Source organism: Podarcis raffonei, chromosome 9 (assembly GCF_027172205.1).
Source record: "Podarcis raffonei isolate rPodRaf1 chromosome 9, rPodRaf1.pri, whole genome shotgun sequence".
Lineage (NCBI taxonomy): Eukaryota > Metazoa > Chordata > Lepidosauria > Squamata > Lacertidae > Podarcis > Podarcis raffonei.
The window spans coordinates 78,835,123-79,080,651 of NC_070610.1; the positions used below are offsets into that span (position 1 = coordinate 78,835,123).

Genomic DNA, 245,529 nt, shown 5'->3' on the forward strand with positions numbered 1-245,529 from the left:
TGTGGTCTCGGCGGCCGCTCCCAGTCACCAGTCTAGCTGCCGCATTTTGGCTTAATTGCAGTTTCCGGGTCACCTTCAAAGGGAGCCCCACGTAGAGCGCATTGTAGTATTCCTAGAGGGAGATAACCAGAGCATGCACCACTCTGTGGTGAGACAGTCCACGGGCAGGGAGGGTCTCATCCTGCGTACCAGATGGAGCTGATAAACAGCTGCCCTGGACACAGAATTGACCTGTGCCTCTATGGACAGCTGTGAGTCCAAAATGACTCCCAGGCTGTGCACCTGGTCCTTCAGGGTCACAGTTACCCCATTCAGGACCAGGGAGTCCTCCTCACCTGCCTGCCTGCTGTCCCCCAAAATAGTACTTCTGCCTTGTCAGGATTCAACCTCAATCTGTCAGCCACCATCCATCCTCCAACTGCCTCTAGAAGGGGCCCGTATTCTGCCTTGGGCAGTGGTCCATCATGCACCCTGCAACACCGGGAGAGCCTGCTTCTTGCAGTGGCCAACCAGGTGCCCATTATGGGAAACCTGCAAGCAGCACCCAGGCACGAGAAGGATGCTTTTTATAGGGCAACTATCCTCTCCTGTGGTTTCCAGCACCCGGGACTCAGAAGTGTTGCTGCCTCCGACTGTGATGGCCACAACAGAGCAACGCCAGCTGGTCACCATTGCTAGCCTTCTCCTTCTACTCCACAAATTTCTCCAATCCTCATTAAAAGCCACCCAAGTTGGTGGCCATCGCTGCCTCCTGTGGCAGGGAGTTCCACCGCTTAACTCTGTGCTATGTGAAGAAGGACTTTCTCCGTCCTGAATCCCGAAGCATCCAGCTTCACTCTGTGGGATGCGATGCACAAGTAGCAGTCAACTACAACATTCCCAGTTTTCCTAGAGTGGACATGCAGGGGGATGTTTGGTCCAGTCAGTCGAAAACTTCCTGTTTCCTCCTGACTGGGAGATACTTCCTCTTGCATGTGGCTAGAGGTGGGCGTGACTTTACCTGTGCAGGTAACAAAACCACAAGGCACGCAGCCCTCCTCCCTCTTTTCCATCTTCCTTTTTTCATGTGAACAGCAGTGACTGCCAGTCTGTGATCACTGGGCTGAGATCCACATGTATATACTTTGTAACTAAGCCTGCCTTCAGGGATCCATCTGTGAACTGAATGTGTGAGTAAACTTCTTTTATATGTTTTACACAAGATTGTGGCGTGTTTATTCTTTTAGGAGGGATATAAGGGGACTTACCAGGAATCTGATACTGAGAGGCTTACACAAGCCTGCAACCAGCTACCTGCTGTGCGTTTAAAAGGGGGATATAAAACTCTGCTAAGTTATAGAACTTGCTAGCGCAAGTTGTGCAGCTTCTTTTGCAAAGGGGAAAAGCCTCCTTTTTTGAGGATCAGCTCAAAGTTGTTGAGCTTACTTTGCAAAGGGAAAAAATCCTGTTTTTATGGGGTTCAACTCAGTTCTGCAGCTTCTTTAGGAAAGGAAAGGGAGCCATTTCTACAGTTTCCAGACAGATACAGTGGTACCTCGGGCTAAGTACTTAATTCGTTCTGGAGGTCCGTTCTTAACCTGAAACTGTTCTTAACCTGAAGCACCACTTTAGCTAATGGCGCCTCCTGACGCCGCCGGAGCACAATTTCTGTTCTCATCCTGAAGCAAAGTTCTTAACCTGAGGTACTATTTCTGGGTTAGAGGAGTCTGTAACCTGAAGTGTATGTAACCTGGATTTGCGCCCCCTAACCCATGGATTTGCCCTAACCCCCAGATGTTGCGCCCGGTGCGGCCGGCCCCCCCTGCACCCCCACGCTACGCCACTGATCTTCCCTACTTCTAGGACCAGAAAGGATGAAAAGAAAGCTCCATACATTTCAAAGCTCCCTTTTCCTGGCTCTGCTTGCTGAGTAAGACAGGAATGGAGTGGGGAGTCCAGGATCTACCACTGCCACCCCCACCCCATATGATACCAGCTGATTGAAATCCCACCTTCCTGAACTACACGACTGTCTTAAAACATACTTTTGACTTAATGGAAGTGGGGGCACGATCCCCCTCGCCCTCCCCTCCACCTCGAAAGCACTTGGCAAAATTTTCCTTTGCATTGCAAAAATGATAAGCTTTCTTAATGATTGCTAAGTTGCCACAACCGTGCCCCCCCCCAAAAAATTTTGAGCTGTTCTTTTCCTCTCCCCCCCCCCCCGCCAAGAAATCCAGCATTATGTTTTGGGCAACATCTTCACCTACTAGGCTCTTCCGTATTTCACAACCGCCTCCCTTCAAATGCCTTTAGTCCTTGATTTTTTTTGGGGGGGGGGAGAGCTGCTTTTATTTTGTATAGGCCTGATGGAGGCAGAGACACAGCCATTGCTGGTGGCTCCCTGGCGCTACTGGCTGGAGTGACACTACCCCCTACCGCTCACTTCTGCCCTACAAGAGGGAGGCAGTGCCGCGTGGGGGGCTGCAATAGTGATCCCCACCCCTTATCAGGGCTTGAAATGCACCCTGGGGGAACCGGTCCTGTGGGTGCTTCGTTTGTGGGGGGTCCCACCCCTGGCAGACACCCTGTGATCCTTCCAGCTCTCTCCATCCTCATTTCCTGACTTGTTTTTGTTGTTTAGTCGTTTAGTCGTGTCCGACTCTTCGTGACCCCCTGGACCAGAGCACGCCAGGCACCTCTGTCCTCCACTGCCTCCCGCAGTTTGGTCAAACTCATGCTGGGAACCTCGAAAACACTATCCAACCATCTCGTCCTCTGTCGCCCCCTTCTGCTTGTGCCCTCCGTCTTTCCCAACATCAGGGTCTTTTCCAGGGGGTCTTCTCTTCTCATGAGATGGCCAAAGTACTGGAGCCTCAGCTTCAGGATCTGTCCTTCCAGTGAGCACTCAGGGCTGATTTCCTTCAGAATGAAGAGGTTTGATCTTCTTGCAGTCCATGGGACTCTCAAGAGTCTTCTCCAGCACCATAATTCAAAAGCATCAATTCTTCGGCGATCAGCCTTCTTTATGGTCCAGCTCTCACTTCCATACATCACGACTGGGAAAACCATGGCTTTAACTATACGAACCTTTGTTGGCAAGGTGATGTCTCTACTTCTCAAGATGCTGTCTAGGCCTGTCATTGCCCTTCTCCCAAGAAACAGGCGTCTTTTAATTTCGTGACTGCTGTCACCATCTGCAGTGATCATGGAGCCCAAGAAAGTTTCCCAGAAATTTCCTGACTTATGAATGGCAAAAAGGCCCCGCCCAGCTTCCACGTTCCCCACCGCCACGACCAGCAAAATCCACATCATGAGCTGCGTGTAAGATGGCAAGATGCGTTCTTGCCCCTCCCGTTGCTAGAAAATGACTCCGGTGCGCCCAAGACGCACCCCACTCCCCTCCCCCACTCGTCCTTGTAGACTCACCCCCACCCCGGTGTAAGAATGGAAGTGGATCGTGCGTGATATTTAAGAAGAGGAAAGTGAAAAGGGATCTGTGTAGATTTCATTTTCCTTTTGTTCCATGTTACCACCATGTTACTACTCCCTGATGGATTTTTTGCAATTAAATTCAAAATAATAATAATAAAAAATAAAGTGTATGTGTAATGGGAATTGGGGGGTTGCTCGTGCGTAAGTTGCCGCCACTCTCGGCGAGGTTGCCTGGATAAACCTTCCCCTGGCTGGACAGTCCTGATTCCGCGTCTGTCTCAGTCACTGGCAGAATCCGTCAGTGGGCCTTTCCTGAACTTCTTCCAACATAAAAGTTCCTTGACGGATAGTCTCCGCCTAGCCTCCCTGCGCGGAAGTCTTCTGCGCAGGGTCGGTGTGGGCAGTGGAGGACCCAGGCTCTCCCCGCTGGTCTCTGGCGAAGAGTCCTGGAGCCATCTCTCCGAAGCCCGCCTCTGCCCGCCTTTCTCCCTGGTGTCACGCTGATTTCCTTCCCCGGCCGCTGAGTCCCCTCTTTACCTGCTGGGACCTTATCCGGCATCGCTTGGGAGCCCTTCCTCCACTCCTGGCTGCGATGGCAGTTCCCTGACAGTATGTAACCTGAAGTGTATGTAACCCGAGGTACCACTGTAATCTAATCAGCCAGTCACATGTCGCTGGGGAAACAAACAGCCTCCGTCTGCAGAACATTCAACAATGTAGGCCTGGGAAAGGGGGCGGAAAGGGAGCCAGTGATCGACCACGCATTCGCTCCATAAGATGCACAGACATTTCCCCTTACTTTTTAGAAGGAAAAAAGTGTGTCTTATGGAGCGAAAATATCTACTTTGCACAAGATTGTGGAGTGCTTATTCTTTTAGGAGGGACATAAGGCGACTTACCAGGAATCTGATATTGAGAGGCTTAAACAAGCCTGCAACCAGCTACCCACTGTGCGTTTAAAAGGGGAATGTAAAACTCTGATAAGTTATAGAACTTGCTAGCGCAAGTTGTTGTTGTTTAGTTGTTTAGTTGTGTCTGCCTCTTCGTGACCCCCTGGACCAGAGCACGCCAGGCACTCCTGTCTTCCACTGCCTCCTGCAGTTTGGTCAGACTCATGCTGGTAGCTTCGAGAACACTGTCCCACCATCTCGTCCTCTGTCGTCCCCTTCTCCTTGTGCCCTCCATCTTTCCCAACATCAGGGTCTTTTCCAGGGAGTCTTCTCTTCTCATGAGGTGGCCAAAGTATTGGAGCCTCAGCTTCAGGATCTGTCCTTCCAGTGAGCACTCAGGGCTGATTTCCTTCAGAATGGATCGGTTTGATCTTACTGCAGACCATGGAACTCTCAAGAGTCTCCTCCAGCACCATAATTCAAAAGCATCCATTCTTCGGCGATCAGCAGTGGCGTAGCATGGGTTGTCAGCACCTGGGGCAAGGAAGTGAGAGAGAGTGAGTGAGCCAGGTAGGGGCAGAGAGCGAGTGCGAGCGCACCCCCCCAGATGTTGCGCCCGGCCCCCCTGCACCCCCCACGCTACGCCACTGGCGATCAGCCTTCTTTATGGTCCAGCTCTCACTTCCATACATCACTACTGGGAAAACCAGAGCTTTAACCATACGGACCTTTGTTGGCAAGGTGATGTCTCTGCTTTTTAAGATGCACAAGTTAGGAAGGATTTTAATAAATACCCTCTCCTACCTCCCTGAACATTGCCACACACTCAGCATTCATTCAGCACTGGATGAGCAGTTCTCCTCTCTGCATGTCTAACTTTTGTTTTGTTTCCTCTTGTTCTTCCAACTGAAAAGTTCCAAACACCTTGGCTCCCTGGATTGCAACTTTGCACCGCAGAGCCACGGGCTCCGTCCCTTCATGGACCTCCGGGAGCCACTAATGCAGTTCAGAGAGGCAACATGTAGGCCGTCTCCCCTCAGTCTCGTCCTCCATCCTCTCACCTCCGGATAGATGAGACTCCCTGAATCCCAGCGCCATTAGGAAGTCTGCACGCAGCATGTGAGCTTCTGGGAACCCAAAGTGTGGCTCAGGAGAGAGCCGGCGGCTGCCACCGGGTCACTTTTCCTCGGAAGCCCCTTCCGAGGCCTTGCGAGGAGTTTGGTGGGGAGGGGGGCAGACAGGCGCTTCGCCCGGCACTTGTCACTTGAGATCTTGACGTCCGAGGTGCTGAAATGTTAACGGGACCCTCCAGAATGCTCTGCGACATTTTCTATTCCCTTTATAGGCGACAGCTCAGACCCCACAGCCGGGAGGAGGCTGCAAACGCGGCAGAATTTCCTGGAGCACTTGGCATGTTCTGGGATAGAGGTGAGAAGAAAGAAAGAAAGAAAGAAAGAAAGAAAGAAAGAAAGAAAGAAAGTAAGTTCAGCATTCGTTTCTCTCTTTTTTTTGGAAATCATTTTCATTTCATTTTACCAATACTAGATTATAAAAAAAAACCTAATATATATCCATATACAGAGATTTCTCCATATCTCAGGAGTCCCCACGCCCCTCATTCGAGTCCCATTTTAAAGATTTGAACATTTAAACATTTGAAACTGCATCTTGTTCCAATTTTTATATCAGTCTATATTATCCATGGTAATTATCACACTACAAGTGAAACCAGAAAGTTCAGCATTTGTCAAGGCTGAATATACACATCAGTGTGGAAAGGGACCCCCAAAGGTCATCCAGCTCAACCCCCTGCGGGAATGACAGCTAGAGAATCCCTGACAGTTACCCATCCAACCTCTGCTTAAGAATCTCCCAGGAAGGAGAGTCCACCATCTTCAGGAGTCGTCCGTTAGCTGTTGCTGCCAGAAAGTTCTTCCTAACGTTTAGCTGGAATCTCCTTTCTTGGAATTTGAATCCACACCAAACATCGAAAGCCCCCCGACTTTGTTCCATGGCTGTGCCAGTCAAATATCTGATCTCAGCCACTGGATTGGACCTTATCGGATGCGAGGAAAATCAGAGGAGAGGTTTTGCTTAGCCGATTCATCAAGGAATATCAGATTTTTGCGAGGTGCAGCTGCAGAACAATCAGAAAAGCTCTCGCACCCAAGGGAATTAATCGGGACGTGACACATTCAAAATATGGGTCAAGAGAAATAATAATAATAATAATTTATACCCTGCCGTTCCCGGTTCAAAAAAAAACTACTTGGGCCAGCGAGGAGGCCAGGGGAGAATTAGCTGTGGGGTGTCAGAGCAGGTAATCTTCATAAAAGGGGAGAGGGAGGGAAGAGAAGGGAAATAAAAGATCAGGCTGAATTCAAATTGAAGGCCAGGCGGAATAGCTCTGTCTTACAGGCCCGATGGAAGGAGGTTAAATCCTGTAGGGCCCTGGTCTCCTGGGACAGAGCATTCCACCAGGTCGGAGCCATCACTGAAAAGGCCCTGACCCCAGTGGAGGATAGTCTGACTTCCTTAGGGCCTGGGACCTCTAAACTAGGGTTATTCATGGACCTTAAGGTCCTCTGCGGGGCAGACCAGGAGAAAGGGTGGACAAGCCCAGAGTTAAGCCTGGAAGAAGGGATGCAGCCTTGAGCAAGTGGGGTTTGCTTCTGGGGGCGAACCTTGTGGCTCGAGAGACTCGCAGGAGTGACATGAACACCCAGCCCATAAGAAACAGCTCCTCTAAGGCTCCAGGCTGGCCTCTTTCGAGTCAGCAGCAGCTGATTCCACATCTGGATGGATGGTGTGATCCAAGCACAACCCTAAAATGGACAACAGCTGCAACTTTGCAGGAACTACTCTGGAAAAAATAGCACACCTTGGTTATTATGAGTTTTGGGGGGGGTGAAGGACTAAACCTTTTGCAGGCCAGGTCAGGTTCTGAAGCACAGGTGGCCATCCTGCAAGATCTCTCCGCAAGAACAACAACAACAATAAACAAAATATTAAAAGACACCCAAAAAATCAACCATTAGTTCCAGCCTCTGATAAGAGCAAGAGGGAGAGAGGGAGAGAGGGAGAGAGAAAGGAGATATGGAAAAAGAGGGGCAGATCCCTTATTTTTCATTTTATTGATTTACGAATCCCCTTCCATGTGAGCCCCGAGGCGATTTGCATCACGGTGGCCAAAAATAGCTTCGAAAGTTGTACGCAAAACCCCGACAGCTAGAAATAGCTGTAAAAAACGAAGCAGAATAAACACCCAAGGCCTTTCCGCCCAGCTGGAAGAAATCTGTCAAAACCGAAATGCCTTTGATTGTTTCCGTAAAGCACTTTGCACCCGTAGCCAGCCTGCAGCCCTTGAGAAGGGGATTCTGGGACAGAGGGGCCTTTGGCTTGACCAAGCAGAATCTCCTGATGCTCTTATATTAATTGAAGATGACATACAAGCGAGCGGAAGGGTTAACTTGAGCCCAGGCACAGCTGGCTTCACACCACCTCTGGCATTCTAGGAGACCTGCCTATTCCTGCATCGCAGGGGGTTGGTATGGATGACCCTTGGGGAACCCTATGATTCCATGTGATAAAATAATAGGGGATGGGGAGTCAAACAGGGGTGTGGCGGAGGGGGGGTCATGGCTGGCTTCCCCCCCCCCCCCAGTGTGAAACAACAAGACAGATATTCTCTTTTCCAGCGTCTCTTGAGAGCCGCCGGCACGTAGCTGTATGACCTAAATGGATTCCCAGATGCAGTTCTTAGGATCATTCAGGGTATTAATAATGCATCACACCCTGGATGCTGCAAAAGCACTTTAGCAAAAAAATAAAAATCTAAAAAAACCGTTCCTTCGGAAGAGGAGGAAGGAGGAAGGGCAGGAAGACAGACGCTGGCAGACAGTCTGGGCGGCACCTTAGCAGAATCTTACACATGAAGGAAAAGCGCCAAGACGTTATCCTACATTTTCCAGCCCCACGAAAGGAAGGGGAGATCCTCACATGCCTGTCAGTCACTCGTCGCAGGGCCTCCTCCCAGTGAGATCGTAAAGCACCTAAAAATATATGGATGGTATATGCCTCCAGCATATAGTATGGTCTGGCTTGTAGAAATCCATCTTTTTATTCTTACTCTTATTTCAAACCCACTACCATCTGATTCCTGTAATAGAGCAGAGAAAGAACTAATAACGAAATAGCTGCAATAATAGGAAAGCAGTGTGTTATCACGCACCCGATTCAAATCTGAAGTGGGTTTCGTACGTATCCTGCATTTTGCTGATTTTGAATTTGCTTTCCGTTCTACTTTTTTGTATTTTAAGTTGTCTTTGCATTTGCAACGGCACCGAAATCCCAATTAAAAATAATAATTGTGGAAACAAAAAACACCCCCAAACCCTGCACACTTTAAAGCAGCCTTTCTCCACCTTGGAGTGCCAGATGTTGCTAGACTACAACTCCCATCGTCCCCAGCTAGCAGGACCAGTGGCCAGGGATGATGGGAGTTGTAGTCCAACAACAATTGGGGCTCCCCGACTTGGAGTTCAATGACCTTTGGGGGTCCCTACCATTCTATGAGGGACGCGGGTGGCGCTGTGGAGGGACGCGGGTGGCGCTGTGGGTAAAAGCCTCAGCGCCTAGGACTTGCCGATCGAAAGGTCAGCGGTTCGAATCCCCGCGGCGGGGTGCGCTCCCGTCGCTCGGTCCCAGCGCCTGCCAACCTAGCAGTTCGAAAGCACTCCCGGGTGCAAGTAGATAAATAGGGACCGCTTACTAGCGGGAAGGTAAACGGCGTTTCCGTGTGCGGCTCTGGCTCGCCAGAGCAGCGATGTCACGCTGGCCACGTGACCCGGAAGTGTCTCTGGACAGCGCTGGCCCCCGGCCTCTTGAGTGAGATGGGCGCACAACCCTAGAGTCTGTCAAGACTGGCCCGTACGGGCAGGGGTACCTTTACCTTTACCATTCTATGACTTTCCATGACTTCTGCTCTGGAAACCTCTGGGTAAAAGCATGTTAGATTTCCATACGAGGGACGATTTCTCCGGCAAGCGGGAGCATCCAGACATGACAAGCCTTCTGCGGTGGGACAGGAGCATGAGGTGACTGTCCTACATCGGAAGCAGGACGTCGGCTTTCAGAGCAAACCCTGGACTCTTCCGTAGCCTGTAGGTGGGGGAATTTCCCTGTGAGTTTATTAACTCATTTTCCCTCCCTGCCTGGGGCTAGCTGGCAAATGTTCAAAATAAACAGAGCTGGATTTTCCACTCTGCAGGAGGCTGTAATTGCTGCAAGAGCTTTAAAAAGGAGAGTGTGTGTGTGTATCTTAGGTGGCAGGCGACAGCTTTTGGCAAGAGGGTCCCTTCCAGATGTTTTGGACTACAACTCCCATCAGCCGCTGGGCCTTTCCCCCACCCCAAAGGCCACTGTTTCAAAACCTGCAACACACTTGGTCCCTTTTGCCTTGTCCTCACTGCTACCATCGTCTCCCATCCTTCTTAGGGATATTTTTAAAGCGAACCAAACAAGCCTGCAGGATGAAGCCAAACTGCACCCATCTCCAACTGCGTTCTTTGATTTTAAAAGGCCCCAGCACAATGTGCAAAGACTTTGAGGGTTGGGGCAGGGAGTCCTAAGGAAATCATCATTAAACAAATGGATGGTGGTGTTAATAATGAATAAAGGCACAGCTGCGCCGCAATCTACGCATTATAGCTTTGCATAAAAGGAGGGGGTTGTTTTCCCAGGGTCCCCCAAACAGAACCCCCGCCCCCACGCCAGGCCGCCCTGAAATAATCTCAATTATGGGAGCACGGATCATTTTTAATGACTTGTTTCCTTTGCTGCGGCAAAGATGATAGGTCTCCCTGCCAGCTCCAATTAGTTAATTGCCTTGCATTTGCAAGCTGACTCAATAGCAGAGCCACTGGTCTACAAGAAGGCTCCCCTCGCCGCTAACATTTCCACAGAGAAAAAAATAACAAGGCTTTGATTTATTTTTTCAACCTTAAGCAGACAACAAGCTGAGCTGGTAGTGGAACAGCAAGTAAGTCAAACCATCTATTATTATTATTATTATTATTATTATTATTACTGGTATTATTATTATTATTATTATTATTATTATTATACCGCCCTATACCCGGAGGTCTCTCAGGGTTGTTCACAGAACAAGATCAACGTATAAAACCACAATACATATAATCAAAATAAAAACAGCAACCCAATAACACCAATCTCCAAAAGAGCCACATTTTAAAAGCGCATTCCGTTCCAAGGAATCGTTGAAACTGGCTTTCACACATGCGTTTCCTACAAACTCCCTTTGCACATCGGTTCTGCTGGATCAGGCCAGCATTCTGTCCTCACAACCTGCAGGGGCAGGATCTGAGCACAAAAGCAATTCTCCCCTTCGGTGGTTTTTTAGCAATTTGGTAGCCTTGCTGCCTTCAGCTGTGGGGGCAGAGCAAAGCCATCTTGGCTAGAAATAATAATAATATAATAATAATTTATTATTTGTACCCCGCCCATCTTGCTGAGTTTCCCCAGCCACTCTGGGCGGCTTCCAACAAAGATTAAAAATACATTAAAATGTCACATGTTTAAACAAGATTTACCAGCTATCGAAGAATGGCAGAAGAAGAAGATGGACTATATGGAACTTGCCGAACTGACCGGGAGACTCCGAGACCAGAGAGAAGAGAACACCGGAGCCATCTCCCTTTCTGAGGTTTCCTGCCATTGGTCTTCAGAAGCATTGACTGTGGAGGCAGGGCAGAGCCATGTCTGGATAGCAACCATTGCTTCTCCGTGAATTTATACCATCTTTTTAAAAAGCCACCCAGGTTGGTACCCATCCCTGCCTCTTGTGGCCGTGAGTTCCATAGTCTGTGCTGCATGAAGAAGAAGAAGAGGAAGAAGAGGAAGAAGAGTTTGGATTTGATACCCCGCTTTATCACTACCCAAAGGAGTCTCCAAGCGGCTCACAATCTCCTTTCCCTTCCTCCCCCACAACAAACACTCTGTGAGGTGAGTGGGGCTGAGAGACTTCAGAGAAGTGTGACTAGCCCAAAGTCACCCAGCAGCTGCAGGTGGAGGAGCGGGGAAGTGAACCCGGTTCCCCAGATTACAAGTCCACCGCTCTTAACCACTACACCACACTGGCTCTCAAAAGAGAAGTCCTTTCTCTTATCTGTCCTGAATCTTCCAACCTCACCTTTGGACGTCCACAAGTTTGCGTGTTAGGAGAGGGAGGAAAACTTTTCTCCATGCTGTGCACAGTCTCGGAAACCTCTATCCCAGGGGTCAGCAATCTTTTTCAGCAGGAGGCCGGTCCACTGTCCCTCAGACCTTGTGGGGGGGGCTGAACTATATATTTTTGGGGGGGAGGGGGGAAATGAACGAATTCCTATGCCCCACAAATAACCCAGAGATGCATTCTAAATAAAAGGACACATTCTACTCATGTAAAAACACGCTGATTCCCGGACTGTCCACAGGCCGGATTGAGAAGGCGATTGGGCCAGATCCGGCCTTAGTTTGCCTACCCATGCTCTATCCCAGGGATGAGCAAACTTACCATGCTTCAGGCTGGTGTCTCCAGTGCTGATGTGAGGCGGGCCAGAGGGCCTGGGAGCGTGTCCCCATACGCATGCGCACACCCTATTTCTGGCACACTTCCAGGTCGGAGGAGCACCGGAAATAGAAGAAGAAGAAGAGTTTGGATTTGATATCCCATGGAGGAGCAGGGAAGCGAACCCGGTTCACCAGATTACGAGTCCACCGCTCTTAACCACTACACCACACTGGCTCTCATAGCTTGTGCACATGTGCACAGGCTTCCTCCGACCCGGATGTGCACTGGAAATAACCCTTGCACATGTGCAAATACCACTTGCGCATGCGCACAAGCTATTTCCAGTGCTTCTCCGACCTGGAAGTGGGCAGCTGCACAGCGCCGGTAAGAGCGGGTGGCGGCAGCGGGTGGTGGGTGTCGCTGTGGGCTGGATAAACGAATCCCTTGGGCTTTATCCGGACAACTCTGGGGTTGCGGCGCTTATCTCACTTTATTGGCCGAGGGAGCCGGCGTACAGCTTCCGGGTCAGGTGGCCAGCATGACTAAGCCGCTTCTGATGTACCAGAGCAGCACCAGAATGCCGTTTACCTTCCCGCCGGAGCGGTACCTATTTATCTACTTGCACTTTGAGGTGCTTTCGAACTGCTAGGTTGGCAGGATCAGGGACTGAGCAACGGGAGCTCACCCCGTCACGGGGATTTGAACTGCTGACCTTCTGATCGGCAAGTCCTAGACTCTGTGGTTTAACCCACAGCGCCACTCGCGTCCCTAAACTTAGAAGTCCCAAATGCTGCAGCCTGTCTTCCTGGGGGAGCCACTGCAGCCCCTTGATCCGGAGGGCACCAGGTTGGCCAAGGGGAGTAAAAGAAACTCCGAGAGGGCATTCCAGGCCAAGGAGAAGATGGCGAGTCTGCCAAAGTCTGAGCTGTGGAAAGAGTGAAGGAGCTAAAGGTGCAGAGCTGTCTGGGATGGAGACAGAGGTGGGGAGGGCAAGATCTGTCCAGCTGAGACCTCCGTAGAGCAGTGTTAGGAGGGCGGAAATAATAATAATAATAGTAGTAGTAGTAATAATAGTAATAATAATTTATTTATACCCTCCCATCTGGCTGGGTTTCCCCAGCCACTTTGGGGAAAGGATAGCAAGTGATTTAAAAGGAGGAAGGGGATGCAGAATTAGATAAAAAGGATTCGAAACCTGTGGGACCAGAGATTCACAGGAGATTGGAAGAAATATACGAATTATTTGAAGAGCAACTGTAATCAACAAACGATGCTAGTAGGACTACCTACAAGAAGTTTTGTAAGGAGAAATGTATGAAACATTGCAAAAGTAGAGGAAGAATAGAGATATCAGTTATGAGTTAAATGTAATTGTGGAAGTAAAGAAATGTATATTTAGTGAAGAGATTGGAAAATTTTCAGATGCGATTGGTGGCAGTCAAAAAAAATGGTATATGATATGAAAGTATGTTTAATTACTGTTGAAAATGATATGTCGAAAAACCAATAAAAAATTTATGAATAAATAAATGAATAAAAGGAGGAGGGGAGATGAGAGGAAGCCTGAAAAAGTGGACCAAACAGAAAATAAAAAAGAGGAGAGTCATAACCAACACATCACTCCCTGCTCAGCTCCCCACCTGTCAATCATCTGGTGCACCACTCACACCAGGTGACATATTCCCCCCCCCATTCCATTTTAATTCTGCAACCTGACTCTGTGATTGAATCCCAGCCCCCCAAAAACAAAACGACAACCATCTGGAAGCACCTGTAGACCCCTGTGCTGTTCTCCGTCTCTCTCCCCCCTCGCTTTCCCCTTTGCCAACCCCCCAACCCACAAGCGCTTCTCTGCCAGTTCATTAGCTTCCTTGACATCCTGACTAAACGTTTGGGGATTTTGCCCGCTGAGCGGATGCCCCCCTGGGCTGGGGGGAGTGGGGGGCGGGCGCCGCAGCATCTGGGCCACGGCTAGCCCACGCCAGGGAGTCACATTCAATTGATGCTCTTCTGATCTGAGGCGACAGGGAAGCAGGCGGCAAAGGTCAGAGCCTGGCGCCTTTCGGCAGAAAAGGCAGGGCTGGGGGGGGCAGGCAGGAGGGAGGGGGGCCAGGAAGCCCCCTTGCTTCCCCCTCCCTTCCCTCCCTCCCCCCTTCCCCATCCCTTGTCCTCTCCCCAAATGGGAAGGGCACCAGCACCCAGTGCCAGGCCTGCGTTCAAAATCCCAGTGTGGAAGGCGATTGGCACACAAGTTGGCAAAGCAATCTTGTTCTTCCTGGGCTTCCGTAAGTCCAGAATTTCCTGGACACAGCCAGGATTCGCCCACCGGAAATGGCACCCGGGCTGAATTTTCAAAAATGGCAGCCCATATCAGTGTCGATTTGGGGGCAATTTGGCTTCATTTTTCTTTTATTCTGAGATTTTCAACAGCTTTCGTGTCTGGATTTTCACATTTTTTGAAAACAGCAAGCCTGTTTCCTTCCTTTATGCAGGTGACTCTCAACACACATTCCAGGAATAGCGTGTAATGCCAAAAGAATAAAAACATTAATGATAATTTTATGATTTATACCCCGCCCACCTGGTGTATAAAATAGTGTACAGTCATACCTCAGGTTACAGACACTTCAGGTTGAGTTTCTTCGGGTTACGGATACACTGAGACCCGGCAGTACCGGTTACTTCCAGGTTTCAGCAGTCGCACATGTGCAGAAGCGCAAAATTGCAACCCGCACATCCACTGTATATTCAAAACACACTGGGTGCAATGGTGGGTAGAATTGCCAAAGCCTTTTCCCCCTGAACGGCTGCCCCCTTTTAATTTTCTTCACTTGCCAAGCATGTAAAGGGGCAACCCAGTCATATGGGTAGGGTAATAATAATAACAAGAACAATAATAATAATAATAGCTGAACGTGCACAAGTTAAGTACATGTAAGTTGTGAGTTACCAATAATGTATTCCGCCCCATGATATACAGTATTTTAAACCACCCTGTGCTCTTTGAATGGAAGGTGCTTCAGAAATTTAATAAATAATAATAGTTTGCCCGCCAAAAGGAGCCCCTTCTTTCCTCCCTGGTCACACACAGAGTCACATTTTTATGGCTCAGAAAGGCATTTCCCCAGGCCAGGCTGATAGAAAGTAACCCAGGTTTGGTCCTCGGTTTAAAAGGACTTCCTTTCCGCCCGCCGGTGCAGAATGCTGCGACCAGATTGCTGGTCTGGCCGAGAACATGTGACCCCATCGCTAAAACAGCTGCACCGGGTTCGAGGTTCTTGTATTAATTCACAAAGCCCTGAACATTTGCGGTCCAGAGAATGTCAGGGACTGCCTGAACCGTTATAATACGCATTCTGTATTTTTTATTTTGTATGTTTCCGCGGTCATTGGCTAAGGGGTTGGGCAATTTCAAAAGTTTTTAAAAGTTGTTGCACACTTCGTTCGGGGTCCTCACCTCCTTGCACGTGGCCGGTGGGGAGTGGGGAGTCTGTTGCAACAGGAAAATAAAGTTCCCTCTTGCTTTCCTTCCACTGCTTTCTGCCTCCATTTGTTTTCCTCTGACCAATATCGAACTTCGGGGACCCTGAACCCCTTGATGGAGATCTGGGCAGCAAAAGCCAACCCCAAATGTTTCTAGAACATAGCTTTGAAGGGGATTTAAACCAGTTCATGAAATGTTTCCCTCCACAGAGATTAACCCCCGATAGCTCAGTGGAGCCTCCATGTTCAGAGGCAGTCTACCTTTGGCTACCTGAGGCAGGCTGCAAACAGGGCTATTGCCTTCCTGCCTGGATTGCGAGCTTCCCGGAAACATCTGGCTAGCTAAGGAGGCTGGATTGGAGAGACCTTTAACCCGATGCATCAGCAGGGCTCTTCTGACGCCATTAATCGATTACCATTCTTTTAAAACAGCTGCGCTGACTGCCAGCTCATTTCCAGCTTCAGTTCAAGAAGGGTGTTTAAAGCCCTGAAAGGCCATCTCCTTCTTCACAGACCCTCTCAGGTGCTGAGATCGGCAGAGGGGACAGGGGACGCTTGGCAGTTCCCCCACCCTCAGAGGCTCATGATGATGGTGGTCCAGGGAGAGAGGGTCTTCTCTGAGGCAGCCCCTAAGCTATGGGTCTCCCTCTCCACAGAGGTGCACCAGTATACCTGAAGGAGTGTCTCCACTCCCATCGTTCAGCCCAGACACTGAGGTCCAGCTCTGAAGGCCTTCTGGCAGTTCCCTCTCTGCGAGAAGTGAGGTTTCAGGGAACCAGGCAGAGGGCCTTCTCAGTGGTGGCGCCCGCCCTGTGGAACACCTTCCCAGCAGATGTCAAGGAAATAAACAACTATCTGACTTTTAGAAGACATCTGAAGGCAGCCCTGTTTAGGGAAGTTTTTAATATTTAATGCTGTATTATTTTCAACACTCAATTGGAAGCCGCCCAGAGTGGCTGGGGAAACTCAGCCAGATGGGCGGGGTAAAGACAATAATATTATTACCGGTATTATTTATTATTATTATTATTATTATTATTATTATTATTATTATTATTACACAGGATGCTGAAGACACAGCTCTTTGAACACTGGAGATGCCATGTCTTTAGGACGGGCCTTACTTTTAGGATTGCAAGTTGGTTTACATTGTTTTTGATCTTGGGTTTTAACGCTGTAACGTGCCCCCGGGACCTTAGGGTGAAGGGCAGGTAAACCATAATAATGACGGCAATGATAAAAATGATTAAATAGTAATAGTACTAATGATGATAGTTTTAAAGGAGTCAAAGAATTGCCCTGCAATTCAAGAGGTATAATGTTGCAGAGAGATCCCTGTTGGGTCACAACACTCAGATCATGGGCTAAAGGAAAAGCGTTAAAGAAATGGAAGCAGGCAAAGAGGGAAGAGATATGCTGAGAAGCAGACAATTCACTGGAAGAAAGTTCACCTCCGTGGTCCTGCATGCACACAGAAACGTCTTCGAAGTTCTGGCGCCTCGTTCCACTCGTCCAACTTTCACGAGATTTCAGCTCCCCAGCTTTTGGCATCCAAGAAGGGTGATCCCTATGGAAAGGTCAAAACCCAGTCTCCCGGCATGTGGGAATTTGAACCCTCTGAGCCTTTGTATTCCACAGGTGCCAGGACCAATGGCAAAGGCACGTTCAAATCGCTGGTGGTGATTTAGGAAGGGTGCAGTGCACCACCCAGTTCAGGTGAAAACAGCCCTGTTCCCAAATTGGCATTGCAGGGCTGCAATTCAACCCTCTTCCGGCGGTTCTGCCCCTTGAGCACCAGCTCATCCTCTGCAGGTTGGTCCTCCAGGCTTCCCATCCCATCCTCCTCGCCGGGACCTGATCCCAACATCCAACAAACTTACACCAACCCAAAAGTGTTCCTCTCTTCACAGAGATCGCAGCCTGTGAGTCCTCTGTGTGGCATGGCTAAAAGATGCTCAAATGAGACTTCGAGTTCCCAAGGCCCGTCATTTGGGGCAAAGAGAGGAAACTGCACATCCAACTTTGCACCTCCCATTTCTCTGCCTCCAACGGAACGGTCCATATTCAGAATTTCAGGTCGGGGTCCATTCCGCCCATCCTTTGCCGCCTGTGGCGTTCACCCTTCGTAGCCGTGGCCGATTCGCCGTAAAAGTGGAGGATACTTTCCCATTGTGCGGAAGCGTATTCTTTGAGGCTTCCTCTGAATTCTTTTTGCTCTCGTAGCCTGAATCCGGTCAGCTCTGAAACAACAACAGAAGCATAACCAGAAGGGAGCGAAACGGGAAAGCCCAAAGCACTGTCGAAACGCAGACAATTCCCTTCTCCGTGTTTTCCATGCTATTTAAAAAGCAAAAAACAACAACACGCCACTGTCACGATGAAACAGTACAAAGCCACCTTTTGTCCCCCTCGCACCCGAGTCCAGGTATTTCTCTCACTTTATTCAGGCTCGCCTGCCCCCGCCCTCCCTCTCCACCCGGACGAAATGCGCCTTGGAAGCTTTCCTTGCCGCTTGCTCTGGGTGGGCGGCGCCAGGCACAGTATTTGGGTCACTCGGCACCACTTAGAATTGGCGGCATCAGCAATGACCCTCCAGGAATCTCTGCCCCCTTGGAAGGCTACTCCATCGCTTGCCAGTTCACAGAGGGCCGAGAACCACCCAACGGATTTGAGGGGGAGCAGGAGTTGGAAAGTTTGTGAGCAACTAGCATGTGATTAGCATGCGTGCATGTGATAGTTGTTTACACTCACATCTGCATGTCTGCGCACAACCCTGGCTTGGACTGCTCACATTTCTCTTGAGCAGTCCTCCTCTGACTGGAATCTAGCTTTTCGATGAAACATTAGTCAAAGTATCGCAGAGGAAGAAGCAGGGAAATCCATCTGCAGTTGTGAGGAGGTCATGGAATCAGAAAGACGGAGGAGATCCAAAGACTCATCTAGTCTAACCTGCTGCAAGGCAGGAATCACAGCTAAATGATGTCACGTAAATGAAACAGGCTCATGGAAGTCAGGGTCATCTTTCTGGTTTGTCTAGTTTCCCCAACATTTCCCCCTTCTGTGCTAAAGGCTGGCTTGGATTAGGCATGGCGGCCCCAAAATACGAGTCCTGCCATCAACACCTGTATTTTTGCATGCAACCGATCCCTCTGGGTTTCCACAGTCAGCACCAGCGGGGAAATCCAGAGAGGAGAGGGAAATGACCCTTCTCAGTTGGTAAACAGCAGGCAGCAAACACAACAACATCCATTTGTGGAGGGACAATCTCTGGGGAGGAATCTGGGGCCTCGAGCCAAGACAATTTATCCAAGCAGCACGCAAAACCATCTCCCCACAGCAACTGCGCTATATTGAACCACATTCAGGGCTGTTGCTATTTCCACCAAAGTCTGAGGTTGCTCCTAAAAGGCCAGGCTTTCTTCTTTTTTAAAAACCCTTTATCGATTAAAGACAATAAACAAAGGGCAAATTCAAAGCGCAGACAGCGAAAGGATTCAGAGGTCGGGAGCTGCAAGGACTGTAATGGGTCCAGAATGAAATCCCATCATGAGTTTAGTTTAAGAGGAGGAGGAGGAGAGTGGAGATAGCTGGCTCCTTTGGGAAGAAAGGCGGGATATACATTTAATTAATAAAATAAAGAAATGAACAAGGAGGGAGGAAGACAGTGGTTTTTGCAGCGAATTGAACGGCGTTTGAGAGAGGTGATTGCTGCTTTTGAAGCATCCAATTTTTTGCTTCTTGGCAAATGGGTTTGATGGGAATACGTATTGCTTCAAAAAAACTTCCTGCCTGCTATGGGGAGATTCACTCCCAGCTGTTGGGGACTCCTGGTCTTCTCTAGCCAAACCTCCAGAGGGGTTTATAAACAGCCCCACTAGTTCATTGCAGCAAAACCCATGACACCTTGAAGGCCGACATATTTGCAGTGGTGCAAGCTTTCGTTGGCAACAGTCTACTTCATCGGATACGCAAAGCGGACTCAAATATATATCTATATCCCATGGGAGGCCAAATGCATAAGAAAAACTGAGGTATGCCACTCGGGTGAGCCCCAGTCCAAAGCAGACCACAGAAGATGCAGGATTCCTGGATGACCCATTCTTACACAGCCATGGACAACTCTTCTGACAGAAGAGGTGAGCCGTTTCCACCCCCAAAATACTGTGCATAAGACAAAGAGGAACGGACCTTCTCCAGAGTCAAGAGGACCATCTGAGCGTTGGGAGCTGTTTGCCCCGGGATCCGCTATGAAGGGCAAGATCATGATATCACATTCCTTGGAGGTCTCCAAGCCAGGCTGCTGGGGGTGTGTGAGGTCCGGGATCCTGTCCTTCAAAGGACAGAGGTACAACAGGAGATCCACCAGGTCTTCCTTCCAGTCCTGACACCTCTGACCGCCAAGGAAACTCCTTACAGGGGAGGGGAGCCAGGGAGTTCCAGGTCCCTTCTATCCAAAGAAGTCTGAGATAAGAGGACTTACCTGAGTGTTGCTTCTCCAGCTTGCTCAGTGCTGGACTGAAACTTTGTCCCAAGTCCAGACCGAAAAAGGGGGAGCAGAGCGCCCTGGGGGGGTCTCTCTGACGCCGACGCCTCCTCCCAGCGTTCTCATCACATGGGACAGACAGGCTGGTGCCAGAGGACTCAGGGAGTTAATGAGGTGGAGAATCGGGTGGCGACGCCTGGACTCTCCTGTCCCCCCCCCCATGCACACGCCTGGCTGTTCTTCCTGGGGGGCCTTAACCCTTGCCCTGCCACTGCTCCTGTGTGCAAGTTGGTGGGGGGAAGGAAGCCGAGCTGGAGTCCTCACTGAGAAAGGCAGGACTGTGCTGGGATGGAAAAGGGGCAGAGATCTCGCCGGCACAAATGGATGAGAGAGAGAGAGAGGGAGAGAGAGAGAGAGAGAGAGAGAGAGAGAGAGAGAGAGAGAGGCCAGGCTGCATGGGAATGTCGCGACATCTGTGGCTCTTAGGCACATAAGAGCATAGAAGAGTCTGCTGGGTCCGGCCAACAGCCCTTGCAGCCCACTGCCCTGTTCTCCATGGATTTGGATTTGATATCCCGCCTTTCACTCCCCTTCAGGAGTCTCAAAGCGGCTAACATTCTCCTTTCCCTTCCTCCCCCACAGCAAACACTCTGTGAGGTGAGTGGGGCTGAGAGACTTCAGAGAAGTGTGACTGGCCCAAGGTCACCCAGCAGCTGCAGGTGGAGGAGCCGAGACGCGAACCTGGTTCACCAGATTATGAGTCCGCTGCTCTTAACCACTACACCACACTGGCTATTTGTGAGAAAGCAGCAAGCAAGATTCGAGAGCCAGAGCAACTCCTGATCTTTCCTGCAACCGGTGTTCTGAAGCCCCTTGCGGTCTCCAAACTGAGGAGGGCAGAGCGTGGTCGTTGTGGCTAGGAGACATCAGCAGACCCGGGACTCAGCTATACAGCTGCAAATATAAAGTTTCAAATGCGTTTCAGGTGCATTATGCAAGCGCAACACTAGATGGCAATGGTGAGCTTATGGCAAAGTCAATGTATTTTTCAAAACACTTTTAAAAAAAGCATTTGGTGGTAGATGTGAGAGATAACAAAAGCATTCTGGGAAATGATATACAATGAGTTGAAAAAAATGTTTAAAATAATGTTTGTGGGAAAACCAGAAACATTTTTTACTAGGAATTTTGGATGCAGAGATACCAAAGGAGCAGAAAAGAATATTTATGTATGCAACCACGGCAGCGCGGATATTACTGGCCCACAGATGGAAAGAAGATAAAATCCCAACCAGAGACAAATGACTGATAAAGATGATAGACTACGTTGAAATGGTGAAAATGACCGGGGAAATCAGAAACCAGAAACTTTAATAAGGAATGGAATAAATTTACAATTTACTTAAGCGAACACTGTAAACAACTACAAACTTGGGCAGGATTTGAGGAACGCTTGTAATATATTAAAAGCTAAGGTATAAATGGATTATTTTAAGAAAAATAAAGAAAATATATGATGCAGTAGAAAAAGTTTGAGAATAGAAACCATGGAGGGGTGGAGGGAAGTCTAAGGGTTAAGGGAATTCTAAATGTTGATGATTATGATTACTGTTTGATTTCAAATGCATAATGTATTCCCGTTCGCATCCCGAGGTACCACTGTACTGTTTTGGGGGGACAGAGGGTGAGCAGGTGTGGGGGACTCCCTGTCCTGCATGGGGTAACTGTGCCCCTGAAGGACCAGGTGTGAAGACTGGGAGTCATTTTGGACTCACAGCTGTCCATGGAGGCACAGGTCAATTCTGTGTCCGGGGCAGCTGTTTACCAGCTCCATCTGGTACGCAGGCAGGATGAGACCCTCCCTGCCCGCAGACCGTCTCTCTAGAGTGGTCCATGCTCTAGTTATCTCCCTCTTGGACTACTGCCATGTGCTCTACGTGGGGCTACCTTTGAAGATGACCCGGAAACTGCAACTAATCAAGAATGCGGCAGCTAGACTGGTGACTGGGAGCGGCCACCGAGACCACATAACACCGGTCTTGAAAGACCTACATTGGCTCCCAGTACGTTTCCGAGCACAATTCAAAGTGTTGGTGCTGACCTTGAAAGCCCTAAACGACCTCGGCCCACTATTTCTGAAGGAGCATCTCCACCCCCATTGTTCAGCCCAGACACGGAGGTCCAGCTCTGAGGGCCTTCTGGTGGTTCCCTTGCTGTGAGAAACCAAGTTACAGGGAACCAGGCAGAGGGCCTTCTCGGTGGTGGCACCCGCCCTGTGGAACGCCCTCCCACCAGATGTCAAAGAGAACAACAACTACCAGCCTTTTAGAAGACATCTGAAGGCAGCCCTGTTTCGGGAAGCTTTTAATGTTTAATAGGCTATTGTATTTTAATATTCTGTTGGAAGCCGTCCAGAGTGGCTGGGGAAACCCAGCCAGATGGGCGGGGTATAAATAATAAAATTATTATTATAGATGCAGGTGCAAATGCAGAAATACAGACGGCAACTGAATCGAGCTCTTCTTTCAGACATGCTGGGCCCATGCATTAAGCTTTCCTGTGGGGCTCAGCAGAATGGAGGAGATTCCTGGAACAATCAGGTCAGAAGCATTTCGCTTATTTCCCAGTGCTGCCGATGCAGGACCACTCGGATGCCGAGGAGCAAGGCTGCTGGCCCAAGAGCAACACAAGAACAGAAACCCCTAAGTGGAGCCCTGCTGAATCCGGCCAATGGTCTGTCCAGTCCAGCGTTGTGTTCTCACAGTGATCAGCCAGATGCTGCAATGGAAAACCAGCAAGCAGGATTCGCACACTGTCCTCCTGCAATTTCCAGCAACAGGCCCTCAGGAGCATTGGTGCCTCCAGAGCCGGGCCAGCCTGGCTAGTAGCTGTTAATAGCCACCTCCTCCATGAATTTCATAAAATCATAGAACTGGAGAGTTGGAAGGGAATGCAGGAAATAAGAGTTAAAGAATTCCTGGTCAATGGTCACCCAACTTTTGCTTAAAAAGCTCCAAAGAAGGGGAGTTCTTTGGAGGTTTTTTTCCAATTTCGTTGTTCTGTATGGGACAATGACAATAAAGATTATCGTATTGTTCACTACCTTCTGAAGAAGTCTGTTCCACTCTTGAACAGGTCTTTCTTTCTTTCTTTCTTTCTTTCTCTCTCTCTCTCTCTCTCTCTCTCTCTCTCTTCTTTTTAAATTGTTATTTTCTTTTACAAAAACAGTAGCCAAATATTGAACAGCTCTTACCATCAGTTCTTCCTGATGTTGAGTGGGAATCTCCTTCCTTGTAACTTGAAGCCATGGGTTCGAGTCCTATCCTCCAGAGCAGGAGAAAGCAAACATGCTCCATCTTCCAAGTGAGCGCCTTTCAGATATGTTTTGATGATGGCTCTCTTATCTCCTCTTCTCCAGGTGAAACCTACCCAACTCCTTCAGCCGTTCCTCATCAGGCGTGGTTTCCAGTCCCTTGGTCGTCTTGGTCATCCTGCTTTGAGCCTGTTTCCCATATCAGCGCTGGATTTAGGACAGTGCGGGAGGTTCCCCCTCCCAGGACTCCAAGCCGAGAGACTGCAAAACAAGAGCAATAGTAATTGTTATTATCATGAACCAACTTGGCCCCTGCAATCGGGATCCAAGGCCCTTTGTTTGTATTTTCCCTCTGCAGAAGATCCAGAGGGTGGGAGCCGGAGAACAGGGCCTTTTCTGCGGTGGCTCCCCATTTGTGGCCTGCTCTCCCCAAGGAGGCAGATCTCTTGCTTGCCTTATCCATCTCCTGAGGAACATGCAGAGAAATGGGCTCATGGCCCGTCGAGGGAGACTTGGCAGCGGGTCGGGTCGCCTAGTGACTCAGAGCTACTGGATGAGGACACCGTGGGCAGGAGCGTCCAGAGCTGGGTTCGAAATCAGCCAGGCACCAGGTGCATTTTGCGACCACGTGGAGATCTCTGGTTGGGGAAAGCAAAATGCTACTTTGAAATATTTTCCTTGACGCCTGAATTTGTTTTATTTGGGATTGTTTTATTTGATTTTTAATGTGCTGTAAACTTCTTTAAGATTTGTTCTTTAAAATGTAAAGTGGTATAGAAATGGAAATAATTATGATGATGATGATGATAAGTGCTTTTTTAGGGGGCGGGCTGCAGGGGAACGCATACCCCTAAACGTTTCGTGAATCTTTGCACTTTTGTCCATTTCCTGTATTTATTTCCCCCAATTTGAACTATAAAATGGTGATTTTCTTGAGTCAAAATGAGAGTACCCCAAAACATTTTTTTAAAAAAGCACTAATAATAATAATAATAATAATAATAATAATAATAATAATTTATTATTTATACCCAGCCCATCTGGCTGGGTTTCCCCAGCCACTCTGGGCAGCTTCCAACAAAATATTAAAATACAATAGTCTGTTAAACATTAAGAGCTTCCCTACCTTCAGATGATAATGATAATAATGATAATAATAGTGATAATTCCATTAGAGGGGGGAACAGCACTAAGATTGCCGTGTGTCCGGGTTTTCCCGGACATGCCCTCTTTGTGGGGGCCAACATTCCAATCCAGGGACAGGTTGCATTTTATTGGAAATGTCCGAGTGGGGGGTGTACTTATTTATTTTATAAAAATTTGTTTTTTAAAAAAAAAAATTGGCCCTCTGCTGCAGAAGCAGTTGCTCTGGCTGGAGCTGAGCGCGCAGAAGGGTCTGCTGTTTGCACCGTCGCATTTGATTCGCTGCACAAACCGTTGGCAGGTCTCCCCATTTAATTTGGAGATTTCCTAGCCCACGGACGGGGGGGGGGAGAGGAGCCCCAAGGGAGCCCCTCCGGTGGCATCGTGCCAGGGCCCTCCACTCCCTTCCAGCCGCATACAACAGGCACAAGAAGTGTGTCAAAATATCTTTATGCAACCCAAACATCCTGCCTGCTGTTATTTACTAATCTCTGGCACCCTCTGATGTCGGCCCTGGGAAACTGCTCCAGATTCAGCCAAAGCAAAGGAGAAAACTGAAGACTGGAAAATATTCCCCCCCCCCCCCGGAAGCTGTAAGCAGATTGAAAGAATGGCCTTTGCTTGTTGGGGGTGCAATATGTTGTGCTCACCCCAAAATTGCCGCCAGTGAAACAGGGTATGCAAGGCTTGGTGGTATTATTTTGCAAAAAGCAAACAGCACTGCAAATGAGGCCCAAATGAGGCCGCACTCTGCTCCACCCAGCTCAGCCTATAATTTTTCTTATTTATTATTATTTAGCATTGCCTGACATTTTTAGAAGGCAAACTTAAAATTCTTTGGTTTTTGAAGGCAGATCAAGGGCTTCCTCATCAAACGTGGACTTACCAAACTAAACCAAAAAATCCTAGCACTGGAAGGGACTCCCAGTGGTCATTGAGGCTGACCCCCTTGTGATGCAAGAATCTCAGCTAAAACATCCATGGCAGATAGCCATCCAGCCTCTGTTTTTAATCTGTTGGGAGCCGCCCAGAGTGGCTGGGGAAACCCAGCCGGATGGGCGGGGTATAAATAATTTATTATTATTATTATTATTACAGTGGTACCTCGGGTTAAGTACTTAATTCGTTCCAGAGGTCCACTCTTAACCTGAAACTGTTCTTGACCTGAAGCACCACTTTAGCTAATGGGGCCTCCTGCTGCTGCCGCGCCACCGGAGCACGATTTCTGTTCTCATCCTGAAGCAAAGTTCTTAACCCGAGGTACTATTTCTGGGTTAGCGGAGTCTGTAACCTGAAGCATATGTAACCCGAGGTACCACTGTATTATTAATCTCCAAGGAAGGAAAGCCCACAATTAATAATAATAATAATAATAATAATAATAATAATAATAATTTATTTATACCCTGCCCTTCCCGTTTCAAAAACCGGGCTCAGGGTGGCTAACAACAAATTTAAAAGCAGCATAAAACACAGTATAACAATATTAACAATAATGACTACGATAAGGATGATGATGATGATGCAATATAGGCCTAGGGTAGCTCAGTCAGTGGAACATCTTAATCTCAAGGCGGTGGGTTGGAGACCCACGTTGGGCTGGAGGGGGGGTTGGACTGGAGGACCTTTTGGGGTCCCTCCCAACTCCTATTTCCCGCTTCTTTCTTTCCGCAGGGCCTGTAAGACAGAGTTGTTCTGCTTGGCCCTTGGCTTGGAGCCAATTTGATTCCCTCCCCCCCTCTCTCTTTTTCTTTTTCCTTTCTCCTCCTGTGATGAGGCTGCATTTTAATATTTCAATATTTTAATTGTTGTATTTTAATCTTGTTTTTAAGTTGTATTCATTCAACTTGTTTTTATTATTGCCCTGAGCCCGGTCTTGGCTGGGGAGGGTGGGGTATAAATAAAAATTATCATCATCATCATCATTATTCTCTTCTGTGCAGGTCCTTGGCAATCGCTTTTTAAAAAACAATCTCCCTGCAGGGCGACACCTATTTAACTCCCCAAGCGTCCCCGGGACCCAAATCTCTCCAGAATCCCAGATGCTTTTACGCAGCGCCTTCCCAAACGGGGCCGGGGTCTCTCCCTGCGCCGGGGCAACGGGGAGCGCGGAGAAGCGGGGGGAGGTCGATGCGGGGGGGGGACCCTCTTCCTCTTCCCCGTGCCCCGCCCCCTTCCCAAAATAGCCCCGGGCGCGCGGGGGAGGAGCAGGAGGCGGAGCGAGAGGCGGCGCCTTCCTTCCTTCCTTCCTTCTTTCTCCGGCTGCGCCCGGCGCGCTCTCGCCCTCCTTCCTCTTCCTCTCCCCGGGGCTCCTCGGTGTCCGGGCGGGTCGGCGGGCAGGTCCCTCCCGGAGGCTCCATGGCTGCGATCTTCGGCGGCGTGGAGGGGTGAGTGAGGCCGGAGCGGCGGCGGCGGCCAGGGACCCTGCAGCCGGGCAGAGGGGAGGAGATGGGGCGCGTCCGCCTCCTACCTGGGCGCACATGATATGGGAGCGGGGTCCTTGTTTCCTCACCTGGGCTGGATCCTCAAAGGCAAACCAGCCAGATGGGCGGGGTCTTGCTATTATTATTGTTGTTGTTGTTGTTTAGTCGTGTCCACCTCTTCGTGACCCCCTGGACCAGAGCACGCCAGGCACTTCTGTCTTCCACTGCCTCCCGCAGTTTGGTCAAACTCATGCTGGTAGCTTCGAGAACACTGTCCAACCATCTTGTCCTCTGTCGTCCCCTTCTCCTTGCACCCTCCATCTTTCCCAACATCAGGGTCTTTTCCAGGGAGTCTTCTCTTCTCATGAGGTGGCCAAAGTACTGGAGCCTCAGCTTCAGGATCTGTCCTTCCAGCGAGCACTCAGGGCTGATTCCCTTCAGAATGGAGAGGTTTGATCTTCTTGCAGTCCATGGGACTCTCAAGAGTCTCCTCCAGCACCAGAATTCAAAAGCATCCATTCTTCGGCGATCAGCCTTCTTCATGGTCCAGCTCTCACTTCCATACATCACTACAGTGGTACCTCAGGTTAAGTACTTAGTTCGTTCCGGAGGTCTGTTCTTAACCTGAAACTGTTCTTAACCTGAAGCACCACTTTAGCTAATGGGCCTCCCACTGCTGCCGCGCTGCCGGAGCACGATTTCTGTTCTCATCCAAGTAACCCAAGGTACTATTTCTGGGTTAGCGGAGTCTGTAACCTGTAACCTGAAGTGGTACCCGAGGTACCACTGTACTGGGAAAACCATAGCTTTAACTATACGGACCTTTGTTGGCAAGGTGATGTAATTATTATTATTATTATTATTGGCTCTCAGCGCCGCGCCGCCACTTGCATTCATTCATTGACTCCCTTCCCTGCGCGTTTCCTTTCTGCAGCTGCCCTCGCGATCCCGGCTTGCAGGGCTTTCCAACAGCAAGGCTTGAAGGCAAAAACACACCCAGTCGCCGCACGTGGGGAATCCTCGGGTTGTGGAGCTGGAAGGGAACCCCCAAGGTCCTCTGGTCCCACCCTCTGCAAGGCAGGGCTCTCAGCTGAAGCATCCATGACAGGCTGCCATCCGATCCCCGCAAATGCATTAGAATGCAGCCTGTGAAATGCGTCTTGGATGTACTCAAGGGAAAGGTCCGGTGCCGAATCCTCTCCAAGCACTCCAACCCCCCAAGGAACACAGGAAGAGCTCTGCAGCTGGATCAGGCTAGAGGGTCGCCCAGGACAGGCCCCCACAGTGGGGGTCCCCACTTAGTTCCCATCAACCGATTATTCAGACATTAAAGACCGAACACAGTAATAATAATAATAATAATTTTCAATCATAATTTATTATTTATATTTATAGCTATTGTGGCTGATAGCTCTCTATTCCACAAATTTCCTGCTCTGAAAGTCATCACTGTGGCAGGGAGTTCCATAGTTCAACTCTGCACAAAGGAGGACTTTATTTTCTCCATCGTGAATCTTCCAGCCTTTCGCTTCACGGGATGCCCATGAGTCTTGGTCTTCTGGGAGAGGGAGGAAAACTTTCCTCTATCCGCTTTCTCAATACCATGTTATACTTTTATAAGCTTCTGCCCTGTTGCCTCTTTCTCAACGAAAAGGTCCCAGACTCTGCGACCTTTCCTGGTAGGAGAGTTGCTCCCCTGAAGAGCTCCGTCGGTTAGAGCCTGGTGCTGATAAAATGCCAGCCTCGCAGGTTTGATCCAGCTGCATATTCCTGCCTTGCAGGGGGTGGTTCTCCACTTGGGTCCCCAGATGCTTTTGGCCTACAACTCCCATGATCCCTAGCTCACAGGACCAGTGGTCAGGGATGATGGGAATTGTAGGCCAAAAACATCTGGGGACCCGAGGCTGAAAGAGGCTGGAATAGATGATCCTTCCAACTTTCTGATTCTTTATATTTTGGTGGCCCTTTTTCCAGCTCTACCACCTCCTTTCCCAGAACTGCACATGCTATCATTCCAAGCGCACCACAGATTTGTATTTACACAGAGCGACAGGTGCTCAGATTAATGGATTTTCCATTTCTCTCGCCTCTGCTCTCCCAGAGCAGCAGACACCGTTTAAAACGCTACAGCAAAATCATTTTAAAAAGCAAAACCTGCCATATGTAGGCAAGTGGGATCCAAACAGAGGTCTCCAGGAGGCAAATGAAAAGGCCTTTGGCTGTTGCTGAAAGGAGAGTGTGCAGGGCACCAGGGGAGGGGTCCAAAGCGGGGTGGGGGTGGGGGAAACCTGCGGCAACAGATTCCCATCAACCCCTGACCACCTTTCCTGGGACTGATGGGTACTGGAGTCCGGCAACCAGTGCAGAACCATGGGAAGACGCCCAGAGGGGCTGGAGCAACCAGATCGGTGGGGTATGAACAAATAAATAATTCTATGAATAATGGAATCTGTTCCGCTGTCAAACAGCTTTTGTTGTTGTTGTCATTAATGTTTATCATCTATCTATCTATCTATCTATCTATCTATCTATCAACTATCTATCTATCTATCTATCTATCTATCTATCTATCATCATCTCCAGGCATCTTTATTGGAAGTTAGAAACCACATAATTATATGTGCACTAAACATGGTGAGAGGGACGCGGGTGGCACTGTGAGTTAAACCACAGAGCCTAGGACTTGCCGATCAGAAGGTTGGCGGTTCGAATCCCCGCAACGGGGTGAGCTCCCGTTGCTTGGTCCCTGCTCCTGCCAACCTAGCAGTTCGGAAGCACGTAGTGCAAGTAGATAAATAGGTACCGCTCCAGTGGGAAGGTAAACGGCATTTCCGTGCGCTGGTCTGGATCGCCAGAAGCGGCTTAGTCATGCTGGCCACATGACCCGGAAGCTGTACGCCGGCTCCTTCGGCCAGTAAAGCGAGATGAGCGCCGCAACCCCAGAGTCAGTCACGACTGGACCTAATGGTCAGGGGTCCCTTAAACATGGTGAGACATACATAAAAGAGAGAAAAAGAAAAAGTGAAGGGGATGACGACCCAAAACTGTATACTTCCAAAGTTGTTATTGTATCCTTCAAAAGTTGTTGTTACTGGGGGGCTGCCCCTGGTCCAAACAGAGCCTATGATCCCTTTATTCCTGTTCCAGGACATATTATTTTAAAAAATTGTGGTTCTTATTCTTCTTATTTTGAGGGGTTCTCTATCGCTTTCTAACCCTGGGTTGAGAACAGTGGAAGCAAAAGGTGGAGAAAAAAGGGAAGCTGATGTCTTAGGAACCGGGAAATCCCATGATAGCAACAATGCAAATGCGTCTTGGGGCAGGGCTATAACTGGAGGAGGAACCTGGGTCTTCTGGAGAGACGTCGGGACACTGGCCTGCTGCCCAGTTAGAGTTTCGCTTCCTCCAATTTGTGCTGAGGTTGTCCGGAAGGTCTATCTCAGCTGCTCTTGAGGCCATGGGTGTTGCTGGAGGGGTGTGGGATGTGCTGCACAACTCAGGTTTGCTCCCTGCATGGCTTGTCAGCTGGAGGGTTTCAATCAGAATTCTTGTCTCATAAATCTCCCGCAGAACCAATCTCAACTGGCCACGTCTCCAACGGGAACTGACGGTTGCCTTCCATTTCGGGGTGTTTTTACCCCATTGTCTCACGTGGCTTAAATTGGCAGATGGTTAGAGATGAGGGTGATGATTGCCTGCCAGGCGTGCTGAGGGATGCAGGAAGTTAAATTGCACAGAGTTCGTGGGTTTTTTCTTACTATTATTGATTTCTGTGCTATCACGAGGGGTGAGACTTTGCGGAGAAATCTTGGGTTTCGAAAGACCTGGGTGGAGCTGTGCATAGATCTTTCAGCAGGACAGAGTTCTAACACCCTTTTTAATATAAAGCACCTGCCTCAGATTCTTAACATTTATTATGTATTCCTTCCTTCCTCCCTCCCCCCAACTTCCACTTCTGGTTTGTTTCTCCTTTCACCCACTTTGCCACCTCCTAACAGAAAAAAGTTATTAATAACATAACATCAAACCTAAAAACATAAAAGTAAATACACGATAAGATTTCTCTATCTTCTAAACATTTTCTAATACTAACAGTGTGAATGTTTATTTAAATCCTGCCATCAAGTCTATCGACTTTCTTTGTTTCTGCAAGTATAATATAAACGGTTCCCATTCTTTTTCAAAGTCTCTGTTGTCTTTTTCTCTTAGTCTGTCTGTCATTTCTGCCAATTCTACATAGTTCATCAACTTCTCTTGCCATTGTTCTTTAATTGGTATTTCTCCAGTCTTCCAGTTTTGTGCAATCAACATTCTTGCTGCTGTAGTAGCATACATAAATAAAGTCCTCTTTTCTTTTGGTATGTCTTGGCCAAAAATACCTAGTAGGAAAGCTTCTGGGTTTTTTTTTACAAAAGTTATTTTCAATATTTTCTTCAGTTCATTATATATCATTTCCCAATAGGCTTTTACCTTTTTACAATCCCACCACATATGATAAAACATCCCTGCTTTCCTTTTCCAAGGAGCTTTCCTTGCTTCTAGATCTTAAACGCGCAGGTTGCTGGCTTTGGTGCTGGGCTGCAAGAAGGCCTTGTCAGCTGCATGCGTCCCTGCTACTTTGGGGTTTCCAGCACAGCTACAGTTGTCTTCAAGAAGACGGAGTAGATGTGAGCGATGCCTGGACTGCTGCAACTGTTCAGCGCTAAATACGCTGCAAAGTTGTCAAATCTACGAGATTCCTCTGTCACAGGTAGTTGTGTGGCATGCCTGTGCATCGATGCACTTGGGTGACACAAATAGACACCCAAACCCCTTTTGGGATGTTTGCATGGGGTGCGGAACAAAAATAGTTTCTAGCCTTATGGAGAACGATGATTTACGAGACCATAATTCAGTGCTGGAGCATTTCCTTGGCACAGGAAAGGTCTCAGGTTCAGTCCTTGACAGCAGGCAGAGCCAAGAAAGATTTCCCTCTCTGAAATCCTGTGGACAGTTGGTGTAGAGCAGGGGTCAGCAAACTTTTTCAGCAGGGGGCCGGTCCACTGTCCCTCAGACCTTGTGGGGGGCCGGACCATATTTTGGAAAAAAATATATGAACGAATTCCTATGTCCCACAAATAACCCAGAGATGCATTTTAAATAAAAGGACACATTCTACTCATGTAAACACACACTGATTCCCAAACCGTCCGTGGGCCAAATTGAGAAGGTGATTGGGCTGGATCCGGCCCCCGGGCCTTAGGTTGCCAACCCATGGCGTAGAGAGTGCTGCATTGCATGGGACGATGGTCAGACTTCTCCTGAGGCAGTTTCTTGCAAACTCAACGATGCAAAAAGGAGCAGCCCAGCCCAGCATGCCTTTTGGTTGCTCAATGGTCATGTCCAGTTTTGCAATTCTGGGCTGCATCCATTTGCAAAAGACGTCACAGCCACCTGGTTGTACTCTGCAGAGAACATCTTTTAGCTCCCCACTTAACATTGCTCAGTTGTGTTTATGGCTGCATGTGGAGACTTCGCAGTGTGTTGTGTTGCTCAGCTGTCACGCCAACTCTGCATGAAGCAGATTGTGTCAAAGTCTCTTTTTTTCAAATTTTTTTATTACTTTTCCAATAAATTTTAAACAAACAAATACACAAACAAACATAAATCTCAGCCTATTTAAACCAATCTTAGTAACATTATTGACTTCCCCGAATCCCCCTTGTTGAATTTCAGTGTATATCATTTTAACAGTTTTCCAAAACCAATGTTCTTATGAAATTAACTTAATCACTTAACATCTTTCTTTCATTCAAATTTGGCATTAAACATATTAATTAATCACATTACATATTTAATTCCTAAGCCTATCTGATATTTGCAAGCTTTTCCAATTAAGTTAACTTAACATATTTAACTAAATAGTCTTTAAATTTCGTCCATTCTTCCTGATACTCCTCCTCCTTCTGGTCGCGGACTCTTCCCGTCCGATCGGCTAGCTCCGAAAAATCCCTCATCTTCATCTGCCAAGGTTGTGTCGAAGTCTTGACGAAAATCTGATTCTTTAAAATAAAATAAAAAGGTTTGATGCTTTATTATGTGTTATATATTCTGTAAGCCGCCCAGAGTGGCTGGAGGAACCTAGCCAGAGGAGTATAAATAATAAAATGATGATGATGATGATGATGCCTTTTAAATGGAGCCCAGAGATGGCTTCGAGACTCTCCACGCTCAAGGCGTGAGCATCTTCCCCAAGCATCCTCTTGTGCCAGTGTTAGAAACTCAGATACATAATGTTGGAAATGCAAAGAAAAAGAAGGTACTTTCTATCCTATGTGGTGGACGTGTCCCAAGGTGAAAGACTTCTGGGAAAAGATATATAATGAGTTGGGAAAAAATGTTGAAAAACACATTTATTAAAAAACCAGAAGCCTTTCTACTTGGAATAATAGGATTGGAATTGCCCAAAAAAGATGTTAGACTGTTTTTGTATGCCACTACAGAGGCAAGACTTTTATTAGCCAAAAATTGGAAATCGCAAGAGATACCAACAATAGAAGAATGGCAGATGAAGATGATGGATTTTTTGGAGCTGGCCGACCTGACTGGAAGAATCCCCGACCAGAAAGAAGAGGAGACACAAGAGGACTGGAAGAATTTTAAAGAATATTTGGCTAGATATTGTAACATAAGATAAAGAGAAATTTCTTGGAAGTAATAATTAGGCTTAGGGGTAGAATAAGAATATGTTGCTTATAAATATTAAGGATTAGAATATTAATAAAGGAGAAGTTAGTAAATGAAAGAAGTTAATATTATTAGAAATATGAATTTGGAGAACTGCTAAACAGGTGATATAATGAAATTCAGTTAGACGGGATTCGAGGAAGTCAGTGATCAATGTAATGAAATTAGGATTTGGGAGTAAAATTTCTTTTTTATGTGTTTTTCCTTGTTTTTGTGTATTGTAATGTAATAATAATAATAATAATAATTTATTATTTATACCCTGCCCATCTGGCTGAGTTTCTCCAGCCACTCTGGGCGGCTCCCAATTGAGTGTTAAAAACGATACAGCATTAAATATTAAAAGCTTCCCTGAACAGGGCTGCCTTCAGATGTCTTTTAAAGATAGGATAGCTGCTTATTTCCTTCACATCTGAAGGGAGGGCGTTCCACAGGGTGGGCGCCACTACTGAGAAGGCCCTCTGTCTGGTTTTTCTTTTTTCTTGTTTCTTTTTTATGTGATAAGTGTGAAAACCAATAAAAAAAATTGGGGGGGGGGGGAGAAACTCAGATACATAAGGGAATTGCCAAATGGTACCTTCAACAAAGCACACCTGGGGAATGTCTAGCACAGTCTTGCTCCTCACCTCCTTCTCCACATTGCTCCTGCTGGAAGGCAAGGTTTCAAAAAATCCTCTTTTCCTCTGTCCCGAATCTTCCACCGTCCGGCTTCCTCGGACGACCACAGGTTCTAGTGTGAGGAGAACTCGCCTCTCCACTTTCTCCATGATAAGCATGATTTCATGAACCCGTCGTGCAGCTTCTGACTCGGCTATTTGGGCTTTTGTTTCTCCCCCCACCGCACCGCAGGGGAGGGACCCACTCCCAGGTGGTCCTGATCTCTGAAGATGGCAAGATCCTGGCAGAGGGCGAGGGGCCCTGCACCAATCACTGGGTAAGTAGGCCCACCGTGGCTTCAGAGGTCATAAAATTAGAGGCTAGTAGAGTCGGAAGGGATCCCAAGGGTCATCCAGTCCAACCCCCTGCAATGCAGGAATCTTGTGCCCAATGTGGGTCTCGAACCCAAAACCCTGAGATTCAGTGTCTTATGTTCTCCCAACTGAGCTACAGGTGAAACTCGAAAATTTAGAATATCGTGGAAAAGTTCATTTACTTCAGTAATTCAACTTAAAAGGTGGAACTAATATATGAGATAGACTCATGACATGCAAAGCGAGATATGTCAAGCCTTTATTTGTTAGAATTGTGATGATTATGGCATGCAGCTGATGAAAACCCCAAATTAACAACCTCAGATAATAATAATAATAATAATAATAATAATAATAATAATAATAATAATAATTTTAATTATAATTATTTATACCCCACCCATCTGGCTGGGCTTCCCCAGCCATTAGAATATTAAATGAAATCGGCAAAACAAGGATTGCAAACAGAGCAATATTGGACCTCTGAGAAGTAGAAGCATGAACTTTTCCACGATATTCTAATTTTTTGAGTTTCACCTATATATTAATGTTTGGAAATGCCTCTTAGTCACAAGGGACTAAGTCCTTCTTAGAAGGGGAAGCAGTTAGGCTTGACCTTTTTTAAAACTGAAATCATTCAATGTCTCCCCTCCTGCACCCCCCCCCCCGTACCTCAGGCAGCAACAGAGACAACTTCCTAGAGTAATGTAAGGATCACAATAAATCTCTGTTCATATCCTGCAAGACAGGATATTCACATCCCTGGGATCAACCCAGCTCAAGTGTTTTACTGTTATTGATTGATTTGTTCATGGCATTTAGACCCCCCCCCCTTTGGCTCCCAGGTGGTGGCAAACACAGTCCTCCTGCCCCATCTCATTTAATCCCCACAGCAGCCCTGTGAGGTTGGCTGGGCCGAGAGAAAGCATCGACTGGCTCCCGACATCGGGCCCACTCAGCTTCATGACCGAGCGAGGATTCGAACCCTGTCCTCCACCCAGGTCCTCGTCCACCACTCTAACCACTACACCACACTGCTGGGGCCTTGCTCTCCTTTTGAAACCCTGCATCGCACATTGTTGTTCACCCTGAGCCGCTTTGTGTGCCGAGATGAGTGGCTGTGCTCATTTGGCCTGCCAAGTCTGTGCAGGTCCCGTATCTGCTAAGGGACAGTTAGCTCCAAGTGGAATGCTGTGATGATGATGATGATGATGATGATGATGATGATGATGATGATAATTTATTATTTATACCCCACCCATCTGGCTGGGTTTCCCCAGCCACTCTGGGCAGCTTCCAACAAAATATTAAAATACCATAATGCATCAAACGTTAAAAGCTTCCCTAAACAGGGCTGCCTTCAGATGTCTTCTGAAATTCTGGTACTTGTTGTTCTCTTTGACATCTGGTGGGAGGGTGTTCCACAGGGCAGGCGCCACTACCGAGAAGGCCCTCTGCCTGGTTCCCTGTAACGTGACTTCTTGCAGTGAGGGAACCGCCAGAAGGCCCTCGGAGCTGGACCTCAGTGTATGGGCTGAACAATGGGGGTGGAGACTGCTGCCTTGCTCCTGACAGGGAGATACCCATATCCCGGAAGGGCCCACTGAGGATGGGAGGCCTTTCTCCTTCCTTTCCAGAAAGCTAGGATAGGGGAGCAAGCGGTGCCTGTCTGTGCCTTTAAGTTTGGGGTGCGGCGCTGATTGGGGTCTCCTTGCTTTCTCCCCTTGGCGAGCAGCTGGTTGGAGCAGACAGATGCCTGGAGAGGATCAACACCATGGTCAGCGAGGCCAAGGGCAAGGCAGGGGCTGATCCACAGGTTCCACTGCGCTCCCTGGTGAGTATCTTCTGCTTTGCCCAGCGGATCCCCATTGGCCATTAGGACATAAGAATCTGCAGGATCAGGCCTGGGGCCAGCGAGCAGGATCAAAGCTGCTTCTGCTGGGAAGCAGCAATTGCTTCCAAGCCGCAGTAGCCACCCCTCGGGTGTGTCTGGGGTTTGTGTGTCCCCAAGGTTCTCCAGAAGTTCCTTGGGGGTTCCTCGATGGGATGAGCAGTTCCCAATCTTTCCCGGGCTCCCGACCCCTTGGTTTCATAAACCCCACCCTCTAAAAAGCCTGATTCAGAAGAGCGTTTTGCACAACCCGCTAAGGAAGATTAGGAACACAATTCAAAACAGCGGCGACTAATTGCACATTTTTTTGAAACCCGGTTAAAACTATCATATTTTTTGCTCTATAGGACGCACCTTGTTTTAGAGGGGGAGAACAAAAAAATTCTCCCCCTCTCTGCTCAGCAGAGAGCCCCTTCCATTTCTCCTCCCGCTTGGCTGAAGGGGCGCTGCGCAGCTCTCCCTCTCTGCTGAAGCCAGGAGAGTCTTGCTCTCTCGGCTTCAGCAAAAGGAACCCAAAGCCTTCGGAGCACAGCGCGAGTTCCCGCTGCGCTCCAAAGGCTTCAGGCGGCTATCCCTGAAGCCTGGAGAGCGAGAGGGGTCGGTGCGCACCGATCCCTCTCGCTCTCCAGGCTTCAGTGAAAGCAATGCGCAGCCTCTGGAGCACGGAGGGAGCACTCCCTCTGCGCTTCGGAGGCTTCATGTTGCTATCGCTGAAGCCAAGGAGCCTGCATTCGCTCCATAGGACGCACACACATTTCCCCTTAATTTTTGGAGGGGAAAACGTGCGTCCTATAGAGCGAAAAATACGGTATTTAGTATAATAGATTCAAGAAACTGGGTTGTATTTGATGCAGTAATGCCAGTTTTTCCATGTTGCCTCTTAGCGCCCCCCCCCCAGTAATCCCCCCCCAGGGGGCACTACCACCTGCTTTAGGAATCACTGGTTCAGACAGTATCCATGAGAGAGAGTTTCTCCACTGCAGTCTATCTTTTCCCGTAGCGTCTACCTGCAAAGAAGTGCCGAGCTTCTTCCAGAGAGAATTGGGGAGCTTGGCAGCTCACCCCCCAATAAACGATGGGGTACACCTTGCAGTGCTCCCCAGAGCTGTAATTCCAGAGGAGTCCCAGGTAGAACCAGTTGCAGAATTTGCTTCAGGTGCAGCACAACTCCTCTGAAAACTGAGGCGGGCTTTCCGAAAACAGTCTTCCTCCTCACAAGCAGTCCCCCCACCCTGGGCTGAACTCTCCCCTGGACTTGTGCGGTTACATTCTAGCCCTGCCTTGCAGTCCGGCCCAGATGCTGGCGGCTGGGGCTGAACCAGGGTTGGGCTGGTGATGGTGTGGGTGTTTTGGCGCAGGGCCTCTCTCTCAGCGGAGGGGAGCAGAAGGAAGCCATCAACAAGCTCATAGAGGAGATGAAGACCCGCTTCCCCTGCCTGAGCCAGAACTACTACATCACCACGGATGCCATTGGAGCCATGGCCACAGCCACCGACCACGGTAAGAGGGACGGGTCCTGTGTCTTGGCACGGCCGTTGGAAAAGGATAGAATACGGAATTGTAGAGCTGGAAGGGACCCCGGGGTCATCCAGCCCAACCCCCTGCAATGCAGGAATCTCGGCTAAAGCATCCACGACAGGTGGCCACCCAACCTCGGCTGGATCCGGCCAGCACCCATCTTACTGTAATTTTACTGGTGTTAGTCGCCAGGGATGGTGGGGTATAAATAAAATTATTGTTGTTGTTTGTTGTTGTTGTTGTTATTGTTATTATTTATTATTAATTATTATTATTATCTGGTCCAGCAGCCTGACCAGGTGCGCCAGGTGCGCTCGGCAGCCTCCCTCCCTGCCCCACTTGCAACCCAGCATCTGGCTGGGGCTGATAGGGATTGCCGTCCAAAATGTCTGGCCCCGGGTGAGCAGATGGTGTGCTGTCGTTCCATGCTAATGTGCATGGAGTGGGAAGGTGCCCTGTACACAGGAGCACTCTTCCGGCAGGGTACGAAACAGTCGGGCTGGATGGGAAGGAGGGGAACTGAGCGTCTCTGCCCCTTGGCAGCACGAGGGAGGCATCTCAAGAGCCACAGGTCTGGAGAAAGGGGACGAAACTGCCCTGTTGTTGTTCACCTCCGTATGTCTTGAGAGACAAGGGGTGCAGTCAAACCACTGCGTGAGCAACACCAAAGTCAGCTCCCTGGGGTGCAAGCCTGGGCCGTGTATCTGGAGATCCTGGGCTGCCTCAATGACAAGATCCCCCTCTTGACCTCATTGATGGGGGCCAAAGGAAAGCAGAGCAAGATGTTTGGCACCAGCGTGGCAGCAGGAGTTGCCGGAAGGAGGCACACAAGACGCCAGCCTTAGGGACTCCACTCTGACTTTGTGTAGGGTTTACTCCTTCGCCTTTTTTTCTCTGGTTGGTGTCTCGCAAGGTAACGGAGGTTTAGGATCAGGATTTTCCTTCTAGATGAGCTACCTTCCCAGGTAGATGAGCCCCACCTGCCTCTCTCTCTTTACATACTGTATTTTTCGCTCCATAAGACGCATCTGACCACAAGACGCACCTAGTTTTTAGAGGAGGAAAACAAGAAAAAAATATTCTGAACAAAACAGTGGATATATGATTTTTGTGGTTCATGCTGTGGCCACAGACATGTGATTTGATGGTGAGTTTGGGGTAGCCCAGTGCAAAAATCCTGAGGATCCATGTGGATCCGTGCTTTGTAACCACGTTTTTGCGCCATTGCGGCCCCACAAAACAGTGGCTGCGTGATTTTTTTGGTGCAGGCTGTAGCCATGGACATGCTATGTGACCCCATGTAAAAATCCTGAGCCGCTTGCTGTTCAGCGGCTTTGTTTCAACACCCACTTCCCTCTTTCAAATAAAAAGCATGATCTGCTTTTTGCCCCTGGGCAATTCTGCTCCAGGGACCACACAGTCGCTCCATAAGCCACACAGACATTTCCCCTTACTTTTTAGGAGCGAAAAATACTGTATATGTTTATTATTTGTAAAGATTTAAACATACAACAAACAGCAATTCAAAATCTAAATAGTGAGATTACTCTGACTCTCCTGACTTCCCCCATCCCTTCCATGCGTCCTAATGAAAATATTTACAACCGCATATCCATATTTATCCAAATATTTTTATTTCTGAATTATCCATAGTGTCCATTACTTTACAAGTGCGATGAAAACCTTGCCAATGTTTTGACCTGCTTGCAGTGGTCTCGTATATAAACTATAAACTTTCCCCATTCTTTTATAAAGTTCTTGTCTTCTTGATTTCTGAGCTTCCCAGTTCATCTCACCATTTTGGCATAATCTGCCCTCCTGATTTGCCATTCTTCTCTGCTTGGGGTTGACTCTTCCTTCCATTTCTGGGCCGGTAGTATTGCCCCTCTCTTCCCTCTACAGCAGCCTTTCTCAACCTTGGGTCCCCAGATGATTTTGGCCTACAACTCCCATGATCCCTAGCTAGCAAGGCCAGAGCTCAGGGATGATGGGAGTTGTAGTCCAACAACATCTGGGGACCCACAGGTTGAGAAACACTGCTCTACAGCATGTGCAGGAACAGCTTTCTTGACCATTGGACCCCCTCTTGGTCTTGTCCGCTCAATCCACTGAAGCCTCTCTTCAGAGGAAGGCCCTAAGTCACCGAGGGTTCGAGACCCATTGGCTACCTTCACTTGGTATACAATTTATAGAATTTCAATTTTCTAAGACAGAGGCCGCCCATGGCGGAAAGAAGTTTGTGCATGGCTGTACTTGGAGTGTACAAGCTGCTCACGTGCTCCTCTTCCTCTCCAGGCGGTGTGGTTCTCATCTCTGGGACAGGCTCCAACTGCAAACTCATCAATCCGGACGGCTCTCAGGTCAGCTGCGGGGGATGGGGCCACATGATGGGCGACGAGGGGTCAGGTGAGGACAGGATGCCTGGTTGGTGGGGTGCTTTGCTCGGGAGATGTTGGGCTCAGGTTCTCTGGGGATGAACCAAACCACTTGGCTCTACAGAGGGGCATCTCAGGAGTGGCGCAGATCTTCCCCACAAAACCTCTGGATTGGACCCCATTACCCAGTCTGCGTGGCCAAAAGGGAGCCCAGACACTACGAAGGCCTTGCCACGTGGATGGTATCGTTGGGCATCGAAAGGTGTGGCGAGATCTTCAGAGCATGGCTTGGCACCAGAAGTCAATGGTCACATTTGCGAGGCTTCTGGCAATTTTCTGCAGGCCTCAGAGCTTCCTTTATAAGCACCTAGAAAAATCCTGCTGGATCAGCCCTGGGACCCAACAGGGACCAACCAGATGCCCGTTGTGGGGAACCCACAAGCAGAATTTGAGCCTGAAAGCTGTGGTTTCCAGCAACGGAGGTTCAGAAGCATTGCTGCCTGTGACTTTGGAGGCAGAGTCTCCAATAGCCCTCTCCTCCTCCATGAATTTGTCCAGTCCTCATTGAAAGCCACCCCGGTTGGTGGCAGGGAGTTCCTTTTTTAAAAAAAAGAATAATACTTTATTTAGAATTCAACAATAACAAAGGGGAAAAAACCACAGTAGTTGCTACATCAATTCATTACAATTACCGTATTTTTCGCCCTATAGGACACACCGGCCCATAGGACGCACCTAGATTTTGGGGGGTGAAATAAAGGAAAACAATTTATTTCCCCCCCCCCCAGGTGCAGGGCTGGGGCGGGGGAAGCTCGGGCTTCCCCTGACGCCAGCCCCCAGAACAGGACCCAGAGCGATGCCGAAGCTGCGTGCAGCTTTGGCATCGCTCTGGGAGCTTGCTGGGCTGGACGAGGGGAAAGCCCTCCGCCAGCCTTCTATCCAAGTTGGGGGACAGCAGGAAAGGCGCGCTGCGCCTCCCGCTGTCCCCCAAATTTGCGGGGCTGGCGATGGGGAGGAGCAGGAAGGGACTGAGCAGGAAAGGAGGAGCAGGGGGACAGCAGGGCTGGCGATGGGGAGGAGCAGGAAAGGACTGAGCAGGAAAGGAGGAGCAGGGGGACAGCAGGAAAGGCGCGCTGCGCCTCCCGCTGTCCCCCCGCTGTCCCACCGACCCCTCTCGCTCTCCAGGCTTCAGCGAAAGCCTGCATTCGCCCCATAGGACGCACACGCATTTCCCCTTCATTTTTGGAGGGGAAAAAGTGCGTCCTATAGGGCGAAAAATACGGTAACCAATTTTAACAATAGATAAATAATGATAGAAAAATTACACAACATCACTTTTAACTTACTGAAGTTTTCATATTGCACTTTTATCTCTTTATCTCTTTCTTAACTTATCAAAAAGAGAAAGACCAGGAAAGGAGGCACAAAAAAGAAAAGAGAAGAGGAAGAAGAGGGGGGGGGAGGAGGGAAAGGGGGAAAAGGAAAGAGAAAACAAAGCAAACACATTTAGCTTCCAATTAGACTCATTGTATTATTATTTCTACAATTTTTTCATACACAGTTCCAAGTTATTGTATTTCTTTCTTTGTTTTCGCCAGATATAAAAAAAACACACATTCTATTTGTTGTTTTACAAGGATCATTCTATTTCTGCCAGGAGATATTTGTTATTGTAATTGTTTTCCAAATACTTTTCCATTCTTTCTGTACTTTCTGTTTTGGATAACCTCTAATTCTCCCTGTCATCATGGCCATCTGTAGGTATTCTTTCATATGGACCTGCCACTCAATTTATCATAGGTGTTTTGTCACTTTTCTAGTTTCTTGCAATTAAGATCCTGGCTGCTACTGTTGTATACATAAAAAGTGGTCTAATTTCTTTTTTGATTTCTGGCGACATTATTCCCAGGAGGAAGGTTTCAGGTTTTTTCTTAAATGAAAAGTTAAATAGTTTTTTTAATTCATTATAGATGTTATTCCAAAATTCTTTAATGGCTGTGCATTCCCACCACATGTGCATATATGACCCTGTACCATCTTTACACCTCCAGCAAATCGGTGATCTATTTTTATGCATCTTTGCGAGTTTTGCTGGAGTGTGATGGTGGCAGGGAGTTCCATAGCCCTTCCTGTTCTCAGTCCCGAATCTTCCCACATCCCTAGTGCCGGGCGTATAATCTCCTCTTTTGGTGTCTGTAGCTTATTGGATCGCTCACCAGGCGGTGAAGATGGTCTTTGACAGCCTGGACAACCTCGAAACACCTCCGCACGACATCAGCTACGTCAAGCAAGCCATGTTTGACTACTTCCAGGTAAACTGCCCGTCTGGTGGTCCACCCGTCCACCCCAATTTATGCTTTTGTTTGACTCATGGCGAGAGTTGGGGGCACGAGAGGCTGGTCACTGGCTCTGGGATCATGGGAGAGAGATCTCGGGTTGTCAACAAGGGACAAAATACAGATACAGCCCATTGAAACCAGAATCAGACTGCATTTTCCAGAAACTGGGATTCTGGAGCATTTACTGTCTCCATCTGCAGAGGTAGAGCAGCGCCATCACAGCTCAGGTGTTCAAGAGGCTTGTTTTCTTTTCTGTATTTCTTGGTAGGTCAGTAGGTCTCCTATGGTGCTCACTTTCTGGCTCTGCCTCCCCTTTTATCCCCATTTGCCCGCCTGGCACCCTGCCGCTGTTTTCATCTATGGGCTACTTTTAAAATGAGGCTGCATTTTAAGTTGCATTTTAACCTGTATTTTAAATTGTTTTTTCCCCCTATGATGTTTTTACTGTAATTTTACTGCTGTTAGCCGCCCTGAGCCTGGCTCTGGCCGGGGAGGGCGGGGTATAATTAATATTATTATTATTATTACTACTACTACTACTACTACTACTACAGTGGTACCTCAGGTTAAGTACTTAATTCGTTCCGGAGGTCTGTTCTTATCCTGAAGCAAAGTTCTTAACCTGAAGCACTATTTCTGGCTTAGTGGAGTGTGTAACCTGAAGCGTATGTAACCCGAGGTACCACTGTATTATTTTTATTTTTATTCTTTGCTACAACTCCCAGCCAACATGGTTGTGCCCTGCTGGGGCTCATAGCGCAAAACAGCTGGAGGGCACCGACTTGGCAAAGGCTGTCTTAAATGTTCTTTGAGGCTGCTGGAGCCAGAGAGGAACTTGCTCTGGAATAGTCAAAAGCAGGTTCACAGGTGCAACTATCTCTTTTATGGAGCATCCTTGACTGATGCTTTCCCCAGGTAGGCTTGGATGCAAGGTGGGAGAATATTTGGGGGGGCGAGGGGGGGGGAATCATCTCCAGTGCCAGAGGACTTCTGTGCTTAAGAAGCAGAATTTCAGTAGCAGAATAAATCATGGCGACTGGGCAAAAGTGCAGTGGTCTCTTTAACTGTTCAAAATTTAGATTTATTTTTCTTCGTCGGTGCAGAGAGTACATGCCTTGCTCTGCGTATGTCCCAAAAAGCTCTTCTTTCTTGTGCTCCATCTTCCTCGCTTGCTCCGGGGTGGGGCTGGGTCCGGCCGTTTAATGATTAGCCTCTTTGCTCCCTTTTAAGCACCTGCCAAAGTCCACCTGACCCATTAGGGTTCTCTTGTCATCTGACAGCTTTTATGGCTTGTTTCACCTGGTGTGAAAGGAGCCACTGCATTGTGCTTCCTTCTGCGTTTCCCATTTCCCGAAGTTTCCTGTTTTAGTTAAATAAATGGTTTAAATTGTTTTTAAGAAAATGATTATTGTTCTCCTTCCAATAAGGTACAGCAGAAAAGTTGTCCAAATATCAACAGTTAACTTATTAAACCTCACAATAATTTCATAATTATCTATGTATTTCTAGTAGTATAACCAAATCAGTATTTTTTTATAAAACTGTAAAAACTGCTCTGAAAATTTATTACTCCAAAAATGAAACCTTCATCTGGTTGTAAGTATTAAGATTATACCAGCAAGAATGAGTCTTTCTGTAAAAAAATATGATTGAAATCAAGTCTTACTGACTAGTGTTTTAAATAGTGATTCAAATCCACCTTGGTTGCAATTTTAGCCAAAGATGCGTTAAGCGGGGAAGATTCAGATCAGTACTGGTGCATAGCTTATATGGGGATCCTTTTGGGGGATCCTTCCGAGTCAGAGATCAGGGCAGAAATCATAGATGACTTGCATGCAACTGAACTTGTTTTCTCCTGTCCCCACAGGTGACGGACAGGATGGGACTCCTGACTCACCTCTACAGAACCTTTGAGAAGTCCAAGTTTGCAGGGTTTTGCCAGAAGCTGGCTGAAGGTAGCTGGGGAGGGACGCCAGGTGGGGGCAGTGAGCTGGCTTGGGGTGTACCTGGCTTCTGAACTTCCCATCATCATAATCATTTTTTATTTGTATGCTACCTTTCCAGAGTTAAAAAAACAATGCTCAAGGCGGCTTACAGCGCAACATAATTACAAAGCATAATTACAAAGGCCATAAACAATGAATAAACCACATTTAAAAAAGATACACAACCAAATGTGAAACAATTTCCACATAAATCAAAATCTAAAACTAAGAATACAGCATTAATATCACAGTTTAAAATGACATAGGTAAAAAATAACAGCAATTTAAAGAAAAAACAAAAACAAAACCACACGGAACCCTCTCTGCCCAGAGACCTCGGTGGCGTTCAGAGTTATTATTATTATTTATTGAGTTTATATACCGCCCTAGGGACACGGGTGGCGCTGTGGGTTAAACCACAGAGCCTAGGACTTGCCGATCAGAAGGTCGGCGGTTCGAATCCCCGCGACGGGGTGAGTTCCCGTTTCTCGGTCCCTGCTCCTGCCAACCTAGCAGTTTGAAAGCACGTCAAAGTGCAAGTAGATAAATAGGTACCGCTCTGGCGGGAAGGTAAACGGCATTTCTGTGCACTGCTCTGGTTCGCCAGAAGCGGCTTAGTCATGCTGGCCACATGACCCGGAAGCTGTATGCCGGCTCCCTCGGCCAAGAAAGTGAGATGAGCGCCGCAACCCCAGAGTCGGTCACGACTGGACCTAACGGTCAGGGGTCCCTTTACCTTTCAGGTAATCTCTAAGGGAGTATATTGTATTCAATTATGGGGTATCAGAGTTTTTAGGGGGTTAACCAGGCTGGGATAGCAGGCTTGTTGGTTTTTGAATGTCTTATGTAGAATTTTCAATTTCGTTGTTGTGTATGGGACAATGACAATATTGTATCGTAAGGTGGCCACCGCAGCAGTTACATTCAAAGGCTTCACTTATTGGTTCCGCAGGCAACAGGGAGAGCCATGGTCCTGTGGTCCTGTTGTGCTGGCAGAACATAAGAAGACCCTTGTGAGATTAGACCCAGGGCCCCTCTAGTCTGGTGTCTCGTTCTCCCTGTGGCCAAATGGATGCGTCTATCGGGAAACCCGCGAGCAGGATCCTAGCCCCAGAGCAAGTCTCCCCTAGCAACTAGCATTCAGGAACGTCGCGGCCTCCGACTGTGGCAGAGCCATCTTGGCTCGCAGCCATCCCTGGCCCTTTCCTCGGTCCATTTGCCTCATCCTCTTTCAAAGCCTTCTAGGTTGGTTGCCACCTGTGCCTCCTGTGGCAGGGCGTTCCACATGTTAACTATGCGCTGTGAGAAGTGTCAGGTGGATGATGGGAGCTGCAGTCCAAATTGGCCAGAGGGCAACAGGTTGGGGAAAGCCGGGCCTCATTGTTTTTGCGCACTACTGCAGAATTTATGCTTAGGGCCCTCGTATTTATGGGACCGCCTCTCCTGGTCTGCCCCACAGAGGACCTTAAGGTCCATGAATAACCATAGTTTAGAGGTCCCGGGCCCTAAGGAAGCCAGACTATCCTCCACCAGGGCCAGGGCCTTCGCAGTGATGGCCCTGACCTGGTGGAACGCTTTGCCTCATGAGACCAGGGCCCTGCAGGATTTAACCTCCTTCGATCAGGCCTGTAAGACAGAGCTATTCCACCTGGCCTTTAATTTGAATTCAGCCTGAACTTCTGTTTCCCTTCTCTTCCCTCCCCCTCCCCTTTTATGAAGATTACCTGCTCTGAGACCCCACAGCTAATTCTCCCCTGGTCTCCTCACTGGCCCAAGTAGGACCAATTCAGCCAGCCAGCCCTTATTAGATGAGTTTTCCCTAAATTGATTTCTGAACTTTGAATTTTATTGTTAGTCATGATTTTATACTGCTTTTGCAATTAAGTGTTTTAAATTTGTTGTTAGCCACCCTGAGCCCAGTTTTTGAACCAGGAAGGGCGGGGTATACCGTATTTTTCGCCCTATAAGACGCACCAGACCACAAGACGTTTTTGGAGGAGGAAAACAAGAAAAAAAATATTCTGAATCTCAGAAGCCAGAACAGCAAGAGGGATCGCTGCGCAGTGAAAGCAGCAATCCCTCTTGCTGTTCTGGCTTCTGGGATAGCTGTGCAGCCTGCATTCACTCCATAAGATGCACACACATTTCCCCTTACTTTTTAAGAGGGAAAAAGTGAGTCTTATAGAGCAAAAAATATGGTAAATAAAAAATTATTATTTTTATTATTTTTTATTATTATATGAAGGAAAAATTCTCATTGGTTTGGAAAGGAAATGGCATCCCGGATGCCGGAGACTCATTTCTCAGCTTTCAGTCTGCCTGGGGCTTCTTGCAGATCTTCCTGTAGGATCTTGAAGATGCCTGAAATAACACTCATTTGACCCAAATGGTTCATGCTTTCAAAGAGGGCGGGCCGTTTTCAGGACCAACACCATTCCTGCGACTGCGATTTGGCTTTAATTCTTTAATTAAAGCCTTTAATTCTGGATTTCAAATTGCTGCAAACCCGCCCTGGGACCTGCTGGCGAAGGGTTCATAACGACAACGATTAACTGCCGCAATACGTTTCCTTCTCTCCCAAATCATTTCCGTGCTTGAAACCAGCCAGCTACATTGATCAGCCCTTTCCCAAATTCCCAAGCCACGCTCGATTCAGAAAATATCAACTCTCCCCATGTCTGCGGACAAGGGCAGTTCCTCTTGGTTTGAAAAATCCTCCGGAAAACAATTAATGCAAGCAAAGCCGCTGCTGCGTTTGGTGCTGTGACTTCTGCGGCATCGTTTTCAGATGCTGACCTTGGTTGCCCTTTGGCCAAAGGGAGCTGGCTGGGAGCTGCCAGTTAAATTTCCTGCTGCCCCAAAGGCATCGCGGGAACTTTTTAGTGGCGGCCCTCCGAATTCCCCGCTTGGGCCCACCAGGAGGGTTCAGAGCAAGCAACCCTGGGGCATGTCGAGGGGTTCACAGCTGCCCTAGGAAGCCGCCAGGCCTGCCCTGAGTTGGGAAAGACCCAGTGGTCATCTAGACCAGGGGTCGGTAAACTACGGTCCGTGGGGGCTGTTAAACCAGCTCCCGGCCTTTGCTGCCCACTCGGTCAGCCCCCTTGTGGAGCTAAACCGACCTGCCGGCGGAAGTTTGCCGACTCCTATCTAGACCAGGGGTCAGCAAACTTTTTCAACAGGGGGCCAGTCCACTGTCGCTCAGACCTTGTGGGGGGGCGGACTATATTTTTTGGGGGGGAAATGAACGAATTTCTATGCCCCACAAATAACCCAGAGATGCATTTTAAATAAAAGCACACATTCTACTCGTGTAAAAACACCAGGCAGGCCCCACAAATAACCCGGAGATGCATTTTAAATAAAAGGACACATTCTACTCATGTAAAAACAAGCTGATTCCTGGACCATCCGTGGGCCGGATTGAGAAGGCGATTGGGCCGGATCCGGCCTCCGGGCCTTAATTTGCCTACCCATGATCTAAACCAACCCCTGCAGTGCAGCACCAGGGCTGCTTTCCTTAATCTTCCGTACTGATAAGGTTATTCTTTTAGTTGCTTTGTAAGCCACGTTTCTAAACAAGGGCAAAATCTTTCTCCATGCAGGAGCCAAGGCTGGGGACCCCCTTTGCTGCTACGTTTTCAACAAGGCTGGAGAAGTGTTGGCCCGGCACATCGTAGCTGTGCTGCCAAAAGTTGATCAGGTAAGCTGTGAAAGGAAGGGGCAGTGGGCAGAGGTCAGAGCTGAGGAGTCGGGGGCTGGATCTCCCCAGGACACTGTCACTAAGAGGCTGGCCGGCTGGTCCAGAGAACACTTTGGTCCGTGCAGTTAGAAGCCGCTCGGTGGGCTGCAATCTTGCAGCCCTGGTGTGCTCTGAAAAGGGGCCTCACCTGTGCAGGTAACGACAATAGCACAGGACAAGGCAGCCATCTGTCTCTTTCACTACATGCATCAAAGAAGCAACATCTGCTTAGCCAAAGATGCTCTCTTGGCCTCCAGCCAAGAGAGGACAAAGGGACTGTCTCCTTATGAGATAGTTTCCAGGTGTATGTTACTTTTCTAAGATAAGTCTGCCTTCTGGGATCCGATTGTGAACAGAATGTGAGTAAACTCTTTTTATATTTTCATAGAAGACTGTGTTCTGTCTTACCTTTTATGAGGGAATAAGGGGGAAATACCAGAACAGTTATTATAGAGGCTTTAGCGAGCCTGAGCAAATGCATCCGCTGTGAATTTAAAAGGGGGGAATATTACTCTGCTAAATTGTGGAACTTGTTAACACAAGTTGGAAAAGGAAATAATCAGACAATATATCCTCTCCTGCATCCCTGAGCAGGGGCTAGGAAATAAATGTCAGAAATGAATCCTCTGAGGCTCTTTTGTGTCCTTTCTCTTCCCTGCCAGAGCCTCTTCCTAGGAGACCTGGGGCTGCCCATCGTGTGCGTCGGATCGGTGTGGAACAGCTGGGAAATGATGAAAGGAGGTGAGCGGCTGTCGGGGATGAAGGCAGACGAGAGACGCGCACCTCTTTGGCAAGGCCGGGGAGGTTTTGCTGCAAAGAGTGTTGTGGAATTGCAGAGTTGGAAGGGACCTGAGGGTCATCTAGTCCAACCCCCTGCAATATGGGAATCGCAGCTCCTGTGCTGCCTCTCATTTGCCTGCGCGGAGTGCCCATCTGGGTACCGAATTAGCACCCGATAGGGCGGGTGGCACTGTGGTCTAAACCACAGAGCCTCTTGGGCTTGCTGATCAGAAGGTTGGCGGTTTGAATCCCCGCGACGGGGTGAGCTCCCGTTGCTCGGTCCCTGCTCCTGCCAACCTAGCATAGAATCATAGAATCATAGAGTTGGAATAGACCACAAGGGCCATCGAGTCCAACCCCCTGCCAAGCAGGAAACGCCATCAGAGCACTCCTGACATATGGTTGTCAAGCCTCTGCTTAAAGACCTCCAAAGAAGGAGACTCCACCACACTCCTTGGCAGCAAATTCCACTGTCGAACAGCTCTTACTGTCAGGAAGTTCTTCCTAATGTTTAGGTGGAATCTTCTTTCTTGTAGTTTGGATCCATTGCTCCGTGTCCGCTTCTCTGGAGCAGCAGAAAACAACCTTTCTCCCTCCTCTATATGACATCCTTTTATGTATTTGAACATGGCTATCATATCACCCCTTAACCTCTTCTCCAGGCTAAACATGCCCAGCTCCCTTAGCCGTTCCTCATAAGGCATCGTTTCCAGGCCTTTGACCATTTTGGTTGCCCTCCTCTGGACACGTTCCAGTTTGTCAGTGTCCTTCTTGAACTGTGGTGCCCAGAACTGGACACAGTACTCCAGGTGAGGTCTGATCAGAGCAGAATACAGTGGCACTATTACTTCCCTTGATCTAGATGCTATACTCCTATTGATGCAGCCCAGAATTGCATTGGCTTTTTTAGCTGCCGCGTCACACTGTTGACTCATGTCAAGTTTGTGGTCAACCAAGACTCCTAGATCCTTTTCACATGTACTGCTCTCAAGCTAGGTGTCACCCATCTTGTATTTGTGCCTCTCATTTTTTTTGCCCAAGTGCAATACTTTACATTTCTCCCTGTTAAAATTCATCTTGTTTGTTTTGGCCCAGTTCTCTAATCTGTCAAGGTCGTTTTGAAGTGTGATCCTGTCCTCAAAAGCACGCCAGTGCAAGCAGATAAATAGATACCACTCTGGCGGGAAGGTAAATAGCGTTTCCGTGCGCTGCTCTGGTTCGCCAGAAGAGGCTTAGTCATGCTGGCCACAAGACCCGGAAGCTGTACGCCGGCTCCCTCGACCAATAAAGCGAGATGAGCGCCGCAACCCCAGAGTCGTCCACGACTGGACCTAACGGTCAGGGGTCCCTTTACCTTTAGGGATTGGTGTCCTCCGAATGACCGTTCCCTGCCTCTTTTCCTCTCCCAGGCTTCATCCGGGTCCTCGACCAGGCGCGCAGAGAGCAGCCCGGCAGTGCCTTCTCCAAGTTCAGCCTCCTGAAGCTGAAGCAGTCCTCAGCGCTGGGAGGGGCTAGCCTGGGGGCCAAGCACATTGGCCAAGCCCTCCCCCTGGACTACGCAGCCAACGTGAATGTCTTCTACACACACTCCTTTGCCTAGAGGTGCAGGATGCTCTCCCCACCCTGACCTGTCCTCCTCTTTCTCGTTCTCGCTTTCTCTCCATGCCATGGACCCGTTTTTTAAATGTTCAAAGACTGCCTGTTCTGCTTTGGAAGGACATTTTTGTAGGGGCATGTTTCGTAACGTTCATTAAAAAAAGAAAAAAAGCAAGACTGCCAAGCCGCAGTGTTCTTGGTCTGGTGGGCTGTGTGTCGCAGGAAACTCTCATTCAGCCTGTTTTGTCGGCAACAAGCACCTGGCTGCGTCAAGGAAGTTCACCTAGTGAGTTGCTGATGAAATTCCACTCCTCCAAGCTGCCCAGAGACAGAGAGAGGGGCTCTTCCTTGCGGTTGGGATAGCAGACCCCTACTGCAGAGCTTTCCAAACCTGTCATGTTGGTGACACATCTCTTTAGACCTGCATCATTTCACGACACAGTAATTAAGTTTTACTAGCAAAAACCGGAGGTTAAACTGACCCCTTTCCAGCCCCAGGACAACAAGGAGCATTTGTGTGACAAACCTACACATTGCAGCCACAACACACTGATGTGTCATGACACACAGTTTGGTAAGCTCTGCCCTACTGATTTGGGCTTTGACAAGGCTGGGGCAGGTTTCTATGGGAGCAGGCTGAGAAGCCATGTCCCAGCACCTCGTTTCAGGCTTCAGACCCAAGATTTGGCTTTTGTATTTGCAAAAGCCCAAGTGCTCTCCTGCATAAAGATGCTGTCACTGTGGGACAGTTTAGCCGTTTGGGGATGGTCAATAATTGTCACGTTTCAGGTCACGACTCTCTCCCGAAGATGGTCACCAACCTAATGGCTTTGAAGGAACATTAGGTCCAGCTCTGAGGGCCTTCTGGCTGTTCCCTCATTTTGAGAAGTGAAGTTACTGGGAACCAGGCAGAGGGCCTTCTCGACAGTGGCACCCGCCCTGTGGAACGCTCTCCCGTCAAATGTCAAGGAAATAAAAAACTAGCTGACTTTTAGAAGGCAGCCCTGTTTAGGGAAGCTTTTGATGTTTCACTGTTTTCTTTTATATTTTGTTGGAAGCCTGCAAAAGTAGCTGTGTCAACTCAGTCAGGTGGGTGAGGTACAAGTATAAGAAGAAAAAGTTTGGATTTGACATCCCACTTTATCACTCCTGAAGGAGTCTCGAAGCGGCTAACATTCTCTTTTTCTTCCTCTCCCACAACAAACACTCTGTGAGGTGAGTGGAGCTGAGAGACTAGCCCCCGGTCATCCAGCAGCTGCAGGTGGAGGAGCAGGGAAGTGGACCCCGTTCACCAGATTAAAAGTCTACTGCTCTTAACCACTACACCACACTGGCACAATTAATTAATATTAAATAATTATGAAAGAGGAGTGGGCAAATTCATGGAGAGGGCTATTACTGATGGCTCCTAGCCACAATGGTCTGCCTCCATGTTTGGGGGCTGCGATGCTACTGAGTCCCAGTTGCTGGAAAACACAGGTGGGGCGAGTTGCTCTTGGGCTGAAATCCTGCTTGCTGGTTTCCCACTGAGTCATCTGCTTGGCCACTGTGAGAACAGGATGCTAGACTAGATGGGCCCTTGCCCGGATACAGTATGCTCTCCTTACATTCATGTGCAAGTGTTCCAGGGTAGTCCTTATGGTAGACAGAGAAATGTGCAAAGTCCTACTCTATATCCTGCCCTCTTAACACCCCCCCCAAAAAAACCTTATTCCAATGCCCACCATTCTCCATGTTCCTTGGAGCCTGGACTCCCTCTTTCATGAGATGGTACGAAGGAGAAACCAGCCTTTTCCGCCACCACGTTTTTATCCATGCCACCTGCTCCCCTCTCCCATCGGGGAGTGGTAGGCTCCGTCAGGAAGCCCCTCTGCCGAAACTGGAAAGAACTCTGCATCACACCCAGCTCAAAACCAATTTATTTTAAGAATGCATTGTTTTAAAAATGGACAGAACATAATTGCAAAGACTTCCTCAGAAAGAAACCAGAGATTGCAAGGGAGGGGGGGAGAAGAGAAAAGGGGGAGGGAATGGGGAAGAGTGGATATGGCCCCACACATCTGCTCTGTCCAATTATACTGCTGATTATTTAAATAAGGAAGCCTGAAACGTGGCTTTGAAGAAATCTGGATCATGGAGAACTTGCCCATCTCCTCCTTTTTAAAAAAGTCTCCAAGACCAAGAGCAGAGCCAGCTGCCTCTGCCCCTCTCTACAAATGCCAGATGCAGGCAGATAAGGGCAAATGGACAGGTGACCACTGAAAGCCAGGCTGGCCTCTGCCCCTCAAAGAGTTTGGGGTGGAGAACTCTTTACTCTGCACGTGCGCTAAGAAGTCAGGTAGCTGTGCAAGACAAGCTGCTCCAAAGTGGATTGACACTTGATATGCCTTTGCAATTGGGAACCCATGGAAAATCTGGGGAAGGGATCCTGACATACATACAGCTCCACGGCTAAGCTGCTTTTTCACTTGCAACTATAAGAGCACAGGCTCCCGGCTGGATCCCTTCTGTCAGTCTTGCCCCGCCCCCAAAAGTCAAGACTTTGTGGGGGCACCCTATGCATTCAACAGGAACCAGATTTTAAACGGGGAGGAGAGGGGCAAGCTGGCTGCCCTCCTTGGCAGTGAAGGTCTCTGCCCCGCCGTCTCCTGGCAGCTTGCTTTGGGGACCTGGGTCCAGACTGGCTGAACTGCAGCTGTCCCACAAGCCCATGGGGGTGTTCTTCCCATGGCCCCCAAGAAAGCAAGAGGGCTAAGCAAAGGGGCTCATGAACTGGGATCTGAGCTGGCAATGCTGATGGAGAACTGCTGCCCCCTCCCTTTTTTTGCAGATGAAGCTAGGTGTGTTCATGCTGTAAAAATCCCCCCAGCAACTCCAAAACATTCCCTCACCATTCTTCCCTCCATGGGGGAGCCCTGGAAAGAGACAAAACTTGGATAAAAAGACCCCTGGCAGTAGGGATGGGGTGAGATAGGGAAGTTTTCTAAGCTCCTGCCTAGCTCTCCTTCCCTGCTCTCCCAGGTAAGATGCAGAGCATGGTCTTGCCTTGGGTCTTTTGCTGAAGGTGGGAGCAGATACCGGACAAGCCAGAAGCTCAGAGGTTGGGGAGAAGCTCCTTCTGTGCTGTTGGATGTGCCTGGATTTTTGCAAGCTGTTTAGGGCCCGTTCGGCTGGTGTGGCCCACCTGTTCTTTCTGGTCCGCAGACAAGCCCAAATGCAGCTCCCCAAACTTCTCAGCAGCTAGGATGTTGAGGGAACTGGGCCCAGTTGGAGAGAAGAGACAAACCTGCTGGGATCAGAAACCCCCTCTGCCAAAGGCTCCTGGGCAGGAGCGGCAAAGAGCCCAAAGCCTCCCTCCTCAGGGGGAGAGAGGTCCTTTGTTTGCATTGGATCAAACAGCTGCCAGGTGGAGAAAATGTACCCTGTAGTTCCTGATTATTTTCGTTGGGGGCTGAAGCAGGGAGGAGGAGGAGGAGGATAGGAAAGCTGAGAGAGAAAAACAGTGATGCAGAAGACCAGGAAATGGTTCATCGTGCCTCAACAACTCTGTGGACTTCCTGGGACCCCCCTGCCTCCTCAGCGGGAGGCCACGTGCTTGCAAATGGAGCGGGATGAGGTTCGAGCCAACTCCCCCAAGCCCTCCGGCTCCCCTGCCTTCAAGACCCCCAGGGGTTTGGTGGTGGAAGAGGTCACTTTGCAGGCTGAGGCCCATGGAGCTGCAACCCCACCTGCTGGAATCACAACCGGCCTGAGCGAGAGAGGGCAAGAGGAAGGGAGGTACTCCAAAGCCAGGCGGAAGAGGAGAAGCAGAAGCACTGGGCTGGCTGGCGGCAGATCTGGCCTGCCCAGCTTGAGAACTTCCACCAAGGAGAGAGAGACATCCGGGGGGCCTTTCCCCGCCACGCAGCAGGGCCTGCAAAGTGTCCAAAGCATGCCCAGCCAAGGGGCTGCCCAGTGGGGAGGAGGAGGAGGCGGGTGGGCGGTCAGGAGACCCTGCTGGCGGTCAGGCTAGGCTGGCTGCTGTTAAACAGGAAAAGGTGAGAGGGGGAAAAAACAAGAAAAACCAAGGAGGTGCCCCGTCTGGATCTGTGCTGAGTCCCGTGGTGGGCATTCCTTCTCGTCAGTTTGTCTCAAAGTGTCCCGACGCAGCAAGAAAAAAGAGGGATGAAGTAGCGTAAAGAGTCGCACCGATTCGCCCACCAGGAGTCTATTTGCCCCACCGCTGCTTACGGGTCCCGCTGCCCCACCCCCACCCCCCACCCCCATCCAGAGCAAAAAGAAATTGTCTTTGCAAGAAGGTTCAGTACTTCACTCCGGGGACAAACTCCTTGGCGTCGGGGTTTAAGGTGCTTTTGCTCTGAAAGGGAGAAGGGGGAAAAGAGGTCAGCTAGTTGCAGGCAGGAAAGAACACCACCCCCCCCGCCCCAGGTTGCTCCTCGGCTTTTAACTGGCTTTCCCTCCTCTCACCCACCTGTCCTTCCGTTCAGGGATGCAAATGGCCCATTTCCCTCCATTCCCCTCTCCTGAGAGCCCACTCTCTTCCTGCCCACATCAAACGATCCATAACTTAAAAGTTTAGATCACTGTTATTTGTTGAAGTTAAGAGCCGTAACAAAATGAGGCAAAGGGACCGAAAAATGATAAAAGCAGAATGCGCTTAAGTCAGAACAGAGGTGACAATTCCAATCCAGGACATATTTTACTTTGGAAAGTGGCTCAGAATGCTGGGCCCCGTGTGGTGGGTCATTTATTACTAGTTTATAGAGACGGACAGGCGAATGAGAAGAAGCACCCCAGCCCTAAGTGAGCTCAGGGAAGACCAGTTGGGGAAATGGCTGGATTTCAGGACCTCCTTGATTTTAACCGGGCCAGAAAAGTGTGCCTGAGAGCAAGGGAGCCCACTGCCTCCAGTGCAACCACTTGGGGGACGGGTAGGGGTCTCCACTCCAAGATCATGGTGGTGCAACAAACCCTGGCAGGGCTCCCCAAGCCCCTGTAACTCTCCAAAGTAGGAGCTGAAGAGAGACCAGGATTTCTGCTCCCTTCCCCATCATTGCACAAGGGCTCTTCTCTTGGTACTTGCACCCCCTCCCTGCCCTTTCTTCTAATACCGAAGTTCTCATCTCTTGGGCTGTTCCTCATTTCTACGCCCTCTCAATAACCCCCTTCCTCCCTGCCTACTCCTCCCTGCGCGCCTCTCATGTTGAGGTATTGATATCTCAGCTTCTTCCTGGCCTGATCCAGCCAGATTTTCTCATAAAATTGTCCATAAAAACAGTTTTAAAATGACAGCTATTGGTAGCAGCTGCTGCCCCTCCGATTGCGGATGGATTCTAAAATGTGGGAGCACTGAAAAGATTCTGCCCACCTTTTTTCTCCCTCTTCACATCCCTGCCCCTTATCTGTGGCCGACCGACAGAGCCAGGTCCCCATGCCCACTTCCAGCCCCTGTCCCAGGGCTTACCAAAATGTCTTCCGATACGTGGCTGTGGGTGTTGTCGTTGACCGAGAGCCCGTTCAGCTGCTGTTGAAGCTGCCCAATGCCCTGGGGCAGGTCACGGGACGGGATGAACCAATCCTGGTCCTCTTCATCCAGCATCTCCTGGAAACAGCGGTCGAGGAATTCCTGCTCCTGAAGCTCCTCCTCCACCTGGCCAGGAAGCAGATCCACAAGGGAGGGTCACATAGGAAAAGATGTACCTCCAACTGCTTGTCATCCTGTCAAAGCTACTGCACCAACCCCAAAATAGTATGTATTTATACAATCCCTTCCTTCATCATGGAACCCAGGGCAGCAACACAGGTGGCCATCCAGAGCTGCTTAGCTTCAGCAACATGGAGGCATCAACGGCCTTCAGACCATGGCCTGGGATTCCTCCCCGGCTTGCCAATGTCAGCTGACATTGAGAAGTGCCACAAAGAGGTATGCAGCTTAGAGAAACCTGATGCAAACAAGGAGGGCAGCTCCTGGCGAGCCCCTGCTCCTCCAGATACTCAGCCTCACCTGTGTTTTCCCTTGTCAGTCACGAATCGCCAATGGCAGGCCTCTCCCCTTCTTTGTCTGACCGCTTTTAAAGCCACCTAAGTGAGTGGCTGCCGTTTTGCAATGAATTAATTCTGCACTCTTTTTTTTTACAATGCAAAACTTTGGTTAACTTGTTTCCCCCCCAAAAGATCTTTATTGAAACTTAACATATATACATAATAACCAGAATTCCCAATGATTCCCTCACATAAAAAAATATCTAAATTACAGCAGCTAGTTAATTATACATTAAAAAACCCACCACCCACCCTCTACTTCCCTCCACAGCAATTCGACTTCTTTATATTTCTTTCTACCTTTTTTCCTTGCATTCTATAATAAATTATTTTTGTTACATTCTGATTTTTCCTTCTTTCTTTATTGGTTTTGTTATTGCTTACATTTTTTTTTCTAAGGCTATTAGCATGTTATTTTTAGAACAATATTTTGACATATAATCTTCGAAATACTTCATTCTTAACTTTTGATTTGAGTGGTATCTTATAATTGAAGTTAATTTTGCCAATTCTATATACCGTATTTTTTGCTTTATAAGACTCCTAAAAAGTAAGGGGAAATCTGTGCGCGTCTTCTGGAGCGAATGCAGGCTGCGCAGCTATCCCAGAAGCCAGAACAGCAAGAGGGATTGCTGCTTTCACCACTTGCTGTTCTGGTTTCTAAGATTCAGAATATTTTTTTTCTTGTTTTCCTCCTCCAAAAACTAGGTGCGTCTTGTGGTCTGGTGTGTCTTATAGAGCGAAAAATACGGTGCTTAATTTACAAATCCACTCTTTGTTGGTATGTCCTGAGATTTCCATTTAGTGGCAATTACTACCCTGGCAGCTGTTATTGCATATAAAAAGTTGTTTTTTTCATATGTGGTATGTCTTTGCCCACCAACCCTAACAGATAAGCTTCGGGATTTTTTTTATCAAGGGGGTCTTTGAGGGACTCTCCTCTCTCAGTTGACAGGAGCACATTGTTAAACCACGGCACTTGCTCTGCAGGAGGCAGGGTGGGCCACCAACTTGGACAGCTTTAAGAGAGGGTTAGAGAAATTAATGGAGGAGGAGAGGGCTGCGCTCAGCCTCACTGTGAGGGGAGGCAATGCTTCTGAGTGTCAGTTGCTAGAAACCCCAGGAGGGGAGAGGGCTCTGTTGCTCGGATCCAATTTCCCATAATGAGTATCTGGTAGGCCACTGTGAGAACGGGATGCTGAACCACATGAGTCACGGGCCTGATCTAGCAGGGCTCTTCTTACGTACTTACGTTGCCCTCCAGCTGTTTTCTACTATAGCATGGGCTTTTCTGACTGGGATCAATGGGAACCAAAGCCCCTAACAGCTGGACGACACCAGCTTGGGGAAGGCTGCTCCAGGATTAAAGGTAAAGGTACCCCTGACCATTAGGCCCAGTCGTGACTGACTCTGGGGTTGCGGCGCTCATCTCGCTTTACTGGCCGAGGGAGCTGGCGTACAGCTTCCGGGTCATGTGGCCAGCATGACTAAGCCGCTTCTGGCGGACCAGAGCAGCGCACAGAAATGCCGTTTACCTTCCCGCCAGAGCGGTACCTATTTATCTACTTGCACTTTGACGTGCTTTCAAACTGCTAGCTTGGCAGGAGCAGGGACCGAGCAACGGGAACTCACCCCATCAAGGGGATTCGAACCACCGACCTTCTGATCAGCAAGTCCTAGGCTCTGTGGTTTAACCCACAGCGCCACCCGCGTCCCTTATGGAGGGAAGGTAGGGCTAAATAATAATAATAATAATAATAATAATAATAATAATACAATGCCTTTCTCTAATCCTTCCTTCTGCACAGGGCAATCCATCTCTTCATTAAGTTTCACTCATCAAAGCCCAGAAATTTTTGGGGATGCCAAGGCAAGGTTTTTACAGACACTTGTGTGTGAGCTCTAGCCTCTCAGTGGAGCCCATTAAAACAAGGAAAAAAGGCCAGAGACACCATAACCCTTCTCTTCCCAATCATGTCAACCTTCAAATCACCAAGCTGGCAAGGCAAGAGCAAGCTCAGATTTCACGTCTCATCAGCCCAACTGCAGATGGTGCTGTACTTCAAGCTGGCGCACGGTGGCACTTGGGACCCACTGCTGGCATGCGTCCCTGAGAGGATGGAGAATGGAATCTGCACCGGCCCCAACAACATTGCAATTTTCCTGACATGTGCTTAATACAGACATCACAGCGAGCACTAAACACCCCCCCCCCACCTGGGAACTAATCCTGCATTAGGGAGCATTGTAACACAACCATGCATGCATGTGTCTGACCTTTAGTTGGGGGAAAGACAGAAACAGGCAGGTGACAAGGAGCAGTCAAATGCAGACTTAGCTGTGGATTCACTGGGCTGCCGCCTCCCTTCTCCTCTCTTCATTACTATTAATCTCCAATCTTACGGTAGCCGTGTCTGTTTACTGAAGGCTAGAAGGTCTCTTGGCTGGGATCATGTGACATTTGGCTGTTCTGCAGGAGGCCGTCCCTAACATGCTACTAGTGATGACTTAAACAGCTGCTGCCTTCTACGGCTACCTTAATTTAGGATATTATCCCTGGCCACTACAGCAGGCTTCTTCAACCTCGGCCCTCTAGATGTTTTGACTACAATTCCCAGCATCCCTTACCATTGGTCCTGCTAGCTAGGGATCATGGGAGTTGTGGGCCAAAAACATCTGGAGGGCCGAGGTTGAGGAAGCCTGCACTAGAGAGTCTTCCCAACTGACTTGGGAGGAAAACTCCCTAGACAGAGTGGCACGGCCATTTGACTGCCAATTTGCTGCAGAAATGAATGTGTTTCTTGTTTTCCAATGTTATTAATTCCACTGTATTGCTGCAGCCACCACTTTAATTTATTGTTATACCACTCCGTTGGGTGAATGGGCATGACAAACACCGTTTCCTTTAAGCAAGTGGTTAGGGAGTGTTTTTTGTCCCTCTCTTAAAACGCTAATTAATGCCTATGGTCACCCAGTGAAGGCGCATGTTGGAAAATTCAGACTAGCTGTGATTTTTGCATTACAGAGATGCAACCAGATGACCCTCTGGGTCCCTTCCAACTCTCTAACTCATACACAAAGGAATACCTCCTTCACAAAGCCAAACTCTGACATGAGCTACTGCAAGGTGCAGTAACGGCCACTAATTTGGATGGTTCTGATAAACTCACGGAGGATCCGGCGGTGAATGGCTGCTTGCCGCACCCTCCAGTATGCCCATAAATGTGAGTTGCTGGGAAACAAGGGTGGGAGAAAAGGGGGCTGCTATCGTGCTCCTGTCCCACTTGTGGTCTTTCAAGAGGCACCTGGCAGGCCAGAGGGAAACAGGATGCCGGGTGAGCAGGCCCTTTAGCCTGACTTAGCCGCACGGCTCTTACGTCCTCATTCCAGGTGCTTCCTCCACACGCAAAGCCCAAACCAGGGAACCAAGGAGGACTAGGGACATGGTTTCTCAAGCCTCACCTCAGATTGTATGTTGGACAGTGGGTGAAATGCACAGGCCCCAGCCATGGCCAACTGGTCAAGGCCTCCTGGCCACCACCAACTGTTCCACACAAGCAGGGCCCAACACAACCTTGAGCAACCTGGCGCTCACCAGACGTTTGGATTAAAACTCCCATCAGCTCCAGCCAGCATGACCATCCTTTTGTATTTGTTACTTATTCAATGCATTTGTAAGTTGCTTTAGACAAAAAGAATACCTCTCAGTAAAGATGATGAAGTACAGAAATCAAGTAAAAGCAAAATTAAAAAGCATTGTGCAGTGCAAAACCCCTCAAATGCTCACCCAACAGCACAGTAAGAAGGAAAAGGCCTGGCCCACCCTATTAAAAGATGAGCAGAACAACAGAGATGAACAGAATACTGTAGAGTTGGAAGGGACCACAAGGGTCATCTAGTCCAACCCCCTACAATGCAAGAATCTCTTGCCCAACATGGGACTTGAACCCACGACCCTGAGATTAGGAGTCTCATGCTCTACTACTGAGCCCAAGGACTAAGTAAACATGTCTTAGGCCGACGCCTAAAAACGAAGTATAATGGTGCCTGGCAAGATTACCCAGGGACAGCATTCCTCAAGGATGTGCGTGTCGCCCAATGAAAAGGAAAGGCCTGATTTCGTGTTGCCCCATTTTACTCCTCTTGTGGATGAGGCAGATGGAGAAGATCCTCCAATGAAGGCTGCAGGGTCTGAGTCAGTTCATGTGGGGGGAGACTGTCCTCCAGGGGTTGGGATCCTGAGCCGCATAAGGGCTGATGTAGTCCAAGCAGCTGGAGATGCGGTCCAAACCATTGGGAAGGCCTCAGACTGGGGAGGACTAGTTTCACACTTCCTGACAAACAGTCCCCCAGACCCCAGCTCCCCTTCTGCTTGTGAAGCTCAGTTGCATTTGCAAGCAGGGAAGTCCCAGCCAGCAAATCCCACGGCTTTTGTGGCTTTCATTTGCACCAGCCACAGAGCGGCCTCTCCTGGACCAGGGACGCTTCATTCATCCCAGCAGCTGTCACAATGCAGGCCTGCCTTGAGAGGCCAACTTCTCACGGTTGCAGCGTTTCTCACTGCACACGGAATGCTCAACAATCCCTCCACCTTCACAAGCACTTTGTGGGTCAGGTTCCCCTATGGGCAACAGAGCGAGCAACTAGCCCAAAGCCAGCCAGCCAGCCCACCCACTCAGTTTAGGAGCCCAGCTTAAAGTTCAGCCAGACCCTATGCCACACCTGGCCTCTCCGCACTTCCACGCATGCCTCCATCCTGGGGCTTCTCCACTTCCCCAGAACGTCCTGCCTTTGTACTCTTTCAAAAGAAGGAGAATGAATGTCTCCCTGATGACTCTGTAGCTTGCCCTGCCCACAGAGAACATTTTGCAGGAGCTGCCATCCTCCTTCTTCAGTCCTGCTGCAAGCCTTCCTATCTGCTTCTGGGCCCCACCCAGAGGCTGCCCTCCCAAACAGAAGAGGCTCAGTACTGATTCAACTGGCTCCAGGAAAGCAGCAGGGCTGGTCTGCTCACCCCCAAGAAGGAAGGGTTTCGGATTTCTTGTTTTCGGCTGAAGCCGCCTCCTCTGCCAATGAGACCCTCGGAAGGCAGGCGGGGCTTCTCCTGTCATCCCTGAGCAAGATTCCTTCCTGCTGCGGAGGCTTTCCTCGCACACTGCCACATCGCAAGCTTGGCAGCTGGACAGAGGCCCCGAGAAGACAGGAAGCAGCAAAACCGCCCCGCCAAGGCTTGGAGCGCAGCAGGCTAAGCAGTTCCAGACCTCCCAGAGCAGAAGGGAGACGCCAAGAGCAGCTGAGATAAGAACCAGGGAGCTTCAGCCGTAAGGTCTGAGGGCTCAGCTCTCACCAAAACTTCCCCCAGCTCATCCTCAATGGTCAAGCACAAAGCACATTCCTGGGAGGCAGGAATATAGGAGGCTGCGTTGCAGCAGCTCAGCCCCCCTGATCCAGGTAGCCCTGTACTGCCAACTGTTCTCCTGGGCCTCAGGTGGAAAAGAGCTTCCTCATCACCTGCCAGCTGAACCTTTCTGCTGGAGATGCTGGCAGAGATTGAACTTGGGACCCACTGGAGGCCCATTCCGCCAGACTGCCTAAGCGGGAGAGAGATGGGAAGCAACGGGGCTCATTTAATGCGCTCTACTGGAGGCCCAGCTCCATCAAGCACCTCCCTGCCCCTGAACTGTGCCAAGCTGGTCACTGGAGGAGCAACTGTTCAGAAATTGGTGCCCGGGTCTCTATTTTCCTCATCCCTTCCTGTCCCTTTCGCCTTGCATGTCAGGTTTCTTTTCAGATCATGAGCCTGTGTGTAGCGTCTGTCTTGACTACACGTAAGCCGCTCAGGGAGCCTTTTGGGCACAAATGCAATAAATAGAGTTTGCCTTGCCCCATCCAGCTATGGTCCTCTCCAAGGAGCTTCCTCAGCAGGGATGGAGTGGGCAAGGGAAGGGAGCCAAGGTGGCCAGGGAGGAAAAGCAGCTGGGGAGGGGAGAGGCAAGGACAGAGACAGACCCAAGGACTCTGGCAACAGCTGCCGGGAAGAGGAGCATGCATCCTAAAGAGAAGTGGTGGCAAGCTGCAGGATCCGTCTCCCTGCCACCTCCTACAGCCCAGCTTTTGCAGCAGCTCTGCCCTTGAAGAGGTATTGAGAAGTGCAGCGAATGCTCCATGCCGAGGAGCTCGTCCTGCCTGTTTGGCAACTGCTGTGCTGGCAGCTGCTGGGCCTTCTCCAGGCGGAATTCAAGGCACTCCTGCTTACCTTTCAAGCCCCTTGTGGCCTTGGAGCCAGTGGGGTGGGGGGCACCGCTGCCTCTTCCTGTGGGAGCTCCTACGGCAGCTACAGGCCGAGCCCAAGAGGCAGCCAGAACTTGGGACTGCCAGGAGAGGGGCCTTGAGGCCAGTAGCCCAAAAGCTCTGGGCTGCCATCCTGGAGGAAGCACGGCACCGTTCCTTTCTCCTCTGTTTTTGAGAAAGCATTCATCTGTTGGGCGGTCCTTCCCCTGGCTTTTATTGCTGCTGGATTTTACTGAGTCCTGACATTTCTAAAGTTTGCAATCGGAAGCCACCTCAGGGGTAGAAAAAGTGGGTTGAAGATAATCTAAAATGAATAGATTCATAAAGACCAAATTCCTAGCTGTTGTGCAGCCACAGAGGCAAGTGGAGGCTTGCCATCAGAGAGATGAGGAAGAGACTGGGGCTTCATGAAAGATCAGGAATGGTAATTTTAGTGCCCCAAAAATCTCCTTTCTCCTCCCGTCCGACGTCTCCTGTGCCCTCTCCATCCTACTTCCCTCCTTCCGCCATCTCTCAGCCTGGTCTTTACCCAAAGATGAAGTTCTTTCAAAGAAGCTTAAACACATCCCTTGATTAAAGCCACATCTTAGTGGCATGATTTTATTTTTTTAAGGTAGGCAAATCTCTTTCTATTACTAATGCAGGTGAAGGAGAGCTACTTGCCCAAGGCTGAGGCGAGGTTGTAATGGCAGACCTCCTGCCTCCCATGGAACTTCTATAGACAGGGCTAGACACTTGCTCAACATGGGAGTTACAGAACTCCCTCCCACAGGAAGCAGTGATGGCCACATAGTTAGATGGGTTTAAAAGAGGATTAGACAAATCCGTGGAGGAGAGGGCCAGAAATGGCTACTAGCCATGACAGCTTTCCTCTGCCTCCACAGCTGTAATATTTCCAAATACCAGTTGCTGGAAGCCACAGAAGGGAGAGTGTTCTTGTCCTTGAATGCTGCTTGTGGGTTTCACAGAAGAGGCATCTTGGTTGGCCACCCTGAGAACAGGATGCTGGACTAGTTCTTATGGAAAGTCATAAAGACCAACCCCCTGCCCTATCCAGAGTGCGGGCTGCCTCAACCTGTGAGCGAGGACGACACAAAGCAGGCGGCCAGCCCAAGCATCTATTTCTAAGTGATTTCTGATTTTCTAATGGTGTTCTGTACTCTACTGGCATTTCGCTTCTCATAATCCCTGTAGGCTTCCCCATAAAAACTGGCCTATAAACCGCGTACCAAGGAACAGACTGGAGAGTCAGCAACTGCAGCAAGCCCCCTGACTGCCTCACCTGCCGGTTGAAGTCCTCTTCGTTCTCCATCCACATGTACTCGGCAAAGGGGTTGTTCTCCTTCTCATCATGCCCGTTCACTACCTGGTCCTCCTTGGATTTTGCAGGGGTGGTGGCAGTCGTGGTCGTGTTTGCCACGCTGGAACCATTCATCATTACGGAATCTGAAAAGGGAAGACGAAAAATGCATTAGGAATAGGGAAAAGAATACGGGACACTTTCACAGCTCAGGAGCCAACAGCAGATGCCACCCCAGCCCCCAGTATAATGGTCATGGTGCTTCACAGAAATACTGCCTAGGGATTGAGAATTTCTGAAAGCTTGGATGTCTGGAAAGAAGAGATTTCTCCTGTTCCTGGGCAGAAAGAAGAGAATCTCTGCTGGCACTAGGATGGGGGTAAGTGAGAAAGAGATCCACAGTACTGACTTGGCTCTCTTATACACTAGGCTGCACATAGGGCACTGAAGTCCTGCAATGAGCATCCAGCAGCCTGGGAGGTGAGAGCCAGAGGCAGGAAACACATGAGAAAGAAGGAGATTCCATAGCTACCCAGTCTTCTACATGTTTACTTGAACTCAAGGGGTTTCTCTCCCATGAAATGGGATACAGAGTTACACCCTCCCAGAGTGGAAAAGAAGATGCCCTCATGCTGGCCCATCCATCACCGTCTTCAACCATGAACTTGGAAGAGAAGCAGTCCGCTGTCTGCCTCTGTGACAGAAACCATGAGAGTGGTTGCCGGCACAGCCAACAGCAGCTGCAAGCCCTGAAGAACGAGGCAAGAGCAGCAGCAGAAAGGCAAAATGTCAGGCTGTGATACTCTGTAGGACTAGAAAGGGGCAGGCCCTGTTGAACTCAGGGGAGTGTTGCTTCCTATTAAACATGCCCAGGCTGGGGCTGTTATGCCTCTCTTGTGGCAAGACGTGCAAAGAAAATCCATAATGGGGAGGGGAACTGCTAAGAATCCCACCACTGGGAGTCACGACAGATAAGTTTCTTACCCACCCTAATTACCACTCGCTGCATCTGCAAACACCTGAGAATGGTGCCCGTGAGTGAGAGAGATCCCATGGAGACAGGGAAGCCTGCAAGTTGACACAGGGCTTTGAAGAGGATCCACCAGCATGGAAAGAGATTAGGAGCCACACAGCTGCCTCAGCACTAGTGGCTTGGGTTCTCAAGCTGTATTCTGCATTGTCTTCAAGGACAGTCCAATGGGCAGTGCATTCAAGTCATCTACAGGTAACCAGAGCATGATGGATCACTGGGTTAAGACTCTCTCCCAGACAGAATAAGAAAGCGTGACACCAGGGGACGTTTGTGCTTGAGTTTCTCCTGAGCATTGCCTCAGGCTAAGCTGGTCTTGACCGTGACAAGGAGGGCCACAGGCAAAAGAGGGTCTTCTCCACAGCAAGGAGGGCAGTGACAGTGATGAAGGAGAAATTATACTTCCAAGTCTGTTAACTGGGTAGCGGAGGGCAGGGAGGAGCCAGGAACTAGCCCCCAAAAATGTAACAGAGGAGCACTGATAATGCAAACCACCCCGGCCCACTCCAAGTGCTTCACTCAGCCTGAAAAAAGTCTCTCTGCAGGGCCCTGTCTATGAGATTTTGGCCCAAAACAATCCAGCACAGTCTACTATGCAGCGCCAAGGAGCAAGCTAGAGTCCCGGCCCCACTGCAGCCTAGAAAGCTTTCAGCTGCAGCCTCTTGATCAGCCGTGATGCCTAAGGCCACTGAGGGGACCAGCCTGTGAACCACTGCAACTGGAAGCTCAGACAAATGCCTGCCTCTCCTTGTTTTCTCTCTTGCCACACAACGAAAACTTGGTGAACTGCCCTGAGATCTAGAGTACAGATATAGGATGGTAGGCAAATTTAAAAAATAATAATACTAATACGTAATAGCATGCCAGGGAGGAGGGCTGTACTGGTGTCGCCCTCTCTGGCATGGTGGTTCTCTTATGTGCAGGGGACTGTTTTGTATGTGTAAGAAGTCCAACCTTGAGAATTCACACAAGCACTTCAACATGCTGCAGTGGGACCATCAGAGGGAGACGGAGTCTTTGGAGGGGCTTGAAGGCAAGTTCTGAGTTTGCAGCAGTTCACAAGGGCAACGACAGAGCTGCTGTGCCAGTTCATGGGGGAATGGCTGCAAGGCACCCTGCGTGGTACAGAAACATGCCTGAAGGCTTCCCACAGGCATCCGGTTGGTCACTGTGTGAACAGAATGCTGGAAAAGATGGAACAGATGAGGCTACTGGCCGGATCCTGCAGGCTCTTCCCAAGTTCTTAAAACACCAAAGCTACTAGCAACACATCAGGACTGCAGCACCAACACTGTCAGGCAAGCGAAGATGCCCCGTAGCAAATAATACTGTCCAACACAAATCCGAGTTGTGGGGCCACAGAGCCCAAACCCTATCCTGGTGGAAAATAATACGCTAAGGAGGACAAGGGTTGGATTTGGCCACCCCACCCCACTAAAACTACTTTCCATGCTAGAGAAAACCAGATGCCCTGTTCCAAATCAAACAATACTTTTCATTAATAACGTTTATTCCGTTCAATAAGTTTATTGTGCTAGCCAAAGGCCATGACCAAACACAACCATCCAAACACAAACATTTATTCATACTAAGCAGCCGCAAGAAAGACCAAACTCCCAATGGACCGCTTGGGTGACGTGAGAGCTTGAGAGAGTTTGGCAGTGAAAACTACACAAAGCACAGGAAACGGCAGCAGAATGACAACATGGGGGGCTGAGAGGGAGAACATCATCTAGGCACTAACACTTCCCAGCTGCAGTGCTTCCCCACCAACCCCTGGAGCAACATTTGGGGTATTCTCAGTGGGTAGGAGGGATGCATTGCTGTAACTGGTCTTGAAACTGGGACAGCTGGATTGAAGATCCCATCTCTGCTACGCATGCTCAGAAAATTCACTCCCTTTCAGCTTCAACTGCCCATCTGTAAAATGGGAACACAGAGACCTATAGAAAAGGGGGGCTTGTAAAGGTGCACACAAATGACCACAAAATGTGTGCTCCAAAGTTAGTAGGGAAATGCACAAAAATATGTGGATAGATTCTCTCCTTTTTGCAGTACCCCCCAACCCCTTTCCATGCCACCAACCAAATGCATACTCCGACAGGGAGGGAGGGTGTGGCTGGAGCTTCAGTCCCAGAGAATGTTGCCACAGCCTCGTGCTGCAACCTCCATGCCTGCATGTTTAAAAGATCTGCATGCAAAATCACTATTTTCTAGCCACACTGCACAAGGCCTACTCTCTCACCAGAGCCCTCTGCACAGGGCACGTTATGAACTCCACATGGCTTTCTTCAAGAAGACATTTGGACAAGGTATTTTGACTGTCCAGGCTGAGCAAGCCCTGGTTCCATGCTTGGTACTCATCTGAGGGACCCTTCTGCAAGATCCAGAATTGTTTTTGCCAGTGCTTCTACACGGCTTTATGCAAGTGAGTCGTAGGCAACTTATAACCGCCGGAAGTGACGCTTCAACGCTTTCCACATGCATCATGTCAGGAGGGTTTTGGGTATCACATGGCAGGACAGAATTTAAAACAAAGATGTGCTCCTCCCAAGCTCACATTCCCAGCATGTTTGCACTCCTGTCTCAGTGATGTCTACACTGCCTTGGTCATGTCCACAGAGTGGAAGATGGCAGGATCCCCAAGAACGTGCTCTATGGGGATTGCATTACAAAGATGTCTGCCAATGGGACATGAAGGCTGGCAAAAACAACCCCACCATGTGGAAATCCCTTGCAGATGATCACAGTGCCTGGAGGCAGGCAGTCAGGTCATGCATCCATAGTAGCGACCAGAGGAGGAATGACCGCTGGGGGGAGTGCAGAGAGAAGAAACACCCTGGCCCATCTGCAGCAGCACAACCAGACGCCTTCTTCTGCCCCAGATGCAACAAAACATGTCTCTCCTGCATCGGTCTCTACAGCCACAGCAGGTGCTGTAACTCTCCAACCCTTTGACCTCGCCCTCAAAGGCACACTCCTCCATTGTTTCCCGAGACAGATGGACGCCAAGCAACCAACCATAGACTGACACTGAAGTTCCAGTTGCAAAGTTGACTTGGCTGAGCCATCGCCCTGAATCAAAGTGCTGGCCTGAGCCTCCAGCAGCCTCAGATGTTGTGGGTTCAGGGGGCTTAGCTTTTATCTGTACAGTTGACAGGACGTGGGCAGGAAGACGAAGTTCACTGCTTCACATGGGACTCCCTCTCTCTCTTTCATCCACCTTCACCTACGTACGTATCATCGGAAGCTGCTATATCTTGAGTCAGACCATTGGGCCCATCTACTTCAGTACTGTCTGCACAGACTCCTCTCCAGGATTTCAGGCAGGGGTCTCAGCCAACCCTGTCTGGGGGTGCTGGGGATTGAACCTGGGACCTTGTGTTTGCAAGGCAGATGCTTTATCACTGAGCTACAGTCTTTCCCATATGCACTGGAAAGGCCCTGTGTCGGATTTTGGAAATTACTAACACTAAAATGAAATCTCTAATCTCTTTAAAATTCCATTGCTCCTGTATAAACTTGGCCTTAGGACATAACTTACAGATACACCAAGCATTTCATAACAAAACTTGCCCAAAGTAGCCCTTTATCGGTTTCCCAAGTCCTATATGCTTGAGCAGAAAGTACTTCCATCAAGGCAGATTGCCAAAACCACTGGCTACTGCCCCCTGCCCCACCTTATTCCTCCCTCTCTGCTGAGTAAATGAGCAGTTGATCCAGCAAAGCCACAAGATTCATGGGGGCTGGGCTGGTGAACTCCGGGCGCTGGCAAAGACGGGCAAAATCTCCTGCCAGAGTGAACTCCCCATGATGGGCAGAGGCCGCACCAGTCTCAACAGCTGAATGCTGGCAGGTGAGGGGGCCCTGCTGGGGCATTGGGTGAAGGAGGCCTTCTTGTCTCAGCCTCTGAATGTCATCCAAGCTGCATGTTCCAATGCAAACGATGCCTATCAATTTCAGGGAAAAGAGCAGAAGTAAAACTTTCTGCTTTGAACAGTCTCTGCAGGCCACGTGCAGGTCGGTTCCTATGAACAGACAGCCTTTGGGACTGCATCACACACATCTTCACAAGTGCCCTCCCAAAGACAGCGTCCAATTATTTAGAAAGATCTCCACTGTCCACGTTTTTCCTTTCCATACTTTGTAACAGGCCATTTCATTCTGTGCCGTTATGTGGCAGGTTTTCCTCAGCCACTGGTCAATGGTTGGAGCCACAGTGTTCCCCCCAAAATTTTGCTACTGCTTCCAAGACAAGAGCCCACAGTTCCAGTTCTCTTCCAGTAGACAGTACTTGCTTTGGACGCAGAAATCTCAAATGGCACCTCTGGCTTCAAAGCGTGTGCACAGGCAGGCACTAATGGGAGACTACAATCTCCTGCACCTGGAACATGCCTTGCTAAGGCCTAGCTAAGGGAACCTATCTTGAAAACCAGAGAAACACCGTGCCTCTGAGCATAGGCAGAGCACCACTCATACTCAGGTCAGATGAAAGCACAGTATTTCAGAAGAACCTTGGTCCCAAGTTCCAGTTCTTTTAGGAGTTCATGACTGCCCCTTTGGTCTAAAACGGGGGGGGGGGGGGGAGCTGACTAGGATGCTGCTCCTCCAAAGAAGCCACCCAGGCCCAGGGGCTTTTTCGGAAGGGCTCCACCCACCGCGGGATTCGCAGCCATTTCCTGAGCAGCCAAAAGACTTTCCCAGCCATTTGCCAGGTGCTGAGCAACAAAAGCTGGGAGCTGGCAGCGTCTCCCACCATATGGGCTGTAAATCAGCCCAGTCTGTGCCGAGGCCCCGGAGAAGAGAGTCCCTGCCGAGCGGGAGTTGGCAGGAGAAAAGGAACCACGTCACCCGGAGAGGCCGTGGAAAAACACCACGCGACGATGAGATAAATGGCAAGAGGGACCCCGGGAGGGAGCTGGCTGGCTCTTGGCCAAGGAGAGGAAGAGGACACTGCTCCTGCAACAGGGGAGGGGGCTAAATCCTCCCCTCCAGCCTTGCAGCAGCACTGCAGCTTAACAAGCCTTGCATGGGGAAATAGGTCAGCCTAAGGACTTCCCAGTCGGCACCTGGCGGGAATCCAGAGGAGCCCGAGGACAAGGAGAGGGGGGGCTTCCTCCACCAGACCACCAAAAGAAGACAGAGCGTAGCAAACTCAGCTGCCTGGTAACAGGACAGCAGCTGGTGAGAAATGGGAGAGTTTGCGGGGGGGGGGGGAGGTTGGTTGTCATTCAGAGTTAAGGAGCTGCGTCAGACACAGCTTCTGTGCAGCTGAGGGCAAGTTGGGCAGGGTGGGGTTGGCAGAAGGCCATCTGCAGCCAGCAAGAGCAAACCAAAGAAACAGCTTGGCTGTTTTTATAGGTGCAGGCGGGATTAGTTGAACTGCCCTGGCCCACCAGGGCAGAGAGGCTTCCTAAGCTTCCAGCTGAGAAGTAAGGAAAAACTGGGGAGGAGGGAAGAACGTATGGAGCCCCTTCTACCCTTCATGAGAAGACCAACTGATTGAGAAAAAGGCTTGCATGCTGCTTTGCAGAAGGAGAGCCTCAAAGTGGTTTCCAATCCCCAACAAGCACCAACGGCAATCGTGAAATGCAACCGTCAATCTGGCTGTGAGGGTAACCTGTTGCTCCTCCTCCTTCCCTGTGCACATTGTGCTTTGCTCTCTTGAGGAATGGAGGATCCAGAGCGTCAGGTAACCACGACCAATGCCAGCCTCGCCCAATGCCTGGGTGGGAGCCCACCAAGGCAGCCCCCAGCGGGATGGCTTCCCAGAGCGACTTGAGGAGGTTCCTCTTCCTCTAAGTCTGAGGCTCGGATCCATGAACCACAGAGACCAGGGCTTCATTTCCTAGGACTTTCAGAAATGTCTGAGTGGCTCCATGGAGGGCTAAGCAGGGTGTTGGGCTGCTCCACTATGGAGTGGGACTGTGAAAGTTGCTCCAGTTTCACCATGACTGCTACTGGAGCAGGGTTGCCAGCAAAGGATGTGATGTGCAGAGTTTCAACTTTTAGCGTGGAAGCAGCCACCCACAAAGGGCCCACAGCTCACCCAACAAAGCTACCATTTCCCATAGCTGGACCCAGAAGATCCCAAGCAGGCACCCTACCCTGGCCTTGGGTCTTGCTCTTTACATGCTCGTTGCCATGAGGGAAAGTGAAACATTTATTTGCTACCAACACAAGATGCAATCAAAGCCCACAATAAAAAGCCTCTCCATGGATCCCAGGCCTGATGCCAGATCCTTGGATTCCACAGTTTTGCACGAAGGCAGAATTCAGTACTCGACAGTGTCTTCAGCACTCAGAAAAAAAGGTTTCCCCTGCTCCCCACCCCAAGAGCAGAATTTTAGTCTTATGGCTGCAGAAAAGAACTCTGAATGTGTGCCCAGACAACCTCAGAGCGAAGGCCAAGCTGGACTACCTACAGTCAAAAAGTGGGGATTCAGTACACCCTACCCCAAAAGCTTCTTCTAATGGAATCACAGTGAGTTAATGTTCATGAAGTGGCTTCTCTAGACAGGTTCAAACTTCCTTGCAAAATCTCAGCACAGAGCCCACACACAAATTCAGAGACCTCAGCACACTCATTCACAGGGGCAGGGGATTTCCCCCATGCTCAGGAGCACAGCCATCTCACAGAAGGGTCTTCAACAGGGTGGGGAGCTCTCAGCAGGCAATCAAGGCACTTAGAAAACGCAGCATCTTTATAAGGTGCCTCGGAAGCTCGAGAGGCAGAGGACTCCTCGGTGACTGAAATGCTGCCAGCGTCAGCACATGCAACCTTCTAATTAAAGAGAGAATTTTATGGCTGCTCAGTGAACAGCATGATGTGCAAGGCACAACCACCGCTTGAAAGATCTGGAAGGCACGAGGCTGCTGGACAGAGAGCCAAGAGGCACAGACAGAGAGGCGGGCAGGGAAGCGGGCCATGGGGCAAGGACAGTCAGTTTAACCCTTGCCCCTCCCAGACACACAAAGGTGGGCAGTTTAACCTAAAGGACACAGGGCTTCTGCACCAAGATTTCTAAAACCAGGCAGCTCCTCCTCCTGTGTTGCCTCCCCAAACAGTATTCTGCAAATACACCCAAAATTCCTAGTCCATACAGAACTATGCTACACATTTGTGGTGCACCGGCACCTAGACTTTCCATGGTTAACGTATTGGTATTTTAGGTGTTACTTACTGATCCAATGTTATTGTAGTTTTGCTACTGGGATAGTTTGTTCACCTTTAGTCCCCGCACTTCACTCTCACCCATGGCTCCTAAAGCTGTCAGCATGTGACAGTGGCCACAACCAAGGGGCAGCTTTGATTTGCTGGCTAAAGCAGGTGAGGGTAGCTGATAGGTCCCAAACCCTCAGTGGGTTAGGAAATTCCCCGGCATGCCAAGACAAGCTCCGGTGGATTGAGGAGACAAGACCAACAGTGGGCCCAAGAAGGTGGTTTCTGCACATGCTGTGGAGGGAAGTAAGGGTCAGATGGGGCTCATCAACGTGGGAAGAGAGCCCAGCTAGAAGGAAAACTCTGACCCGAAACCTCCATTTCCTTGTGGGATATCTTCAGAGAAGAAAAGTCTCAGGAGTGAACGCTACACAAATCTGGAGTGGAGTCCCTAAGGTGGTTGGATGGTACCTTCTGGCAACTCCTGCAGCCAAGCTGGTGCCAAAATTATTGTTCTGCTTTCCTCTGAACCACATCAGTAAAGCTAAGGGGGGGGGGGTCTTGTAGTCTGGACAACCCAGGACCTCCAGACACACTTTCCAGGCATGTGCCCCAGGGAGGTCCCTTTGGTGCTGCTGATGCAGTGGTTTGACTTCATCTCCGGAGGTGCACTTCCTTGTCTCTCGATGGACACCAACAACTACTACTGTTTGCTGCTTTGGTATCATTTTGACGTGAAAGCAGTAAAAGAGTTCTTTTAATAAAATCAATAAAAGAGAAAGCACTTTTCTGCTTAGTTACCTGGAGCAAATTCTGAACTCGCCCCAGGCAACCAAGTTGGACAAGCTTCCTTTTCCAGCTGTACCTCCCATCCCCTCTACCCCACAAAAATAGATGTTTTCATCACTCTGAAGGCAATCACACAGGAGCCAACCCACCCCTTGTGACATTTCCGACATGCCAGAATTCTGGCGTCAACTGACTGGGTTGTGGCGGGTGCAAACCTGAGCAGCTGGAATAGGCCTGGGATCCTGCTGCTGCTGCAGCCTCTGTGGAGGAATAAGAGCTGCCCTTTGGCAGGGCCAAGCTGAGGTGCCTTTTGTAAATGATCAGCCAGTCAACAAACTGAACGATTCTCAAAGCTATTTATAGGAGCTCAAACGGGAACCCAATCGCAGGTGGCCTCTTCGCTCACCTCACCCTCGACATTCCCACCTCAAACAGCTCTTGACCAAAACTCTGCCTTTGGGAAACACCAAGCCAGTGGGGGAACAGAGGCAGACCCCACTTTCCACCAGGACCTTTTACTCAGCCTTGCAAAAAAGCCCACTCAAGTTGCTAGTCCACAAGAAACACCAACTAGCCTGTCTGTGACTACAGTAGCAATTTTCACTGGAAATACTTAAAAGGAGGGTTTCATTCAACTTTTTATGGCTAAAAGATTAGGGAAGCAAAAGGGGGGGCAGACAGTTTTCAATAACTATCTGGCAGAACTTTAACCATAAGAGCAAATCACCCGACATCCTTCAACCATTGTGACAAGCTTTCCCACATCTAGGCCCATCGTGCTACTCAAACACTATGTATATATGTCTGAAAGACAGGGTCAGTGAATCCCCCAGACGACTCCTCAGCCTTCTGGCCCAAGATGACGCCTGTTTAAGGTGGTAGACCATCAGAGCATCCTGAAAAAGCTGCTCACCCATCAGCCAAGTGCAGGTTCATCAGCCTCACCAGATGGCCAAATCAGCCAGGTTTGCAAAATCTTTAGGTTGCCGCACAATTAGATCGCATTTCAGTCTCAAAATCAGATGTTAATCCCCGTTCCTTAATCAGCTTTGAGCAGTAACCAACAGAGATAGGAATCTTCAAGCAGAAAAACAAAGGGGCAGACTCACACACTTTGTACTTAGTGAGAATGTGGCTGGTGCTAGATTTGAACCCCAAGCTCTCACACAACCATGTAGAAAACCAACCCTGACCAAACTCATGCTGTCTTTAATATGTGTCCAAAACCTGCTGTATCACTGAGTCAGTTAGCTACAATTCTTATAAGCTTTTGTCAAAGATAAACTCAATGCACCTTATAGCCAATTAAAACATACAAAAGTTGAGCAAGACTACTTTAGAAAGCACTGTAAATCATTTCATAGTAACCCTAACCCACACAATCTCTGGAAGTTCTTTGCATCAGTCTTTTCCATGAAAAACTACAAACCCTCAAACTGAAAAGAAGTTCGCTTCTTGTTGGAAAACATCAGAAAAGTTTCAGCAAAACCTATCAATAGATTTGGAGTATTTTCCCTGCTGCTGCAGTCAATAGCAGTAATATATTATTGTTCATGTTATATTGACAGTCAGGAGTTCCTTTCCCTTGATAAATATTGAGGGAGGAAAATATGACTTCACAAAAGATTGCTCTCCATGATCATATGTAGGTGTTGTTGTTGTTTTCTAAGGAGGCATTTTTAAATGTTTGCTATGTTTATTGTATTTTTTTTAATGTTTCCAACAAGAATGCTGTTAAATACATTGTGAATGTTTTAAATGCTCTTCTTAACAAAATTGTCACCATCCCAACACAGCTATGGTTTCTAGTTGACTAAAAGATCAATCCAATGAGAGACACACTTGTGAGAAGGTATGGATATAGCAGCATGCTGGAAACTTCATTCAGACTTCCCCTACAGAAATAATTAGGGTGGGGGAGGAGTACAGAAAGCACTACTTGAACCAAGCTGCCAAGGTATTGTGGTTTTGATAGAACTGCCAACTCAGCGGTGTTTTTCTAATCACTTGGATTTAGCAGCGCTGCCCCCTTTCAACTGTGTGATGCAGCAGCAAAAAAAGTGAATGCTATACTAGGCTGCATCAACCGAAGTCTAGTGTCTCAAACAAGGGAAGTCATAATCCTGCTCTATTCTGCCCTGGTCAAACCACACCTGAAGTCCTGTGTCCAGTTCTGGGCACCACAATTTAAGGCCATCTTTTTATTTATTTATTTCAGATGTGTTTCCCACTCTAGGCTCCTTTGGGATGAAGCCCAGGATGTAAATCTGATTTATATAAACCAATAAACAACACAACAGAGGCTTCAACAGGCCCGGTCACGCCCCCTTTCCCCTTTGCTCTGGAATGCAACACTCTTGCAAGACACACAGAGCAATATTAGCCTCCGGGATGCGAACATCCAAGCCACTTGCACTGGATCCTAGCCTGCTCACATGCAGTACTGAGGATGCCTCTTGGCTTCTGCTCCACGTTATGTGATGCTGGAAACTTCCTGCTGAATTCTGACACTACCAACGTCATGTAACTTCCCCAAGATAAAGAAGTCTACCATCACTACTGTGCCTGACAAACAGGTTGCCACGACTCCCAACTGAGAGTCTGGGAACCAAGGAAAGGCAACTAAATCACCAAAGGATTACGCATATCTCATTGGAAAAGACACTCCTCTCGCCTCCAAGCAAAATGCTTCTTTAATAATAGGATACACACTCAGGACTTATTCCAGAAACAGATGAGTGCCTAAAGACAAGCATTGTTGATAGACAATCAATTTTTGTCACAAAGAAACAGAGCACCACCTGGGGTCGCAGCCATCTACTCTGGAGAAGCAGCAGGAAGACACACGCAGGTCAAATGAAAGGAAGGGTAATTTTCGCTTTTTAAAATTCTATTTAAGCTGCCTTGCAGGGGGACTCTGACCTGGCCCTGCTTACCTCATTTAGTTATTGGTGACCTAGAAGACAGCACACACAAATGCACACACACTTAAAGCTTGCCTTCCGCAGGCAAGTGGCTATTTGCAAGCCTGTATTTAACTATTTCTTGGGAAACTTCCTGTTCCTAGTTCATCAATGGCATAGACCACGATCAGAGTAGGTCATGGTGGGTTGCAGTTATGTCACTGGCAAAGCAGGACAAAAAAACAGCAATCCCTATTTATGCCCTTGAAGTGCAGGGCACAGCCCACTAAACCCTGCAATTTGCAAGTCATAATTAATCAACATTATGCCCATTAATAGGATGTGTGGGATGTGTGCAGAGAATCATTTATATATTGCAAGGACATTAATGAGGTTCATCTAAACACTCCAAGGCATGCAGACTTTCTTGGGAGGCCAGCCTTTCCTGATGCAGGGGGGAGCGCAGGCAGTGCCCCCAACCAGCCCATTAGTTTCCCCAGAGGAGCAAATGACAGATATACATGAAATAAAAGTCAAGGGGAACAGTCTGGGACCGCATTTGGGTGCAGTCATACCAGCTTCCAAGAGCAACCAAGTCTTCCACCCTCTACATCCACTTGGGTTCAGTTTCTGGGTCAGACTAGATGTAAAGTCAGGATCTGGCTTGAACTCTCCTAGTACATCTCAGGCTGCATGCACTTCAAAATTCTTACTCCTCTCACCTACAACCCTCTTGGCAGGTCGGTATGACTCAAAGAGCAGAACATGCTCTTCTGTATGCTTCACTGAGGAACAGGGGTGACCCACAGGGGTGACTGTATACTCCTGAGCAGGGACTCATCTGTGTCTATTGACTCAGTAAACAGCCATGAACATTGATAGCAACATATAAACATAATAATTATGAAAGATGTCCCAAAATGACATATGTAAAAAAATAGGAACAATAAGGGCTAAACCCAGCTACAAAAAGAGTAATAAAAAAAGACCTGAAAGATTCATTTAAAAGAATATATAAAAGGAAGAAATCTCATCCACACTACTTAAAAGGTTAAGTATGAAAAAAGAAGCCACAGACATTAGTGACCCTCCCAAGGGAATGGCTAAAGAATGACAGGCACGCCTAGTGAAGCGCAACACATCTGCTTCTCTGCTTTGCAATGTTTGAGGCCTTTCACAATGCAAAGGATTCTCTCAAGAACCAGGACAGTATGGAGGGGAGAGAGGTTATGGCAAGAAGCCATGAAGGCTCTGCTCTACCTCCACTGTCGAAGGCAGCAGGCCCCTGAAGACCAGTTGCTGAAACCACAGGAGGCGAGAGGGCTGCTCTGGTCAGATCCTGCCTGAGGGCTTCCCAGGAGAAGCATCTGGATGGCCACTATGAAAACAGGTTGCTAGACTGTGGGGGCCCTGGGCCTGATCAACAACCCCGCTCTCCTGATTCTCTTAAGAACGTAAGGAGAGCCTGCTAGATCAGGCCTAGGGCGCATCTAGTCCAGCATCCTGTTCTCATAGGGGCCAACCAAGATGCCAGTTATGGGAAACCCACAAGCAGGATTTGAGCACAAGAGCAACTCTCCCCTCCTGCAGTTACCAGCAACTGGGATTCAGAAGCATTGCAACCCCCAAGCGTGGAGGCACAGCAGAGCCATCCTGGCTAGGAACCACCAATAGCCCTCTCCTCCATGATTTTGTCCAACTTAATTTTTAAAGCCATCCAAGCTGGGAGCAAGTTCCATAGTTTAGCTTAGAGACAAAAGACACAGGGAGCTCTCTCATGGAGATTCACAGGCAGACCACATTCTAGCACTGGCCGAGCTGCTGTGCAGCCAGCAGAAAAATAATAAAGATCAACAGCAATCCAACTGAGAGACCCAGATGGAGCAACTACACAGCATTCTTGACGGAAGGTTTGATCCAGCCCTCACAGAGGCAATACTGCCAATACAAGCAGGAGGTCAATGGGGCAGGCAGATGTTCACAGGGTCAAAGTTCTGGGGCTGACCTGGTCATTTGCAGCATATTTAATAGAGACAAGGAGACCCTGACACGCTCTATATGCTATTGGACTCCAGTTCCCATCAGCTTCAGCCAGCATGGCTAAACATCAGGGATGGTGGGAGATGTAGCCCAACACCATCTTGATGGCTGCAGGGTCCTCCCCCCGGTTTAATGGATCACTCTGGTCCTTGTGAAGCCAAGCACACCTCTGCATTCAGAGCACCACACAGAATGGGGAACAAGTTCCAGAGGGGAAGCAGCATCACTCCCTTGTGGCAAGAAAACACCAAGCCCTGTGACTGCTTAAAGATTAACAAATCTGTTGTGGCAGGAGCTTACGTGGGTGCCCTCCCCCCCGGCAGACACACGAAGAGGTCACCTCAGGAGGAAAAGAAGCAGATGGCAAGCCAAACAGAGAGATGTCTAGGAAGTGGCCAAGGCAGGCCTGAGAGAGCAGTCCGTGAAGCCTCTTCCTATGGAGAGTATAAACAAATAGCAGATTCAGCCAGAGGGAAAGGGAAACGTGCTTTTAGAGAAGAGGAGCAGCTTATTGGCAGAGCATCTGCTTGGCATGCAGAAGGGCCGAAATTCAATCCCCTGTGTCTCAGGAGAGACCCTGGCCTAAAACCCTGGAGAGCTGCTGCCAGTCAGTGTTGTCAACACTAAGCTATGAGGCTTGCTATACGACAGCTAAACGCAGGAAGTCACCAGCCACTGATAACAGGCTCAATATTTACATGTACTAATGTGGGAAAGCAGAAGAAAGTGAAGCAGGGCTTGTATCAAGCCAGACCATTTCAGCTACTACTTCCCAATCCGACTGCCTTGGAAGATGTGTCGAGCCTCCCCTCCGCCCACGATTCCCACAACCAGGGCTTTGAGAAGCACCACACAATGCTGCGAGAGAACAGGCTCTGCATGCTGGTAGCCCCCCCCCATGCCCAGGAGCAACAGGGCCAGGTGGCTGGAATGCACCGGCTGCCTCCATCACTTTCCTCGGCCTGGGAGAGAGAATTTGCAGAGTTCAGCCAAGGAAGAGGCAGCTGCTCGCCGGGATGTTCCCGTAACAATATCCAGCCGTGTTGATACATGTTTTCCTGTGAAACCTGAAGAAGAGGCAGGGAGTGAGTCCTGGGGACATGCAAAGGAATAGGCTCAGTTGCGGGGGGGGGGGGGGGCTACGCACCAAGCAGAGGCGCCCAAGACCAGCCCCCAATGGAGAAGGTAAGGGAGCTCAACTGACAGGCCAGCCAACCCTGCACTCACAACAGTCTGCCTCTATACTCTGGGGAAATAGAACAGGGCAAAATACAGTGGTGCCTCGCAAGACGAAATTAATCCGTTCTGCGAGTTTCTTCGTCTTGCGGATTTTTTCGTCTTGCGAAGCACGGATGCACCCTGGTACTGTATTATAATGGGATAGCGGGCAAAGCACAAAGCGGGTCGCTCCCCAGCAGGAGGAGTTTCCCCAGCCTGGAGGATCTGTTGCCGGGAAGAGGCAAAGACACCCCCTCCCACCTCCCCACAAAAACAGCCCTCCTTCCTCTGTCGCCAAGCCTTGCCGCATCTTTGCTCCGCCAAACCGCGTCCCACATCAAAGCCCCAGCCCACTCCTCTCCCTCTCTCTCCACGAGGTGCCAAAGGAAGTTCGAGCCCAGGAACCGAGGGCGGACGCACAAAGCGCCCGGCGCGGACTCTCCCTTGCTCCCCCCGTTACCTTGCGCCACGCCGCTGGCTCCCCACAGTCTTGGCAGCTGCTCCTGGCTTCTTCCCACCCCCGCAAAGGCGCCTTCGTGGTGGCCCAAGCGCAGTGGATGCCTTCTCCTCCTCCTCCTCCTTGGTCCCCCTCCTCCTGCCTTCGCGCTGTTAGGGCAAAATGGAGCAGCCACGTGGGGAGGGAGAGAGAGAGAGAGGCAGAGGCGGCGCAGAGACCCAGCCAGATCCGCTGGATCCCAGCCCACCTGCCTCCTCTGTGCCCTCTCCAGAAGAGGATCCCTCTGGAAAAGGTAGGTCGCTCCCTCGCTCCCTGCCAGCCCAGTTCCCGCTTCAAAAGGAAACAAACTCGCAAGACGTTTCGTCTAGCAAAGCAAGCCCATAGGGAAATTCGTCTTACGAAGCACCTCAAAAAATGAAAAACTCTTTCGTCTTGCGAGTTTTTCGTCTTCCGAGGCATTCGTCTTGCGAAATACCACTGTAGCCATCCGCTTCAACGAACATAGACGCCTACAAGGACCACCGAGCTTACTTCTATTTGGTGGGTACATTTTGTTTCAATAAAAAGAGCACATGCACAGCATGATCAAACCTCACAGTGGCTACAACTGAGGCACCAGTGGTGACCAAATCAAGAAGTCCACAGACACCAGTGGACCGGCTGAAGAGAGCTCGAAAGTTTCCGCAGTGGAGAAACAGCAGAGGAAGAAGACTGGAAGAAATTTAAAGACTATTTACAGAGACATTGTAAAATTAATGAATGTTAGAATGATGTTGGATTGAAATTAAGTGGTTTCTAGCTGAAATGGTATAAAAGAATATGAAAAAATGGTTTTTTATAAGTACAAATTCAAGGTTATAATAATCTAAGATTAAAGATCAGGGTAGAATAAAGAGGGAAAGAAACTGCTGAGCTAATAAATTGAACTGGAATACAAAAAAGGGAGGTATGAGGAGGTCTGAGAACCAAGTAAATGAAAAATAATGTGATGAAAAGATTGATTGTTTTTAACTATTTTTATTTTGTATTTTTTCTTTTTTCTTTTTCTATTTTGTAATTTAAAAAATTTAATAAAAATTTTATAAGAAAAACAAAACCCGCAGAGGGAGGAGATGCAACCAGACGTAAGTTGGGGTGGAAGATTCCCCCTGGTGTATTTGTTGAGTTAGTGGGGCAGGATGCACATCATCAGGTCGTCAGCATGGTCATTGGACGGACGCCAATTGCAAATGCAACATTAGGCAAGTTTTTAGCTTTGTTCACCAAAAACAAGTAAAATTAGCATGCTGAATCAAATCGCTCTCTGGGGCAGCCTTCTTCAACAAGGTGCCTTCCAAACATCTTAGACTACGACTCCCATCAGCCCCAGCCAGCAATGTGCTCACACCCCAAGGAGAGGAAGCTCAAGGATGCAGAAAATCTGCTAGAGGCTTCACAGAAAAGGTGGGGCCTGGGGCAGCTTGATAGACCAAACGAACTATAATTTGATACCAGGTAACTCCATGTGGAAGAATGGTCATGAAACCTGGCCTAAGCAAAAGTGATATTGCAGTTCTTTTGAAGTGACCGCTCTTCTGACAGTCTGGGGGGGGGGGAATGCTTGACTGATGTGGGGATGAATTCCTTCTTCTTTGCCGTTTGATCTTGGCACACAGAAGCAACAGGGAATGGCATCCATTTCTCAATTATTACAGTGCTAGCCCACTCTTCCTTTAAGAAGCCCAGCAAATGACACTGCCCCATTTTGCTACTCATCTTAAGAGACTGAGGGGGAAAGTAGGAAAGGCAGTCTTCAAGTGTATAACCAAAGTTCTCCTGCAGTACTGGACCAACCCAATTTTACACTTATAGGATCAAATAAGAGACCGACTAAATAAGGCCTTCTTCCTCCCCACATAGGGCTAGAATGAAAGAGGGCTCATTACCATGAACAGAGTTCTACCCCACTCCTCAAAAAGCTCTAATGCTCTGCTTGGCCAAAGTCCAAAATGGCAAATGTTTGGACAGTGCCAGATCACCACAGCCCAGCAAGGAAGTCCAGGGAAGGATGCAAAAGACCAAGAATATTTCCAACATCTCATGGAATGGGGAAGAGCTCATTGGGATTAGATTCATGCCCACTGGTCCAATTCCCCAGGGATTGAGGGGAGGTTCCAGATAGTTCCACGTCCGTGGTCAGCAAGATGTGCGGCCATGCACAGAACCAGCAGCTTTCCTGCATTCCCCTCTTAGAAGCTGTGACACAACAGTGGGAGGATCAGCTGCTTGGACTACAGCTGTGGGGCATGACTGCATTCGCCACTGTGAATCAGCACAGCCTCCTCTGGCTTTGAGCCACTCCTTGTCAGCTATGTAGAACAATGGGGCTAAAGGGGGGGGGGGCGTGGAGGTGGAAATAGATAGGCATCTGAAAAGACTGGGCAAAGTTGACCAAAGTTGTAGGTCAAGACTTCTCCAACACGGCCATTCCAAGCCTCCTAAAAGTCGGAGAAGCATCCGACTAGAACAAAAACTAAGGGCAGATAGCAGAGGCAGCAGTGCCCACCCCAAGGGCAAGCAGATGGAAGGAGGGTGGAAGGCCTTCTGCCACACTGGCCTGTCCCTTTGCAGCATCTCCTCTTGCCGATCTGCTTACACTCCTCATCCGTGAATCCCATCTTCCCCCTTTTCTACCTGTTTAGTTGCTGGGATCCTAGAGGACAGTGCAGAGCTGCCCACACCGTGAGCCACTAGAGACATAGACTCTCCAAAGAGGGTCTCCCTTGGTAGAAAAAGGTCAGGTAACAGGCGTGACTACCACCACCACCTGACCACAGACCTTCCTCAACGGGAAGGGATGTAATGGCTCCCTGTTCGAGTCGGGACTTTGCCTAGGCAGCAAGAGACTTCCTAGTGCGCTTGCCTGGGTTGTACCTGATGGCCACCTACAGCTAGGCTCTGACACCACCCCTCTGGCCTGGCTAGACTACTGCTGCTTATATCTCCCAACCCACTACTCCACTCTGACCCCCTTGACCCAATTCTATTCAGATGTCATGATAAATCAGGAATGAGGAATTTGTGGTTGGAATATATCTCCCCTAACCGCCAGACATGCAGGTTTGGGCTGATGGGAGTGGTAATTCAACAGCATCTGGAGAAGCACATGTGCTTCCCCCAGTCCTAGGAGAAACCAATGTTTATTATGGCAGTAACAAACTGCATGCTCCCCCATCTGCCCCCACCCCACCTGAGAAATAAAAAGCTTTTACTTCTGTTCTTAATTAACTGCAATTTCACATTGCAGCCAAACCTGAAAGCTGTAATTAAACTTAGCTATTGTTTGAAACAAGTCAACTTCACAACCCATGGTTTGAAGTTTGTTTCAAACAAACCATGGCTAATATTGACCAGAGTGCAAGATTTCGACACAATGCTGAACTGTGATTAATGCAAAATCGGAGCTCTGTTTTCCTCCTTGTGTCTGCACCAGAGGAGGAAAAGGAGCACACCAATCCCAAGGCTTGCTCAACCCCTTCCTGTCACCATAATCCATGGTTTATTGCGATGTCTGAACCAGCTCAATGGCCCCTGCTATGCTGCTCTGGCTCAAACAGCCTCCTCTTCTCTTACTCATCATATATCTACATATGCATTTATACAGCTGTATGTTTACACGGTCTCCTCCCCACACTTCACCATAAGGTCCCAGGGCAAATTATAACAATATACTGACAATTAAGTCTATGACCTGAAACATGCTCTCTGGAAGGCAAGCTCCAATTGAATTGAATATACTTACAAGATACTGTAGCAAGAAGTGGCCCCAAAGCAAAATGTTGTTTGACAGGTCTGATACAGCAAATGACCAAAGGATTGTCAGTCACATTACTGTATACTGGCATGAAAGTGGCTTCATTATAAAATCCCTTTGCATCTCAGCAGCTGCTCACTTTGCTGCATTTTTTTTTATTTATTCAGTTTGCTGCAGTAACACTTTCTGTAAAAACAGCATCCCCTTAAAAAACAAGTTTTGCTGGACTAATAAAAAGTAAATCTAAAAAACACACAATTCTCCTGTGATATTTCATGATAAAGGCAGCAAAAGAATAATTAGGGAGCAAAACCATCTCCTGCTACTGCATCAGAGGCACGACTAGAAAGGTCTCATACACCTGTCCCATTTGAAACAGACAAGAGCTGGGTAAGTTAAATGCTCCACTCAGACTTCATCAAGGCTAGAAACTCCATCATTAGGCCCTGATCTAAGAAAAATATGCTGCTTATCCTGGTTACAAAAGCCATTGTCAAATCTGCAAAATCCAAACGGGTGACACAAGTTAGTCTGATGAGCACTGCTTATTCCAATAATCTTCGCTCTGGAACTTCTGAAGCCCAGAATTTTCAATGCTTTCCCCACCTCTTATTTCTGGACAGGCCCAGAAGCCGCCAGCGTTCCCACACTGTTGTGGCTTGCCCTTGCAAACCTGTCCAACACACATGCTTTGCTCAGAGGCCCCTTCGGCGCGTGCTGAACAAAGTACAAGTTTTTCTGGCTCGGCAAGTGTCGGGCTGCGCAAGGACTTCCAGCACTGGTTCCTAATTGGATATGGGTATCCCCTCCCAGAAGCAGCAGCATCCAAGCTGGTGCCAGGCACCAAAACAGAGGCTAAGCCTCTCCCAGCTCATGCCACAGCACCTGACCCCACCCCTCAGACTGGGGCTTGCTGGCAAACACCAACATGTGAAACGCATGCCAGTCACAAGAGCTCAAGGAACAGCGCTGACTCCAGACATGCAGCTCTTCCATAGTCCTCATTCACAAAGGCTTCCAGAGGGGCATGATATCAGAGGAAACGAGAACTTGAACTCCATCAAATCCACCCATTCTTGGAGAAGCAAAGAACTGCACCCAACAGCAGCAAGGAGAAGTGGAATGCGCCCCTGCCCTGAAAGAATGGCAGATCCACAAAAACCAACTAAGTTAGTTATTGGTATGAACTTTTGTGTGCATGCACTTTGTTTTGTTTTGTTTCAACTACGGCAGACCAACAAGGCTACCTACCTGCAACTAGATCCACAGAGCTGAGAGACAGATTCCAAGGTCAGCAGACCTGGCCTCCTGACCTCCTAGTCTTTCACTCCTCTCCAGTCCACAAATCCACCTCTAACCCACAGAAGGCAGGAGCAAACAGTGGTCTATGGATGACTCACATAAGCGTGCCAAGCTTCAATATGGAGATGGCCAAAGAAACACTTCAGAAGCATTTCCTTGTCTGGCCTTAAGAAAAAGCATTGCTGTATCCCCCCCTCCCGACACTGTTCAGTCTGCTCAGGTGTTAAGAAAGACACAACCACCAAGTCTCACAAAGAGAACTGCTACGGAAGGAAAAGTCCAAGTTATCCCACTGAGCTCCACTCTGAATGGTTGCCCCCCCATGCCAAAGTTCACAAAGGCTGGGTAGAATGCTCCAGGTTTAGCTGCCACGGGAAAGGAATGTTTCCTCATTATACAGGATAATTGATGCCCAAGGAAGAGCTCTGTGCATGAAAACTCAGAAACTGGCATACCCAAATCCCCACAACGCCCTCCCCGCCATGGTGCTCTTTATCTTTGGGACTACGTAGCCTGAACTATCTATTGCAAAACCAGAAAACAAGGTAAGCAAGGGGGCAGGTTTGCATGGACCAAGGTGGCTTTCAGGTGTCAGAGCAAGGAACTGGGGAGGGGCAGTAGCTTCATTCACTGACAATCTGCCTAAAGGGCAGCACAGCCAAGGAAGCACTTATGCTGCCAAGCACTGACTGCAAAGTTACTCCTAGTGGACCAGCCCCCACTGTAAGAGTCTCACTTCTCTGAGGCTCTTCAAATTATCCCTCTGTGCCTACAAGAGAAAGCGTGGCTATGCTTCAGGAGCAGATCGCAACCACTAGTCTCTTCGCGGGGGGTTGCCCTTTGAAAACTCAGCGTTCAGGAGCCCCTCCTCCTCTTGTCTCCTGGGGGGGGGCAAAATGCAGGTGGAAAAGCAACAATTTAATCTGCAAAGTGGCTGGCCAGAAGCAGAACTGGAGTGCTGAAAATCGGGTTGGATAAACTGGACAAGGCATCCCAAGGCAGAAAAAACGCCTGACCTGCCAGGTAGGAGAGGCCCCCTCATTGGAGAAGGCCTGGGGTGTGCCTGCCTGCCGCCCCTCCCGCAAACTAAGGCAAGCAGCAGCAGCAACAACCCACCCTATGGCGGAAGAGAGGCTACAGGCCAGCCCTGCTGCAGAGTACCCCAGACTCCCACGCCAAGGCTTCTCCGAACTTTCAACTCAAGTTCTGCCCAAACAAAGGGGCACCAGAGCCAAGTTCAGCTGAGCCTCAGCAATTTGGGACAGGGACCCATCTCTTTGTCCTCGCTCCCGCTGATGGGGCTGGAGTCACAGAAGCAGGCAGTCTCTGGCATCAACCTCTCCTGGGCTCCGCCAGAGTTTCCCCTGCCCCAGGGAAGCGGCCAATACCTGTTTATTTGGTCGGCTCCCCTGCCCCACCCTCGGAGCCCAACCCTCGTGGCAAGGGGCGATTACAACATCTTAAAGAGACACAATGAAGCAACATAAAACACGTAGAGAAAACTCCTTCCCAGCCAGGCGCTTTCCTGCCGTCAGCAAAAGCTTAAAGAAAGTTTTGCCGTGGTTATTGTTTGCAAGAGAAGTGGCTGGAGGGGTTTTCTTGGGGGGGGGGGGTATGGGACTACCGTCCAACAGCTCGTGCTTTCATATGCCCAAAGAGCTGCCATCTCACACAAGAGGGTGGGGGTGAGGGGAGAGATTCCCACCTTATCCTTATGGCTCGCATATTCCAAGATGGGAGGATTCAGCTGATGGGAAGTGCAAACCCAACAAGGGGAACCCTGACCCAAAAGGCTCCTCCAAGCCTGACCACCATCTGCTGGGGGGCGTCCAAGCCCTGGGTCCCCTCCATCCCCTCCAGAAGGAAGGGCCAGACCTGAACCGCCCCCTCCCCACGGACAGCATCCCTAGTGGGCAGAGCAGAGCAGCTCCCTGGGTCTTTCTCTGCATCCAAGCGCGTGGGCGAAGTAATGGCGGGGAGGGGGGACGCTCGAAACAGCGGGGCCCCCACTCGAATAAAACATTGGGGGGGGGACACACACCTGTCCCGCATAATCGATCGCAAGACGCCGCGCGTGCGCACCATTTGAATGGCAATGCACGACAACCTGGGGAGGGGGGCGCCCCTCAACTATGTTATATGGGGGGTTCCTAAGGGGCCTTGGCTCCTAAGTCCTGAAGCCACAGCCGAGCCGAGCCCCCTCCGGGTGGGCGAGAAGAGGCGCCCCCCCCGCTTTCCCGAGATCCCAGCAGAGGACCGGGGGGGGGCTTTTGTAGGGGGGCGGGTGAGGTGAAGATTGACAGGTCAGCTGGCCAACGGGCTGGGGGGGCGGGTAATGTCGCCCCTCCGGGCCCAGAGGAGGAGAAGAATGGAAAGGAGCCCCCACTCAACCCCTGGACTCCCCCCGCCCCCGTCAGCCCGCGCGCCCCCGGCCCTTAGTGCGCGTCCGTCCGAGGGGAACCCCTGGGATCCGCCGGGGCTGAGGAGGGTCTTCCTCGAAGGCCGCGCAGTCTCCCTCGCCCTCCCTCTCGACGTACCTGGCGTGCGCCCCGCAGGGCCGCTCTCCGCGCGCTGCCCGCCTGCCCCGGCCGCTTCCTCAGCCGCCTCCTCCGGCCCTCGCTTCTCCGCGCTCGCTCTTCTCCTCGCTCTCCCTCAGACACGCCGCGCGCGAGGCCTGCCCCCCGCCATTGGCCGCGCCGCCCGCCACTCACCTCCGCCCCGCCCACGCTCGGCGGCCCGCGACGGGGGAAGGGGACAGCCGCTCCGCCGAGCCGAGCTCCCATTGGCCGCTCTCCGCGACGTCGCGCCTTCCCCGCTTTCCTCTAGGCGCCCATTGGCCAGCCGCCCCCGTCCATCTCTCTTGGAGCGTTTCCCACCCGCCTACCCTCGCTTTGGCTCGCTTTCCGCTCAAAGGCGGCGAGGCCCCCGTCGAGCACTCGAGCGCTGATTGGCCGAGAGCTTTTCCTCGTAAGCCCGCCCTCCGTCCCCGCCCCTCGGCTCCGAAAGGCGGCGGGCGGGAGGCGTCCCCCACGTGGGGAGGCAGCGCGCGACGGCGATTGGGCTCTTGGCCGACCCGAACCACGTGGATTGGTCGAAGTGCTTGCCGCTCAAAGTTGGGACTCAGCCAATCCGAGAAGGCCTCTGCGGACTGAACCATGGACGCAGCGGGGGGGGGAGCACAGAGAACAATGCCTTCTTCGTTTGCTGCGGCTGCATCCACTGGGGGGGGGGATTTCTATCTGGCCTTCTGGCCTGTGCCTTTGCGTGCATCTGCTGTGTTTATAAGTTTTTATTTAAAACGGGGCTGCTCTTGTTTTAACCCCACCCGAGCCAAGCAAATACTCTATCCCTCTCCATCTGACCCATGTCACAAAAGGAAAAGGGACCAGGGAGGGCAGAGGAGAATAATAATAATAATAATAATAATAATAATAATAATAATAATAATAATAATAATAATTTATTATTTATACTCCGCCCATCTGGCTGAGTTTCTCCAGCCACTCTGGGCGGCTTCCAATCAAGTGTTAAAAACAATACAGTGTTACATATTAAAAACTTCCCTGAACAGGGCTGCCTTCAGATGTCTTCTGAATGTCAGGTAGTTGTTTATAGTAATAATAATAATAATAATAATAATAATAATAATAATAATAAATTTTATTTATATCCCGCCCTCCCCAGCCGAAGCCGGGCTCTGGGCGGCTAACAACAATAAAACAATACAAAAGTACAACACAAACAACACTCTAAAATCATTCATTATAAAATTAATTAAATTCAAGCCACTGGCTTTGACATCTGATGGGAGGGCGTTCCACAGGGCCCTCTGTCTGGTTCCCTGTAGCCTCACTTCTCGCAATGAGGGAACTGCCAGAAGGCCCTTGGCGCTGGATCTCAGTGAACAATGGGGGTGGAGACGCTCCTTCAACCAGAGCAAACACCTTTGTATTTCTCAGCTACAGAATATCTGTAATTACCAACTGGAAAAGGAAGATTTCAAGGCAAGAACAAGCCAAAAGCTGCTCATCGTTCAGCTGTTTATTTATTCAGTTTTTATCCCGTCCTTCCTCCCGGAAAAAGCTATGGAGATGAACTCCAGTGTCTGGTGGGATGACGATGGCAGACATTATGAGCAGCTTTGAGGACCGTGGTGGAAAAACAGCATACAAACCTGCTAAAAATGCAATCTGTCTGTGTGAATTTTGCAGACCTGATTTTCCAAACAGCAGCAAGAAAATGCAGGCAGTATAACTTAAGTTTCAAAAGGGTAAATGCCTCTAGATTATTTTATAGAATCACAAAGATGGCTTGTTTAAGCCATGCGGTTGAAGCTTGGAGCATTCCGCTCAGACCTCCTGACTGGTAGCATTCACATGGTGGGAGAACAAAGAATTTGGTCACCCTTCTAAGGTGAGGGAATGTGACACAGCCATACCTGGCAGGACTGCTTGCCCTGTGGTCTTAATCCCTTCGTGCATTAGAGTTAAGCACATTGGTTATAGAAGGCAAATTTATCCCCCACCTCTGGAGGGCCAAAGGTTCCCCACATAGGAGTTGCATCAGGGTTGGATGACTTTAATGTGCTGCACACTTTCTGAGGTGCGTTTGGAAACTTCAGCTGGAGAATGGTGAGCTGCAAGGGCTGTTGGTCTCGGCTGCTGTATTTTTCTGGGAGCAAAGTGCTGGCTATAAATGGTCCAAGGCTGGGATACCTAAAACACCCATTTCCCGAGAATCCCGCTAATATTGGAGACTTGATTGCTGGAAGCCCGCCATAGGGTTTTAGCTCCCCTCCTCCCCAACATGCTTCTACTGGCAGAAATATGCCTGCACTCCCACTGTCCCCATTTGGCTCCCCTTTGTCTACTCCTTGTTTGCTGACTTAGCTGGAATCTACACACATATACACACACACACATATATATATATGTAAAGCTGTGAAATTGCTTTTTTTTAAAAAAAATGAAAAATACATTGAAAAAATACATTGAATTTGCTATAGCTCACTTTTGCCATCTCGTGTCATATTTTTATGTTGCACTGTAAAGGTACCCCTGACCGTTAGGTCCAGTCTGGGGTTGCGCACTCATCTTGCTCTATTGGCCGAGGGAGCCGGCGTTTGTCTGCAGACAGTTTCCGGGTCATGTGGCCAGCAGGACTAAGCCGCTTCTGGCGAACCAGAGCAGCGGAGTGGTACCTATTTATCTACTTGCACTTTGAAATGCTTTCAAACTGCTGGGTGGGCAGGAGCAGGCACCGAGCAACATAAGCTCATCCTGATCTGCAAGCCCTAGGTTTAGCCCACAGCGCCACCTGCGTCCCATGTTGCACTTTACAACACACTTAAAACGTTTCATTTGCAGCTACATAGCTGAGTCCTTTAGGTTATCTGCAGGTTCCCGTGTTGGTTTATTTACAGGCATTTGGAGCTCACCCTTAGCATGTGGTTCCGGGGCAGGTTACATATGTTGTTGTTCTTTAGTCATTTAGTCGTGTCCGACTCTTCGTGACCCCATGGACCAGAGCATGCCAGGCACTCCTGTCTTCCACTGCCTCCCGCAGTTGGTTACATATAGATCAAGGTTACATATAGCTCAATGCAAATTCTGTAATGTGTAAATGTCATGAATCGTAATTCCTAAACCACTAGGCCATAAATTAAAGTGAATCAACAAACAGATATAGGAAACAATGTGGTGGTTGCTGGATTTTATTTATAGGATTTCTTACCCTAAGATCTTTCTTCACCACAAGCTCTCCAGACAGGTACCAACAACATAATCAGGCAAAACAAGTAAAGCAGTTCCAAACAAAGTCATTAAAAAAACCCAACTTGTTGTGTAATGACTTTGGTGTTTTTTTTTGGATCATGTTGTAAGGCACGAGTGCCTGATACTGGGACAGTAAAATGGATTATAAATCTTGTTAATTAATTAAGAGGGGGCCTTCTTGGTGGCTACTCCCAGACTTTGGAACTTCCTGCCTAAAGAGGTTAGACAGGCAGGTTAAGAACTTTTTGTTCCAACAAGCTTTTGGGAACTGACTGCTTTTAATGAAAGGGCTGAGGCCATGCTGTTTCTACTGTAATCTGTGGCAACCCAGTCAGATGGGTGGGGTACAAGTAAACATGGTAAAACATAAAACATTAAAAGCTTCCCTAAACAGGGCTGCCTTCAGATGTCTTCTAAAAGTCAGGTAGTTCTTTATTTCCTTGACATCTGGTGGGAGGGCGTTCCACAGGGCGGGAGTCACCACCGAGAAGGCCCTCTGCCTGGTTCTCTGTGACCTTGCTTCTCGCAGGGAGGGAACCGCCAGAAGGCCCTCGGAGCTGGACCTCAGTGTCCGGGCAGAACGATGGGGGTGGAGACGCTCCTTCAGGTATTTTTTTCAACAGAAACGCTGGTGAGGTAGCTTGGGCTGAGGGGCAGTGGCTGGCCGAGGGCGGCGGGATTCGAACCCAAGTCTCTTCCAGGTCCCAAACCCACCAACCCTCGAATACCCCATGGCCGCCAACAGCCTCTCGTACGAAGAGCCCTGCCGAATCAAGCGGCCGCCCCGACCCCTTTCTCGCAGACGCCGCCATCCGGCTCCCGGGGGTAGACTGCCTCTGCCTCTGGAGGCTCCACCAGTCAGGAGCAGGGGCGGCGGCGCCGAGAGCGCACGCGCAGGAAGGAGACGCGGAGCGCGCATGCGCCCTTCTCCAGATGTGCCTGAGAGAGACCGAGCGAGCGCGAGCGCATTTGTCCGGCCCCGCCCCCTCTGCCCACTAGCCAATCCGCAGCCAGGGGCCCGCCGCGCACGCGCAGTACACCCCTCTCCGCGCGCCTGCGCGTGGCGCTCCGAGGGCGGTTGAGGCGGCGGCGGAAAGAGGCCTCGGCTGAGGTAAGCGGCGCAAGATGGCGGCCGAGGATGAGGGCGGCCGGGGAGGGGGGGAGGGAGGGTCCGCGCCTGAAGAGGCCTCGTTCTCCTTCCCCCGCTCGCCGCCTTGGCGGGAGAACTCTTCGTCCTCTGCCTGCGGGGCTTCTAGTCCTCAGGGAGGGAAAGAGCGGGCCCTGACTGGCTGCCCCGGTAGGCCTTTCCAGTTGCCAGGCAGAAGCCGGAATGGAGGCTCCCCTGGGAGGAGGAGAGGGGTGTACCTGGTGTAATAACAATAATATAATGTATTTATGTCCCGCCCATCCGGCTGGGTTTCCCCAGCCACTCTGGGCGGCTTCTAACAAAATATTAAAATACTGTACAGTAATGCATCAAATATTAAGAGCTTCCCTAAACAGGGCTGCCTTGTGGTTGTTGTTATTGTTATTTATTGTTTTGTTGTACTACTATTACAGACCCTCCAAGTGTCCCTGTTTTCCAAGGACAGTTCCAGATTTACAAAAGCTCTCCCAGTTTCTGATATGATCCTGGAATGTCCCGTTTCCCCATAGGATGTCCCTGTTTTCATGGGAGAAATGTTGGAGGGTATGGAGTTATCTGACCCCAGAGCCGTCGGAAAGCAATCCTGTAGAGGGAAGTTAATGATTTTTTATTCTATTTTCTATATGTTGGAAGCTGCCCAGAGTGACTGGGGAAACCCAGTCAGATGGGGGGGGGGTATAAAGAGTAAAATTATTATGGAATAGGACATCCCTATTTTCATTAGAGAAAGGTTGGAGGGCATGTTTCTGCCTTGGTCCAACCACGCTTGGAGTCCTGTGTTCAGTTCTGGGCCCCACAATTTAAGAAGGTGATCAACAAGTTGGATTGTGTGGAGAAAAGAGTGACCCAGAGTCTGGAAACCAATGCTGAGAAGGGAGCTGGGTATATTCATTCTGGAGAAGAGGAGACTGGTGAGATAGTTGTAATCAAAATTATTCAACCCCCAAGGCAAATTGGGCTTATTATCAAAATTTGCAGACTTTCAGTTGTTTGCCATGAGCAAATCAAACAAAAGCAATAGAAATGACTCATCGGAAGGGATGCTTGAAGTGGCTTCCTCAAATTCAGCTGAAATTGCAGCTTATAAATTGTAAATTTTGATAATAAACCCAGTTTGCAATGGGGGTTGAATAATTTTGATTGCAAGTATATGAAGGCCAGTTCTAAGTGTGAAGCTCTTCCCTTGTGTTTCACATTTCTTGTTCTTAGTTTGTGAGCCTGAAGGTAGTGGTTTGCTTTGTTCTGATAATTACATGCAAGCCACTCTGGCAGCCTTTTTGGTGAACAGCTGAGTAACAAATACTATAAATAAGATAAAATAATGTGATGTGTGTCAGGGCAAAAATATCCCTTAGCTTCACATCTTTTCCCGGGGGGGGGGGGTCCTGAGCTGGCAGTGATGGACCAGGAACGAGGCCTTGTGGTAAGAATAATAATAATATATCTGGTTTCCCCCAGAGACTCTGGGGGGCCTCCAATACAAAATGACCTCAACCATCAAAAACAGGGCTACCCTTGGATATCTGCCTTGGCAGTTGCACCTACCCTGGGGGACAACCTCCTGTCAGTTGTTAAGGAAATAAACAACTATCTGACTTCTAGAAGACATCTAAAGGCCGTCTTTCTGTGTGCCTCCTCCTTAAGAGGTCTGGAGGGTGGCAACATGAGAGCAGGGTCTTTTCTGCAGAGGCCTCTTACTTTTGGGATGCTGTCCCCAGGGAGGCTTGCCTGGTTGCTTCCTTACTTTAGGCTCCAGGCAAAAAAATTCCTCTTCTGCTAAGGCTTTGGCTGGTTGACATCTGATGCCCTTTTAAACTATGTGTGGGGAATTTGTTGTTGTTTTATTGTCAGCTGCCCTGTAATCCTTTGGATAAAGGGTAATACAGAAATTTAATAAATAATAATAGTATTAATAAGTACGCACTGGAGCTGAACAATGCTCCTACCTTCTGAAAATGGCCATCCAAGTAGGACTGAAAGCATCACAAAGCTGTGTCACCCACCCACAACTTTGATAGCTACCCTAGTATAATGCCATGATCTGTATTCCTAATTATCAGACCACCGGCTGTTAGGATTCCTCCATCCCTCCCTGGAGGACTATCTTCAGCACAAGAGGACAACTGCACATCCTCCAAGGAATGGTCCCCTTCTAAGGGTTTGCTTGCCTCTTCCTTAGCATGGTGTTCCTCTAGGGGAGCCTCATTGTCCACAACAGCATAGGAGCTATCATTCTGGCCTCAGAACCCAGTAGTAAAATGCCCAAATACCTCATCCTCTCTGCCTCTCCCAATTTCTCTTGGTCAGCCACCCTGGCCTCAAGGACAGCAGGCCAACAGTCATGCATGCGACGCACAGTGCAGTACACTGGAAAGCCTCCGCACACCTCCTTCCTTTCTGATTACATTTTGTGTTTTTACTTTCAGCTTGGTGGTGGTGTCTGCTGTGAATTGCTGCAGATTTGGCATTTCCCTCTGTAGTGTCCTGCTCTGCAGCTTGTTCAGTTTAAGACCAAGTGATCTCAGTGGTTGAACCCTGTTGCTTCTGACCATTCTGCCACACTTCATCCTTAAATTGGTCATAGGTGTAATTAGCCATGGTCAAGTCTAAAAAAAAGAAAAACCAACAGAAGAAGGGGAATTTCCAGAATTACAGGTGGGGACCTAGAGGAAATATGCCCCCATGGATGAGAGGTCCTTGCCCAGGTGACATGTGGGGACCCAGAGGAAATATGCCCCCATGGATGGGAGGTCCTTGTCCAGATGACACGTGGGGACCCGGAGGAGATATGCCCCCGTGGATGGGAGGTCCTTGTCCAGATGACACATGGGGACCCGAAGGAGATATGACCCCATGGACCGGAGGTCCTTGTCCAGATGACACGTGGGGACCCGGAGGAGATATGCCCCCGTGGATGGGAGGTCCTTGTCCAGATGACACATGGGGACCCGAAGGAGATATGACCCCATGGACCGGAGGTCCTTGTCCAAATGACACATGGCAACCCAGAAAGAAACGCAGAAAATATATGCAGCCAAATATGAGCGGCCCCTGTCCTAATATGTGTGATCCTAAAGAGAGCATGTCTTCAGGACCTAATGCACCTGACCAAAGGCAGTGTAGGACTTTTGGAGGGCCAGGAAAGTCATCTTCTGGGATGGAAGGATGTGGCACTAACAGTCAGGAGAATGATCCATTGCCACCTGGTAATTGTAGCTCAGATCAGCCCCCTTCAGAAAATGCTGCAGATACTCAGAGGCATTACACAGAAGAGAGTGCTGCAAGAATTCTCTCAAACTTTGGCTTATCTGCTAAAGATTTGGAGGAATTTGGCCACTATTCAGATGATCAGCTGAAGCCTGAAAACATGGCTATGATTCTGAGGGACATCGTTGAGCGCAAGAAGGCTCGTCAGTTGCCCACTTCATCTCAGGGCAAAGAAGAGGAAACCTCTGGCGGACATGGTGGATCTGATTCCCTGATGAAAAGTAAGTCCAGTTATGAATATGGCAGTAAGTGTGTAGAAACCAGGCTAACCAGTAATCCCATGAAGACTTCAGGGTTAAACTATGGCATTTTCTACCACATGATGCAGTGACAGCCACCAGTGTGGATGAATTCAAAATTGGATTAGACAAATTCAGAGAGTAAGGCTTGTTATGATGGTTGCTTGTTATGATGAGGGATGCAACCTCCAGGATTGGAGGATGGGCACATCTGTATACTAGTAGCTGGAGAACAGAAGCGGGCAGTGCTGCTGAGCTCTGCTCCTGCTTGTGATCTCTGCAGAACTGGCTGCTGGGCTAGATAGGCTGCTGGCGTGATCAGGTAGCTGGGCTCTTTTTAAGCTCTTACAAACACTGGTGGAGAAGAAAGACAACAGTTGGGGTTCCAGGAAAGCACCGTAGATATCTTGCCCTCTCACACACCCATGGGTACTATAAGCAAGGAGATTTTTTGGGGAGGGGGTATTTTTTGTTGTTACAGTTATTTATATCCTGCCTTTCAGGATCCAAATCCTTCCAATGCGGATTACAGGTGACATTAACCTACATTTTTTTTTCAAAAAAAGATACCATAGTATAGAATCCCATCGGTATCCTGCCTCCTGGGCAATGTCTGGCAGAATTATTTATTGGTTTATTTATTTATTAATTTCATTTCTATCCTACCTTTTTATCCAGGGACCTTGAGGGGGCGTACATGGCTCTCCCTCTTCTCTTTTTGTCCTCACAACTGCTCTGTGTGGTAGGTTAGGTCGAGAGGCAGTGACTGGCCCAAGGTCACTTTGCAGGCATTGTGGCCGAGTGGAGATTTGAACCCTGGTCTCCCAGCTCTGTGTCCTACACCAACCACTACACCACTGTGGATCTTCAGAATGGCCCTGGAGGATGGGAGGGGTTCAGCTGGATCAGACCCTGATGCATTATTTGCTTACTGTCCCCTGCGCAGAGTAGTTGATGGGAAATGATCTTTTTGGGGGGCAGGAAGGAGATATCCAGTAGGAGCAAGCTTTGAGGTGGCCTTTGCCCCTGGCACCCTCTCTCCTGGAATTTCGTTGGCATCCATCTGTGTTGCATAACAGAATCATACCTTCCTTCAGCAGGACCTGGTGTACCGTCAGCAGCTCAATCCGCAACAACACCTGCGGCTTCGTTGATGCCTCAGTCTTCAGGATCTCCATCTCCGTCAATGATGAACGATTATCATGCTGTGTCGCCAACAGTACTTCCACACGTGTGTTCTCTGTGTAAAATAGAATGTGCAGATATCACAGTGAGTTCTTTGTTTTTGCAGGAAAAAAGTGCACACAGTTGTATTGAGCCCAGGATGAGTGCATTTTCCACTCTGGCTTTCAAGCAGATCTTGCGCTATGAGGACTGGTTTATGTTATCCTGGGGAAGTCAACATGGTGACTGCCAAATGTTGTTGGACAGCATCACTGCAGCATATCTCCCCTCCCCTAATCCCCAAGGAGACATCTCTGCCACCTCAGGGCATCATGAATCCCCACATCCAGAACACCCATTTGACATTGGTGGAATTCAAACCTGACACCATGTCTGGAGACTCTTGTCTTATCTAACTTTGAGCTGCTGTTGTCTATTTTAATATTAAATGCATTGTACAATATTGAGCATTGTCCAGTGTTAAACTCATACACAGGATTGAAGATCAAGTGAGTGTGTTTATACTCTGCTGCAGTAGCAGCAGCAGCAGCAGCAGCAGCAGAGGAGGGCCCTTCTGTGGGTTTCTCAGAAGCATCTGGCTGACTGCTGCAGGAGAAGGGATGATGGACTAGGTGACACTTTGTTCTCCTCTAGCATCCAGGCTTTTTTGTTTTCTCATGCTGATTTCTTCCCTCTCTCCCTGTAGGGCTGGAATCTGCATGTGCACACTGCTGAACACTCCGAGAAATGTGATGAGCTACGCCAACAGTAAGGCCTTTCATTTTAATTTATTGGGAATAGATTGAGGATTTGAAATGGTTTGAAAATGACTGCCTGGATAGCACAGGGCTTTGCTAAAAGCAGCAGAGCCATTGCTTACATGCCTTGCCACAAACCTCAGCCAAGGAAGTTGTGGGAGCTCACCTTTGAAGGAACGGTGCCTGCTCTAGGTTGTGTTTTGGTTGAATTTGTATAAGTGGTCTGTAGGCCGATTGTGGAGCTGACCCAGGGAAGAAGGCAGAAGCTCAGAGGCATCTCATCTTGCGTTCTGTGGCTTTTAGATGCCTGTGGAGCATGAACAGAGTTTTATGAGGTGTGGCTTCAGGACAAACCAGTTCTTGGAGGAGCTGGGACCTGAGTCTCGTTCCAGGGAGCATTTGGAAATTTGGGTCCAAGAGTCAGGGAATCCTCATGGAATCACCTTTAAACATCCCCAGAAGATCAGTAGTAAAAGATCAATAATTTGGACAAAAGGGAGAGAAGTACTTGACAGTTTTAGAAACTTGCCTGAATGATAATGGAGTGGAGTACATGTACTGTGTCAAATGAATAACACAGCTGATTTGCTGGCTTTTCTTGAAACAGGCATCCTGAGTGGAATCCAGAAGAATGCTCTTCGTTACAGAGGTAACCTTTCAATCTCAACATGATAACTCAGTAATGAGAATTAGGCTGCAGTAATCTCATTTCCCTGTTGTCCCCGATGGTGTGGGTTTTTGGAGACAATTTGAGTGGGAAATTTGCATCAGGGCATTCTGGACTGGGACATTTTCTGATGCCCAGGAAAGTGATCTTTGATCTAATTCTGGTCTTTCATTGTATTTAGTAGATAAAACTTAAAAATGTAAAACTGCCAAGTATCTGCAGTTAGCCCCCGTTCACGGCTTCTTAGGAACTATGTAACAAGAAACACTGCTGCAGAAAAAGTATCCCCCCCGGGACAATATTTTCCACCCCAGGTTACTGGTTGTCACTGACCTGTACATGTAGGAGCTGCTTAACTCAGACTGCCGGCCCTTTTGTCTTCGTTCTAAGGCTCTAGGGGCCAGCTGGCTGAGCAGCTGTGGGTTGCGCTGCAGCTAAGCCACTAGCAGGCAGGTAGCCATTCCCAGTGCAGGTGGCAGCCATACTTTTCTGGTATGAAGCTGGGCATTCTGTTCCCATCATCTGAGTTCCTTTAGTTATTGGATGCTGCAGGCCCATCAGCCGTATTCTGTAGGCTTTTGATGCTTTTAGCTTTAACCTTGAGAGTTCCTATTTCTAGTTGATTTCCATTTGCAAAAATAACATCTTGGCAGATCTGATTTCTCCTTTTACATTTGAAAAAGAGAAGTCATTCAAATCCTGTTTTTTCTGCCTTTTGCAGACATGAAGGCGACAAGAAGGAAAAACATATTCCAATACCATGCTCTACCAGTTCTAACCCAAACACTTCACAGCACTCAATTCCTGGCCATGCCTCAAGTCAGACTCGGTCACGATCTATGAGCCCTGGGCCCAACAGCAAACGGTCACGATCTAGGAGCCCCAGATGTAGGTCCAGGTCTTCAGAGCGACCAAGCTCCCCCAGCTTGAGTTCTCAAAGCTCTTCTAGCCAGAAGAGAGAACTGAGAAAATCAACTAGATCTCCAGGTAAGGTGGATGTTACAGATGCTTCATTAACTGGCCTTTGGTTTTTTGTAAGCAGGATTACGGTATGTGTGTGATAATGGCAGGCGTGTTGCAGGGGCTTTGGGTCAGTGAATAGTTTGTTCTGTTCTGGGGTTTTTTCTCCTGGCTTTGTCATTGCGTCAGTATAATGCCTGCCAAGGAGACCAAGCTTGTTCCTATACTGGATTGTGTGAGTGACACTGCAACCCATTTCAAAAGGGGATGTTGGTTGATCTCAGTCATTTCACTCCTCTGGAGTTTCCCCCTACCCACTTTGTAGTTTTTACAGTTGGTTAGTACAATGACCTTCTTGCACTCATGCTATGCAGGCTAGAACTTGGTTGCAAATTCAGCAGTGACCAAGGATCAGGGGAGATATTCTGCTGCTTCCTTGCAGTATTGTTGCCAAAGGTAGACCTGAAGTTGTTGCAATAGAGCGTTGAAGAACTGCAGGGGGGCGTATTGGTTCCATTTTGTTCTTGTTTTTATTTTGTAACTTTTGGGTTTTAAATCTTGTATTTTTATGTTGTGAACTGCCCTGAGATGTATGGATGGAGGGCGGTATACCAATTTAATCAATACTACTGCTAATAATAATAATAATGATAACGAGCCACTTGCTTTTTCTCCCCCTCTTTAGCGTCGTCTGCAGAAGCAGGAAGCTCCAGGGAACCTCCATCCAAATCTGATGTGGCAGAACAACAACCCAACAAGTCGGAGCATCCACTGCAGACAAATCCCGGCCACCAGGAGCCGCCCAAGAAGGAGGCAGCAACGCAGGAACAAGGAGACCGGCAACCTCCATCCAAATCTGATGTGGCAGAACAACCACCCAACAAGTCGGAGCATCCACTGCAGACAAATCCCGGCCAGCAGGAGCCGGCCAGGATGGAGGCAGCAATGGAGGAACAAGCAGACCGGCAACCTCCAGCCAAATCTGATGTGGCAGAACAACCACCCAGCAAGTCAGACCATCCACTGCAGACAAATCCCGGCCATCAGGAGCTGCCCAAGATGGAGGCAGCAACGCAGGAAGAAGGAGACTGGCAACCTCCATCCAAATCTGATGTGGCAGAACAACCACCCAGCAAGTCAGACCATCCACTGCAGACAAATCCCGGCCATCAGGAGCTGCCCAAGATGGAGGCAGCAACGCAGGAAGAAGGAGACTGGCAACCTCCATCCAAATCTGATGTGGCAGAACAACCACCCAGCAAGTCAGACCATCCACTGCAGACAAATCCCGGCCATCAGGAGCTGCCCAAGAAGGAGGCAGCAACGCAGGAACAAGGAGACCAGCAAAAGGAGACCAGTAAGAAGACCAGGGCAAGGAAACGAGGAAAAAAGAGACCAGCCAAATCTAATGTGGCAAAACCTCCAGCCAAATCTGATGTGGCAGAACAACTACCCAACAAGTCTGACCAGCCACTGCAAACAAATCCCGACCATCAGGAGCTGCCCAAGATGGAGGCAGCAACGCAGGAACAAGGAGACCGGCAACCTCCATCCAAATCTGATGTGGCAGAACAACCACCCAGCAAGTCAGACCATCCACTGCAGACAAATCCCGGCCATCAGGAGCTGCCCAAGATGGAGGCAGCAACGCAGGAAGAAGGAGACCGGCAACCTCCATCCAAATCTGATGTGGCAGAACAACCACCCAGCAAGTCAGACCATCCACTGCAGACAAATCCCGGCCATCAGGAGCTGCCCAAGATGGAGGCAGCAACGCAGGAAGAAGGAGACTGGCAACCTCCATCCAAATCTGATGTGGCAGAACAACCACCCAGCAAGTCAGACCATCCACTGCAGACAAATCCCGGCCATCAGGAGCTGCCCAAGATGGAGGCAGCAACGCAGGAAGAAGGAGACTGGCAACCTCCATCCAAATCTGATGTGGCAGAACAACCACCCAGCAAGTCAGACCATCCACTGCAGACAAATCCCGGCCACCAGGAGCTGCCCAAGATGGAGGCAGCAACGCAGGAACAAGGAGACCGGCAACCTCCAGCCAAATCTGATGTGGCAGAGCTCCCACACAAGTCAGAGCATCCGCTGCAGACAGACCCTGGCCATCAGGAGCTGCCCAAGAAGGAGGCAGCAACGCAGGAACAAGGCGACCGGCAACGTGAAGATCAGTTGCGCTCGTCGTTGACGCCTCTTGTAGAACAAAGTGTCATGCAGGCCCTGTCGCTGCTGCAGCCTGGAGGCGCAGTGGGTGCTGGACTCACCCAAGGAACAAGCTTGCCCCCCGTTGTGCAGATCGATCCAGCATCCCTTGTCTCCATGATGCAGCTGGTTGCAACACAGGTGGTGCAAGCTGCCTTAGCCTCCAAGGAGGCCTCAAGTGTGCGGGAAAGCCCAAGTGTGGCTGGCCCAAGCCCCCAGTTAAGTATCCCTGCAGGAAGCGAAGAAAAGAAGCAGGAGAGCAGTCAGGAAGTCGTTCCTCCTTGCTCAGGTGAGGAGTTGTCGGGAAGGGATCTGAGGGTGGGTCTGGCTGTAGAGGGAGGTTGTTCTGTGTTGGAGATATCCGTCAAGATTTGCCTTGGTGATATAATGCACAATCCCTGCTCCAGTTCAGGACTGCCCTGAGATCCAGCCGGCTTCTCTGGTAGTGGTGAACACACCTGTGCTGTTGCTTCTAGGTTGCAGGGATCTTTTCTGCAATCCGTTGGTCCGGGCGACTGGTTCCTTTTGTGGCATACCGAATACACAATGATATGTGATTTTACTGATTTATGGCTACATTTCTATCCTCCGATGAGCTCAAGGTGGCATACAGTGGTACCTCGCAAGACGAATGCCTCGCAAGACGAATGCCTCGCAAGACGAAAGGGTTTTCCATTTTTTGCGTTGCTTCGCAAGACGATTTTCCCTATGGGCTTGCTTCGCAAGACGAAAACGTCTTGCGAGTTTGCTTCCTTTTTCTTAAAGCCGTTAATACCCAGCGAATCTGTGCTCCGCAAGATGAAAAAATCGCTAGACGACACAACTTGCGGAACGAATTAATTTCGTCTTGCGAGGCACCACTGTACATGGTTCTCCCCCTCCTCATTTCACCCCACAACAACCCTGAGAGCCAGTGTGGTGTAGTGGTTAAGAGCAGTGGACTTGTAATCTGGTGAACCGGGTTCGATTCCCTGCTCCTCCACATGCAGCTGCTGGGTGACCTTGGGCTAGTCACACTTCTCTGAAGTCTCTCAGCCTCACTCACTTCACAGAGTGTTTGTTGTGGTAGGGGAAGGGAAAGGAGAATGTTAGCTGCTTTGAGACTCCTTAGGTTAGTGATAAAGCAGGATATCAAATCCAAATTCTTATTCTTCTTCAACATCACCCACTGAGTTTAAAGCTGAGTGGGGATTTGAATTCGGGTCTCCCTGGCCCTAGTCCAGCACTTCACCATTTCACTATGCTGGCTCTTGGGCCAGTGAGAAGAAATCCTAGTTAAGGCTTCAAGAGCTGTGCCAGGAAAACAGTGTCACAGGTCAAACTGAGGCCTGTGCCGGGACAGAATAAGCTTGTTGGCTGGAGATTTCCTACGTCAGCCGTAAAAGGAGCAGCAAAAGGCACAGCAAATCCAGCAGGCTGCTGTGAAGCTCTGTATGCAACTGCTATAGGGACTTGAATTCAGGTGGCACAGATTTTGGGACAGCAAGGGTTCCTTTCTGAAAGGAAAGGAGCAGATTTCTTGACTATCGGTGACCTAAGATATTTGGGCAGGGAGGGTGGCTGGCAGGCTAAGCTGGCCTCCCCTGATGATGATCATTTGCAACTCCCATCATCCTCGCTTCTTAGCCTTGCTGGCCAGGGCTGTTGGGACTTGAAGTCCAGCAACCTCTGGGGTGCCAGAAATTAGCTACCCAGGTTTAGGGCCACACCTGTAATGTAGGAATTTTTGGAACAGTTAGGCACCTGCGTACAAACCCCTGACATAAAACTAAAATGTGAGAGAGGGCACTTGCTCTTTATGCAAAAGGCCTCAGGTTAATGCTTAATTATCCAGTTTGTTTGTGGGTTGGATTATGATCTGTGTATGGCCCTTCCTGCAGTTACTTGCATAGTAGAGGGATTGCGATGGCATCTTGAGAAGGGAGCAGGAGGCAAGGAAGCCGAGCTCAAAAGCAGCCCACCAAACAGCCTCAGGATTCTTCTTCCAAACAGGAGGGAGGCCCAGACATGAGGTCCGCTGGAGGCCACGGAGTGGGTAGCAAGCAAGAAACCTTCCAAATCTAGTAGAATGACTACTAAACCACCTTTGCTTGATATTGCAGCATGTGTGGAAAGATCAGAGGCTTCAGGTAGTAAAGGGGACTTGTTCACCTCGACCTTGTTCACCGTGCCATGGCTTCAGAAGGAAGATGCAAGACCTCCGAAGCAGAATCTTCCAGCGGAGATACCTGCAGGTGAGAATCTGGCACCTACCTTCACAGTGGTGGGGCTGGCTGGCTTGGAGCTGGGTTTCACCACGGGGCTCCTGTTGTGGGGTTGAAGGGGTTATGCAAATTTGGCCATTGCCACAGCCAGTTTAGGGGGAGGTACCAAAGGATGGGACAGAGCTGACTGAAAAGCGCTCTCTCTCTCTCTCTCTCTCTCACACACACACACAGAGACATTTTAAATCTATATTTACTTATAGGTGCTCTCTGTATTTAGAGAAGCAGAACAAATGAATAAAATCAGAGGGAATATGAATGAGAAGATAGAAAAAGATGTATAGAAATTTATTTATTAAATTTGTATGCCACCCTTCCTTCAAAGATCAAGGGCAGCTCACAACATAAGAAATACAAAATGAGAATACAAAATAGAAAAATGAGTCAACCTGCCAGCAGGATTTTTGGCACCTGGTGGAGCGACATTGGAGAAACGGCCCAATTAAGGAAGAGTCCTGATGAAGTACATGGGCATAATATTGAGGGCTTATAATGAATTTGTGTGTGGAGTATTCTGAGCCTTCCCAACCAAGAAGAATGGCTACTAAACCACCTTTGCTTGATATTGCAGCATGCGTGGAAAGATCGGAGGCTTCAGGTAGCAAAGGGGACTTAACTCCCTCAACCTTGTTCACCGTGCCATGGCTTCAGAAGAAGGAAGATGCAAGACCTCCGAAGCAGAATCTTCCAGCGGAGATATCTGCAGGTGAGAATCTGGCACCTACCTTCACAGTGGTGGGGCTGGCTGGGTTTCACCACAGGGCTCCTGTTGTGGGGTTGAAGAGGTTACACAAATTTGGCCATTGCCACAGCCAATTTAGGGGGAGGTACCAAAGGATGGGTCACGAAGAGTCGGACACAACTAAACAACAACAAAACCAAAGAATGGGACAGAGCTGACTGAAGAGACGTTACTGGTGCAGCCAGGAGATGTGCGAGGAGATCTTTGTGCAGCCACCCAGACCGACAGACAGTCAATTGGGTACAGTCAGGTAAGAAGGTGGACGCAGTTATGAAAGGTATCGCATACGGGGAGGCCTCAAGTTGGATATCCTTGATTGCCTGCCACCAATGAGCAAATATGAAAAGGGGAGTTTGTGGATGTGTTTGTCCTCTCTTGATTTATTTGTTCTTTTTATTAAACGTATTTGTCACTTTCTTACCAAAATAACTAAAAGCAGATTGCAATACTTTTAAGCAAGCAAGCATGCAAACACACACACACACACACACAGAGAGAGAGAGAGAGAGATTTTAAATCTATATTTACTTATAGGTGCTCTCTATATTTAGAGAAGCAGAACAAATGAATAAAATCAGAGGGAATATGAATGAGAAGATAGAAAAAGATGTATAGAAATTTATTTATTAAATTTGTATGCCACCCTTCCTTCAAAGATCAAGGGCAGCTCACAACATAAAAAATACAAAATGAGAATGCAAAATAGAAAAATGAGTCAACCTGGCCAGCAGGATTTTTGGCACCTGGTGGAGCGACATTGGAGAAACGGCCCAGTTAAGGAAGAGTCCTGATGAAGTACATGGGCATAACATTGAGGGCTTATAATGAATTTGTGGGTGGAGTATGGTGAGGCATTTAGGATACAGGTAGGCTTTGGAGGTAGTTTTGATATGGGATAGCACAGTGTTCAAAGCTCCCATTGTTCGAGGCGCATTTTGCGACAGAGAATTTCATTAGCGTGAGCAGTTTCTGAGCTCTGGGTTCAATACTTCGCCTAAGATTTCAGATTAAAACTGCAGAGTGGAAGGAAAGGAGGACCTTTTTCTGCCTCCCCACGTGAAGACTGGAGAAGAGACCCTCTTAATATTTGGGAGGTGAGCAGGAGAAGGACTAGACTGTGATAAACGGACATAATATTCTAGCTGCAGTTCATTCATTTTCAGCTTTGTATTTTTGTTATTTAAAAAAGTGTGCCTAGACATTCTGTTGTTGTGCCCATAGCCTAGGTCTAAGGTGCCATTGAGCTCCTAGCTTCCATATCTCAAACACTGGATAGGTAGGAGACCGACCTCTGTTACAATGTGTGTTAGGGTCCAAGTAAAACTTGTCTGTGGACAAAGGCTGGCTCCCTCGCCCTAAAAGCGATATGAGCGCCATAACCCCATAGTCGACTTTGAGTGGACTTAACTGTCCAGGGGTCCTTTACCTTTTTTTACTTTACCTTTAGGTGGGTTGGTAGCTGGTTGACGGACTGCACCCAAAGAGTGCCCAGTAATGGTTCCTCATCATCCTGGAAAAGTGACAAGTGGGGTGCCACAGGGTTCTGTCCTGGGTCGTTGTTCAACGTCTTTATATATGACTTGGATGATGGCATTATGGGGATACTCATGAAATTGGCAGGTGACACAAAACTTGCACGGGGAGCCACTTCCGGTTGGTTCCCCGCTGATGGCAGACAGGAGCTCTTTCGGTTGAAAGAGTTCCAGCGCAGTGAAGCTAAGGGGTGACCGCTAGAGTGACGCGCTACCCCGGGAAACCTCAGAGCGTTCTGAGGGTATGGTGTTCCGGCGGGTGCCTTCTGCGACTCCCCTACTCCCTGTTAAGCTCTGGGAAAGAGCCCCAAGAGCGAGTGGGGTTGGAGACATGGCACAATGGAAACCACTCGTTTCCTTCACAGTGCGAAGCTCCGAGTCTGGCAATCGTGAGCGGCCGATTTCTCCGAAAAAAGGCTAATATTTGGAACCGTGAGTAAAAGGAAAAAAGAAAGCATAAATTTGGCAACAATTCGGACAGAAAGGGATTTAAATACGCAGGTCTATCCATTTTCGCTGACCTAAAAGTGAAAGTGGTGATTGTTGACCGAAGCCGCAAAGAGGAAAAGACGGTCAAAAAATTTACAAGTAAATGTCAAAATCCCCCCTTCTGGCAGGTGGGAGGGGGAGAACTTTTACTTCAATGAACCTTGCCAGACTTCAAGCTAAAGAGACTCTTTCTTTGTGCAGCGGACTCCCCGGTAGGTAAAGGCTAGACTCCATTGTGACGTCATAAAGGGAGAGGAAACTTTCAACTTTTGCTTCCTCTTTGTATGATACAAAGTATCCTGTTGCTTTCTGGACTGGTTTCTGTGTTACAAAAAGTATCTTTTAGCTCCAGAATTCTTTAAAAAAATTCTGAGGGTTGTGAAAGTATTTAATAGCCTGTCTTTATAATAAAAAGGAAAAGAGGATCTGCTGGCTGTCTGCAACTGATTGTTGTGGGAATCTGTTTTTCTCCTTTCCCCCTCTGACTGTGTGACTAACCTTGAGATTCCTGAGCAACTATGACTTGGGAGAAAGGAGATACGGGTGCAGTAAGACGAGGCTCTAGAAGTGCGACTTTTGAGGATAATGTCATGCAATCGTTGACTGAAATAAAAGAGGACATACAGTGGTACCTTGGGTTAAGTACTTAATTCGTTCCGGAGGTCCATACTTTACCTGAAACTGTTCTTAAACTGAAGCACCATTTTAGCTAATGGGGCCTCCCGCTGCTGCCACGCCGCTGGAGCACGATTTCTGTTCTTAACCTGAAGCACTATTTCTGGGTTAGCGGAGTGTAACCTGAAGCGTGTGTAACCCGAGGTACCACTGTAAAAGGTAATTCTCAGGACATTGAAAAATTTGGCAAAGACTTTGAGAAACTGAGAGTGGAACTGAAAGTGGTGAAAACAGGTTACAAGTCATTGACACAGCTAGAGACAATTAGAGTGACTGATTTAGAAAGATTACAATATGAAAATTCAAATTTGATCTCATTTCTTCAGATGAGAGAGCGGGAATCTCAGTTAAGAGACTCCACAAAAAAGGAGTCAGATTTATCATGTTTTGTCAAAGCGGAATTTGGACGTAATTTGTTTACATGAAACACCCATCACAAGACAACATAGAAAAATTCTTTTGAATAAGAAACTTGGTCAAGAATTTATTTCCTCAGATAAAGTTAAAAAAAGAGGAGTGGTGTTTTATGTTAAAGAAAAATGGAATCCAAAATTGATTTTTAAAGATGAGGAGGGAAGATACATAGCAATAGAAATTACAGCACAAGGCAAAAAACATCTGTTGGGAATCTATGCACCTAATGATGGCAAAGCGGAATTTTTTAAGAATGTGGAAACAAAGCTTCTGGACTACTTGGATTATATATTACTTCTAATGAGAGATCTGAATGGAGTTGCATCAACTCTAATGGACAGGACTCAGAAACAAAAAATACTGAATGCTGGCAGACTACCTAAGACATTTTTTGACGTAACAGGTAAATTTGATTTGTCAGACATATGAAGAATTAGAAATCCAACTTAAAAGACTTCGCATTCTATTCAGATGCAAATCAATAATTTTCGAGAATCAACTATTTATAGATATCCTGAGACTTGGTTCCCAGAGTAACAAAAATGGAAATTTGCCCCAAAACCTGTTCAGATCACTATGCAGTATTTATGGAAGTGAAATTGTTTTTACAGGGATCTTTCAGATGGAGGATGAATGATGATTTGTTGAGGAATGGGCAAATAATCAATAAGGCCCAAAAGACTCTAAAAGACTATTTTGAGATGACTATGACTTTTGGAATGGAAAAAAGAGTCATTTGAGACGCAAGTAAAGCAGTAACGAGAGGATTCCTCATTCAACAAAATTCAATTAAGAGAAAGATACAAAATGAAAAGAAAGATAAAATTTTGGACCAATTAAAAGAAAGAGAAGAACCTTAGAAGTAATCCAATGAATTTGCAGATACAAAAGAAAATTAAAGCCTTACAGATCCAGTATTCACAGATTATAAACCAAGAAATAGATGGAAATTAAGACTGATGAGACAAAGGAATTTTGAATCTGCATATAAATGTGGGAAACTCTTAGCTTGGCAGTTAAAAAAAAGACAGAAACAAAGTATTATTACAAATACTGAATCAGAAGGAAAGTCTGTGGAGACCCCTGTGGAGATAAGAAGATGTTTCCAGAAGTATTACAAACAAATGTATAAAAATGATAAAGAAGACAAGGTCAAAATTGAGCAGTTTATTAAAACTAATGGCTTGCAGAAGATTCCTGAAGGTAAAAGGATCCTACTAAATGGTTTAATTACACGGCAGGAGGTCGAAAATGCAATAAATTCAATGCAACTTGGCAAAGCCTCAGGACCAGATGGATTGTCAGCAAAATACTATAAGACTATGAAAGATTGGCTTATTCAGTCATTGGTAGAAGTTTGCAATAAGGTAATAGAAGGGGACAAAGCACCCGAAACCTGGAAAGAAGCTTATATAACCCTGATTCCAAAACAAGATCAAGATAGATCTAATGTCAAAAACTATAGGCAAAAACTATATGAAAGTAATATTAGGAATATAGTTGATATTTTGGAAAAGTTAGAAACAAGAAAAATTGTAAAGCAATGTTAATGTTTATTGATGCGGAGAAGGCCTTTGACAACGTGTCTTGGAGTTTTATGATACAAAATTTAGAAAGTATTGGGGTTGGACAGGAGTTTTTAAATGGTATTAATGTGGTTTATCATGAACAAAAAGGCGCAGCGAATCCAGCAGGCTGCTGTGAAGCTCTGTATGCAACTGCTATAGGGACTTGAATTCAGGTGGCACAGATTTTGGGAATACAAGGGTTCCTTTCTGAAAGGAAAGGAGCAGATTTCTTGACTATTGGTGACCTAAGATATTTGGGCAGGGAGGGTGGCTGGCAGGCTAAGCTGGCCTCCCCTGATGATGCTCAGTTGCAACTCCCATCATCCTCGCTTCTTAGCCTTGCTGGCCAGGGCTGTTGGGAGTTGAAGTCCAGCAACCTCTGGGGTGCCAGAAATTAGCTACCCAGGTTTAGGGCCAGGGCTGTAATGTAGGAATTCTTGGAACAGTTAGGCACCTGCGTACAAACCCCTGACATAAAACTAAAATGTGAGAGGGCACTTGCTCTTCATGCAAAGGGCCTCAGGTTAATGCTTAATTATCCAGTTTGTTTGTAGGTTGGAGTAAGATCTGTGTATGCCCCCTCCTGCAGTTACTTGCATAGTAGAGGGATTGCGATGCCATCCTGAGAAGGGAGCAGGAGGCAAGGAAGCCAAGCTGAAAAGCAGCCCACCAAACAGCCTCAGGATTCTTCTTCCAAACAGGAGGGAGGCCCAGATACAAGGTCCGCTGGAGGCCACGGAGTGGGTAGCGAGTAAGAAACCTTCCAAATCTAGTAGAATGGCTACTAAACCACCTTTGCTTGATATTGCAGCATGCGTGGAAAGATCGGAGGCTTCAAGTAGTAAAGAGGACTTGTTCACCTCGACCTTGTTCACCGTGCCGTGGCTTCAGAAGGAAGATGCAAGACCTCCGAAGCAGAATCTTCCAGCGGAGATACCTGCAGGTGAGAATCTGGCACCTACCTTCACAGTGGTGGGGCTGGCTGGCTTGGAGCTGGGTTTCACCACGGGGCTCCTGTTGAGGGGTTGAAGGGGTTATGCAAATTTAGCCATTGCCACAGCCAATTTAGGGAGGTACCAAAGGATGGGACAGAGCTGACTGAAGAGACATTACAGGTGCAGCCAGGATATGTGCTAGGAGATCTTTGTGCAGCCACCCAGACCGACAGACAGTCAATTGGGTACAGTCAGGTAAGAAGGTGGACGCAGTTATGAAAGGTATCGCATACGGGGAGGCCTCAAGTTGGATATCCTTGATTGCCTGCCACCAATGAGCAAATATGAAAAGGGGAGTTTGTGGATGTGTTTGTCCTCTCTTGATTTATTTGTTCTTTTTATTAAACGTATTTGTCACTTTCTTACCAAAATAACTAAAAGCAGATTGCAATACTTTTAAGCAAGCAAGCAAACACACATACACACACACACACACAGAGAGAGAGAGAGAGAGACATTTTAAATATCTATATTTAATTATTGGCGGTCTCTGTATTTAGGCGGTATTTAGGGAAGCAGAACAAATGAATAAAATCAAAGGGAATGTGAATGAGAAGATAGAAAAAGATGTATAGAAATTTATTTATTAAATTTGTATGCCACCCTTCCTTCAAAGATCAAGGGCAGCTCACAACAAAAAGAAAAATACTAAATGAGAATGCAAAATAGAAAAATGAGCCAACCTGGCCAGCAGGATCTTTGGCACCTGGTGGAGCGACATTGGAGAAACGGCCCAATAAAGGAAGAGTCCTGATGAAGTACATGGGCATAATATTGAGGGCTTATAATGAATTTGTGGGTGGAGTATGGTGAGCCATTTAGGAAGCAGGTAGGCTTTGGAGGTAGTTTTGATATGGGATAGCACAGTGTTCAAAGCTCCCATTGTTCGAGGCGCATTTTGCGACAGAGAATTTCATTAGCGTGAGCAGTTTCTGAGCTCTGGGTTCAATACTTCGCTTAAGATTTCAGATTAAAACTGCAGAGTGGAAGGAAAGGAGGACCTTTTTCTGCCTCCCCACGTGAAGACTGGAGAAGAGACCCTCTTAATATTCGGGAGGTGAGCAGGAGAAGGACTAGACTGTGATAAACGGACATAATATTCTAGCTGCAGTTCATTCATTTTCAGCTTTGTATTTTTGTTATTTAAAAAAGTGTGCCTAGACATTCTGTTGTTGTGCCCATAGCCCAGGTCTAAGGTGCCATTGAGCTCCTAGCTTCCATATCTGTTTCCAACACTGGATAGGCAGGAGACTGAGCTCTGTTACAATGTGTGTTAGGGTCCAAGTAAGTCACTATCATTGATAAGTCCATCAGTGAGCCTTGGGTGAATAAGCAAGAAAACGTCCACACGGCTCCTCAAAGTATGAGGCAGCTGCCTGCTCTTTTAATTCTGGTCCTTAACACGGCGCAACTGATTGACCAAGTTGAAATACTGGGAAACTTGGGAGGATGTGATCATGTCCTCCTGGGTTTCATGATCTAGAAGGAAGGGAAAGCAGACTATAGTCAGACTTTAAGAAGGCCAATTTCATAAAGCTTAGGGAGTTACTGAGTGAGATCCACGGTCAGAAATACTTAAGAGAAGGGAGTCCAAAGGCAGACAAATCCAACAAGAAAGAAATGTAGGAGGCATCCAACGAAACTTTTGTGGCTGCATATGGCGCTTACAGGTGAGCTGAGATTTAAGAAGGGCATGTATACGAAATGGAAGGAAGGACAAATCACGAGGGATTAGGGTACACAGTAGCCAACAGCTGCAGGGAGAAGGTAAGGCTTTTGACCAAGTCCCCTGTGATAGACTTGCAGAGAAACTGGTAAAATTTGGGTTGGACGAGCAGTTTGAAAGCGTGCCAGTGCAAGTAGATAAATGGGTGCTGCTGTGGCAGGAAGGTAAATGGCGTTTCCGTGCACCCTAGATTCTGTCACGCCAGAAGCGGTTTAGTCCTGCTGGCCACATGACCTGGAAAACTGTCTGTGGATAAACAGCGGCTCCCTCAGCCTGAAAGCGAGATGAGCGCCGTAACCCAATAGTCGCCTTTGAGTGGACTTAACTTTCCAGGGGTTCTTTACCTTTTTTTACTTTACCTTTAGGTGGGTTGGTAGCTGGTTGACTGACTGAACCCAAAGAGTGCCCGTTAATGGTTCCTTATCATCCTGGAAAAAAGTGACAAGTGGGGTGCCACAGGGTTCTGTCCTGGGTTGTTGTTGTTCAACGTCTTTATGTATGACTTGGATGATGGAATTATGGGGATGCTCATCGAATTGGCAGGTGACTCCAACCCTGGAGGGGGAGCTAATGCTGCAGAAGGCACAATTGGGATTCAAGATGAGCTTAACAGATTGGAGAACTGGGTCCAAACTAACAAAATGAGTTTTGATACGGGCAACTGTCAGGTTCTGCACTTAGGCAGGAATAACCAACTTTACAAATATAAGACAGGAAATACTTGGCTTGCCAGTAAGACATGTGAAAAGGATCTAGGGGTCTTGGTGGTCCACAAGCTTAGCATAATTCAACAGTGTGCTGCAGCAGCAAAACTAGCTAATGCTCTTCTAGGCTGCATCAAGAGAAGTCTAGTGTCCAGATACAGGGAATTAATAGTCATCTATTCTGCCTTGTTCAGACCATACCTGGAATACTGTGTCCTGTTCTGGGCACCATAATTTAAGAAGAATGTTGACAAGCTGGAAAGTGTTCAGAGAAGGGTGACCAAGATGGTCAAAGGTCTAGAAGCCTAAGGCTTATGAGGAACAGTTGAAGAAACTGGGTATTTTTAGCTTGGAAAAGAGGAGGCTGAGAGGAGATATGATACCCTTCTCTAAATACCTAAAGGGCTGCCACATGGAAGATGTAGCCAGCTTATTTTCCCCCTCTCTGCAGGGTAGGGCCTGAACCAGTGGCTTCAAGTTAGAAGAAAGATTCTGACTCAACATCAGGAAGAACTTTCTGACAGGGCGAGCTGCTCAACAGTGGAACGGTCTCCTTTGGGAGGTTGTAGACTCTCCTTCCTCGGAGGTTTTTAATCAGAGGTTGGATGACCATCTGTCATGGATGCTTAGCTGAGATTCCTGCAATGCAGGGGGTTGGACTAGTTGGCTCTTGGGGTCCCTTCCAACTCTACTATTATATGATTCCATCAGTTTTCAATGTTCAGATTAGGGTAGGGGTGGTAACATATATGACCTATAGCTGTTGAGCAACTTGAGGAGAACTTGCATATTAGGCGACAGGACTACTAGTTGGAACGTTAATAATAATAATAATTTTTTATTTATACCCTGCCCTCCCCAGCCAAGGCCGGGCTCAGGGCGGCTTACAAGCAATAATAAAAACAAGTTGAATCATTACAACTTAAAAACAAAATTAAAATACAACATTAAAATATTGAAACATTAAAATATTAAAATGTAGCCTCATCGCAGGAGAAGGAAAAGAAAAGAGAGGGAGGGAATCAAATTGGCTCCAAGCCAAAGGCCAGGTGGAACAACTGTGTCTTACAGGCCCTGCGGAAAGAAATCAGATCCTGCAGGGCCCTGGTCTCATGAGGCAGAGCGTTCCACCAGGCCAGAGCCAGAGTTGAAAAGGCCCTGGCTCTGGTTGAAGCCAATCTAACTTCTTTAGAGCCCAGGACCACTAGGGTGTTGCTATTTATGGACCTTGAGGCTCTCCGTGGGGCATACCGGGAGAGGCGGTCCCGTAGTTACGAGGGTCCTAGGCCATGAAGGGCTTTAAAGGTCAAAAGCAGCACCTTAAATCTGACCGTGTACTCCACCGGGAGCCAGTGCAGCTTGAAAAGCACTGGGTGAATATGCTCCCATGGCAGAGACCCCGTGAGGAGCCTCGCTGCAGCATTCTGCACCCGCTGGAGTTTCTGGGACAGCTTCAAGGGCAGCCCCGCGTAGAGCGAATTACAGTAGTCAAGCCTGGAGATGACCGTTGCATGGATCACTGTGGCCAGGTCGGGGCGGGTAAGGTAAGGGACCAACTGCTTGATGCGGCGAAGGTGGAAAAATGTTGCCTTCGCTGTTGCTGTAACCTTGTGCCTCCATGGAAAGGGAGGCATCAAGGATTACACCCAAACTCTTAACGGAAGGCAATGGCACTAATTGGGCCCCCGCAAGAGAAGGGAGTTGGTCCCTCATCCCCATGCCATCCTGACCCAGCCATAGGACCTCTGTCTTCGAAGGATTTAGTTTCAATCAGCTCCCACAAAACCATCCAGCCACAGCTTCCAAGCATCTGGTCAGTGCGTTCAGGGCCGAGTCGGTGTGGCCATCCATCAGCAGATAGAGCTGAGTGTCATCAGCATATTGGTGACAGCCCAGCCCAAAGCTCCGGATAATGTGGGCAAGGGGGCGCATAAAGATGTTAAAAAGCATCGGGGAGAGAATTGTGCCCTGCGGCACTCCACACACCAAGGAGTGGCGCGACGACATTTCCCTCCCTAGTGCCACCCTCTGTCCCTGACCAGAGATAAAAGAGCACAGCCAGTTACGGGCTATGCCCTGTATCCCCACGTCTGCGAGGCGGTGGTCCAGAAGATCATGATCGACCATGTCAAAGGCTGCTGACAAATCTAAAAGGATCAGCAGTCCTGACCCGCCTATGACTACGGAGATCATCTGTTAGGGCAACCAGAGCTGTTTCGATCCCAAAACCAGGACGGAAATCGGATTGAAATGGATCTAAAGCCGATGTTTCCTCCAGAAACCTACCAAGCTATTCAGCAACCGCTCTCTCAATTACCTTACCCAGATATGGAAGATTTGAAACTGGGCGGTAATTGGATAGGTCTAAGGGATCTAGTGAAGTTTTCTTTAAGAATGGACACACCAGTGCTTCCTTCAGTTCCCCTGGGAATGTCCCCGTGTCAAGGAACAAGTTGATGATTTCAACCAGGGGGGTCCGCGCGACATCTGGACACTCCCTAATCAGCCAAGACGGGCACGGATCAAGGAGGCAGGTGGTGGGCCTACCAACTTGGAGTAATCTATCCACATCAGCAGGGAGTATCCGATCGAAATGGTCCGACACTGGACCTGAAGTCAGTCGAGGGGCCTCCAGTTCAGTCACTGTATCTAAATTGGCAGGGAGGTCACGGTGGAGCAACAGGACTTTCTCTGCAAAAAAGCTCGCGAATGCCCCACAGCTGTGGGTCGAATTTGTGCTTAAATTTGGTTGTCCTCCTAAGGACATTATTGACCTAATTATTCTAAAAAGTTGTGCCGGGCGAGAGCTAGCGGATGCAATGGAAGCTGCAAAGTAAGATTTCTTAGCAGCTTTCATAGCCATCTCATAGGCTTTCATAAGCATCCTATAAGATGTTCTTGAGGCTCCGTCACAAGTCCGTCGCCATACTCGCTCTAGCCGCCTGAGATCCTGCTTCTATTTTCGGAGCTCCTCAGTAAACCAAGGGGCCCGGTTTCGACGGGGTCGCAGAGGGCGCTTAGGCGCGATCTCATCAATGGCTGCCAAGAGCCGGTTATTCCAGTCCTCTACAAGGTCATCTAATGAGTTGCCAGGAGGAGCAGGGTCCCACAAGGCTTGTCGGAATCTATCAGGATCCATCAGTTTTCGCGGACGAGCCCAAATAGGTTCGCCACCCGAGCCGGGGAGAAGCGGGAAGTCAATCTTGGCTTTCAGAGCGTAGTGATCAGACCATGGCACTTCCACAGGGGGGAGCATGATCACATCTATGCCAGCCCCAAAGATCAGATCCAGCGTGTGGCCTGCTTGACGAGTGGGGTCCAAAACAAACTGGGAGAGCCCTAGTGTTAAAAAGCGGTAAGAGTTAAGATATAAGGTGTCTCCTTGTATTTACCGGTTCAGGCCAAAATGCTTGCAAATGTTTCATCTGACTTTAGGCTTAGGAAAATGGCAGGATTGGAGAGGGAATGCCCCTCCCAGCCATCATGGGGAAGCACTCTGTGTCTCCAAATGAGGCTGCATTATTCAGTGCGTAATCTATAGGAATCATTTCCGCAAGTGGCATTGTTTCTCTTATTATTTTCTAGTAATAGGTTTGTTTTGTGGTTTTTATAAGGAAATCTGTTTTTAAGGGGATAGGTTCAGGGAGTGAGTCCTAGCCAATGGGATGGCTTGGGCAGGTTCTACGGGGGGAGGGGGGATTTATTGGGACACCCGATTTCCGTGATCATGGGCAGGAGGAGGAGTTACGCTAGGACCAGACCATGTCATTACCGAGGGGGCAGGTTTACTCGTTGTTTGGAGACTATCCCTGCCTCTGGGTCTGGTCCTGACCAGAAGGTTACAGGTATCAACAAGGGTGTCCCACATGACCTTCAGGTGCTGCTGTGCAATGCAAGGTCAATGATCCAGAAGACCACTGCCGTCCATGACTTGATCATGGATGGAGGACTTGAACTGGGATGTGTAACAGAGACTTGGTTGGACGAGGCATATGAGCCTGTTCTTGCTGGTGCTTGTCTGCCAGGCTTCCCTTATGCACAGCAACCCAGGTCCTGTGGGTGGGGAGGGGGGGGTTGCAGTGATTTTTAGGAAGTCCTTTGTTTTCATTGGGTGTCCTTATTAGGAAGACCCACTCCTCTAAAGTTGGGCAATAGGGGCAGTACAGGCAGTACAGGATTGCTATTGGTGTACCAACCTCCCCGCTGCACCAAGGATTCCCTGCTCATGCTGCTTCAGGTCATGTCAGATGTTTTCCTGGAGCCCCCCCTTAGTCCTGGGGGAGTTTAACATCCATGCCAACATGACCTTACACGGCGCTGCTTGGGACTTTGTGGAAAGCATGGCCTTCATGGGCTGTACCTGAATAAGTTTGGCCCAACTCATAGTGGCGGACATGCCTTAGACCTGGTGTTCACCTCTATGGATGTGGGTGATCTGACACTAAAAGTGAAACAAAAGAAGTGCTATGTCGGATCACTTCCTGTTGCAACTAGACTTCTCCATCCCCTGCATAGGGAAGTGGGACTGATTAGAATGGTCTGCCACAGCCACTTAATGAATGGATCTACATAGTTTCCAGAGAGTGGTAGGGGATGTTTTATCCCATGTTGATGGCCTTTCAGCTGATTTACTGGTGGCTCGTTGGAATGCGGTGTTAACTAGGGTTGTTGACTTGTCTGGTTCCGAAGTGCCCACCCCGATTGCATGAAGCCTCGATGACCCCATGGTTCTCCCCTTGGCTGAGGGCAATCAAACGATGGCTAGAGTGCCGGTGGCAGAAAACCCACTCTGAATCAGACTGAACATTGGTTACAGCTCAACATTGAGCCTACCAAGTTTTGATAACGATGGCAAAGAGGACCTTCTTCACCACCTCTATTGCATCTGCAGAAAATAGTTCCAGGAGACTCTTTCAGGTGATCTGGAGTTTTACAGATCCACCTTCACCAGCTTGAGTCCAGCACAGACTGCAAGGTCTCCTATGATGACTTCACAAAGTTTTTTGTAGGTAAAAATGAGATTCGGAGGGAGGTAGACCCCACAATGGGGCAGGGTTGGGGTGGGAGAGTCCCAGAGCTCTGCCTAGTCATGTCACATGGGAACAATTCCAATCTGTTACATCTGAGGATGTGGAGACAAGTGAAACTGACCACCTGTCTCCTTGATCCTTGCCCATCCTGGCTCATAAAGAGAGCTGGGAAGGGCTGGGCGATGAGCTGTGCGGGGTGGTGAATGCTTCCCTCCGTGTGGGAATCTTCCCATACCCACTTAAAGAAGCAGTTATTAAACCTCTTCTTAAAAAGCTATCTTTGAGCCCAGCTATCATGGCCAACTATTGCCCAGTCTCAAATCTTCCATTCTTGGGCAAGGTGATTGAGCAGGTGGTTGCTGAACAACTCCAGGCACGCCTGGAAGATGCGGACCATTTGGATCCCTTCCAGATGGGATTCAGGCCTCATCATAGGACTGAAACTGCCTTGGTCACACTGGTCGATGATCTCCAGCAGCCTAGGAACAAAGGTGAGAGCTGTTTCCTAGTCCTGCTGGATCTCTCAGCAGCCTTTGACGCCATCGACCATGACATACTTCTGGACCGTCTAGAGGGGCTGGGAGCTGGGGGTACTGTTATACAGTGGTTCCTCTCCTTCCTCCTGGGCCGTGTCCAGAAAGTGGTGTTGGGGGATGAATGTTCGGATCCCTAGGTGCTCACTTGTGGGGTGCCTCAGGGTTCCGTCCTCTCCCCAATGCTTTTCAATATCTATTTGAAGCTGCTGGGAGGGATCATCAGGGGGTTTGGCCTGGGTGTTCATCAGTATGCCGATGATACCCAGCTCTACCTCTCTTTCAAATCAGAACCAGTGAAGGCGGTGAAAGTCCTGTGTGAGAGGGTTGGAGGATGAATAGTGGCTAATGCTGAATCCTGACAAGACAGAAGTATTGTTTTGGGGGGACAGGGTGGGCAGTTGTGGGGGACTCCCTGGTCCTGAATGGGATAACTCTTCCCCTCAGATAATGAGGTGCGCAGTCTGGGTGTCATTTTGGACTCACAGCTGTCCATGGAGGTGCAGATCAATTCTGTGTCCAGGGTGGCTGTCTGCTAGCTCTATGTGAGATCCTCTCTGCCTGTGCCCTGTCTCACAAGAGTGGTGCATGCTCTGGTTATCTCCCGCTTGGACTACTGCAATGCGCTCTACATGGGGCTACCTTTGAGGGCGACTTAGAAACTACAACTAATCCAGAATGTGGCAGCTAGACTGGTGACTGGGAGCAGCCGCCAAGACCATATAACACCGGTCCTGAAAGACCTACATTGGCTCCCAATACACTTCAAAGCACAAAGTGTGGGTGCTGAACTTTAAAGCCCTAAACAACCTCAGCCCAGTATACCTGAAGGAGTGTCTCCAGCACTAAGGCCCTTCTGGCAGTTCCCTCACTGCGAGAAGTGAGGTTACAGGGAACCAGGCGGGGGCCTTCTCAATAGTGGCGCCTGCTCTGTGGAATACCCTCCCACCAGATGTTGAGGAGATAAACAACAATATGTTTTTAGAAGACATTTGAAGGCAGTTCTGTATAGGGAAGCTTTTAAAGTTTGTTGGTTTACTGTGTTTTTATGTGTGCTGGAAGCCTCCCAGAACGGCTAGGGAAACGTAGTCAGATGGACAGGGTATGAATAACAAATTATTGTTACTATTACATGAAATGGGGAGGCTTTGCCACTGCCACTCCTGTGCATTCTGAGATTGCACATCTGTGACTACCAGGTTCCAGCGAGAGATCCCAAGAGGTCTGTGAGATCTCCCTGGAATCCGGAAGCCACAGCCGCTTTTCGTTGCTTTTCTGGTGGAACACTCCTTTGCCACAGGAGAAGTGAGGAGATGCTGGGGCCGTGGCCAGATATTGCGAGTGTTCAGTAGGAGCAGGTGGGGTGCCTTTGCGGGATTCCAACGCCTGAGGAGGCTGCCTCAGTCCACTTCATGCGTGGTCCGGCCCTGCCTGTGATTTCTCAGTCTGGTGTTCTTGAAGGTTGGGTTCTGCTGAGGACACGGTTCAATCCTGACTGAAGAGCTCGATGGTGCCGTTAAGCCCACGCTTGGAGGCTGATCTCTGAGCAATGACTGTCCTCGAGGAATATGCAGAGCGTAGAGGCAACTCTCCAGGGATCTTCATGCCTCGTTCGCATGGCCATCTTCTTACCAAGTTTCAGTTCTGGACAGAAACTAAGAAAACACTTGAGCAGCTGGTGCTGGGTGTGTTGGAGGTACTTTGGCCCTGTTCATTTAGGATTACGGTGGCCCCAACTGCAGTACACCTGGAGACACCTTTGAGAGGCATACAAAACATAAACAGGTCATGTTTAGTATCTTACCAAGCACCGATAGACATCTGAAAAGCCGGGGGAAAGAAAACTGTCCGGAGTTGCAATTTACTGATGATATTTTTTGTTGACAGATGGCTGGGATGGAGGCAAGCGTGTCCAAGTCCTCATCGCAGGCCACCGTACAGTTCTTCAGGCCAGATGTAGAGCGATACACTCCAGTCTGGGAACTGACTTGGGTCTGAGCCACATGGCCTTTGTTCAGTGGTTGGGCAGCAAGAGTGGCAGGTGGAGTCATCTGTTGCACACAATCTTCCAGGACACGGTGGTCTGGCAGAAGCTGGACATTGTGGTCCTGCACTTGGACGACTATGAAATGAGGTTTATGAAGAGTGAGGATATAGTTTCTCAAGTGGTAGCGGATTTGGAGGGATTTAGGCAAACGTGGCCGGGGATCCTTATCCTGTGGTCCAAGATCTTGCCCAGGAGTGCCTCATGCACTAAACCGTTCATGAAGCGATTGTGCCAAAAGCGGCAATATATTAATAGAGAAATGAGAATGGCGCTGTTTGCAACAGGGGGCGGAATGATATCTCACCCCCAAATTAATTCTAGTAGGAACGAACTTTACGGAAAGGATGGGATTTCCTTGTCTCCTGCTGGGAACGATGTTTTCCTCTCTAACCTCCAAAAAGAAATAAAAGCACATATTCGGCAGCGGTGGGGGAACATGGACTACGCTGAGCTTTATCTCTCTTGAGGTTGACCTGTGTCACTTGCCTGGATTTGTGGGGCTCCAAGGGTGCATGAGTCAGCCAGAGCTCACCTTAAGGGGTGCGGTGGGGGGAGAGGAGAGCAATGGAGACCACCTTCCTCCCTGCAAAGTAGGCTTAGCCATTCACGACAGGATTTGGAGTCTCAGGAGAGACTTGGACTCCTGCCCACACATTGCCTCCTTTCCTGCCTGCCGTTTGTAAGTTACTCTGCTGTAGTTAATAAAGTGACCCTCCTTAAATCCCACACTTTGTGTCTTGCCTCTTTAGTCTTGGCCACCTTATACTGCTGTCTTCAACTGATCCATATCCGAGACCTATCTCTGACAAATAACAACAACAACAACAACAACAACAATTTTATTATTTGTATCCCATCCATCTAACTTGGTTGCCATTCTGGGCGGCTTCCAACAAATATAAAAACATAATAAACCATCAAACATTAAAAACTTCCCTATACAGTTCTGCCTTGATACCCAACTTTATTTTTTGCTCATACTTAATAGTGCTAACCATACGTATTAATAATCACACAGAGCAATATACATTGTCCTACCTTAGCGTTACTTCTAAATAAGAACCCATGATTTTTATACTTTGCCAAAAGACTGGAAAGCATTTTAAAATCGGCCCTTGATATATTTGGAGATGGCTCTCGGATCTTCTCATTGTCTCCTATTGTCCAGGCTAAACATGGCCAGCTCCTTCAACTGTTCCTCATATGGCTTGTTTTCCAGACTCTTGGTTGCCCTCCTCTGCACATCCTTCAGCTTGTCTATATCTGGTGCTCAGAATTGGACACAGTATTCCAGGTGTGGTCCAGCTAAGGCAGAATAGAGTGAGACTAGGACTCCCCTTGATCTGGACCCTGTACTTCTGTTGATGCAGCCTAGAAGAGTGTTATTGCTGAATTTCTTTTAGTTTGCCATTGTTCACTGCCTCGGGCTGCAGGAAATGTTGTTCATGCCCTACATACAGTTTGCATTTTGGTCAGACAAGCAGGCTGAGATCCTGACCTTGCCTCTTGGATGTGAAATCTGCAAAAGAGCAGAGGGCTCTTTTGCTGGAATCCTATAGGTATCTCGTTGGCTACTGTGAGAACAGGATGCTGGACTAGACGGGACACTGGCCTCATCCAGCAGGCTTCTCTTATGCAGCCTTAACAGCATCAACCCAGGGAGCATTTAGAACAGGGCAGTTGGCAGCTAAATTGGACATTCTGAGTGTGCCCTGCAATCAGGGGTGGTGTGTCCCATTTCTCCGCCTGAGATGAAATGAGGAGGCTTTGCCGCTGCTACACCAAGGACTCGCTTTATGGAATTGCGTGTCTGCAGGTTCAAGTGAGATATCCCAAGAGGTCTGCGAGATCTCCCTGGAATCCAGAAGCCAAAGCCTCTTCTTGCATCTCTTGTTAGGATATTTCCGTTCCACCTTAAAAGGGAGCAGGATGTTTGTGTCACAGCCTGCGCATTTCCTGTTCACCTGAGAAACCATCCTCTGCCTCCAGATTGGTTGCCAGAGGTTTTTCACAGGTACCAGGACAGGATTACCACGAGACCTACTCGCCCACCGTCAAATATGAGAGCATTCGGCTGATGCTCAAAATCGCTGCAGAGGAGAAACTGCATGTTTCCCATCATGACATTAATACAGCTTTTTTGTACGGGATTTTGGGGGAGGAGCTGTACATGCTTCCACCTGATGGAATGCAGATACAGAAGGGAATGGTCTGTAAACTGCGGAAATCCTTATATGGTCTCAGGCAGAGTGCCAGGTGTTGGAACACAAAACTCACTGAGACATTGCTTTCTCTAGGTTTTCACCAGGGCAAAGCTGATCCATGTGTGTTTGTCAAGGAGGAGGGGCAAAACAAACTATTGTTTATGTTTTGTTGATGATCTTCTGATGTTTTGGAAGAATCAGGCTTTCTACCAAAGCACCCTAGCTCAGCTGAAGGAGCACTTTGACATGAAGGATCTTGGTGAGGTATCCAACTATCTTTCTCTGCAGGTGGAGAGGGACCAAGCGGGTATTTTTCTGGTACACCAAACACAGAAAATTGCTGATGTATTAACCAGGTTGAATTTGGTTGATGCAAACCCAGCAGACACACCGATGGTGACAGGTTACCAGGTAGATAGTACTGCTGAAGCATTTTCTGACACTACGCTGTACAGATGTATTCTAGGCAAGTTGAATTTTATTGCTAGATGTTCAAGACCTGACATAGCTGTAAGCACTAACCTGCTTAGCAGACATGCTAATAATCCTACTGTTCAGGATTGGAAAGCTCTGAAGCGCATAGCCCGCTATTTGAAAGGGACTATGCACTACAGGCTGAGGTTCACCAGTCAGAAGACTGGAGGTCTTGAAATCTATGCAGATGCGAGTTTTGGAAGTGACACCACGGATGGTACAAGCACTTCTGGAGTATGCTACATGTACAACCACTGTCTGTTTGACTGGCTGTGCAAAAAGCAGACGACAGTGAGCCTAAGTTCCTGTGAAGCAGAACTCAATGCTCTGTCATTTTCACTCATGGATTGTGAGTGGTTGATGCAACTGTTTAAGGACATCGGAGTTTCTGTGAAATGTCCTATACAAGTGTATCAAGACAATAGATCTTGTTTGGCTTTGCTGAACTCAGAGAGTTGCAAGCAAAGAACCAAGTACTTGCAGATTAAGCTACATCGTGCAAGAGAGTGTATTCAGAAAGGACTCATTCAGGTGTCCTACATGCCAGGAAATGAAATTCCTACTGATCTGTTGTCTAAGGTTGTTAACAGAGAACAACTTAAGGTTTACGTACAGAGGTTGCAATTGGGTTGAACCACAGGTACTACAGGTTACACGGAAAGGGGGAGGATGTTAGGATATTTCCGTTCCACCTTAAAAGGGAGCAGGATGTTTGTGTCACAGCCTGCGCATTTCCTGTTCACAGGATGTTTATGTTTTTCTGTTGCTTTCGTTTTCTCTCTCTGTGTCGGAGACACTGAAGCAGGCAGTCATGTTTTTTTTGTTCTGATCAACGCTGAATAAAACTTGTAAATAATGCTCTCCTGAGTGCGACTTCTGCTGTGCATTATCTGCTGATAGAGTGTGCATGAGCCCAGGAATGTGGCAATCTATTTTCTGGAGCTCGTGTCGCTAATTGCTGACACTGCGTGTCTACGGGAGATCGATGGACGTCTGGAGACGACGTGGAGTCATGATGGACTTTATCTCCCTGGCAGTATCCCAACATCTCTGTGGGGCACTCCTTTGCCACAGGAGAAGTGAGGAGATGCTGGGGCCGTGGCCAGATCTTGCGAGTGTTCAGTAGGAGCAGGTGGGGTGCCTTTGCGGGATTCCAACGCCTGAGGAGGCTGCCTCAGTCCACTTCATGCGTGGTCCGGCCCTGCCTGTGATTTCTCAGTCTGGTGTTCTTGGAGGTTGGGTTCTACTGAGGACGCGGTCCAATACTGACCAAAGAGCTTGATGGTGCCGTTAAGCCCACGCTTGGAGGCTGATCCCTGAACAATGACTGTCCTCGAGGAATATGCAGAGCACAGGGGCAACTCTCCAGGGATCTTCATGCCTTGTGCGCATGGCCATCTTCTTACCAAGTTTCAGTTCTGGACAGAAACTAAGAAAACACTTGAGCAGCTGGTGCTGGGTGTGTTGGAGGTACTTTGAGCCTGCTCATTTAGGATTGTGCCTCAATTTGGAAACACCTTTGCAAGGCTTCTGTACCGTTGGGCTTCTGAAAAGCTGGGGAAAAGAGAACAGTCCAGAGTTGCAATCTACTGACGATGTTTCTTTTTAACAGGAGGCCTGCCTGGAGGCAAGCGTGTCCGAGTCCTCATCGCAGGCCACAGTATTGTTCTTGGCGCCAGGCAGAGAGCGAAATACTACAGTCCGGAAGCTGACTTTGGTCTGAGCCAGATGGCCTCTGTTCAGTGGTTGGGCAAGATTAATTTGAAGTGGAATCAACTGTTGCCCACAATCTTCCAGGACGGAGTGGTCCGGCAGAAGCCGGACATGGTGGTCCTGCACGCAGGTGGCAATGACCTCGGGTTGCTGCCGTATAACAAGTTGCTTAAGAAAGTGATAGAGGATTTGGAGGCGATTAGGCAAAGGTGGCCGGGGGTCGTTATCCTGTGGTCCAACATCTTGCCCAGGAGAGCCTGGATTAACATCCCAATCAGGAAGCTATTGTGCAAAAAGCGGAAACAGTTTAATAGACAAGTGAGAATGGCGCTGTTTGCAACGGGGGACGGAATGATATCTCACCCCCAAATTGATCCCAGTAGGAACGAACTTTACAGAAAGGATGGGATTTCCTTGTCTGCTGCTGGGAATGATATTTTCCTCTCTAATCTCCACAGAGAAATAAAAGCACATATTCTGCGGCGGTGGGGGAAGAAGGACTAAGCAGAGCTTTATCCTCCTGCGAAAGCGGAGAAGTTGGCAAAACCGGCGAGTACCCAAAATCACTTTTCAGGTTGCTCAGCGGCTCCAGGGGGACCTGTGGGGCAGGAAAGGGATCTCTCTTGAGGTTGACCCGTGTCACTTGCCTGAATTTCTGGGGCTCCAAGGGTGCACGAGTCAGCCAGAGCTCACCTTAAGGGGTGCGGTGGGGGGAGAGGAGGGCAATGGAGACCACCTTCCTCCCTGCAAAGTAGGCTTAGCCATTCACGACAGGATTTGGAGTCTCAGGAGAGACTTGGACTCCTGCCCACGCGTCTCCTCCTTTCCTGCCTGCTGTTTGTAAGTTACTCTGCTGTAGTTAATAAAGTGACCCTCCTTAAATCCCACACTTTGTGTCTTGCCTCTTTAGTCTTGGCCACCTTATATAGCTGTCTTCAACTGATCCAGATCCGAGACCTATCTCTGAATAATAATAATAATAATAATAATAATAATAATAACTATTTCATTTTATTGTTTGTATCCCATCCATCTGGCTGGGTTGCCATTCTGGGCGGCTTCCAACAAATATAAAAAGATAATAAACCATCAAACATTAAAAACTTCCCCATACAGTTCTGCCTTCATGATAAAAGGTAAAGGTACCCCTGCCCGTATGGGCCAGTCTTGACAGACTCTAGGGTTGTGCGCTCATCTCACTCTATAGGCGTGGAGCCAGCACTGTCCGAAGACACTTCTGGGTCACGTGGCCAGCGTGACAAAGCTGCATCTGGCGAGCCAGCGCAGCACACGGAACGCCGTTTACCTTCCCGCTGGTAAGCGGTCCCTATTTATTTACTTGCACCCGGGGGTGCTTTCGAACTGCTAGGTTGGCAGGCGCTGGGACCGAGCGACGGGAGCGCACCCCGCTGCGGGGATTCAAACCGCCGACCTTTGGATCGGCAAGTCCTAGGTGCTGAGGCTTTTACCCACAGCGCCACCTGCGTCCCCGCTTTCATGATACCCAACTTTATTTTTTATTCACACTTAATTGTGCTAACCATACGTATTGTTAATCATACAGAACAATACACATGGTGCTACCTTACTAGGGAGGAGACCCTGGGGCTCGTAGGGGGTAGACGGATGAAGGTGTCAGTGGAATGAGTTGCGACTGAAAATTTCAGATTCCATCCCAGGGATCATTACGAAAAGTGTGGAAAATAGAATTGCAGCTATCATAACACTGCCATGCAGATCTGCAGTGTGAACACGTCTGGAATATTGCATACAGTTCTGGTTGTCGCGCCTCAGAAAGGATTTTATAAAGATGGGAAAGGTTCAGAAGAAGGGAAACAGGGTTCCAGGCGGATGGATGGCATTTGGGGCTTTTCAGTTGAGAGAAAAGGTGAGGAAGAGGCAACATGATAGAAGTTTATGAAATGATGCAGGGCATGAAGAAAGTAGATAGGGAAACGTTTTTCTCTCTCTTACAGCACTAGAAGTAAGGAAGCTGGATATTGGTAGAATGAGGACAGATAAAAGTAAGTGCCATCTAGTCCAACCCCCTGTAATGCAGGAATATTGGCTAAAGCATCCCTGAGAGATGGCCACCCAGCCTCCGATTAAAAACCTCTAAGGAAGGAATCCACAAGCTCACAAGGGCGACTGTTCGACTGTTGAAGCAGCTCTAAGTTCTTTTTTTAAAAAAAAGATATTTATTGAGATTTTCCACCTTAATACATTAAAAAATCAAAAAAGAAAAAACAAAAAAAGTTAAAAACACATAAAGTTTACAATCCGTTGGATTGTAAACTTAGTCTAGTAAGAAGGGCAAGCTCCTGAGATGCTTCTGCAGCCTCTGTCCTCTCCTCCTCTGCAACATTTGCTGAGTCTGAACCGCTTTCTGCGCCTGGCTCTTCCGGATCGAGAAAGCCTGTTGCCTCTTCAGCACCCCACCATTCCTCTCCTCTTCCTCTCTGCCCCACCACCACTCCCCAGGCTCTGAGCCTTCCTCCTCTGCCTGGCTGGTGCCTCCCAGCTAACCCCCCACATCACGACAAATTTGGACTTACTAGCAGATAGAATTAAGTCCCTTAGCAGATGGCATTCCAGGGGAGACCTGTGCCCCTGAACTTACACTGTCTTGTTTATTTTCTTGGTTTTTTGAGGATTGGCCACCAAGAAGGTATGGATTTGCGGGCACAGCGTTGTGTATTGGGCCGAAGTCCGCGCAGTTTCGTCCAGGTGGGGGAGCAACCTGGGCTTCCCCTCGAATATAGAGCTGTCGTGGATCGGCCAGAGGGGAATGAGGTGGCATCAGCTCCTACCATTGCTGACTGCTCGGATCTCTACGGTGGGCCCACCTGATATCATCATCTTTCACCTGGGTGAGAACGATGTGGGCGGACAAAAGATTTATGACCTAGTCAAGGCTATCACTGAAGACTTGGAGACCTTGCACTTTCAATACCCACGGATCAGCCTCTGTTGGTCCGAGCTACTGGAGAGGCAGCGCTGGCCTATTATTCCGAGGCCTGGCACCCCGGAACCGCAGCAGGCATCCGTGAACAAATCAAGGGACAGAATAAGGCAGAAAGTGAACAAAGGCATAACGAACAAGGTGCAGCTGCTGGGTGGCTGGGTCATCCGACACCCTGACATCACAGTCAAACGAGAGGCCTTATTCCGACAGGATGGGGTAGACCTCTCCGATGAGGGACTTGATGTTTGGTTGACTGACCTGGTGGGAGGCCTAAAGTATTGTTTTCAGATGTGAGCGGTTTGGCGGCGAGCATTTGCTTGAGGGCCAGTTGATGCATTGGATAGGTGTAGTCTTGGATTGAGGGGAGGCTGTAGCCTCTGCCTGCCCCTCCGGAAAAGGGATCCGGGAGAGATGCTTCTGCCCAGATGCCCAGGTGGGGGCTAGGGCCATAGCACTCCCCAGGTGCAATCCAGCAAGGGATTTACTCTTTGATGCAGGTCAAGAACTTGCTCACTTCCAGTTGACCCCAAATTAAGTCCTTCCGGCAGACGGGCCAGAAATTGTTGGTTCTCCCTGATGTCTATGTGAAACCTCTTACACCAGTAGTTAATAAAGCCATGACCTGATTTCACCCAAATACTACTTGCCTTGTCTCTTTATTCATTGAATTTAGGGGGGGGGTCCATAGGACAGGGGATGCATGGTCACATAATTCTGCTCCCTGTCCTTGGTTGGCGCCATTGAGTGTCTGCACGTCCTCCACCATGAACAGTCTGATGAGGGTTACCCTTGGGTGACTTTGTGGGCAGCAAAGGAGGTCCTTGGGCTGAGCTTTCTGCCGGGGAGGTGGATCCTGGCTGCTTGCTCAAGCGAGGGGGCAGACTCAGTCTGGTCCTTGGGCATATAACCAAGGCCCCTGGCTTGCCTTGACAGCCACTTCCTTATTTTAGGATGTTCTTTGGGGTGGGGATTTCTGAAAAGGTGGGAAGGCAAGGCGTTTGCTGCAGGGCGAGTCGGAAGTTAGGGCTCACTCCCACTGATTAATTCTCCCAGGGGTCCGAGAGTTTCTCTCCGTGCCTTGCAAAAGCTCAATCTTATGTGCTGAATTGGATCTTACCAGATTGTGTGGAAAATCAGAAGAGAGGTTTTCCATAACCTGAGCTTCAGTGCAGAGGTGAGGAGGGGAAGGTACCAACTGCAGCAAGCCTGGCACCTCTTCAGGAGCAGCAGGGAATTTATGCAGTGAAGGAGAGCTCAGTGTTTTGGTTTTGAGATCCTTAGGAGGATAAGGGCCTGCAGCGTAATCAGGAATTTGAAGGCTGAAGTTAGAAAAGCAAGTTTGTCTTTTTCTGCTGCATCCCTGCTCTCAAACTGGGAGGCACTCTATCCTGTCTTCTGCCTTGACACCAGGACACAATGCAAGATCTGACGTGCTATTATTTTGCTGTGGTTTAAATGGGTAATAGTCTTGTGCCATCTCAGATTGCATCATATGTCAGGGTTCTCATGGTCGAAAGCTTTTCCATTTCCTACAGAGAGAAAATGAGCACATCGGGGCGACGGCTAGGTTTCAACCCCTGTCCCTGACATGCTTGTTTTCTATATGCAGGGTTTTTTTTCCAAAAATCACCCAGGAAGTAGACTGCCTGTGCCAGCTTCTGCCTTTGGCAATATGGGGGCTATGTAGTAGGTTGGATGGCTTCAAAAGGGATTAGACAAGTTTGTGGTGATGATTGGCCCTGGAACAGAGCTAAGCGTCCTGGATTGTCCTTGATCTCCAGGCGGATATTTCTTCTGAAAAAGCCACAGAGGGCTGTCCACAAGTGCCACAAGGGTTCGACATGAACCCTCAAAGCTTGCTAAATGACAACTGGCGAAATCTAGTGCAGCTAATTTAATGCAGGGTAGTAGAGACACATATCAAGGGAGGCCTTTGACAAACGGAGGCCAGGCGGCAGAAGCTGAATGGGCCAGTGTGGAAACAGGAGCATTGGAAGTGAGCGCATGAATGGACATGTGAGATCCTCCCAACCCTATAATGACATCTGTTTTTGTAATTAAATTTGTAATTTTGTAATTAAAGGCAGCATTCGTTCCATTATTTTATCCTTTGCCAACCTGGTGCCCTCCAGCTCTTTTGTGCTGCAGTGCCCATCAGCCCAGTTTGGTGAATGCTGCATTAATTATTGCCTAAGAAGAGCCTGTTGGTTTAAAAGACTGGAAAATGTTTACTGAATATATAGGAGAAAATTGTGTTTATTTAAAAATGCTGGTAGCATTAAGATAAATTCAACAGTGTAAATAAGTTTTGATGGATGTAGCAATGGATTACTAATGGTTTAGTTCATGTGCAATATGCAGGGATTTATGATATGCAAAATGAACCATGGAAGGCGAAGAAGGGAAGTCATAGGTGTAAGGTTATTTAAATGCATATTTTGAAATGTAATTTAGAAAAGTTAATACAATTTATTTATTTTTTTAAAAAAGAAGAGCCTGTTGGATCAGCCTTAAGGGGGCCAATCTAGTCCAGCATCTTCTGCCATCGATCGCCCTCTCCACCTCCATGAATTTGTACAATCCTCTCCTAAAGCCATCTAGTTTGGTGGCCATTCCTGCCTCCTGTGGATTAACAGTGTGTTGCACGAAGAAGTCTTTTCTTTATCTCTCCTGCGTGTTTTGCATCCGTCTCCTCAATTATCTTTTGTTATTAAGGATTGCGTTCACTTCATTATGTGTTACGTTTTCTTTTGCTAAAATAGCCTTTGTTGCTATTCCTGTGTGCTGGGCTTCCCCTCCTGTGGTAATGGCGGTCCAGGACCTGACTTTGGCATCTGTCAAGTATGCAAAACAAGATTTACAAGCAGCTGCAGGAAACAGACCAATGCGAATTGTCAAGGCAGTTTCTTTTGGCATTTCTTGAAATGATGGCTCGGGATAAGAGCTCTTTCACTTACAGGCTGTTTACCTCTTTTTCATCCCCTTAAAGACTTTGGTCCCGGAAGCGCCAGTGGATTGAGCTGGGTAATAATGGTGGCCAAAAGGAAATAGTGTGTGCAAATTGGGCAGAAACCTGCCATGAGTCATAGCTAGTGCTGCCATCCCACTCACCCAGCAGACTTCTGCTTCTGCACCAGAACTACTTCCTCCTCCTCTCCCCTCTCCCATGGTCTTCTGCACTCAAAAACTGCTCAAAAATGTTTGTGGAGTCTCCAGATCACTTTTTTTTTGGGGGGGTGCACAGCGAGAGGAAGAAATCCTGCTGCACAAGTAGAACTCCATTGACGAACCATTTGAGACAACCCATTATTATTATTATGATGATTACGATGATGATGATTTGGCTTGCACCCCAGGCAGGTCACTTCGGTGTTGCTAGCGCACTGTTAGACTTCTCCCCCGGAGGTGTACTCCATTGTCTCTCGGTGTAGACTTTATTGATACTAAGCCATGCTCCCTGGTGCATGCTGCCCATTATTGTAGACAATATTGATTGGTGTTGCTGCCAGTCTGTGAGGACAGTATTTGATTCAGGCAGGCTGCCTGCCAGTGTAGACATTAATGACCTCAGTGGTTTGCAATCTCATGTATACGCAGCTGTCTTCTATCGTTTGCTATGCCTACCAACAAGAAGCAAGCTTCTGGTGCTTCTCCCCCACGCACTAGGCACGGGACTGCTAGAGTATCTCAGTACTCTGCTCCTTTCTCCTGTTGTGTTTGGGTTTTAACATCGTTTTCCCCGCCAAATTTATCCCGGGGGTTAATAACAACATGGCTGGTGCATTATCTCAGTTCCTGATGGATCCATTTTTAGCGCCTGAGCCCCAGCAGTTACCAGAGCCAATCCCAGAGCATTTTTTTGGACGCTTGGAAGCTTGACGTGATGCACGGAGTATCTGCCTTTTGCACCATCCATGCTTAGATCCTACAAAAAGGCGTGGTCCGATTTTATTGCTTTCCGCACAAAATCTAACTCAGACCTTGCCAGCCTCCTACGGAGGATCAAGTATTGCCTCGTGTACCTCTGGAGGCTAGGTCGCATGGCTAAAACATTATCCATCCAAGCTGCAGCTATTGCCTTCTTCAGCAAATGTATCTTCTGTTGATCCCTGTGCAGCATTCATGGTATGCAGGGCGATGAGTGTTGGGGTAGACTTCAACCACCAAACACAGAGAGTAGAAAAATGATCACTTTTGACCTTTACCATATCTGTAGGGTTTTAAGAGTCATTGGCTGGTTAAAATACGAGTGTCGCCTGTCTTGGCAGTATATGCCATAGTATTATCTGGGGCCCTCAGAGTGGGCGAAGTTGTCAATGGGGGTGAGCCAGGCATTTCCTCCAGGGGGTTACTGTTAGAGGACATAAATTTGTCTTAGAATTGGTAATATGCATCCAACAATCTAAAATCAGGGAAAGGAGCCCTTATCAGACTCTCGGCATCAGAGCGCAAGGGCCCGTGTCCCGTAAAGGATGCCAGGAGATACCCCTGCTTCAGGCGTCCTGGTCCGGGCCCCTTCCTTATTCACCAAGATCGCTCTCGCCTGGCTCGACACCAGTTTACCCAGTGATGCGGAAAGCTCTCCAGGCCTGTGGTCTCTCGGCTGTGGATCTTGCTTTGCATTCCTTTAGGATTGATGCTGCCACGATGTCTGCCCATTGGGGTGTGCCAACCGACAGAATCAAGGATATGGGATGCTGGAGATCTGATGCATATAGAAGGTATATCTGCAAGAACCCATGGTAACCACGCTCTGTCACTCCTTTATTTTCAGGTTGCCCCGTGATAAACATATGGATCGTAGGACACTGTATTATCCACTGGGCCCGTGTGCGTGCCATCAGTACTGGCTTGGGTAGCTGCCTAGGGCTTCCTGAAAATGTCAGTGTCTCCTGGGGCACAAGGTGTGACTTGAAATGGGAGGAATTTATGCCAATCGTGACGACCAGAGCTGCCTTGCATGGCCCCCCCGACGCTCTGATTGTTCAACTTGGAGAGAACGACCTGGGTCAAAGGAACGGCAATGACCTAAACATATGCATGAGAGAGGACTTTGATAAACTGGCTGTTTTGTTCCCAGACCTGACCTTAATCTGGTCTGAAATGCTGGTGAGGCGGCATTGGCGAGATTGCTCCCGCCCGCAGGCAATCGACAGGGCCAGGAAAGTTATTAATCGTAAGGTGGCATATAAGGTGAAGCTCTTGAATGGACGGGTGATACGACACCCCAACATTACTTACAGGCAGGAGGCCTTGTTTCATAATGACGGCGTTCACCTTTCCGATTTGGGAAGTGATGTTTGGCTGGTTGATATCGTCAAGGGCATTAGGGATTGGTTGCAGGTGTGAGGGTGTTGGCAGCGATCCTTTGAGGCTTGAGTGGCGGTTAGGCATTGGGTAAATCTTGTTTATGGGAGGGGAAATTGTAGCCTCCGCTTGTCCCTCCTCGTTAAGGGTATCCCGTTAAAGGGATCAGGGCGTGGGCTAGGGCCATGCCACAACCCCTGGGGGTGCCATGATTTGATGTATATCATAGGGCTCCCCCTACCGGTCGTTTATTCTTAGGAGGCTCCCTGCAGATGGGCAGGAGTCAGGATATAGTCTTCTTTCACCCAATGCCTAAGCCAAAGCGCTCACATGTGTAACCAATAAAGTTATGGCCCATTTTATCCCATTAAACTTAATATTTGTGTCTGGCTTTTTTATTATCTAAGGGGGCTTCAGGGCTCGGGGTCTCGACACGAAGTGAGACCAGGCTTGATTTCTGTTTGAATCCAAGACTATGGTAGGCAGTAGCCCCCAAGCTGTGGGGTCATCCTGGGGTTCCTTTTGCCCGTGGGGAAGGCCACTTCAACCTGCTGCTCCCACCAGCACCTGTAAGTAGTAAGGAAGTAAATTTTTATCTATACCCCTCCCTAACCGGCCAAGACCGGGCTCAGGGCAGCTAATATCAAATACATTAAAACACAATCAAACAATTGATTAAAATACAGTTTAAAAATTAGAATCAGGATAAAATTAAATAACTGCCTATGAATTACAACCATAGGGGTTGTTAACCTCAAGTATTCATCAGGACCAGCTATCCATGTTGATCCCACATGAGCCAATAAAAGGGCCAAAGAGGTAACTTACAGGGTTCCATAGAGGGGGGTCAAATTGGCCCTGGACCGAATGACATGCAGAACAGCCCCATCTTGCAGGCCCTGCAGAAGGATGTCAGGTCCTGCAGGGCCCTGGTCTCCTGCAATAGAGCGTTCCACCAGACTGGGGCCAAAGCCGAAAAGGCCTTGGCCCTGGTCGAGGCCAGTTTAACCTCTTTGAGACCCGGGACCTCCAAGATACTATTGTCTGTGGACTGTAAGGTCCTCTGCAGGGCATACCAGGAGAGGCGGTCCTGTAAATACGAGGGTTCTAGGCTGTATAGGGATTTAAAGGTTAAAACCAGCATCTTAAACCTGACCCTGTACTCCAGCGGGGGCCAGTGCAGCTGGTATAGTACTGGATGAATGTGGTCCTGCGGAAAGGGCCCCGTAAGGAGCCTTGCAGTGGCATTCTGCACCTGCTGGAGTTTCTGAGTCAGTCTCACGGGCAGCCCCATGTAGAGTGAGTTACAATAATTGAGCCTGGAGGAGACCGTCGCATGGATTACTGTGGCTAGTTCAGGGCGAGAGAGGTAACGGACCAGCTGCTTAGTATGGCAAAGGTGGAAAAATGCCGCCTTTGCTGTAGCTGAGAGGGAGGAGTTGAAGGTTACACCCAAACTCCTGATGGAAGGTGCTGGCACTAATTGAGCCCCCACAAGAGATGGGAGTTGGCCCCCCAATCCCATGTCATCCCGACCCAGCCGGAGGACCTCTGTCTTTGAAGGATTTAACTTCAACCGGCTCCCACGCAGCCATCCAGTCACAGCTTCCAAGCATCTGGTCAGTGTGTCCGGGGCTGAGTCAGGATGGCCGTCCATCAACAGATAAAGCTGGGTGTCATCAACATATTGATGACAACCCAGCCCAAATTTCTGGACCAGGGAGTGCATAAAAATGTTAAAAAGCATTGGGGAGAGGATTGCGCCCTGCGGCACTCCACACACCAAGGGGTGCCGCGACAGCTCCCCTAGCGCCACCCTCTGTCCCCGACCTGAAAGGAAAGAGCGCAGCCATTGTAAGACTGTGCCCTGAATCTCTACGTCGGCCATGCGGTGGTCCAAAGGTTCGTGGTCGACCATGTCAAAGGCTACTGAGAAATCTAAAAGAATCAGCAGTCCCGACACACCTCGATCCAGCTGTCTACGGAGGTCATCTGTTAGGGCGACCATAGCAGTCTCAGTCCCATAACCAGGAAGGAAGCGAGACTGAAATGGATCCGAAGCTGATGTTTCATCCAGAAACCTACTAAGCTGTTTAGCAACCGCTCTCTGAATTACCTTACCCGGGTACAAAAGGTTCAAAACCGGGTGGTAATTGGATAGATCTGAAGGATCTGATGATGTTTTTTGTTTAAGAGCGGGCGCACCACTGCCTCCTTCAACTCCCCTGGGAATGTCCCCAAGCCAAGGGACAAATTGATGATAACCCAGGGGGATCCGCACCTCATCTGGACACACTCTAATCAGTCAGGACGGGCACAGGTCAAGGAGGCAAGTGGTGGGCCTTCCAGCTAGGAGGAGTCTGTCCACATTGGCTGGGGGTATCCTATCGAAGTGGTCCAATACTGGACCAGAGGACAGTCGAGGAGTCTCCAGTTCTGTTATTGTATCCAAATTAGCAGGGAGGTCACGGCGGAGCAGCGAGACTCTCTGCAAAAAGGCTCGCAAATGCCTCACAGCTATGAATCGAATTCATATTTAAATTTGGCTGTCCCTCCGGGGACGTTAACAACCTAATTAGAAGTAGGACTTCTTAGCAGCTTTCACTGCCATCTCATAGGCTTTCTTAAGTGTCCTATAAGATGTTCTTGAGGCTCTGTCGCGAGCATGCTGCCATACTTTCTCTAGCTGTCTGAGGTCCCGCTTCATTTTCCAGAGCTCCTCAGTAAACCAGGGGCCCTGGTTTCAGCGGGGTCACAGAGGGCGCCTAAGTGCGATTTCATGGATGGCCACCAAGAGCCGGTTATTCCAGCTCTCAACAGGCTCATCTAATGAGCTGCCAGGGGGAGCAGAGTCCCGCAAGGCCTGACGGAATCCGTCAGGATCCATCAGCCTCTGCAGGTGAACCCAAGTAGGCTTGCCACCCAAGCAGGGTGGGGGCGGGAAGTCAATTCTGGCTTTCAGACCATGGCACTTCCACAGGGGAGGACATGATCACATCTATGCCTGCACCAAAGCTCACATCCAGCATGTGGCCTGCTTGATGTGGGGCCCAAAACAAACTGGGAGAGCCCTAGTGTCGCCATGGAAGGCACCAGGTCCAGAGCCCATGAGGGGGTGGCATCAGCATGGATGTTGAAGTCCCCCAAAACCAATAGGTTAGGGAACTCCAAGGCCCAGCCTGCCACCACCTCCAACAGGCCTGACAGGGTGGCTGCCGGTGCGCTATGTGGTCGGTACACCAGCCAGACAGCCAAGCTCTCCTTGGTGCCCCACATCAGGCCAACACATTCAATGCCTGACATCGATGATTCTGGCAGAGCCCTGAAAGAGCAATCCTCCTGAACTAACAATGCTACCCCTCCCCCTCGGCCCACAGTGAAGGATGGAGAAACCCGAGGGGTACCATCTCATGGAAGGCAACTGAAGTGCACCCAGGTCTCTGTCACACAAGCCAGGTCAACCCCCTGCAAGGTGGAAAAGACACTCCTGTCTTCCACTGCCTCCCGCAGTTTGGTCAAACTTATGCTGGTACCTTCGAGAACACTGTTCAACCATCTCATCCTCTGTCATCCCCTTCTCCTTGTGCCCTCCATCTTTCCCAACATCAGGGTCTTTTCCAGGGAGTCTTCTCTTCTCATGAGCTGGAGCCTCAGCTTCAGGATCTGTCCTTCCAGTGAGCACTCAGGGCTGATTTCCTTCAGAATGGAAAGGTTTGATCTTCTTGCAGTCCATGGGACTCTCAAGAGTCTCCTCCAGCGCCATAATTCAAAAGCATCCATTCTTCAGCGATCAGCCTTCTTTATGGTCCAGCTCTCACTTCCATACCTCACATAATGTATGGATGGTTGAGAGGCTATTAATTCCTTCTGTGCCTTTGGGAGTATTAAGGAGGCATGTACTGCAAGGTGGGGATCACTGGCTAGTGAAGAGCCAGCTTCATGATCAGGGACCTCATTTGTCCTATTTTGCCAGGGATGTAGTAGGGAAAGTTGGTCCTCCTGTGTAAAGGTAAGTATCCGGGCACCAGTTGAATCGTAAGTTTTTGGAGCATTAGGCAAAAGTCCGTGTATAGCCTGGGTACTATTGGGTGGTTTCAACTGTCTATCGGCGACATGAGGTTCTTTGAACATTTTTAGCTTAGGAATGTCAGGGTTATCAGCTTCCCCCTCTTCATCACTGTCGCTTGGGAAGAGAGGATGAGCTGGGACAGCTGAGACCCCTTCCCACTAGGGACTTTCCTGGGAGTATTACAGGACTCTCTTTCCTTTGCAATGTTTTTTTTTAAAGTGGGGATGGAATTAGTATGTTGTGATTTTTGAAGGTGGGTGGGTTTCATTTGGCGTGGTGAAGCACCATGTCACCTGGAAGAGGAAGAAGAAGAGTTTGGATTTGATATCCCGCTTTATCACTACCCGAAGGAGTCTCAAAGCGGCTAACATTCTCCTCTCCCTTCCTCCCCCACAACAAACACTCTGTGAGGTGAGTGGGGCTGAGAGACTTCAGAGAAGTGTGACTGGCCCAAGGTCACCCAGCAGCTGCATGTGGAGGAGCGGAGACGCAAACCCCGTTCCCTAGATTACGAGTCTACCGCTCTCAACCACTACACCACACTGGCTCCTCTTCTCTTCTTGGCCTTGGGGGGTGGGGTGGCTTGCAGAGGGAGCCTCAGCTGGTGCATGGAGGTCAGGAAGGGGGGAGAAGCTGCAGCTAAAGAGCACTGTGGGGCTGTCTCTGCTGCCGCTGCTCAATGCAGGAGGGCTTCCTGGGCTTAGCCCTTGCTCAGCTGCTGTTTCTCCACCTTCTGCACTCACCCCCACCCTGTGGTGAGGCCCCATGAGGGTCTTTATGGTGACATCGACATTCCTGCATGGCCAGGGGTTGGTCTGGATAACCCTTGGGTATGGTTACCATATTTTTTTCAATGAATCTGGGGACATTTCTTTTTTAAAAAATCATGCTTTATTATCCATAATTACATCTATAAATCAGTTTTGTCAAAGCAAAAATCCAACAAAAGAATATAAGTCTTCCTACAATAATTTTGTACATAAACTTGACTTCCTGTCCTTTCCAAAAAAAAATCTACGTTAATAAACCTATTGTTTCAACAAGAAAACTCCATGGACAAAAACAACAGGCATATAAAAGTTATGACGCTGGAAGATGCGCCCCTCAGATCGGAAGGCATTCAACATGCTACTGAGGAAGAGCGGATGACATTAGGTAAAAAATAAAAATGGGGGGGGGGAGGGAGTGAAAAGTATATTTTAAAATAATATATATGTATATTTTTTGTAAGAAAGGGCAGACAAATGCAGAATTTTCTATGGGAACTGATGGTTCTAATGCACGAGAGAAACAACTCTGTAAATAAACAGTGTGTTCTTTGATATCCAGGATTTTTTTATCATTTGTCTGGACTTATTTCAAAGCCACAAGCTTTTTATATTTTCATTGCCAGTTTGTTTCAGCATAAATACTGATGTAAAGCGTTGCACTGGAAATGCAGAAAGTTTGCGGGGGAGGGACGAACGGACTTGGAACCATTTTCACTTACAAATGTTTAATTTGTTTTAAATATTTTTTAAAGGGGATGGAAATGGAAAATTGAAGTGGGAATAGCCTTGGTGCATTTCTATGGATGGCATTGTACAGTTAAAAATAAATCTAATTGAAGCTTTTGTGGGGCGTGAGGCACTGAGGCAAATGGCTGATTAATTAGGGACGCGGGTGGCACTGGGTTAAACCACAGAGCATAGGACTTGCTGATCAGAAGGGCGTCGGTTCAAATCCCCGCGACGGGGTGAGCTCCCGTTGCTCGGTCCCTGCTCCTGCCAGCCTAGCAGTTCGAAAGGAGGTCAAAGTGCAAGTAGATAAATAGGTACCGCTCTGGCGGGAAGGTAAACGGCGTTTCCGTGCGCTGCTCTGGTTCACCAGCTTAGTCATGCTGGCCACATGACCCGGAAGCTCTACGCCAGCTCCCTCGGCCAGTAAAGCGAGATGAGCGCCACAACCCCAGAGTCGGCCACGACTGGACCTAATGGTCAGGGGTCCCTTTACCTGTGCTGAAAGCTACTCCCTTCTGGCAGGCAGGGAGTGTCTGCAAAGTCCTACATGCAAGATTGGGGCAGACCTGGATATGCTTTGCCCGATCCCTCCTGGAAGTGCACGGGGGCGGCTTTTCTTTTCCCTGTTTTTAACGACCTCCTAATTAGCGCTTTGGGAAAGATGGAGGGCCCAAGGAGAAGGGGACAACAGAGGACGAGATGGTTGGACAGTGTTCTCGAAGCTACCAGCATGAGTTTGACCAAACTGCGGGAGGCAGTGGAAGACAGGAGTGCCTGGCGTGCTCTGGTTCATGGGGTCATGAAGAGTCGGACACGACTAAATGACAACAAAAAATGGAGGGAAAAAAGCTAAACAACGACTAAACAACAACAATTAATGGCTTTCCCGCAGCCCCGTGGAGGAGGGGAGTGGGAGGCACATCTGGACGTGCAGCTAGAAGTCTCCTGCATGCAGGGGCTCACGCGGGGTTTGCAAGAGGGTTGCCCTGTGATAGCTTTCAGTCCCGGTGAGTTCGAAGCTGGACCGAGACAGACCGGATACAATAATCTTTATTGTCAATGTCCCATACAGAACAACGAAATTGAAAAAAATCTACATCAGATATTCAAAAACCAAAAAGAGAGCTATCCAGCCTGGTTAGTCCCTAAAAACTCTGATAGCCCATAATTAAAAAAAATATACTCCCATAGAGACTACCTTACACTGTGTTTAAAACCAAAATCGCATTTGGATAGAAACTGTTTCTCAGGTGGCTAGTCCTAGTCTTTATAACCCTGGACCTTCTTCCTGAAGGCAGAAGATGAAAGAGATCATTTCCGGGGTGTGCACTATCCTGCGCTATCTCTGCAGCTTTCTTGTGACACCTGGAAGCATAGATTTGATCCAAGGTGGGAAGAGTGCACCCAATTATTCTCTCTGCAGTCTTTCCAACCCTGGACAGCATTGTTTTTCCCCTGACCGTGCAGCTCCCAAACCACACAGAGAGACCGTAAGTTAATACACTCTCCACAGTACTTTCTCATGCAGGGCTCACGCGGGGTTTGCAAGAGGGTTGCCCTGCAATAGTTTTCACAGTCCCAGTGAGTCCAAGGCTGGACCAAGACAGACAGGATCCAATAATCTTTCTTGTCATTGTCCCAGACAGAACAACACAATTGAAAAAAATCTACATCAGACATTCAGAAACCAACAAGCCGCCTATCCCAGCCTGGTTAACCCCCTAAAAACTCTGATACCCCATAATTAAATACAATATACTCCCACAGAGACTACCTTACACTGCGTTTAAAACCAAAATCGCATTTGAATAAAAACTGTTTCTCAGGCGGCTAGTCTAGGAGGGGGGAAGGAAGAAAAGAAGGGCGAAGCAGCGAGAGGCTCCAAGCCATAGCTGTCCACGTTTCCCTTTTTTTAAAGGGAAATTCCCTTATTCTGAATAGGATTCCTCACAAGAAAAGGGAAAAGTTGACAGCTATGCTCAAAGCGGGGGCTGCAAAGACCCCTCAGCGACCACGGCGGGGAATCTCTCTCCCCCCCCCATTTTTGAAATTTTAATCCCCCCAAATGGGGGGGGTCTTATACAAGGGGGCCATCTAATAAAAGTACCGTACTTTCTGGGCCTGCTCTCTCGGATCAGGCGCTCCCTCTCCTCAGAGGCTGCAGCCGCACAGCGAAGTCGGGGCTTCTCCGGTTGGCGCCTCAGTTTAAATACCCCCCTCCCCCCGCCAGCCGATTGGCTGCCTGGAATGCTCCCTCGTCCCCATCCGGGAACCACCCGGGCGCGCATGCTCGGCGCGGCGCCGCCGTCCGTGTCGCTTATTCCCCTCAGAGCGGCGTCGGGGGCGAGGCCGAAGGAGGAGCGCGGCTTGAGCGTCTCTTTCCCTCCGCGCTTGCGGGACCCGAGGCAGGTGAAGCGGCGGCGGGGGGCAGGAGGAGCGGGGTCCCGGCGGGGGAGGAGGAAGGGGAGGGAGGCCTCGGCGCCCCGGAAGCCGCTTCTCGGAGTCCCTCAGGCCTCAGGCTCCGTCGCCAGGGCCCCTCCCCCACGCCCAGTGCGTGAGGGGGAAAGGCCAGAATATTATTCGTGGGAATAAATAATAACCAGTAGCAATACTGTGGCTTTTCATGGGGGCTGCGCATACCGATAAACATATGGCCAGAACAGGACCGGCTTTGGTTATCAACATGGGTCTGGTGCTCCTAGTACTCCGTTTACTCTTTAGCATATTATACTGTACAGAAAGGCCATAGCTTAGGAATAGAGCCAGTTACAGATAGGTAGCCGTGTTGGTCTGCCATAGTCAAAACAAAAAATTTTTGTTTTTTTGTTTTGACTACTGGAAGGAAAAATTTTTTTTGTTAGGAATAGAGCATCTGCCTTGTATATCCCTGGTATCTCAAGATAGGGCAGGAAGACAGCCCTGGAAAGCCATTGCTAGTTATTATAGGCAATACTGCACCAGATGGATCAGCTCTCTTGACTCCATATAATTTACTATGTTCATAGTAAAGGTAAAGGTAGCCCTGCCTGTACGGGCCAGTCGTGTCCGACTCTGGGGTTGCACGCTCATCTCGCTTAAAAGGCCGGGAGCCGGCGCTGTCCGAAGGCACTTCCGGGTCACGTGGCTAGCATGACGAAGCTGCTCTGGCGAGCCAGCACCAGCGCAGCACACGGAAACGCCGTTTACCTTCCCGCTATAAAGCGGTCCCTATTTATCTACTTGCACTTAGGGGTGCTTTCAAACTGCTAAGTGGGCAGGAGCTGGAACTGAACGACGGGAGCTCACCCCGCCACGGGGATTCGAACCACTGACCATACGATAGGCAAGTCCTAGGCGCTGAGGTTTTACCCACAGCGCTACCTGTGTCCTATGTTCATAGTACAGTCTTGCAAAATCTGCCAAGCTAAGTTAAGAGCCCATAAAATCTGTGAAGAAATTTCCTGTGGCTTCTCGGGTGTAACTGAATATTTCAGTTCTTGGCATGTGGTTTGCACTCCCCAGATCAAAACCTCATTCGCTGGTGGAAATGGGTCTCACATGCTTTCCCCCCTCCCCCCCCATTGCTTTTCAATATGTTGAAATTTTATTAACATGGTGGCAGCATCTCATGCGCGGAGCTGAAGTGAGGGAGGCTGGAGGGTGGACTTGTTTGGTGTGGGATCTGCTGGCTGGCTGCTTCTGGGTTGAGGCTGTGGCGCTCAAGGGGTTTCTCTCGTCACTTCGATGCTTTCAGCCAGGTACGGCTTCAAAAAATGGCATCCTCCAGTGCTACTTCCACACCTGCCTGGTTATATGTTCCTGAAGCACATGTGCTTTTGCCTTCCGTGTAGACCAGGAGAAGGAGCCTTACCATGGCTCTGCATCTGAGACGTGCAGAGCAAAACAAAATGTTAGTCACCTGGTGAACTTGAGGCTGGACAGGAAGCCAGAGTTCATGCCCTCTTCGGCAGATCTTGAGCCTGGAGGAAACCTTGGGCTCTCTTTGCTTGCCAGATCCTGGCTGACCTCTCACCGTGACGGAGGTGGTCCAGATTGTCAAACGACGTTCATTGTCAATGTAACTTATTGAATTGAACTTCTTTAGAATTGGTAAACGTTTGATCCTTGCGGTAACTTGGTTTTGCCTTGAGCACCTGTGATCCCTTCCCTAACCGTGTTACCTTCCCAGGTTTCTAGTGTCGTAGTGGGATATAATACAGGTAGAAATTTTGGGTTTACAGAATAAAGAAATATATTTCTGTGTGCGTGGTCTGAGGATGTCCTCTCTCGGTGAGTTCACACGGTGAAAGAAAATGAACAAAGGAGGAAAGTTAACTTCCTTCCAGGTGACCAACCGAGTCTCGGAATACAATTCTGTGGTCTCATCCGTTTTGTGCATTAACTAGTCAACTTGCTAGTTATATTTGACTGCAGTTTCCCACACTTAATTTCATTGGTTCATTTCATAAAATTTGTACACTGCTTGATTGTGAGAGAAAGCCACAAAGTGGTTTACAAAAAATATAAAACAATAAAATTATTCATTAAAAAATCAATCATGTAAAACATTCAGAAAACTAAAATCACCCTAAAACTAAAAACATCTTAAAACATGTTTCAACATCACTTTAAATACTGGGGCAGGCTTGTCTAAACAAAAGCTGGCGCCCAAAGGGATGCCGTGAAGGCACCTGCCTAATACCAGTCATGCTATTCATAGTTCAGTAGGTGGAAGTGGTGGCCTTGCGGCAACTGAATGCTAGCAACAGGCTTTTAAAGGCAGCAGGGAAAGGCAGACAATGAGTTCCCTCCTTTCCCTGGAACTGTGCTAAATGATGCTGTGCCTCTTCTGTTCTTAAAAGTTGAAAATAGACATCGCTAGATAAAAGAGGCAAGAGGTCATTCACAGGCAACAAAAAGACCTGTAAGCTTTTCTCAGTGATGATAGCCCTCTGGGTGCAGAAATGCATCTTTGATTTGATTGTTTTGTATGTCTTTAAATGGCCCTAATGCTTTAAATGGCCTTTAAAAGTCTTCAAACTGCATATTTTCAGACAACAAAATCTTGTCTTAAAATGCATTTGGCCCGCTTCAAAGGAGAGAGTAATTCATAGGATTTGATCGCCATCTTCCAATATCTAAAGGGCTTTCACATGGAAAATGGAGCAAGCTTGCTTTTTGCTGCTCTGGAGAGTAGGACCCAAAACAATTGATTCAAGTTACAAGAGAGGAGATTCTGAATTAACATCAGGAAGAAGTCCTCGAATGTCCCTTCCAACTCTACAATTCTATGATTCTATGCGGTGTGTGGGAATGGAGTATCCTAAAACTGGGTTAGAACACTGAACAGAAAGCACTGCAGTCCAGAGGGTCATCTATACCAACCTCCTGCAAAGCCAAGTAGGGTTGCCCGTCCTCCAGGTCTGGCCTGAAGTCTCCAGGCTTGCCTGGCCTCATCCGAGGGCAAGTGGAGGTCTTGAATTCCCAGGTGGCCAAGAGTATAGATTTACAGAGAGTGCTTTTTTCTTTTTAAAAATTGTTTAGGGGTACTCTCATTTTGACTCTCATTTTAATAGGGTTAAACCACAGGACTTGCCGATCAGAAGGTCGGCAGTTCGAATCCCCACGACGGGTTGAGCTCCCGTTGCTCGGTCCCTGCTCCTGCCAACCTAGCAGTTCGAAGGCACGTCAAAGTGCAAGTAGATAAATAGGTACACTCCGGCGGGAAGGTAAACGGTGTCTCTGTGTGCTGATCTGGTTCGCCAGAAGTGGCTTAGTCATGCTGGCCACATGACCTCGAAGCTGTTTGTGGAAAAACGCCGGCTCCCTCGGCCAATAAAGCGAGATGAGCGCTGCAACCCCAGAGTCGGTCACGACTGGACCTAATGGTCAGGGGTCCCTTTACCTTTACTAATCACAATATTGCACAGGTCTAGAGGTGAATTTGCCCCTGCTCTGCATTCTTAAGCAGACTAACCCAATTCTCACATCCCTGACTGAAACACAGATTGAAACATACATATATCCTTCAGATTTTGCATTTATCTGAATTTTATGGTGCAGTACCAAAACACATATGATAATAATAGTTTGGGATACTATCAGTATTATTCATTGGCATTACTCAAAGGTCTACAAGCATCTTAGAACACATTAAAAAATGTAAAATATGTTTAGAAATGGATACATTGAGGTAAAACACGTTTGACTATTTTGTGATAATATTCAGGAATAGTGTGGTTTGGTGGTTATTGCGTTGGGCTAGGATTGGAGGACCGAGATTAGCGCTGCTGTTCCTCCATGAAGCGCAATGGGTTGCCCTGGTCCAGTGTCTCTCTCTCGCTGCTTAACCCTCCTCACCAGCTTTCTTTGAGGAGAAGTGAAGGGGAAGAACAAAGGAGGCCACTTTGAGCTCCTTGTAGGGAATGCCAGATAGAGGTGCAGCACTTGATTCCTTAGATAAATAAGCACACATTGCTGGGGGATGTTGCACTGCTCTCAGCAAAGTGGTTATTTGTTTTGCTTTAATATGGTATGAATGAGTTTAGCAAAAATGTTGCAGGGGCTGAACATTTGGAGCGACAACTACTTTTGCTTCACAGAAAACTAGAAAATTTAGTTTCCTTTCCCCAGAGAATGTATGCAGTATTTATTAACTTTGCACAAATAGAAATGGGTTTATCAACTTTTACATGTTTGTTCCTCAATTGTGTTGGTGTATTTTCCGATTCATCAGTTTCTTTCATTAGATGAGGAAGCTGGAAGAATTTTTTGTGTGAATAAAACTGTTTTCTCATGGATTTTTATGGGCCTTCACATTTCTGTTTAATGCCTGTTTGAAAACATTAACTGCTTGTAACATGCGCAGCAACTCTATGGGGCTGCAGTGTCTTTGGCTCCCTCAAAATCTGTTGGGAGGGGGCCATGCCTCCTGAATGTTGGGGTGGAGGAGGCAAAGCGCAAAGCCAAATGGGGTGCGGCTTCAGTGGCAGGCTCCTCCTGAGCGAGAGAGAGGAGGAATTGCTAGCCACTGAAGCCGCGCTGCGCTGGGCTTCCCACTGGGCCCCTCCTGGCGACGCGACTTTGCATGTGTAACGCATGTCACGTGCATGACCTCACATGAGCATGATGCGTTCTGAGCTCACGATGTCTCACACACACTGGGCCACCTCGATCTTGGGCACAAGTTGACACCTCTGGTGTGTAACACGTCCAGTCTAAGAAAGAAAAGCCCCCCCCTTTTGAGTTTTATTTATTTATTAACGTTCTTATGTTACATTGGTAAACATCATATAACCGTATTCTTCACCCTATAGGACGCACTGGCCCATAGGACGCACCTAGTTTTTTTGGGGGGAAATAAAGAATTTTTTTTTCTCCCCCCCCCCGTCGCGGCTTCAGTGCGCCCTGTACTCCGGTCAGCAGGCTGCTATCCGCAGCGGGCTCCTCAGGCTTGCTGATAGCTTCCTGAAGCCTGGAGAGCGAGAGGGGTTGGTGCGCACCGACCCCTCTCACTCTCCAAGCTTCAGCGAAAGCCTGCATTCGCCCCATAGGACGCACACAGATTTCCCCTTCATTTTTGGAGGGGAAAAGGTGCGTCCTATAGGGCGAAAAATACCATACATTACAAGGCTTATTATAATATAATTTTCTGCATGTATACAAAGTTTATATACCTAAAAAAAGAAAAAACAAGACAAAATATTACAAAATCATATATGTACCAACATTTTGGACTTCTTGTCTATCCTGTTGTATCTTCCTTTTTTACAAATGAATGTAGTCTCAACTCAGTCTCTCTCCAACGTCAATTGAATGCTAGCATAGATAGCGAACCTTTACTGTATTTTTGAACATATATCTTATATCTATCCTACTTTTCCATAAATTTTTGTTTTGAATTGCCTCTCAGGCTATTTGTCAACTGCGCCATTTCAGCAAATTCTTGTAGCTTGTTATGCCAATCCGTTATTGTTGGGACATTTTCTTCCTTCCACCCCTTAGCCACCAAAGTCCGAGCTGCAGCCGTTGCATATAAAAATACCTCCCTAAGGCATTTGGGATGTTCATGCCAACAATACTTATCAGAAATGCCTCTAGTCTTTTTAAAAACTTATTCCAATTTTTTTTTAACTCATCATAAATTAAGAAAGAAAAGGTTTTGGAACATATTAAGGCTAGAATCTCCTGATGGAAGGCTATGAAATTATATTGGATAGCAGTGGTAGGTAAACCTTTAGAAGAATTTTCTAAAGACTGATATGTCACCAATATAGCAGATTACTGAGTCTGATGGTAGTTTGACAACTTATTTCCTATGGGTCCTGCCAGGGGGATGGACCAGGTGGTCTGTTAATGCACTTTCCATGCTACTCTTCTGTGATTTTCCCCTGCCCACATAGTATCTTTAAGTAATTTCTGTGTTGAAATTGTTGAAGCTATTTAGTTGGGGAATTGTATGTAGCTCTTGCCACAAAGTTTCAAACTCCTCTAGTTTTGTTAGTTGAGGAGGTCACATAAATAGTGCTTGTACCACATCTTCATTGTCAAATACATTTGCTGCCAAGGAGTGTGGTGGAGTCTCCTTCTTTGGAGGTCTTTAAGCAGAGGCTTGACAACCATATGTCAGGAGTGCTCTGATGGTGTTTCCTGCTTGGCAGGGGGTTGGACTCGATGGCCCTTGTGGTCTCTTTCAACTCTATGATTCTATGATTCTATGAAATACATTGTTTTATAGGACAATCCTTTACCTAATTACTTGGAAGTAAGTGACATTGAATTGAATGGAACCTGCTGACTAGTAATAATAATTTAACTCTGCATATCGTTGTAGTGTAAATTATTATCTTTCTAAAGGCCTAATTAAATTACACTTGATATGTGGCTAGAATGCATTAAAATCACATGGGTTTTCAATTGAAATGCTTGTTGCATGGTTGGTTTAGAGTGGGATATAAAGCCTTTTAAATTCAAAAGTTGTAGTGCGTTGAAACACATAGGAAATGACTTTCAGTTGACAAGTGAATAAAACCCCCAACCCCTTTGCTGAAACAAGTTGTTACTGAGAAAAAAACAAAACTGTTGTGTTTTTCAAACAATTTACTTACAGGCAGTAGAACCATTTTAGAAAGTAGATTAAAAACAAATGTAATCTAATTTTTGTGTGTTTAACTTTCAGCTTTGTGGTGTTCTTGGAAAATTTTGCACCTTTTGTGAATTCTCTGAACCTTGGCATTGCCAGCCCACTTCTGTTGGGCCCTCCTCCTCCTCCTCCTCCTTTGTAGCTTGCTCAGATTAAGACACAGTTGGCTTTTCACCAGTTGAACTCGGTAGCTTCAACCCATTCTATAGCATCTTATGCTTTGTTAAATGAAGCATTTCTGAAAATTGCCATGTTTAACCCTAGAGGAAACATGCCTCCAAGGCCGAGGGGGCCTAATGCACCTGGTCCAATGCCGCGTGGCCCTTTTCTGGGGCCAGGACCGGGACCTGGACCGGATGGTCTTCAAAGGCAACACCCGTCTGCTCCTCCCAGAATGCCTCAAAGGGTCATGGGACCAGAAATGAGGGTCACGCAACATGTTCAGGTCACGCAACATGGAATGGATCCTAGACAAGAGCGGTACCAGAAGGAAGAGGGATGTGCTACTCACTTTCCGCTTGTAAATAGTAGCCAGATCACTTCAGGAGAGTTTGCACAACAAGCCACATGTATCCAGAACCGTTATACAACCAAGAGTGCTTCGAGCATCTTAGCAAACTTTGGCTTATCTAATGAAGACTTGGAGGAACTTAGTCGGTATCCGGATGATCAGCTGACAGTAGAAAACATGCCTTTGATTTTGAGGAACATCCGAATGCGCAAAATGACTCATCAGTTACCAAGTTTACCTTCTCAGAGCAGAGAAAAGGAAATGTTTCGCAGTGACAATGATCGTGGTAGCATGGTGAAGTGCAAGGTAATTGATTACGGGCATAAAAGCAAATATAAATATACTGAAACTCTTCTTGAGGTCAAAGACTATAATTCTGATGCATCAACTGAGGGGAACGTGAAAGGATTTCCAACACAGCAGACGGCTCTCGTGTCTTCGGCGCCCTCTGTTGTAACCAGTAGTCAAATGAAGGCGGTAGAAGAGCTTATACGAAAGATGGGATTCCAGAGAAGCACATCAAGTACGCAGTCCTTTCCCCCCATGGATGCTTCCAACAAGGGGCCAGGGCTAGGCCTCCCTCCAGCAGGAGCCGGGATGCCACCTGGACCTGCCAGTGGCCAGAAAAAAATCCATGAGAAACCTCAGCATCCTATTGAGTCACCTTTTGTTGTGGTGAAAGCCTCTTGGCTTCCAGTTTTTTCACAGGCAGATGTCCAGAAGCTGAAGAGATTGCCAACTCCATCGATGATGAATGATTACTATGCTGCATCTCCAAGAATATTTCCACATGTGTGTTCTCTGTGTAATGTAGAATGTGAACAGTTGAAGGTGAGTCACCCCCCCATTACATACCTTTGTACACAATGTGTTCTATGTACTGGGTTTAATTGACTTCTGGATATCTGTAGATTTTATTCCCGTAAAATGTCCAACAATCAAGAAGTTTGGGAATAAATACTGTGTGTGTCTGATTTGCGCAATCTGTCTGGCTATTTCTGCAGGTTTCACCTGTAAAAGCTGCCTTATGATAGACATGTTCTCAATTGACTTTGGATTCCCAGTTCCCTCTGTCTATAATTAAACTTGTTCTAGTAGCTTCTGGGATCAAAGGAAGTTGGACTTAAAGTAGACAGCGGATTAAGGTTGCAGTCCAGTCAGAAACATTGGTAAAGAAAGCATTATAGCGTTAGAATGTATCATACGATTGATAATAATAATAATAATAATAATAATAATAATAATAATAATAATAAATTTTATTTATATCCCGCCCTCCTCAGCCGAAGCCGGGTTCAGGGCGGCTAACAACAATAAAACAGTACAGCAGTACAACACAACACAACACTCTAAAATCATTCATTATAAAATTAATTCAAATCAAGCCACTGGCAACCATTGGGCCAGAGCTCTGCAAAGATTGCCGAGGGAGGGAGTCAGGCTGTGCCCTGGCCAAAGGCCTGGTGGAACAGCTCTGTCTTGCAGGCCCTGCGGAAAGATGTCAAGTCCCGCAGGGCCCTAGTCTCTTGTGACAGAGTGTTCCACCAGATCGGAGCCACAGCCGAAAAAGCCCTGGCTCTAGTTGAGGCCAGCCTAACCTCTCTGTGGCCTGGGACCTTCAAGATGTTTTTATTTGAAGACCGTAAGTTTCTCTGTGAGACATACCAGGAGAGTTGGTCCCGTAGGTACGAGGGTCCTAGGCCGTATAGGGCTTTAAAGGTTAAAACCAGCACCTTAAACCTGATCCTGTACTCCACTGGGAGCCAGTGCAGCTGGTATAGCACCGGATGAATGTGATCTCGCAGCGAAGACCCCGTAAGGAGTCTCGCTGCAGCATTCTGCACCCGCTGGAGTTTCTGGGTCAGTCTCAAGGGCAGCCCCACGTAGAGCGAGTTACAATAATCCAGTCTGGAGGTGACCGTCGTGTGGATCACAGTGGCTAGGTCAGGGCGAGAGAGGTAAGGAGCCAACTGCTCTGTCTTATCTAACTTATCTAACCAGGCATCTCCACTTGGTTCTAAGTGTCTGGTAGCCAGGTGCAAAATGTGCTTGGCACCTGGCTAGTTTTGAGCACTGCCACGGACTCTCATGACCTTCAATGACGAGATTATGCAGTTTTATAGATGGAAGGTCCATCAATGGGTATTGGGCATATCACTAAGTGGAACTTAGTGTTTTATTTTTATAAAAAATGTATATACCGCTATGTGTTTTTTTTTAAAAATAGTTGCTTGCTGGGAGTAGCAGCAGTAGCAGCAGCAGCAGAGGAGGGCCTTTCTGTGGGTTTCTCAGAAGCATCTGTCTGACTGCCGCAGGAGAAGGGATGATGGATTAGGTGGTGCTTTGTTCTCCTCTAGCATCCAGGCTTTTTGTGTCCTCATGCTGATTTCTTCCCTCCCTCCCTGTAGGGCTGGAATCTGCACGTGCGCACTGCTGAACACTCCAAGAAATGTGATGAGCTACGCCAACGGTAAGGCCTTTCATTTTAGTTTATTGGGAATAGATTGAGGATTTGAAATGGTTAGGAAATGACTTCCTGGATACCTCAGGGCTTTGCTAAAAGCAGCAGAGCCATTGCTTACATGCCTTGCCACAAACCTCAGCCAAGGAAGTTGTGGGAGCTCACCTTTGAAGGAACGGTGCCTGCTCTAGGTTGTGTTTTGGTTGAATTTGTATAAGTGGTCTGTAGGCCAATTGTGGAGCTGACCCAGGGAAGAAGGCAGAAGCTCAGAGGCATCTCATCTTGCGTTCTGTGGCTTTTAGATGCCTGTGGAGCATGAGCAGAGTTTTATGAGGTGTGGCTTCAGGACAAACCAGTTCTTGGAGGAGCTGGGACCTGAGTCTCGTTCCAGGGAGTGTTTGGAAATTTGGGTCCAAGAGTCAGGGTACCCTCATGGAATCACCTTTAAACATCCCCAGAAGATCAGTAGTAAAAGATCAATAATTTGGACAAAAGGGAGAGAAGTACTTGACAGTTTTAGAAACTTGACTGAATGATAATGGAGTGGAGTACATGTACTGTGTCAAATGAATAACACAGCTGATTTGCTGGCTTTTCTTGAAACAGGCATCCTGACTGGAATCCAGAAGACTGCCCTTTGTTACAAAGGTAACCTTTCAATCTCAACATGAATACTCAGTAATAAGAATTAGGCTGCAGTAATCTCATCCCTGACAGTAACCCCCCCTCACCCCCCCCAGGAATAATATTTTCCGCCCTAGGTTACTGGTTGTCACTGACCAGTATATGTAGGAGCTGCTTAACTCAGACTTAAAATTGATTGGGCGGCGGGGGGGGGGAGAGAATTTTCACTCCGCTGGAACCCTTGGGTCTCCACACACCTGCGGGGGTTTTTTTGGGGTGCGCTGAACTCTAGCGCTGCCCTCCAAGCCTCTCTGCCGGCTCCGTGTCGTGGACGACACTCAGCACACCGCCGTTGTCCTCCGCAGCAGACCGGAAGTCAGGAGCTGCTTAACTCAGACTGCTGGCCCTCGTGTCTTTATTCTAAGGCTCCAGGGGCCAGCTGGCTGAGCAGCTGAGGGTTGCGCTCCAGCTAAGCCACTAGCAGGCAGGTAGCCATTCCCAGTGTAGGTGGCAGACATAATTTTCTGGTATGAAGCAGGGCATTCTGTTTCCAGCATCTGGGTTCTTTTAGTTATTGGATGCTACAGGCCCATCAACCGTATTTTGTAGACATTTGATGCTTTTAGCTTCAACCCCGAGAATTCCTATTTCTAGTTGATTTCCATTTGCAACAATAACATCTTGGCAGATCTGATTTCTGCTTTTACATTTGGAAAAGAGAAGTCATTCAAATCCTGTTTTTTTCTGCCTTTTGCAGACATGAAGGTGAGAAGAAGGAAAAACATATTCCAATGCCATGCTCTACCAGTTCTAACCCGAACGCTCCACAACACTCAATCTCTGGCCATGCCTCAAGTCAGACTCGGTCACGATCTAGGAGCCCTGGGCCCCACAGCAGAAAACAGTCACGATCTAGGAGTTCTGAACGTTGCAGGAGAAAACGGTCACGATCTAGGAGTTCTGAACGTTACAGGAGAAAACAGACACGATCTAGGAGTCCTGAACGTTGCAGGAGAAAACGATCACGATCTAGGAGTCCTGAACGTTGCAGGAGGGAACGGTCACGATCTAGGAGTTCTGAACGTTGCAGGAGAAAACGATCACGATCTCGGACTTCTGAACGTTGCAGGAGAAAACGGTCACAATCTCGGACTTCTGAACGTTGCAGGAGAAAACGGTCACGATCTCGGACTTCTGAACGTTGCAGGAGAAAACGGTCACGGTCTAGGAGCTCTGAATCTTGCAGGAGAAAACAGTTACAATCTAGGAGCCCCAGATGTAGATCCAGGTCTTCAGAGCAACCAAGCTCCCCCAGCTCGAGTTCTCAAACCTCTTCTAGCCAGAAGAGAGAACTGGGAAAATCAACTAGATCTCCAGGTAAGGTGGATGTTACAGATGCTTCACTAACTGGCCTTTGGTTTTTTGTAAGCAGGATTGTGTGTGTGATAATGGCAGGCGTGTTGCAATGGCTTTGGCTCAGTGAATAGTTTGTTCTGTTCTGGGGGGTATTGGTTCCTTTACGGATATCAGGGGGTTACTCGAGAGCAATCAGGCAAGTGCCTCCCTGGTCGGCTGTAAAGCTTCCTTAAAAAAGGTAAAGGTAAAGGTACCCCTGCCCGTACGGGCCAGTCTTGACAGACTCTGGGGTTGTGCGCCCATCTCACTCAAGAGGCCGGGGGCCAGCGCTGTCTGCAGACACTTCCGGGTCACGCGGCCAGCGTGACAAGCTGCATCTGGCGAGCCAGCGCAGCACACGGAACGCCTTTTACCTTCCCGCTGGTAAGCGGTCCCTATTTATCTACTTGCACCCAGGGGTGCTTTCGAACTGCTAGGTTGGCAGGCGCTGGGACCAAGCAGCGGGAGCGCACCCCGCTGCGGGGATTTGAACCGCCGACCTTTCGATCGGCAAGCCCTAGGCGCTGAGGCTTTTACCCACAGCGCCACCCGCGTCCATAAAAGCTTCCTTATTGGTGCCCAAAACCCTTCACCATGCAGAGCGCCACTATTCCCTGGCTCGCTCATTCACTGGCAGAATCTGTGCGTGGGCGGTCCTTAAACCTTCCCCAGCAGAGTACCGTATTTTTCGCACTATAGGACGCACTTTTCCCCCTCCAAAAATGAAGGGGAAATGTGTGTGCGTCCTATGGTGCGAATGCAGGCTTTCGCTGAAGCCTGGAGAGCGAGAGGGGTCGCTCCTCCCCGTCGCCAGCCCCGCAAACTCGGGGGACAGCGGGAGAGGCGCAGCGCGCCCTTCCTGCTGTCCCCAGACTTGGCTAGAAGGCTGGCGGGGGGGAGAAGCCTGTTCCTCCCCGTCGCCAGCCCTGCAAACTCGGGAGACAGCGGGAGAGGCGCAGCGCGCCCTTCCCGCTGTCCCCCGACTTGGCTAGAAGGCTGGCGGGGGGGAGAAGCCTGCTCCTCCCCGTCGCCAGCCCTGCAAACTCGGGGGACAGCGGGAGAGGCGCAGCGCGCCCTTCCTGCTGTCCCCCGACTTGGCTAGAAGGCTGGCGGGGGGGAGAAGCCTGCTCCTCCCCGTCGACAGCCCCGCAAACTCAGGGGACAGCGGGAGAGGCGCAGCGCGCCATCCCGCTGTCTCCTGACACGGTTTGGAGGCTGGCGGAGGGCTTCCTCCTCCCCCAGCCCCGCAAGCTCCCAGAGCGATGCCAAAGCTGCGCGCAGCTTCGGCATGGCTCTGGGTCCCGTTCTGGGGGAGGGGGAAGCTCAGGCTTCCCCCGCCCCAGCCCCGCGCCTGGGGGGGGAATAATTTTTTCCCCCTTTATTTCCCCCCCCAAATCTACGTGCGTCCTATGGACCGGTGCGTCCTATCGTGCGAAAAATACGGTAGTTTCTTGACGCCCAATCTGCGCCTCCCCTCTCGGCGTGGAAGCCTACTGCGCAGGGAGGGCACAGGTAACTGAGGACCTCTCTCTTCCCTGCTTTCGCCAGGCAAGATGTCCTGGCACTGCCTCGCCTCCTCCGAGCCCTGAAGCTCCTCTCCACTGGAGGCGTGGTTACTTTCCTCCTCTGAGGAGGTGCTGCTTCCCACGATCTTTGGGGGATCTCTGTAATCCATCCGGCTTTTCCCCTCTTGCCCCTGAGCCGATGGCAGTTCCTTGACAGTTCCATTTTGTTCTTGTTTTTATTTTGTATCTTCTGGGTTTTTAATCTTGTATTTTTATGTTGTGAACCGCCCTGAGATGTATGGATGGACGGCGGTATACCAATTTAATAAATACTGCTGCTGCTGCTGCTGCTCCTGCTCCTGCTAATAATAATAATAATAATAATAATAATAATAATAATGAGCCGCTTGCTTTTTCTCCCCCTCTTTAGCGTCATCTGCAGAAGCAGGAAGCTCCAGGAAACCTCCAGCCAAATCTGGTCCCCCAGGTCTGTGTCCGACACACTAACCACTACATCAGAGCGGCTCTTCATAATGGCCCGGGAGGATGGGAGGGGCTCAGCTGGAGCAGACCCTGATGCATTATTTGCTTACTGTCCCCTCTCTACTGGGCACCTCACTGTGCAGAGTAGTTGATGGGAAATGATCATTTTGGGGGGTGGGAAGGGGATATCCAGTAGGAGCAAGCTTCAAGGTGGCCTTTGCCCTTGGCATCCTCTCTCCTGGAATTTTGTTGGCATCCACCTGTGTTGCATAACAGAATCATGCCTTCCTTCAGCAGGACCTATGGTACCTTCAGTGGCTTCGTTTATGCCTCCATCTTCAGAATCGCCATCTCCGTCAATGATGAATGATTATCATGCTGTGTCGCCAACAGTACTTCCGCACATGTGTTCTCTGTGTAAAATAGAATGTTCAAGTATGATGGTGAGTTATTTGTTTTTGCAGAAAAAAAGTGCACACAGTTGTATTGAGCCCAGGATGAGTGCATTTTCCGCTCTGGCTTTCAAGCAGATCTTACGCTATGAGGACTGGTTGATGTTATCCTGGGGAAGTCAACATGGTGCCTTCCAAATGTTGTTGGACAGCATCACTGCAGCATATCTCCCCTCCCCTAATCCCCAAGGAGACATCTCTGCCACCTCAGGGCATCATGAATCCCCACATCCAGAACGCCCATTTGACATCGGTGGGATTCAAACCTGACACCATGTCTGGAGATTCTGTGTTATCTGACTTTGAGCTGCTGTTGTCTATTTTAATATTAAATGCAGTGCACAGAATTAAACATTGTCCAGTATTAAACTCATACACAGGATTGAAGGGCAGGTGAGTGTGTTTCTGCTCTGCTGTAGAAACTCAAATATATAAGCTAGGTGGCAAATGGCTCCTTAACCCAAGCTGTCAGTTGGCAAAAAACGTATATACCGTATATACCATTAGGGGTTTGGTTTTTTTTAAAGTTGCTGCTCGGCAGTAGAGGAGGGCCCTTCTGTGGGTTTCTCAGAAGCATCTGGCTGACTGCCGCAGGAGAAGGGATGCTGGACTAGGTGATGCATTGTTCTCCTCTAGCATCCAGGCTTTTTTGTGTCCTCATGCTGATTTCTTCCCTCCCTCCCTGTAGGGCTGGAATCTGCACGTGCGCACTGCTGCACACTCCGAGAAATGTGATGAGCTACGCCAACAGTAAGGCCTTTCATTTTAATTTATTGGGAATAGATTGAGGATTTGAAATGGTTTGGAAATGACTTCCTGGATACCTCAGGGCTTTGCTAAAAGCAGCAGAGCCATTGCTTACATGCCTTGCCACAAACCTCAGCCAAGGAAGTTGTGGGAGCTCACCTTTGAAGGAACGGTGCCTGCTCTAGGTTGTGTTTTGCCTGAATTTGTATAAGTGGTCTGTAGGCCGATTGTGGAGCTGACCCAGGGAAGAAGGCAGAAGCTCAGAGGCATCTCATCTTGCGTTCTGTGGCTTTTAGATGCCTGTGGAGCATGAACAGAGTTTTATGAGGTGTGGCTTCAGGACAAACCAGTTCTTGGAGGAGCTGGGACCTGAGTCTCATGCCAGGGAGCTTTTGGAAATCTGAGTCCAAGAGTCAGGGAACCCTCATGGAATCGCCTTTAACCTTCCCCAGAAGATCAGTAGTAAGAGATCAATAATTTGGACAAAAGGGAGAGAAGTACTTGACAGTTTTAGAAACTTGCCTGAATGATAATGGAGTGGAGTACATGTACTGTGTCAAATGAATAACACAGCTGTTTTGTTGGCTTTTCTTGAAACAGGTATCCTGAGTGGAATCCAGAAGAATGCTCTTTGTTACAGAGGTAACCTTTCAATCTCAACATGAATACTCAGTAATGAGAATTAGGCTGCAGTAATCTCAATTCCCTGTTGTCCCCGATGGTGTGGGTTTTTGGAGACATTTTGAGTGGGAAATTTGCATCAGGGCATTCTGCACTGGGACATTTTCTGATGCCCAGGAAAGTGATCTTTGATCTAATTCTGGTCTTTCATTGTATTTAGTAGATAAAACTCAAAACTATAAAACTGCCAAGTATCTGCAGTTGGCCCCTGTTCACTGCTTCTTAGAAACTATGTAACAAGAAACACTGCTGCAGAAAAAGTAACACCCCCCCCCGGGACAATATTTTCCACCCCAGGTTACTGGTTGTCCCTGACCTGTACATGTAGGAGCTGCTTAACTCAGACTGCCGGCCCTTTTGTCTTTGTTCTAAGGCTCTAGGGGCCAGCTGGCTGAGCAGCTGTGGGTTGCGCTGCAGCTAAGCCACTAGCAGGCAGGTAGCCATTCCCAGTGCAGGTGGCAGCCATAATTTTCTGGTATGAAGCTGGGCATTCTGTTGCCAGCATCTGAGTTCCTTTAGTTATTGGATGCTGCAGGCCCATCAGCCGTATTCTGTAGGCTTTTGATGCTTTTAGCTTCAACCCTGAGAATTCCTACTTCTAGCTTTTCTATTTCCATTTGCAAAAATAACATTTTGACAGATCTGATTTCTCCTTTTACATTTGAAAAAGAGAAGTCATTCAAATCCTGTTTTTTCTGCCTCTTGCAGACATGAAGGTGAGAAGAAGGAAAAACCTATTCCAATGCCATGCTCTACCAGTTCTAACCCAAACGCTTCAGAGCACTCAATATCTGGCCAGGCCTCGAGTCAGACTCGGTCACAGTCTAGGAACTACAGGCGTAGGTCCAGGTCTTCAGAGCGACCAAGCTCCCCCAGCTTGAGTTCTCAAAGCTCTTCTAGTCAGAAGAGAGAACTGGAAAAATCAACTAGATCTCCAGGTAAGATGGATGTTAGAGATCCTTCATTAACTGGCCTTTGGTTTTTTGTAAGCAGGATTATGTGTGTGATAATGGCAGGTGTGTTGCAGTGGCTTTGGGTCAGTGAATAGTTTGTTCTGTTCTGGGGTTTTTTCTCCTGGCTTTGTCATTGCGTCAGTATAATGCCTGCCAAGGAGACCAAGCCTGTTCCTATATTGGATTGTGTGGGTGACTCTGCAACCCATTTCAAAAGGGGATGTTGGTTGATCTCAGCCATTTCACTCCATTTTGTTCTTGTTTTTATTTTGTATCTTTTGGGTTTTAAATCTTGTACTTTTATGTTGTGAACCACCCTGAGATGGATGGATGGAGGGTGGTATACCAATTTAATAAATGCTGCTGCTAATAATAATGAGCCGCTTGCTTTTTCTCCCCCTCTTTAGCGTCATCTGCAGAAGCAGGAAGCTCCAGGGAACCTCCAGCCAAATCTGGTCTCCCAGGTCTGTGTCCGACACACTAACCACTACGCCAGAGCGGCTCTTCATAATGGCCCGGGAGGATGGGAGGGGCTCAGCTGGAGCAGACCCTGATGCATTATTTGCTTACTGTCCCCGGCGCAGAGTAGTCGATGGGAAATGATCATTTTGGGGGGCGGGAAGGAGATATCCAGTAGGAGCAAGCTCCAAGGTGGCCTTTGCCCTTGGCACCCTCTCTCCTGGAATTTCGTTGGCATCCGTCTGTGTTGCATAACAGAATCATGCCTTCCTTCAGCAGGACCTGTGGTACCTTCAGTGGCTCAACCCGCAACAACACCTGCAGCTTCGTTTATGCCTCAGTCTTCAGAATCGCCATCTCCGTCAATGATGAATGATTATCATGCTGTGTCGCCAACAGCACTTCCGCACGTGTGTTCTCTGTGTAAAATAGAATGTTCAAGTATGATGGTGAGTTATTTGTTTTTGCAGAAAAAAAGTGCACACAGTTGTATTGAGCCCAGGATGAGTGTATTTTTCACTCTGGCTTTCAAGAAGATCTTACGCTATGAGGACTATGGCACCCAGGCATCTCCACTTGGTTGTAAGTGTCTGATAGCCGAGTGCAAGATGTGCTTGGCACCTGGCTAGTTTTGAGCACTGCCACAGAGTCTCATGACCTTAAATGACCAGATTTGCAGTTTTATAGATGGAAGTCCCATCAATGGGTATTGGGCATATCACTAAGTGGAACTTAGTGTTTTATTTTTGTAAAAAAATTAATATACCGTGATGTTTTTTTTAAAAAATAATTTCTGCTGGGAGAAGCAGCAGTAGAGGAGGGCCCTTCTGTGGGTTTCTCAGAAGCATCTGGCTGACTGCCGCAGGAGAAGGGTTGCTGGATTAGGTGATGCATTGTTCTCCTCTAGCATCCAGGCTTTTTTGTGTTCTCATGCTGATTTCTTCCCTCCCTCCGTGTAGGGCTGGACTCTGCACGTGGGCAGTATTGCACACTTCAAGAAATGTGATGAGCTACGCCAACAGTAAGGCCTTTCATTTTAATTTATTGGGAGTAGATTGAGGATTTGAAATGGTCTGGAAATGACTGCCTGGATACCTCTGTCAGGATTCACAGAATGCTGTATGAGATAGTACGTCTGCAGGCTTGCAGATGACACCAAACTGGGAGGGGTGGCTAACACCCCAGAGGACAGGATCACACTTCAAAACGACCTTGACAGATTAGAGAACTGGGCCAAAACAAACAAGATGAATTTTAACAGGGAGAAATGTAAAGTATTGCACTTGGGCAAAAAAAATGAGAGGCACAAATACAAGATGGGTGACACCTGGCTTGAGAGCAGTACATGTGAAAAGGATCTAGGAGTCTTGGTTGACCACAAACTTGACATGAGCCAACAGTGTGACGCGGCAGCTAAAAAAGCCAATGCAATTCTGGGCTGCATCAATAGGAGTATAGCATCTAGATCAAGGGAAGTAATAGTGCCACTGTATTCTGCTCTGGTCAGACCTCACCTGGAGTACTGTGTCCAGTTCTGGGCACCACAGTTCAAGAAGGACACTGACAAACTGGAACGTGTCCAGAGGAGGGCAACCAAAATGGTCAAAGGCCTGGAAACGATGCCTTATGAGGAACGGCTAAGGGAGCTGGGCATGTTTAGCCTGGAGAAGAGGAGGTTAAGGGGTGATATGATTGCCATGTTCAAATATATAAAAGGATGTCACATAGAGGAGGGAGAAAGGTTGTTTTCTGCTGCTCCAGAGAAGCGGACACGGAGCAATGGATCCAAACTACAAGAAAGAAGATTCCACCTAAACATTAGGAAGAACTTCCTGACAGTAAGAGCTGTTCGACAGTGGAATTTGCTGCCAAGGAGTGTGGTGGAGTCTCCTTCTTTGGAGGTCTTTAAGCAGAGGCTTGACAACCATATGTCAGGAGTGCTCTGATGGTGTTTCCTGCTTGCCAAGGGGTTGGACTTGATGGCCCTTGTGGTCTCTTCCAACTCTATGATTCTATGAGTTTCCTAGCTGATGCAACCAGCCTGTAATACTTTCTATAGAATTGCTGGGTCCGAATGACTCAGCAGTAATGTGCTGTCAGTTGATTGGCTATCATCGGTTTAAAAGGGAAACCTGTCCAGCAGTAAGGTGGTGGTGTAGAGGTGTGTGGTCAGATAGAGTTAGAGGTCTTCCTATTTGCCTTAAGGTGCAGCCAGGTACTCTGACTGTATGAACAGCCTGTAAATATTTGTTTATATATATCTCACAATAAATTTACTGCACTGAAGAACCTGGAACCCTGAGCATTTCTGCTAAAGCGCCGCGATGAATTTGCGACAGGGTTATGGGCCCAGCACGCTTCCGCTGTGCAAGAGTACAGGTAGCAGTTATCTAGCTGTGGGGAGCTGGAGGTGAGGTACAGGTATGGAGCAGTCCAGAGCTGGCATGTTGCTGGAGAAGCTGACGGCCACGAACTACAGCTCCTGATCGGTCCGCATGCAACACTTCCTCAAGCGTGAGGGCCTGTGGAAAGTGGTGGAAGAACCACCCTAGCCCCCTGAGGAGGATGAGGACGATGAGGATGGAAAGCTGGCAGAAGCAGAGGCTCAGCTAGAAAAGGATGAGAAAGCCTTGACTACGATCATCTTTAGATTGGATGACAGCCAGCTAGTCTACGTAACTGATAAGGTGATGGCAAGTGAGGTGTGGAATCCGCTCAAGGCTGTCCATGTGCGAGAGACAGCTGGGTCTCTGATAACACTGACCAGGAGAATGTACCGGTGTCGGGGGAAAATGGGTGACTCTCTGGTAAACCACCTGAAATTCCTAACAGGCTGTTTCCAGGAGCTAGCCTTAAGAGGGAAGCCTGTGGGGGAAGAGGACAAAGTCTTTATGATCCTGAGTTCCCTTGACAACAGCTATGATATGCTGGTAAATTCCCTCGAGTCGGTAGAGAATGATAAGCTGACACTGGAATACATTACCAGACGGTTGTATGCAGAGGAGGACAGGCATGCAGAGCGAAAGATGACCTCAGCCCAGCTGTCAGAGCATCCCAGAGGGAACAACAGCCAGGAAGAGCAGAGGTGTCGGGAGCCTGAGAAACAGTCAGGAGGAGCTGCTGCAGGCCAGCCGGTAGTCAACAAAGGTGTTTTTGCTGCAAGTCCAGTGGACATCTGCTTCGGGACTCCCCGAGAAAACAACAAAAACAGCAGAAGCACAGGAGGCAGCAGAGAGAATCTACCGCTTGGGTGTCTGCAGATGGCCAAGAAAATGAAGAGCTGTGGGTTCTGGACAGCGGAGCTTCTCAAACTTTTTGTAAAAGAAAAGCATTGCTGACTGATGCTAGGGCTTTGAACAAAAAGCATGTAAGTCTTGCTACAGGCCAGAAAGCTAATGTGATCTGTGAGGGGGAGATTATGTTCCCACAGCTGGGATACACATTCAGGAACTTGTTGTGTGTGCCTAGTTTGCAAAACCATCTTCTCAGTATTCCTGACTTGGCAAAAGTAGGCTTTGAAGTAACCTTCGTGGGAGATGAGTGCCAGATAAAGCAAAATGGGGCAGTGTTGGCAAATGCTAACCTTAGAAGTAATATGTATGTACTGCGGTTGCAAATGTGCAAAATGTCCCAACCCACAATATGTGTATTCATCTCCTGCACAGGCATCTGGCTCATGCTAGCTTTAAGGCGCTGAACAAAACTTTGGAGTTGCGTGGGGGGATGAAAAACATTAAAAGTTATGACAATTACTTAGCCTGCAATATTTGCAAGAAGGTTAAAAGCAGGGCTTGCCTAGTAGCAAGAGCAAGCCAGAGAGAAACAAAAAAGCCACTGGAGTTTTTTCATGCTTATGCAGCTGGTCCTTTTCCACCAAGTGTCTCCCGTAACAAGTATTGTTTAATCCTAGTGGATGACTATTCTAGGTTCTGCTGGGTCTACCGACTAAAGCAAAAGTCCGAAGTTGCCCAAACTTTGAAATTCTGAGTAAGAAGGGTAGAAAGGCAGCTTGGCCAAAAGGTGTGCTCTTTTCAGATGGACAGGGGAGGAGAATTTATGGCTAGCTCCCTAAGAAACTGGTTGCAATCCCAAGGGATTAAACATAGGCTTACCAATATGGCAACTCCTCAGGAGAACAGAGTAGCAGAGTGTAGGGGAGGTGTCTTGCAGACACAAATGAAAGCATTGTTAGCAGATGCAAATCTTCTTAATTAAATATTGGGCTGAGAGTATTAAGACAGCCAATTATATTGAAAATGGTTTGTGGTCAAGGGTATTAGACGACATACCCTACAAGATTCTCTAACAAAAGTCCCAGTTTTCAACATTTGAGAATTTTTGGGACAAAGGCATGGGTTGACATACCTGTAAAAAACCCCGAAGGAAAGGTGGGAAAAGGGCACAGCAGTTGTTATTTCTTGGGTATGAAAGCAGAACGAAAGCCTATAAGTTTGAAGATGATAAAAATCTTTTGAGTTATAGTCGGTCAGCCAGCTTTAATGAGCAGAGAAATTGGCCCAAGATACATGCAAACCAACTGCCAGAAAAGGTTTTACTGCCGAGCGCACCTGATAAGGCAGTTGAAACAAAGCTAAGAATTGGCAGCATTCCCAGGGAAATTGAAAGGGAGCAGGTAGAGACTGAGCATTTTCCTCCAGCTGCTCGCATGGAGCAGGGGAAAAAAGAAAGTGCAACCGGGACAGGAGGAGGTAAATCTCCAGAGTCAATCCATCCCAAAAGCAGTCCTGAAGGTAGCCGGGGGGGGGGGGGGAGATTAACGAACCAAGGAGGTCTGAAAGAAGTAATAAAGGTCAACCTCTGGTCCGTTATGGGTTCCCAGTCACCATAAACCAGGTTTATGTAACTGAGCCAGAAAACTTTGAAGAAGTGAAAGAGTTACCTACTCTAGAGAAAGAGGCGTGGTTAAAGGCAATGCAGGCAGAGTATAACTCTCTGCTGAATGGCCTAGGACCCTCGTACCCACGGGACCGCCTCTCCCGGTCTGCCCCACGGAGAGCCTCAAGATTCATAAATAGCAACACCCTAGTGGTCCCGGGCCCTAAGGAAGTTAGATTAGCCTCAACCAGAGCCAGGGCCTTTTCAACACTGGCTCCAGCCTGGTGGAACGCTCTGCCTCATGAGACCAGGGCCCTGCAGGATCTGATTTCTTTCCGCAGGGCCTGTAAGACAGAGTTGTTCCGCCTGGCCTTTGGCCTGGAGCCAATTTGATTCCCTCCCCCTCTTTCTTTTTCCTTTCTCCTCCTGTGATGAGGCTGCATTTTAATATTTTATTGTTTCAATATTTTAATGTTGTATTTTAATCTTGTTTTTAAGTTGTATTCATTCAACTTGTTTTTATTATTGCTTGTTAGCCACCCTGAGTCCAGCCTTGGCTGGGGAGGGCGGGGTATAAATAAAAATTATTATTATTATTATTATTATTATTATTATTATTATTATTAAACAATGTGTTTGTACCTACAGAATTGCCTGAAGGTAAAAAGCCCATAAGCTGTAAGTGGGTTTTTAAAGTGAAAAAGCTGGCTGATGGTAGTTGTCAAAGGAAAGCCAGGTTGATCGCAAGGGACTTTACACAAAGGAAAAAGATACATTATGATGAAGTGTTTCCCCTAACAGCAAAGGCTGAAACAGTAAAATCAGTTTTAGCAATGTCAAGTCTGAGGGGGTTGAAAGTTAATCATTTTGATGTTGCCTCAGCGTATTTAAATGCTCCTATTGACACCAAGGTGTATTGACCGCAAATACCAGGTTATGAGCTGGAAAAAGACAGCATTATGTTAAAGCTGCAAAAGGCACTATATGGTTTACACCAAAGTGCACATCTATGTCATGAATGCATAGACACAGCTTTGAAAAAGATGGGATTCAAACAAAGCCTGGCTGATTCCTGTTTATATACAGCAATGGTGCAAGGAGGCATTTGTTATTTACTTTTGTATGTTGACGAGATCTAATAACAACTGCACAAGAAGAAGAAGAAGAAGAGTTTGGATTTGATATCCCGCCTTTCGCTCCCCTTCAGGAGTCTCAAAGCGGCTCACAATCTCCTTTCCCTTCCTCCCCCACAACAAACACTCTGTGAGGTGAGTGGGGCTGAGAGACTTCAAAGAAGTGTGACTGGCCCAAGGTCACCCAGCAGCTGCATGTGGAGGAGCGGAGACGCGAACCCGGTTACCCAGATTACATGACTACTGCTCTTAACCACTACACCACACTGGCTCTTAACCACTACACCACATTTGCTCTCAAAAGCAAATGTCTTGGTTTATGAACAACCTAGGTAACAAATACACACTGAAGTATTTGGGTGAGATTCAAAATTACTTAGGAGTAGAGATTCAGAAGAGGGCGTCTACTCTCTAAATCAGAAGGACAAGATCAACAAGTTACTGAAGACATATGGAATGGAAAAGGCAAATGAGGTTGACACTCCCATAACTAAACAGTACAAAAATGAACCAGAAGGACAAAAATATGAGAGTGCAACGGCGTTTCATTCTTTGTTAGGTTCTCTGTTATATTTAAGTTGCTGGATGAGACCCGACATAACAGTGGTAGTGCACATGTTAAGCCAAAGAAGTGGAGACCCGGCTCAGAGAGATTGGGTAGCACTTAAAAGAATCCTAAGGTATCTGAAAGGCACAACAGATTACAAACTGGTGCTGAATACAGGATATGATCAGCAAGTGTATGCTGATGCTGATGCCAGCTGGGGAGACAGAGAAAATGGAAAGTCTACCACTGGTTATGCTATATATATTGGAAAAGCCCTGGTTCAGTGGAAATCCCAGAAACAAACATTTGTTGCCACAAGTACTTGTGAAGCAGAGTACTCGGCCATAAGCAAATGTGTGTCACAAATAGAGTGCTTTGCTTCCCTAACAAAAGAACCAGGAATACCTTTTGAAATTCCAATCACTGTTCTCAGTGATAACATGGCAGCACAACAGCTTGCCAATCAACAGAACTTTAAGAGCAAAAGTAAACATATTGTGATAAGATATGGCAATGTAAAAATGCTTTGGAAAGAAATGTGTTAAAAGTAGCACTGTAACACAAGATGTAATGTGGCAGATTTATATACAAAATGTTTGGATGCTCCTAAATTTCGAGACATAAGAGAATAGTTAGGTCTCAAGCATTTGACTTAAGGAGGAGTGTTGGGATTCACAGAATGCTGTGTGACATAGTAAGTCCTGAGTTTGCTAGCTGATGCAACTGGCTGGTGCCATCAGCCTGCAATACTTTCTATGGAAGTGCTGGGTCAGAATGACTCAGCAGTAATGTGCTGTCAGTTGATTGGCTGTCATCGGTTTAAAAGGGAAACCTGTCCAGCAGTAAGGTGGTGGTGTAGAGGTGTGTGGTCAGAAAGAGAGAGTTAGAGGTCTTCCTATTTGCCTTAAGGTGCAGCCAGGTACTCTGTTTGACTGTATGAACTGCTCGTGTATTATAGCCTGTAGGTATTTGTGTATATATATCTCACAATAAATATACTGCACTGAAGAACCTGGAGCTCTGAGCATTTCTGCTAAAGCGCTGCGAAGAATTCGCGGCAACCTCAGGGCTTTGCTAAAAGCAGCAGAGTCATTGCTTACATACCTTGCCACAAACCTCAGCCAAGGAAGTTGTGGGAGCTCACCTTTGAAGGAACGGTGCCTGCTCTAGGTTGTGTTTTGCCTGAATTTGTATAAGTGGTCTGTAGGCCGATTGTGGAGCTGACCCAGGGAAGAAGGCAGAAGCTCAGAGGCATCTCATCTGGCGTTCTGTGGCTTTTAGATGCCTGTGGAGCATGAGCAGAGTTTTATGAGGTGTGGCTTCAGGACAAACCAGTTCTTGGAGGAGCTGGGGCCTGAGTCTCATGCCAGGGAGCTTTTGGAATACTGGGTCCAAGAGTCAGGGAATCCTCATGGAATCGCCTTTAACCTTCCCCAGAAGATCAGTAGTAAGAGATCAATAATTTGGACAAAAGGGAGAGAAGTACTTGATAGTTTTAGAAACTTGCCTGAATGATAATGGAGTGGAGTACATGTACTGTGTCAAATGAATAACACAGCTGTTTTGTTGGCTTTTCTTGAAACAGGTATCCTGAGTGGAATCCAGAAGAATGCTCTTCGTTACAGAGGTAACCTTTCAATCTCAACATGAATACTCAGTAATGAGAATTAGGCTGCAGTAATCTCAATTCCCTGTTGTCCCCGATGGTGTGGGTTTTTGGAGACATTTTGAATGGGAAATTTGTATGAGGGCATTCTGCACTGGGACATTTTCTGATGCTCAGGAAAGTGATCTTTGATCTAATTCTGGTCTTTCATTGTATTTAGTAGAGAAAACTCAAAACTGTAAAACTGTTAAGTTATCTGCAGTTGACCACTGTTCACTGCTGCTTAGGAACTATGTAACAAGAAACACTGCTGCAGAAAAAGTAACCTGTCAGATCCTGCTGGTGGTTGCTCACAAGTAACCAGGCAGGACTCCAAACCTGTCTTTTACAGGTTTTATTCTGCAAACTATTTACAGTGCAGATCTCCAAAGTTCATGTCCATCTTAGTCACTTACAGAATCTGGGAGTGGCCCCTTCCGGCTTCTCCCCCGACATAAGAACTTCAACACCCCAAGCCTCCGCCTCCCCTCCTTGCATTTCACCCGTCTGCGCAAGCTGGGCGGCGGAAGTGGCATGTGTCCCTCCTGGCCAACCTGGCAAGGTGAGGCGCTGGGGCTCTCTGCAGCATCCTTGAGCCCTTTCCTCACTTGGCTGGCCCCTTCCCTCACTTCTCCACTGGAGGTGTGGCTTTCCCGCTGCTGGAAGAGGAACTGCTCCTCAGGAATTTCGGAAGCTTTCTGTATTCCAACCGGCCACCCTGCCTCCCACCCCTGTTCCAATGTAAGTCCCCTGACAGTAACCCCCCGGGATAATATTTTCCACCCCAGGTTACTGGTTGTCACTGACCCGTACATGTAGGAGCTGCTTAACTCAGACTGCCGGCCCTTTTGTCTTTGTTCTAAGGCTCCAGGGGCCAGCTGGCTGAGCAGCTGTGGGTTGCACTTCAGCTAAGCCACTAGCAGGCAGGTAGCCATTCCCAGTGCAGGTGGCAGCCATAATTTTCTGGTATGAAGCAGGACATTCTGTTTCCAGCATCTGGGTTCCTTTAGTTATTGGATGCTACAGGCCCATCAACCGTATTTTGTAGACATTTGATGCTTTTAGCTTTAACCCCGAGAATTCCTATTTCTAGTTGATTTCCATTTGCAACAATAACATCTTGGCAGATCTGATTTCTGCTTTTACATTTGAAAAAGAGAAGTCATTCAAATGCTGTTTTTTCTGCCTCTTGCAGAGATGAAGGTGACAAGAAGGAAAAACATATTCCAATGCCATGCTCTACCAGTTCTAACCCGAACAATTCACAACACTCAATCCCTGGCCATGCCTCAAGTCAGACTCGGTCACGATCTAGGAGCCCTGGGCCCCACAGCAGAAAACGGTCACGATCTAGGAGCCGCAGACATAGGTGCAGGTCTTCAGAGCGACGAAGCTCCCTCAGCTCGAGTTCTCAAAGCTCTTCTAGCCAGAAGAGAGAACTGGAAAAATCAACTAGATCTCCAGGTAAGGTGGATGTTACAGATGCTTCAGTAACTGGCCTTCGGTTTTTTGTAAGCAGGATTATGTGTGTGTTAATGGCAGGCATGTTGCAGTGGCTTTGGCTCAGTGAATAGTTTGTTCTGTTCTGGGGTTTTTTCTCCTGGCTTTGTCATTGTGTCAATATAATGCCTGCCAAGGAGACCAAGCCTGTTCCTATATTGGATTGTGTGAGTGACTCTGCAATCCATTTCAAAAGGGGATGTTGGTTGATCTCAGCCATTTCACTGCTCTGGAGTTTCCCTCACCCACTTTGTATTTTTTACATTTGTTTAGTACAATGACCTTCTTGCATTCATGCTATGCAGGGTAGAACTTGGTTGCAAATTCAGCAGTGACCAAGGATCAGGGGAGATATTCTGCTGCTGTAATTGGTTCCATTTTGTATCTTTTGGGTTTTTTAATTTTGTATTTTTATTTTGTGAACCACCCTGAGATGGATGGATGGAGGGCGGTGCAGTCATACCTCATGTTGAAGTAGCTTCAGGTTAAGCATTTTCAGTTTCGCCGCATGCACAGATGCTCAAAATGATGTTGCTCATGCACGGAAGCGGTGAATCACGACCCGCGCAATTGCAGATGCGGGTTGCATTCGCTTCAGGATGCGAACGGGGCTCCGGAATGGATCCTGTTCGCAACCAGAGGTACCACTGTATACCAATTTAATAAATATTACTACTAATAATAATAATGATAACGAGCCACTTGCTTTTTCTCCCCCTCTTTAGCGTCGTCTGCAGAAGCAGGAAGCTCCAGGAAACCTCCAGCCAAATCTGATGTGGCAGAACAACAACCCAACAAGTCAGACCATCCACTGCAGACAAATCCTGGCCACCAGGAGCCGCCCAAGAAGGAGGCAGCAACGCGGGAAAAAGGAGACCGGCAACCTCCAGCCAAATCTGATGTGGCAGAACAACCACCCAGCAAGTCAGACCGTCCACTGCAGACAAATCCCGGCCACCAGGAGCCGCCCAAGAAGGAGGCAGCAAGTGTTCAAGCAATGCAGGAACCAGGAGACCGGCAACGTGAAGATCAGTTGCGCTTGTCATTTACACCACTTGTAGAACAAAGTGTCATGCAGGCCCTGTCGCAGCTGCAGTCTGGAGGCGCAGTGGGTGCTGGATTCCCCCAAGGAACAAGCTTGCCCCCACTTCCTGCTGTGCAGATCGATCCAGCATCCCTATCCTTTGTCTGCATGATGCAGCTGGTTGCAACACAGGTGTTGCAAGCTGCCTTAAGTGTGCAGGAAAGCCCAAGTGTGGCTGGCCCAAGCCCCCAGTTAAGTATCCCTGCAGGAAGCGAAGAAAAGAAGCAGGAGAGCAGTCAGGAAGTGGTGCCAGGAGTCGTTCCTCCTCGCTCAGGTGAGGAGTTGTCGGGAAGGGGTCTGAGGGTGGGTCTGGCTGTAGAGGGAGGTTGTTCTGTGTTGGAGATATCCGTCAAGACTTGTATTGGCGATATAATGCACAATCCCTGCTCAAGTTCAGGACTGCCCTGAGATCCAGCCGGCTTCTCTGGTAGTGGTGAACACACCTGTGCTGTTGCTTCTAGGTTGCAGGGATCTTTTCTGCATTCCGTTGGTCCGGGCGACTGGTTCCTTTTGTGGCATACCGAATACACAATGATATGTGATTTTACTGATTTATGGCTACATTTCTATCCTCCGATGAGCTCAAGGTGGCATACATGGTTCTCCCCCTCCTCATTTCACCCCACAACAACCCTGAGAGCCAGTGTGGTGTAGTGGTTAAGAGCAGTGGACTTGTAATCTGGTGAACCGGTTTCGATTCTCTGTTCCTCCACATGCAGCTGCTGGGTGACCTTGGGCTAGTCACACTTCTCTGAAGTCTCTCAGCCTCACTCACTTCACAGAGTGTTTGTTGTGGGAGAGGAAGGGAAAGGAGATTGTGAGCCGCTTTGAGACTCCTTAGGGTAGTGATAAAGCCGGATATCAAATCCAAACTCTTCTTCAGCATCACCCACTGAGTTTAAAGCTGAGTGGGGATTTGAACTCGGGTCTCCCTGGCCCTAGTCCAGCACTTCACTACGCTGGCTCTTGGACCAGTGAGGAAAAATGCTAGTTGAGGCTTCAAGAGCTGTGCCAGGAGAGCTGGCGCATTTCTGTTTAGGTGTTCTCATTGCTGTGGATGGATCTCTTGTGATTCAAATACAGCTTGATGGAGAAGCAAGCGATTCTCAAGGAAACGGAAGTAATGAAGTCAGATCAGGGTTGTGTCAGAGCACATGTTGCTTATGTTGTGGTTTGAGGTTTTGCTGAACAGCAAGCTACAGATGTTCACGTATGGTCACTGAGTACGAAAGGCTTGCGAGAATTTATTAATCCTCCAGTGCTCTTTAGCACATAGTTTGTGGATAGTATCAAATCTAGATATTTTGCTAAGGGTCAGGGTTGATGGGAGCTGGGAGTCCTGCATTGCTGGGGTTGGACTACAGGACTCTTGGGGACTTCTCCAACTCTACAATTCTAGGATTCCATTCACAGCACCTGGGTGGCAGCAGGCTCCTCTATTCTTGACATAGGCCAACACTGCCATGGACATGGAGTGAGTCAGAGATTTGCTTGCAGGTCACCAGTCTGGGTGATTGAAGAGGATTGTGTTCTCTTTATTCAGTCATTTGGGATGGGGTGAATGTTATTTAATAGAATCACAGAACCTTTGAATTGTGGAATTGGAAGGGACCCAAAGGGTCGTCTAGTACAACCCCCTGCAATGCAGGACTTACATGGATGCTATATAGGTCTCATGGGGTTGCCTCCTCAGCTGCCTGGGGCGGGGCTCCCAAAAGCCAGTAGCACAGTCCCAGGGAGGTGCTAGTCATTTCCCTACAATTATAGAATCATAGACTTGTAGAGTTGGAAAAGACCACAAGAGTCATCTAGTCCAACCTGCTGCAATGCAGCACTCTTATGCCCAACGTGGGACTTGAACCCATGTCCCTGTGACCAAGAGCCTCATGGTCTACCACCTGAGCTACAAAGGCTGCACTCAATGGGGTACTTGGAGGCATCAGTGGCGGCATCACATTTTTTTTGTTAAATCATTTTTTATTAATTTCCCAATAAAAAACATCCAATTAACATATCAAATCATAATCCAATTAAAATAAAAAACTAAAATATAAAAAGACCAAATTACCATCCAAATTATTGTTATTAATTTTTTGGGGCTTCCCATAGTCTGGACCTTGAAGCATATCCAAATCTCAGTCCTGCCTCTCATTGTTTCAATATTTTCCACATCTCGATTTTAACACTTTAAAGTTCTCCTTCTCTGGCTCTGTGATTCTCAGTCATGTCAGACATCATATATCCTTGCATCCATTGAATATAGCTTTATTTGTCGATGTATCTTTTTTTAACTGTCTTTTTGCCCACGCAGCTTTCTCTGATTCCAGATTCCATTCCAATCTAAGCTGTTATCCAAATCTGTTATCTGAAGTTTAATGACGCAGCAGCTCCCAAATCATTAATCCTTCCAGTCCAGGCTGTTGTCCAAACCTTCTTTTTGAGATTTAATAATGCAGTACCTTCCACATTATTGAGTTATTCTTAATAATTGTTGAGCAGACTGTTTGCAATATTGTAAGATAAATAAACTGTATTCCAAAGATATCAGTCATTTGGCGATCGATCAGCCTTCCTGGAGACACAGTCCCCCTCCGGGCCCTAGAGGGAGGCTGCTAGGCATCCATCTAGCCTTTGCTCTCGCTCATAATGGAAAAACCTTCTGCAAACAGCTGCACTGTATGTTATCCAAACAAAATATTGTCTCAAATCATTGTAATCAGCCAGTAAATAGTTCCTGTTTCTCTCAAAGAAGGGAGGATTTCACATTTCCCCGTGCTGCATAGTACTGTGCAGTTGAATCCCCAATTTTAAATAGAAGTCCATTTGTACTCTTTTTTTCTTTTCTTTTCAAATTAAGTTCTTAATGAGGCTTGGCATGGAAAGCCAATTGTAGATGTTAAGAAGAGAGAAAAAAGAACATACCAAACACCTCCACAATCCACACACCATGATGAGAATCTCTTTGAAGTCCAAGCTTGTGCACCAGAGACTATACAATTCTGCAGTTTTTTTCTTAAGCTTCTTTGGTCCAGACAATGTCTGTTTATTGTCCAATTCTAATCATTTCTTCAAACAGATATTCCCGGCTATGAGAATGACATCGGAGAGTGCCAACCTTCCCTTGCTCTGCGACCCAGTGTCCTGTCGCTTGCACCTTGATGCAAGTTGGCAATCTCGGACAATCTGCGGGCCTACGAGACAGTCCTCCCCCAACCTGGGAAGGCTGCCAGGGCTAATTACCCCCATATTAGCCATGAATTACCGGGACGGCTGGGGTCCGCTCATATGGGAGTCGGTTATCACATTGACTTTGTTTCTGTTTAGTTGCAGCCCCTGCCCATAAGGTTTTCTGGACACAGTTGTGTGCAAGGAAGCGCATGCTGGCATCCGGGAGAGAATCCCACCTTGGGCTGGGTCACAGGCTGCATGTCGTGTGGCTGGGTTAGGAGGACATGCATGATTTGGGAGCGGCTGGTGCCTCCAGATGTTATCCAGCAGCTGGGCGAGAATATCTTGGGCACGCAGAAAGGCATAGAGCTCAACTGGAACATGCAGAGGAACTTGGTCTGGTGCACCGAGCAGTTCCCAGCAGCCGAGATCATCTGGTCTGATCTGTTGCAGAGGCTTTGTTGTAAAGACATCAGTGCGCCTGCAAAGATTAATTGCGCACGGGGGGGAATCAACAGGGCGATCACTTTCTTTGTGAAGTCCCATGGCTGGGGTGTCATTCAGCAGCCGGGCATTTATTTTGATCGCTCAGAACTACATGGAAGATGGCTATAAATCTCTCAGACAAGGGCATTGACAAATGGCTGAAGAACATCTGTTCTGGTCTTTTGGAGCTGGTGTAGTTTCCATCAGTGAGGCATCAGTCCAGCTTGGACATTGGCAAGAACTATAGTGGTGCTGCTGGGTATTGTGCATAGGGTACCTAAAGATGCCAAGGGAGAGGGATGCTTTCTTAAGGAACCGTGGCACTTTGAGTCCTCAGCTGGTTAGCACTGGAGCCGTAGCTTGGTGGCTGCAGGCACATCGAACAGTCCACATTGTCTGCTGCTTTGAGCTACTCCTCAGGTTATCCATCAGTCATTTTTCTCTCATGCCAGCAGCCGTCTCTGGACTTTCAGTTCCCTCATCTAATTGTCATCACGTGAGGAAGAGCTGGGATTTGTGTGCTAGCATCCCTCTGTTGCATCCTCTTATTGCCCTGCTGTACTTCCATGCGTTGGGAAAGTGAACAGCCGCAGTGAGGCGATCGCAGAGAATTCTGAATCTCTGAAGTCTGATCTTGTGGGAATACAAATGGAGCTAATATTTGGGCTGCCCCTGCCAGCTATGTCTAGGAAGCTGCCAACGGGTAAAACATGGCCTGTTCCAACTCAGCTGTGTGCATGGATTCCTGAAGTTGGTGTGAACGGTTGCAAAAACTGAAGCCATCAGAACAGAAAATTCACAGGATGGCAAAGTGCAGGAGAACATGCTGTCTCCTTGGAGAGTACTTTCTCCTTGGAGAGTATTTTTTATACCCGTGTTCCTCAAACTTGAATTCTCAGCTGTTGTTGGACTATAACTCCCATCATCCATAGCTAGCAGGACCAGTGATCATGGATGGTGGGGGTTGTAGTGTAGCCTTATTGGAGTTCACCGATTGGGTCTGCGTTGCTCCGGGACAGGAGGAAGGAAGTCAAATGACACCAAGGTTGATTCCAAGATAGAGTTTATTCTGCTCTCCGGATAGCAGAAGGCACTTGCATGATCAAGTCCACAGCAAGTCCAAAGAAATGACAAGTTTCATGCAGTATATATACCCTCCGGACACCTTCTCCCTCCTTCCCATATAAATCCAACCATGTCAGCCTATGTACGCAGGTTGACATCACATATGTTCTTGCTCTGGTATTCTTAACCATAAAAGGGGATTCCTTCCTGTACTTATGACCATAAAAGGATCTTCCTCTTCCTACTCTTATCTGGGAGGAATAGGTCATCATCTCCGGGAACACGCTCTGGCGCTGTTCCCAGATTGGGTCTGTGCGTCTTTTGTGGTCAGCACATAAGGCACACACGCATCATCCCTGCTCTACTGGAACTTGGCAAGGTCACTCATTGCCGCCACGGACTGATAAGGGAGAGAGCTTCGAGCACAGGCGGGTTTTTGTTTATACATTGACTCAGAGCTCAAGTTAATGGATTTTAGCTAAGGAAAAATAGGGATTTTGGTGCAGTTTTCAAACTGCCTTCACAGTCAGTTTTGGGTTTGGGAAACCCATTCCTTCAGTAGTCCAACAGCAGCTGGGAATTCAAGTTTGAGAAAAAATGGTCTGCACGGACTAGTGGCTTCAGGCAGGGAGTCTCTCCCAGCCCTTTTTGGAGATGCTGGAAACTGAACCTGGGGCCTTTTGGTGCTGGAAGCTGCATCATCCTGAGTCAGACCACTGGTCCATTTAGCGTAATATTGCCTCATTGACTGGCAGAAGCTCTCCAGGGTTTCAGGCATGGAATGCCGCCAGCCCAATGGCCTCAGCCCTGTATACCTGAAGGAGTGGCTTCACCCCTGTTGCTCGGCCTGGACACTGAGGTCCAGTTCCGAGGGCCTTCTGGCAGTCCACTCATTGCTGGAAGTGAAGTTACAGGGAAACAGGGAGAGGGACTTCCCGGTAGTGGTGCCTGCCCTGTGGAACACTTTTCTGTCGCTTGTCAAAGAGATAGGAATTCTGAAGGCAGCCCTGTATCAGGAAGCTTTTAATGTTTGATGCTGTATTTTTGTTGAAGCTGCCCTGAGCGGCTGGGGCAACCCAGTCAGATGGGCAGGGTAGAAGAAATAAATAGTTGTTGTTTCATTGTTTTTGTTTTAATTACTTATTTGTTCTTTTATCTTGTGAACCATCCTGAGATCATTTGTTAAAAGGCAGTATATAAATCTATTTATTTATATTATTATTATTATTATTATTATTATTATTATTATTATTATTATTATTATCTAGAGATGCTGCTGGGGATTGAACCTGGGAACTTCTGCACACAAAGCAGGTGATCTGCCACTCCATGGCATGGGACTTCAGGTGTGAGGCTGGTGGGTGAGACTTGGGGAAAACAGTGTCACAGGTCAAACTGAGGCCTGTGTCGGAACAGAATAAGCTTGTTGGCTGGAGATTTCCTACGTCAGCCGTAAAAGGAGCAGGGAAAGGCACAGCAAATCCAGCAGGCTGCTTTGGAGGTCTGTATGCAACTGCTGTAGGGACTTGAATTCAGGTGGCACAGATTTTGAGAGCGCAAGGGTTCCTTTCTGAAAGGAAAGAAGCAGATTTCTGGACTATCGGTGACCTAAGTTACCGTATTTTTCACTCTATAGGATGCACTTTTTCCCCTCCAAAAATGAAGGGGAAATGTGTGTGTGACCTATGGAGTGAATGCAGGCTTTCGCTGAATCCTGGAGAGTGAGAGGGGGCGGATAGCAGCAAGCTCCGGGAGCGAAGGCGAGGTTGTGCGCAACCTCGCCCCCGCTCCCGGACCCGTTCTGGGGTCGGGGGAAGCTCAGGCTTCCCCCGCCCCAGCCCTGTGGCTAAAAAGGAAGCCAAGACAGTGAGCGTGATGGATCCCGCTCGCTGTCTTGGCTTCTGCCAAAGCCGCGCGCAGCCTCTCCCAGCTGGAGAGGTTGTGCGTGGCTAAAGAGGAAGCCAAGACAGCCAGCGGGATGGATCCCGCTGGCTGTCTTGGCTTCTTTGCTCTTTGGGGCTGGGGGGGGGAATAACCCCCCCCTTTATTCCCCCCCCAAAAAACTAGGTGCACCCTATGGTCTGGTGTGCCCTATAGAGTGAAAAATACGGTATTTGGGCAGGGTGGCTGGCTGGCTTATCTGGTCTCCCCAGATGATGCTCAATTGCAACTCCCATCATTCTCGCTTCTTAGCCTTGTTGGCCAGGGCTGTTGGGAACTGAAATCCAGCAACATCTGGAGTGCCAGAAATTAGCTACCCAGGTTTACGGCCATGGTTGTAATGTAGGAATTCTTGGAGAAGCTAGGCACCTGCATACAAACCCCTGACATAAAACTAAAATGTGAGAGAGGGCACTTGCTCTTCATGCAAAAGACCTCAGGTTAATGTGTAATTATCCAGTTTGTGGGTTGGAGAAGGTTGGAGCAAGCTCTCCTTGCCCTTGGATAAATTCTACCCAAAGTTGGAGACAGTATTCCGGGTGTGATCTGACCAAGGCAGAATAGAGCAGGACTATTCCTTCCCTTGATCTGGACACTAGACTTCTATTGATGCAGCCTAGAAGAGCATCGCTGATGAATTTATTTTAGAATGCCATTGTTTGCTGCCTGGAACTGCAGGAAAGGTTGCTCATGGCCTACATCTAGTTCGCATTTAGGTCAGACAAGCAGTCTGAAGTCCTGACCTTGCCTCTTGGATGTGACTGATCCCGACGCTAAGAAAACAAACCTGACCCTGTGTGTGCCAGCGATCCTCCCCCAAGATTCTTGGCCTCATGTCCAGCCAGCTGGACTTGAGTGACAGGCAGCTCTGCCTTTGGACAGCGCATTCCAGGGACAGCTAATGAGACCCTCTTGGCACAGGCAGACGGCTGAGTACAGCATGTCCCTTGCCCAGAGGTGGCTGAGCTGTCGTTTTCCCTTCCTGCCATGCGGAGAACGTGGGACGCTTTTCTCCAGTGGATGGTCCCAGCCAGTGGCATAAAGAGGAGAAGGATGGGAGATAGCAAGAGGCAGGCAAGGTCCAAGGGCGACCCAGACCTCTAAGGAGTTGTGGGGGGAGAAGGACCTGGTGTTCCCTGCACCCTTGTGAAAGGAGAGTCTCCTGTGTCCTCTCCCGTCTTCCAGCATCTTAGAAGGAGGACCTGTTCTCAGCATAAGCTACCCTTTGGCCAAGGAGTTTCTCTCCTCTGTTGATAGAGGAGCAGAGGCCAATGTTGACCGAAGAATCGGCTTGGATTGGATACCCTTGAGCCAAATATCTCATGCTTCGCCTGCACCCTTTTGCACTTCTCCCAAGAAGCCCTGGGGGGAGGAAGTTTTTGCCTGGGTTCCTGCCGATCTCGCTGATGGGAAGATGCAAGACGGGAAGAAAACAGCAAGCACCAAAGGGAACAGGGCACCGTCCGGTGAAGCGGCTGCTCAGCACCCTCTAGATCCACTGAGACGGTAAGTCCATGCTGGACCAAGGCGGTCTAGTCTGGAGTCACTGTTAGTAGCCCAGAGATAAGCTTTCTGCCCATCCATTGTCAGAATTCTTAAAGGATTTTGAGGGTCATCTCATTCAAGCTCATAATACCATGACTGTAATGACTGGATGCTGGTCCAACATTTCTTGGTTTCAGGGACAGAGACCCTCCCTGTTTCTGTGACGCTTTGATCCCTTGTTAATTCATGCTTTTGTGAAAGGACTGGTTGGTTCTCTTACCTGGGTATGCAAGGGCTTTCAAGTTGACATGCCTCCAGAGGATGTGCTCTGTAAAGACGAATGGAAGGATCTAGGTATAGTAAAGCACAAAGAGCAATGGCTTTCGGCTGTGCAAGAAAAGAAAGTTGGAATGAAGCAATGATTTTAAACCACCAGAGGTAGATTTAAATATGAAGGAAGAGGTGAAGTGAAGTCTTTCTAGGTTAAATACACACATACATATACATGAGCCAGAGAGACAGAGAGAGAGAGAGAGAGAGAGAGAGAGAGAGAGAGTGAGTGTATACGCACTCCACTTTGGGAGAATTGAAGCAGGACCGTGAATAAGTTATCTATAATATCCAAGTAAAAATTGAGTAATGACTGCATAATGGAAAGGATGTTTGTGTTGAGAGCCAGTGTGGTGTAGTGGTTAAGAGCAGTGGACTCGTAATCTGGTGAACTGGGTTCGATTCTCCGCTCCTCTACATGCAGCTGCTGGTTGACCTTATGGTAGTGATAAAGCGGGATATCAAATCCAAACTCTTGTTTTTTGTTTTATCAGTTTTTCAATAGAACAGATTGCTAACGTAGGAAGTGTGTGAAGTATCCTCTGAAGCTTTCCGAAGGGTTGAGCAAGGATTGTGAAGTGGAGCCCATCTCAAACTTATCCTTCCAAAAGAGCTGCGTTCCCCCAGTTCTGCTTGTGCCTCTTCTTGCACACAGGGGTCCTCTTTCTGTCGTTGCTCAGTGGCAGAAGGCAAGCTTTGCGCATGGAAGGTCCCAGTTCTCATCACTGCCATTTCCCTTAAAGATGAAAAACCCTGCTGGGAAGGGCTTCTCCCTCTTCCGAAGTCCCTAGAGCACTTCTGCCGCTCTGAGTAGGTAGCACTAGGCAGGCTGATCAGCGGACTCGGCACGGCATTGATGTACGTTCCTTAATGGAAGTCAATTAAGAGAGTGGATTGAGGCATGTGCTGCTGTATAATTCTGTGCCAGCTCTTATGGCCGCCTCTCAGCAGTTCTTGAGCTGTGATTCCTGCACTGCAGGGGGTTGGACTAGGTGGTCCATGGTGGTTCCTTCCAACTCTACACTTCTGATTTTATTGTAGTTGTTGCGGGCCTTTCTGGCAAAATGCACAGCAGAAATGTGTTTCGATACTATAAATGGTCCTGTAATCCTCGAATGAAGGGTGGTATATAAATTTAATATTTCCCCCCCTTTAAACAGTGAGCTGAAGTTGGTCATAGCGCTGAAGAGGATGCATCTTTGGTCTCAATGACTCCAGGTGCATTGCTGAGCCTGCTCAGCGGCTGATGGGGGTAGATGGGGGGTATGGATGGATGAACTGTTTTGTCCTGCTTGGGCTGCAGTGAAAAGGCCAGTTGCAGGCCAGACAAGAGACTGCAAAAAACCCTGTGTTGATTGTGTCCTCTCAGCCATCTTGACTGTGAAGTCTAAGCCAGTGGTTGCATGGCGAGCTATAGCTCAGGCAACTACAGATGCGGGCATTTCATTGGGGTCCTGTGGCCTAAGCCTGGCTTCCTACAGTCAAAGCCCACTGAGCATAAAACACAAGGAGCTGCTCCTGCACAAGCCCCACTGAAATGGGCTTGGGTATTTCACCAGGACATGCATTGGACCCTGTTTCTTGGGCACTAGAAAGGAAGGGAACAAGAAAGAGCAGGTTTAGGAGGGCAGCTGTTCCCTCTGTGATACCATAGGAGGGAGATGACTCCGCAGGATTCTGCTGTGAGATTGAGAAGACACTGATATGAGATCCTCCCTTGAGGTCATGCGCAGGGTTTTGTTGCCCTCACTTCTCAAAGCTCAGTGCATTCTCCAATTTTTGAACAGCTTTCAAAGAGGACCAGGCAGGAGGAGAGTTGCCATATTTTAAAAGGTGAAAATATGGACAACTTTTTTGGGCAAAGTTATTGAACTTTTTTTAGTTTTGCCCAAAGTTATTGAGCTTTTCTTGCAAAAATCTCAAAATGAGATTTTAAGTAAATTTGGTGAAATCTAGACTTCCAACATGGGTTGCCATGCGTCTGGATTTCCCCTGACATTTCCATGATTTCTGCCCAAATACTGCTCTCGACTTCCGTATTCCTTCCATGTCTAGGAAATTCTGGACGTATGGCAACCCTATTTTCAGCTACTGGCCACCGTGGAGCTGCTCCACTGTCAGATGCACCATGCCTCTGAATACCATGCCTTATGAATTAAGGTACTTTTGATAAATAAATGCCTTAGCCCAGGGCTGGTTCCCCATGGCCTGACATTTTACCAATCACTCAGCAATAACATACCTTAGAAAAAGAAACCAAAATATACCAATTGTAAAACAAGTGAAGGAATTTATTTGAAAAGACCCAAGGTGAGATATGGCAGAGGATAAGTATTAAGGGATTTGTTAACTGAAATGGTGACTGTACTCTAAATTTCATGGTAGGTTCTTAAGGCAATCTTTTTCTAATGGATTAAGATGCTGTTGGTTTCATGGGATAGTATTTTGCTATGATGGAGGGTGGCAAGGGAGAATCATAGAATAGAATCATAGAATCATAGAGTTGGAAGAGACCACAAGGGCCATCGAGTCCAACCCCCTGCCAAGCAGGAAACACCATCAGAGCACTCCTGACATACGGTTGTCAAGCCTCTGCTTAAAGACCTCCAAAGAAGGAGACTCCACCACACTCCTTGGCAGCAAATTCCACTGTCGAACAGCTCTTACTGTCAGGAAGTTCTTCCTAATGTTTAGGTGGAATCTTCTTTCTTGTAGTTTGGATCCATTGCTCCGTGTCCGCTTCTCTGGAGCAGCAGAAAACAACCTTTCTCCCTCCTCTATGTGACAGGAGAAAGGAGGTCCAGGAGAAAGCTGGTTGGTATGGATTAAGCACAGGGGTCAGCAAACTTTTTTAGCAGGGGGTCGGTCCACTGTCCCTCAGACCTTCGGGAGGGCCGGAGTATATATTGGGGGGGGGGCGAATTCCTATGCCCCACAAATAACCCAGAGATGCATTTTAAATAAAAGCACACATTCTACTCATGTAAAAACACGCTGATTCCTGGACTGTCCACAGGCCGGATTTAGAAGGTGATTGGGCCGGATCCAGCCCCCAGGCCTTAGATTGCCTACTCATGGATGAAGGGGAGGGATCCTTTCACAAACCAAGTGTTTCTTGAAAATTGTCATGGAAAGTCTGAAGTGCAACCCTCAGCACCTCCACTTTGGAACTCCCTGCGTAGTGATATTAAGCAGACGCCTTTGCTGTGCTTTCCCCCCAGTCTGCTGAAATCATCTTTGTATATAGGCAAGCCTACCTGGATGTTCATAAAGATGGTGCGAGTTTTAATTCGTTTCTATTTGAGCTTTCTCAAAGCCTTAAATTGTTAGTAATTCTTCTTACTGATCTTTTTATCATTTTACCTTTCTCCGTAAACTGCTTTCCGGTTTGTTTATTGGTTCATACAATCAGACAATGTGTAATTTTTATGAAACAAACAGATAATAAAAAGATTGTGTGGTAGCTGTAACTGGGGAGTAGTGTGCCTGACCAAAAAGCAGCAGCAAAGTTAGTTGGTGAGGAGGTTTTATGTCAGACCCAAAAATTGCTGTGGGCAGATGTGTTGCTGAGCTGAGGGGGACGGAGTCAGAGTTATGAATGACAACCCTGAACTTTAGCCCAGTGTGACTCTTCTGTTGTGTTCCTACTGTAGTGGCATTGCACATTTGGACCAAGGTGTTCAGGGACCGTCGGGTCTGCTTCTGGTCCGATAACCAGGCAGCGGTGAGCGTTTTGGCAAAGCAGTCTTCATGTTCCAGCAGAGTCTCAGCCCTCTTACACCCTTTCGTTCTGCACTGCTTAAGGCTCAATATTGTGTTTTCTGCCCGGTTAATTCCAGGAGCTTCTGACGACATTGCTGGTGCTCTGTCCTGCTTTCATCTGGAGTGCTTCAGGTCCCTGGCTCCGGATGCACAGCAGCTGCCTGAGTTTCCCCCCCGGATCATCTATGGAACCTTGGCAGCATTTAGTTTTACAGGGAGTAGCGGCTTCCGCTTCCCCTTCTACACTTAGGTCTTCTAAGAAGGCCTGGACTGACTTCTTAGCCTTTCGCTCGCAGTTCTTGGCTATTGATAGGAGTTTGTCTCCAACTACTGAGCAGGTGCTGCAGTATTTGGCACACCTGTTGCAGCTTGGTCGTGCCACTAAGACTATCAGGATTCAGTCAGCTGCAATTTCGTTTTTTAGCAAATCACTATTTTCTAAAGACCCTTGCGCTACGTTTATCGTGTGCAAAGCCTTGGAGGGCTGGAGTAAGCTTCAACCTCCCAGAGCATTAGGGAGGAAGCCTGTCACATTTGACCTTCTGTGCCGCATTCGCAGTAAGTTAAGACTTATCTGCAGGATAAAATATGAGGCTAGAGTTTTTTCAGCTGCATATTCCATTGCATTTTTTGGAATATGCGCCTCATTCTTTTCGCATAGGCGCTGCCACAACAGCAGCACCTTGGGGCCTGTCAGTTGACAGGATAAAAAATATGGGATGCTGGAAGTCTGATGCTTACAAGGGTTATGCCAGGAAGCGTCACCAGCAGTGTGTGTTCTGATGCCTGCTTGTTATTCCCTTCTTCTCAGGTCTAGCAGCCGTGCGTATTTGGATTGTTGGCCACAGCATTGTGCACTGGGCCAGTCTGCGGGCTGCGGAGTCTGAACTGGGGCACTGTCTTGGCCTTCCCAACCACGTGAGCATATCCTGGATGTCCAGATGTGGAATGCGATGGGATGAATTACTCCCAATGGTGCGCGCGAAGGTGTCCTGTGAAGGACCTCCCGCAGCGATGGTGGTGCAGCTGGGCGAGAATGATTTGGCGTTGGTACACAGCTTAAGCTTGCGTTCCCGCATGCAAGAGGACTTGGAAGAGCTGGCGGCCGCTCTCCCTGGACTCAAAATATTTTGGTCACGATTGCTACAGCGACGTGTGTGGCTTGGTAGCAACAACCCAACTGCCACCGAAAGGGCCAGGAAGCGCACGGATAGTGCCGTGTCCAAGAAGGTTGTTGCTCTGGGAGGCGCTGTTATCCGCCATGAGGGCATTAACTTCAAGGATCCTGCCTTGTACAGGCCAGATGGTGTAAATCTTTCCAATGCTGGAAATGATGTTTGGCTGAGCGAGGTGTCAGTGGGGTTGATGGGTTGGTTGCAGGTGTGAGTGGTTTGGCAGATATACCCATTTTAGCACAGAAATTTGGTCTTCTATTTCTAGTTTTTCTGCTGCTTTAAACAAATACATTCAGATGCCTACCAAGCCATCAGATAATGGTGAGTGCATCTTCAGCACTGAGATACCCATTGGCAACAAGATAACTGTTGGCCAGGACATTCATAGTCATTGATTGATTGGTTTGTTGGTTGATTATTATACTTACACATTATTTTTAAAATGTCATTTTATCAGCTTCAAACAACATGGTATTTCAAGTTTGCTGATGAATGGGTCTTTCTTTCTTTCTTTCTCTATCTATCTATCATCTATCTATCTATCTATCATCTATCTATCTATCTATCTATCTATCTATCATCTATCTATCATCTATATTGCACCTTCTTTCCTGATGGAATCCAAGGCGCTGTACAGATAAAAACAGGAACTGCTTGTAACCCCATTCACAGTCAGTCAATGGATATTGAATGTATGTTGGCAGTGAGAAGAGAGATCACATGCATTATCCATGTCAAATCTGCACACATTCATTTGAATGGGAGAACAGAGTGTACACTCATACAAATCTGTGTGTCAAGGGAGCTAGCCTTTTATTTCCCAGGAACAAGAATATTGCTATTCTCAAGTGAGCTAATTCGATAACAGAGTATGGCTTCATCCACTCAGGCATTCAACGTTGCTGGAGGTGTTGACGCTGGTCTGTGACCGTATTAATAAATTCATTCATTCAACGTTGCTGGAATGTTTATCTGAAAAGGGTTTAAAGTTTTATATAAAACTTTATATAAGTTTATATAAAACCTTGATATGAAAATCTAGGATTTGACAAAAGGATATTAGTGCTTCTTTATTAGTACCTGTGAATGTTTCCTAAATAGGCAATAAATAGACTGGGGAGATGAGTTATTGGCAGATGCTATGTGAAAGCCAAACTACAAATTTAACAATGTACTTATGATGGGCTGTTTATTCCTCCTTAATAAAAAGTAGCCAGGTGCCCCCAGTCTGGAATGATACCAAGGGCAGTAGAGTGGCATTAACCTTGCATTGTTTTTCTACTGAAAATTCGCCTCTGAAGCTTCTATTTAGCTCCAGTGGTACTATTTGCAGCAAATGGTGCTACATTACCACTCAGGGCTTTTTCACACTTCCATTTGCCCTGTTTCTTCCCTACAGGGAAGCCCATTCTTTAGCGATGAATTGGAACAAATAGCAATCGGGTTTGGGGTGGATTGCTGTTTGTTCCAATTTAGCACTAAAGAGTGAGGTGGGAAAACACCATCCCTAGCTGCTACTACTACCTAGAGCAAAGTCAGACATATGAGAGGGTAGAACATATGGAGAATTCTGCTAACTGATATTTAACATGAGCCTCCTATGCATAAACCACCAGCCTTCACTTGACTTGCTCTCTTGATTATAGCTACAGCTTGCCTCTTGAGCAAGTAGTAGCTACTATTCTTAGAAGGGGTTGTGTAATGGGACCTAAAAGTGTAGCAAATTCTTTTTATATATATAAATATTTTTATTAGTTTTCCAAAACAATTATACATTTTTCTCTATGTTTTAACAAATTAATCTTTTTTGACTTCCTTCCGCTTCTCTGGTAATCATCCATATTTACTCTTCAATACCCTTCATTGTATTGCCATTTGTCTTCCCTCCCCTTTCCATTTTTTTGACAATATATCTCAAACTTTTACAGTGCTTCTTGAAACCCCACTAGCGTTGTTTGCACATCACATACATTTTTCAGATAATCTACAAACTTCCCCCAATCTTCGATGAACTTTTTGGTTTCGAACATATCTTATTTTCCCAGTCAATCTGTCCAGTTCCGCATAGTCCGTTAGTTTCTATCTCCATTCTTGTATCGTCGGTACTTCCTCTTGTTTCCATTTCTGGGCCAATAAAATTCTTGCTGCTGTAACTGCATACTGGAAAAGTTTACAGTCTTTCCTTCTTATTTCATTTCCTGTAATCCCTAAAAGAAAAGCTTCTGGTTTCTTAACAAAAGTATATTTTAACATCTTTTTCAATTCATTATATATTGCTTCCCAAAAGCTCCTCACTTTCTTACATTCCCACCACATATGGTAAAACATTCCCTCTTTTTCTTTACATTTCCAACACTTATTGCAAGTTTTATACATTTTTGCAAGTTTTACCGGTGTGATGTACCATCTATAAAACATTTTCATAACATTTTCCTTCAGCGCCGTGCATACAGTAAATTTTAAATTTTATTTCCACATTTTTCCCCAGTCTTCAAATTGAATATTATAACCAAAATCTTTGGCCCATTGTATCATTACCGATTTGACCTCTTCATCTTTCCTGTACCATTCCAACAATATCTTATACATTTTTGACAAAATTTTACGTTCATTATTTATTATATCTATTTGGAACTTAGACTCTTTTCCTTCGTAACCACTTTCCTTTATATCTTTTTTAAACATTTCGTTTACCTGGAAATAATGCAACCAATCATATACATAATCTTTAACTTGTTCATATGGTTTTAATTTCCATTTTCCTCCTTCTTTAGTTATCATTTCCCCATACGTAGCCCATTTACCTCTCATATTAATTTTCTTTACACACATAACCTCCAACGGGGGATAACCAATGTGGAACTCTCGGTTCCAGAAGACTCTTATAAAAAGTGTAGCAAATTCAGTTATATTTCAAGCTCCACACTTTGGCTCCATATGCAAATGATTCCATGTCCAGTGCACTCAAGATTTTCAAATACTTTATTTGCAGTATGTTAAGAACCTGGTGAAATAATTCCAACTTTCCCTCAACTTCCTTTCATTACACTGTGCTTCAGTTAGACGCCCGAGTTGGACAGCACTTATTTCTGGGTAATGGCAAACTAATGTACCTTTCCCTGGACTTCAGCTCATTAGACCATTCTTCCATTAGACTGTGCTGATTTCTTTATACTTTCAACCTGTATTCAAACTCCCACTGCAACAATTTTATGTGAAATTTAGAGCTAACAGATTGTAAAGTTAGGCTATCCACTACTATCTGAGATGATGTACAGTGTCCTTCCACCTGCTCTTGTTAACAAGGTCCTCAGAAATTCATACTTGATCTTCCATTCATGTGTTTAATCAGCATTTGCCCTCAGACTGAATCTTTCATGTGCTGTGCTGGCAAAATGAAACAAGGGCTTTAAATTGTATCAGTACTCTGTAAGCCAGGTTTTGTGGAAAGTTTATGAATGTCACTTTGTAAATACAATCAGCACCATTTTGAAGATTTTGTGTGGACACATAACATACGGATCAACAGCTCGTATGGATCAATGGTTTTTTTCTGGCAGATCATTAAAACAGGTAGGTAGCACTTATAAATTTTGTACATTTAAAACCCTATTGTCCTGCAACTTTGTAATTGTAAGGAAAGTTGAGCAAAAACTATTCCCCTTGCTTTGCTTTTGAGTCACAAAAAACTCCTGTTTTCCATCATTTTTGGGAGGAAGTACATGAAAGTGATTCAATGAAGTTAATTATGGGCCGGAGGGAGTCTGGGAAAACGGTCTTGGTGGTGAGTGGAAAAGCGTATTTCCAGGACCTGGCATTCGGAAGCATTTCTGCCTCCAGCCGTGGAGGCAGAGCCATCTTGGTTAGTAGCTGTCAACAGCCCTCTCCTCCCCAAGAGGGAAGCCTTCTACCTGATCCCTCAAGACTCTCTTTATGGTGTGAGGCTAAGGCTGTAATCCTCACAGCACTCGGCAGGGCTTATTTATGCCTCCACGCGGCGAGGATCACATGGTATGTTTTGAAGCAAACAACACGTCTTGAGTGCGCTCAGTTTCGGACGCGGCTGGGACGCTGGACTGCTTTTTTGTAAAGGAGCAAATGAAGACATCTGAAACCGGGGCTGCTGTCACAACAGTTCGGTCACTTCTTGCACAGCTGACCTTTGGCATCATGTGTCTGCCGCACACCAGCTGCCTTGAAGGCGAAAAACAACATAATCTCCCTGCTCCTGCTGGCAACCATGGGCGGGGAGCAGAGGCTGGGGAGAGGGGACCAGGATGGTTTGGAGACATTGATGGGTGAGGGGGTGACGTGCTTTGCAGCATGTTAGAGAGCCACCCCCTGAGATCCACATAATGGTCACCGCCTTGGCCAGAAAGTGCTGGACCACTGCCAGCGTGCGTTGAGTGCAGTTATGCTCTTACTTGGTGGTGACGTTCTTCAGGATTTGCCAGCCTGCCCACGATCTCCAAATGCTTGTAATTCAGTACCCTGGAGATGTATTAGCTAGCCCTGCCGCCCTTCTGCCACCTTCATTTATGGCTCTGCAAAACAGACAGCTAAAAATAGCCAGGGGCTGGCGGTGATGAAATTGTAATTGCTCATTGCATGAAATGCCAGGGTATTCTGCCAAGGCGCTGAGCGCCCCTTGGTTCAAGACCCGGGAAAACCATTTAGAGGGAAGGGTTTGCAATAGGATGAGGTGTCTGGCCCCTGCTGGGTTATTTTTCTTTACTAAGGAATAGCCAAGCAGGCAGCCCCGTCAAAGAAACTGAGACGGCCTGGAGACTTCCAAGTTGGTCACAAGCTGAGTTCTTCTGCAAAGCTGCCTTTTAGGTTTTCGGTTTTCAGCTGAAACTAAAGCAAAACGCAGAACAAGGCATTCTTCATCTGCAGTTTTTGAACCCCTCTGCAGGCAGCTAGGTAAATTGCATGTTAGGTTGGCATCCGGGAGACAATGGAGGGGGTGAGGTCAAACTGTTGGCAGGTTGCAGCGTCTCCTGTGGCTGTAGAAGCCGATGCAGGAGAGACATGTTTTGTTGCAACTGGGGCAGGTGAAGGCATCTGGCAGATGCACCAGGCTGTTTCTTCTCTCTGCTCCTCCTGGCGGTCATTCCTCTTCTGATCACTGCTTTGGATACATTACTGCCTGTCTCCAGTCACTGCAGTTGTATCTCTGATGGTGGCAACTCAAGGAACTCCAACGGCTTCCTCCTGGTGGGTGGGTGGGAATCGGGGAGGTGAGGAATCTGTTCTTTGTTCTGCAAGCCCTCTTGTGTTCTTGTAGATAAGGGGGTTGGGGAGCTTAGTGTTGGAAAACGCTCTTGGGGTGCCTGCAAGTCCCCGAAACTCCGAACATCCTCTGGTATGCGCAGCTCTGGAAAAGGCATCTCTCTTCTCTTCCAGTGCTCTTCTAGCGACATCATAAGGATATATGCACACTGAGCTTCTGGCAAAACACAGCAAGAAGTGTAAGACATCGTAGAGCTAATCTACTATTTATTTACACGCTTTGTACAGACAAAAGCATAATGGCGTCCGTTCTCTTCAGGACGCTTAGTCCAGTAAGAAGGGCAAGCTCCTGAGATGCTTCTGCAGCCTCTGTCCTCTCCTCCTCTGCAACATTTGCTGAGTCTGAACCGCTTTCTGCACCTGGCTCTTCCGGCTCGAGAAAGCCTGTTGCCTCTTCAGCACCCCACCATTCCTCTCCTCCTTTTCCCTCTGACCTGTGCTCTCTGCCCCACCACTACTCCCCAGGCTCTGAGCCTTCCTCCTCTGCCCGGCTAGTGCCTCCCAGCCAACCCACACATCACTACAAATTGGGACTTACCAGCAGATAGAATTAAGTCCCTCAGGAGATGGCATTCCAAGGCACACCTGCGCCCCTGAACTTACACTGTCTTGTTTATTTTCTTGGTTTTTTGAGGATTGGCTACCAAGAAGGTATGGATTTGTGGGCACAGGGTTGTGTATTGGGCCAAAGTCCGCACAGTTTCGTCCAGGTGGGGCAGCAGCCTGGGCTTCCCCTCAAATCTAGAGGCCCAGGTGGGGGCTAGGGCCACAGCACTCCCCAGGTGCAATCCAGCAAGGGACTACTCATTGATGCAGGTCAAGAACTCGCTCATTTCCAGTCGAACCCAAATTAAGTCTTTCCTCCAGTAGTCAATAAAGTCATGACCTGATTTGACCCAAATACTAGTTGCCTTTTCTCTTTATTCATTGAATTTAGGGGGGATGGTTTCTGTAGGACAGGGGGATGCATGGGCACCTAAGTCCGCGCCATTGAGCACCGGCACTTCCTCCACCATGAACAATCCAATGAGGGAGACCCATTGGGTCAGTTTGTGGGCAGTAAAGGACGTCCTTGGGTTGAGCTTGCTGTCCAGGAAGTGGATCTTGGCCCCTTGGTCCCTGGGCATATAACCAAGGCCCCTGACTTGCCTTAGCAGCCACTTCCTTGTTATTTTAGGATGTTCTTTGGGTTGGGGATTTCTGAAAAAGTGGGAAGGCATGGCGTTTGCTGCAGGGCGAGTCGGAAGTTAGGGCTCACTCCCACTGATTAATTCTCCCGGGGGTCCGAGAGTTTCTCTCCGTGCCTTGCAAAAGCTCAATCTTATGTGCTGAATCGGGTCTTACCAGATTGTGTGGAAAATCAGAAGAGAGGTTTTCCATAACCTGAGCTTCAGTGCAGAGGTGAGGAGGGGAAGGTGCCAACTGCAGCAAGCCTGGCACCTCTTCAGGAGCAGCAGGGAATTTATGCAGTGAAGGAGAGCTCAGTGTTTTGGTTTTGAGATCCTTAGGAGGATAAGGGCCTGCAGCGTAATCAGGAATTTGAAGGCTGAAGTTAGAAAAACAAGCTTGTCTTTTTCTGCTGCATCCCTGCTCTCAAACTGGGAGGCACACTATCCTGTCTTCTGCCTTGACACCAGGACACAATGCAAGATCTGACATGTTATTATTTTGCTATGGTTTAAATGGGTAATAGTCTTGTGCCATCTCAGATTGCATCATATGTCAGGGTTCTCATGGTCGAAAGCTTTTCCATTTCCTACAGAGAGAAAATGAGCACATCGGGGCAATGGCTAGGCTTCAACCCCTGTCCCTGACATACTTGCTTTCTACATGCAGGGATATTTTTTTAATTGCTCAGGAAGTGGACTGCCTGTGTCAGCTTCTGCCTCCCAAATGTACCCCTTTGACAATATGAGGGTTATGTAGTAGCAGGTTGGATGGTTTCTTTCAAAAGGGATTAGACAAGTTTGTGGTGATGTTTGGCCCTGGAGCAGAGCTAAGTGTCCTGGATTGTCCTTGATCTCCAGGCGGATATTTCTTCTGAAAAAGCCACAGAGGGCTGTCCACAAGTGCCACAAGGGTTGGACATGAACCCTCAAAGCTTGCTAAATGACAACTGGCGAAATCTAGTGCAGCTAATTTAATGCAGGGTAGTGGAGACACATATCAAGGGAGGCTTTCGACAAATGGAAAGCTCTTCAGGCCTGTGGTCTCCCGGCTGTGGATTACGCTGTGCATTCCTTTAGGGTCTGCCCATTGGGGTCTGCCAACCGATGGAATCAAGGATATGGGACGCCGAAGATCTAATGCATACAGAAGGTATATCTGCAAGAACCCATGGTAATCACGCTCTGTCACTCCTTTATTTTCAGGTTACCCCGTGATTAACATATGGATCGTGGGACACTATATCACCCACTGGGCCTTTGTGCGTGCCATCAGTACCTGCTTGGGTAGCTGCCTGGGGCTTCCTGAAAGTTTCAGTGTCTCCTGGGTCACAAAGTGTGACATGAAATGGGAGGAGTTTATGCCAATCGTGATGGCCAGAGCTGCCTTGCATGGCCCCCCCAAAGCTCTGATTGTTCAACTTGGAGAGAACGACCTGGGTCAAAGGAGCGGCAAGGACCTAGCCGTAAGCATGATGAAGGACTTTGATAAGCTGGCTGCTTTGTTCCCAGGCCTGACCTTAATCTGGTCTGAAATGCTGGTGAGGCGGCATTGGCAAGATTTCTCCCGCCCGCGGGGAATCAACAAGACCAGGAGAACTATTAATCGTAGGGTGGCAGAGAAGGCACAGCTCTTGAATGGACGGGTGATACGACACCCCAACATTACTTACAAGCAGGAGGACTTGTTTCATAATGACGGCGTTCACCTTTCCGATTTGGGAAATGATGTTTGGCTGGCTGATCTCATCAAGGGCATTAAGGATTGGTTGCAGGTGTGAGGGTGTTGGCAGCGATCCTTTGGGGCTTGAGTGGCGGTTAGGCATTGGGTAAGTCTTGTTTATGGGAGGGGAGATTGTAGTCTCCGCCTGCCCCTCCTTGTTAAGGGTATCCTGTTAAAGGGATCCGGGTGTGTGGTGCCTGTCCAAAGCCTGGGCGTGGGCTAGGGCCATGCCACAACCCCTTCGGGGACCCTGGGGGTGCCACGATTTTATGTATATCATAGGGCTCCCTCTACCGGTGGTTTATTCTTAGGAGGCTCCCTGCAGATGGGCAGGAGTCAGGATATAGTCTTCTTTCACCCAATGCCTAAGACAAACCGCTCACGTGTGTAACCAATAAAGTTGTGGCCCATTTTATCCCATTGACCTAAATATTTGTGTCTGTGTTTTTATTATCTAAGAGGGCTGCAGGGCCCGTGGTCTCGACACGCAGTGAGACCAGGCTTGATTTCTGTTTGAATCTAAGAGCATGGTAGGCAGTTGCCCCTAGGCTGTGGGGTACCTCTTGTCCGTGGGGAAAGCCACTTCATCCTTGTCAGGGCGGTGTGTTCCTCTCTCCACAAACAAACACCTCCGGAGACTTCTAGTGCTTTAATGGTCTTTATTTACAATATTTACAATGGTCATCAAGAATTCATTATCATTCATCAGAGTCACTCAGTTCAGATACCGGTAGAGGCTTCCGCTTACACCGCCAACACCTCATAAAATTCGGGAATTTATTGCCCCGCCTTTCAAGTTCCCTCTTGTCCATGCACCTCACGAGAGCCGTCATAAATCTCTCGCCAGTCTCTGATCCAGAACTTAACCCTTGTCCCTGTGGAGCTGTTGGCTCACTAGCATCCTCTTCCTGGCCCTCTACGCCTGAAGACACTGCCCTTCCTTCGCCTGCTCCTCCAGCTCCCTCTCCCTCAGGCACAGTGTCCTCTTCTCTACCCTGAAGTTCTCTCCCACATCCAGGGAACTCGAACGTACTGACTCAGCCCTGACAATCCTGCTGCTCCCACCACCACCTGGAGGATGAGCTGGGACAGCCGAGGCCCCTTCCCACTCGGGACTTTTCTGGGAGTGTTACAGGACTCTCTTTCCTTTGCAATGTTGTTTGGGGTTTTTTCAGTGGGGATGGAATTCACACTGAGGTCCAGCTCCGAGGGCCTTTTGGCAGTTCCCTCGCTGCGAGAAGCCAAGTTACAGGGAACCAGGCAGAGGGCCTTCTCGGTAGTGGCACCTGCCCTGTGGAACGCCCTCCCACCAGGTGTCAAAGAGAAGAACAATTACCAGACTTTTAGAAGACATCTGAAGGCAGCCCTCTTTAGGGAAGCTTTTAATGTTTAACAGACTACTGTATTTTAATACTTTGTTGGAAGCCGCCCAGATTGGCTGGGGAAACCCAGCCAGATGGGCGGGGTATAAACAATAAATTATTAAATTATTATTATTATATGTTGTGATTTTTGAAGGTGGGTGGGTTTCATTTGGTTTGGTGAAGCACCATGTCACCTGGAAGAGCTCCTCTTCTCTTCCTGGCCTTGGGGGTGTGGGATGGCTTGCAGAGGGAGTCTCAGCTGGTGCATGGAGGTCAGTAAGGGGGAGAAGCTGCAGCCAAAGAGCACTGTGGGGCTGTCTCTGCTGCCGCTGCTCAATGCAGGAGGGCTTCCTGGGCTTAGCCCTTGCTCAGCTGCTGGTTTCTCCACCTTCTGCACTCACCCCCACCCTGTGGTGAGTCACCGTGAGGGCCTTCATGGTGACGTCATTCCTGTATGTCCGGGGGTTGGACTGGATGACCCTTGGGTCCAACTAGTCAATTCTGTGATTTTATGACGATGAGAGAAGCAAGGCCTTCTGGGCGATGATGCTGTGAGCCACTCCATTGTAGGATCGGTGTTTGTGTGTGTGTAAATAAACCGTATATCCTAAAGACGCCACAGTCTCTTCTGTACCTCATTCCAAAAGGAAACGCGAACCCTGGGGAAGCACCTGGAACCTCACACAGCTCGGAGCTTGGGGAGGCATGCTGCATACTAAAATACTTTTTAAAAGGGGTATTAAAAATCGGATAGCTTCTTCGATACATATTGTGAAATGTGTCTCCAGACACCTGCTTTGGACCTTCTCGAAAGTACCAACAAGTGGGGAAAGGAGTGCCTCTTAGTGCCACTTTTTATAGTTATTTCAAATCCCCCACGCAGGAGAAATGTAGGCACTTTGGATGCGCAGCACACACAGCAACGGGCCTCTTTGGGCAAGGTGACAACCTCGATGGCTTTAAAAGACGACTGGAGGAACAGACGGAGGAGATGGCTCCTCGCCAGGATGGTTGGAGGCAGCAAAACTTCTGAATGCCGGTTGCTGGAAGCCGCAGGAGGAAAGAGGGCTCTTGCCTTCACACCCCGTTTGCTGGTTTCCCCGAAGCATCTGGTTGCCCCTGCGAGAACAGGATGCCGAACTAAATAGCCCATTGACCCAGCCGTGTCTCTGACTTCACTCCCAGAGGCACACTCCATTGTCTCTTGAGATGGAGGGATGCCAGTAACTATGAATGAAGCTCAGGAGGGACAAATCCTGATGTGGAAGGTGGGAAGGGGACCGAGGAAGAGTGTGAGCCGTGAGGATTCATAGTGTTCCTTCATCTAAGGTGAGCCTGACGTTATCGTGCCTGCCTCTCTCCATATTCAGCAGCTGCTGAGCTAAGCCTCTTAACCTTGGCATTTAGCAGGCAGCGAGAAAACAACTGAGTGGATCTAACTTTGGCACAGTTCATATTTTAGGAACATTTTAAGCTGCAGTTCACAAAGCCTCCCTTTCTCCATTTAAAAATACATGCATACATGCCTGAAGCTATAAAAGCAGCAGGTTAGGCTACAAATAAACCAATGAGTAAAATGGAAGGCTTTTATAAAAATAAAGCAATCTGTTTGGAACTGGCCTCTCAGGGGTCCGGCCTGCCAAGCGGGCTTTTCATTCTGCTGTGCTTGAGCATTCTGAAGGAGAACTTGGGCTCCCTTGGCATCGGCTCTCCAGGTCCCCAGATCACCTGCTGCTTACAAATTCCCTGACTTTGCTGCAAGGTGTCTTGCATGGAAACAGAGGTGGGGTGAGGGGCTGTAGCTAAGCGCCCATCCCTGTCAAGGAGCATGACAAAGGCCTCGGTCCTGTATACCTGAAGGAGCGTCTCCACCCCCATCGTTCAGCCCGGACACAGGTCCAGCGCCGAGGGCCTTCTGGCGGTTCCCTCATTGTGAGAAGTGAGGCTACAGGGAACCAGGCAGAGGGCCTTCTCGGTGGGGGCACCCGCCCTGTGGAACGCCCTCCCATCAGATGTCAAAGAGATAAATAATTACCTGACATTCAGAAGACATCTTAAGGCAGCCCTGTTTAGGGAAGTTTTTAATATGTAACGCTGTACTGTTTTTAACACTGATTGGGAGCCGCCCAGAGTGGCTGGGGAAACTCAGCCAGATGGGCGGGGTATAAATAATAAATTATTATTATTATTATTATTATTATTATTATTATGGTTGCCCCCCAGATGCTAAGGCACTACTACATTTTGGAAACAGGCAAGTGACTGGTTTGGGATGTGGTCACAATCCCTCTGAAGGAGCAGGCTTGCTGGTACACCAGCTTAACATAGCCAAGATGCAAACCCTCTCTGAGACACTCTCTATTTAGTTTCTAGTTCTAGCCAGTGCAAGTTTTGCACAGCCAGCACTTTGACCCTAAGGAAGCACCCAGCAATTTGGGATGCATAATATTCAAAAGGTTGAACGTTACAAACTAGGACAGTGCCTTAACATATTTTGTTGTGACAGATGTGCTTTATAACACTAAAAACAGGGCGCTGGTTATTCAAAAGTTTGCAGGTATAATTTAATTAGAAAACAGCAAAAGGCTACAGCTGCTATTAGCCCCTCTGAAGCAAAAAGGCAGGGCAGGTCACTTTATGTAAAATAAACAATCCGATGCATTTTGATCATGGGTGATCTTCCTCTGGCCTTTTGGGATCTGTGTTGGGGGCAAGGACCAAATAGGTTGGGAGCAAGGACCAAATAGGAGAATTCCCTGGATGCCAAGATTCAAGTTTGGGGCAAGTGCTCTTGGTCAGTTTGCATTTCTTGGTACAGAAAGTATTGATCTGATGTGTAGAGATCTTTCCTATTCTAATTAATTCAAGAGGGTTTTGGAAGCTTCTCTGTGTGAATGAAACAAGCAGAAGGTACCTGATGTTTGGGTTGTTGCTTCAGAGAAGCTGAGTACAGCTGGCTTAAACTGAGCCTGTTATCTCTTCTTCAATGCAATGCTGACTATAATAATAGGCCAGAAGGACCCTTGTTTTTGCTCTCTTTTCTATCTTTCATTCTGGTGTGGTATTCTTTATATAGTGTTAAGGTTTTTGTCTTATTAGAAATTTAAGTCTGCTGCAACTAGATTTTTTATGAACATGACCAATCCTGAATGTATGGGGTTTGTGACCATTATGCTCATTTGCCTTCACTAGCAGTAAAGCTCTCTTGGATGAAATTAATTGCCTCTGGTCTGTTTTTGGGGAATCCTGCAACATGTTTAAATTTTTACTCTGCTAACCATACGTTGGAGTTCTGCTCTGGATCAATACTGAGTAGAATACATGACACTCTTTGGTAAGAGAACACTGATTTAAAATCACAAAACACGCAGCAAAATAAAGCAGAGAAATACAGTATAGGCTGCTGGACCTTTTAAATATGGCTTTATGAGTTCCATAACTTCCCACCTCCCTTAGCATGTTTGTTGAGTTAGAAATGGTTTACTTCCAAACTCTCCAAAGATCAGATTCATGTGCTTTTCCATACAGCATTCAGAAAACACAAGGCAGTAAAACCTGGCTTAGTGATGAATGTTCCTAAATTATAGGTATAGGGACACAAGAATGACTTGTAGGAGCCATGCAGTCTGAGCTGCAATAACCAGCTCAAAATCACTTTACATGTTGAGCTGCTCTGGTAGACTGAAAAGGAACAAAAGCTTGGATTACCTAATCCCTCCTGAGGTGAGCTAAACCTGGCAGGACAGTTGACTCTCTGGCATTAACCCCTTTGTGCATTAATTAGACTTAAGCATGTTGGTTAGATGAGGCTGATTCTCCCAGAATCTGATGGATCCCAGAGCTCCTATAGAAAGCAATAGCCTGCCCTTCAGCGTTGTTACTGAAAGCTCTTTAAAGCTGCACCATCTAAAAACAACATATTTCTTAAAGGTCTTGTGCAAATAGATGCACATATAATTGACTGATCAATTGAAACCCCTTTGTTGAATAGATGGAGTCTTCTTTGTGCAGCTGGCCTTTGACCCCTCAATTATGTTTAGATCAAGGAATAAGCAACCTTGGCCCTCCAGATGTTTTGGGACAATTCCCACCATCCCTGACCACTGGTCCTGTTAGCTAGGGATGATGGGAGTTGTAGTCCAAAAAACATCTGGAGGGCCAAGGTTGCCTATGTCTGGTTTAGATTGTGGGTGTGTTTATTTCCACGTATGAATCGTGTCACCTTGACCATGCAGGGAACATCTTTTTCTTGTCATGTTAAGAAAAGAATGCCACCACCACCCCGTCCCGCAATATCTTGGGTGAGGACAGATGGAGCTTGCCTTTCATCTCCTGCTGAAAAACAGGAGGAGGCTATTGCAGGGGATTTGCACAAGGCTCAGCTGGGAGGTGGGCAGGTGGGCTTTGCTTATTTTCATGCCTTTAGAAGAGAAATCTTTGCAAACCTAGATTCAGGTGGGTAGCTGTCTTGGTTTGACGCAATAGAAATATATATATATATATATATATATATATATATATATAGTCCAGTAGCACCTTAGAGACCAACTAAGTTTGTTCTTGGTATGAAATACAGTCCTACCTCGGCTTAAATATGCTTCAGGTTGAGTGTTTTCAGGTTCCACTCTGCGGCAACCCGAAAGTAATGGAATGCGTTACTTCCGGGTTTTGCCGCTCGCGCATGCACAGATGCTCAAAATTACATCACATGCATGCGCGGAAACGGCGAATTGCGACCTGCGTACGTGCAAGTTGCATTCGCTTCAGGATGCGAATGGGGCTCCGGAACGGATCCCGTTCGCATCCAGAGGTACTACTGCCTGCCGCAGTTTGGTCAGACTCATACTGGTAGCTTCGAGAACACTGTCCCACCATCTCATCCTCTGTCGTCCCCTTCTCCTTGAACCCTCCATATTTCCCAACATCAGGGTCTTTTCCAGGGAGTCTTCTCTTCTCCTGAGGTGGCCAAAGTCTTGGAGCCTCAGCTTCAGGATCTGTCCTTCCAGTGAGCACTCAGGGCTGATTTCCTTCAGAATGGAGAGGTTTGATCTTCTTGCAGTCCATGGGACTCTCAAGAGTCTCCTCCAGCACCAGAATTCAGAAGCATCCATTCTTCAGCGATCAGCCTTCTTTATGGTCCAGCTCTCACTTCCATACATCACTACTAGGAAAACCAGAGCTTTAACTATATGGACCTTTGTTGGCAAGGTGATGTCTCTGCTTTTTAAGATGCTGTCTAGGTTTGATATACAGTGGTACCTCAGGTTAAGTACTAAATTCGTTCCGAAGGTCCGTTCTTAACCTGAGGTACCACTTTAGCTAATGGGGCCTCCTGCTGCTGCCACACAATTTCTGTTCTCATCCTGAAGCAAAGTTCTTAACCTGAAGCACTATTTCTGGGTTAGTGGAGTCTGTAACCTGAAGCGTCTGTAACCCGAAGTACCACTGTCTGTGTGTGTGTGTGCATATATATATATATATATATATATATATATATATTCCTTTGCGGACGGCTGAGCCATAAGCAATATATATCGGAGCAGCACCAATCCTTGCAGCAAACCCCCCCAGGAAGTTAGAAGGCTACGTTGTTGCACTTTGACCCCCGGTTTTCGCCCCTGACGAAGAGACCTGCGGGATCCGGAAGCCTCTGGGGCCCTCCTTGCTGCGTCTCCGCCTGCGCGTGCGTGGCTTTGTCCCGCGCATGCTCCGTCCCTTTCCCGCCGCCGCCCGGCTGCTGCTTTCGCCCTTCCGCTCTGCGCAGGCGCAGCGGCCCTTTCCCCATCCGGGAACCCACGGGCGCGCATGCGCAGGGCCGCGCCGCCGTCCGCGTCGCTTATTCCCCTCAGAGCGGCGTCGGGGGCGAGGCGGGAGGAGAAGCGCGGCGCCTGCGGCCTTGGCTTGAGCGTCTCTCTCCCTCCGCGCAGGCGGGACCCGAGGCCCAGCGCAGTACCGACGAAGGTGAAGCGGCGGCGGGGGGCAGGAGGAGCGGGGTCCCGGCGGGGGAGTCGGAAGGGGAGGGAGGCCTCGGCGCCCGCGAAGCCGCTTCTCAGGCCTCAGGCTCCGCCGCTCGGCCGCCATGGCCCCCCTCCCCCAATGCGTGAGGGGAAGCCGTGAGGGGGGATGGGAAGAATATTATTCGTGGGAATCAATAATAACCAGTAACAACACAGTGATTTGGGGGGGGGGCTCCGCATACCGCCTTGAGGTTGGAAGAGGCCCTCAGCTCCTGAAGGTAACGGGGCCCCTTCTGTGTCCATCTCTCCTTCGTCAACAACAAATTGTCGCCGTTTTTTTGTTGAATTGATGCTTTATGGTAATTTATAGACCTGGTAGGTATTTAAAGCCATTTAATAGGAGCTTACACAACACAAAACACTGCTGCTGTATGTAGGTTTTTTTATTTTATTTACCCTTCCTATGTCCGGCTGTCCTTTGTCAAAAACAAAGTGTCGCCGTTTTTTGTGTTGAATAGAGGCAATATGGTAATTTGTGGACCTCGTAGGGATCTAAAGCCGTTTGCACAGAAGAAATAGGAGCCTACAACACAACACGCTGTTGCTGTATGTAGGTATTACTTTATTTGTTTTTATCTTATATTTTGGAAATGTACATCCAGGTTTTTTTCCCTTTAATTTTTTGGGGGGTCCCCAAGAGAGTGGGACCCTAAGCTATAGCTTGTTTAGCTTATATGTAAATCCAACACTGCCTCTAAACATTTTGCGAATCTAAGTTGGGCCTCATTGAGGGGCAGTGTTTCAGTATGAGTGGGAAAATGAGAGTACTCCTAAACATTTTGTTTTAGAAAAAAAAGCACTGGCCATTTTGCTTGAATTTTGAAGATTATAACCTTTGGGTAGAGGCAGCCCATTCTTATTTTTTGCCTAGTCTACTTTTAGATGTTTAAGAAGTTGCATAGTTATATACAGTGCTTTATATATAAAGGGGATGCAGGGGTATGCATACCTCTAAACATGTTGTGAATCTAAATTTGGCTCCATTGAGGGGCAGTATTTGAATATGAGTGGGAAAATGAGAGTACCCCCTAAACATTTTTTTTTTAGAAAAAAGCACTGATTAATAATAATAATAATAAGTCTCCACCGAGACCCTCCCCTCTTTGTGAGGTGGGAAGTGAGTGCCTCGTGCAATGTTACATCTCCTAGCTGCCCTGTGAACAACACTATGTTGTTATAATTATTATTATTATTGGCTACCATCCTTGCCTCACCATTGCGGCTTCCTCTGGTTCTGCATTTATTCCCACACTGTACACATCCCCAATCCGTCTCCCATTTTGCAGGCTTTGTTTTGGGCACTCGTGTCACGTGCGACATGAACTCCCTAGCCAGGATCCATGCATATCTTGCCGAAAAGACAAAGAAAAAACTATGACTCTTGCCCCTCGTGAAAGTTGCCTGTTGCCTAAGGCGCCTGGGGGAAGGTGGCAGCTGGGGAAAGGCAGCTATTGGAGAAGGAAGCCAGGCGGGAGAGGAAAATCTCTGGGCTTCTTGGTCTTTCCTTCCATATGTTTCCTACCTGGGAATTGTGAGGGGGGAGAGTTGCCTCTGCTGCTTCTTCCAGGTCCTGCCTGTGGGTTTCTTCCCACTGGGGCATCTAGTGGAGAGCGTGAGGCTGACCGAGATGGGGCCCCTTTGGCTGATTTTCATTAAATTTATGTACCGCCCTCCGTCCAAAGATCACGGGGCAGTTTGTTCAGCTTTTGTTGGATCCCTAATTCCCATCACGCTGGTATTTCCAGGGACGAGTCTAGAGTCCACTCGCCCTACATGCTGATATTCTGCACAAACTGGATGGTGCTTGTAACTTCTTTCCCCCCAGGTATTTAGCCCTCACCCTTCTGCCAAAACAGCTCCCAGGCCAGTTTTCACAAATCAGGACTCTTATCTGTAGTTTGAAGTGACAAGAGCTGCTTTACTACTAAGCTTCGGTGGTTTTTCTGTAGTGCCTTCAATACGCATGACATTTTGCAGCAAACTTATAAGCTGTCTTAGTTTCTTACATTAAGGAAGCTGCAAGGTTTGTTTCTGACAGGCCAGAACAGGACCGGCTTTGGTTATCAACATGGGTCTGGTGCTCCTAGTACTCCGTTTACTCTTTAGCATATTATACTGTCAGAAAGGCCATAGCTTAGGAATAGAGCATCTGCCTTGTATATCCCTGGTATTTCAAGATAGGGCAGGAAGACAGCCCTGGCAAGCCATTGCTAGTTATTATAGGCAATACTGCACCAGATGGATCAGCTCTCTTGACTCCATATAATTTACTATGTTCATAGTACAGTCTTGCAAAATCTGCCAAGCTAAGTTAAGAGCCCATAAAATCTGTGAAGAAATTTCCTGTGGCTTCTAGGGTGTAACTGAATGTTTCAGTTCTTGGCATGTGGTTTGCACTCCCCAGATCAAAACCTCATTCGCTGGTGGAAATGGGTCTCACATGCTTCCCCCCCTCCCCCTGTTGCATTTCAACATGTTGAAATTTTATTAACATGGTGGCAGCATCTCATGCGCGGAGCTGAAGTGAGGGAGGCTGGAGGGTGGACTTGTTTGGTGTGGGATCTGCTGGCTGGCTGCTTCTGGGTTGAGGCTGTGGCGCTCAAGGGGTTTCTCTCGTCACTTCGATGCTTTCAGCCAGATACGGCTTCAAAAAATGGCATCCTCCAGTGCTACTTCCACACCTGCCTGGTTATATGTTCCTGAAGCACATGTGCTTTTGCCTTCCGTGTAGACCAGGAGAAGGAGCCTTACCATGGCTCTGCATCTGAGACGTGCAGAGCAAAACAAAATGTTAGTCACTTGGTGAACGTGATGCTGGACAGGAAGCCAGGGTTCATGCCCTCTTTGGCAGATCTTGAGCCTGGAGAAAACCTTGGGCTTTCTTTGCTTGCCAGATCCTGGCTGACCTCTCACTGTGATGGAGGTGGTCCAGATTGTCAAACAACATTCATTGTCAATGTAACTTATTGAATTGAACTTCTTTAGAATTGGTAAACATTTGATACTTGCGGTAACTTGGTTTTGCCTTGACACCTGTGATCCCTTCCCTAGCCGTGTTACATTCATGCAGATACCTTCCCAGGTTTCTAGTGCCGTAGTGGGATATAATACAGGTAGAAATCTTGGGTTTACAGAATAAAGAAATATATTTCTGTGTGTGTGGTCTGAGCATGTCCTCTCTCGGTGAGTTCACACGGTGAAAGAGAATGAACAAAGCAGGAAAATTAACTTCCTTCCAGGTGGCCAACTGAGTCTCGGAATACAATTCTGTGGTCTCAACCCTTTCGTGCGTTATCTAGTTTTAAACTTGCTAGTTATATTTGACTGCAACTTCCCACACTTAATTTCATTGGTTCATTTCATGTCATGTATACACTGCTTGATTGTGAGAGAAAGCCACAAAGTGGTTTACAAAAAATATAAAACAATAAAATTGTTCATTAAAAAACCAATCATGAAAAACATTCAGAAAACTAAAATCACCCTAAAACTAAAAACATCTTAAAACATGTTTCAGCATCACTTTAAATATTGGGGCAGGCTTGTCTAAACAAAAGCTGGCGCCCAAAGGGATGCAGTGAAGGCACCTGCCTAATACCAGTCATGCTATTCATAGTTCAGTAGGTGGAAGTGGTGGCCTTGCGGCAACTGAATGCTAGCAACAGGCTTTTAAAGGCAGCAGGGAAAGGCAGAAAATGAGTTCCCTCCTTTCCCTGGAACTGTGCTAAATGATGCTGTGCCTCTTCTGTTCTTAAAAGTTGAAAATAGACATCGCTAGATAAAAGAGGCAAGAGGTCATTCACAGGCAACAAAAAGACCTGTAAGCTTTTCTCAGTGATGATAGCCCTCTGGGTGCAGAAATGCATCTTTGATTTGATTGTTTTGTATGTCTTTAAATGGCCCTAATGCTTTAAATGGCCTTTAAAAGTCCTCAAACTGCATATTTTCAGACAACAAAATCTTGTCTTAAAATGCATTTGGCCCGCTTCAAAGGAGAGAGTAATTCATAGGATTTGATCGCCATCTTCCAATATCTAAAGGGCTTTCACATGGAAAATGGAGCAAGCTTGCTTTTTGCTGCTCTGGAGAGTAGGACCCAAAACAATTGATTCAAGTTACAAGAGAGGAGATTCTGAATTAACATCAGGAAGAACTTTCTGACGGTAAGCGTTGTGGAACGGAATTCCTCAGAAAGTAGTGGACTTCTTTCTTGGAGTTTTTTAAGCAGAGGTTGATTGGGCACCTATCGGGGATTCTTTAATTGAGATTACAGTGGTGCCTCGCAAGACGAAATTAATTCGTTCCTCGAGTTTTGTCGTCCTGCGATTTTTTTCGTCTTGCGAAGCACGGTGTCGGGAAAGTTTTGGAAAAGCTTCAAAAATCACCAAAGTCTTTAAAAACCTCAAAAAAGGCTACCACACCGCGTTCTATGAGTTGCTCCTCAAAGTCAAGTCGCAACTGTATTAACGGTGTTAAGAAAAAGGAAACAAACTTGCAAGACGTTTCCGTCTTGCGAAGCAAGCCCATAGGGAAAATCGTCTTGCGAAGCAGCTCAAAAAACAAAAAACCCTTTCATCTAGCGAGTTTTTTGGCTTGCAAGGCATTCGTCTTGCGAGGTACCACTGTACTGCATTGCAGGGGGTTGGACTAGATGACCCTCGAATGTCCCTTCCAACTCTACAATTCTATGATTCTATGCTGTGTGTGGGAATGGAGTATCCTAAAACTAGTTTAGAACACTGAACAGAAAGCACTGCAGTGTTTTATTGTGTGACCCCTTGGAAAATCCAACAAGTAACTGCTACATGTTTCTTTAAAAAGTCTTGTTTCTGAGCTGGGGTTGATGCTGCAACTATGGTGGATATTTGAAGATCTTCTAAGCCATGAATTTATGGTGGACTTCATTAAACTGAATAGTACTGCTAATTTAGGCCACGAGGTGGTAGCAAAATTGTGCCTCTCTCATCACAATACTGCACAGGTCTAGAGGTGAGTTTGCCCCTGCTCTGCATTCTTAAGCAGACTAACCCAATTCTCACGTCCCTGACTGAAACACAGATTGAAACATACTTATATTCTTCAGATTTTGCATTTATCTGAATTTTATGGTGCAGTACTTGGCTTAAAATACTAAAACACATATAATAATAGTTTGGGATAGTATTAGTGTTATTCACTGGTATTACCCAAAGGTCTCCAAGCATCGTAAAGGTAAAGGTACCCTGCCCGTACGGACCAGTCTTGCCAGACTCTAGGGTTGTGCGCTCATCTCACTCTATAGGCCGGGAGCCAGCGCTGTCCGCAGACACTTCCGGGTCACGTGACAAGCTGCATTTGGCGAGCCAGCGCAGCACACGGAATGCCGTTTACCTTCCCGCTGGTAAGCGGTCCCTATTTATCTACTTGCACCCGGGGGTGCTTTCGAACTGCTAGGTTGGCAGGCGCTGGGACCGAACGACGGGAGCGCACCCCGCCGCGGGGATTCGAACCACCGACCATGCGATCGGCAAGTCCTAGGCGCTGAGGTTTTACCCACAGCGCCACCCGCCTCCAAGCATCTTAGAACACATTAAAAAATGTAAAATATGTTTAGAAATGGATACATTGAGGTAAAACACGTTTGACTATTTTGTGATAATATTCAGGAATAGTGTGGTTTGGTGGTTATTGCGTTGGGCTAGGATTGGAGGACCGAGATTAGCGCTGCTGTTCCTCCATGAAGCGCAACAGGTGGCCCTGGGCCAGTGTCTCTCTCGCTGCTTAACCCTCCTCACCAGCTTTCTTCGAGGAGAAGTGAAGGGGAAGAACAAAGGAGGCCACTTTGAGCTCCTTGTAGGGAATGCCAGATAGAGGTGCAGCACTTGATTCCTTAGATAAATAAGCACACATTGCTGGGGGATGTTGCACTGCTCTCAGCTAGGTGGTTATTTGTTTTGCTTTAATATGGTATGAATGAGTTTAGCAAAAATGTTGCAGGGGCTGAACATTTGGAGCGACAACTACTTTTGCTTCACAGAAAACTAGAAAATTTAGTTTCCTTTCCCCAGAGAATGTATGCAGTATTTATTAACTTTGCACAAATAGAAATGGGTTTATCAACTTTTACATGTTTGTTCCTCAATTGTGTTGGTGTATTTTCCGATTCATCAGTTTCTTTCATTAGATGAGGAAGCTGGAAGAATTTTTTGTGTGGATAAAACTTTTCTCATGGATTTTTATGGGCCTTCACATTTCTGTTTAATGCCTGTTTGAAAACATTAACTGCTTGTAACATGCGCAGCAACTCTATGGGGCTGAAGTGTCTTTGGCTCCCTTGAAATCTGTTGGGAGGGGGCCAGGCCTCCTGAATGTTGGGGTGGAGGAGGCAAAGCGCGAAGCCAAACGGGGTGCGGCTTCAGTGGCAGGCTCCTCCTGAGCGAGAGAGAGGAGGAATTGCTAGCCATCAAAGCCGCGCTGCGCTGGGCTTCCCACTGGGCCCCTCCTGGTGACACGACTTTGCATGTGTAATGCGTGTCACATGCATGACCTCACATGAGCATGATGCGTTCTGAGCTCACGATGTCATACACACGCTGGGCCACCTCGATCTTGGGCACAAGTTGACACCTCTGGTGTGTAACACGTCCGGTCTAAGAAAGAAAAGGTTTTGGGACCTATTAAGGCTAGAATCTCCTGATGGAAGGCTATGAAATTATATTGGATAGCAGTGGTAGGTAAACCTTCAGAAGAATTTTCTAAAGACTGATATGTCACTAATATAGGAGATTACTGAGACTGGTGGCAGTTACTTAATATGGGTCCTGCCAGGGGGATGGACCAGGTGGTCTGTTAATGCCCTTTCCGTGTTACTCTCCTGTGATTTTCCCCTGCCCACATAGTATCTTTAAGTAATTTCTGTGTTGAAATGGTTGAAGCCATTTAGTTGGCAAATTCTATGTAGCTCTTGCCACAAAGTTTCAAACATCCTCTAGTTTTGTTAGTTGAGGAGGTTACATAAATAGTGGTTGTAGCACATCTTCATTGTCAAATACATTGTTTTATAGGACAATCCTTTACTTAATTACTTGGAAGTAAGTCAATTGAATTGAATGGAACTTGCTGCCCAGTAACTCTGCATATCGTCGTAGTGCAAATTATTATCTTTCTAATGGCCTGATTAAATTACACTTGATATGTGGCTAGAATGCATTAACATCACATGGGTTTTCAATTGAAAATGCTTGTTTGCATGGTTGGTTTAGAGTGGGATATAAAGCCTTTTAAATTCAAAAGTTGTAGTGCGTTGAAAGACATATGAAATGACTTTCAGTTGACAAGTGAATAAAACCCCCAACCCCTTTGCTGAAACAAGTTGTTACTGAGAAAAAAACAAAACTGTTGTGTTTTTCAAACAATTTACTTACAGGCAGTAGAACCATTTTAGAAAGTAGATTAAAAACAAATGTAATCTAATTTTTGTGTGTTTAACTTTCAGCTTTGTGGTGTTCTTGGAAAATTTTGCACCTTTTGTGAATTCTCTGAACCTTGGCATTGCCAGCCCACTTCTGTTGGGCCCTCCTCCTCCTCCTCCTTTGCAGCTTGCTCAGATTAAGACACAGTTGGCTTTTCACCAGTTGAACTCGGTAGCTTCAACCCATTCTATAGCATCTTATGCTTTGTTAAATGAAGCATTTCTGAAAATTGCCATGTTTAACCCTAGAGGAAACATGCCTCCAAGGCCGAGGGGGCCTAATGCACCTGGTCCAATGCCGCGTGGCCCTTTTCTGGGGCCAGGACCGGGACCTGGACCGGATGGTCTTCAAAGGCAACACCCGCCTGCTCCTCCCAGAATGCCTCAAAGGGTCATGGGACCAGAAATGAGGGCAAGATTCCCAAGGCCAAATGTTCAGGTCACGCAACATGGAATGGATCCTAGACAAGAGCGGCACCAGAGGGAAGAGGGATGTGCTACTCACTGGGACAATCCATTTCCGCCTGTAAATAGTGGCCAGATCACTTCAGGAAAGTTTGCACAACAAGCCACACGTATCCAGAACCGTTATACAACCGAGAGTGCTTCCAGCATCTTAGCAAGCTTTGGCTTATCTAATGAAGACTTGGAGGAACTTAGTCGGTATCCGGATGATCAGCTGACACCAGAAAACATGCCTTTAATTTTGAGGGACATCCGAATGCGCAAAGTGACTCATCAATTACCAAGTTTACCTTCTGAGAGCAGAGAAAAGGAAATGTTTCACAGTGACGATGGTCATGGTACCATGATGAAGAGCAAGGTAATTGATTATGGGCATGAAAGCAAGTATGAATATCCTGAAACTCCTCTTGATGTCAAAGTCTACAATTCTGATGCATCAACTGAGGGGAACATGAAAGGATTTCCAGCACAGCAGACGACTCTCGTGTCTTCGGCGCCCTCTGGTGTAACCAGTAGTCAAATGAATGCGGTAGAAGAGCTTATACGAAAGATGGGATTCCAGAGAAGCACATCAAGTACGCAGTCCTTTTTCCCCATGGATGCTCCCAACAAGGGGCCAGGGCTAGGCCTCCCTCCAGCAGGAGCCGGGATGCCTCCAGCAGCACCGCCCATGATGCCTCCCGTGGTACCATCCATGTCTGGGATGCCAGCATTGCCTGGGATGCCTCCTGTTGCCCCGCAGACTTTGCCTCCGCCAACTGTTCCTCAGCCCATGATGCCGCCTGTGAACCAACCACCTCCAACTATGAACCAGCCGCCACCTCCTTTTGCACCTGAGATGCATGATAGGATTCATCATGAATCCAGGGCTCATCCTTCTGATGTTCCACCTGGACCTGCCAGTGGCCAGAAAAAAATCCATGAGAAACCTCAGCATCCTATTGAGTCTGCTTTTGGCGCGGTGAAAGCCTCTTGGTTTCCAGTTTTTTCACAGGCAGATGCCCAGAAGCTGAAGAGATTGCCAACTCCGTCGATGATGAACGATTACTATGCTGCATCTCCAAGAATATTTCCACATGTGTGTTCTCTGTGTAATGTAGAATGTAGACATTTGAAGGTGAGTCACTCCCCACCCTCACGATTACATACATTTGTGTTCTATGTACTGGGTTTAATTGACTTCTGGATATCTGTAGATTTTATTCCCGTAAGATGTCCAACAATCAAGAAGCTTGGGAATAAATACTGCGTGTGTCTGATTTGCACAATGTGACTGGCTATTTCTGCAGGTTTCACCTGTAAAAGCTGCCTTATGATAGACATGTTCTCATTTGGCTTTGGATTCCCTGTTCCCTCTACTGCTTCCTCTGTCTATAATTAAACTTGCTTTTGTAGCTTCTGGGATCAAAGGAAGTTGGGCTTAAAGTAGACAGTGGATTAAGGTTGCAGTCCAGTCAGAAACATTGGTAAAGAAAGCATTTATTATAGTGTTAGAATGTAGCATAAGGATGATAGAACAAAATAAGTTATACAGAAGCATTAGTTAAATTTTCTTAGCTGATGCATCTATCTACTTGTTTGACCCTTGATACCTTAAGTTCAAGTAAGGTTTGAAAGCTTCAGGTTAACACAACTACATTTAAGTTGTCTTGGGCTGCAGTCCAAGCTTACCTGAGATTATCTCCCAATTAACTTGGCACAAATTGTTCTTGAGTAGGCCTGGATAAAAGTTTAAAGAGGAATCTAGCAGTATGGGCAGAGCTCCTGAGTTGACTACACATGGCCGATGAGGAATCGTTCACTGCGAGAAGGAAAGCCCAGCTAGATTTAGAAAAAGAAGACGATGGGATTCAGAGCAAGTTCCTTTCTGTCTCATTGAAATCAAAAGTCTTAAGTTATTAATAATGCTATTGATTTCACTGGACCTAAGTGAGACTTCCTTGCTCTGGATCCAACCCAGGGATTTCCTGCAGCTTTGAGAATTTCAGTGACCATAATCTCTGTATGAAATATTATCCTCCATACCAAAGAAGATACTCTCACGAATGTCTGATAGTCTCTTTTCCTGACAGAGAACCAAATGACAGGGTGGGAGAGGAGAGCCAAATATCATTTACAAGTATGGGATTCTGACAATAGTTTCTTTGTGGGCGGGGATCACCCCACAACACAGAGAAGTATTAGTCAGACAAAGTGAGATATGTACAGTATTGATTTGACTTTGATTTCCAAACATCTTTTTTTATTTCGCTTAATTCTGAAATAGATTGCACTAGACATTATCACAAAATTCAGTGTATTTCTACGGCTCTTCCCCTCTTGCCCTAAGCATCTCAAGGGCCTAGCATGGGTTGCATTCATTTGTTCCTCCCAACAATCATAAGAAGGCTATAAGTACTTAGTGCAGTGTTTTGCATTTTCAAATTCCAAAGGATTGAAGGCCGGCCATAGGTAATTTACCGACGTGCAGTTACTCAAAAATATGTCCCACTGAGTTAAGAAGGAATGTACTGTTAGTGTGATTATAATTTTGTCCTTAGGGGATTACTCAGTTACAGAGTTTTTAAACTTTTCTTCTGTATCAAATTTCTGTTTTTCTTAATGTGCTTCGTGTCCACCTCAAACTGTGTGTTACTATCCCAACCAATTCTAGATTTTCGTTCATAGAATCTTAATCCATTAGCTCAGGCTGTGTAATAAATTGAGTTTTGTAAATTGTGTTTAACTACACAATGGCGGGGTTCTGAATTATATGCATTGCAGATGTTCATGTCTCCAAGTTTATATTTCTTACTTACTCAAAATCCTTTTAAGGGCGTGAGAGTGCGAAAAATAAGTCATACAACCATACAACCATCATCTAGTCCAACCCACTGCAGGGCAGTAATCTTTTTGTCCAACGTGGGGCTCGAACCCATGACCCTGAGATTAAGAGTCTCCTGCTCTATTGACTCTGGATCAGTCTTTGCAGATGCCTAAAAACAGAATAAATACTGCAATATGGGAATTGGTTTGGGACAGAAAAACTTTGTACGAAATAAATAATGTTGTTGCCTGTTGCTTACTCTACACACTAAGCAGAACATGAGTTTAATTTATTCAATGGTTTTCTATTCTCTTGCATTCTGCATACAAGTTAGTTGCTTACTGAATTGTTTAGGTTCCTTTCCCCACCCATTCATAATTTTTTAGTGCAGAACATGAATTTTAGCCTCTTTTTAATATTTAATGGAATAATATAATAATGTTCTATGGGCAGCAAAGGCCTTCTGAAGCAGGAGGTTTTGTGATTCCTGAGACAAAAGTTTGGGTTTTAAAAACATTCAGAGAAGGGAGCTTAACAGATGCGAGAGCCCAAAATAATGTTTCCATGTGAACACCACACTTTCAGGTGCTGCTGTTACTAAGATGACTGGTTGCTGTTTACGTTTTTAGGCTTATATTTTGGGGGGACTTCACGGCTCCCAGAAAAATATAAGCCTTACTGATGTCCGCAGATCACCATAATGTAGCAGCACAGAATACTTTTATTGCGCAGCACTGCAAACCTTCAAATGCATAGACCATTATTTTTATTATTTATTATTATTTTTATTTGTATATCACCCTATACCTGCAGGTATGTAGTTTAAAGGGGGGGGGGTTGTGTCTTTGCAGCTCTTTATGTTGAAACACTTTTCTTTTACCTATATTACAAAGATACTGATTGTAGTCAAGCTATATAGGTTGTGATGTCCCCCATTGTTCTTCCCAAGTCGCTGCTGCTGACTTGCCCATGTAGTGCTATCCCAGTTGTCTGTATGGTGACTAATGCTGGGACAAGTGGGCAGAATAGTTCTGCATTGCTCTTTTTTCCAGGAGAATGCATCACAGCGCCATGGCAGCTGTATTTGGGTTTGCTTTTCTCTCTCTTCTTTCCCCTCTCTGAGAATTATGGCGTTTCTGTCCATATTTGGATCCTTCTGGGCCAATGTAAAGCAGTACTTGGAAGACCAAAATACCCTAATTCTGCTCTGTATGCAGTTCAGAGGCCATTAATTTGGCAGGTTTGAATTAACACAGAACAGCAACATATTGCATATCTTGACATCCGACGACACTACACTGTAGATCATCTTGATAGAAGAAATCTTAGGCTTGTCTTATGAGTTTTGGACAACCTGAGTATATAGCACAACATGGTTATAAGGGCAAATGGTGGCAGAGGGCGTGAGAAATCCATGTATACTACCATGAGCTGCATGGAGGAAAGCGGGGGTGTAAATGTCATTCTAATAACAATAATAAAATACTTGTAACTATGATTTATGGCTTTTCCTTCCGTAGGACTGGATTCAGCATCAGAATTCTACTGCCCACCTTGAGAACTGTCGTCAACTATGCCAACAGTAAGAATGCCCATTTAATTTGTACATTAATTATATGAAGACAGACTTGATTCTTGTACTTTCCTAAAGGGATACCAATAGTCAATAAAATGATTTCAGTGGGATGTGAATTTCAACCATAATACTTTTAAGCAGTATGTTCTGCTTAATCTGTATGTTGATCTGTTTGTTCTACACTGAAAAGCTCTAAATGCCATGCGCCATTCTGAAATGAGATGAATGGTTTTTCAATTCTAGGGAATTAGGGTTGATCTGAGACGGAATATAGCCACACAACTTTAAGCAGGGTAGTGCATGAAAGGTTGAAGGACCAGTGGGTGGGCACAGGGTCAACACCACCATGATCAGGAAGGGCGAGGAGCATAGAACAAGCCAAGGACTCCAAGGGAGAGGCCCACCATTGGGGCAGTGTGGGAGGGGGTGAGCCAAGTTTCAGTGAGGGCAATTACATGGAAGGATGGAAAGAGAGAAAGAGCAAGGAGGGCGACAGTTCTCTAGGAAGCAGAGCGGGTGTTAAGCAACATGTGGATGAGATGCACAGAGAGAGCGAGAGGGTGGGTGCTTGAGCTGGGATCCAGACGTAGGTCTTGCTCTCAGGTACTTCTGGGGTTGGACCTGACTAATAATGTGACTATTTTTTAATTCTGTAATGTGGTCTTTCACTTAATTCAATTGCTGTGTTACATGTTCACCTTAAAAGCTCCCAAGCAGATTAGGACAACCTCTTAGAATATTTTTTAACGCAGAGGCTAACTTGGGAAATTGACACACCTCTGCCAGTACCTGGCAGACATGCAAATCTCACTCTCTGCAGCACAGGAAAGGGAGGGAGGTGCTTCTTAGCAATAGATAACAATGAAAATAATTCAAAAAAACTTCTTGCATTGATAGTTTTATTCTTGAAACAGATTTCCTGACTGGAATCCAGAAGCCCATTCTGGATCATCAAAAAGGTAATTTTGCAAATACGACTACTTCCCATAATACTGATAAGGTGCAGTAATATTTCATCTCCCTTTTTCCTAAAGGCATTATAATGGATTGAGTTCTCTGTGGTTGGGAGAACGTTATTTAAATCTTGGAATTGTGGATGTTGCTTTGCATGTTGTCCCGTGGAGATTTTGCAGCTGCTTCTGCTGCTTCTGCTTCTTCACCACCCACCTTTCACACTGATGTCCCAGGGCAGGTTGCAACAACTAAAACACAATATTAAGAACAGTTTAAAACAACTCACAATCACTGGAATAAGATGGGTCCTGAAAATACGTATCTCAAATGTCAAAAGGTAAGGTAAAGACATGCATCTTCAGTGTTCATTGCCAGCTGTGTAATGAAGATACCAGATGCTTCTCTGTTGGGATGGAGTTCCACAGTGTAGGGGCTGCCCCAGAGAATGCCCTCTCCCGGACCATCACCTCCCTGAGCTTCTGAGGGTGGAGGAACAACCAACTATATAAAACTATATATGAGAGTTATCATAGTTACAGGGCTTATCATGGTTATAGAGCATCATATTTGTTTAAGCATGGCATTGCCTACCTGTTTGGCACTTGAAGGCTTGCATGAGTTTCTCCTGAGCCCAAGGAGTGTTACCAGTGCAGATACCAAAACGTTCTGTAGGTGCTGATGCTTTGCGAGAGTTCTCTCACCATGACTGAAATGGTACCACAGTGCAAGTCGGTGTCTGTCATAACATCAAACTGGGTTGTATCCCATGCAGTTTACTCAGTGTAAATCGGTTGAAATTAATGGATGTGACTAACATAGGTTTATTAATTTTGGTGAATTTACTCTGAGTTGGATACAGCACTTTGTGTGAAAGCTTCATTGCTTGGCTTCTTTCACCCCAGCTTTTCCTTGCTTGCAGGATGTCCCCCCTTCTCCTTTATAGTGGGTACCTTGGTTCTTGAATGGCTTGGTTGACGTACAAATTGGCTCCTGAACACTGCAAACCCGGAAGTAAGTGTTCCCGTTTGTGAACATTTTTCCGAAGCCAAACGTCTGACGCAGCTTCCACTTGAGTGCCGGAAGCTCCTGCAGCCAATTGGCAGCTGCACCTTGGTTTTCTAATGGTTTCGGGAGTCGAATGGACTCCCAGAACGGATTAAGTTTGAGAACCAAGGTACCACTGTATAGGTGTAATAAATCAGGGTAGATTGTTGACATTTCTTTGGCATTCCAGTTGTCTTGATGCAGCCCTGTTTTTCAAATCCACCTTTATTTTCACTCTGTACTACTTGGGGGACGTAGGAGTCTTGTTCTGAGGCTCACTCCTGGTTGTGGAATCCACGAAGCCAAATAACATCTGAATGCACACTTATCCTATTTAATACTGCCCTGTAGTTTTATTTCTTATAAGGAATAAAGTATTTTTTAAAAAGTAAAACATTTTAAAAACTGTCCAGTTAGATCGGATTACTTATTTCATATTAAATACAGAATGTTGGGGAAGAACAACCTTTTCTGTTTTTACAGACATGAAAGTGACCGAAAGGAAAACCATACACCGAGGCGACGCTCTTGCAGTTCTAGTCCCAAACGCTCAAGACGCTCAAGCTATGGCCATGCCTGGCGCCGCTCTCGCTCGCGGTCTAGGAGCCCTTGGCGCCGTAGACCCAGAAGTCGAAGCCCAAGATATCTGCCAGGTCCCCGGTATAGGTCAAGGTCTCCACGACGCCCTCATTTCTTTTCTTCACGCTATCGAAGATCTTACAGCAGAGAAAGAGAAAGAGAAAGAGAAAGAGGATCAAGAAGATCCACCAGATCTCCAGGTAAAATGGAGGCTCCAGCCTGTGGGCCTTCTTAAGCCTTGCAGTGGTCCTGATCTGATCTGCAAAGCCATTTCCATCAAGGCACACCCAGATATGATGTTAGGTGGGAGGCAGATAAAGATGAAGCTGCAAAAGAACAATTTTTGAAATGGGCTTCTGATTGTTCCTGGACAGGTATGTGTGAGAGAAAAGCAGACACAGACAACACAGATACAGATACATAGAGGGTGGCCCCATCATGTCTGGTCTGGTGTTAAGGGAAGGAGAATACAGTGGTACCTCAGGTTAAGTACTTAATTCGTTCTGGAGGTTCATTCTTAACCTGAAACTGTTCTTAACCTGAAGCACCACTTTAGCTAATGGGGCTTCCTGCTGCTGCCACGCCGCCGGAGCACGATTTCTGTTCTCATCCTGAAGCAAAGTTCTTAACCCGAGGTACTATTTCTGGGTTAGCAGAGTCTGTAACCTGAAGCGTATGTAACCAGAGGTACCACTGTATTGTGCCATTGGTTATGCCTTCCATTCATTCACTCGAGCTCAGGGGTAACGAAATTACTATAGTGGTACCTTGGCTTAAGAACAGCTTCGTTTGTGAGCAACTTGGATTAAGAACGCTGCAAACCTGGAAGTAGGTGTTTTGGTTTGTGAACTTTGCCTTGGAAGCAGAACATATTCCGCTTTCTGTTGAGTGTGTTCCATTTGTAAATTGAGTCCCCCGCTGCTATGGGAAAGCACGCCTTGGTTTAAGAACAGATTTCCGGAACGGATTAAGTTTGTAAACCAAGGTACTACTGTATTCCTTTTGGTGGGAGAAACAGGGCTTTAATTTATTTATTTATTTCAAATTTTATGTTGCATGTACAACACCACAACATACCAACCTTGCTGTTCATGAGACTTAGATCATAGTCCTGTATTTTAGTCCAAGAAGATGGTGCCATTAGATTTTGGAGTTTCAACCCTACGTCACTTAGCTGGGTTGCCCAAACCATTTACATAAAAGGACAAGATTTTTAAAGTATCGGGGTTCCCCATTGGATTGTAATTTGTGAGTTGAAAAAGGCATAGTCGTTACTTATAATGGATTTTATGGGGTGCTTTTGTTGTTACTATTAAATTTGTGCTTTAGAACTGTATGGGGGGGGGCAGGTCTATATACAAAGCTGTAGGAAAGTTATGAATCGGGGTTGTCAACCTTTTTATACCTACCGCCCACTGATACACCTTTCTTGATGGTAAAATTTCCTTACCACCCACCAGTGCTTGACGGAAGGAGGATTCAGCTTGTGCCATAGAACCCCCTACCGCCCACCTAGAATCCTGAAACACCCACTAGTGGGCAGTAGGGACCAGGCTGACAACCCCTGGTATCAATAGTGCCCAGCTCCTTATTTAATTCGCTGGTGCTGCTGCAGCTGCTGTGTGTGCCCTTGCCTTCTTTGTCCAGGATCAACAGGTAGTGTCATGCTTTTTCCACGTACACTGGCAAAACAGTGCATTCAGTATCTCTCCCCCTCCATTCAGGTAAGGACTTGGAAGAAGCGGTGAAATGTTTGGGTCCAAGTTTTGTTGAAGAGTACAACAAACAGAAATCGCTCCAAGCGCTCACCCGAGGGTCTGCTTTAAAGAAGATACCGCTTGAGCCAGAGAAGACTCCTGGAAGTGTGAAGAAGACCCCAAGTCATCCTGCGGCTCCTCCAAAGTCTTCCAAGAAAGATTTGCCTCCTCATGGCTCATCGGATATTGATGTCCCAAACAAAGACGGAGTCGTAGCTGAGGAAACAAATGTTTCTCAACCCATTCCCTGCAGTCAGGTCAGTAAGTCTTCTGTGAAGGTGTTTAGGCTTCATGTGAGGTCTGGATCTGGATTTAGAGTTCTGGTGTCCTTGGCTCTCTGGTCCCTAGATGTAGAAGGGCTTTTCTCTGTGGGACCACACGGGAGCTTTTTGCTTATATGGGAGAAACCTTCCTGCCTCTGATCCAGTCATTAACAATCATGCCTTCCCCTGGGTTTGCAGCCACATCCCATCATCTTTCATACCCCATACTAAATCAGGATGAAATATTGAGAAATGACTTTTATTTAGATAGTTTGTGAAGTCATTTCAGTGCTTTTTCAAGAGATGTAATATGCAGGTTTTTTAATCCATTCTTGCATTTCCCGCAATGCTCCTTTAAGTGCACTATACCTATTTCGATGTGTCTCCCTGCCTGCATACATGAGAGCGAGAGAGCAAGCACACAAATCAGTAACCGGTTTTGAAATATGCTTGAAATACTGTTTCATTTTCAGTTTTTGACAGACAAAGCCTTGAGTTGTGGTACGATTCTTCGAATATTTGATTTACCAGATGACGGCTATACTGATAACGATATTAAAAAAATTGTTCAGCCCTTTGGAAAAGTTAGTGATATCTTGGTGCTTCGTGTTAGAAATGAGGTAAGTACCTTAAATGCCTAACATAGCGTTTCTGCAAAATATCCCATCTTTTCTGTAAGTCACATTAGCTGGGGGTAATCCTAACACCCAGTATACTGACCCCAGAGGTCCACACCAACTTCTGGTGTGGTTCACAGCAGCGCTGCACAACTGCTAGTAGTAAGCATGGCACACTGTGCATTCTTTAATCTATAATCAATGTGCTTATTGATAGATTATTGACTGATTGCTGGAGTAAGGATAGAATTTTGAAGACATCCCTTGGAGGTGCTGAGGTGAGCTGTAGCTAAACAGTCTAAAATTCCCGATAGTAGTAATGGAAAAACCTATTTTAAACCTCACTTTAGAAACTTTAGACTGTTTAGCTACAGCTGTTTTGCAAAACCACTTTAAAAGTTTTCTGTGAACTTTGGCCACTTGGCTCCCATTCTCAATTTTCCTGATGCTCCTTCACTCAAATCTGAAAACCACAATGTAAAAGGTTAGAGCAAGATGTAAATGATGAAACTTTTCCTTTTTGTTAGGCCTTTCTTGAAATGAATTATAAGGAGGCGGTAACAGCTGCTGTCAAATATGGTGAAACAACTCCAGTCTTGGTTAATGGCAGGCGTGTGAAAATAAGTGTTGCAGAAAAGTCCAAAGTGGATCCCAGCCTGGTAAGTTTGTGTAATTTAAGGTGCCTTATTTCCACAGCATCTGACAAGGTTTCTTTCCCCACCCCAAGATGGTGTATATGCTGCTTACTTACTTGAAGCATTTATATCCTCCCTTCATCATCGTCCTTTTATTATTATTATTTGTACCCTGGCCATCTGACTAGGTTGCCCTGCTTACGATTCAGAACATTTTACAGCTGTATAAGAGTTCAGGACAACCAAAATAATAACAGCAGCATGTTTTTTTTAATCAAAATACTAATAAAATCAAAAACATCTAACTGAATAAAAATAATGAACAAAAATAAAGTTAAAAAAACTTTAAAATAATGACATTTAAGTGATAGCAGTATTAGGTGCCAGACATGTCTTCTTAGGAGACTGGCTGTTGCATTGTTCATTCTGTTATCACCAGGATGGGCATGGCTTTACTTTTGGGTGAAGACAGAGGCAAAGTAGGTGTCTGTCACCCAATAGCATTTCTCTGTCTACTTCCCCACTACTTTTTTGTCCTTCCTCTGCTTCAAGCATAGCCTTTTTTATTAGTTTGCTGTCTCTTGCAATCCTGAGTTACTGCCTCCTGCCATGAAGGCAGATCATGGCGCCATCATGGCTAATGGCCATTGATGGCCTTGTCCTTTGTCAATTTATCTAATCGTCTTTTAAAGCCAATCCAGTTGGTGGCTATCGCTGGCCCTTGTTGCAGTGAGTTCCACAGTGTGTGCGGCATGAAGAAGGATCTTCTTTTGTCTAGTAGTGTTGGGAGAGAGCGTGAGGGGGAACCTCTCTCCATGCCATGAGATTCCTGCATTGCAGGGGGTTGGACTAGAAGACCCTCAGGGTCCCTTCCAACTCTTCAATTCTATGATTCTATACTTAATGTTATAAATTGTTGCCATGTCACTTCTTACCTATTTTCTAAAAATCCCAAATGCTGCAACGTTTTGTCCTAGAGCAGTCGCTCCATCTCCTTGATCATTTGAGTTCCCTTTTCTGAACCTTTTCCAACTCTGCAATACTCTTTTTCAAGTGAGGTGACCAGAACTGTTCCATTTTCTCTCCCATGTTCTTTAATGCCTATATGAAGCTACTGGGAGAGCTGGGCGGGTTCTGGAGCAGGCCCTGAACACAGTGATGGGCTGGCCAGTAACAAAACTGACTGAGGACAGGGAGAACCCTGGGAGTTGGTGTTTCCTCAAGGCTAGCAGTTAGTAAGGTGGCAAGGGACGCGGGTGGCGCTGTGGGTAAAACCTCAGCGCCTAGGACTTGCCGATCGCATGGTCGGCGGTTCGAATCCCCGCGGCGGGGTGCGCTCCCGTCTTTCAGTCCCAGCTCCTGCCCACCTAGCAGTTCGAAAGCACCCTCAAGTGCAAGTAGATCAATAGGTACCGCTTTATAGCGGGAAGGTGACGGCGTTTCCGTGCACTGCGCTGGTGCTGGCTCGCCAGAGCAGCTTCGTCACGCTGGCCACGTGACCCGGAAGTGTCTCCGGACAGCGCTGGCCCCCGGCCTCTTAAGTGAGATGGGCGCACAACCCTAGAGTCGGACATGACTGGCCCGTACGGGCAGGGGTACCTTTACCTTTAAGGTAGCCAGCTATGGGCAGGATGACAGTCCCATTGAAAAATGAGATACATTTTCTTGGGGTACTCATTGATCCAGTTTCTAGAGACCCAGGCAACCTCAGTGGCTCTGAACACCTTTTGGTTCACCATTCCTGGACAGGTATACTTTTCCTGCAGCATGCTCTGGGAACCTGCTGAGTGAATTAATTCTAAAGCACGGTATGTCAGGCTGCACTTGAAGGTGATCCAGAAGCTGCAAGTAATGCAGAATCTGCTAGTTCAGTGGTGGAGCAGTTGCACTGATGGGTACCAGGGTAGTGCCTCACATCGAGAGGGGAAATTGTAGAGCTGGAAAAGGTTCAGAAATTGTGTGTCAGCCTGCTGAGTCTGTGTGGAAGAACTGTAGCCAGAGGACTGCATCCCAATATCTGTGACTTCCATTTGTGACCCTACTGAAACAGAAAATGTGCATGGAGGAACCGAAAAGGGTAGATAGGTATTGAAAAGGCCGTTAAGTTGAGTAATGAATGCCAGAGAATCAAAGTAGACCCCAACACTGAGTGTGTTGTTAGCAATTGCATTGTGAGGAGGAGGAGGAGTAGTAGTAGTTGTTCTCATCTAATACTGGGCACAAGGAAGCCAGTTTTCATTGGGACTACACCACATGTGGAGGGAAGGTTTGATCTCTCTCCTTCTCCCTACCCCCCCAGCAGTTATAACAGTGGTCCATTTATCTCTGCATCTGGTTTGCTGCTTATGCATACAGCTGTTAGGACAGCAATGTGACTTTCTGCTCAGTCATTGGGGAAAGGTATTTCTGTAGCTTAAGGGTTTTTTGCACAGATTGTGCATATGTATATTCATAAAAGAGAACATAGTGTTATCTTTTTCAGATCAAAGGAAATGAAAAGAAGCCATCACAGAGTATCAAAAAAACTCCCCCAGGTACACAGGTTGTTAAACCTCCCCCAGATTCTCAGAATGCCAAGAAAGCTCCCCCAAGCCCAAAGAATGTCAAGAAAGTTCACGCAAGCACGCAGAATGTCAAGAAAGCTTCCTCAGGTACACAGAATGTCAAGAAAGCTCCTTCAGGCACACAGAATGTCAAGAAATCTTCTCAAGGCGCCCAGAACGTCAAGAAAGCTTCTCTAAGCTCACAAAATGTCAAGAAAGCTCCCTCAACCTCGCAGAACGTCAAGAAAGCCCCAGGTTCACAGGATGCCAAGAAGCCTCCCACAACCTCCCAGAATGTTAAGAAAGCTTCTTCAAGCTCACATAATGTCAAGAAGTCACTTGCAAGTGCATCGTAAGTATGACGCTACTTAGTCTGGCCTATCACATTCTTTAAATCAGCTTTTTAATTGTTTTCTGTTCCAACTTGTGATTTATTTTAATGGGATTGTATCCAGCAATTAACCCACGATTTTGTTCCTTTTTTCAGGAAAGATCAAACTGCTGCAAAAACGTCCTCGGCAGCTGTGTCACTGGCCACTGCCTGTGAGTTCTGGTTGCTTTTCCTTCCTTTATGCTCAGTCTCCTGTAGTTTAGTGCATTGTGTGCTGAAAGTGGGTGAAAAAAATGAAGAAGACTCTTGCCTAGTTTTCCCATCATTCAGGCTTACTGATATATGTGGATCCCTGTCAGATGGAAATGTGTTGAAGAATGTGGTAGCTGCATGGAGAAGGGGGTAATGATTTTCAGGGGTGGCAAGTTCAGCAAAATGAGGCCTTGAACAATTACATTTTTGGATCACTGAAGCCTATTCATTTTCAATAAATACTTTCCCACCAAAATATGTCAAACTGAAATCCTTCTTACTAATCTCTTGGGCTGCATTTTTGTCAATGGTGCAACGGAGAGTTATCTTTTTAATATACTTCTCGTTGGAAGTCCTGGGTTCTTTTCAAATATTTACTCATTTTAATGTTTCCTTTATTCTATAATTCTGTTAGCAGAACTGAGTTCCTGTTTTGTTCATTTCTGAACCTTCTTAAGTTGTCTGAACATAGTCTCGGGGCCACTGTAGTCACTGCCTTTTTTAAGGTTAATAACTTAAACAGCAAGCCCCTTCTAACCAGATGAATGTTTTGTCTGATTACAGCAAATGATGACAAAAAATCTGGAGACTCTCGAAAGGCTGGAGAGACAAAAGCGGCTGGAAAACCAAAAAAGGCTGGAGATGTCAAAAAGACCACAGGAGCAAAAACAGGTGTGAAGCAAAAGAAGCCTACAGACCCCAAGAAGCCTGAGGGGGCCCCGAAAGCTGCAGGAAGCAAGGAGACAGCAGAACCCAAGACAGCTGTGAAGTCCAAGGCAAACGAGACTGGAGGGACAAAGGCTGCTGTGGAAAAGAAGAAGCCTCACGGTGGTTCCAGGAAGCCTGAGGAAGCCACAAAAGCTGCAGAGAGTGAGAAGACGTCAGAACCCGAGGAAGCTCTAAAATCCAAAGCCAAAGAAACGAGCCCACCTGCAGAAGTGCCAGGTATAATTGGAGACTCACTTCTGCCATCCTACTCAGAAGTCAGCCCCAATAATAATAATAATAATAATAATAATAATAATAATAATAATAATTTATTATTTATACCCCACCCATCTGGCTGGGTTTCCCCAGCCACTCTGGGCGACTTCCAACAAAACACTAAAATACAATAACCTATTAAACATTAAAAGCTTCCCTAAACAGGGCTGCCTTCAGAAGTCTTCTAAAAGTTTGGTAGTTACCGTATTTTTCGCTCGATAACACGCACCTGACCATAACATGCACATAGTTTTTAGAGGAGGAAAACAAGAAAAAAAAATTCTGAATGAAACAGTGGATGTATCATTTTTGTGCTTCATGCTGCGGCCACAGACATGTGATTTGACGGTGAGTTTGGGGTAGCCCAATGCAAAGATCCTGAGGATCCATGTGGATCCATGCTTTGTAACCACGTTTTTGTACCATTGCAGCCCCAGGCAACAGTGGGTGCATGATTTTTTTGGTGCAGGCTGTAGCCATGGACATGCTATGTGATCTGATGGTGAATTTGGGGTGACCCAATGCAAAGATCCTGAGGATCCATGTGGATCCGTGCTTTGTAACCACGTTTTTGCACCATTGCAGCCCCAGGCAACAGTGGGTGCGTGATTTTTTTGGTGCAGGCTGTAGCCATGGACATGCTATGTGATCTGATGGTGAATTTGGGGTGACCCAATGCAAAGATCCTGAGGATCCATGTGGATCCGTGCTTTGTAACCATGTTTTTGCACCATTGCAGCCCTGTTTTTGCATCAGATCATTGCTATGTGATCTGATGGTGAATTTGGGGTGACTCAATGCAAAGATCCTGAGGATCCATGTGGATCCGTGATTGGAACCACGTTTTAAGTAGGGAGGGAAGGAAAAACATAGAAGCGACAAGGAGAGGGGTGTGCAGAGAAGCAGCTGGCTAAGAATGCAGGAGAGGGGTTTTACCGGAGGGAGGAAAGGAAGGCAAAAGTCCCCCCCCCACAAGCCAGCCAGCTCTCTCTCTCTCTCTCTCTCTCCCCCCCCCCCCCAACCTGCATGTTGCCTTCGAGTCCCAGACGCACGGAGAGGAATTAGAAGGAAGGAGGCTCTGCTTGCCTGGAGGGGAGGGGTTTTCTCTGCTCTTTGTTCCGTTTGAGCAAACACAGTAAGGAAACAGAAGCGGGTGGGCAGTAAGACCCTGAGGCAGAATGCAGGAAAGCAGCAGCTTCCTACTTTCCTCCCTTCTCCGGACGATTTGATATTTGCCTGATTTATGCCTTCACTCGCGCTTGTCAGCTCCAGGGACCACACATTCGCTCAATAACACGCACAGACATTTCCCCTTACTTTTTAGGAGAAAAAAACTGCGTGTAATAGAGGGGAAAATACGGTACTTTTCTCTTTGACATCTGGTGGGAGGGTGTTCCACAGGGCTGGTGCCACTACCCAGAAGGCCCTCTGCCTGGTTCCCTGTAACTTGGCTTCTCGCAGTGAGGGAACCGCCAGAAGGCCCTTGGCATTGGACCTCAGTGTCCAGGCAGAACAAGTTTGTTGGGTTTACTCCCAGATAAGGGACTATAGCAGCCTTTCTCAACCTGTGGGTCCCCAGATGTTGTTGAACTACAACTCCCATCACCCCTAGCTAGCAAGGGATTATGAGTTGCTGGAGGGGCAAACTCAGGCCTCAGCAGAGATCTGAACTGAGTGACTCTGATGGATGATAACGATGTGCTAATGACCGGTTGTAAATACTGTAAATAAAGACTATAAAAAAACGGTCAAGAGGCTCCTGTAGTGATTGTTGTGAAGAGAGGAAGAAGAAAGAGTCGTAGTCCAACAACATCTGGGAACCCACAGGTTGAGAACCACTGGACTATAGGATTGCAGCCTTAAAAGTGTTGCTTTCATTGAGGTAAATTTTTACCTGTTCCATATAAGACAATAGTCTGGAACAAAAGGATTGGTTCAGTTTAAAATTGGGGTTTCCTTGTTCTGGGATTTGGGCTTTTAACTCCCCAAATGAACTCTTCAGTGACAGCCACATTACTTTTTCATCTTTTAACAAAATTATTTTTTAAATACAGATGTGACAGAAGCTGCAAAGAACATTGAAGCAAGTGAATCGGTCACCAAGGTGAGCTAAGATCCCGGTGGATGCAAGCAATTTTGTCCTCAAAATGCTTTGCAAACAAGGGAGAAACTATGGAAGAAAGATTTACAATTTACAGCATGCAGCACACTAAAAGAGAATTTTATGAAAATGTTATATAGGTGGTATCTGACCCCCTAAGTAGGTTAGCAAAGATGTCTAAGTCAGAATCTGATATCTGTTGGAAATGTAAAGAGAAGGAAGGTACCTTTTTATCCTATGTGGTGGACACGCAAAATGGCTAAGGACTTTTGGGAGATGATCTATAAAGAACTGAAAAACATGTTTAAAAGGTCCTTTGTAAAAAGACCAGAAGCTTTTCTTTTAGGAGTAATTTTAGATATACCAAGCAATCAGGAAAAAAACTGTTCATGTACGGAACCATAGCAGCCTGAATAGTATGTGCTCAAAAATAGAAGGAGGGTTTAATAGCAGCAAAGGAGGAATGGCGGATGAAATTGATGGAATATGCAGAAATGGCTAAATTAACTAGTAGAATAAGAGATCAGGAAGATAGAGTTTTTAAAGAAGATTGGAAAAGATTTGTAGAACATTTGAAAACTATTGTAAACAAATTAAGATGTTAGCAGGGTTAGAGTGACAAAACGGAGAAATAAAAGAATACAGATTGATTAGAATAGGCAGCAGAAATTTGGGCTGGGTTTGGGAAAAAATAAGAAACAGCGGGCTAATGTTATGTGAAAATTCATCGATAATAATTCTAATTTTCCCGTTTTTGTTTTGCTTTTCTAGGAAGCAGAAGAGATGTGTGTGGTTTTGATTTCTAACCTGCCTGCTTCAGGATTAACTGCAGATGAGATTTCTAATTTAACCAAGCCCTTTGGAAAACTGAAAGATGTGTTAGTTGTATCTTCACATAAAAAGGTATTGAGAAGCCATTTTTCACTGGACATGCAAATAAAGAGCAGAAATGCTCCATAAAGCAGTATTTCCATGAACGTTCATGGAAAACCACATAAAATTTCTGCATATTGTAACTTTGGAGGAGGCGATTATCTGGTTTCAGGTGGCTGATACAGATTTCTTCCTTCTTTTTCAAAAGGCATACCTAGAAATGAGTTGCAAAACTGCAGACTCCATGGTGCAATTTTATACCTGCTTTCCAATGTATGCGGAGGAGAACCAACTGAGCATTACTTTGGCACCTGAATTCAAAGACATAAAAGATGAGGTTGGTAACTAAAACATTAAGAAAAATGGTGGGGGAGAATGCAATGTGGTCTTGTGGTATTCTAAAGACGAACACGTTTATAATGCTATCTATTTTATTTGTCTTTAAGGTGCCACAAGGCTCTTTGTTGCATCAACCGTTTGGGGGGCAAAGTGGGGATGGAACAGGGTATTTGCCAGCTTTTTCAATGATGTTTCAAATATGGTCATCTGTCCTGGATGCTTTAGCTGAGATTCCTGCATTGCAGGGGGTTGGACTCGATGACCCTTGGGTCCCTTCCAACTCTTAAGATTCTATGCTATGCAATTTCACTTAAACGCACGGTACCTTGGAACGTAACCCCTGCGTAAATTCGGAGTTGCCTGTGCTACAACCAATTAATGCAGTCACATCTTTGATCATCGGCAAATGGTCTGCTAGGAGCTGCTGTCCTCTGCTTCCTCACATTTGATTTAGTTGTGCTTCACTTTTTATTTAGGCAAATGTGTTTCAGGACCTGTTTCAAGCCCTGCCCTCGGGCCTTTCTTTCTATAAACAACTTGCTTGATACCTAGACTGCAGAGGCAGCGGTGCCAATTAGGATGATCTGAGGTTCTGTGCTTGGTGTGTCTGGGCTGGTTTGCATGGCTCAGTGCTGTGTGCAGGAGCTGAGCCAAGTATCTGGGTCCACATGCTCTTCTCCCACTGCCATCCAGCTGGGAGAAGGACTTTGCTAGGGTTTCCCTTCTGTTTCATAGGATCCTGGCTCAGCATTACACATGAACCAGAGAGTCATGGTTTAACTCAATCCCTGGTTGGTTAAGCAAGCCAGCTTCATAACTCAAGGTGTGGAGATTTGTTTAGAATCTGGCCAGTTTTTGGTCTGAACCACATTCTCTGGTTTGTGCCCAATGCCAAGATGGGATTCTGTGAAAATGAAAGTATATGCTAGCGAAATCCTTCTTGCTCCTCTACGGAAGAGGGAGGGAGCATGTAAACCTGAGAATTTGTTAGGCTTGTTTCAGCTTACCCACATAGTGCTAAACCATGGCTTACCATGATGTGCAAAGTATTCGTCTGCCTGTTTAATCCAGTAAATAATCATGAATTAACAACTCCCTGGAGTTGGAAGACTAATGAAAGCAGTGCTGGAAAACAGCTATGAAAAATGAGTGTGCGTTCATGAGCCAGAGCCCCATTTGTCAGGGGCATGGAGTGATATTCCTGGGGGATAGGTATATATTCACCACGAGAATGGGGTGGCGCGGGGGAAGAATGTGTTTGCAAAGTGGAGCCAAGGCTGAATGCTTTAAGAGGGTTATGGTGCTGAACACAAATCAAAATGAGACCCAGTGAAAATGGCTGTGATTTATGTATAATCTGTAAATCCGCAGACACCTTTAGTTTTCTTAAATAAATATTTTTGATCCCTTTTTCTTTAGGAAGCTATATTTGTTTCTATGATTAAGGATGTCAATCCAAAGGTAAGTAGCAGAAGCATTACGAATTGTTATGTAGTGCTTTTCCCTATAATCATTTTGATCCCGATCATGCTGGCGGCAAACCTCAGAATGGCCCAAGTGAAGTGCAGGTGTGAGTAGCTGAAATACTGTTCTGTGGTCTCCACAGAATAGATGGCTTAAGGAAATGAATCCAAACCTCATGCTGCCGGAGAAGGCAGGAAACAGCCAGGCTCACTGGCCTAGCAGACCGGGTGAAAGAAAAAGTCAAACTCCAAATAGAAACCATCTGCTGTGCAGTCACTGCTTAACATGGGACTTTATGGTGAAGGGTGGGCAGGAAATGGGGTACTGTAAATAGATAAAATTGATGCCTGCGTTTTCTTTAACTAGGTGAACACAGAAAATATCCATTCACAGTTTGTGCATTTGGGCAACCTGCCAGATAAGGGATATTCAGAACTCGAAATACTTTGTGTTGGACTTCGATTTGGACGCGTAGATCACTACATGGTGATAGCAAATAAGAACAAGGTGGCTGTTCTTGTTTTGGAAACTTCTTTTTGTAAGCAGACCTGTTACTTGATGCACTCTCCCCAGAGCACCATGACACAGTTTACTATTGTGGCACAGGAACCCAGTGGCACAGGAAGGTTCTCACCCACCCCTCCCCAGCTGCCTTAAAGGACAGCAACAAACTCCTAGAAATAATGTCTTTCAGGAGAAAAAACTCCATGTGGCTAATAAGTAATATTTACATGCGTATCACTGTACTGACTGCACAAAGGGTATACTTTAATGTTAACGTTATGCATATCTTAACTTCTAAGGCCATTCTCCAGTTGGATAGTGCCGAGTCGGCTGCATCCATGTGCCGCTTCCTGAAAAGGTATCCACACAACCTTGGAGAATCACGGTTGACATTCTCACGCTCACCACAGATTGAACCGTCGCCAGTAAGTGAGCTTCCTTTCTTTAAACGCGTCTCAGTTTTCCAGCTTGTTTGCGTCCGTGGTGGGTACTGAAGACTCAGCCTGGATGTGGATGTTTGCTGTGGATGCCGCTGGGCTGTTCTTGCCCGCTGGCATGGAAGGTTTGAAAGCTACGCAGTGGTCGGGAAACTGGACAAGAGCTCGCTTGTCTCTAGCAAGGACACAGCAGGTGCAGGAAAGCCCTGACTCTGCCCACCCACAACTAAGTCTAGTGCCACCCAGTGGCTAAGCTATGTAACAGTTGTGGGGAAGCTTGAGGCAGCCCTATGTGGTGGCCCAGGCAGTTTTGGCCAAGCCAGACCCACCTGCCCTACCCATATAATGTCATTTATGATATGGTGTGTGGAGCAGGTAAAGACGAGGATGGGACAGATTTGGAGTTTGCTGGCTCTGCCAGTCAGCTGATTGGCAGCTCTTGACTCTTTGTAAGCACTGCCTTGCGAAGGAAGGCACCAACAATGGGTGTCCCCCGCAAAGCCCTGCACTTTGCAAGAACTGACAATCAGCTGATGCTCAGTTACACTCCAACACTCCCTCTTCCCCTGTTGCTTTTGTAGACAGATCAAGTTGCCAACTAGGTATACTGTCCAGTCTGATTCCTTGACAGGGCTTAAAATTGGGCATTAGCATGGAGTCAGGTGTAATGGGCAAAGCTTATAGTTAAGGTTGATTCCTGGGAAGTAGAAATCGTGTGATTAAAAGAACAGAGTCATTACATATGAGTTGCTCTGTTTCCCATTTCTCACTCTCATTTCTTTTTCTGTTATCGCACACAAAAGTATTTACTTTTGGACAACTGCAGAAAAGAGCCAATCATAGAGACTCTTTTTCATTACTCTGAAAATTCTATTGTGTATCTGTGGGCCGAAGTATTTTGCATGGTTTCTTGTTAATTGTTTCAAGAGCTCAGAACTGGACATGGTTTTTCAACAGGCTGAAGTCACAAGAAAGGAGGAGAAGAAACAAGAACCAGGCAATGAAAGGTTTGTTTTTTAAATATTTAAATGAACGGGGTGTGTGTGTGTGTGTGTGTGTGTGAGAGAGAGAGAGAGAGAGAGAGAGAGAGAGAGAGTATGCATGTATGTGTGGCTTTTAAGATTTGTGATTGAATAAAGTAGACTGATTATCCACCTCACCTTTCCGTGGTAAGCCCAGTATTCTGATTTATTTAGGGTTGTCACTTTTTATGTGAAACAACTTGTTCTCTGTGTATCCCTCTCACCCCTCTGTCAAGTTTTGGACTTGTCGTGCAGTCGTAGCTGCTGAAGTCAGCAAGTGTGCCTGGAATGTGTGCGTACAGTTCATTTCCATTAATATCCATGGAACTTTACCATTGACTTTAGTGGGGTGTGGACTGAACCATACACAGTATTTGCAATTCAGATGACTACAGAAAAATAACATTGGAATTAACCAGCTGCAGCAGTGCATGCAATTCTGTGTGACAAGCCGGTGTTTTTGAATCAGTGCTTTCAAGCTCTTTCCAAGTATATAAAGATATTTTGCTGTGCAATTCATTTTTTCAAGGAGTCTACAGTTGACCCTGAAGCTGGTCTATCATGTCACGCTATTTAAGTGTAATAGAAAAGACCATTAGCAGTTTAAAGTATCCCAAGAACCATGTGCTAAATGCATAGTGCATCCTGTCAAGTGTTCACACAATATAAAATTATGGATGAGATACACAGAATTTTAATGACTGTATTTATAATTAATTTGCATCAAAGAGAATAGGTTAAAGTAACGGGTTTTTTTCTGTAGGTGGAAAAAGGAACATTTTTGTTTTCAAAATGACTTCTGCACCTCAAATTATCTTCCTAGATTCTTCTTAAAAGGGAGATGCATACACAACTTTATAGCCTACAGATGTAGTTAAAATAATTGTACTCTGGCTAGCAAGTACATTTGAAAATTAACACCCGGGGTGTTTGTTACATCATAATGCTGATATGTACCCTATTTCACGTCTAATAAAACTGTGTTTTCCCCCAAAGCTCTCATCTACACACGTGCAGCCTGCTTAGTTGTTGATGATATGCACCTGCAATGGAAGTATAACACACATTTCTAATACTGTATACGTACACTTGGTACATGTAGAACACCAGGCTCATTTGGTAACTCATTGTCTCCTTACTTGAGTGTAAACGTTGGGTCCTGAGATACTGCATCTGAAGGAAGCATTTAACCTAACTGCTGTTGAGGAAGCCCATGTAACAGAGTGACTTTGCATGGGTCATACCTGAGTCAGCTTCATCTGCTGGCTTTTTGTGCAACAAAACAAAACAAAAACAAACAAACCACACACCCTGTTCTCTGTTACAAGGAAACCAGCTGCATGGCTAGTAGGCATAAAGCTTGTTCTTCACTGAATCATTTGCGCTCATGATGGAATATGGCAAGAAGAAAATATTTTAAATCGTGGAGTACAGAAAGAAGGCAGATTTTTCTTTTTACTTGCTCCCCTGACCTTACTCTATTGGGGAACAAATGGACACCATATGTTTTTATGGTTGATCAGACGTAATAGATGAAATCTTGATTAATAAACTGTGTGTCACTTCTTCACAATGGCTATCACTTCATCTTCTGGATGAGTTGATGGACCTGCTTCTTCTGTATGTACTTTGATACCTTCTCCCAAGATGGTATGTTTCCAGCAAACAGTTTTTCCCCAGAACCAGATGGAGGTGGCTGAAGATGAACTGAGCTTCGGGTGAAGAACAACTGTGTGGCTCTTTTGCCTCACTCACGTGTGGCGTGCTTTTTATGGGTTCTCCTTTCCGTTAGCTTCCTCAAGGGTGCGAGACTGCAACAGCAAGTGGGGTTGTGTGGTGCTTCCTTGACTTGTTTAAATTATTGCACCCTGTTGACAGAATCTTGACGCCACACCTCTATCATTCCTGAAAGCTCCATCTCTTTGGCAGGATTTTATTCTTGGCTGTGAATTCTGCTGTTTTTTTTTTGTCTGTGCTTTTCTTGTCTGACAGAAGGTCCTGGAACTCTTAATCTCCCAAATGAATGGCTAAAGTTCACTTCCTGCACCTAAAAAACACATTTTTAAGGACTGAATCATTGTGTGAGTAGCTTCTCTTCGTCAAGAAAGGCTCTCTCTTGGTTGAGTAGCATAACCAACCTCTCTATGGGAATTTTCCTGTTTAGATTCACCTGAAAAGAGTCACATGTGCAAGCTGTGTTGTTGAAAGCCCAAAGAGAAGGGGATATATGTGTTAAGCCAATCTCGGTTGGATATCTTCACAATTTAGAAACATGTTCTTTGCAGTTTACCTCTGAATTCATGCAGCTGTCTATCCAAACCATACAGATGTGCATTATCCAGGAACTTTTTTGTTTCCTCCTGGAGTTCTGTAAATTCACTAGTGCCATGAAGTTGAGCTGCATCACATCACCAATCCCAGCTGGAAGGTCCCATCTATATTTGCCAAAAGCTGGAGGAACCATACTGTTTTTGCTTGGTTCGGTTCTGGATCCTGTTTGCTGTGCTTCATTATAGTGTGCCTTGCACTCCTTACTCTCCTAGTTTCATTTACTCTAATACGCATCAGCATCCCCTTTGCAAGTCACAAAATCCATGCCTTTTGTGCTTGACCATTTATTATTATTATTATTATTATTATTATTAATTCAATTTGTTTACCACCTTATACCCGTAGAATCTCAGGCGATTAGCAGCATAAAATCAAAATATGAGAAAGGGAGAAAATTAATAATAATAATAATAATAATAATAATAATAATACAACAAAGACAACCCAATAATCCAGCCTTCCACAACACAATCAGTCAGCCCAAGGCATGGTTGAAGAGGAACGTTTTCTCCTGGCACCTAAAGGTGTATAATGAAGGTGCCAGCCAAACCTCCCTGGGGAGAACATTCCACAAACGGGAAGCCACTGCAGAAATGGCCCTGTTCTCTTGTTGCCACCCTCCGGACCTCTCGAGAGGGAGGCATAAGAAGAAGAAGGGCCTCAGAAGATGATCTCAGGGTCCAGGTAGGTTCCTGAGATCTTCTCAGATTTAGTGATCTCAAATTTTTATTTCTGTTACTCAGCAAAATTTATATACTGATTGATTGGTGTAAAACCTCAAAGTGGTTGTATCAATGAGAACATTATATTTGCATATATTTTACTGCTTTGTAGTCCTATTTTTTGAGGTTTGATGTTTCCTTTTGGAATTGCTCCTGCTTGGGCAAGACACTTTCCCCTCCTTTAATCAATTGTGATAGTGGCAGCTCTTCTCCCATCAATTGCCTGCACAGTTTACATGCCTCCCCTTTTCATTTGGTTCTGCAGAATACAGCACACTTCACCCTGCCAGTTGTGCTTTGTGGGGGGGGGGGAGGTTGTTATGGAGCTTTTATTTTGCCCTCTTTCTGAGGCCACCTGACTCACTTCACATAACATGTAGAGCACCCAGTTTGGTGTATGATCATCTTTCAGTTGTAATATGTGATATCTTAGCATCCTTTCCTAGGTCATCAAAGCAGAATTGCCATTACCCCAGCTTTGAAATCATTCACCTCCAGGTGGAGATTATTCTAGAGACACACTAGAATGGGCTTTCAGGACGCACCAGTTTGGCTGTTGCTGGAAGCTTGACGGACTAAATAGAGCCTTGATCTGATTGCAGCAGGACAGTTTTTACATTCCTAATAATTGTGTACTTGTAAGTGGAAGTTCTCTGGAATACTGTACATTGTCGCCTTGAATTTGATTATTTTGGAATCTATCAGAAAGCTGAAAATGGACTAAAGGCTCAGTGAGTGTGTATGTGTGGACATTTCCACTCTTGTCTGACTCATTTCAGTTCTCTAGGTAACACCCCATTTAGCACCCATATTTCTGGAGTGGAACTGCAGGAAGGTGGATAAAAGATCAGGAGGGTTTCCTATTCTAACTTTAAATTGGTTTATATCCACAACCAGAGCTATGCGTCCCTGTGTTCTGTCTGTCTTTCTCCCTACCTAAACTTAACCCTGACCTGTCAGCTCCAAGGTACACAGAGCACACATGCATACTGACTAGTACCATGAGAGAAATGCTAAGATGCCTGCCATGCTGAAGCAACTTAAGAGAGAGGTAAACTAGAATTTGGCTCATTGTGAAAACCAGTTTGGTTGTTAGGCTAGATTTCCTAATGCTAAGCTCTGTTGCATCAGGAAATCCCAACCGTTGGCGTCGAGGGGTTATTGATTACTGTGGAGTTCTCAACATAGCTTGATTTCTTCTGTCTTTTTAAATATATTTAGCCCTGACTTGAACACATTTCCCGAAGGATCAGGAGTGGTGCACCCAGCTGCTGTTCCTTCACCAAAGCCTCCTGAGGCCAAGGAAGAACCAAGTTCTGATCAGAAGCCTAGGATTCCAGAAGAGAAGACTGAAGAAGACTCAAGACCCGTTGAGAAAGTGGTATGTGAAGTGGCATCAGAACCATCAAAGACAGAAGGGTCAGAAGAGGATTCTGGAACTGGAGCAACAACCACACCTACTACGCCAGTTGATTTAGGATCATCTGAAGTAAAATCCGAAGGAGTTCTTCTTACTTTGCCATCCAGTTTGGAGAAGGAAGAAAAAATTACAGACACCTCTAATGATGAATTTCTGGAAAATGCACCTGCGGCTTCTGGAGAAAACAAAAGTGAAGAATTAGCCACTCCTCTTGGTAAATCACCGGAAGACTTAGCCAGCACGACTGAAGCGGAGAGCATAGGAGTAGACTCTGTCACGACCGTGGAAGGAGAAGACACAGTTGCTGCCACCTCTGAGACATTTCCAGTGGACTCTGCAGAAGTTGCCGTGGAGGAAGTGTCAAGTGGCAACGTACAGTCAGATAACAAGCCAATTACCCAAGAGGCAGATAGTACTGAAGCATTACTCAATATATCAGAAACACCTACATATCAGGTGATTGGGGGGGTGATAGACAAGGAATCTGAAATCCCCTGTTCCGCAGCTGAAGCTAATATAGTGGTGGAATCTGAGGCAGCGCTGCTGGAAGCTGTGGAAGTCACAGAGGAGAAATCTGAATTACATGTAGTCAAGACGGAGACAACTTTAGAGAAGCAACCTGAAAGGCTGGTATCAAATGGTGGAGCAACCAAGGAGGAGAAACCTGAAAAGAATACAGACGACAAGAGTCCTGAACAAATTCTACCCAAGGCACAGCCCAGTAAAGGACTGGGACAAGTGGCTGAATCCGTCAGTCTTGCATCAGAATCAGCATCCAGTGCAGAGACTACTTCTGTTAGCGAAAGTATGCTAAAGGCTCCGATGTCTGTCCCAAATGTATCCAAGACGAAAGCTTCGACTCTGAGGAAAGAGGAGCAGAAGACTCCCGCGAAGCCAGCAACCAGGAGCCGCGCCGTCACTGAAAAGAAAGTGGTGTCAAAAGAAGCGAGTCAGCAAAGGCCTCCGAGCGGCAGGTCAAATGTGACAGATGGCGGCAAGTCTAAGCCCAACGTACGTTCTTTTGTTGTTAAGTTAGGCATTGGGAAGAGTTCATCGCTGCCAGACAAGGACTCCCCAGTGGAAACTAAGGGTAGCTCAAAGCAGACCCCGGAGCGGGAGAGTAGATCATCCAGTGTGAAGCGAGACAGCGGCAGCAATAAGGTGAGAAGGGCTAAAGTGCTGGCTCCTTGTGACTGGCTGGTAACTAACGTTGACGCTTCTTCCAGATCCTGAACCAGTGCAGTGGTAGCCTGGGCCCAGTTCCCTTCCCCTTCCTCTAAGCAGTTGCATTAAGCGGGGTAAACAGGCAGGCGGGGATCCTGCCGTCTCTATAGATTCATGGCACACACAGCTCGAAAGCGGCTCACTCGGAAGCACTCGGTGGACGGGAACTTCTTCTGGGTAAACCTGAGAGTTGAGCACCAGCTCTTCACGGTGCAGTTCTGAATGGGCGGCAAGTATTGTTCATTCTTTCCCTTGCTGTCGCTGTCTCCTCTGTCGTGAGGTGAGGCTTTCTGTGTCGAATCCTGACGGTTTTGCACATACTGGCTGCTGAGAAGAGACCACTTACGAGGTGGTTGGTGCGCTCAATACCCGGATCTTAAAAATGATTGGCACGGTCTTAACTTTCTTAGCGTGTAATGAATTTCATCCAAGTTTAAAGGGGGAAGTCGTGTATCGGTGAGCTTGCAATTCTGTTGTTTTGATTCTTGTTCCCCTTTCTGCATTTTCTTCAGGTATCTGCTGGGAGAACTACTAGAAGTTCTAAAAGCTGCACAAAACCAAAAGAGGTAAGGAAAGAAACAAAGCGAGTGACAGCATTAGAATTACAATCATTTCAAGAAGCACCTGAAATAAGGTCTCTGCAGTGAGTTTTTGAAGGGATATTTTTTCTTACCACTTTCCTGTCGACTAAAAAATTATTATAATGCTCATGGTCATATAATACCACAACCGGAGAAAGCTGCTATGGCTCAGAACTTAAGACTCTAGATTTCCTTAAGGAAGATGGGCACTGTAATATTATTATTATAGGAAACAAGGTGAGGGTCATTTTTCTGACCTATTCTGACCTTTTGTTTGAACAACTGATGGAACTGAACACGGTTCCACTTAAATTTTGGATTTGGATTACTTGGGTTGTGTTTCCTGCAGCGGAGCAGGGGGAGAAAACCAGCCTATGGTGTTGGTGTGATTCGAGAGATGAGAGAGGGAAAGTGTGAGATGGGGGAGATTCTGAGTTTTTTCTACAAACACAGCAATTGCTTCATAGCAGTAACAATCATATCCCAGTTTTTTCTTTTCCTTTTTTGATAAAAAGGTTACCACATTTCTTCTTCAGAGTTTGGGTTCTTAGGAACTTTGGTGGGTAAAGGGTAAAAAGTTGCTGCATTTAAATTATAGAATTCCCTTCCACAATATGTAATGGCAGTCACCAGCTTGGAGGACCATCCAAACAGATGAGACACATTCACAGAGGACAAGACGCTCATCTACGGTTGCTCAAGGCAGCTATGTTCCACCTCTCTCATCAGGCAGGATGCCTCTCAATACCAGTTGCAGGGAGGGTGTAGCTGTTGCACACATGCCCTGCTTGTGAGCTTCCCCATGGTGCCTGGTTGGCTGCTGTGGGAACAGGATTCTGGACTGGAGGGGCCTTTGCCTTGATCTAGGGTTTGGTTTGGTTTGGTTGTTTATTAAATTTGTATGCGCCCCTTCATTCATAGATCTCAGGGCAGTTCACAGCATAAAATTGCAATATATAAACCGCAAAATACCTGGTCTGTGTTCTTTAGTCATGCTAAGCTCAAAAGCCTTTACTTACACCCCCATGTTAGGGCAAAGCCCCTCCAGATAGCAGCTTCTATAAACAGTAGTTAAAGACACAAATCCTGTATTTGTGTGGCCATAGTAAATTTCTGTTTCTATGTTCACCTCTTTGGTTTAGAACTGCCGTTACTGGGCTTCATTGTCACCATACCTCTGCTGATTTCTCTTGCTCGCTAAAGCTGAGCTTTGTTTTTCTTTTGTAGGAAGAAGAGCTTTCTCCATTTAACTTGGATGAGTTTGTGACCATGGATGAAGTTCTAGAGGAAGCGGACTCTCCCACTCAGCCCAGGAGAAACCCCATACGAGGCAAAAGGAAGGATCACACCAAGAAAAGCCTTCCTTCCGAGCCGAGTTCCAAGAAAAGGAAGGGCAAGAGCTCTGCTCACGTTGATGAGAATGAGCTTTCCTTTGTTACTCTGGATGAGATTGGAGAAGATGAAGGTGGAATGTTGCAGGCTGAGCTTCTGGAAGCCGTGCCAGATTCCCAGACTTTGGTCACGGTGGATGAAGTGAACGACGAAGAGGAGTTGATTGATGAAGTGATCAAAGATCCACAGTCACTTGTTACTTTAGATGAGATATCAGAGCAAGAAGACCCTAAGGATGCGTTTGCTTTAGGGGATAATGAGTCGGACCTTAAAGCAGAGCCCTTAGTCACCGTGGATGAAATTGGAGAAGTGGAAGAGATGCCGCTGAGTGAGCTGTCAAATTTCAAGGTTGGCGAGGCCATAAAATCCAGGGAGGGTGAGAAGCAGGTTTTTGAGGATCCTGGAGAGGATCCTGGAGATTTCCTTTCTTCTCAGATCCCAGAAGATCCCAGCACTCTAGTTACCGTGGACGAGATCCACGAGGACATCGATGATCAGCATCTGGTGACTTTGGATGAAGTGGCGGAAGATGACGAAGACTTCCTGGCGGACTTCAATCGCTTGAAAGAAGATCTTAACTTCGTTACTGTAGACGAGGTTGGAAGCGAGGATGAGGAAGAGGGGAAAAGTGACTGTCCTCCCCCCGCAGAAGTGAAAGAGTCAGTTGCTGAAAGTATATCGGGAGAAGAGGTTGTCATGGCAGTAGCTGAACCAGAAGAGGATGTGGCCAAGCCAGAAGAAGTTGGAACTCCAGGGGAATGTCTGGCCGAGAAGAGAGAGCAGGCCTCGAAGGAACAACTTGAAGGAACTGAGGCTCAGGCAGAGGAGCCTCAAGAGGAGACCTGCATTTCTGTGGCCGCCACAGTTGACAAGCCGGCTGCCTTAATAGACACAGAAAAGGATGAAGGGAGAGATGAAGAAACAAGCCGGACGCCTGAAGCTGACACAGGGTGTGAGCAGCCAGTGGCAGGTAGGAACGGAGTTATGTCTTAACAGGGCTCAACCCCATGGAAGAGGTGAAAGCCACCTGAGCAAAAGTGTCAGAATTATATATGCAACCTTCTACTTGCAGAACCAATATTGAACCAGGCAGAAATGCCAGATAGCGAGAGCAGTATGAGGGAGGACCAGCAACCACCTGGTGAGATTTATTTACTTGAGTCTTGCATGTCTCTCCTGCTTTTCCTTCCAGGAGCTCAAGAGGGCAGGCAAGTTGCTTCTCTCCCCATTTTGATCCTGCGAGGTAGCTTCAGTCTGAGAGACTTGACTGGCCCAAGCTCCCCTAGAGAGCCTCATGGGGATTTGAACCCTCCTCTAGCTCAGAGTCCGACACTCTTGCCACACTGGAGGCTCATGGAAAGACGAGTTCCTGCGTGATGTACCTCGCAGTTAGGCGTGTTGCAAGAAAGGAACTCTCTTGTTTCTCTTTCCACTAATCTGCGCTCATGCAAACTATTTTAAGAGTCTCTAGGTGCCACTGAACATAGGCTCTCCTGAGAGAGATGGCCTATTAGAAACATATTACCAAGAGGTCCACACTAGGCAAATTTGGAGTTCCAGGCAGGACCCATGAAATTCCTTGCAGCTTGGGCCCTGCATGCCTTAGTCTCTATGTCCCATTTATAGTCCCTGAAGTTGCCTTGTACACTTATAGTGTGACAAAGGTTTTAGACATGTTAGTGCCGGGGTGGGGGACCTCTAGCCTGCGGGCCCACAAGTCTTTTGTCTGGAAGTGTACTTTGCATGACTCTCTTGTACGATTCTCTGAATGGGTTTGGTTGTCTGGATGCAGAATTTTGAGAAATGTTTGTCAAAACGAAAAGAAGGGAAGTCTGCATTTTGAAGATCACAGTTTTGCATGAATTAAAAAGATGAAGCTCTTAAACTGCTTATGTTTGGCAATGATTATTATTCCTTACCGATAATGCAACTCAAACTGTTGTTAGTTCCTCAAGATCTGAGGAAGAGTAACTGAGCTGTCTGACATTTATGCTGAACTAGAGCCGGATAGTCTTGGAGAGGGTGCTGTTGGTAGAGAAGCTGATACGGAAGTTGAAGAAAGCTCTGTGTCCGCTGCCAGTGAGGAGAAAGCAGGAGAAAACGTGCAGATGCCTTCCTCAGACGTGAGTGTTTCTATGGCGGACAGTCAGGCCACGGCCACAGCAGAACTGGACACAAAATCTAAACCTCAAGACCAGGTTCCCGGTGCAGAATTGAAGGAGGAGAGCTGCAGTGAGGTGACATCTTCACAACCTTCTGAGAAGCCTGAAAAAGGTAGGAGCCAGAAACCAGTTTTGTAGTTTTTATGTTCTTGGTTTGAGTTAGGTGAAAGCTGACAGAACAGCCCAACAGATGCTTGCAGTTGTTTCTATCTGGTAGTCTCTCCAAACCGTTCAGCACCTCAGGCATGGTGCATCTGTGTGGCTAAGAGACGGAGCTATGACTCAGGAAGGCCATGGCTCGCATTTTTTAATCTACCTTGAACTCACTAAGGGGCCTTTGGTAAGCCACACCCTTCACCTTCATCCTCCCAGTATGGGAACGATAATACTGACTTGCCTTATAAAATTGTAAGCACTGCAACATCATTATCCTCATCATTGCTGTTATTTGTCGTAATGGTATTGCAGTCAGTGCAAGCCAATTTTGAGTATCTGTATTTGCAAGTGGAGAGCAAATGATTGCTTCAGATGCAGTGAGCAGGTGGTAAAGCTCCCAGTTCAAAACCAGCTGTCTTTAAGAGATATTGGTAAAAGTAACCCGCCAGTGCCTCTCTGCTTGTGTTTGCTGAGCTCTTTCACATTGCACCTAGGGCCAGGAATTTATCACGACCCCCCCCCCCCCCGTTTTATTGCTCAGGAGTAGGGAGGCACAATGGAGGTGGGAAAAGCAATGCTCCTTGGCTTTCCTAGACCTCACTCCACAAGAGCCTATTACTCCAGCTATGCTTCGATTGGGATAGCCTCGCCCTGGTAGTGTTCTGGCCTGTCCTTGAGGAATAGAGCTCATGTAAGAAGCTGCTGCAAAGTTGCTAACGACTGCCTCTGTACATGCTCACACAACCCCTATTATGTGGGATCCGCAGAGGCTGGCTATATGCTACCAGATCCAGATAAGTTCTCCGTATTAACTTGTGAAGCCCTCCATTGCATGGGACCTTATCAACCATCTTTGATCCTTTGGTCAGCAAGGGGTGCTTATCTCATCATCCCACCAGCAAGCTCAGCTGCATGCAGATGCAAGAGAGAACATTCTCTGTCATCCTCCTCCCTGCCCCACCCCCGACTGTAGGTCTCTCTTCCTCTGGAAGCATGGAGGGCAGTAACTGATGGGTTTCCACCAGCAAGTAAAGACAATTTTCCCCCAGGCATTTGGAATAAATTAGTGAATGCCTCTTACTTGGTTTTAGTACTTGCTGTTAAGGCTGAAAGAAATGCTGTATCCTCAGCCCTGCTGTATACTTCAGATCAGGCACCCCCAAACTCGGCCCTCCAGATGTTTTGAGACTACAACTCCCATCATCCCTAGCTAACAGGACCAGTGGTCAGGGATGATGGGAATTGTAGTCCCAAAACATCTGGAGGGCAGAGTTTGGGGGTGCCATCGTCAGATGATTCCTGTGTGTTTGTAATATGTTGGAAACTGCCCTCTGATCCCCATGCATCGTGGAAAGTGGTCTGCAACTTGAAAGCGAAGCTAAATGCAAGCCCCAGTGGATTGAAAATTAAAAAAGAGAGATTAGAGCTAGGATTAGGTTGAGGTTATGAAGGGTTTCAGGTGAAGCAGGCAAACAAGAAATCTAACGAGCCAAGCCACATAGGCATCGTTGGAGACCCTTCTCTGAGCATGCTCACCTGGTGTGGCATAGCTGGTGGCTGTGAGGGGAAAGGGCCTTTTCAGTAACACCCACCACTGAGTCAGTGTCAAATATGGGTGTCCTGACACTGAGGACTCGATTGCTGAAGGCAGCCCTGTTTTGGGAAGCTTTTAATGTTTGATGTTTTATTCTGTTTTTAATCTGTTGGGAGCCGCCCACAGTGGCTGGGGAAACCCAGCCGGATGGGTGGAGGTATAAATAATAAATTATTATTATTATTATTATTATTATTATTATTATTATTATTACTACAGATACAGTGGTCTGGTTTGCATGTAACATTAAAACCAGATTCTGGCTTAGCTTGACTCTGTAGGCATGCTGCTGCGTGGAGCGAGAAACAAAGCTGTTTTGCCTCTCCTCTTCTCCTGCTGCTGCATTTCCCTACAAAGTGAAAGCTTTGCTTAGTGTTTTGCGCAAACCTGGGGAGACAAACCTAGGTTTGCCTAGGGTTGCACATAATCATGGTTTAGCTCCTAGGAGCGGGGGGGGGGGGGGGCAAAGCAGCCGCTGTATTCCTTCTGTGTACCAGCACAGTTTCTTATTCATGCTTCTCCATAGTTTATTTTTATATGTGAACATGGCGTAGTTACTATACTGCATCTCCTAGAGGGGGAAATATGTGTGCTAACTAAAATGTGTCTTTTATAGATTTAACTGACTCAGAATGTGAGGAACCAGAGTCTAAACGGAGAAAAACAGATTCTTCAGAGAAATGCAAGGCTCCAAGCCAGTTGAAAGGTAAGATCGTGTTACGTTCTAAAATAAAAAGCACTTCAACATTCTTGTCACCTGCTTCCTATTTAACAATTTACTAATTCAGCGGTAATTTGTGGTGACTCTTTTGATCTGTCCCACATTTGGGATGTAGCAGAGTTGGGAGTTGGTGTTCTTGTTTAAGCAAATGAAGTAGGTTTTTTTTTGTCTTGGTTTTGCTCTAGTATAAGATGTGAGGTCCTGCATCCACGTGTGGTATCCTGTGGAAGTGACCTGAGGACTTCTTTCTGTGTTTTGCATGACAATATTAACAGTGACATGAATCTTACAGTTTGTTACCTGTGATAAAATTAGCAATTTATCCAACTGCTTCCTAAATACCTGTCATGGATACAGAGCCTATCCATGTCCTGAAGTGCCCTATATCTCTCTAATACATCAGAACTAGCATAAATAGATTTTAAAAAGCTTAAACAGCCCAAGTAGCATAAATAACCAGACCTAAATAGCATAATTAACAAAACAACGTAAATACAAAAAACAGAATAAGCCGCTTAAGCCACATACAGAGGTAACGTAGCGTAAATAAGCTAAGTCTTATAATTACATGGCAATGCTAGGTCATCTGAAACTATGGTTTATAGGTATAGTAGTTGTGAAAACTGTCTTAAGCCTCAATGCTTTCTGAATCATTGTCACAAAAGGAAATAGATAACTTTTGCATTTGTAAAGGGAGTCTTCTGGTTGTTGTGGCCGTTTGTGTCATTTTCCCTCTTGCCCTATCTGGGCAAAATAAAAGGATGACTTGGAATTGCACTTGTTAATATGTGTGTCCTTTCTCTTTTAAGATTTGGATTTCCTTGTTCCAAAGGCTGGCTTTTTCTGTCAGATCTGTTCCTGTTTCTGTGTGGATGAAGCATCTATGAAAACCCATTGCCAATCTCAGCTCCACCAGGAAAATATGGAGGTAGTACTTGCTTGTTTTCTTTTGTGTTTCCTTCTGGTGAATGAAATGTTTTTATTAAAAATGGAAGTCCATTTCTCCTGGAGTGTGACATCTCAGGCACTAGAAAGGCACTGGGGGCCTTTGTAAATCAGATAATTGTGGAATTGTGAAGTTGGAAGGGACCACAAGGGTCATCTAGTCCAACCCCCTGCAATGCAGGAATCTTTTCCCAACGCGAGGCTCGAACCTACAGCCCTGAGTTGGGGAAAGAGTTATGCTCTACCAAGTGAGCTGTCCCAGGCTTATGCAAAAAACATGCCATGTTTCTGTCCCAGGAGGTCAGTCTTACTTAGATGTGGTCATTATCTCCAGATTCTATGTACATATGCACACATGCATATAAAAGAGTGCAACTGACCCTAGCAGCAGTGCACTATGAGGGGCTCATTAATCTCGGGGCAACCATACTTTAGGGACGCGGGTGGTGCTGTGGTCTAAACCACAGAGCCTAGGACTTGCTGATCAGAAGGTCAGCGGTTCGAATCCCCGCGACGGGGTGAGCTCCCGTTGCTCAGTCCCAGCTGCTGCCAACCTAGCAGTTCGAAAGCACGTCAAAGTGCATGTAGATAAATAGGTACCGCTTTGGCGGGAAGGTAAATGGCGTTTCCGTGCGCTGCTCTGGTTCACCAGAAGCAGCTTAGTCATGCTGGCCACATGACCCAGAAGCTGTACGCCGGCTCCCTTGGCCAGTAAAGCGAGATGAGCACCGCAACCCCAGAGTCGGTCACGACTGGACCTAATGGTCAGGGGTCTCTTTACCTTTTACCTTTTAAACTATACTTTAATGCCGGTTTTAAATGCATTTTAACTCTTTGTTTCCAACAAGTTTACTTTTTAATGCTGCAAGCAGCTTTGAGCCCTGCTTTGGGAGAAAGTGGTATATAGGTATGTTAAATAAATAATAAATCTGATTTGGGGGTCTGTGACATTTTAGAAGCTGACGGTCCTGCCCACTTGCTCCCCAGGCTCCTAACGCCCAGATTCCCAAGGCTAGAGTGGCCTAGCATACTGGCCAGTCTTCTCTGTGCAGTCACACGCATGGGTCCAGAGCCAGCGCAGACATCATTTTGAACTTTCTGGAGCCAGGCTAGCGTTTGGCAGGCTGCCCATCCCCACCCTCTGGGCTTTGCCCCTGCCCTAAATGAACACCCGCAAAGCCAGCAACCAGGGGAGTGGAATGTCGCCTAAGCGCCGGCAATAAATTCAACAATAAAAGCGCCCCCCTCAAAAACCTGAGGAAGTTCTCAGTCGCTGCAAAAGAGTTTGTTTCTGTGTTTCTCTGCAGAAATTCATGATCAAGAGTACAGCGGAGGAAAAGAAAAAGGAGGGTGACGGGGAAGACGAGGAGCAGAGTTCGAGGTGATACGAAGACAGGAAGAGCCTCCCCAAACTTCACTTAGGGTCCAGTCAGTTCTGTGTATCGTGTTCATGTTTCCTTTTGTTCCTTTGAAGATTTCCATGTGGTATACATGTTGTATATAGTTTATTCAGTATAGGTGGACTGATCTGAATAGTGCGGTGGCTTTGGGTTGCTGTTTGCAGTGATGCTGGATGGGTTCGAATAAATGTTCCTACTGTGCTGCCGGCACAGATGTACACGGCGTTTGTTTTTTATCAGCTCAGCGCTGCCTGTTCTGGTGTGTTGAAAAGCCAGACTTTGTGTCGCTGACAGATGTCTCCTGTCTGAATCCAGAAGATGTAGAGAATCACTGTTGCTGAGGGCTAATGGAGTAACAGCTTTAGTCTGTTGCAACAAAAACAGCCTTGTATCACCTTAAAGACCAGCACATCTTTGGTGACAGGAGCTGCTTGCTGAGTATAGGGACAGGATATGACAAAGAACAGAATCACCGCCTCCATGGTTTTCTTTGGCGTCATGTTTCCAGTGTCGGAATGGAAGACAAAGTTGCATAAATGCTGTGTTGCGTCTCCCGAAAGAAAGCCAGATCTCAGAAGGAAATTTCCCTAACTCAAGAGTTCTTTCTCATTCTTTAATTTTGAAAAATGTACAGTCTATAAAAGCACATGGGTAATGTTCAGGAAGAAAATGAATTTAATTTGCAAATGTCTGAATTAAGACTGAGCACTTTGAGGAATTCCTAGGTGGTTTTAATTTTTTGTGGTAGATAATAAGACATTAAATTGATTCAGTTTTGCTGTATTTAACTATTGCTGAGTATTCTGAAAGGGCACGAGAGAAACCCATAATGTGTTGCCAAGTTGCAAATGCTTTTATTTAGAGAATGCAACTTTCTTACCAGAACACTATATGTGTAATTCTAATTTAGTCTTTGTACCATCCTGGTAATAAAAATCACACACACCCCGCAAAAAAATACATTTTTTTTTGTTTCACCAGAAAGCTCGGAATTCCAGTAGTCGAAAGATAAGTTTGTGCTGCAGTTCTGTACTCCCTTAGTTGCGAGTTGAGAACAGCCTGTTGGATCAAGCTGGTGGCCCATCGAGTTCAGCACCCTGCTCTCAGGGTGATTCCCCTGATGTCTGTGGGAAACCAGCAAACAGGATCTGAACACAGCAGCACTCGGCTCATCTGCACTTCCCAGCAACTAGTATTCAGAGGCAGAGAGCCTCTCACAGTGATCTAGCATACACTGAACTCAGTGGGACTTACATCTGAGTAGACTGGCTTAGGATTGTGCTGTTTCTTTGTCCTGAGCAAATAATAGTAATAATAGTAGTAATAGTAATAGTAATAGTAGTAGTAGTAATAATAATAATAATAATAATAATAATAATAATAATATTTATACCCTGCCCATTTGGCTGGGTTTCCCCAGCCACATATTTGCTCCCCCCCCCCAAATATTCAAAAGTTGAGGTTCCTTAGCTGGATGTTTGCCATTCTCTGAACATCCTGTCTGATTTGCAGACGTGGCCACGTGCTCCTCTTTTTCTAACAGGTACATTTAGGCAGCTTGCACATGTTTTTGTTTTTTTATTGATTGTATTGCACATGCACATAAATCAAAATGCACAAACTTAAACAAAAGAAGAAGAAAATACAAACAGTTATGTAGAGAGAGCAAAAAAGAAAAGAATAAAAGCAGAAACTCCAGAAAGGAAGGAAGAAGTAAGAGATATAAATATATGCCTCTCGTAAGCACATTTAAATCTTGAAAAGAAAAAGAAAGAAAAGGAAAAAGGGAGCATACATAAAACAACATTCGTCCATTCTTCAATAAACTAAGACATTAAAAAAAAAAAGAAACGCATTTATTATGGACTTCCGCCAACTTCACAACAGTTCATTCTTTCTAAGCAGCTTGCACATGTTATGGACCCTCTGACCAGTTTCAATGGGTATGAAGGCCGTCTGCCAGCAGTAGGCAGTGCCAGAAGCAAAAGTGGGTAACCTTTGTCCAGTCACCTTGAGACATAGCATGACTTCCCCTGGACAGATGAATACAAACTATTATTTACACACAAAACTACACAATTGCCACCGATTTTTAATCTTTTGGGATATAGACTTGGACAAACACCACATTTGGTGCTGTTCATCACACGTGATAAGAACTTTCGCCCTGGGATGTGGGCTGGTTGCTATTAGTACCCAGTGCCACTTTTGGGGACATCCAGTCTAGAAGCTGAAAAGGGTTGACTTTGTTCTTCCTTCTAAAATGTAAGTTGGTGCTGCATTTCATGACTTTATAAAATCTGGAATTGTTCTGCCAGAATCTTCCAGGCATAGCAGCTTCTGAATCCCGTCTTTAGGTTCCGTTTCCACTGTTAAAAAAAAAGAACCTGAGTTTTGGTAACAAGAACAGTCAGTAACTCCCATATATCGAGGGGAGTGGCAGATGGGTGGGATGGGAAATGTCGAAAGTATGCAGAGATGCAAAAAAATGGGAGCTTGAAGCGACCCATTGTGGAATACAGTGGTACCTCGGGTTACATACGCTTCAGGTTACAGACTCCGCTAACCCAGAAATAGTACCTCGGGTTAAGAACTTTGTTTCAGGATGAGAACAGAAATCGTGCTCCAGCGGTACAGCAGCAGCAGGAGGCCCCATTAGCTAAAGTGGTGCTTCAGATTAAGAACAGTTTTAGGTTAAGAACGGACCTCCGGAATGAATTAAGTACTTAACCCGAGGTACCACTGTACTGACTTTTGGCGGGGAGGTGGACTGAAAAGCAGGAGGTAAGGGAACAGGCTGCCCTAATGCACATAGACATTAAAAGTGTAGGGGCAGCCTTATTCTCCGGATGGATCACTTCCTCGTCCTCATTGAGAATCTACCTCTAAATGTTCCCAGGGACAGAAAAGGTCATTGAAGAAACCAAGATATTTTAACGTAGCTGGGATCGGGTACCACTATATCTGTCCCACCACAAAATACCTCTAAAACGTGCGTAGCCTGGAAGTTATTTTGGACTCACAGCTGTCCATGGAGGCGCAGGTCAATTCTGTGTCCAGGGCAGCTGTCTCCCAGCTCCATCTGGTACACAGGATGAGACCCTCCCTGCCTTCAGACTGTCTTGCCAGTGTGGTGCATGCTCTGGTTATCTCCTGCTTAGACTACTGCAATGTGCTCTATGTGGGGCTACCTTTGAAGGTGACCCAGAAACTGCAACTAATCCAGAATGCGGCAGCTAGACTGGTGACTGGGAGTGACCGCCGAGACCCCATAACACCAGTCTTGAAAGACCTACATTGGCTCCCAGTACGTTTCTGAGCACATTTCAAAGTGTTGGTGCTGACCTTTGAAGCCCTAAACAGCTTCGTCCCAGTATACCTGAAGGAGCATCTCCACCCCCATCGTTCAGCCCAGACACAGGTCCAGCTCTAAGGGCCTTCTGGCGGTTCCCTCCCAGCGAGAAGTAAGGTTACAGGGAATGAGGCAGAGGGCCTTCTCAGTAGTGGCGCCTGCCCTGTGGAACGCCCTCCCATTAGATGTCAAGGAAATAGACAATTATCTGACATCTGAAGGCAGCCCTGTTCAGGGAAGTTTTTAATGTTTAATGCTGTATTATGTTTTTAATATTCAGTTGGGAGCCGCCCGGAGCGGCTGGGGAAGCCCAGCCAGATGGGTGGGGTATTAATAATAATAATAATAATAATAATAATAATTAATAATAAATTTTATTTATATCCCGCCCTCCCCAGCCGAAGCCGGGCTCAGGGCGGCTAACAACAATAAAACAGTACAAAAGTACAGTATAAACATCACTCTAAAATCATTCATTATAAATTTAATTAATTCAAGCCACTGGCAACCATTGGGCCAGAGCTCCGCGAAGATTGCCGAGGGAGGGAGTCAGGCTGTGCCCTGGCCAAAGGCCTGGTGGAACAGCTCTGTCTTGCAGGCCCTGCGGAAAGATGTCAAGTCCTGCAGGGCCCTAGTCTCTTGTGACAGAGTGTTCCACCAGATCGGAGCCACAGCCGAAAAAGCCCTGGCTCTGGTTGAGGCCAGCCTAACTTCTCTGTGGCCTGGGACCTTCAAGATGTTTTTGTTTGAAGACCGTAAGGTCCTCCGTGGGACATACCAGGAGAGGTGGTCCTGTAGGTACGAGGGTCCTAGGCCGTATAGGGCTTTAAAGGTTAAAACCAGCACCTTAAACCTGATTCTGTACTCCACCGGGAGCCAGTACAGCTGGTATAGCACCGGGTGAATGTGATCTCGCAGCGAAGACCCCGTAAGGAGTCTCGCTGCAGCATTCTGCACCCGCTGGAGTTTCTGGGCCAGTCTCAAGGGCAGCCCCACGTAGAGCGAGTTACAATAATCCAGTCTGGAGGTGACCGTCGCGTGGATCACAGTGGCTAGGTCAGGGCGAGAGCGGTAAGGAGCCAACTGCTTAGCTTGGCGGAGATGGAAAAATGCCGCCTTTGTTAGTAGTAGTCGTAGTAGTATATTATTATTTATTATTATTACTAAAAGGTCACAGCAAATAGAAGCTCCTGCTTTTTCTTACTTGAGCCTTATTTAGTGTGAAACGTTTTCAAAGATCCCTCTGCTGATGTAAATTCCCAAGTAAAGGTGCTTTGTTGTTGCCATATTGCAGGAGCTGTGGCCGGGAGTCAGTG

At 47.3% G+C, this 245,529-nt stretch overlaps 6 protein-coding genes and 1 long non-coding RNA gene across 10 annotated transcripts; 5 read left to right on the forward strand and 2 right to left on the reverse strand.

The window, feature by feature from the left end:
- Window positions 1-6,584: 6,584 nt before the first annotated feature.
- On the reverse strand, window positions 6,585-16,839 carry LOC128420582 (uncharacterized). Its single transcript, XR_008332067.1, has 3 exons — window positions 16,809-16,839; window positions 9,262-9,464; window positions 6,585-8,463 (listed from the first exon to the last, which is right to left on the reverse strand). It is a non-coding gene; the product is annotated as an uncharacterized LOC128420582 (long non-coding RNA).
- Window positions 16,840-26,526: 9,687 nt separating this feature from the next.
- Window positions 26,527-50,814, forward strand: NAGK (N-acetylglucosamine kinase). Of its 2 annotated transcripts, XM_053402215.1 has the most exons (10): window positions 26,528-26,683; window positions 34,295-34,379; window positions 36,152-36,250; window positions 37,666-37,807; window positions 40,121-40,231; window positions 42,400-42,512; window positions 44,407-44,494; window positions 48,127-48,224; window positions 48,926-49,004; window positions 50,453-50,814. In XM_053402215.1, the coding sequence occupies exons 1-10, from the start codon at window positions 26,655-26,657 to the stop codon at window positions 50,641-50,643; spliced, it is 1,035 nt and encodes a 344-aa protein (XP_053258190.1). In that variant the 5' UTR covers window positions 26,528-26,654; the 3' UTR covers window positions 50,644-50,814. The 2 variants fall into 2 exon arrangements, with proteins under 2 accessions (XP_053258191.1, XP_053258190.1); XM_053402216.1 differs by lacking the exon at window positions 40,121-40,231 and having other exon boundaries at window positions 26,527-26,683.
- Window positions 50,815-52,540: 1,726 nt separating this feature from the next.
- Window positions 52,541-87,616, reverse strand: PAIP2B (poly(A) binding protein interacting protein 2B). The gene is made up of 4 exons (XM_053402217.1): window positions 87,504-87,616; window positions 64,255-64,418; window positions 56,104-56,289; window positions 52,541-54,996 (listed from the first exon to the last, which is right to left on the reverse strand). Exons 2-4 carry the CDS (start codon window positions 64,408-64,410, stop codon window positions 54,940-54,942), a joined length of 399 nt encoding a protein of 132 aa, XP_053258192.1. The 5' UTR covers window positions 64,411-64,418; window positions 87,504-87,616; the 3' UTR covers window positions 52,541-54,939.
- A 4,131-nt stretch (window positions 87,617-91,747) lies between these two features.
- On the forward strand, window positions 91,748-127,868 carry LOC128420637 (uncharacterized). The gene is made up of 11 exons (XM_053402315.1): window positions 91,748-91,851; window positions 94,314-95,375; window positions 96,491-96,663; window positions 97,264-97,325; window positions 97,923-97,964; window positions 98,704-98,969; window positions 99,628-101,445; window positions 103,259-103,390; window positions 103,992-104,126; window positions 109,652-109,783; window positions 126,918-127,868. The coding sequence occupies exons 2-11, from the start codon at window positions 94,484-94,486 to the stop codon at window positions 127,523-127,525; spliced, it is 4,260 nt and encodes a 1,419-aa protein (XP_053258290.1). The 5' UTR covers window positions 91,748-91,851; window positions 94,314-94,483; the 3' UTR covers window positions 127,526-127,868.
- Window positions 127,869-147,665: 19,797 nt separating this feature from the next.
- Window positions 147,666-241,079, forward strand: ZNF638 (zinc finger protein 638). 2 transcript variants are annotated; one of them, XM_053402218.1, is made up of 25 exons: window positions 147,666-148,569; window positions 150,147-150,208; window positions 150,806-150,847; window positions 211,996-212,291; window positions 213,816-214,105; window positions 214,585-214,731; window positions 215,256-215,387; window positions 217,846-218,258; window positions 218,394-218,449; window positions 219,054-219,434; window positions 221,528-221,577; window positions 222,346-222,477; window positions 222,656-222,784; window positions 224,206-224,247; window positions 224,617-224,757; window positions 225,054-225,179; window positions 226,149-226,198; window positions 230,488-231,847; window positions 232,423-232,476; window positions 233,719-234,853; window positions 234,956-235,024; window positions 235,885-236,157; window positions 238,412-238,501; window positions 239,326-239,444; window positions 240,769-241,079. In XM_053402218.1, exons 1-25 carry the CDS (start codon window positions 147,688-147,690, stop codon window positions 240,844-240,846), a joined length of 6,549 nt encoding a protein of 2,182 aa, XP_053258193.1. In that variant the 5' UTR covers window positions 147,666-147,687; the 3' UTR covers window positions 240,847-241,079. The 2 variants fall into 2 exon arrangements, with proteins under 2 accessions (XP_053258193.1, XP_053258195.1); XM_053402220.1 differs by lacking the exons at window positions 147,666-148,569; window positions 150,147-150,208; window positions 150,806-150,847 and adding an exon at window positions 210,678-210,805.
- Window positions 175,443-210,524, forward strand: LOC128420586 (zinc finger protein 638-like). Its single transcript, XM_053402221.1, has 4 exons — window positions 175,443-176,409; window positions 204,692-206,249; window positions 209,459-209,520; window positions 210,429-210,524. The coding sequence occupies exons 1-4, from the start codon at window positions 176,318-176,320 to the stop codon at window positions 210,475-210,477; spliced, it is 1,761 nt and encodes a 586-aa protein (XP_053258196.1). The 5' UTR covers window positions 175,443-176,317; the 3' UTR covers window positions 210,478-210,524.
- Window positions 184,549-190,266, forward strand: LOC128420587 (uncharacterized). Of its 2 annotated transcripts, XM_053402223.1 has the most exons (3): window positions 184,549-185,228; window positions 187,062-187,126; window positions 189,320-190,266. In XM_053402223.1, the coding sequence occupies exons 2-3, from the start codon at window positions 187,090-187,092 to the stop codon at window positions 189,892-189,894; spliced, it is 612 nt and encodes a 203-aa protein (XP_053258198.1). In that variant the 5' UTR covers window positions 184,549-185,228; window positions 187,062-187,089; the 3' UTR covers window positions 189,895-190,266. The 2 variants fall into 2 exon arrangements, with proteins under 2 accessions (XP_053258198.1, XP_053258197.1); XM_053402222.1 differs by lacking the exon at window positions 187,062-187,126.
- Window positions 241,080-245,529: the final 4,450 nt, after the last annotated feature.

Bases quoted from the DNA above. Each gene is read 5' to 3' on its own strand.
- PAIP2B (XM_053402217.1), bottom strand. From the start codon at position 64,410: ATGATGAATGGTTCCAGCGTGGCAAACACGACCACGACTGCCACCACC. The intron at 56,290-64,254 runs GTGAGGCAGTCA...CTTCCTGGCCAG, and splicing joins AAGAGGACTTCAACCGGCAG to GTGGAGGAGGAGCTTCAGGA. The intron at 54,997-56,103 runs GTAAGCCCTGGG...TCTCCCTTTCAG, and splicing joins ACGTATCGGAAGACATTTTG to AGCAAAAGCACCTTAAACCC.
- LOC128420637 (XM_053402315.1), top strand. From the start codon at position 94,484: ATGGTCAAGTCTAAAAAAAAGAAAAACCAACAGAAGAAGGGGAATTTC. The intron at 101,446-103,258 runs GTGAGGAGTTGT...TTGATATTGCAG, and splicing joins AGTCGTTCCTCCTTGCTCAG to CATGTGTGGAAAGATCAGAG. The intron at 103,391-103,991 runs GTGAGAATCTGG...TTGATATTGCAG, and splicing joins TCCAGCGGAGATACCTGCAG to CATGCGTGGAAAGATCGGAG.
- NAGK (XM_053402215.1), top strand. From the start codon at position 26,655: ATGGCTGCGATCTTCGGCGGCGTGGAGGG. The intron at 34,380-36,151 runs GTAAGTAGGCCC...CTTGGCGAGCAG, and splicing joins GGCCCTGCACCAATCACTGG to CTGGTTGGAGCAGACAGATG. The intron at 40,232-42,399 runs GTGAGGACAGGA...TGGTGTCTGTAG, and splicing joins GATGGGCGACGAGGGGTCAG to CTTATTGGATCGCTCACCAG.
- LOC128420586 (XM_053402221.1), top strand. From the start codon at position 176,318: ATGCAAGACGGGAAGAAAACAGCAAGCACCAAAGGGAACAGGGCACCG. The intron at 176,410-204,691 runs GTAAGTCCATGC...TTTAACTTTCAG, and splicing joins CCTCTAGATCCACTGAGACG to CTTTGTGGTGTTCTTGGAAA. The intron at 209,521-210,428 runs GTAAGAATGCCC...TTCTTGAAACAG, and splicing joins TGTCGTCAACTATGCCAACA to ATTTCCTGACTGGAATCCAG.
- ZNF638 (XM_053402218.1), top strand. From the start codon at position 147,688: ATGGATCCTAGACAAGAGCGGTACCAGAAGGAAGAGGGATGTGCTACT. The intron at 212,292-213,815 runs GTAAAATGGAGG...CCCTCCATTCAG, and splicing joins AAGATCCACCAGATCTCCAG to GTAAGGACTTGGAAGAAGCG. The intron at 235,025-235,884 runs GTGAGATTTATT...ATGCTGAACTAG, and splicing joins GGAGGACCAGCAACCACCTG to AGCCGGATAGTCTTGGAGAG.
- LOC128420587 (XM_053402222.1), top strand. From the start codon at position 185,114: ATGTCACTTTGTAAATACAATCAGCACCATTTTGAAGATTTTGTGTGG. The intron at 185,229-189,319 runs GTAGGTAGCACT...CTTTATTTTCAG, and splicing joins CTGGCAGATCATTAAAACAG to GTTACCCCGTGATTAACATA.